Source organism: Canis lupus, chromosome 16 (genome assembly GCF_048164855.1).
Source record: "Canis lupus baileyi chromosome 16, mCanLup2.hap1, whole genome shotgun sequence".
NCBI classification, from domain to species: Eukaryota; Metazoa; Chordata; class Mammalia; order Carnivora; family Canidae; genus Canis; species Canis lupus.
This window is the reverse complement of record NC_132853.1, coordinates 20,202,804-20,448,410: the sequence shown is the minus strand read 5'-3', so window position 1 is coordinate 20,448,410 and position 245,607 is coordinate 20,202,804. Positions and strand designations below refer to the sequence as shown.

At 41.1% G+C, this 245,607-nt stretch overlaps 5 protein-coding genes and 2 pseudogenes across 30 annotated transcripts; 1 reads left to right on the top strand and 6 right to left on the bottom strand.

Annotated features, from left to right (window-relative positions):
- Positions 1–32,493: 32,493 nt before the first annotated feature.
- On the bottom strand, positions 32,494–96,190 carry RHOT1 (ras homolog family member T1). 15 transcript variants are annotated; one of them, XR_012008621.1, is made up of 22 exons: positions 95,942–96,159; positions 77,882–77,940; positions 76,052–76,133; positions 73,341–73,384; positions 72,784–72,837; positions 72,574–72,626; positions 67,496–67,604; positions 67,099–67,200; positions 60,235–60,333; positions 59,609–59,717; positions 58,733–58,853; positions 56,241–56,325; positions 55,690–55,835; positions 54,640–54,740; positions 52,414–52,544; positions 51,434–51,517; positions 49,531–49,650; positions 47,335–47,537; positions 46,190–46,285; positions 44,414–44,536; positions 35,071–35,144; positions 32,494–33,601 (listed from the first exon to the last, which is right to left on the bottom strand). XR_012008621.1 is itself a non-coding variant. In XM_072779443.1 (22 exons), exons 1-22 carry the CDS (start codon positions 96,015–96,017, stop codon positions 33,484–33,486), a joined length of 2,259 nt encoding a protein of 752 aa, XP_072635544.1. In that variant the 5' UTR covers positions 96,018–96,174; the 3' UTR covers positions 32,494–33,483. The 15 variants fall into 15 exon arrangements, 11 of the variants coding, with proteins under 11 accessions (XP_072635544.1, XP_072635535.1, XP_072635534.1 ...); XM_072779443.1 differs by having other exon boundaries at positions 35,071–35,214; positions 95,942–96,174; XM_072779434.1 differs by lacking the exon at positions 95,942–96,159 and adding an exon at positions 95,475–95,705 and having other exon boundaries at positions 35,071–35,214.
- Positions 96,191–102,084: 5,894 nt separating this feature from the next.
- LOC140606276 (mitochondrial glutathione transporter SLC25A39-like) lies at positions 102,085–107,159 on the bottom strand (annotated as a pseudogene).
- A 5,037-nt stretch (positions 107,160–112,196) lies between these two features.
- Positions 112,197–127,068, bottom strand: RNF135 (ring finger protein 135). 2 transcript variants are annotated; one of them, XM_072779423.1, is made up of 5 exons: positions 126,245–127,068; positions 118,503–118,652; positions 115,630–115,792; positions 113,795–113,884; positions 112,197–113,247 (listed from the first exon to the last, which is right to left on the bottom strand). In XM_072779423.1, the coding sequence occupies exons 1-5, from the start codon at positions 126,518–126,520 to the stop codon at positions 112,718–112,720; spliced, it is 1,209 nt and encodes a 402-aa protein (XP_072635524.1). In that variant the 5' UTR covers positions 126,521–127,068; the 3' UTR covers positions 112,197–112,717. The 2 variants fall into 2 exon arrangements, with proteins under 2 accessions (XP_072635524.1, XP_072635525.1); XM_072779424.1 differs by lacking the exon at positions 126,245–127,068 and adding an exon at positions 123,383–123,454.
- Positions 118,521–162,966, bottom strand: ADAP2 (ArfGAP with dual PH domains 2). 7 transcript variants are annotated; one of them, XM_072779427.1, is made up of 12 exons: positions 162,761–162,963; positions 161,753–161,883; positions 160,037–160,128; positions 156,658–156,737; positions 155,600–155,712; positions 148,580–148,726; positions 143,638–143,721; positions 140,630–140,692; positions 139,058–139,135; positions 138,147–138,375; positions 127,691–127,927; positions 118,521–118,652 (listed from the first exon to the last, which is right to left on the bottom strand). In XM_072779427.1, exons 1-11 carry the CDS (start codon positions 162,852–162,854, stop codon positions 127,863–127,865), a joined length of 1,176 nt encoding a protein of 391 aa, XP_072635528.1. In that variant the 5' UTR covers positions 162,855–162,963; the 3' UTR covers positions 118,521–118,652; positions 127,691–127,862. The 7 variants fall into 7 exon arrangements, with proteins under 7 accessions (XP_072635528.1, XP_072635529.1, XP_072635526.1 ...); XM_072779428.1 differs by lacking the exons at positions 118,521–118,652; positions 127,691–127,927 and adding an exon at positions 131,085–137,232 and having other exon boundaries at positions 162,761–162,965; XM_072779425.1 differs by lacking the exons at positions 118,521–118,652; positions 127,691–127,927 and adding an exon at positions 131,085–137,283.
- Positions 120,237–120,366, bottom strand: LOC140607588 (U4 spliceosomal RNA; annotated as a pseudogene).
- Positions 162,967–178,278: 15,312 nt separating the features above from the next.
- TEFM (transcription elongation factor, mitochondrial) lies at positions 178,279–185,484 on the top strand. Of its 2 annotated transcripts, XM_072779421.1 has the most exons (4): positions 178,279–178,437; positions 179,541–180,004; positions 183,340–183,489; positions 184,846–185,484. In XM_072779421.1, the coding sequence occupies exons 1-4, from the start codon at positions 178,407–178,409 to the stop codon at positions 185,281–185,283; spliced, it is 1,083 nt and encodes a 360-aa protein (XP_072635522.1). In that variant the 5' UTR covers positions 178,279–178,406; the 3' UTR covers positions 185,284–185,484. The 2 variants fall into 2 exon arrangements, with proteins under 2 accessions (XP_072635522.1, XP_072635523.1); XM_072779422.1 differs by lacking the exon at positions 183,340–183,489.
- Positions 185,041–235,551, bottom strand: ATAD5 (ATPase family AAA domain containing 5). 4 transcript variants are annotated; one of them, XM_072779420.1, is made up of 24 exons: positions 235,098–235,549; positions 232,591–232,699; positions 230,110–232,001; positions 229,329–229,437; positions 225,661–225,825; positions 223,271–223,397; positions 222,544–222,625; positions 216,122–216,351; positions 214,119–214,276; positions 213,349–213,508; positions 212,601–212,915; positions 209,830–209,926; positions 208,035–208,114; positions 207,738–207,880; positions 207,487–207,637; positions 202,391–202,564; positions 201,976–202,109; positions 200,601–200,694; positions 198,993–199,057; positions 193,529–193,709; positions 191,064–191,242; positions 189,342–190,198; positions 188,572–188,730; positions 185,041–188,468 (listed from the first exon to the last, which is right to left on the bottom strand). In XM_072779420.1, the coding sequence occupies exons 2-24, from the start codon at positions 232,594–232,596 to the stop codon at positions 188,390–188,392; spliced, it is 5,637 nt and encodes a 1,878-aa protein (XP_072635521.1). In that variant the 5' UTR covers positions 232,597–232,699; positions 235,098–235,549; the 3' UTR covers positions 185,041–188,389. The 4 variants fall into 4 exon arrangements, with proteins under 4 accessions (XP_072635521.1, XP_072635519.1, XP_072635518.1 ...); XM_072779418.1 differs by lacking the exon at positions 232,591–232,699 and having other exon boundaries at positions 188,572–188,727; positions 235,098–235,551; XM_072779417.1 differs by lacking the exon at positions 232,591–232,699.
- Between the last annotated feature and the right edge of the window lie 10,056 nt (positions 235,552–245,607).

Genomic DNA, 245,607 nt, shown 5'->3' with positions numbered 1-245,607 from the left:
ACCCAGCATCTGGCCTCAGAGGACTTTCTGGGCCTACCCTGGGAAAGAACATCATTGATCCTGCACCTCCTCCAGTGAGGGGCCGCAGTGAAGAATGCCTTGGGGCCCATGAGGCAGGCTTTCTGAGGATGGGGACACAGCAGCAGCAGCCACCTGGGAACACTAAGCAGGGGAGTGAGACGGTGGGCACTCAGATCTGCTTCCTCCCTCTCTCAGCCACAGGGCCCAAGTGAGGCTGTGTGAGAACTTCTCCGCGCACATTGTAAATACCATCTGTCATACCGCCTGCCCAGACACGGCCTTCCTCCCTGGAAGGAAAGTGTTCTTTATTATTTATGCAGAACGCACCCTACTTAAGTGCTGTGCCACCAGGAGAGGGAAAGAAAAGCCCAGAAGAATGGAGGACTCCAGGGACCTGCCCCTCGGATAGCAGCTGGTCAGGAGGGCTTGGCCATCCTCTCTCTCATCTCTCTTGGGTGGGAGGATAACTCTCAGCTCTCCTGGGGATCAGGAGGCCTGCATTCTCCTTGCTTTGCCATCAGCTTGCTGTATGACCTTGACCAAAGCACCTCAACTCTGTAGGCCTCCATTTTCTCATCTGTAAATGCAGAGGTCAAACTAGATGAGCTGTGACCTCTCCCCAGCCCTGAAATATGACTGGGTCACTTGGATCCTTCTGCCTCCTGCCACTTGCCCAGTAGCTTGTTCACTTCCCATTACCCCTTCCACCCCAGCTGGATGGGGGAAATACAGATCAGGATGTAATTCCTTAGTACTTGCAAGCAGGATCAGGAGTCAGCAGACCTGGGTTCTTGTCCAAGCTCTGTCACTCTTTAGCCATAGAGCCACTCTTTGGACTCTTATGATTGCGAGAAGAATCCATCTCAAAATCCCATGATCTCCGACTTGCCATTCCAAAACAGTGCCTGTAAACATCTTTGCAGACTGAGGCTCCGGACACAGAGATAAATGAGACATAGTCTCTGCCCACAGTGAGCTCTAGTACAGATAGAAAAGACACGCTACAAAATCCTTCAGGTACGATGCTACTGATGCTGAGTAGAGATGTATGCAAAGTATGTGGTGGCAGAAAGGGGGTCCAAAGAGGTGATGCTGGAGCTGGATCTTAAAAGACTAAGTAGGAGTTTGCCAGGTGGATGAAGGCTTGATGCATTCAAGACAGAGGGAGCTGCATGTACTGAGGCAAGAAGGTGTAAATTTGCATAGAAACTGCCTACTTGTTGTTAGGTGATGGGGACATTCTGGGAGTCTTTGCATTGACTACTTTCTCTTCTACCCCTCTGGAACAATCCAGTACTCCCCGGATGGGGGTAAGGGGGCTTATGATTGATGGCTCAGCTTGCCCTCCTGGTCCATGAAACACATCACCAGGGATATGAGAGACTAACAAGACTCTCCCCTTCCATCTCCTGCCTTTATCTGTTCTCTGAACTAGAATCAGTGAAGCAGGCTGGAAATGGGATGGCTGAAGTGGCCTCAAGGTGACCCACAATTTTCCAGCCTCGCAAGCCATCAGGCCAGGTCAGAAGAGGAACATGGCTCTCTGCAAAATGGGGCCCAGCGGCTGGCAGTCAGGGTTGCTGGGCATCCTCCTGTGTGTGGCCAGAGCACGTGATTTGTCCTACAGCTGTGGCAGCCTGTTGTGGCTCCTTGGGGAGCTGTCTGAGTCCTCTGCAGAGAGATGGAGTTAACCTGTCCCTTCTCCGTGAAGGACGTCCTGCAACAGAAATGCGCTCAATCTGATTGCTGCAGCTATGGTCTGCAGCTCTCATGCCTGCTCTGCATACTCCAAAATACATAAGAACAGCACAGAGAATGCCTGCATCCAAGATATCCATTAGCTGTGAGCAGCCTCATAGGCTGCGAATCATGGGGTTAACCAGGCTCGGGGAAAGCCTATGAAGCACTGTAAGCATTCTGCTGGTTTGGCTTGCTGCAACAATTTATATCCAAGAAAAAGGGGCTGCAAGTCAGGGAAATACCAGAACCGCTGAAGGAACGGGCACATTTGCCAGATGGTTCCCAAGGCACAATTGTGTTTGCAGAGGGATCGTCTGCAGAGGGAGGTCCTTTCCTCGGAGAGCAAAGGCGCTGGCTGATGGCTCATTCATTATCCTAGGGCTGGTTTGGAAGAGGGTGCTGGCTTAAAGCACACCCACGCTTGTCCTCATCTCAGAACCTTGCAGCTGTGATTGCCTGAGGTTGTAGTGGCATTCGGGATTGAGCCTCTCCAAGCGCTCCTAACTGTGTTTCTTTAGACACCTGCCACCTGTATCTTCTTTCCTAGCTTAAGCCAGTTAGTTCATTTTCCCAGCTGCCAGCTGTCACTCTCTCTCCTTAATGTATCTGACTGCATTTAGTCAATTACACAGCTTGGACTCTTATGATGTGAGTTCAGCGGTGCTGCCAGGGCTGAACTACGAGGCAACAGGGACAAGGCTGGGGGAATGGTTAAGTGGGCTTGAAAATATGAATAACTGGAAGGGCATCTTAAATTATTTGCACAGAATTTTTTAAAAGATTTTATTTACCTACTTGAGACAGAGAGAGTTTAAGAGCAGGTGGAAGGGGCAGAGAAGCAGACTCCCCACAAAGCAGGGAGCCAGACATGGAGTTCGATCCCAGGACCCAGGGATCATGACGTGAGCTGAAGGCAGATGCCTAACCGACTGAGCCACCCAGGTGCCCCTTGCACAGAATCTTCAAGAACTCATTGCTTTTGCTTGATCATGCATGTGTCTGCCTGTCTTCCTCCATGAAACTACAGATTGTGAGCCGACGAAGCCATCTCTATCTTGGTTTTGCTACATATTCCAGGTGGGTTGGTGGTCATGGTCTGAGTCATGCAGATGCCCCCAAAAGCCTGGGTCACAGGGCAGATGGGGTGAGGGTGAGTTGGCAGTTAGTCCTGCAGAGCCCCGGTGATGCCTGGGCTGGCGGTCAGTGGGCTCTCCCCTGTAGAAGGATAGTACCATAGCAGGGGGTGGTGAGGGTGCCCGCGTATTAGGGGACCTGTGATCATGTGTCTGTTGTAACATCTGTGTTACATCATGACCTCCATAAGGACAGGATGCCTTTGTCATTGCCACACTTTTTCTGTTCTCCAGTATCATGCTGTCAGTGTGGCGTCTAGGGGGTTAATGGAAACAAACATCTTTATTTACAGACCTCCATTTGCATCTGGCAGGATAACCTTCACCCAGTTAGTTCACTTAGGCTCAATGGAACTCAGTTTCCTTTAACTTAAATGAAGCTGCTATGACACATCTTTCGAGGATGTAGATAAAAAGGATGGGGCAGTGCCTGGCACAGAGTAGCTCTCTGTAAGTAACATCATTTCTCCCTCCCTTTTCCCCCTGGATACTCAATACATGGTGTTGAATAGATGAATAAATTATTTCAGAGATGAATACACTTTGGCATCTTTCTTGGATACATTCATATTCCAAAAAGCCCATATATCACAGTTTTGTTTTGTTTTTTAAATCCAACACCACATAACCAAATTTGTGGTTTACAGCTGGAAGCAGCCATCCCTGTGGGGGGCTAAAGTGGTTTCTAACAGATGTAGAAATACCTCTCTTTATCCTTAAAGAAAAATACAATGGAACTACCTTGGGAAACGATTCCACAGGACTTTGTGTTTGACCTCTTTTCATCGCTCTTTTTGATACAAGAGGCACACAGTTGGTGCCTAATAAATGCACACCAAAGGTTTGGCCTTCTGAGAGGCCTCTCAGTTGCAGGACTGACTGGGAGCCACGTGAAGACCTGGAGCCACAGTGTCCTCTAGTGGGGAAGACCGTCATAACACCCCACACAGCTGACCAGACATACCAAGCCCAAGGTTCCCTAAAGTGCCCAGGATCAGCCCCGCAGTGCAGCCACCAGGGCAGGCTTTCAGGGCTGTTTTCATGACTCAGAAATAACAAACAACACATTCTCCAGGAAATGCTCTTCCGAATGCATTGCCCAGAGACAGCCATCACAGCCACATTTATTCCTTAAAACTCATTAGGCGTCAATTAATGGAGTCCAGGCAATGATTCTAGACTGCTAACACCACAAATGAAACCAAACATTTTCTGCCTCTGGTGGAAGTACATAGCATTACCTATGACGTATTTTTTAAAGTAATCTCTACACCCAAAGTATTGCTCAAACTCACAATCCTAAGATCAAGAGTTGCATGCTCTACCAACTGAGCCAGCCAGTTGGTAGATAATATTTTTTGCCACAGAGTTGAACCTGTGCCAGGGTGCCTGGGTGGCTCAGTCGGTTAAGCATCCAACTCTTGATTTCAGGTCACGTCATGATCTCAGGGTCGTGCGATCAAGCCTGGTGTTAGACTCTGTGCTCAGCAAGGAATCTGCTTGAGATTCTGTCTCTGCCTGTCCCCCCCCCACTGCTCACGTGCGTGGGCTCTCTCTCTAAAAAAAAAGGAAAAGAAAAAATAATTGAACCTCAGCCTGATCAAATATCTAGATCTAACCTCCAATTTATAGGAAACAAATTGGCAGCTAACAAATTAATACATTTACAGAGGAATATGTTGAACAGCACCATGGGGAATGTGATTGGAAAAATCCAGACTGTGGAAAACTCTACAGGAAAAATGACCTGCTTTCTTCAGCAATAAATTGCAAAGAGGAAAAGAGGTGAATCTTTTTTGAGATCTTGATTTAAACACAGTGAAGGGGGGATCCCTGGATGGCTCAGCGGTTTCGCGCCTGCCTTTGGCCCCGGGCCCGATCCTGGAGACCCGGGATCGAGTACCGCGTCGGGCTCCCAGCATGGAGCCTGCTTCTCCCTCTCCTCTGCCTGTGTCTCTGCCTCTCTCTCTCTCTCTCTCTCTCTATGTCTATCATAAATAAATAAAAATAAATTAAAAAAATAAACACAGTGAAGGTTAAAAAAAAAAAAAAAAAAGCTTGTTTAGACAAACCGGGATATCTGAACACTGTATAGTTGATCTTAAGAAAATGTTCGCTGTAGGGATCCCCGGGTGGCTCAGCAGTTTAGTGCCTGCCTTTGGCCCAGGGTGTGATCCTGGAGACCCGGGATTGAGTCCCACATCGGGCTCCCTGCATGGATCCTGCTTCTCTCTCTGCCTGTGTCTCTGCCTCTCTCTCTGTGTGTGTGTCTCTCATGAATAAATAAATAAAATCTTTTAAAAAAAAACAAAATTGTTCATTGTTTTTAAAATGTGAAGATAGTATCATGGTTGTTTATTTTTTATAGATTCTCTATATTTTATTTTATTTTTCAAAGATTCTATTCATTTATTTATGAGAGACAGAGAGAGAGAGAGAGAGGCAGAGACACAGGCAGAGGGAGAAGCAGGCTCCACACAGGGAGCCCCATGTGGGACTCGATCCGGGGACTCCAGGATCACGCCCTGGGCCAAAGGCAGGTGCCAAACCACTGAGCCACCCAGGGATCCCAATTCTCTATATTTTAGAGGTACATACTGAAATATTCTCAGATAAAATGATGTGCTGTCTGGGATTTGTTGAAAATAATTTCAGGGTGGGTGGGGGAACAGATGAAACAAGGCTGCTATGCTACCTGTTAAAGCTGAGTGAAAAAAAAAAAAAAAAAAAAAAAAAAAAAAGCTGAGTGAAGGATACCTAAGGGTTCAGTATTACTATTTGCTTTACTTTTGCTTATATTTGAAAAATTTTATAACTAAATGTAAAAAAAAAAATCTCTACTAGAAAAAGTTTCAGCCTTGATTTTCTTCAGGAGAGTCCACAGATGACTTTTTTATTCTGCTGCCTCTATGAGAGAACAGGAGCCCATTATTTGACAACTTTCTATATAATGAGGTTTTAGAGATTGCTTTCACCTGGCATGTCTGAGAAATATGTTCCAAATCCAATGTACTGGTAAACTTTCTAGATGCATCATGTGAATGCATCTCTGTTCTTTTATTTACTCCTGAATAAAAGTAGGAAGAGGCCATGAACCAGCGGACAGATCCAAGGGACCACTTCAACCAGTTCTCTGACTCGGGGCAGCCAGGTGCTCCCATACTCTCTGCAAGCTCCAAATGATCCGCATGTCCCTCTCTCCTTAACAATAGCTTTTTATCCATAACTTTCCAACAAAAGGCATTGGCTGTCAGAGCATCAGAAAGGGTACAGGTGGACCCAGCACCTCCTGCCTCCTTGCTAATCCTCATACTCTCCTCTGCCATCAGCTTACATAAACACAGCTGTATCAGCAGCCCGCCAGCTGCCAACTCTCCTAAAAGATTTTCGGCACTTTTCCTATTCAGGCTAAAAATAAGTCCCAGGCTCTCAAGGGTATCCGCAGGTGGTGTGCTCACTCTGCCATGCTGGAGTTTTCCTAGGTTGCTGTAACTCAGAAACAGGGAATTGCTTATATCAAGTCTGTGGTAGAAGTTCTGCTTCTTCTTTGGGGAAATGGTCACAAACACTATCAAAGTTGAAAGGAGCCTAAGACCTGTCCCTTAAGGCTGTTGCTAACTGGATATTAACCGCAATCATGGCATCTGACAGAGGGTGCTAGTCCAAGTCCCAGTGCTGCTACTTAGCTGGTCCAAGACTGGTGCTTCAAATTCCTTTAGTGGTGGGACACCTGGGTGGCTCAGTGGTTGAGGGTCTGCCTTCTGCTCAGGTCATGATCCTGGGGTCCTGGAATTGAGTCCCACATCAGGCTCCCTGCAGGGAGCCGGCTTCTCCCTCTGCCTGTGTCTCTGCCTTTCTCTGTGTGTCTCTCATGATTAAATGAATAAAATCTTAAAAAGAAAAAAAAAAACTCCTTTAGTGGAGTTTTGTTATATTTATAATGGAGACTAAGTCTCTTGGTGATGAGAATTAAGTCATATGGAAAAAAATATATATATATTTTAAGATTTTATTTTATTTATTCATAGAGACAGAGAGAGAAAGAGAGAGGCAGAGACACAGGCAGAGGGAGAAGCAGGCACCATACAGAGAGTCTGACGTGGGACTCGATCCCGGGTCTCCAGGATCACGCCCTGGGCTGCAGGCGGCGCTAAACCGCTGTGCCACCGGGGCTGCCCTGGAAAAATATTTTGATAAAAAAAGAAAAATTATTTTGGAAACAGCTCCATAATATGTGCTAATCCCCCCCCCTTTTTTTATTAAACTCTCCCTCTACCCCATGTGCCAACAGGCTCTCATTTATTCACTTAAAAAATCTCATCCATCTCATTCCCTTAACAAATATTTGAGTGTTTGCTATGTGCCTGGTACTACTGTGCTAGGAGCTGAGAGCAAAGCAGTGAACAAAATAGAGGAAAATTCTGCCCTCTCAGAGCTAACAGTGTTGGGCAGACTAACAACCAGCAAAATTAATTATATAAAAGGGTACAGGATGTAAGATGATGATAAGAGCTATAGAGAAGAATAAAGCAAGGATTTGGGAAATGCCTATACAAGCAGACACTGAAGTTTTAAAAATGGGGTGGAAGGGAAGATCTTACTGAGGTGACATTTTAATAAGACCCCGAAAGAGGTGAGGGATAAAGCATGTGGACGGATGGGACATAAGCATTTCTGGCAGAGTTAGAAGCAAGTGCAAAACCCCTGGGATAGAAGTATGGCCCATATATTCCAGGAATAGAATGATGTCAGAGTAGATGGAGAGGAGTAGGAGAAGGACTTAAAGTCAGAGAGGTAATGGATGAAGTCAAGGTAATAGAGTCTTGTTGATCATTTTTAAAACTATGACTTTTTATCTGAATAAGACGAGAAGGCACTGGAAAGTTCTGAGCCAAGGTGTAGCATGTTACATTTTAACATGCTGACAAAAGCCTGAAGATAGGCAAAGGAAGAAGCTGGGAAGCTGTGAAAATACAAAAAAGAAAAAAAAAAAGAAAATACAAAAAAGACCAAAATCAAATGTGTAGAGATTAAAAAAAAAATCCCATGCATGTCTTGATGAGCAATACCCTAGAAAGATTAACAGAAGGAAAAGAAAAGATTAGTGAACTTGAAGACACAGTAACAGGAGCTACTAAAATGAAATAAAGAGAGAGAAAAAGAGTAAAAAATTAATGGAGTATCAGTGAGCCATGGGACAACATCAACCAGCCTAATATATTTATGTATGTTTGAAGTCCCAGAAAAAGTAAGGAGCAAAATATATATATATATATAATATATATATATATATATTATATATATATAATATATATATTTGAAGGAATCATGGTCAAAAACTTTCTAGATTTGGTGAAATCTATAAATGCACAGATAACAAGAAACTCCATGAACCCCAAGTACAAGAAATATGAAGAAAAATATGCAAAAGCACTTCCTAATCTAATTGATTAAAGCCAGTGATAAAGCGAAAAATCATAAAAGCAGCCTGAGGGGAAAGATACATAATACATATGGAAACAAAGATAAGATGACAGCATATTTATCGCCACCCATAACACAAGTAGAGTGAGATCTTTAAAATGCTGAAAGAAAAATACTGTGACCCTGGAATTCTTTATCTGGGGAAAATGTCTTTTAAAAATGAAAGTGAAATAAAGACTTTTCAGACATATAAAAGCTGAAAGAATTCACCACCAGCAGACTTGCACTATAGGATATGTTAAAAGAAGACCTTCAGGCAGAAGGAAAAGATATCAAATAGAAATCTGGCTCTATACAGAGGAACAAAGAACACCAGAAAAAATAGATGGGTACTTAAGTATGCGTCTTTTTTTTTTATTTAAATGTCTTTAAGAGGGGCACTTGGTTGGCTCAGTTGGTGGAGCATGTGACTCTTGGTCTCTGGGTTGTGAGTTCAGGCTTCACATTGGGTGTAGAGCTTATTTTACAATAAAAAAATTAAAAATAAATTTGTTGGCACATGGAATTTAAATAAAATATTTTTTTAAATAAAATATTAAAAAAAATAAGTGCCTTTAAGAGATAACCCATTTCTTAAAAAAAAAAAAGATTTATTCATTGATTTGAAAGCGAGAGAAGTGGGGAGGGGTGGGGGAGGGTGAGAGAGAAGCCTCAGGAGACTCCATGTTGAACGTGGAGCCCAACATGGGGCTCCATCTCACGAACCCGGATCACAACCTGAGCCAAAACCAAGAGTCCAAAGCCCAATCAACTGCACCACCCAGGTGCCCCAGAGATAATCAACTTCCTCTTTTTTAAAAATATTTTATTTATTTACTTGAGGGAGGGAGAGAGAACATGAGAGCATGAGCAGGGAGAGGGGCAAAGGGAGAGGGAGAAGACTTGCCATTGAGTGGGGAGCCCAAGATGGGGCTTGATCCCAGGACCTCAGGATCATGACCTGAGCCAAAGGCAGCCATTTGACTGAGCCATTCAGGTGCCCCGGTAATCAATTTCTTAAAGCAAAAATATCGTACTGAATCATGGGGCTTCTAACATACGTGAAAATAAAATATATGACAACAATATATAGCTCTAAGGCCAGGATGGGAAATGAAAGTATACACTTACAAGGTTTTAATTGTTGTTGTTGTTGTTTTAGTATTGAAGTATAATTAACATAAAATGTTCTATTAGTCTCCAGTGTACAACATAACAATTCAACAGTTCTATGCAGGGATCCCTGGGTGGCGCAGCGGTTTAGCGCCTGCCTTTGGCCCAGGGAACGATCCTGGAGACCCGGGATCGAATCCCACGTCGGGCTCCCGGTGCATGGAGCCCGCTTCTCCCTCTGCCTGTGTCTCTGCCTCTCTCTCTCTGTGTGACTATCATAAATAAATAAAAATTAAAAAAAAAAACAGTTCTATGCATTACTCAGTGCTCGCCATGGTAAGTGCAATCATCATCTGTCGCCATACAACGTTTTTATGATCTTTTTTTTTATTATTATTCATAGAGACACAGAGAGAGAGAGAGGCAGAGATACAGGCAGAGGGAGAAGCAGGCTCCATGCAGAGAGCCCTACGTGGGACTTGATCCAGGATCACGCCCTGGGCTGCAGGCGGCGCTAAACCGCTGCGCCACCGGGGCTACCCCGTTTTTATGATCTTTTTGACTATATTCCCTATGCTGTATTTGTCCTCACCATGACTCCTTTACTTTATACCTGGAAGTTTGTACCTCCTAATATCCTTTATCTATTTCATCCACAAGATTTTTTAAAAGATTTTATTTATTTATTCATGACAGAGAGAGAGAGAGAGAGAAGCAGAGACTTAGGCAGAGGGAGAGGAGGAGAAGCAGGCTCCATATAGGCGGAGCCAAACCGCTGGGCCATGGGGGTTGCCCTCATCCACAAGATTTTAATGTAGTATGTAAAGTGGTATAGTATCACTTGAAGGTAGATGGATATAAGCTAAAGATATATATTATAAATCCTAAAGCAAGCACTAAAATAAAGAGTAATTGCTAAATTGGATTTAAAAAAATCACAATCTAACTATATAATATCTATAAAGGAACTTATTTTAAATAAAAAATAGGTTGGGGATCCCTAGGTGGCTCAGCGGTTTAGTGCCTGCCTTCAGTCCAGGGTGTGGTGCTGGAATCCTGGGATCAAGTCTCACATCAGGCTCCCTACATGGAACCTGCTTCTCCCTCTGCCTGTGTCTCTGCCTCTTTCTCCCCATGTCTCTCATGAATAAATAAATAAATCTTAAAAAAAATATAGGCCATGACTAAATGGGATTAATTCTAGGAATGCAGAGTTGATTTAACATTTGAAAATCAATGTAATTTATCACGTAACAGACCCCCAAACAAAACAAAAACAAAACAAAAACCCCAAAACAAAACAAAACAAAAAACCCAAATAACCATAACATGATAATTTCAATAGATGCAGAAAATCATCTGACATCTGAATTCAACATCTATTCATGATAAAAACTCTTATGTGGTGTCTATGTTGAGAACAGACTGAAGGTGAGCAAAGGAAGAAACAGGGAGACCATTTAGAAGGGTATTACAACAATCCCAACTGGAGAAATACCAGGGTGATAATCTAATCACAAAGATGGTCACTCTGGTTAATATGAAGGTAGTCCAAACAGGATTTACTAATGCAATGGGTAGGGAGTGAGAGAAAGAAAGGAGCCAAGAAGGATGACTCTGAGATTTTTGGTCTGAGCATTTGGGAGGATGAAGTTGCAGTTAATAGTGATGGAGAAGATGGTGGGACCTGGTGGATTTGATGGCACAAATCAAAAGTTTTATTTTGGACGTGGTAAGTTTGAGATGTACCTTCAAAATCCACATTAAGATGTCGACTAGGCAGTAGACATATAAATCCAGAGACAGAGAGATATCACATATGGGCTCTAAATTTGGGAGTCTTCAGCATGTAATTGGTGTTTAAATTCAGAAGAGCAGATGAAATCACCAAAAGTCTGAGAAAATATAGAAAAAATTGTCAAGGCCTGTGGTCCTTTTATGAAAATATATGATAAAGGGAGAGAATCCAGCAAAGGAGATTCACAAAGAGTGTTCATTGAAGCGAAAGAAAACCAGGGAAGTGTGGAAGCCAAGAAAAGTGAGTATTTCAAGAAGGAAGAAAATGTATCAAACGCTGCTGATGAGTGTAAGATGATGGCTGAGAATGGACCACTGAATTGCAGCATGGAGGTCATTGGAAGTCTTGACAAGAGCAGTTTCAGCACAATAGCGCAGGCAAAAAGCCTGATGAGAGTGGGTTCAAGACAAAATAGGAAACCAATCCTTCACAAACTGTTCCAAAAAACAATAGAGGAGGGAACACTTCTCAAATTATTATATGACATCAGAATTACTCTGATACTAAAACCAGACAAAGATATCACAAGAAAACTACTGATCAATATGCTTTATGCTATAGATACAAACACCCTCAAGAAAATACTAGCAAGCTAAATCCATCCTAAAGCTCTTTTTATATACAAATCCCACCAGAAGTGGGATTTATCCCAGAATTGCAAGACTTGTTCTACCTACAAAAGCAATGTGATACATCATATTAATAGAATAAAAGATAAAACCCCAAAAGATCATTTAACAGATAAGAAGAAGCACTTGACAAAACTCAACACCCTTTCATAATGAAAACACTCAACAAACTTAGAAGGGAATTCACTTATTTTGATAAAGTACATCTATAAAGAAGCCACAGCTAACAACTTACTTAATGATGAAAGGATGGAATATTTTCCCAAGACCAGGAATAAGAGAGAGATGTCCACTCTCATCACTTTTATTTAATATTGTACTGGGGTCTAGCCAGGGCAATTAAGAAAGAAAAATAAATGGAAGGAATCTAGGTTGAGAAGGAAGAAGTAAAACTCTATAAACAGATGACATGATCTTATATGTAGAGGATCTTAAGGAATATGCACACACACAAACTATTAGAGCTAATAGTTGGAGGATATAAGATTAATATACAAAAATCAATTTCATGTCTATAAACTAGCAGTGAATGGTCAGAAATGAAATTAAAGGGCAGCCCAGGTGGCTCAGTGGTTTAGTGCCGCCTTTAGCCCAGGGCGTGATCCTGGAGACCCGGGATCGAGTCCCACATCGGGCTCCCTGCATGGAGCCTGCTTCTCCCTCTGCCTATGTCTCTGCCCCCCTCTCTCTCTCTCTCTCTCCCTCTCTGTGTCTCTCATGAATAAATAAATAAAATCTTAAAAAAAATGAAATTAAGAAAACAATTCCAAGGGTACCTGGCTGCAACTCTTGATCTCAGGTTATGAGTTCAAGCCCCACGTTGAGTGTAGAATTTACTTAAAATAAAATAAGAAAATAATTCCATTTACAATAGCATCAAAAAGAATAAAATACTTAAGAATACATTTAACCAAGGAGGTAAAAGACTTATACACTAAAAACTACAAAACATTGTTAAAGAAACTAAAGACCTAAATAAATGGAAAGACATTCCATATTCACTGATTACAAGACTTGGTATTATTGAGATGGCAATACTCCCGAGTTGATAAACATATTCAATGCAACCTCCACAAAATCTCAGCTGGCGTTTCCCCCCAGAAACTGACAAGCTGGGATCCCTGGGTGGCGCAGCGGTTTAGCGCCTGCCTTTGGCCCAGGGCACGATCCTGGAGACCCAGGATTGAATCCCACGTCGGGCTCCCGGTGCATGGAGCCTGCTTCTCCCTCTGCCTGTGTCTTTGCCTCTCTCTCTCTCTCTGTGTGTGTGACTATCATAAATAAATAAAAAATTAAAAAAAAAAAGAAACTGACAAGCTGATCATAGAGAAAACGCAAATTCATATGGAAATGCACATGACCCAGGATAGCCAAAACAATCTTGAGAAAAAAAAAAAAAAGAACAGTTGGAGGACTCACAACTTCCAGATTTCAAAACATACTGTAATGCTACAGTAATAAAGACTGTGTAGTACTAGCATAAGGAAAACATATAGATTAATTAAATATAATTGAGAAATAAACTCTTAGATTTATGGCCAACTGATTTTTGACAAGGGTACCAAAACTATTCAGTAGGAGAATAGTCTTTTCAACAAATGGTGCTGGGACAACTGAATATCTACATGCAAAAGAATATAGTTGGCCCCTTGGCTCATATAACTAATAAAATTAACTCAAAATGGACCAAAGACTAAATGAAAGAGCTAAAACTCATAGAAAAAGAAACTCAGGTGTAAATCTCGGTGACTTTGAGTTATGCAATAGTTACTTCAATGATACCGAAAGCACAAGCAACAACAGAAAAACATTGATAAAAAACTTATATGCTGGGGCACCTGGGTGGCTCAGTCAGTAGAGCATGTGACTCTTGGTCTCAAGGTCTTGAGTTTGAGCCCCACATTGAACGTAGAGATTACTTGTTTTAAAAATATTTTATTTATTTGAGAGAGAGACAATGAGTAGGGATGGGCAGAGGGAGAGGAACAAACAGACTCCTGCTGAGCAGAGAGCCTGATATGGGGCTCCATCTCGGGACTCTGAGATCATGACCTAAGCAGAAGCCAGAGGCTTAACCAACTGAGCCACCCAGGTGCCCCAGACATAGAGATTACTTAAAAAAGAAACTTATATGCTTCAAAGGTTACTATCAAGAAAATGAAAAGACAATTCACAGAATGGGAGAGAATACTTGAAAATCATATATGTGATAAAGGACTAGTGTTCAGAATATGTAACAAACACAACTTAATAAAAAGATAATTTTTAAATAGACAAAGGATTCAAATGGACAAGTCTCTAATGAGGACATACAAAAGACCAATAAGCACCTGAAAAGAAACTTAACATCACTAGTCACTAGGGAAATGAAAATAAAAACCACAATGACATACCACTTTATACTTTTTTTTTTTCCACTTTATACTTTACAGGGATGGCTATGATAAAAAAGATGGACAATCACAAGTATTAACAGTGGGAAAGAATGGTGGGAATGTAAAATGTTGCAGCCACTTTGGAAAACAGTCTGGCAGTTACTCGGAATATTAAACGAGTTAAAGCATGACCCAGCGATTCCAATCTTAGATTTATACTCAAGAACATTGAAAACATATGTCTCCCCAAAAACTTGTATACAAATGTTTATAGTAGCATTATTCGTAATAACCAAAAGGTGGGGAAAAAACCCAAATCCATCAATTGATGAATGGACAAAATGTGGTATAACCATGCAATGGAATATTATTTGGCCATAAAAAGGAATGAAATACTGATACATACTGTAATGTGGATATATCTTGAAAACACTCTAAGTGAAAGAAGCTAGATATAGAAGGTCACATATTGTATGATTCCATCTATATGAAAGATCCAGAATAGGCAAATTCATGGAAACAGAAAGTAGGTAGCATTTATCAGGGGCTGGGGGGCAGTGACTGCTAATGCATATGGGAATTCTTTTTGGGGTGATGAAATGCTCTCATATTAGATCACAATGATAGTTTTACAATTTTGTCACTATAATAGACACTACTGATATATATTAGGATTGTATACTTTAAACAGGTGAATTTGGGATGCCTGGGTGGCTCAGTGGTTGAGTGTCTGCCTTTGGCCCAGGGCATGATCCGGGGTTTAGGGATGGAGTCCCACATTGGGCTCCCTGCATGGAGCCTGCTTCTCTCTCTGCCTGTGTCTCGCCTCTCTCTGTGTGTCTCTCATGAATAAATAAAATCTAAAAAAAATAAGCAGGTGAATTTTACAGTGTGTGAATTATATCTCAAGGTTTTTTTTAAGATTGTATTTGTTTATTTGAGAGAGAGGGAGAGAGTGCATGAGCAGGGTAGGAGCAAGTAAGAGGGACAAGCAGGCAAGCAGTGCTCCGCATTGAGCACGGAGCCCGACATGGGGCTCGATCCCCCAACCCTGAGACCATGATCTGAGCTGAAATCAAGAGACAGATGCGGGCAGCCCGGGTGGCTCAGCGGTTTAGCGCCGCCTTCGGCCCAGGGTATGATCCTGGAGACCCTGGATCGAGTCCCACATCAGGCTCCCTGCATGGAGCCTGCTTCTCCCTCTACCTGTGTCTCTGCCTCTCTCTCTGTCTCTCATGAGTAAATAAATAAAATATTGAAAAAAAAAAAAAAGAGTCAGATGCTCAACCCACTGAGCCACCCAAGCGCTGGTCTCAAGTTCTAAAAAGAGAATGGAGGAGACATGGGAGAAACTTTCAAGCAATAAAGAGGAACAGAAGAATAGGGACAAGAAGACAATGTTTTCAGGTCACAGAAAAACAATATGATTGTATAGAAAGATCCAGGAGGAAAAAAAGTTGATAATGAAGGAGGGAGGAGGTGAGAGGGGAGAGAGGTGAGGGGAGATAATTGTTGGAGCAGATAAGAGGGAGGGGCTGGAATCCAGCGCTGAAGTAACCGACTGCCTTGTGGACAGTTTATCTGTAGTCACGGGGAAAGAGGACCACAGATACATACAAATGCAGGTAGGTGGATATAGATGGTGTGGGAGCTCCAGGAAGTTCTCTTACAAGTGCCCTCCTTCAGAAAGCTCAGTCTATTTTCCTTGAATTTCTTGCTTATAGCCTCCTGTTTCAACACATACCTTCAAAGAAAGCAAACTGTCTTCAAAGAAAATAAACAATCAAGCAAGCACATTACTAACCGCCCCCCCCACCTAGTAACTTCTAGAAACTAGTTCTACCCCAAGCTGATCATTCTTTTGCTCTGAGTTCTTTCAACAATGTTATTTATTTATTTTAATCAATTTTTATTTTATTTTTTAAAACGATTTTATTTATTTGAGAGAGAGCAAGCATGAGCAGGGGGAGGGGCAGAAGAGGAGGGAGTAGCAGACTCTCCCTGCTGAGCAAGGAGCCTGATGTGGGACTTAATCCCAGAACCCTGGGATCATAACCTGAGCTAAAGGCAGACACTTAACCCACTGAGCCACCCAGGTGCCCCTTTAATAAATGTTTAAAATTAAATTTTATTTTATTATTAAAGAGTAATTCTTGCACATATAAAATTCAAAAGGTACAGAAAGCAAATCACTCTCCTACCTCTGTCCCCAGTCCTCCTCCTTAAGGCCAGTTTACTGTATACCCTCCAAGAGATAATCTATGTATATGAAAGCAAATGCATGTATATTTGCATATATTTCCCTCATCGCTTTTAAAAACGGCAAATGGTATCCAAACTTACTGTTCTGCATCTTGCTGTTTTCACTGAATATGTATCTTGAGGTTTGTTTCATATCAGTACATATAGCACTGACTCATTCTTTTTCATAACTACTATGATATGACAATTTTAAAATATGTTCACAAAGTCTTTGATATTCCTTCCTTTAAGAGGTGGAACTTGATTCCTAAGTGTGGGCTGGACTTTGTGACTCACTTCTAATGAACTAAATATGGCAGAACCAATGTGTGTCCTCTGAGACTAGGTCATAAAAGACAATGCAGCTTCCTCCTGGGTCTCCACCTCTTGGATCACTTGCCCTGGGATAAAGGGAGCTGCCATGACACTCAAGCAGCCACATGGAGCGATGGCACGATGCTGTGAGGAACTAAGGCTTCCTGCCCACAGCCATATGAGTGAGCCACTTTAGAAAGGGATCCTGAGGTCTTACCCAAGCCCTCAGATGATTGCAGCCCTAGCTGGCAGTTTATAACCTCATCAGAGACCCTGAACCAGAACCACCGAACTAACCTGCTCCCAAATGTCTGACCCACCAAAACTGTGAGATAACAATTATACATGGTTTTTTTTAAAAAAAGATTTTATTTATTTATTTATTTGAGAAAGAGAGAGTAAGGGAGGGCCAGAGGGAGAGGGGGAGGGAATCTCAAGGAGACTCTTCGCTGAGCACGGAGCCTGATTCCACAACCCGTGATCAGGTCAGATCATGACCTGAGCCAAAATCAAGAGTTGGATGTTTGACAAACTGAGCCACCCAGGCGCCCCACCATTATACATGTTTAAAACAAATGTGTTCTATCTCCTTTATCATCCCATTTGAATGTGAAAAGTCCCAGGGCCCCACATGGGGTGCTGCACTGGGTGTGGAGCCTGCTTGGAATCTCTCTCCCTCTCCCTCTGCCGGGGCTCCACTTCCTGCTAGCATTCTCTCTCTCAAAAGAAAAGAAAAGAAAAGAAATATATATGAAAAGTCCCTTGCCAGCCATAAAGTATGTCACGAATATAAAGTACAGTGCTTTCTTGTCCTATGCCTCTCCAATGTTCATCAGCACATACATCTGAATTCGCTCAAACCACGTTGCTCTGCAGTAAGTGTGGCATGTGGGGCTTTGAACCATGTTTGAGCTGGCCTATCTCGTGTGTTCTCAGGGGATGACTTCCCCAGGAGAAGTTGACATTTTTTCATCTGTGTTTCCACCAGCAATTCTCTGGATCAATGTGAAAGCCATATAAATTTTAAGTTTAGTTTAGTTTTTTGTTTTTTTTTTTTTTATGTTTTTACTTTGTTCAGAAAGTGAAGTCAGCTAAGAAACAAATCTGGTTCTCTGGACTTTTTTCTCTCTGCTCCTGACCTGGGCAGGCCTCCCAGCAGTGTAGACAGGACCTGTCATCTGTACTCTGAGGATGAAGATGAAAAAAGAAAAAAAAAGAATCTAGTCTTTTCCCTGGAGGGGAAAGCAGCTAATAGCATTCAGATATTTTGAGATGAAACTGTTACCATGGGAATGTTTCCCTATCTCTCTCTTAATAATGATGGGTAGAAACAATGATCAGTATAGCTCCCAGAATTCTAGAAATAAAGGCAGCAGGGGAAGGAAAACGAAGCTGGAAGAATACGTCCCAGAGAAAAGATCCATTAGTTCAGTCAAAACTCTGCCCTGGATGCATTCTAGGAGAATGGGGCACGGCCAGGTGGGGTGATTTCACAGGTCAGGAGTTCTTCTCCAAAGACCAGAGTTCCCCTATGGGCTGGAGGTGGGTGATCTGCGATGAGGTGTGGGGACAATTCTGAGTATTGCTGGTAAGGGAGCTAAATTGCTCTTTCCATCTGTCTGTGGGGCAGGGAGGTGGGATTGAAAAACTCAGATGCTTCTAAACACTTCCCCATTTCTCTCCTGGCAGGAGGTCAAAGTGCTTGGGGAATCCCTCCATCCTCAGGACCCCAGACTAGCCTGAGGGCAGACGCACGCTGGCATAGGCATGTTCTATCTTGCAGCCCAGAATTTCCTATGCTGTACTGCCTCCTACAAGGGCTCAGAAATCCATTTCCTAAGCAAGAGGGGACAGTGTGCTACCTTGTCGCTCACCCTAAACTACCTACTGCTTAAAGCACTAAGGGTCCCTCTACTCTGCCCCAGTTTACTGCCAGCTGGACTCCTGTTTCTCCAGGACCAGAGAAGTCAAAGGACAGATGGCTCATTGATGAGCAAAATAGGTTATATTTTGTGGTAGGCATTTTACCCTGGTCTGCTATAATCCCACACATTTTTTACCTTTTTTGTTTCACTTTTTGAGAAGGGGCACCCCTCAATAGAGCTATCCTGCCTTCAGAGTAAATGGGAATCCAAGCTGCTGGCTGGGAACTTAACTCATTTCGATTAGTGGGTAAAGATATGCAGATTGGGTACTCTCTTAATGTAAGCGCCTCTTAAAATATCACACGAAGAGGAAATAAGTGGATTCCTGCACCCCTGCACGGTGACAAGCACCCCTGCACGGGTGAGCTGACCTAAGGTGAAGCAGGATGATAATGGACTGCCTATTCACCTAAATCCTTGTCTGTCAATTCTCCCAGACCTAGGTTTGTGGCAGAATCCTGACTGCAATGTGAGATGCACTGGATTATAATCTGGTACAACTTTCAGCTGCCACTTACTCCTAACAAATTAACACAGCTTTCATGCTGCTTAGATAAACACCTATTCCGTGGCAAGTGCGCTATCAAAGTGCATATTTTTCAATTGCAGTTGGTCCCTTGACATTTTTAATAGAAGTGTGTGTCTACGTTTTTATATACCATGCTAGAGAAAATCCGTTTGAAGAGATGATGGCTGATCTCCAGCCCCGGAAGTATGAGGCACACAGGCACTGGAATTCTTTCAGCCCAAGTGAAATTAAGTACTTTAAATGAAAAGTTTTGGGATCCCTGGGTGGCGCGGCGGTTTGGCGCCTGCCTTTGGCCCAGGGCGCGATCCTGGAGACCCGGGATCGAATCCCACGTCGGGCTCCCGGTGCATGGAGCCTGCTTCTCCCTCTGCCTGTGTCTCTGCCTCTCTCTCTCTCTGTGACTATCATAAATAAATAAAAATTGAAAAAAAATATTAAAAAAAAATAAATGAAAAGTTTTTTTATAAATAAATAAATAAATACTTTTTATGTATACATTGTTCAAGGTCAAGTTGAATGTGATTTCCTTCATAAAACTTTTGGGAAGATCCTCAACTTGAGAAAATCCCCCTGCTGTTTGAATTCCCATTGCACTGGATTTTACTTCCTATAGTTACTACTCTTCTACCTACAGGAGACACTTATTTACACATGACCTCTTTAAAGATAAAAATCTTCCAATAGAGCACCTCCCCCCACTGTAACTCTTTCATCTTTATCTCTCACACACTCGCCCCCCCGCACTTTATTTGTATTTATTTGTTTTTGTTTCAAGCTTTTATTTAAATTCTAGTTAGTTAACATATAGTGAAACGGAGGTTTCAGGAGTGGAATTTAATGTCACTCACAGATAATACCGGGTGCTCATCACCACAAGTGCCCTCCTTAATCCCCAGCCCCCATTTAGCCCATTCCCCACTCACACATCCCTTCATCATCACCGCTTAGTTTGTTCTCTACAGTTAAGAGTCTCTTATAGGGAAAGCCTGAGTGGCTCAGTCAGTTGAGTGTGTGCCTTTGGCTTGGGTCACGATCTTAGGGGGTCCTGGGATTGAGCCCCACATGGGCTCCCTGCTCAGTAGGGAGCCTGCTTCTGCCTCTCCCTACTGCTCATGCTTGCTCTCTCTCTTAAATAAAATCTTTTCTTTTTTTTTTAAATTTTTTTATTTATGATAGTCACAGAGAGAGAGAGAGAGAGAGAGGCAGAGACACAGGCAGAGGGAGAAGCAGGCTCCATGCACCGGGAGCCCGACGTGGGATTCGATCCCCGGTCTCCAGGATCGCGCCCTGGGCCAAAGGCAGGCGCTAAACCGCTGCGCCACCCAGGGATCCTCTCTCTTAAATAAAATCTTAAAAAAAAAAAATCTCTTATGGTTTGCCTCCCTCTTTTTCACCCCCTGTATGTGTGTGTGTGTGTGTGTGTGTGTGTGTGTGTGTGTATCACGTCTTCTTTTTTTTTGTTTAAAGATTTTTTTTTTTTAATTTTATTTATTTATTCATGAGAGACACAGGCAGAGGGAGACACAAGCTCCATGCAGGGAGCCCAACGTGGGACTCGATTCTGGGTCTCCAGGATCAGGCTCTGGGCTGTAGGTGGCGCTAAACCACTTGGGCTGCACTTGGTTTAAAGATTTTATTTTTAAGTAATCTCTACAACATGGGGCTCAAACTTAGAACCCTGAGATCAAGAGTCGTTTGCTTTACCAACTGACCCAATCAGGTACTCCCACATCTTTATCCATTCCTCAGTTGATGGACATTTGAGTTCTTTCCATAATTTGGCTATTGTTGATAATGCTGCTATAAACATCTCAGTGCATGTTCCCCTTCGAATCACTATTTTTGTATCCTTTGGGTAAGAACCTAGTGGTACAATTGCTGGGTCGTAGGGTAGTTCTATTTTTAACTTCTTGAGGAAACCATACTGTTTTCCACAGTGGCTGCACCAGTTTGGATTCCCACCAGCAGTGTAAGAGGGTTCCCCTTTCCTCTGCATCTTCACCAACATCTGTTGTTTCCTGTGTCATTGATTTTGGCCATTCTGACTAGAATGAGGTGGTATCTCATTGTGGTTTTGATTTGTATTGTGAGCATCTTTTCATATGTCTGTTGGCCATCTGGATGTCTTCTTTGGAGAAATGTCTATTCATGTCTTTTGCCCATGTCTTAAATGCCAGCCCAGCATTTTATACACAGGAGCTTCCAAATAGGTTTCTGAGTGAATGAATGAATGACCAAGCAGGATGAAATCCCTCCTGATAACACTAAGTGTAGCAGTAGGAGAGAGATGCCTGAGCTTAGGCTAAGGAGCCTCGTTGATCAGATGACTTGAAGAAAAGCCCAAACCCCAATTCTGAGGCCCATGGCCTACTGGATCCAAAGTATATGAGTCCCTGTCATTCTGTAGTTGATTTTGCTGGGGCCCCTCCCCACAACTCAGTTGTCAGAGCCCATTTCAGCAGGAAGTATTTAGGTTTCCCTTTAGTTTTTATTTCCTCACCCAGCCAATATGTTGCACTGACTTCCACAGTTTTAAGGGAAATAGCCTAGTTTGTTTATTTGCCTGTTCACTTGTACATTCAAACCGTATTTATTGAGCACTGATTATGTGCCAACTATTGTTCTAGTCCCTGAATAACACAGTGATGATTTAAGACACCCTGACATTGGTCTTGGCAATGATTTTTAGAATCTGACTCCAAAAGTAATGGCAGCAAAAGCAAAAATGAACAACGGGACTACATCAAACTAAAAAGCTTCTGGATTTGCAAAAGCAACCATCAATGAAATGAAAAGGCAACCTACAGAATGGGAGAAAATATTTGCAAGTTATGTATCTGATTACGGGTTCACTTCCAAAATATACAAAGAGCTCATATAACTCAATGGCAAAAAACCCCACAAACCATCCAGTTAAAAAATGGGCAGAAGATCTGAATAGACATTTTTCCAGCAAAGACAAAAATTCAGTTGGCCAGCAGGCACATGAAAAGATGCTCAACATCCCTCATCATCAGGGAAATGTAAGTCAAAACCAAAATGAGGTATCACTTCATACCTGTTAGAGGCGCTATTATCAACAAGACAAGAAATAAGCATTGGTGAGGATGAGGAAAAAAGAGAATCCTTATGCATTGTTGGTAGGAATTTAAGTTGGTACAGCAACAGGGGTGCCTGGCTGGCTCAGTCAATAGAGTGTGTGAACTCAGGGTTGTGAGTTCAAGCCCCACACTGGGTGTAGAGATTACTGAAAAATAAAATGTTTAAAAATATATTTGTTTTTTATTTGAGAGAGAGAGAAAGAACATGAGCAGGGGGAAAGGGCAGAGAGAGAGAGAGGGAGAAGCAGACTCCCCATTGAGCAGGGAGCCCCACGTGGGATCATGACCTGGGCTGAAGGCACTCAACTGACTGAGCCACCCAGGTGCCCATTAAAAATTTTGGTGCAGCCACTATGGAAAACAGTACAGAGTTTCCTCAGAAAATTTAAAATGGAACTACTATATGATCCAGCAATTCTCCTTCTGCATATTTATCTGAAGAAAATTAAAACACTAAGTTAAAAAGATACACTCTCCCTCATGTTCATTGCAGCATTATTTGCAATAGCCAAGATAAGGAAACAACCTAGGTGTCAAAAGGATGAACTGATAAAGAAGATGTACACACACACACACACACACACACACACACACACACACAATACTATTCAGCCATAAAAAAAAAAATAATGAAACTGGGAGCACCTGGGTGGCTAGTTGGTTAAACATCTAACTCTTGATCTCAGCTCAGGTTGTGACCTCAGGGGTGTGAGTTCTAGCCTCTACTTAAAAATAAATAAATAAAAATAAAAATAATTATTACAGTATAATTCTAATTAATAAACATAGAAGAAATGAAAGAAGTAGAAAATGTGGCAAGTATCACAGTAATACCAGTGGACCAGTATCAGTCACTATCATAGTGAGATACCACTTCACACTCACTAGAATGTTTACAATAAAAAAACAGATAACAAGTGTTGGCAAGGCTGTGCTGAAACTAGAACACTCCTATATTGCTATTGAGGATGTAAAATGGTGCAGCCACTTTGGAAGACCATTTGTCAAATATTAACACAGAGTTACAGATGGCCCAGCAATTCCACTCCCAGGTATATACCCAAGGGAATGTGAAAACATATCTGCTCACAAAAACTGTACACAAATGTTCATAGGAGCATTACTCATACTAGTCAAAAAGTAAAGGGGAACCTGGCTGGCTCAGTCAGAACATGCAATTGTTGATTTGGGAATCATGAGTTCAAGCTCCATGCTGGATATAGAGTCTACTTAAAAAATAATAATAACAATTGCTTTTAAAAAAAAAGTAAAAATAATCTAAGTATTTCAACTGATAACATAACAAAATGTGGTATATCTATGAAATGAAATATTATTCAGCCACAAAAGGGAATGAAGTACTGATATGTGTCACAGTGTAGATGGATCTTCAAAACATCATGCTATATGAAAGAGACAGTCACAAAAGACCACGTATTATATGACTGCACTTATTTGAAATGCCCAGAACAAACTCTATTATTATTTTTGTAACTTATAAAATGTTTCACATTATTTTGAAATAAAAAGTTAAAAAAATATAGTCAAAGAGCTCAAGGAGATCACCTAGAGACAGAGTATATATAGGATAAGAAAACTCAGGACAGGGGCACCTGGGTGGCTCAGTGGGTTAAGCATCTGCCTTTGGCTTGGGTGGTAATCTTGGGGTCCTTGGATGGAGCAATGTGTCAGGCTCCCTGCTGCTTCTCCCTCTCCCTCTGCCTCTCTGCCCTGTTTGTGCTATTTCAAATAAATAAATAAATAAATAAATAAATAAATAAACAAACAAACAAACAAGTAAGTAAGTAAATTTAAAAAAGAAAACTCAGGATGGAACGTTGGGTTATACTAATACGTTAGAGGTTCAGCAGAGGTCCGACAGCCAGCAAGAGACAGAAAAAAGCGGAAATAGCCAGCAAGATAGGAAATTCAGCTATTTGTGCCACTTGCCAAGGCAATAGGGGGCTAAGGGACATTTTATACTCAAGACAACTTAGTCAAAATATTTCTCATATATACACAGGAAAAAAATGTGGCTGTCACCCAGGCCTCTCCAGCTCTCCCAGATGCAATAGTTGAGCTCTGCTCACATGTAGGAGGAGCAGAGCCTTGCCACCCAGTGGTGCTTGCTGTGGGGGACACAGAGCTCCTATTCTCTTGGGGAAGGAGGAAGGTGGAAAAAAAACAGGGACAGGGTGCCTGGGTGGCTCAGTCAGTTAGGCATCTGCCTTTGGCTCAGGTCATGATCCTGGAGTCCTGAGATGGAGCCCTGCATCAAGCTCCCTGCTCAGTGAAGTCTGTTTCTCCCTCCCCCACTTCCTCTGTTCTCTCTCAAATAAATAAATAAATAAATAAATAAATAAATAAATAAATAAATAAATAAATAAATAAATAAAATCTTTAAAAAAGAAAAAATCAGGGACGGATCTCAGTGAATGTGCACAATAATCCCAATAGGAAGGGGGACAGAACCAGAAAAGTCAAGCAATTTGCACAATGAACATGGCAAAGTTGAGGTTCAAACTCAGGCCCTACCTCTTAAGTCCATGCTTTTTACTCTTGCACTTGCAACCTAGTGAATGCCCAATACCACAAAGAGACTGTTTAGATTCTAGAGCTGCTAGTCAGTACCTCCACAAGGGCAGTGGTGACTGAATACAGCTGCTTCTCCAGAAAGGATTGTGTAATTCAAGAAAATTCAGTGAGACACAAGAGATGGGGTGAGGTGGGTGGCTCAGTGGTTGAGCATCTGCCTTTGGCTCAGGTGGTGATCCCAGGGTCCTGGGATCAAGTCCCAAATCCCCCTCAGGGAGCCTGCTTCTCCCTCTGCCTATGTCTCTGCTTCTCTGTGTCTCTCATGAATATATAAATAAAATCTTAAAAAAAAAAAAAAGCACAGGAAATGGACACATATCCTCCTGGGTAATCTAAGTTAAAAGTAGGCAGGTGTGAGGCACGTGGGGCAAAGATCTGAGCTTGGTGCACGGTCAGCAGGGCAGAGCCAGGCAGGAAGGACACGGGTCAGCTGTTCCAGGTTCAGTTCCTTGGCGGTCGAGGAAAGCGCAATTTGCAGACACCTGCCAAATACTTCCCTTCCCTGCTTACACCCTTTAATGGAGCCTCTAGAGAGGGTAAAGAGACAGTCTCTGGAAAAAACATAGGTGAGGGCTGGGAAGCCATACTGCGAGCAGGGGGATGGAGTGAACAGATCCGGGACATTGGCAGCCTGGCCTCGATCCTCCTGAGACCTGCAGGACAAGAGCTGGAAGACAGGGTTTTAGAGGGAGCATCTGCAGAGTGTCCAATGGAGAGTGAGTGAGGTGCATTGGTAGAACAGAGGAATCTCTGGAGTGTAGTCAGATGTGAGAGTGCAAATTTGCCCTGTAGGGCCTTGGGTCAGGTCTGTAGGGCCTTGTCAACCACTTTCAGATTTGAATGTTATCATGAATGGGAAAGAATGGCATAGGTTTGCTAACCTTTTTAATGTACACATGATTTAATTACTCTGTTGGAAAATAATTATTTTTTTAAGATGTTATTTATTTGAGAGAGAGAAAGAGAGTATGAGCACGGGGAGAAGGAGAAGCAGGTTCCCCACTGAGCAGTTAGCCCAATGCAGGGCTTGATGTCAGGACCCTGGGATCATGACCTGAGCTGAAGGCAGGTGCTCAACTGACTGAGACACCCAGGTGTCCCCCACTTTTAACGATTTTACTGGAAAATAATTTTAACCACCATTAACTTAGTTATCCAAGTGTGCTGTAACCTCTGTGAAGGGAAAGACTGTGTGCTGAACTACCTGGACTGCCTCCAGACCCAGTGAGCAGTTCTCAGACTTCAGCATGCATCAGAATCTGGGCAGGGTGTGTATGTGGGGGCGTGTTTGTGAGCACTCATTTTGCTGGACCCCACCTTCCAAGTTTCTGAGTCAGTAGGTCTGGGATGGGGCCTGAAAATTATTCCTTACAAGTTCCCAAGCCCTGTGACCACACTTCAAGAATCTGGGAGGGAAAGTAAGAGATCAGAGAGGGAAGCGGTAAAAAGAGTAACTGGAGGGCAGCCCAGTGCCCACTGAGGTGGCTCAGTGGTTTAGTGCCGCCTTCAGCCCAGGGCCTGATCCTGGAGACCTGGGATCAAGTCCCATGTCAGGCTCCCTGCATGGAGCCTGCTTCTCCCTCTGCCTGTGTCTCTGTCTCTCTTTCTATGTCTCTCATGAATAAATAAATAAAATCTTAAAAAAAAAAAAAAAAAAAAAGAGAAACTGGATGTGTGTACTCAGCCACTTCGGGTCTAGATGGTACTCAAAAGTGGCTGGGATGCAGGAGGCTGGAATCACAGAGGTCCCAGAGGCAGATCAGAGTAGTAGAGGCCAAAAGAGTTAAGTGAGTGACAAAATGTTATCCTAGTAAAGCCTCTGTTCCAAGGTACTTCTCTACTTATAAATAAAAAGAGAAAGCATTTTTTTTTCAAAATCAACAAGAACAATTAAACAAAAATCATACACAGTTATTTTAAAAGAGTGGTTACAGCCCTACTTCCCTCAGTAATCTATCCCTGAAATAAACCTAACCGCCAAACCGGCACTCCTCTAAATAGACACCATCAATTACCTACTGACAGCTACCAGAAGCGAAGGCAATATGCCTGAGGAACTGAAAGTCTTCCAGAAAATTTGCTTTGCCAACTTTAACCCTTCTTACTAACAGAAATGTCAAAACGCTATTGGTTTTTTCTTTCTTCTTAGGCCTGACTTTTAAAACTGAACATACTGCAAATTTACTAACGGTACAAAATCAAGTCGAGTTGTCAAGGGCTGGCTCTTACCGTGGAAGGAGAGCTGACTGGGAGTCAGTCAGGACCTGGGTTCCAGACCTAGCTCAGGCATAGACTAATAGAGGGGCTCTGAATAAGTTGCTCCTACTCTTTGTGCTCAGTTGATTCTATAAAAGTATAGTGTTGGACGGATGATATCTTGGTCTATTTTAGCTCTGAAATTTTGCCTCTAACATCTAAAGAAATGAGAAGTATTATCACACTGTCATGCACACAAGGGGATCGATCACCCAGGAAACTAGAGGTCAAAGTAAACACTCTTGTGGGATTTTTTTTTCTCCTAAAGATTTTATTTATTGAGAGAATGGGTGCACAAGTGAGGGAGGGAGTGGTGGACAGAGGGAGTGGGAGAAGCAGACTGCCTGCTGAGCAGGGGGCCTGGCACAGGTGATCTCAGGACCCTGAGATCATGACCTGAACTGAAGGCAGATGCTTAAGTGACTGAGCTACCCAGGCACCCCTCTCTTGTGGGATTCTTTTACCTTTCAGGTGTGCAATTATACAATTGCACAAGTGGAAAACAAACATGGATAACGTACCAAAAAAATAGCTCCAGGTGAGTGCTCAGAGGAAGGGAAACAGATGTCCTCTTTACGTGCTTAGGCCACACTGCCTTGAAGGTAAGCCCCTGCCCAGCTGGAGCACTATGTTCTGATGAACAATACAATACCATCGGCGAAAGTGAAACAAATCAAACACCTCCTACAGATCCAATCTCAGTTTCCCTACAAATAAAACATGACTACAATACTTTCAAGTTCTTCCTAGTCTATCTTTTCAAATTTCAAAACAATCAGGTAAATTTTTTTAACTACCAGTAAAAGCTGCTATGCACTATTTCTATACTTTCATCAGTTACACGAAGTGTTGTTCAAATCTGGCCCAAGGTCTGTTTTTGTACAGCCCTTGAACTAAGATAGGTTCTACATTTTTAAGTGGTTAAAAGTTAAGAACAAAAATTATTTTGTGACAAATGAAAATGATATGAAATTCAAATTTCAGTACCTATAAAGTTTCATTAGAATGCAGTCATGGTGGGGTGCCTGACTCTCAGCTCAGGTCATGATCTCAGGGTTGTGAGATCAAGCCCCATATCTGGCTCCTTGCTTGGCACAGTCTACTTGAGATTCTCTTCTCCTCTTCCTCTTCCCCGCCCCCTGCTCACATGCATATACTCTCTAAAATAAAATTTTTAAAGAAAAAGATGCAGTCATGCCCATTTGTTTTCTGTGGCTGCTTTCCTGTTATGATAGAGGAGCAGCAAAATCTCAAACGTTTACTATCTGCCACTTTACAGAAAAAGTTTGTGACCCATGTTACTCTACCCCATATATACCCACATCATTCTAATAAAAACTTCCAGGGGCACCTGGGTGGCTCAGTGGTTAAGCGTCTGCCTTTGCCTTTTTTTTTTTTTTTTAAGATTTTATTTATTTATTCTTGAGAGACAGAGGGAGAGAGGCAGAGACATAGGCAGGATCACAGCCAGAGCCAAAGGCAGACGCTCAACTGCCGAGCCACCCAGGCCTCCCTAAATAAATTAAATCTTTTAATTAATTAAAAATAAAAACTTCCAAGGAGTACCTGATTATAAAAGACTTAAATATAAACCATGAATAGGAAAATCCTGAAAGAGGAAAAAGTGATCTTATGGAATCTGGATTTTTACCATGCATATGTACAAAGGTAATACTGGCAATGCCTCCTTATGAGTATACATCTGACATTCAGCTTTCAGTCCTAGAACAAATGGCAACCTCTCAATTTCACTGACTTTTCCAACTGTCTGTGCTAAAGGAAAAGATAAAATCTACAGAGCAAAAACACTATCACTGGAAAATACATCCAGGAACTGGAAAGGCGTAATGGAGTTAGTAAGTGTTTCCTAATGATGTCAAAATCTTGCTTTCTGGTAAAGGTGTCCATAACTTCTGAACCAAAAATAACTAGGAAAAGTGTTCTGAATCGTTTGAGTATGCCACAGGAGTTTTTGAATTTGGGATTCACTAAAGGGATGTCAGAATTGTAACTGTGATCCTCACAGGTCAGAGACTTCCACACAGCTGAGATTCAAACAAGTTAACACACATTCATTCTCACAGATGGACTTTTGATAAACAGAGTTTAAAAAGACAAGAATCTCTTGCAAGCTTAGAGTTTTTAACAAGTGGGTTACTGGGGCTGTGAAATCTGGAGATCAGGGTTTTTAGAACAGTCAGGCTATCTGTGTGGAGCAGTCTCATGCCATAAACATTAAATAAATTTAGCATCTTGACGTCCTATTTTCCAAAAAGTACCTAGTCCCAAGTCAGCTTCCGAAAAGCACATGGACTATTAAAATTTAAAGGATGATGCCAAATAAAAATGACAACTTGGTCACATACTCATTTTTAAGATAGATGTATATATATTAAAGATTTTATTTATTTATTCATGAGAGACAGAGAGGCAGAGACATAGGCTGAGGGAGAAGCAGGCTCACTGCAGGGAGCCCGATGCAGGACTCTATTCCAAGACCCCGGGATCACGCCCTGAGCCGAAGGCAGATGCTCAACCACTGAGCCCAGGTGCCCCTTGTACATGTACTTTAAAGATACTTTCATGTTAACTTTTACTAGTACAACTCAGACAAAAGGGGCACCAAGGCTAATACCAGTTGAATTCTCAGGGCCTTTAGGAAAGATTTTTTTTTTTTTAAGATTTTATTTATTTATTCATGAGAGACACAGATAGAGAGGCAGAGACACAGGCTGAGGGAGAAGCAGGCTCCATGCAGGGAGCCCGATGTGGGACTTGATCCTGGGACTCCAGGGTCATGTCCTGGGCCGAAGGCAGGTGCCAAACCGGTGAGCCACCCAGGGATCCCCCAGGGAAGATTTATACTCTCCACAGAGTTTGAGCACTTACCTCTGTTTTTCCCTTTCCTTTTTTTTTTTTTTTTTTAAAGATAGATATCTTTTATATCTTTTTTTTTTTAATTTTTTTTATTTATTTATGATAGTCACACAGAGAGAGAGAGAGAGAGAGAGAGGCAGAGACACAGGCAGAGGGAGAAGCAGGCCCCATGCACCGGGAGCCCGACGTGGGACTCGATCCTGGGTCTCCAGGATCGCGCCCTGGGCCAAAGGCAGGCGCCAAACCGCTGCGCCACCCAGGGATCCCGTTTTTCCCTTTCCTATTCATTATTCAGTTGCCTTCCCTCAGGTCAGAAAAACTCTCATTTCATCCAGGACTGGCTCATCAGTGTCTCCTCTTTGGTGCTTTCCCCTGATGGGTGATGTACAGATATACATAGATACCCACAGCCCTCCCACTGCTTCTTTCACAGGTCCTTTCAGAATGGTTATGTGCCTCCCACCAGAGCCCACTCCTACTATAGCATTTATAAGTTCTAGCAGTGTGAGACATTACTCATTTTTTAGTCAAATGTGAAAGAGAAAGACATATGAATGGCAAGATGCAACAGATCCTTAATGTGCTAGATAAAGCTAAATTACTACATTATGCCATAGGACTACAAACCTTCCAAGTGATGTTCCTGCACATGACTGCCTCACTATTCATTAAAATACTGTAGCAAGCAGGGGCACCCGGGTGGCTCAGTTGGTTAAGCGTCCAGCTTTTGATTTCAGCTCAGGTCATGAGTTTGAGCCCTGTGCTGTTGGGCTCATGCTCAGAGGGGAGTCTGCTTGAGATTCTCTCTCCTTCTCTCTCTCTGCCTCTCCCTCCCAGTAAATAAGTAAATAAATCTTCAAAAAACATATTATAGCAAGCAGCTATAATAACTAAGAGATAGTGCAACCTCTCAATTTCTAAGAGATAATGCAATTGACGCAAAGTCAAAGATTGTCTTTTAATCTTCAAGTTCCTACTTCCCTCATTTTTCTTAGTGCTCACTGCTTGTATCTTCTGAGAGTAAACTGTAAAAGCCAGCAGAAAATTATATTTATTCACATATTTCCCCACATTAACTGATCCCTAAAGTGAATGTGAAATGAAGAAAATATATGTGTAAACCTGTAGGTTACAGAGGAGAAAGCAGGGAGGAGTATTCCCTCCGCAAACCTACCCCACCTGCACTTGCTGCCAGTACAGGAAGGCTGCTAAGCGTAGCAGGGGATGCAGGTCAAGAACAGGTGAGAAGGGGCGACTGCCGGCTTTCTTGTCAATCACACATGCTTCAAATGAAAAGATTAAGAGAGAAAAGTCTAATAAATATACAAATGTCACTTTTCACATCTTAGCAAACTACTTTCTTTCCTCTGTTTCTCATAGACATATCAATCTATGAGGCGTACCCATTTAAAATAATATTTGAGGGACGCCTGGATGGCTCAGCAGTTGAGCATCTGCCTTCAGCTCAGGGCATGATCCCAGAGTCCTGGGATCAAGTCCCATATTGGGCTCCCAGTGAGCAGCCTGCCTCTCCTTCTGCCTGTGTGTCTCTGCCTCTCTCTGTGTCTCTCGTGAATAAATAAAATCTTAAAAAAAATAATATTTGAGTCTGAACAGGGAAGAACCTGGAAAGAAAGAAGTAATTGTCCTTTGAAGCTGTGTAACTGACAAATATATTTGGTAAACAGGAGACTCGAAGAAAATGAAAATAAGGAGTCATGAGATTTTTGCTTAGTTTTCCCTTTCCTCAAATTTAGAATGGAAATGGGGTGGGGGGACAAGGAAGTATGCAGTTAAATACGGCATAGATTATTTCACAAGTGTATAGCTTGTAAATTATGCTGTTACCAGCTGCTCAGGGACTGTGATCTTTAGACATCCATCAGAACAGTGAAAAGGAAAAAAAAATCCATGTTAGAGGAGCAGATAAGCATGTAAGTCCCAGCAGAAACCACACGTGTTAGGTACATGCAGGAGAAAACAACTGGCCTTCTTGAAGAACAGGTTTGCCCACAACTTTAAAAAACAGACTTCCAGGGATCCCTGGGTGGCTCAGCAGTTTAGTGCCTGCCTTCAGCTCAGGGCGTGATCCTGAAGTCCTGGGATCGAGTACCATATCGGGCTCTCTGCATGGAGCCTACTTCTTCCTCTGCCTGTGTCTCTGCCTCTCTCTCTACCTCTCATGAATAAATAAATAAAATCTTTAAAAAACAAAAAACAAAAAAAAGACTTCCCTCTTATATATACAAATCATACTATCTTCTTTCCTAATGAGTATTATCTTGAACAAAAAATAATTTTTGAGGTAAGAAAGATAGAAACCAGAGGATTTCATTCACATTCGTACAGAAATATTTACTTCATAAGACAAAAAACTCAAGATCACGGTACACAGCAGTTATTTATTTAAATACTCGAAAAGGTTGATGATGGAAAAAAATAGGTTTATCATGAGAGTTTATAGTCATTTGATTTATTTTACTATTTAAAAAAGTGCTGCCTCCGGGTTATCCTAGCCAGATATAGAACACTTTATGACACATGCAGCTACGGTAACACACTATAATAGACACGGCCGTTATAGAATGATGTACACTGGGGGAGGAAATTCAATAGTAGTAATGGTGACTGTTTATTTAAACTAAAAACATTGATAATATACAAATCTTTTTTCTCATTTGATTGAAAGGGCTATAAAATCCACATACAGACAAAGGAAGCAACATAATCATTTAGGTAACGCCCCAGCTACCTGCCTTTAACTCACTCCTTCCTTAAAGAAGCACTTCACTCAGCTATGCAACTTCCTAGATTGCACAACAGCTTCAAGGCTGGCCTACCACGAGTGACTGAAAGAGAGGTGTGAGCTGACCATGACTCATCGGTTTCTAAAAAATGGAGAGAAAATGGCAAATTGGGTCTCATGTTCTTTAAAGAACCCAAAGGATCATTCTGAGTAAAATGTGAAATAAATAACTGATTCATGAGTAAATACAATCTCTGAGCTGACTTAGACCCAGGAGAGTGAGCCAACCGAACACTAACAATACCATGTAGAAACATCTAGAAACATCATTTCTAGAATTCAGTTTGGGAGACCATATCTTGCCTGAATATGTACATTATTTACAAAATATTCCCTTTTGGCCTCTGAGATTTAGCCATTTTAGTTTGGCTGATAAGCTCTTTCTTTCCATATGCTAGCCAATACTGCAGTTATAACTATCATTAAAATACTCTTATGCATGAATTACAAATATTAATAAAGTAACTCTGCATGTATAAATATCTCAATATTTCTAGCAGAATTTAAAGCATACATAAATACATAAAAGTATTTGTTTTTGGTAGGGCCAGTATTTTTTTTTTTAATCATCGCTGTTTCAACAATGCTTTGTACATAGCAAAACCCAAAACTGCAAAAACAGTAGCACCAAAACTTGCTCGAAGCCAAAACGTGGAGCTCTTGAGGTCAGCTTGTGTCACGTGCCTGTAGTCAGAAAATATAATTAATGTTTGAAACATGATTAGTATGAAAAATGCCAATTACATTAATAGTCTACTTTTAGGGAAGTATTAGCACACTTGTCAAGCTAATTGCATACAATAACGCTTACCAAAAACATTTATCAATATAGCCACATGTACATTGCTTAGATAATCATTATCTTAAGACATAATGTAGGCATTAATAAAGATGAATGTCTTTACAATTAGCTACTACTTGGGAGATAACAGCTCTAAAATTTTAGACATTTTCTTCACATGGAATGTAGAGAATGTAGACAAATCAACCTACTACTTTTTAATCCCACCACAGTCTTCAACATGAGAGGTGAAACTGAGATCTCACAATTCTGAGAGTTAATTTCATGGAACTTAATATGCAATTTCTTGTCCCCAGGGATTGAAAGCTATCTTGTAAGCAGTTAAGTGACAAGTGACCATACTTTTCTAAGAGCAATGCTTAAAGTCAACTTTGGAAACACTGACCCCCTTAAAAATTTACCAAAAATTTTTTTTAAATCCCAAAGAGGATGGGGAAAATTTACCAGTTTGCATTAATTGGGTTACTGATGATTAAAGAAATAATATTAAAAACAAACAAAACAAAAACCAACCCTGGTATTAGTCAGACAGGCAGTGACAATGGTACCAACTAAAGGACATAATGTAACATGATGGACCGAAAGGTAAATGACAGAAAAGAAGCCATACAATGTATGACAAGAACAGGGACAGCCTGTACCACAAACTGAGTTTGTGAGCATGCTCAGTTAATGACACTGCTAAGCACCCTCAAGAGTCTCAAGTATGACAGCTTACCATAGAGAGGATAACACTTTAAAGCAAAAGTTGGAATATTTTATTCAAGTGTCCCTGAAGTTTTAGTTAAAGGAACATAATTGAGGAAATGTAGAAAACTTATAGAATTAAGAGCTTAAGGAGACTTTCTAGTTCAGGTTATTTTGCAGCTAAAAAACACACAGATCTGAAGCAAAAGTCAGACATCATTAAAAGACCAAGATGCTGACATATGCAAGAGTTAAGAGCCAAGAACATCAATTGTAAGCAATGACTTTGCCTCAGTAATAGTCTAAGAGTGATGATCAGATTAGTTATCACAAAATGCAATCTGCACCCTAGAAACAAGTCTATAATACAAGCCAGAGTGCTCCATGCTTATCACCATGGCAAAACAACACACAGCGCTCCAATATCTTATTCTCCCCAGTTCCTAAAAAAAATAAAAAATAAAAAAATCACTCCTGACGTAAGTATTATTTTATAAAGCGAAGTGATAAAAACACAGGTCCATTCCACCTTGTGAGTTAGTTCCTCCAACAGGCAATGTTTTATTTATTTATTTATTTAAAGTTAGGGAAGAAAATTCTTAGGTTTCGGTTTTTCCAGTTGGAAAAACTCAAAGGCCAACCCACTGGTTGTGGGAAATGTTACCTGGCTTCAAGAAAAAGTGGACCGTGAGATGACTCCATGAAGATGGAATCTTCTACACAGCTGACGGCGTGCACCTGGTGGGTAATACTGCTTTCGTCGTCTGCTAACAGCATGGCACCCCACTCAGCTACCCGGGCTCTTAACCTTTTATACACATGCACACAGTTTGCAGTTCACAGCAGAGCTCACAAAAGAAGGGGACTGAAAATAACATCTCTCAATTAAACATCCCACACATAAATTGAGTTGCCACCCTAATATGATGCATCTCATGCTTTCTATATTTAAAATAAATGTATTCTGTAACAAACTGCCAAACTTCAAAAAAAAAAAAAAATCTATGTGTACTTTTTAAAAACACTCCCATACCAGACAAGAAAACCTATGGCTGTTATATACATTCTCTATATATCCCTTAGAGGCTAGTCCTGGTGGATCTGAAACACTAAATGAAGCCCTTGAAACCAGTACCTAAGCAGTACCTCACAGTATGTGGTGACCACAAATATTCATTAAAAATGAAGCTAACAACTATTAGTTATGACATTTATTGATGCTTCTAATTGCAGACTACCAATAACTGCAAACATATATCTATAAAAAAATTGAGCCCAATGCCCCAAACTCAGGGACTATCATAGATCTATGATGAGAGTTTCAAAGTTTATAACTCCACATCAATAAAGATGCATAGAATTTAAAGTGAGAACATAGGCTAAAAGGGCATTAGAGCTTTTGCTTCAGCTTTGGTCTCTCTGATTTTTATGCATCTTTACTGGTGAAGGACTTTTAAAAGATTTTTTTACATTTATGCTTTAATTTAGGGAAGGGGTTATGATTAAAACTAGCTGTCATCACATTAAAATCAGTCAAAATGATTTCTCATAAATATTTTTCAAGTATGGGAATCAGTTTCACACAGCTCCCTTTGTTGTATTTTAAGAAAGTATTACCATTCATGAATATATTCTGACTTTATTGCTTAGTTTACCTTTACATTTCAAGATAGTGATTACGGTTTTCCCCAAGCTACAGTACAGCCTTCAATAGGCAGAACAGCAGTTCATATTCATATATGAGAAACAATATAGATACATAGTCAAGATACAGCTAGTTTAAATCTTAAGGCAACTTTAACTCCTAAGATATACTTCAATGACTCCATCAATGATATAATGGTTATTTAAGACACTGGTAGACACGGAAAGCGACTTAGAGACCTATTTCATACCGTTAGCGCGTGCATTTACAAGCTGCACTAATCAGGCTCTCTCTATATGAGAAAGCAAATGGATGGCACATTTGTCACTGCTTAGCTGACTGACAACACCTGAATAGAGAACAACGTGATGATCTTAATTGTATTCCATAACTATAAGAACTGAGTCATGTTTGTCATTTCAAGTCTCAAGCTCAAACAGAGCTTTTCATAAAGCTGCTTTCTAGTTCATTTCTAAACTCAAGCAAAAAGAAATTCTGCAATTCAAAAGTATAATTCTTTAAAAATGACTAACATATCTTCTTAGAATAAATTATCTTATGGCATATTTTTTTAGTTTATTATTATTATTATTTTTTACTGTCAGAAAGGTAATATAGGCTCATTATAAGATACAAGGAAAATAAAAGTGGGAAGAAGAAAAATCACCTAGAGTCCTATCACCTAAGGCAACTAATTAAAACTTTGGGTATTTCTTTTTAGACTTTTTCTATGTGTTTCTTACATAGCTGCAAACACAATATGTATAATTTATATAATTTTATATCCTTTAAAAAATTTACTATTATGTAAGGATTTTTTCATAAATTACAGAAACATCATTTTATTTTATTAAAAGATTTATTTGAGAGAGAGAGCAAGCACGAGCAGGTAGAGGGGCAGTGGGAGAAGCAGACTCCCCACTGAGCAGGGAGCCCAATGTGGGGCTTGATCTCAGGACCCTGGATTATGACCTGGACCAAAGGCAGATGCTTAAGTGGCTGAGCCACCCAGGCACCCCCAGAAACATCATTTTAAACAGCTTTATTATATCTCATTCCTCTGTAGGTGACTGTCTCCATTTACTGGTGACTGTAAGTGGTGAATATCCTTCTACAGAAGATTTCTCTCTGTATTTAGTATAGTTTCCTTAAAAGACTTCCGAAAACTGAGTATTAAAGGTCAAAAATGTGTGTGCATGTGTGTATAGAAATTCTTTTAAAAAAAATCTATTGATATACCAGAATCACATTTTCCTTCTCTATGTACAATAATTTAGTTCAGCAGTATCTCTTTTTAGAACATAAGAAATAATGCCTACATACTGGAATATATTCCTTAATTAATGATGTAAAGCTTTGCAGAGCTTCTGAGCTCTTAGGTGGAAAATTCTTCCATATCGGAAATATCCATTTCATAGCTAAGCTTTTCTGCTTAGAAGTGCTAAGGACCCATACATCTATCAGATAACAAGCACCTTTTTTTTTTTTTTTTAAAGTAGGCTCCATGCCCAATGTGGGGCTTGAACTCACAACCTGGAGATCAACAGGCACATGCTCTACCAATTCAGCCAGCCAGTCGGCTGCTATGCTGCTACTGAATACGGCAGAGGGAAGGAAAGGTTTCAAACTTCAGGCAATAAAGACCTAAATTAAGAAGTGTTTGTGTAAACAACCACACAAGGCATATAACAGAGTGACCATAATTCCTATGTATGTACCTTTACACAGAATGCCTTAAAGAAGGCATACAAGATACTTTTGATTCACTCTGTTATTTATGATATATATAAAAATAGGAGTTAAAATTTTTGTTGGTTCAATGTATTTGAGCAATAATAGGAGGAATGGTATCAGTTGCAATATTTAGAAACAAAATAATCAAATTCTAAAGGGCTCAGTGGAATTAAGCTATTCCCAAATAGAGCATTTTTAATATTGTTTTTTATAACGTGTCCCAGGACTTTAGGTCTGGGGTATAAAAACTATATTGCAGAGACCTAAATATCTGCAAAAATTACAATTTAAGGAGGGGGGAACATTCAGAAAGGTCCAGATATCAGTTGCAGACTATGATGAGGAAGAAAGAAAAGTTCAGTGGAGCAGACTCAAGAGCAGAAAGAGCAGTTCCACCCAGGCACTTTTACCAGCCGTCCTATACAACTTTTCAGAAATAAATGTGAATTTCTTAGATTGCATTCTTCTCATCTTACCAAACCCAAATCAGAGGTACACAAAAGTAGGAACATGAATGTTCTTTCTATCCACATATGTATTTCAAGTATGAATTTTTAAGTTAATACTTTGCAACTGCCTATGTAACTATAATGCGTGTAACCTAGTTACTAGGGCTCATAGATAGCACACACAGCTTTTTCCTCGTTGAAATTTCATAGCTCAAGTGGAAAATTATACCGAGGTCACCAAAACTATAGTTAAGTGTTCTGTTTTTAAGTATTTCACTTGCTTTTTAAAAGTCTTCTGGGCCTCCCTGCTGTTATTCCTCTCAATGTTTTCTTGGTGGTTTGTTTTTGCCTGGTGAAGTATCTTATACATTCATTTCTAATAATGATGCCACTATTCTTAATAATAATTTTAATAATGACAGTTCTAATTGAACTAGCAGGCATGAAATCTCTTAATAAGATAGTTCTCAAAATAGATTAAGAAGTCAAAATATAGTATTCAACAAAGATAAGTTACAACACAAATCATATGAAATCATGTTAACTGAGCATGCCTAAATAGTAACATACTTTGGAAAAGGGTGTAAGTGTACATCAATGTCAAGAAATGTTTCACCAAGCATTAGAAGAACCAAAATTATAAATGATCCTAGATATATGGGAAACACATAATATTTATATGTAACCTACTGATACTTAAAGATCAGAGCAGGTAAACTCCACCTTGTGGCAACCTTTAATACTCTAACAAATGGCAAAAATTTAAAATGTATAAGCAAGCAGCAGCTTACTTAAGGAGAATCTATAATATAAACTCTTGTATAATTTTAAGCATAAGACTATGTATCCTAATTAAAAGAAAAACCTTGTAAGGACTTTGATAAAAGGGAACAGAGAAGTTTCATATGAAACTAAAACACAGGACAGACTTTTTTGGATACAACAGTTTACCATAATATTCTAAGAACTCTTAACATTGCCAGAAGACTGTGTTACATTAAGATTTCTAGGTACTTATCCTCTTCTTAAGGCAAACCTATGAAAAGGCAGTTCATTTCAGTGTGACAATAAAATCTTTCTTCAAAAAACGGGTTCTTATTAAGTAACACAGTTTTAAAGTCCATGAAGGAGCAACTTAGGTAATTATTAAAGCAATATGGGCAAATGTCACTAATAAATGGCTTAAAATAAATGCTACATACATGCAATTTAAAAAATGCATTAAAAAATTAAAGAATTCACTGAGAATAATGACTGTCCATCATACCTCTGGGTCACTGTAAATACTCACTGTGAACTATGCAGTTGGTCGCTAAAGTAAAATGCTGCTACTAAACTTAAGAACAAATAATTTATATGGCCGATACAAATAATAAAATGGGATGAGAGAAATCCTAAAACCAAAATACGTACCAAAGAAAATCACACCAAAATAAGAAATTATAAAGTAATTCTGATTAAATTATAGGTTAGGAAAAGTGGGAGGATTACACACAGAAATTAGCTGGGATAGGGACTGAGAGAAGTTAAAAAAAAATGACTAAGTGACACAGACATACAAATTAAAATGAACACCTAAAGGAAAGGACAAATTAAAGTCCACAGCACATTGCAGTACAGTAACATCCTCATGCAAAGTAGGAGTCTTCTGAAGTTGGAATAATAAATACTTGATAACTAAAATCCTGGGTAGTTCAAACCAACAATCCAGCTCACTCTTACATAATCATTTTAACTTTCAGATTCAAAAGGTAATTAAAATTAAAATAAAATCAGAAGGCATATTTTCCCAGTACCATAATTTACACTATTTGAAATGAAAGCATTGCCACAGATTAAAATCATTCTGACCACATTAATCATCTTCCAAATGTATTTAAATTCCAATAATTCGTTATTCATAAATTATTCTAAAGAAAAACATAAATCTGTCCAGATCACAAGGGTGAGATCATAATTACTAAAGTTCCATATCAGATACATAATTTAACACTGATTTCACATCTTGAAATATATATTCAATTACATTAAAAAGAAAAAAACTTTATTACTACTCTCTACTTAAAATATGTAGTGTCAGTAAATAAGCTCAAAAAGGGGGGGGCAATGTTTACTGGTCAAAGACAGACAGCTAGGGAAAAAACGGTTAATTTCAGAAATGAATCTGTGGGAACTGCCTAAATATAATTAGGCTTAAATCCTCTCATGATCAGGTTATTACACTTCCTTTTGTAGCCTGAGGGACTAAGGTTACTGAAAACATAGTATTTAAAGGCAGGTTCAAATCTTCTTCATCTTCAGATTCTGCCCCAGGTCACAGCAGATCCTATCTAAAGCAGGAATTAAGGATTCAAATGAATAAATCACAGGGGCAGGGGGAGGTATAGGGAGACCATTGTCTCAAACATGTACTATCTCTGGAAGTGATTTGCTTCAACAACCAACATGTTTATTACAAGCACACTAAAGAAGGCACTAAATTTGAGACCAAGATGTATGCACCAATATCTGCCTATTAATTTCTTTGCAGGTGTTTAATGAACATTTTGCTTAAATAAAAATTTTAAAACTACTCTTTTACAGTTCTAAGTCAAACACGAGACGTGGCAAGCTTCTAAAACCAAAGACTTAAGGCTTACTGTTGAGTGGGAGACTCCTCCCTAGTGAATTACAGTGAAAAATTCCTAAATGACTTTCACCCAATTAATCAGTCCTTTTTCTGCTTTATAACATTAAGATATCTCTGGCGTGGCGAACCAAGAGTGACCCACCACCAAAGGCTGCCACAACCTGAGAGATAGTAGAGAAAGGAGGTGACCCCATCACCCCACAACCTTTTCAGATTCTTCATGAAAAAGGGAGTAGAATTTGGTTGGTAGGAGGGGGAAAAAAGACATTTTCATTCCTTAGGTGTATGTTTTTCTTTTTTTTGCCTGCAATTTCACAACTCTAGGCCATATCTTAAGACCGAGGTTGCAACCTGGTGGTCTGTAAACATGTTTTGTTCTGAAGAGTACTTTTAAAGATTTAAATTTACTTGCCATTATTTGAATAGCAGGAAATTTCACATAAAAATCCAGATTTAAAAAAAAAAAAAATCTTGATTTCTAGTGTCTCATAGAATCAGAAGACCTGGCAACACTCAGCCTGGACAACAACAAAAGGCCAGGGCTGAGCTGTGGCTGCATCTTTTGGATATGGCCTATCATAGTCCCGACAGTCTCTTACTTCTCATACTTGGGCCACCTTCTTCATTTACATTAACTACTCGGACCCTTAGGTACTTAAGATTTGGGGCTCTACCCCCACCTACCTTACCAACAACCTTTTATAAACAAGGAGAAACTTCAATACAGAACTCCTAAATTTCCACTGTGCTTCTATAAAATTTTGAAACACTACAAGAAATCAAGAAGGAATTCTTTGAAAGGTATGTTGGTTTCCCTCCTTCTCTTTTTTATTCATCCCATTCTTGATTACTAGATGTCAGGGATGTATGCTAACATTACCATCAAATTAGTTCTAGTTTATAAATAGATATGACAAAATATACTGATTTCCCTTCAAAGATCATTGTAGAGTACTTTATTATGAGCAAGCTCATCCATTAATACACACCCAACCCTTTTCATTTGGAAGCAGATTAAATCAACCTAAGAATAAAATTGTCACTAAGATCCAGACAATGAATTCAGTCTGCAATTACGGACACTGAAGATCTTCGAGAACAAATAAAATAGATGTTTTTTGATTAGCAATTATTAGGAACCAAGGTGGGTTCACCAAGAATAAGACACCAAATAGATGTCACTTCCTATTTAGATAAAATTACTGCATTGGTAGATCAGAGGACTGTGTTAGAAAATACATATTGATTTCAAAAAAGCCCTCTATGAAATATCTTGTAAGATAATAAGATATAAAATATGGACTGGATAATAATATTCTTAATTTACAGAATAATCTTTCCCCAAGAATTTTAAACATGTGTCATTGGGAAAAGAGTTCTCCAATGGAATACTTTAGGGCTTGCTGGCTTTGGCTCCCCCTCTCTCTCCAATCTTTGGGTATTCAACATTATTTTTTATCAATATCTTGAAAGATAAAGAAGACATATCTACCAAGTTTGCAAGTAACACAATGCCAAGAGAGATATATAATGGGACAAATGACAGAAATAATGTTTGAAATGACTGAGCTAGAACAAATGGATCAAAAAGAAGAATATGACATTTAATAGAGATACATATGTATCTGTGTTTATATTCAAAGAGTCAACTAAAAATGTCAAGTACACAATTAGAGAGGAGGGGACACTGCCTTAATAGTACTTCATATGAAAAAAGATCTGATTTCAATGAGCCCCAAGATTCATATGCATCAACAGTGGGATGGGCTGCTAAAAAAGTTAATTCATGCAGCAGACAGGTGCTGTCCTAACTGTGGAACATGACTACCCACTGTTCTGGACTAGCCCCATCACACCTAGAGCACTGCTCTCCATTCTCAGTGGCACCTCTTTTAAGAGGAACTCTGAAAACCAAAAGGGCTTTCACAGGTGCGGACAATCAGGACTGGTGAGGTCACTAAACCATCTAATTTAAGAAAAGGCTGAAAGAAATGGGGATGTTCTACCTGGAGAAGAGAAAATTAGGGGAGACATGATGGCCGTCTTCAAATGTCTGATGGATTGCTATGTTGAAGAGGGAGTAGAATAGTCGTATGTTGTTCTAAAGGGCAGAACTAAAACTAAAGGAGAGAAAGTTATAGGGAAATCATTTTAGTTAAAAAATAAAAATAAAGAGCAAAGGTAAAAGCAAAAACCCTCTCCAATGAGGAAAGCCATCAGCAGGTAAACAGTACTCTCCACAGGAAGGCTTTTAGGAAGGCATTCTAATGGGAGGTTAGGCCAGATGCATTCTGGAATCTCTTCCAACTCTACCATTTCTAACACTGGAGCTCTTGAATGTTGTTTGGTTTGAACTAGCCTTGCATTTTCCCAGATAGTCATCATGAGCAAATCTGTGTTACTACTTTGTAAGGTGCCGTTCAAAGGACAGAGGCAGAACTTTACCACCAAATTAGTGTGGCAGTCCCTTCAAAGCAGTCACCTGAGATGGCTGCATTCTTATTCCAGAGCTGCTAGTGCTCAAAACGTCATCAAATCTCTTTTTAGAATGCCTTCAAAATCAGTTTTTGACCCACATTAAATAAAGTCTCACTGTTTCATAGCCACAACTACTACTCTTCCTGGTGGACACAAACTATCCTTTTATTTGGTACCGTTGGAGCCTTGCCTTCAGTGAGAGTCCAATGGTAAGCAAAAATGGACCCATTTCTAACCAAAATTGATTAAGCTTGAAGATCTGTCTTAATCAAGCCCAGCTCCCAATGACATCTGAATGTTAATTTCAAAACACTCATTCATCTTTAGACACAATTTACAGTAGATACAAATTAATAGTACATAGGCTCTTAAATGCTCACAAAATGTAAATCTGAATAATGTAAGCATGACCAGAATAAGAATATAACCTTCCAAGTTCTTTGCTTTGAGGGAATGTAAATATCCTACTTTTTGTTTGTTTATTTTTCTTCCCTTTCTAAAAACCGTATTACTTTCTAAGCATATTTCATGTTTTGGGCTTGATTATAAAGACCTCAAAAATTAGTACTACAGATCTTTTCTTTCCCACATTCCTTTGAATCCTCAAAGTTGGCTGTGATTCTCATTTCCAGAAGTCATGCTCTTCAAATTTCTGTACTGACAATACAGAAATTTTTCAAACCTAAGATACTGCTGGCATTAGTATGGTTTTAGTTAAGTATATTAGTTGAATGTAAGCTGAGTACAGTTTAACATTTGGGATCAATGTGCCTTTTCCTTACTACAAAAGTCCTAGTCTATTTCTATAACTCTCAACCAAAAGATGTTAATCTCCCTACACAAACTATCCTGTAATATGAACAATACTTTAGCTTCCTTCATGAAAAAGAAATCCAAAATCTTATTTTATAGTCCCCTAAAAACATCGTCACCATGGTGAGAATTTTAGTAGAAGTTAGTTGGGCATCAGTTGGTTTGTGGTCTTTGTAGTATCTGTATAATAAATAGTTATCCACTTTTTTCTTTGGTATTTTAACAGAATGCCTGGTACCCAGTAAATAAAGTTAAGAACCTGTTAAGAACTGCAGTGAAGATTTTGTTCTTTACAGATTGCAGCAAGTCTGAGTTGAGGAAGTTCTGACAGATGCAAAATGTACACCTGTTGCAGGTGCACATACAGCGTAACCGGGCATGGCTGCGAAAACACACAGAAGGACAGGAGTTGAGTTCTTACTTGCAAATATGGCACAAGTTAGGGTGTGCCAACTTAAAAAAAAAGATTTAGGCATAAGCAACACTAAGGAAAAAAGGACAGTGTGGGGCATGCTAAAGTTGTGCAGAATTCCACATTTACCAAAAATATAATAAACAGTAATAGCTCCCTCCTCCCTCCCTATAGAAAACCTAAGGAAAATTAACTAATACTCTTGCTTTTTTTGGAGGGGGGATGGAATTATTATTACAAGAGCTTTAGTGGAATAAGTATGCACAGCAATAGATGGCACCCTCATGTAAATTAATAAAAAGAAAAACTGAGTAAGCCAGAGCACCCACCAAAGGACAAAGTTTGCTAGCATTTAAATAACCATTCCCTCCTCCCTCAGCATACACACATGCCTGAAAACCAGGAAGGAGAAGAGTGACAAATACACAAAAGAGCCAAAAGACGAGTATATTCAACCCTGAGGAGATATGAACAACATCGTCTTTAATTCATCAAGCACCCAGGCTCCCAAAGGAAATCAAAGTGCTTCATAAATTTCCACTTGAACGAAATATAGGGTTGATTTCATCTGCTACTAAAACACAGCAGCTAAGTACGACAGTATGAAACTCTGGGTAAGGATATAAAAATCAACAATGGGTCCAATTAATATTAGATATGAAATTTAGGAGGCTTTCTGACTCCTTTCTGGTTGAGTGGAGTTGTACTAGTTGGTACAGGCACATGGGGCAATCTATTTCACCTCCATCCTAACAACCAAAATAGGGAGGTCTCCAGTGACTGGTCAGTGGTCAGAGCCACTCAGACATACAAAGCCATCACACCACCCTGAAGAAGTACTGGCGCAGAACCCATTCAGAAGAGCGCCACCTGATGAATCAATGCCATCACTTCTTGTAACACCTGAACATTTTTTAAAGGCTTCTCAGTCAAAGGACTGGCCCAATCTGACTTAGCTTAGCTTGTGAGATCTGATGAGACCACATCACACGGTGGCATGGTTGTGGAGATTAGCAGCATCCCAATAATGCCTAATTCTCAACATGAAGAAAAATGAGAATTAATTTTTTAAACTCTCATAGACTCAAGACATTCCTTTTTAAAACTTGATTTGTGATGATGAACATACCAATGCTACTAAGTTGCTGCCAGCTGTCATACTGGAATCCATCTGTTATTTTATCAATTCAACCTGACTCTTCAACATACACAGGCTCCACCCACCAAAAAGGAGAGATGCAAAGTATGCTTAGCAACAGGGAGATGCTTCATGAGAAGTAGTTTGGGATTAACCATATAAGCAAGTGTCCCTGTATGTACATTTATCATATACACACACATACACACACAAATTGCAGTAAAATGTCTTAAAGATGCAGATCTGAAAACACAGTTACGATTATCTATAAGATTAAAATAGTGCATTTACACAGTAAAAAATAAAAAAACCTAAAAACACAAAAACAAAAAACCACTGTAATATACAGTTAGGCAGTAAGCCTGACCAAGCAGTGCGTTTCTGGATAATTACTAAATGTTAATTATGGCAAGAAAGGAGATCTGGTCATCTATAAGAAAATGCCAACAAAATCCCACAGAAGCCATAAAGAAAAAGTAACTTACAAAGCAGTTTTTAGAAAGACCCAGATTTTTCTCAAATTCTCTATTCTATCAGTGTTGCCCATGTCTCGGGAGAGTCTGTCTCTGTAATGATCCTCTCTGTAGATAACATACATGAGACTTTTAAAGCAAAGGTAAAACACAAATAAGGTTTTGTTTATCTTATAGTAATAGGAATGACTTGTCTTCCAATACAAATAGAATTTCAAGGGTTTGCTGCCTTTTTAAAAAAAGTATTAGTTAACAGAATAGCAGTAAAGTTAACTCTGATTTAAAGAATCTGCGCAAATTAACACCTTTCTGAAAGACTTCAGTTTGTAGCCATGTTTGGTTATTACTCTATTTTATACCAGTTTTCATAAGAAGAAAAATAATTTAGAGACTTAATTAATAATAAAGAGATTAAGCTAAAGTCCTGAGAAACGCACTGCCTGAAAAACTATCTTGTTACAAAACAGAGTTATATACACACAGTACTTGAGGAGAATGCCATTAAGAACCATGCAATTCTAAAGCAGTTAGTAAGCTATGAAAATGTCCACAGTTATGTGCTTATGTATATGCATGTATAGATATACAATAAATGTACATAAAATTCATGGCTCACAACACTTAATGTAAAACATTTATATAGTAGGAATTCCAATTACAACTACTGTTTACAGCACTTAAAAAAGACATTATATTCTCAACTCAAACATACCTATAATTTAAACATAAATTCATAAAGTATTTTAGAATCTTCTACATACTCAAGGTCAATAAACAGAAAAATACTAAGATGAATTTTTTGTTCATATGGAAATGTCTTAAAAGTATAGAGTAACATGATGCCAACCCCGTTTTATTGAAATAAGACAATTTTTTTTAAATGCTGTGTCGGGGGTTGAGTTTTATTGTACTATCCTATGAAGATAGTTACAGCCTGCTTACAAATATACAAATACTGTCAGAAGCACTGTTTATGTAATTTTATTATGGCACCCAAACCAAACTCGCATTTAGTCAAATTTGTTCCTTCTCGTTACAAAGTCTCTTTCTGTTGCTGAACAACTTCTACGTGACAAAGGTTCCACCCTTGTGACTGATGGCATGCAACGATATTATGAACCATGCAACATGAAAATGATGGCAGAGCAAGTACTTACGGGTACATGGCCATTGTTGTCAATTTAACAAAGATATCTTTACTGGGTGCATCAGCAGTATTGCAAGTGAAGGCTTGTGGTGGAGGCATTTTGTGTTTCCTGCAGAAATCAGCAGGTGAAATACTATAGTCTTGTTTAACTTCATGTAGGTCTGATTTTGCAGCTATGATTAAGCAAGGTATTCTGCTGTCCATGAAGTGTTGCTATGGAATAAAAACTAAAATCAAAATCTGAAGACAAGTTAAAAAAATTATTAAATTTAATTACATGTGTACTAAAAATTATCTCTTGCAGGGCAAAACATAGCTTCAAGGCAAAAGTAAACTAAGAAACAATGATTGACAGTGGACCAGGGAAGTCTCATAAGACCGGGGCCAATTTTCTAACGCTCTCAACCATACAAACCTACAACTCTTCAGATTCACTACAATTTGAAAAAAATACATCTTTTTTTATTAAAAAAATACCATATTTTGTAGTAAAAAGAAATCCATCTAAATTCCTCTATCCTAAAGCACATTATTTTCATTTTTAAAACCTGTTTCACAATTATATTATTTTTTCACTATTTTCATTTTTCTTATCGTTAGTCTTTATATAATGATAAAAATCATTATATATTTATGTATATATATGTATATATAAAAATCATATATATATGCAATTATATATGTTTCTATAGTTGCAGTCATGCTGGACATAGCCATTTATTTTATTATTTAATTAATTAATTAATTAATTTATTTATTTATTTATTTATTTTATGATAGGCACACAGTGAGAGAGAGAGAGAGGCAGAGACACAGGCAGAGGGAGAAGCAGGCTCCATGCACCGGGAGCCCGACATGGGATTCGATCCCGGGTCTCCAGGATCGTGCCCTGGGCCAAAGGCAGGCGCTAAACCGCTGCGCCACCCAGGGATCCCTGGACATAGCCATTTAAAAATAGAGTACTCAATTTACCATGTTTTCAGAATTTAAAATCATTATTTTTACTTTTTAACTTTTTTTTTTTAAATTCATGAGAGAGACACACACACACACACACACAGATGCAGAGACACAGGCAGAGGGAGAAGCAGTCCCCATGCAGGGAGCCTGATGTGGGACTCGATCCCAGGTCTCCAGGATCACACCTTGGGCTGCAGGCAGTGCTAAACCGCTGCACCACCGGGACTGCCCTAAAATCATTATTTTTAAAAAGATTTTTAAATTCATTTGATAGAGAGCAAGAGCAGGGTGAGGGCAGTGGGAGAGGGAGAAGCAGACTCCCTCTCGAGGGTTCGATCAAGGGCTCGATCTCAGGATCTGAGGATTCAGGGATCAAGACCTGAGCCGAAGGCAGATGCTTAACCAACTGAGCCATCCAGGTGCCCCCAAAATCATTACTTTTAATGGCTGCTTAATATTCCACTGTTATTGTTTTTAACTTAATTTAGTAAATCATCTTCCTATTGTTAGATATCCAAATTATTTCTAGTTCTTTAATTAAAAATAATGCTAGAATAAATTCCTTTGCAACAAATTTTGTAAAGTTTTGTAAAGTTTTTGTAAAGTTTTTTACTCCTATTGGGTCTTGGTGATAATCTCAAAGCAAATGAGGGCTTTTCAAGCCTCTGGTTTTTCCCCTTGCTCTATTATTATTATTATTATTTGTGTAAATGGCAATATATAATCCATGTGCACATCTTTCTTTTTTTTTTTTTTTTTTTAAGATTTTAAGTAATTTCTCACCCAATGTGGGGCCTGAATTCACAACTCCAAGATTAAGAGTCGTGCGCTCCACTAACTGAGCCCATCAGGCACCTCTCCACAAACATTACTAATGGCCAAGAAGACCTTCCATTAATGTAGAGGTTCTTATCTCTAAATGCATACATCAGAGTCACATGTGTAAAAAAAATGTGGGGTTTTTTTGTATGTATGTATGTATTTATTTATTTTTGGAAAAAGTGTTTTTAAAATGTTTAAATCGAACTTCACTTTAATTTTAATTGGACTTTACCACCTCAGAATGAAACTGTAACCTTTAGGGATGGGAACAAACATATGTATTTTTTAAAAGCTCTGCAAGTGATTTTCTTTCTTTTTTTTTTTTTTTGCAAGTGATTTTCTTGAATCCCTTTGGTTAGAAAACATCACATTATACAATTCCATTTAATTCCATATAAAGTTACAGACCAAAAGAACAACAAACCTTAAAAATCCTAGCACAGTATTCAAAGGATTTGGAATTACTGACGTCATATACCAGGCACACAACATCACAAATGATCTCAGCCTCAGTTAGAAATTCCGACTCTGAGATATCATGCAACTTGTAAAAAGAAAAAGATAATAAGAAACATTAATATCATAATATTGATGTTTAATTAAAGTCATGATGTGTTATTACTGCTTGACTTCCAAATAAAGTACTAGTTAAGCATAACTTTTCAGGCTATTTTTAGAGGTGGGAAGTGTAGCTAAACCAGTAGCTTCTGATTCTGTGGACTGAAAATTTGGTAATTAAGGTTTTACAGGAGCAAACATTTAGTCAGTGACTAACGTGTGCCCGGGCAGGCCCTCTACATGCATTCTCTACATAGATAAGATGACAGGCTAAAGAGATTAAGTCAACTGCCTAAGATAACACATATCTAGCAAGTCAACAGACCAAAATTTGAACTCAAATATGATTTCAAGTCTGTTTTCTTTCTATCAGACCACCTTGTCTTCTCACCAATTAAAAAAACAAAACAGAGAAAAAGACTATTTACACTAAGGTCATTTTGTTCTGCTTCACTGCCTACTTTTTTCCAATGTTGACTATAAGACCTCCAAAGAAATAGCCCACCTATAATATGACAATGACCCAACAACAGTAAAACTCAGTACTACAAAGTTATGTAAGATAGTGTACCTATGCTGAGAAGAAAGGGGAAGTACAGAGTCAGAAGTGATTCAGTATATTCCAAATAAAACACTATTCCAGCATGGATATTTGGAGACATGAAAGACATCAATTTGCAAAGAATAGTATAAAAATAAAAACAGGAAAATTAACAGTCAGCTATATTTACTGAGTACCCAGTAAATAGAACTATACTTACAAGAGAAGATTGGGAGTTAAACAAGGTTTAATAAGAAGTTGACAAAAAAACTTTTATCACAAGGAGGAAAAACTGTATAAAATTCAATGTGATCATCTGTGTAGCAGAATAAACTATTCCCAAAAAGAAAAGGAAAGGAAATGAGCATTTCTGGTACCTATTATTTGTTAGGAGCTCCTCATGTTAGCTAATTTAAGGAAGTCAGGCTTAGAGGGAATAAGACACTTGCCTGAGGTCACACAGTTAATCAATGGGGGATTAGGGTTCAAACCAAACTGTGAATGGATCCAAGAAGAACATGTAATAATCTCTTTCTACTGGACTTCATATTATCTTTTTAGCCATACAATTCTTTTTATTTTTTTTTATTTTTATTTTTTATTTATGATAGTCACACAGAGAGAGAGGCAGAGACATAGGCAGAGGGAGAAGCAGGCTCCATGTACCAGGAGCCCGACGTGGGATTCGATCCTGGGTCTCCAGGATCGTGCCCTGGGCCAAAGGCAGGCGCCAAACCGCTGCGCCACCCAGGGATCCCAGCCATACAATTCTTTAATTCATTCTTTTAGACTAACACATTTGGTAACCATACACCTCTCTGCTAAATAGATAAAACTCGATGCAGAGTATAGACAAACTACCAATCACCTGCGTTAAGGTTTTCCTATTAATTTCTGGTCAACAGAAGGGGAAAACAAAATTTTTTAAAGAAAAGTGGGAGAAAGAAGAAAGAGAAGTTATTTTTTATTGTTGTTTTTACTTTCTATTGTGTATAACATACAATTAAGCACATGAATAGATTAATTTTCACTTATATCTACACTCATGTAATCACCACATACATCAAGGGAATTAAAATTAATTCCAATGACTAAACCAGGTGAAAGGAAAAAAAAATTACAAAAGTTCTACACATAGCCATTAAATTAAATCCGATTATGTTTTCAAAGAATCATATAAAAATATGCCCAATAATCAGTAATCTTTATATGCCAGAGAATTTCTTACCAACAAGTATTTCTCTTGTCCATATACATAAACAGTGTTAATCGCATAGTAGGATTTATGATCATCACGAATTTTCTTCTGTCTCTGAAAACAACCAAAAGTCTCAATATTTACAGTTAAGAAATTACAGTACCTAGTTTTCATCAACACACACTCTGCATGTATGTATGGGTACGTCATAAATAAAAGGGCATTCTTCCCTTCACTATGTGTTATTTATCAGTACAAAGGGGACATTGATTTTATGTTTCTTTGTTCTCAAGTTAAGGTCTAAGACAAAAGATGCATGTGTTCTGCATAAAGAAAAGCAGCAGCTGAAAAGTAAATAAACTAATTACTGAAAGTACTGCAGAGCTACTTGCCAGCAATTTTCCTTGTATTATAATTTGGTCTGACACGAGACTCATCTGGAAACACATCCATCTCCTTTCACAAGACTGTAGCCAGAATTAGATAAAGTATTCAATTTTAAATATTTACTATACATTTCTTTCTTTCTTTCTTTCTTTTTTAAGATTTATTTATTTATGATAGACACAGATAGAGAGAGAGAGGCAGAGACACAGGCAGAGGGAGAAGCAGGCTCCATGCTGGGAGCCCGATGCGGGACTCAATTTTGGGACTCCAGGATCGCGCCCTGGGCCAAAGGCAGGCGCCGAACCGCTGAGCCACCCAGGGATCCCCACTATACATTTATTTCATGCCAAGCACCTATGTCAGGTGCTTTCACATATGTATTCATTTAATTCCGACCTAAATACTATTGAGGAAAAAGAAGACAAATGATAGCTAACACCAATGAAACAAAGATAAAGACAGTTCAACAGGATTGTTGTTACTCTTAGATTGTCCTTTACTAATATACACAGGCCACTGAGCTCTAGTTATCACCTAAAAAAGTTAATGGCTGTGAAAAAATCATATAAACTCATAACTACAAAAATTTGTTAGATAAAACTCTATTATTTGAGAACTCTCACCATTAAGTTTCTTCCAAGAAGAGCCTGAAGGACTCCACTTTTCCCAGAGTTTTTCATTCCAATCACATTACATCTGAATACATTTCTTTGAGTCTGTTTTTTCTGAAGGTCTATCTTTTTATCTCTTGTTACTAAAAAGAAAAAAAAATGTACCATTTAGACTCATTGAGCCTCCATTTCATCTTCTGCAAAACAGGGTATCGTGATTTTTCATTTTTATGAAGTATGTGATTAATAAACAGACATACTGTAATACAGCCAAGCTGTATGTATAACCAAGCACTAAATATACCACAGGGCTTCATTAGTGGAAAAAGATGCATTTGTTTTCTTTCTTTCTTTTTTTTTTAAGTTTTTTTTTTGACAGAAAAAGAGAGTGAGCACAAGCAATAGGAGCAGCAGAGGGAGAGGGAGAAGCAGGCTCCCCATCGAGCAGGGAGCCCAATGCAGGGCTCAGTCCCAGGACCTGGGGATCATGACCTGAGCCGAAGAAGACGCTTAACTGACTGAGTCACCCAGGTGCCCCGGAAAAGTCACATTTCTGAAAGCTGGCTGTAAGTTAACTTCTGGTAACCAAATGACATTTATTTCATCAAAAAAATAAGTAGCACATTTTCATAAGGAAAATTACATCCTAAAAATGACAATTATAATGAATATAGCCACCATTATATCCCATCTATTTTCTTCTGTATTAAATAATTGCCATAACAAATTACAAATTAAAGGATGCTATCTCCAATCTGCACACTCTTGAATTTATAAATGGGAAAGGGATATGCAAGCTGGGGTTAACTGGCTTTCAAATGTAAATCTGTAAAAGAAGCAGGCCAGAAAAAAAAAAAAAAAGAAGCAGGCCAGAAAAGCAGAGCAATGGTACATCTCTCCCAGAGGTAAAGAGAACTCTTTAAGCTGTAATCCCCAAATTCAACTACAAAAAGTTCACCAGAGGCACTATTTATAGTAGCCAAAAGCTGAAAATGATAAAACACACACACACACACACACACACACACACACAGCAATCATAGGATAGTTAAATAAGTTATACAACATCTATATGATGACACACTAACTTTATTTTGTTTTTAAGATTTTATTTATATATTCATGAGAGATACGGGGGGGAGGGGGCAGAGACACAAACACAGGCAGAGGGAGAAGCAGGCTCCATGCAGGGAGCCCGACGTGGGACTAGACTCCGGGTCTCAAGGATCACACCCTGGGCTGAAGGCAGCGCTAAACTGCTGAGCCACCCAGGCTGCCCGACACACTAACTTATTGATATAGCAAGACGTCCACAGTATTTTGCTGAGTGAAAGAACCTCATGTTAGCTAACAATTCATTCCTTGCTCTTTGGTGCTGAATTCAATACTGTCTACTTGGTTAACTACTTTAAAGGGTACTTGCCCTGTCAATTTAAGATTGGTTGTCTTCTTGTGTCAGGACGTCCTGTAAGATACGGCATTACCCTCTACTGATGAGGATATAAGAAAATCTTGAAACAATCAGTTCCCTAATTTGTTATTTCCATACCTATGGTATTTTTTTTTAAAGACTTTATTTTATTTAGTGGAGGGACAGAGAGAGGGAGAGAAAGAAAGAATACAAGCAGAGGAAGGGGCAGAGGAACAATCCCGGCTCAGCTGGGAGCCCAACGTGCGGCTCGATCCTAGCGCCCTGAGATCATGACCTGAGCCGAAGTTGGATGCTTAATCCACTGACCCACTGAGGCATGCCTTTACCTATGGTATTCTTTAAATGGAGCACACTGCTTAGTAAGAATTACAAAGTCTGGGAAAGATTTTCTAATGTAGAAAATGGTAACAAAACCAAGAGATACACAATTAGTTCAGTATTGACATCATATGCTGATAGGTATTGTTTCCAATGTCTAAAGAAAATGAAAAGAAGATAATCTGGCACATTACAATACATTTAATGCCCACAGCTCTCCCTGATTTCATCAGTGGAGCGTCCACAGGGGTAGGCTAGAAGTAAAACTTCTACTACTCTTTATTTTTTGATAAACAATAAAATCAAGCCTCTGATACTCAAAAGAAATTACCAAGTGGCCAGGAGAAGAAATAGAGTGTAGATGTGGAAGACTAATGAAGAGGAATTTATTTTCGCTCTTTTTACACCTGAAACTGGAATATTAAAAAATGTTTTTGAAAAAATAAAAATGTTTCTGAGCATGAACTGAGTACTATTTAGATACTCACCTGTAATGGCTGAAGCTTGAGACTCTTGCTCAGTCAATATAGAATAGCCTAGATAGCCCAAATACTCTAGGCATCGCTGGACGTCTAAGTAGGTCGTGAGCCTAGGAGAAGAGGTGGAAAAGTCCCTAAATGAACATTTATAGAAAAAAAATCCCAACAGCTCAAATAACCTTACCACCAGACCCAGATAATTTCTGTCAGACTGCTTTAAGTTCCCATGTGCCCAACCAGAGGTTTCCCTACATCGCCATTCTTAAGGAAGAGAAGACAGGGAGGGGATGCAAGACTGGCAGGGGTAGAGTAGGATTCCTAAACCTACACGCAGATGAGCAGCGAGATGCTGATAAAATCCAGGGTAAGGATATCTTACAGTATCTGCTTCCCAAGTTACACACAGTTGACTGCATATATCGGCTGGTTGAGGACTTGATAATTAAATTTGAAAAGGTTTCCAAGAGGTGCAAAAATAACTGAAAAGTACTTGGAATTAGCCCTCTTGTCTAAAAACAGAACAGGTCTTGGTGTTGAGAAAGTTAGTCTCACCAAGGCTAAAGTAATAATGTCATCATGTGTAGACCACAGGATGTCCTAAGCGCCCTAGATACAATGTCAACTGCACTGCAAGTAGACTGTAGTAAAACCATCACTAAAACCTGCACTAAAAACAAACAACAACAAAAAACCAAAATAAGTCTTCAGTGTCAAGTAAAACACACTCTCCCCATATTCTGGAAGTATAAGAACTGTAACAGCAATGAGGTTTTCAATTCCCATAATAAAAAAAGTACTAAAATCTAGTTCAGTTTTGATGTAAGACTTATCACTGTTACTTTATACATCATCCAAAAGCAAACACAACCTTCCTGATAAATTAATAGAATATCTAAAGTTCATCTTAGATATAGCAGCAGCACTATAAATCCTGCTCATAGGCAGTTATGATTTAAGTATTTTTATAAGACCTGACAAACTTATAAAATGATGAATGTGATGTATCATAATTTTAAACTAGCTGTGACTCTAAAGGAAACAGGTGAGCTCTGTACTCACGTCCACTGGGAAAGAAATCCCTGGTAAGTTATCCAGCCTCTTTCATTTGTACAAACTGTGTTATTCACATCTGGTCCCCAAGGTATGTAAGGAAAAACTTTAAACAAATCTTTAAGCTCATCAGGTGACAAAGCACAGTCTCTATCCTGAGGACACACAAAGTATACAAAATGTTTAGATATCTAAGATAATAATTCCCAAACATAAGAGCCCCCAGTCTAGTAAAGCTATGCTTCTAAAAACAAAGTTTAAAATAAATAAATAAATAAATAAATAAATAAATAAATAAATAAAGTTTTACATTTTATCAAGAAAATTCTCTCATGTATATAAGAAAACCTATGTAAGAATCTATCAGAAAGTAGACTTTTTCAACTTGAGAAAATAATAGAAGTAAATAAATTAAAGAAAGTATTTTTGCTAGTGTAACTTAAGTTTAAGCAATTTTTGGCTATGTGACATGAACCTCCCATAGGTAAGGAAGCAAGGTTGAATCATTTACAGAAAAATATTTTATTACATATCACCAAAAAGTGCAGCTAGAAGCTTACCAAATCATGTTTGTCAAAGGTGCTCTGGAGAAACAAATACGCATGATGATTTAATTCAGTAGTGCAATCAGGAGGTATTTTTAACCTATTGACAAAAAAAATTTAAGAGTAAAATAAATCATTAACCAAATATTAAAATTTAAGAACGAATATAAAACCGCAACAAGTCTTTTTTTGGGGATGATGCCATTTATAAAGTATCTTTGAAGCCATTTAGACTTTCCCAGGGAAAGTCAATAGAGTGGAATGGCAATCCTCAGAAGAGCTATAGCTAACATTCATTGTGAGCTGACATATGAAGTTTTCTTAAATTTCTGAAGGGCAGGTTGAAATAAAAATTTTACAAGTAACACCAATTATACTGTAATGGGTTTGTTATTCTTCTAAACAAATTATAAGTTGCAATTATTGCTTATGTCAACATTATAATGAGTTGAAAATGATGTGAAGAGGTTATTTCTGCCTGATTTGACCTTTTTTTTTAAAAAAGATTTTATTTATTAATGAGAGACACAGAGAAGAGAGAGAGAGAGAAAGAGAGAGAGAGAGAGAAAGGCAGAAACACAGGCAGAGGGAGAAGCAGGCTCCATGCAGGGAGCCCGACCTGGGACTCGATCCTGGGTCTCCAGGCTCAAGCCCTGGGCTGAAGGTGGCGCTAAACCGCTGAGCCACCCGAGCTGCCCCTGATTTGACTTTTTGATGCACCCTAAGCTCAGTTCAATCAAAGGCACCGAGCTAGGTACTAGGCACACAAACCCAAGACAGGCTCCCTACCTCTAGGGAATGTGCTATTCAAATGGGAGACAGACTACAAACAATCTCATTATTGCAGCAGAATGAGGTGAATGGTGGATATGAGTGAACCAATGATGCCACGGGAGCCCACGCAAAAGGGGACATCTCTGGCCTGAGAGTGGGAAGGTATTAGCCCTGTTAAGAGACACTAACACTGACTTGGAGACTTGAAGGATAAGAGGCAGTAATTAGGGTGGGGGAGAGAGAGGGAGAAAGTGAGAATCCCTACGCAAAAGCCTGGAGCGCAAAACAACAGATGATTGGTAGACTATAAATAGTTTAGTATTAGTACTTACTTCTAGAATGAAGGCAGGGAGTGAAGCATGAGCAGAGCAGATCATGAACGACCTTGTATAACATGTTAAGAAGCCTGAGCTTTATCCTGGCTCGAAGGGAAGTGACATGGGCAAATCTATATTTATACATCTACTAATCTAGTAGTAGTATGAAGGACAGAAGGAGACAGTTAATAAGAAGGCTAGCAAGATTCAAATGGTAGCTCTATGAAGCTATTCTATAGAAAACGAAAGGTAGACAGCATAAGGATATTGAGAGATATCAGTGTGACCCACAAATCCACAAGCAACGGAGTTTTCTTACTGTCCTGCTTAAGAAAGTAATAAGCCATTTCCTGTAGAATTTACCTACCCATGTTAATGGCACAGAAAAGAAAACTTGACAAAGGTCTTGGGACAAATTCATTCATCCACTATAGTTTTACTGAAAAATCTGGGAAATTACTTGAGCCAAGACTTAGTAACTTTGACAAGAACAATTCCAACTTAGACCTGATTAATAGGCCAGGAATCCAGCCTGAAAAAACTGCTTTCTTGATGATGATAAATGAAAAAACCAGGAGTCTTTCTGAACCCCTACACAGATAGCCAGGGGTGCTATGCTAAAATAAAAAGGGACAATATGAAGACAATGCACCAAGGAAAAAGTAAAGAAGAAAGGCTGAAGACCCAAAAGGCCAGATCTTGGGATGTCACTTGCCTGAAAATCCTACCTCCCTGGGTTACAGGAGGGGCAACACATAGCAAGGCAGTCTCCTGTTTCAGGTGACATTGGGTCCGTTTTAAACAAACACAACTTACATATAGTAGTATCAGAGGAAAATAACTACAAACAGACTGGCTTTTTAGGAAAAATACTTATTTTATCCTGAGCTAAGAAAAGGCCATAAAACTTACAGAGAAATAGTTTTTCTATTTCTATTTGAAAAGAAGTGAACCAATATACTCTGACTTCTTGGTTCCAAATGCAAGTTTGTCCAGCATCTAGATCTCCTTCCTCAGTAAGATGAATAAAAAAAGATACTCTTACTCTCCATGAGGAGGAAAAATTTATGCCATGTATAAATCAGGGGCTCTCAAATGGGGATGATTTCACTCCTGAAGGAATATTTGACACTTTCTAGAGACATTGGACATTTTCAGTTGTCACAGCTGGGGGGAGGAGGTATTACTGGCAACTAAGGAAGTGCTAAACATCCTATAATACATAGGTCAGACTCTACAACAAAGAATTGTCTGGTCTAAAATGTCAATGGTGCCAGGGTTGATAAACTCTGCTATAAACTTCTCTAGAAATCTAAATTAGTTCTGAATAGCTCAAAGCCTACCTAAACTATGCATTTAAAGAACACTTTAAAATACTTGGCAAGCAAAATCAATTAGAAAGCCAAAGGTACATACAAAGGGAATAAATACTCGGGTGTCAAATCCAGATCATCATCATAACCAAATCGTCGAAGCACAGTCCAAGTAGTTTCGTGTCTCCCTCTCTGGATAAAAAGTGTGTGTAAAAATAGAAAACCTGAAATAAAATAAATCAGTAAGTACAGTTGATGTGAGTAGGGTACTACGTAACAAGGGAGAAAAACATAACATGTAATGGTAAGAGCTAGAATCATGAACATATGCATATGATTTCGCATGTCCAAGGTCAAATCAAAACAAGGTTCACAAGTTTCTCAATGAAAAAGAGCTGACTTCAGAATCATTTCACATATACACCCAGGTCAGGAGAGATGGCAATGGATAAAAGGGCCAAAAATGCATCCCAAGGAAAACACCAACATTCACAAAGTTATATGATAAAAATAAATGAAATCATTTTATAGATCTTTGAACTTATTTCTATAATGGAAAACTGTGGTTTTCAATTTCATTTCTCATTTCACTGTGGCTCAATAATATATTCTACAAGAAACATTTTGTACTTGGTAAATGTGACTGGTAGGCAAAATGTCTGTCCTAAAAATAATTTCTCTTTAAAGGATGCTTTTAAGTAGTAAGAATTTTAAGATAAATTTGTCCCAGAAATCTCTGCCCCTCAGATGGACCTCTGCATTCCTAACATCTGAGCAATTTCCCCACCTCTAATTTATGCTGACAGTAAGGTAAATTATCTCCATCAATGGCCTGTCTCTTAATAACGAAGTTAGATCTTAGGCCTATCAGTAAATATTAACATTTCCTTAAAGTATACATAATGCTATAAAGACCTTCACCTTCTGCCAATGTTTGAAAATATGAAGTTTAAAACGGGGTAAGACACCATTCACTCACCTTTCAATGTCAATCCACTGTCAGCCACACCATCACTTATATGTTTCCGGACTACATTCTTGACATCTTCCAGAGCTTGGGGAGCTAATGGAGTATTGAAACAAATTCTCTAGCAAAAACATAAAAATAAATTTAAAAACAAAATAGCATTAAAACCACAAATAATATAAAACATTAATCTATAAAACAACATTAAATCAGTTGTAACTAAAAAAAAAACCCAAATTCTAAATTAGGATAATTTCTGCTTTGCATTATTTATTTAAAACACGTCATAGGTCAAAAGAAAGAGTCTTTCTCTACTCTCTCCATTGCATTTGTAAAACCATAGCTCTCTTTGTGTACCCATGTTATACAAAACCAAGAAAAAAAATAATTCAGAATTCACCTTCAAGTCATATTTAATACACACATTGTTTACCATGAAATGACACCGTCTCCTCAATTCCTATCCATAGGAGAGTTTTTTATACCCCAGGTGAAGACTTAAATAGCTAGATGGGAAACATTTTTCTATGAAAGAGACATGCTTATCAACATAACACTGTTTAAGCTAATAATATTTTTATAGCTTTTCTCGGCAAGAAACTCCCCAAGACACAGAAATGCCTAAAGAAGAGGGCTACCTGAAAGAAGTTGAGTTCAGCATCATTGAGAGTGCCATCATTATCTTGATCAGATATTTTAAATATACGAGTGAGGGCTTTTATACAGGCTGGTTTCATCTATACATCATCAAGAAAAGAAACAATTATGTTAATTAAGACAATTGGAATTTCAAAATATAACTTTTTATGATTTTATTTATTTATTCATGAGAGACAGAGAGAGAGGCAAAGATATAGGCAGAGGGAGAAGCAAGCTCACTTTAGGGAGCCTGATGCAGACCCCAGGATCACGACCTGAGCCAAAGGCAGACGCTCAACTGCTTGAGCCACCCAGGTGCTCCAAAATGTGACTTTCATAAGTAATTTTTTAAAATTTTTATTTATTTATGATAGTCACAGAGAAAGAGAGAGAGAGAGAGAGGCAGAGACATAGGCAGATGGAGAAGCAGGCTCCATGCACCGGGAGCCCGACGTGGGATTCGATCCCAGGTCTCCAGGATCGCGCCCTGGGCCAAAGGCAGGCGCTAAACTGCTGCGCCACCCAGGGGTCCCTTTCATAAGTAATGTTAAGAATAATTCTGATCAGGGGTGTCTGCGTGTCTCAATTGGTCATGAACCTGCCTTCGGCGCAGGTCATGGTCCTCGGGTCCTAAAATGGAGCCCCAAGTCAGGCTTCCTGAGACCCTGCTTCTCCCCCTCCCTCTGCCCCTCCCCCCAGAGCTTATACTTTCTCTCACTCTCAAAATCTTAAAAAGAATAATGCTGATTGTTTTCCACTATTAAGTACATAACATCAAATACAGCATGAAAAATGAACTAAAGTAAAGCCATTTACTTTTATACTCAAAGTCTTTTTAAGTAAAGAGGTACTATTTACTTGGACCAATATATAAAACGGTCAAATTCTGCCCCTGGTGATCATAAATTCCCTGAGAACAAGCAAAAAAGAAGTTCATCATTAGAGAGAAGATCTGTTCTTCCAGTCATATAGAAAATAAGTATTTTTTTAAAGATTTTATTTATTCATGAGAGACACAGAGAGAAAGAGGCAGAGACACAGGCAGGAGGGAGAAGCAGGCTCCATGTAGGGAGCCTGATGCGGGATTCAATCCAGGGATTCTGGGATCACACCCTTAACCAAAGGCAGATGCCCAACCGCTGAGCCACCCAGGCATTCCAGAAAGTATTTATGTTCTCCTTCATCCTATAAAGAATTTGAACTGTCTATAAAACTACTAAGGGCTTTTTCCTTCCCAATTTCTGAACCCCCCTGCCCCCAACTTTACTGATGTATAACCAACTTCTGATTTTTGACCAACCTTCTGGTAGAAGAATGAGACTAAATGTTTTGGTCTCGTGTGTGTGTGTGTCAAAGTCAGGAATTAAATGTGTTTATTCACAAACATGTGGCAAAAGTATAAAAAGCCTTTTATTAACTTACTTTAAGAATTACTTGCATTTAAAAAAGAATCTTGCTTTTTGTGACTCTAAAACTTTTCTAAGTAATGCTGCTGGAAATATATTTTGTCAACTTCCTTAATTTTGTCTTAGGATATGTAACAGAATGCATATTTTACTATTTAAAAATAAGGCCTACATGCTTCTGATTTATATAATTACTACAGGATAACCACTGTCAACTATTTTGAGAAAATAAAACTTTCAGGAAGGTCTCTAAACAGTATAAATCTAGGAGGAGATCTCTTATGGACATTCTGAATCAGAGAAATAAAGATGGCAAAGTAAGGAAATGTGTACCTGTGAAACTGTACCACTATCTAGAGTAAATAGCAATGATGAGTTTTTATCATGCTATCAAACTAAATTCAGAAATTCTTTTTTTTTTTAGATTTTATTTATTTACTTGAGAAAGAGCAAGCTAGAGAGAGCACAAGTGGGAGGTGGAGAGGGGAAGAGGAGAGGGAGAAGCAAACTCTCCACTGAGCAGGGAACCCAAGGCAGGGCCTGAACCCAGGACCCTGGGATTATGACCTGAGCCGAAGGCAGACATCTAACTGACTGAGCCACCCAGAAATTCCCTAAAAATTGGGAACACTTATCTTCTCAAACACATACACACAATCTCTTATTTTGTTTTAAATAAGGTCTCTAAGAGAGCAATTTGATCTAATGAGACAAAGATAAAACCTATGATATAAAGAGATTGTAAAGAATTGAAAAAAGTTAAGTAAAAAAGAAACCATTTGATATGGCTTTCTCTGTAAAAAGAGTTATTAAATAGGTTAGAAGCTAGAAAGTCTACAATCATGGGTGATTTCTTAAAGAATGGTAAGATATAACTTCTATAAATGTGATCCTAACATTAGATATTCAAAATTAATAAAGATGAGATTGTTTTGATTCTCCTTTTAAAAACCTGTTATATAACCTAAATGTTTCAAAAAGTAGCAAGAGCTGAATGATGTAAAAAACAGAATCTAAAAATAACTTTATTTTGTATAAGTGGTTTTCCTCATATCATAAAAAGCTACATTAAACAACAGGTAATTTGGAGAAAAATAAAATGATGCATTTTTCATTAAAGCTTGAAATGCATCAGAAGCTAAAGTGGTCTAAGGTACTGCCTCAATACAGTATCTAAATAGTAACTACCTTAAAATATAACACCAAAATATGACTATGTTTAAAAGGTATTAAAAATATATTTCAATAAAGCTGTAAAAAATTTTTACAGTAATAAAAAATTCATTTTGCATATGAGTAATTGAAATCCTCACAGAATAAACATTATACAAGTCACATCTTTTTCATTATTGGGTAAGCAGAGGACTCCATGGGACATACAGAGTCCATCATCACAAATTAATTTTGAATTAGTCATCAGCCTTCAATCTCAAATATTACTTTTTTTTATGATTACACCTCAAATCTATGGTAAAAGTTTATTTTTTGTAAGCTTATTTATTTTTGAGGGAGGGAAGAGAGAGAGAGAGAGAGCGCGTAGAGCGCGTGCGTGCATGTGCCCATTAACTGGGGTGGAGGGGCAGAAGGAGAGAATCTTAAGGCTCTGCACTGAGCCTGGAGCCGGACCAGGGCTGGATCTCACAACCCTGAGATCATGACCTGATCTGAAATCAAGAGTTCAATGTACTGAGTCACCCAGGCACCCCCTCTCTGTTAAAAGTTCATTATTGTTGGGGCACCTGGCTGGCTCAGTTGGTAGAGGGTACAGTTCTTGATCTCGGGGTCCTGATTTCCAGCCCCATGCTGGGTGTAGAGCTTACTTAGAAAAAAAGTTTATTATTGTCTAAATAAACGGTTCTGGTATAAGCTTAGACTCAAAGCTTATACTTGTCTAAAGCAAGGTTTAATCTTTAAAAAGTTACACACTTTATCTCAGACAAGTCCCCCTAAGAAATAAGTAACAGATGGTGGTAGATGTTTTACTCTCTGGGACTGGGGGAGGGGCAGAGGTGATAAGCAGATTAGGACTAATAATAAGCCTAGGAAAAAAGTAGCAATTAAAGCACTGCATAGTCTATTATAATAGAGGGGATTTAATGCACCACTAGGCCAAGGCCTCAGGTAAATCTCTACAGTACAACTTTCCCAAATTTCCTTGATCATAAAATATGGTACCTGAGTGAATCAGAATGGAACTGGTGTTTTTAATAAGTGTGCCTAGTAACTATTATGAGGCAAATTAGGGAAATAGTGGACTAAGAATAAATTAAAAAGAAGCTGTTCCAATTATGGAACAGTAAACCAAGATTAAGGAAGAGTATATCAGGGTCAGATTAAGGGATAATTTAGATTAATTACATATACCAGTGGTCAGCACTTTTTCTGTGAAGAGCCACCCAGCAAATATTTTAGACTTTGGGGGCCAACAAGCAAAATCAAGAGTATTATGAAGGTACTTATATAGCAAGAGAGAGTCAAAATTCCATAAAGTTTTTATTGACAGAATTCAAAATGTGATATTATTATAGTAATAATATAAATTTGCTATACAGGTTTACTAATAAGAAAAATGGGATTCTTTTGGGAGGAATACCATTTGGTTTAGTTAGGGTTCAACATTAGTGTTCTCTATCATGAAGACTGAAAATGTTCACCTGTTAATGCTGGTCTGCAATGAGATGTTACATATTTCATTTCTGAAAATCATTCTGTAGATACATATGGCCAATACTGACACATATCCATAAATATGTAATTTTAATTGAGCATATTAACTGCTTGGAAGACATTTATAAAATCAGATTCTTGATATTTTCCCATCAGCATGTCATTATACTACAGATTGATCAACTCCCAATTGAAGGTTAGGTGGAAGCTCCTCAAGTGCACAGTTAAGTGGATTATGAAATATGGAAATTTACTTTGCATTTGCACCAAAGTCCTCCCAAAAACAATGCTGGAACTGGAGTTTGAGCTCAGAAGATATATCTGCTTTGTCACAGATTTCTTTTCTTGTTTTGACATGCTATGTAATAGCATGATAATAAAATGATAAAATTCTATGGCGCTGTGGCACCAGTACTCACACTATTAAGTTATAACTGTGTCAGTGCAATCAGCAGTGCCTCGAGCAGCAGTGAGAAGTGAGAGTAGCACACACAGGCTATTGCAGCTACTCAACTCTGCCTTTGCAGCATGAAAGCAGTCACAGATAAACATAAATGAACAAGTGTAGCTGTGTTGCAATAAAATTTTATTTATAAATGATGATATTTGAAAGTCATATAATTTTCCTGTATAACAAAATGTTATTTCTTTGGATTTTTTTTCAATCATTGAAAAATGTATAATATATTAATTCTTAGCTCACAGGCTATACAAGAACAGGTGACAGGCCAATTTGGCCCACAGGTCAAAGTCTGCCAACCACTGATACTATAAACTTTTCCTGGAAAAATCTGCAACTTTTTATTTCTTAAAAACTCAACAATATGGGATCCCTGGGTGGCGCAGCGGTTTAGCGCCTGCCTTTGGCCCAGGGCGTGATCCTGGAGACCCGGGATCGAATCCCACATCGGGCTCCCGGTGCATGGAGCCTGCTTCTCCCTCTGCCTGTGTCTCTGCCTCTCTCTCTCTCTCTGTGTGACTATCATAAATAAATAAAAATTAAAAAAAATAAAGTTAAAAAAATTCCATTAAAAAAAAAAACTCAACAATAAAAAGGTAACTCAAGACGTGAACAATGACTTAAATAAACATTTCTCTATATACAAATAGCCAATAAGCACGTGAAAAAGATGTTCAACATCATTAGGCATCAGGGAAATCCAAATCAAAACCACTGTCACCACCAGGATGGCTATAATAAACCACACACACACACACATACAGGAAAATAACAAGTATTGGCACAGCAAATATATGCAGAAATCAGAACCTGCCGTTTAGTTTGGTGGTTCCTCAATAAATTAAACAGAACTATCATGTGACTTAGCAATTCCACTCCTCAATATACACTCAAAAGAAATGAAAACAGGTATTCAAACTTTCATATGAATGTTAAAAGCAGCTCTATTCACAATTAAAAAAATGGAAACAATCCACATGTCAATCAACAGATGAATGAATAAAAATATGACATGTGGTATATCCATACAAGGAAGTATTATTTATCCATAAAAAGACATGAAATGCTGATCCATGCTACAACACAGATGTATGATGAAAACATTATGTGAAGTGAAAGAAGCCAGACAGAAAAAGAAAAGACTGCCTATTGAATGATTGCATTTATATGAAATGTTCAGAATTGGCAAATTCATAGACAGAAAGTAGATTAGTGGTTGCCAAGGGCTGGGGAAAGGAGAATGAAGTGACTGCTAATGGGTTCAAGGTTTCTTTCCTGGGGTGGTAAAATGTCCTGCAATTAGACATTTGGGGTGGTGGCAGATGTGTAAGTTTGTGAATATACTAGCTAGCAATCACTAAACTGTATACTTTAAAAGGATGAATTTTGCGATATGTGTTATATCTCAGTAAAAGTTAACTTTTAAACTCTATGGTAGGGGAGCCTGGGTGGCCCAGTCAGTTGAGCGGCCGACTCTTGGTTTCAGCTCAGGTCATGATCTCAGGGTTCTGGGATCGAGTCCTGCATCAGGCTCTGAGCTCAGCATGGAGTCTGGTTGAGGATTCTCCTTCTCTCTCCCTCTGCCCCTTCTCCAGTGCATGCACACTGTCTCTCTCTCTCTCTCAATCACTCGCTCTTTCAGTCTCTCCCTCTCTCTCCTTCCTTCTCAAATAAAATAATAAATCTTAAAAAAAGGTCTATGAAAAAAAAAAAAAAAAAAAAAAGGTCTATGGCAAACAGGTGAAGGGGATTAAGGGTACATTTATCACAATGAGCACTGAGTAATATAGAGAACTGCTGAATCACTATATTGTATATCTGAAATTAACACATCACTGTATGTTAATTATACTGGAATTAAAAAACAAATACATATTCTTTTTTAAAAAAAGAAAAAAGTCTATGGCAAATATTGTTAAATTTAGATATTATTGTGTTTAACTATGAAACAAAAAAGAGTATTCGAATTGTGTTACATGTTGTTCCTGTGTCCAATCATTACACAAGGTTTTCATTTGTAATGTGTTTTTAAGTTTGTGAACTCTATACTAAGAGAGTAAGTAGACCACTAGGTAAGTCTTCAAACTTATTTTTGCCAATTCTTCTGTTTGTTTAATGACATTTCCTGAAAAATTATTTGATCTGGAATACTATTCATAGTATTAACATGAATGTCTTTGAAGTGCCTAGAAAATGTAATTATTTAATAAACAATAAATTTAAATTTCAGCAGTTTAGAAGAGTACTCAAGAGTTACTAAAAATCAATACTAAGGTTACTCCCTACATATTCCAGCCCCTACTAACACACCCTGGGGGGCCAGGGATTACCTCCTTCTCCTCTGGGCAGTACAGGGGCCCAGTAGGATGAAGAACAGCTTTCTGTGCATAATAAAAGAGCTCTGATATGTTCTTCAGGTTTTTTGCTGAACACTGGAAAAAAAAAGTTCAAAATTTTATATTCTGAAAGCAATTATGGGCACTAAAAACAAATTTTAAACTATCAATATAAGGTAATAAGGTTGCTTAAAGAAACTGAAAAATACATTTTTCTTTGTTGCTATCACAATGTCTACAAAGAACTCAGAGGTAATTCCAAGTCCTTTGCTGTATTTGGTTTACATGACTTCACAAACAGCAGGAAATTTACTCCATCCCACTCCTTCCCACATCCTATTTCAAACCTTGGTTTAGTGAGAATTCACCAGCAGCAATCACATGGTCATACCTCCACACAGGTTTCTATTTCTGTGTACTGGTTCATAATGGGAAGGATGGTCTCCATACTACTATATTCCACTAGATCAGATTTGTTCCCAACCAGTATCAAAGGCAACCTGAAATAAAAAGGATACATTGCAATAATAAGGAAGTTTGCAGAAGATCTTAAATATTTTAAAGTACACAATAACCCATTCTAATTAGCTTTACTTAATCCCCCCAACATGAACCCTCTACTGTAGTCAGTTCTAGTCTCCTAGATGGTATGTTCATATTCAACAAATATTTACTGAGTACTTCTTAAATTTTTAAAATTTTTTAAATTATTTTTTATTTTTGAAAGATTTTATTATTTATTCATGAGAGACAGAGACAGAGAGTGAGGCAGAGACATAGGCAGAGGGAGGAGAAGCAGGCTTCATGCAAGAAGCCCAATGCAGGACTCAATCCCAGACCCCAGGATCACGTTGTGAGTGAAGGCAGACGCTCAACCACTGAGCCACCCAGGTGTCCCTTAAAAATTTTTTTAAAGTTAATTTATGTTCTTCAGTAATCTCTATGCCCAACATGGGACTTGAACTCAAGATCCTGAGGTTAAGAGTTGCATGCTCTTCTGATTGAGCCAGTCAGACATCCCTACTGAGTACTTCTTATAAGCCAGGTACTGTTCTAAGCATTAAGGATACAAGACAGACAAGGTCCCTACTCATGCTAAACTGAAAATCAGAAAATGAACAAAAGTAAATAAACAATACACTTTCCAATTCTGTAAGTGCAATAAAGAAAGTAAATAAGGGGATATGCAGCAGAGTAATGGGAGGGCTAATTATACAGGAATCAGAGGGAAATCTCCCTGACAAGGTGGCATTTGGGTCAAAGAGTGAAGGCTGAAACGGAATATGCACTGTGAAGAGCCAGAAAAGAGCTGTGGAGGAAGAAGGGACAGTGTGTACAAAGGGCTCAAACTGAAAAAACATTCTGGTGAGTCCAAAGAACAGAAAAATGTCAGAGTGGCTGGAGTACTAAACAAAGGGGAAGAGGTGTGTAAAGGGGTTGGAAGGAGGAGCAAAGGTCAGACACACAAGCTGTGGTAAGGAGTAGGCATTTTATTATAAGTATAAAACAGGAAGCCACTGAAGAATTAAGAGAGGGGTACAACATGACTGGGTCAATATTTTTTAAGATTTTATTTATTTACTCATGAGAGACACACACAGAGAGAAAGGCAGAGGCATAGGCAGAGGGAGAAGCAGGCTCCATGCAGGGAGCCAGATGTGGGACTCAATCTCAGGACCCCAGGATCATGCCCTGAGCCAAAGGCAGACACTCAACCACTGAGCTAGGATCAACATTTTAAAATGAGTCATATGGTGTCTTTCAGAGATACATATTGAAATATTTACAGTATGATTTGTTCAGAATGATCCAATGGGAGGGGTAATAAATGAAATAAGACTGGCCATGATAGTGACAGACATTTTTGATTAATGTGTGGATATCCACCTAGAGAAATATCTCTAAATTTGTGTTTCAGTATATTATTTCCCATTTTCTCAATTCTTGTATTAAAAATGTATAAAACATACTAAATAGATACTAAAAAGAAAAAAATACAAGTAATAAAAGTAAAATTATCAAGTAGAAAAATGGGCAATGATCAAGAAATATTTTAACACATACTCAAAACAAAACAAAACAAAACAAATACTGGCCATGAATTGAGGCTGGTGAAAGATATACAGATGATAGAGAAAGATGATCCTCTTTACTTCTGAATGTGTCTGATTTTTTTTCAATAATAAAAAGCTTTTTAAAATGTGCTGGCCTGGGGGATCCCTGGGTGGCTCAGCGGTTTAGTGCCTGCCTTTGGCCCAAGGCGTGATCCTGGAGACCTGGGATCGAGTCCCACATTGGGCTCCCTGCATGGAGCCTGCTTCTCCCTCTGCCTGGGTCTCTGCCTTTCTCTCTCTCTCTCATGAATAAATAAACAAAATCTTAAAAAAAAATGTGCTGGCCTGGATTATAGCAGTAAAGATGGAGAGAAAGTATTCAAATTTGAGATATATTTTAGAAGTAGAACTAATAGGGCAGCCTGGGTGGCTCAACAGTTTAGCGCCGCCTTCAATCCAGGGCATGATCCTCGAGACCCAGAATCGAGTCCCACGTCGGGCTCCCTGCGTGGAGCCTGTTTCTCCCTCTGCTTGTGTCTCTGCCTCTCTCTCTCTGTGTGTCTCTATGAATAAATAAATAAAATCTTAAAAAAAAAAAAAAAGAAGTAGAACTAATAGGAACAACTGGTAGATTACATATGGAGGTTGAGGGCAAGGCAGAAATCAAGAAAAACACATAGGTTTCTGGCTGGACAAAATGAGTAGGCCTCCTGAGATAGAAAAGATTCATTGGGGGGGGGGAGGAGTAGTGGGGAGCAGGCAGGGAATTAAAGATTTTGTTTTAAACAGATTAAATCTGACAGTCCTATGAGAAATCTAAATGGGGATTATCAAAGAGAGCTAGTCTAGTAGGGAACTGTTATTTGTATGACCTACAGAGAGCTTGGAGAGAAAGCAAATCATCTTGCTGAAACTCCAGATAGCAAAAGAAATTCTTGCATTTATTTACCCCTTACAATGATTATGCATAAAGGGACTATATATATAGTCTGTATCTATATAATCCACATCTATATAACCCAAATATAGATTCCTAAAAAAGCCAGGAGGGTCTCTCCAAAAATGTAGTGGTTTGCAACTAAAGGTGTGCACAAAATAATTAACAGAGCTTAAAAAAATACACATGTCCAAGCCCTACTCCAAACGTACAGATTCTAAAACTCCAGGGGTGGGGTGGGGCAAAGGCATCTACATTCTTTGAAAATACCTGAGGTGACACTAATGGGCACACCTGAATAAGAACCACTATGCTACCAGTCCAAGGAAGTCCTAAGGAAAAATATTTGTGCAACAAATATAAACTTATGAGGCTCAGGAAAGAAGTTATTGGGAAAGTGTAAGGTCCATATAGTAAAGAAACAGGGTGCCTGGGTGGCTCAGTCAGTTAAGCATCTGCCTTCAGCTCAGGTCATGATCCCAGGGTCCTGGGACCAAGCCCCACATCAGGCTCCCTGCTCAACAGTTAAGTATGCTTCTCCCTCCTCCCACTCGTGCTCTCTCTCTCTCACTCACTCTCTCTCAAATAAATTCAAATCCTTAAAAAAAGATTTAAAAAAAAGAAAGAAACAGCCCCTCTTGGGACAAGTCAACCACAAGAAAAATAATTATGTTTATATGATTCAAAGAGGGAAAAAAAACAGCTACACCTAAGAAAGCTCAACTTGATCTTTGAATGTCAAAAGCTACCTTCAGATGATACCAAAAAGGCCACAGAATTCACCACAGAATTTTAGGAAGCTATCATAGTGAAACTTATTTAATTCAGGAGTCCAATCTGATGCTTGATAGATCCCAGAAAAACTGCCTTCTCTGAAAAGTCCCTTCTGAAAACAGCTCCAGTGTTCAGCAAGAAGAGCAAGTGTCAGGAGCATATAGCTGTGAACTCCTCCAAGGCAGCCTATCTGATACTCCCTTGTGTGATGGAAATGATCTCTATCTGTACTGCCCATTACTGTAACCATTAGCCACAAGTAGCTAGTGAGCGCCTGAAACGTGGCTATTCCTAGGAATTGAAATTTTAGTTGGATTTAATTTTACTTAATTTGAAGTTAAATCGCCACAACTAATTAGAGTCTACTACAGTGGATAGCACAACTTCTCAGGTCACTGTCTCCTTTTTACCTTGTCAGGAAGTCACATCAAAGTTTAAAACTATGACAAAGAAGAGCCTTAAGAGCTTGAGACATAGCATATAAAATGCCATCTCAGTCACAAAGTCTCCCTCCATAAATACATGAGGCAGGGCCAATGACCATGTTCAACTGTTAAGCACCAGATCTTTACAGTTTCAAGGCACAAAAATGTCCAATCAAAAGAGAAATCTAGGGCAGCCTGGGTGGTTCAGCAGTTTAGCGCCACCTTCAGCCCAGGGTGTGATCCTGGAGTCCCGGATCGAGTGCTGCCATCAGGCTCCCTGCATGGAGTCTGCTTCTCCCTCTGCCTGTGTCTCTGCCTCTGTGTGTGTGTGTGTGTCTCATGAATAAATAAATAAAATCTTTAAAAAAAAAAAGAGAGAGAGAAATCTAAAAAATTAAATAAAGGACCAAATGTGTACAATACACAGTTATTAATCTGACTTCCCTAATGTTTAAAAATGCCTAATAACACGTTCCATTAAATAATATTGCAAGAAAAATTTTTAGTTTACATTTTGACTTAAAACTTGAAACGTTTATATCCAGAACTATCACCCTGCTCAGAAAAACATAGAAGATGTGTTCTCTTACTTCTTCCCATCACATATATACCTTCCAAAGAATTTCAAAGAAATTTCCCTCTCTGCATTCCTAAAGATCTCTAGTGATCTCTAGAGAACTTATAAAGCACGTACACGTGTGTTATTTCACTGCCTTCTCAAAATTACCACATGCAGCCAAGACAGGCATTAGTGTCTTCTCCACTACAGACGAGGAAGTAAGGCTCAGTCAAGTCAAATGGATATGTCAGATCTCAAAGAGCACTTGTTTTCCTCCCAGTCCCATGACATCATACACACCACCTTGTGAGCAATCAGTGACAAGGTGAAGCCATTCCTCACCCAAGTGGCATTTCCACAGAGAAGGTACAACCTATACAAGTGAAGAGGAATTCTAAAGTGGAAACTTCTTAAGCAGTGGGTTTGAGAAAGAGAAATAATATAATTACCAGAATAGTTAATGTCTGAAGTTGTAAATCATTATAGTACCAGAACTCTATTTTATGCTTTGCTTCCAAATATATGTGCTGCCTCAAATAATTCCTCCTGAAATCAGTGTGTGTGTATAAATAAAGATCTATAGGTAAAGTAAATGTGGTAAAATGTTAACTAGTGTATTTAAGTGAAGGGTTTACAGGTATTCATTGTACTATTTCTTGCAACTTTTCTCTAAGTTTGAAATTTTTCATTATACAAAGTTCAGAAGGAAAAAAAAAATACCTGCTGTCTTTGTCCGTTCTTTCATTTATGAGAGGAATCCATCGACTTGTTACCTAAAAAGAAAATTAGTAAGAGCTAAGCCACAATGAGGATCTTCTCTGAAAAATACTCTGCCCTGGGACCGCTAAAATTCTAAACTGAGGATCAATTTTAAAAGTGCCCCCATTGAAATTTAACTAAATATAGTAAAAAAAAGTCACACGTCCATACCTTATCAATAGAATGTTTGTTGTTAACTGCATAAACTATGCAGATGACATTAGCCTACAAGAAAAAAATAAGAAATTAATGTTTTTGGGGTTTTTTTTAAGATTTTATTTTTTTACTCATGAGAAACAGAGACAATGAGGTAGAGACACAGACAGAGGGAGAACCAAGCTCCATGCAGGAAGCCCAACATGGGACTCGATCCCGGGTCTCCAGGATCATGCCCTGGGTTGAAGATGGCGCTAAACCGCTGAGCCACCCGGGCTGCCCTAATGGTATTTTTAAACAAAATAAATGTAAACATTAGCATTTAATTGCCAACTAGTTAATATATTTGGGCCAAAGAAAGAATAAAATTTGAAACCTAAAAAAACCCCCAAACTTTGCATGCCTCAAAGAGGAAAAAGTTCCTAAGGACTTATTGCAGAAATACATACTCAAAGTCAGCAGTAACAACAAAGAATTGAAAAGACCTAAGTCAGAGAATGAAAAAGGTAGTCTCACAAAATCATCACAATTTTCCCACAAAAAAAACCCAACAGCTATTTTCTTTAACTCACCTGTGAAATCTCTTGATGAAGCTGTTCATCACTCTGTTCTGCTTCTACAAATGACAAAGTCAAAAAAAGTCCATTATTTTAAAAATTTTCATAAAAACTAATGGCCAAGCTAACTTCTACATGGCATACATCCAACATCCCTCATCTCTTATGTCATTTATATAGTGTAGTGCCAGATGAGGTGGCAAAGACAAGGGCAAGCCAGCAAAAAGAAAGAGCTGGACTATGATAAGGAAGCTGACTGGCCCTGGAAGACAAGGATAACTCAGGCACAGAAGAGCAGAAGGCATTGTGTGATAAATCTAGGCCAGCATCTGATCCAAAATTGAGAAGGGTCAGGCCAAAGGGATCAGAAACCCAAGCTAGAGGACTAGGTGCTGCAGTCAGAAGCCCAGACAAAGAGTCCATACACACAGGGTCAGAAGGCCAGGTGAGAATCTGGACAATACAAGCTAAGAGCTTGTATCTTGAGAGAGCAAGCCCCAGAAGCAAAACCAAAGCATGATAGTGAAGAGTCAAGAATTCCCTTGCTAGCGCTTATCTCTGGCTGGAATGGGTCTCAAATGGTAGATGTGCATATAACCCTACAGTGCAGGAGATATGCATGATCACAGCTATGATGAAAAAGCATACAAATGAATAGTCTTGATTTTGGCTCAGGTCATGATCTCAGGGTCAGGAGATCAAGCCCTGCATCGGGCTCTGCACTCAGTGGAGAGTCTGCTTGAGATTCTCTCCCTTTCCCTCTGCCTCTCCAGCTTGTGCTTGCACTCTCTCTAATAAATCAATCAATCAATCAATCAATCAATCAATCTTTAAAAAAAAGAAAAAAGCATACAAATGAAGAGGAAAGCAATAACTGACATTAATTTGGATTACCTTATGTTAAATATTTTCCCCAAAAAATGCCTGTTATTTCTGACATACAAACTAATACCATAAATGAATGCAACAGAATTTTAATTTATGCTAAATAACTGGCCATATCTTAAATATCTTTTCATATGTTGAGTAATCAATGGGTTATGGCTCCAATTCCAATGCTGAAAAAGAATAATTCTGTAAATAAAGCAGGTTATAAGGCTAACTGCAGCAGAGAGCATCCAACCCCCTCAGCTTTGGGTATAGTGCAATCTAGTAGCCAGACATGCAAGCCACGTATGTCATTTTTAATGTTCTATTAGTCACATTAAAAAAAAAAAAACTAACAGGATGGGGTGCCTGGGTGGCTCAAGCATCTGACTCTTGATTTCGGCTCAGGTCATGATCTCAGGGTTGTGAGACTGAGCCCCATGTTGGGTTCCACCTGGGCATAGAGCCTGCTTAAGACCATCTCTCCACCTCTCCCTCTGCCCCTCCTCCTTTAAAAAATTAAAAAGGAACAGGTAAAAGTACATTTTTATTTTACCTAAGATATCAAAAATATTAAAATTTCAACATATACTCAATGAAAGAATTATTGAGATTTACATTCTTTTTCTCATACCAAGTCTTCTAATTCCACCTGCATTTTATACTTACAGCACATTTCAATTTAGACTAGCCTAGTTTTAAGCATTTTAAGCATGCAATAGTCATAATGTATTGGACTGGGCAGTCCTACAGTCCTAGGTAGGAATTTCACTTTTAGAACATGTGGAATACCAACTTAGGAAAACAAAGTATTACCAATATAGTTATACCTTTCTTACAGATTTTATTTTCTAAAGCAGTTGTAAATGCACAGCAAAACTGAGTAGAAAGTACAGAGATTTCCCATATAATTCCTGCCCCACATAGCCTCCTGCATTATGAACATCCCTCATCAGAGTGGAATATCTGTTACAACTGACTCCAAACATGAGGCTCGAACTCACAACCCCAAGATCAAGAGTTGCATGATCCAGCCAGACATTCCTTTAAAAAAAAAAAAAAAGAAGTCCCAGAACAAAGCAAAATACTTTAATGATTAAAAAGTCAGTACTAGTGGGTAGAAAAATTTTAAATTATTAAAAGCAATACAAATGTGCTTCTGTTACCATATAATGTAAGCAAGCTTACAACTGTTTTAACTATTATTTGGGTAGGAGACAAAGGCTGATAAATTAAAAAACAAATTTAGAACTCAACAAATTCTGAAATTCAGAACTCTTTCTGCATCATCAGAGCATTCCTGAATGCCTGGTAACAAAATTAATCCAAAACTTATCTCTGCAAATATGCCAAGTCAAGGAGGGTAATGATTTATCTACTACTTGTCTTTTTTTTTTTTTTTAAGATTTTATTTATTTATTCATGAGAGACATACAGAGAGAGAGAGAGAGAGAGAGAGGCAGAGACACAGGCAGAGGGAGAAGCAGGCTCCATGCAGGGAGCCTGACGTGGGACTCAATCCCGGGACTCCAAGATCACACCCTGGGCTGCAGGCAGCACTAAACCGCTATGCCACCAGGGCTGCCCTACTAGTTTTTTATCATCTCTCTTTCCTTTTCATTATTATGGAACCCAACTTAGCAAATATGGGACTGAGAACTGCAAGATGGAGGCTTTATAGGGGGTATCGGGTAGGGGTTGGCAGGGAGATATAAATGAAACAAGAATAGTAAATGATTATTTACTGCCAAAGAAAAAAACACCTATCCTAGAATATTTTTTAAAGCTCAGTATATATACCTTTCTTGAGGACTATTAAATTAATCCTACAGCTTCACCCACAAGAGAATATTCATTACCTGAGTAATCTACGATGTGTGTTGGAACTCTCTCAGGGGTGACATCAGCTGGAATGGTAATTTCTTCTGCCCGGGGAGGAACCTTCATTTGCAAACAAATATAGAAAAAAAAAAAAAAAACCTTTGGATATTATGAATCAAACTTGTTAACAGATCATGTAAATTTGTCTATATATTAGCCCCTTCCACCCATACCTGTCCTTACAAGATTTATTACACTTTTGCCAATGCTTATTTTTGTGCTTGAACCCATGAGCCTGAGATCAAGACCTGAGCTGAGCTCAAGAGTTGAAAGCTCAACCGACTGAACCACGCAGGTGTCCCAATAAACACTTCTTTTAAAAAAGCATGTACAAAAAAATAAATAAATAAAATAAAAAATAAAAAATAAAAAAAATTAAAAAATTAAAAAGCATGCATATTTCTACCTGCGTGGGCATAGGATATATTAAGAATACTTCAGATCTAACACAGCCTACCATAATATTTAAATTAATTGGTATTTCAAATATTTGATTTTTGAACTGCTGTTTTCATTCTATTTTGTTGAATGCTAAAGATATTCTACAAATGACAAATGAAGTTAATCCAAAGCAATCTTCAAATAAAACAATAAATTATCAAAATTATTATCTTCTAGAAGATAACTGATTGGCTACATAAGCCTTGCTTAATGACTGCATTTTCTAGAAAGACTATATGATTTTTTTTAACCAATTAAAAACCTCTTATCCACACCCAAGAAGTCTATGCTAAAATGACAAATCTAAACTCAAACTATCACAGAAAATTTTTAAGTATTATACTCCAAGTGATCACATGATGATACACTTCATTTCCCAAATTAAGTAATTACTTATTTAAGAGGAAAAAAAAAGCAAAAGAAACAATGAATGGTTCATGTGGCACTTGTAATTGTTGAAAACACTACCATATAATATATCAAATTCCTGTCTGCACAATGAAATTATACAGATACTCTAACTAAACAAGAGTAAAGACAGGGGAAATGCAAACTGTGAGGCTATAATACCAGTTTTATGAATAGGATAAAGAGAAACAACGTTCATCCCATTTGCACCCATCCTATTCCCCAAACAAAATTCTAACTTTACATAGGGCCTTAGCCAATGCTCCCTCATTTTGAACACAAATCGATTGCCAGTAATCATAAAACCACCTTGCTTTTGGTGTTACTCTACTATTATGAAGCTTATCTCATTTGAGACACATTATAATCATTTGAGGTAGACAGAGGTGGGGTGAATTAGTTTCTTCATTTATAAAATGTAAAATGACTGTAAAATGATGCAAAAATTAAAGGTTCTCAAATATGTGAGTTAAAATCCTAGAGGTTCTGATGTCTCAAAGACTGGGGAGTGTCAGATGGAAGGCAGGTGGGCAGCCAGCCAAATATTTCATCTTTATTTCAACTAAAGGAATATTCACCTGTTTTATATTTTGGGCTTATGAATAACATATTATTTTTAAGAAAGGATTAATAGCTTACATGATCTCTAATATCCCTTCCAGCTCCCATTTTACAAATGAGATAACTAAGGCACAGAGATGACAAATGTCCTAGCTAAGATCAAAAGGAGGAAGAGCAAACAATTAGGTAAACTCAGATCTAGTTTGATTCTAGCTCCTGCAGTACATTGCAGGGATGTTTTGTATAAACTAGTATGAGCCCTTTTAAAGTCACAACTGTCAGAAAGGAAACACATGCCAATTAAAAAAAAAAAAAAAAAGCAGAATTTATTTCACTTTAGGCTCATTTTTGATAAATTTAAAAGACTTTAGATACAGAAAAGAAATAAAAATATTTACCTCTTCTGGGAATTCTTCACTGACCAGAGACATAATCAGTGATGTCTTCCCAACTCTAGCTGTGAAAACAAACATCATTATTTTAATAATAAAATGTTTGGGTACTACATAAGCTCAAATTCAGCAACAACACAGCAGAGTCTGTCACCCATTAGCCAAAATCAGAGGCATCCAAATCACCAAGTTTTAGCACAATGCTTAAAGTATATCCTTTTCTGCTTAAAGCTCCTTGTTGAAAACAAAAAAAAATTACCAAAATAAATAAAAGTAAAAATCTTCCCCCAAATTCCTCTTTACCAGTTTAATACATGTAGTCTCCCAGATTTTTTTTTACTTATATTAACATATTATAATAATTCACCACATAGTTCAATAATAGAATCCTGGTATTCATATTACTTTACAATCTTCCATTATCATTTAATTATGTCCTTGGGCAGTATTCCACGTCTGTATGTAAAAATCTCCTGGGAAGGGTAAAGGGACAGTTATTATGTAATGGACACAAACCTTTTATTGGGGATGATGAAAGAGTTTTAGATAGAAAAAGTGCTGTTGATTACACAACACTGTGAATGTATTTAATGTCCCTTAACCATACTCTTAAAAATGATTAAAATGTCAAATCGTATGTCTTATATATTTTATCACAATTTAAAAAATAGCAAAGAGAAATCCATTTCTTTTTTAAATGACTGAAAGAAAGCAGTGACTAAAAACACAAGTCAGTCTCTGGAAAAACAACAAATGGCTGGAAAAAAGAGTACTGGTCAAAACAACTTAGAGGGTATGCTGCAAACAAGTAGAATGCCACTAGTAAAAGGACAGAGTGGATGGTTTGACAGGTATCTCCTGGTTCCAGTTTTTTTTAAAGATTTTATTTAATTATTCATGAAAGACACAGAGAGAGGCAGAGACATAGACTGAGGGAGAAGCAGGCTTCCTGCAGGACTCGATCTTGGGACCCTGAGATCATGACCTGATTCTGGCTCCAGTTTCTGGGGATCTTTTCAGCTTACTTTTCAAGTAGCTGACTATAAGATAACATTTCCCTGAATTCTGACCATGTCAGTGAATCAGAGCCCATCATCACAGAACTGCTGGACTCTGGTTATCAATGTCAGCTTATCCAGCAAAAATTTTCAGATGGAGAACCTGGGATCCAGAAACAGTGATTTTCTCAAGATCTCACTAAAGATTAGCTGCAGATTTAAGATGAAAACCCATCTTCTAAGCCAGTGTTCTCTTTCTTATGACACACTTTAAGAAAATATTGTTAAAACAATAATACAGAGAGGGAATGATGGCCCCTATGGTCAGCAAACACTACATACACAAATTCTATATAAATTAATTGAAATATTCAATGATTCACTAGTGACTAATCCAGGAGCTCTGGGTCCAGTTTTTTGTTTTTGTTTTTTAACTCACTGTGAGAAAGTATCAGACTTACAGAAAAATTGCAAAACTAGTACAAAGGAGTCATGTCTATTCTTTAACCAAAATCCTCAAATGTTAACATTATACCATATTTGCATTATCATTCCTTTCCTCTCCCTCCCCCGACTCCATGTATTTTTAAACCACTTAAGAGTAACTTATAGACCTGATGCCCCTTTACCCTTAAGCGCCTTGTATGTATTTCCTAAAAACAAGATCATTCTCTTCTATAACCATGGTGTAGTGTCAAGATCAGGAAATCAACACAATGCTATTATCTACTGTTGACCTGACTTCACATCTCATCATTTGTCCCATTACCATCTTTCATAGAAGAGAAAAATCTTTCTCGCCAGGATCAAATATTGCATTTGGTCATCACATCTCTTTAGTCTCTAGTCTGGAAGAATTCCTTAGTGGTTTTTATCTTTCATAGCTTCAACATTTTTGAAAAAAATACAAGTCATTTAATTTGTAGACTCTCTCTCAATTGGGTTTGTATGATATCACCTCATGATTAATTTCAGGTTTTGCACTCTGAGAGGAATGCCCCAGAAATGATACTGTATCCCTCAGTGTATCACAACTGAAGGGAGATGATGTCAATTTGTCCCATTATTGGTGAAGTTAACTATCATCAGCTGGAAGGTGGTGTCTGCAAGTTATTCTCTTTCCCTTTGTAATTGGTAAGTATCTTGTGAGAAAGTAAGTTCAGACCATGCAAACACTCTGTTTCTCACCAAACCTTTGCCTCCCGGTTTTCGCAGTCATTCATGATTTGTCTTGTGTTGCTATAGTTGGCTGCTAGATGGTGATGATGATATTTCTATTTCTATCACTCCTTCTACATTACTTTGCATTCTACTTTAAGGAAAAACTCATTTCTGATTCATATCAACATGATCTCACGGATTCCTACATTATTCTACATGTTAAACCCATTATTATCATTACTTGGAAGCTCAAATTGTTCCATTTTACTTGAAAAATGACATTTATGTAGGTAAAAATCAGCATTACTTATATGATCCCATTTTATAAATACATATGTATTCAACTGCGAAAAAAAAAAACCCCCAGAAGGATCTATACACCAACAGCAGTCATCTCTGAAGCAAATGTAACTGTAACTTTATTTATGCTTTTGTACTTTTGCACATTTCCCCAATTTTCTACAACAAATATATACAATTTTTGCTACTGGAAAATGTTAACAAGCATTTTTTTAAAGATTTTATTTATTCATCATAGACCTAGAGAGAGAGAGAGGCAGAGACACAGGCAGAGGGAGAAGCACGCTCCATGCTGGGAGCCCAACGTGGCACTCGATCCTGGGTCTCCAGGATTGTGCCCTGGGCCAAAGGCAGGTGCTAAACCGCTGAGCCACCCAGGGATCCCAACAAGTATTATTTTAAAAGTCACGTTTTGGTAGTAAAAATTGGTATATTCTAAATTTACAGATGGCAAGGGTATCTGGGTAGCTCAGCTGGATAAGTGTCCAACTCTTGATCTCAGTTCAGGTCTTAATTTCACAGTGGTAAGTTCAAGGCCCACACTGGGTTCCACAATGGGCATGGAGCTTACTTAAAAAAAAAAATTTTTTTACAGGTGACAACTAAAATTTACCTAAAGGTTGACATGTTAAATGCATTCTTTCATCCTTTCAACAAATATTTCTTGAGCACTTCTATATACCAGGCACTATTCCATGTGCTGATCAAGGCACTTGGTCTTCCCTATTTTTACATTCAGAGAGATTATATTCCAACAGATTTATGAGGTTTTCACCAATAAAGAACACTCTACACATCAGGACAAAAAGGAAAAATTCAAAAACTGGCCATCCTTGATTTACCCTTTCTCTGTAAATGACCATTCAAGCTCTGCCAAATTTTCCTTTGAAAAAAATTTTTTTAAAGATTTTATTTACTTATTCATGAGAGACACAAAAAGAGAGAGAGGCAGAGACATAGTCAGAGGGAGAAGCAGGCCCCATGCAGGGAGCCCAATGTGGGATTCGATCCCCAGACCGTGGGATCATGTCCTGATCCGGGGGCAGACACTCAATCACCGAGCCACCCAGGTGTCCCTTCCTTTGAAATTTTTAATATTCATTCCTTCCTTTATGTTCCCACCTTTCTGTAATTATGGTACTTTTTAAAAAAGATTTTATTTATTGATTTGAAATACAGAGAGAGACTCCCCCAGAGTACAAGCAAGGGTAGCAGCAGAGAGAGAAAGAGAGAGAGAGAGAGAGAGAGAGAGAGGCAGACTCCCTGCTGAGCAGGGAGTCAGATGCAGGGCTGGATCCCAGGACCTGAGCCAAAGACAGACGCTAAACTGACTGAGCCACCCAGGCACTCCTGTAATTACTTTTACTGAAACACTTCCCACTCCCAACTTTCTACCCCCTCCTCTAATCTCTCCTCTTATTAAAATCCATCAGCAATACAAATGTCAACCCATCTCTCTAAGACATCTTTTCATTTTCTAACTCATCTGATCAAAAGCCTTGACTCTCAATTACCTACCACATCAAGGTGAAACATTCTGCTGGCCTTTGAAAACCATGCATAATTTGACCCCACCTCATCTACCTAATCTCATTTCCCACTACACCCACATACACAATTTGCTCAAATAAGGCAGTTCTGCTCTGTGTAAGCACAAACAAGTTATGATGAATTTTGCCTCCTCACATAGTTTTCTTCACCTGAAACATCATTCATTCTCTCTCCTCTGCTTTTTCAAATGTTAACCATCTCTCAAGGACAGCTCAAAATCTACCTCATCCCTATAGATAGCCCAGGGCTACTGCAGCTCCCCCCCTTCCTTCTTTGAACTACTCTGTGCCACATAACTTACATCAAACTATTATGAATATAAGGTGCATACTTAACATGTATGCGTCTACATTAACATAATAATCAAATATTTAATAAACTGAATCTTCTAATTTTATGAGTGGGGAAAAAGACCTCTAGTACATCAGACAGACTGAATTGCTTTCACCTTTCCCATGCACACACACTGCCACTTAGGAAATTAAGTTCCACCTCATAGAGTTTCTGGAACTATCCCATTCAAAGCTTTTCTTAACGGCATCTGAAAAGCTGTGAACAGTAGGTAACTTCTAAGGGGGAAAATAAATCCTAAAATTACTCGTTCAATTTTAATAGAAAATAATTAATGCTGGAATTTCCAATAATATTAAAGGAGGGTGTGATATAATAAAGAATCCATCTGGTCTTCATCCCCACGCAGTTCCTAGCACAGAGTTTAAAAATCCCTTGGAATTAGAGTGCATGAGTGGCTCAGTTGGGCAAGTTTCTGCCTTCAGCTTAGATCATGTCCTAGGATGGAGCCCTGCATCAGGCCCCCTGCTCAGTAGGGAGCCTGCTTCTCCCTCTCCTTCAGCCTTTGCTTGTGAGCACTCTCTCTCAAATGAATAAAATCTTTAAAAAAAAAAAAAAAATCCCTCAGAAGTTCTGTATGATTAGGAGTGTCTTTTGTTATAGTCTCTTTCAATCATACTTGAGTTTATCCTAATGAGATGACCTATTAGGGAGAAGGGAGGGCCTAGATAGCTTCAGGATGGGGACTGGTTGCTAGAAAAACTAACCATGTATTGGCAGATTGGAATTTTCAGCCCCCACCTCAAAACCTAGTGGCTGGCAGGCAGAAGGCCACAGCAAGCACACAGATTGAGTTCAATCATATGGTTAATGATTTAATCAATCGGGCCTACATAATGAAGCTCCACAGCAAAACTCTGGACATCAAAACTCAGGGGAGCTTCCTGGCTGATGAACATAATGATGAACCAGGAATGTGGCACTCCTGACTCCAAGGCTCAGGACCCTTCAAGACTTTGCCCTAAGTACCTCTTAATCTGGTTGTTCATTTGTGTATCCGTAAGTATAGCATTTTCCTGAGTTCTGTGAATTGTTCTAGCAAATTATCAAACCTAAGGGGGTGGTGGGAAGCCCCAAACTTGTAGTTAGCCAGGAGGAAGTATGGATAGTCTGGGACCCCATTTGCAGTTGGTGTGTAAAGTGAGGGCAATCTTGTTGGGGACCTTGCACTTTAACTTGAAGGATCTGATGCTAACTCAGGGTTGTTAGTGTCAAAACTGGACTGAACTGTAGAACACCCAGTGTCAGAAAACTGTCAGAATGAAGAGGGCACAACAGTTTTGTATTTATAAAAAGTAGTGATGGGGTGCCTGGGTGGCTTGGTCGGTTAAGGTGTCTGTCTATGGCTCAGGTCATCTGGAATGGAGCCCTGCGTTGGGCTCCCTGCTCAGCAGGGAGCCTGCTTTTCCCTCTCCACAGCTTGTGCTCTCTCTCACTATCTCTCTCTCAAATAAATAAACAAAATCTTAAAAAAAAAAAAAAAGTAATGATGGCTCAAAAAACTGAGAAACATTGTAACTGACCTTCTATCCAAGAGTATAAGTTCCATTGTGGCATATTTGCCCATGCCTAGACCAACATAGAGAAAACACTAGAAGAGCACACAGAGAGTATTAACGTATGCTTTTACATGACTCATCTTTCTTGTGTAGACTCCTACTATTAATTCATTTGCTAAGTATTTACCTGATTGTCTTCCAAGCACAAAGTTTTATCTTACATACTCTGTGGGGATACTATGGAAAATGTATTAAACAAAATAGATAAAATTGCTACAAAAGAAGTATGGCTTAAGTGCTATGCTCAATCACTCTTGCAAAAAAGGGAAAGGGGGCAAGGAAGGATGGGAAAAGAAGGGGACATTTACTTTTCCCAGAAGTCTCTAAACATAGCAGAAAATTGAAAAGTTCATAAAAGCAGCTTATAGTTTGGTTTCAAGGAAGAAAAACTGAATAATCAGTTAAGACAAGAAAACTCTTAAGAGTACTGTGCAGGGATCCCTGGGTGGCGCAGTGGTGTAGCACCTGCCTTTGGCCGAGGGCGCGATCCTGGAGACCCCTGATCGAATCCCATGTCGGGCTCCTGGTGCATGGAGCCTGCTTCTCCCTCTGCCTATGTCTCTGCCTCTCTCTCTCTCTCTCTCTGTGACTATCATAAATAAATTAAAAAAAAAAGAGTACTGTGCATATGTAACACCTAGGGAAACATGTAGCATACTACCAATGGTCTCCTAAAGGACTTCCTACCCCTCCTTGATGAAAACTTTACTTTTCCTGCCAGCTACTGATTGTCTCTGGAAACACTAAGGAATAAGAATTTCATTATCACCCACAGGAAATTCCATAAGGGCAGAGAATGTGTCTTTCTTGCTCACTATTGAATTCCTAGCAAATACTAGTTTTAGAAATATTGAGTTCCTAGCAAATACTCTTGGTAAATGCAGCTTATGGTTTAGTGGTTAAGAGTATACATTTGAAATTTAGGAAAGTGGTTGGTTACTTTTGAGGGAAAAAAAAGGAAGTGATTACCATTCAACTGATAGTAATGTTTTATTAACCTAGGTGATGGGTATTTGTTATATTATTCTTTATAGCTTTGATATAAATATTTCCCAAAAAGCGAGGGGCATAATACAGGCTTTGGAATAAGCCAAGACTAAGATTGGACTGAAATCTTTTTTTTTTTTTTTTTTTTTTTTTTTAGATTTTATTTGTTTATTCATGAGAGACAGAGAAAGAAAGAGAGAGAAGCAGAGACATAGGCAGAGGGAGAAGCAGGCTCCATGCAGGGAGCCCGATGTGGGACTCCATCCCAGGGCTCCAGGATCATGCCCTGGGCTGAAGGCAGACACTCAACCACTGAGCCACCCAGGGATCCCTGAACTGAAATCTTAATCCCAGTGCTTACTAGCTGTGTTTCCTCAGGCAAGTCATGAAGCCTCAGTTTATTCATCTACAGAATGCTGAACAGCTGCAGCTAAATTAAATCAGTAAGAGGATTAATTAAGATGGCAGATACATAATGCCTAGCACAATACCTGGCAAACATTAAGTACACGTATGGTAGTTGTCGTAATGATGATGCTCACAGTTTAAATTAAAGGAGTTGAGGGATCCCTGGGTGGCGCAGCGGTTTGGCGCCTGCCTTTGGCCCAGGGCGCGATCCTGGAGACCTGGGATCGAATCCCACGTCGGGCTCCCGGTGCATGGAGCCTGCTTCTCCCTCCACCTGTGTCTCTGCCTCTCTCTCTCTCTTTTTCTGTGTGTGACTATCCTAAATAAATAAAAATTTAAAAAATAAAGGAGTTGATTGAGGGCAGCCCTGATGGCACAGCGGTTTAGCGCTGCCTGCAGCCCACGGAGACCCTGGATGGAGTCCCACATCAGACTCTCTGCGTGGAGCCTGCTTCTCTCTCTGCCTCTCTGTGTGTGTGTGTCTATGAATAAATAAATAAAATCTTAAAAAAAAAATAAAGGAGTTGATTGAGCACTAAAATGGGCCAGAAAATTTGGATTTGGGAATCAGCTTTCTAATTAGCAGTATAATCTTGAGTTGTCACTGACTCCCTGGGCCTCAATTTTCTCATCAGTTAAAAAAAAAAAAAAAAAAAGGGCTAGATGTTATCAATGCTTATACTCTCTGATTAAAGCACACTATCATGTAGTACACCTAAAAGATTGGCCTGTAACAGATGAAAAGGTGCATATTACATGTAATGTACAGTAACGTCCCTTACAGCACCCTAGCAATGGTAGACAGATCCCCAAACTGGATGTGTTAACTATTTTAACACATGTTAAAATGTGTATGGGAAAGTGACTTGTCAGGAACATTCATCTATCTATAAGAACAAAATGGGTCTCACCATGGCAATATGGGGTCCAGAAATTTCTAGAACTTGTGGGCTTATAGTGAGCATTTCATAACTTTTTTCCTTAAATAATTCCTTCCATCATGGCCTTATTTAAGGTCCCAGAAATCCCAAAGGTAGCTAGCTCAAGGTAGTATTCATATCGAAATTCACAGCAGTCCACTCTAATTCCACCTGATTACGCAAAATGGAGGCAAAATAGTTATTTTAAAATAAATTAAGCCACTGCTCTCTTAGTTCAGCATCAGAAAACCTAGAACTTGGACCTCCTGCCCATTTTTTACTCTTGGCAACTGAGGCTGCAGCAGATCAAGAAAAATGCATTTGGGAAAGAGCCCAAATAAAGTTCCTTGCAAAGAGTGGTATCTGATTAAAGACAACACAAAGCAGAGCTACCTGTGGGTCACCTGACAGGAGGATGCCTCTGCTGTGAAGTCCAACCAAGTCCACTAGGACTTGTATAGGCTTTTCCTACACATTATTGTATTTTAAGATTTTTATTATTTATTTGTTCATGAGAGACACACACACACAGAGAGGCAGAGACACAGGCAGAAGGAGAAGCAGGCTCCATGCAGGGAGCCTGACATGGGACTCGATCCCAGGTCTCCAGGATCACACCCTGGGCCAAAGGCAGGCACTAAACCGCTGAGCCATCTGGGCTGCCCTATACATTATTTTAGTAAGCAGTAAAACCCCCAGGTGCTTGGGCGGCTCAGTGGTTAAGCGTTTGCCTTCAGCTCAGGGTGTGATTCTGGAATCCTGAAATCCTGGGATCGAGTCCCACACTGGGCTCCCTGCATGGAGCCTGCTTCTCCCTCTTCCTGTGTCTCTGCCTCTCTCTCTCTCTCTCTCTCTCTGCGTCTCTCATGAATAAATAAATAAAATCTTTTTAAAAAAAAAAAAGAAGTACAAAAGTCAACTCTAAAAAAAAAAAAATTAAATAAGACTCCCAGGTGCTTAAAACAACAAACCTTTGAGAAGATCCAAAGCTTGTACAAGTCCTGTGACCTTTGAACTTCTGGGTCTTTCTCACCCAACTAGACATGTCTTTTTTCCCCTAGTGTCTCCAAAATTCCACAACTACCACCAGCAGATATGTTCCCAGAAACTGTTTCACTTCTGCAGAATTCTCCTGGATGTCTTACACATCTCTACATTCTTATCCTTGACCAACTATGTTAAGAATGGGAAAAATGAATCAGATGCTCAATAACTCAAATGCTCCTGGTACCCAAAAGGAAAACAAGTCTCACTCTTGCTTGGTCCTGGAGAAATTTGCCTGCCTTAATACCCTTAAGACCTTGATTTCTCTCATAACCCCTTTTTAGGATTACCTTTTTAAAATTTTTCTTGAATCCCACCACTCCAAAGCCCTCACCAGTTTCAGAAGAAACCTACCTTTTAGTTCACACCTTGAAACATACAAAAATGATCAAAATTAAGTCAAACACCAACATTAAAAGACTTATTAGTTTCGAGCAGCCTGGGTGGCTCAGCAGGTTAGCGCCGCCTTCAGCCCAGGGCATGATCCTGGAGACCTGGGATTGAGTCCCGCATTGGGCTCCCTGCATGGAGCCTGCTTCTCCCTCTGCCTGTGTCTCTCATGAATAAATAAATAAAATCTTGAAAGAAAAGAAAAGAAGAAAAGAAAAGAAAAGAAAAGAAAAGAGAGAAAGAAAGAAGAAAAAAAGAAAGAAAGAAAGAAAGAAAGAAAGTAAGTTAGTTAAGACTTACTGCTCCTTAATCACAACCACTCAGGCCTTCAACAGGTAGGTGTTCCATGTTACCACTAAAGTCCCCTCCCTCACCATAACCCTTAAACGTCATCCATTCTTCCTTATCTCTCTGCTTAAAACTCATGGGGAAAAAAAAAAAAAAACCTCATGAGAACACCCCTTTACTGGCCATTGTCCCTTTCTGCTTTTTCCATGGACCCATGGACCCTCTACTACGTTCCCAGTGATATTTTCCGAAGGGAAAGACCAACATTCTGAGGAAATCCAGATTTCTTCACAACTCAGCTCAACATGGCAGTTCTGGCCACCGCTGCAGCAGCAGGCTCCTGTCAAAGCACAAACTTGCCACCAAGTCTATTCCAACAGGGCAGGCCTCGGTGACCCAGAAGGAAACTCCTTAGCAGGAGAAAGGGCACTGAAAGCACCACAACAATTTAAGAGTTTTACTTATGCTTGATCATACAAGACAGAAAGACAGTGATACCAAAAAGTGGGAAGCATTCAATTTAAATTATATATATATGGATACAATCACTTACAGTGTGGCACTTCTATTTATTTATTCACTCATATTCTGCCTCAGCTGTTATAGAAGCTGAGGTGGCTTAGTACTCACTGCAATAAAAACAATTCCATCTAGTTTTTGAAGTAATCAGTATAGTAGGCTTTTTAAAAATCAAAGAAAATGAACCTCTTCCGTGCAAAATTTCAAGAGTGATTTTGTCTTTTTTTTTTTAAAGATTTTATTTATTTACTCATGAGAGAGAGAGAGAAGCAGGCTCCATGCAGGGAGCCCCACGTGGGACTCGATCCCGGGACTCCAGGATCACACCCTAGGCTGAAGGTGGACACTTAACCGCTGAGCCACCCAGGCGTTCCTGATTTTGTCTTTTAAAAAGTTCAGGGTGCCTTGGTGGCTCAGTCAGTTAAGCATTTGCCTTTGGCTCAGGTCATGATCCGGGGAGAGCCCCACATCACCCCAAGAAAAGCTCCCACTCGATGGGGAGTCTGCTTCTGCCTCTCCTTCTGTTCCTCCCCCTACCCAGTCTACTCGTGCTCTCTCTCAAATAAGTGGATAAAGTCTTAAAAAAAAAAGGTTCAAAATCAGACCAAGAGAGACAGATTATACAGATTATTATTGGGAAAGAATGAGTACATTTTCATTGGTATCATTTTGGGTTTCCTTTTGGAAGAATAGTAAGATGATAGTTACTTTAATAAAAGATTAGACAAAGGGGATTTAGTTAAGAAATGCTTCAGTGAATCTAAACTAGAGCTTTTGCTTCCCTTAAGGCCTACTCACCTAACCCTGAGTGAGACTATCAAAATAGGGAAGCAGCAGGTTTAAAATTACAATAGGTCACTAATTTTAGCCTTTTAATTGAGAAATGAGTATCTTAAAAACAAAACATTTTAAAATATTAAATTTAAAAACTATTTAAATAAGCCTACAATCCAAAAGGCCCCTCGACAATGGCAGGCAGGAATATATTTTTAACTGCTCCAAAAAATAATTTCCATAAAGGAACAAACTTCTCTAATTATTGTACCAATTAAATTTTATATTTAATACAAAATACAATATATAATATTACATAATTCTATAACAAATAAGTATAAATGAATTTAATAAAATAGAATATGTAAAAATACAATTAAGTACTTAAAAATAAAATACATAAAAAATACTTAAAATATTAATATGGAGGACAAAACATTATTGTTAGACAGTCATCTAATGGTCTCTGCTTCCTCTATTTTGCCTGAGAAACCCTGAAGTGATGTATAAAAACAAAAGGCACGGTCACAATTATTCCCAAAGACAGAAAGCTTTCTGATCAGTTCAACACAACATGCCACAATGCTGTCTGAGACTCCATGCTTCTAAGTAGGTCATTCATGGGAAACATAATTCATCACTATAGAACAAATTATCTAGATTTATCCAGGCTAAAAATTTCTTTGTCTTTTCATCACATCTTTTGAACATCTAGTTCTAAATGACAGCAAATTCCTAATATTCATGAAGTGGCAATAACATTTTCTGGTTCCAATTACCATCCTACCAGCCATATTGGCTATTTTTCTTGACAACAAACACCCTGTGCTTCAAGTAGTAAAGGGATCTACTCATTTTTATCTGCTTCTTCTTACGAAGACTTGTTGGCTCTTACTAAATTATGTAATTATACAGGGATGAGGAGGATGACTGTGTTCATTTTTAACTGGGAAGCTTTAGCACCTGGGGCAACAGCTGAGTACTGTTCTAAAGGGAAATTTCAGTGACCATATGCAGACTATTTGGACTGCAGAAGAACAAATGTTATGGTCTATCCCTCTCCTTTGAACTAGATCAACAGTAGTGCCCAACTGGTGCCAGAGGAACAAAAAGACAGATCTTAATATATACATGAGAATGACAGAGAAAAGACCTTATATGAACAGAAGAGACTAGACTATGCTTGAACACAGACTATCACACCTGACTACAGCCTATCACCCAAAGTACTAAACACAGTATAATTGAAACTGGAGCAGTTTAATCTTCAAATATCATTTAACAAAGACCAGAATGGAAAGCAATATGGCTTAAAGGGATTGTAGAAAGCTTTTTTCTTAACATAAATGCTAGCTTATTACTAAAGTTTCTTTGATTCTTATACCTATCTTATGCCTGAAGAGTCTTTTCCCCAATCCTACTAAAATGACCTCTGGTGTTTCAAGGAGAAGCTGACCTCTTTTGGCAAGGAATGTAGTAACTGTTGGCAGCCAAGACATGACACTGTCATTAAAAGTCACTGGTCTGTTTTACTGTCAGAACACAGGAATCTCCAAGGCAAAATAAAGCTAAGGACCTGGAGCAGGAGACTGGAGGAATGTTGCCTTCAAATGCTAATAACCACACAGCAGACTGGATTTAAGAAAGGACAATGGTCAAATGTTTATGACTAAGACATAAATGTTTATGTTTAGTTTGGAAAACAAAGAAAGGCTAAATAAATGGAACTTGAACTCATTCATTCTTTCAAAAACTACGGATGACCTGCCCCCTCCACCCCCAGTGGCTCAGTGGGTTAAGCATCTCACTCTGGATTTCGTCTCAGGTCAAGATCTCAGGGTTTTGAGATCAAGCCCCAAGTCCAGCTCTGTGCTGAGCATGGAGACTGCTTGTGATTCTCTCTCTCCTTCTCCCTCTGCACCCCTCCCCCCAGCTAGCTTGCATACTCTCTAAAAAAACCAAAAACTACAGATGATCTTTGAACAATGCAGAGGATAGAGGCATCAACCTACTCCCCATACCCCCAGCAGTCCAAAATCCCCTGGTAACTTCTGACTCCCCAAAAACATTACTGCTAATAATTATTGTTGACCGGAAGCCTTACTAATAACATAAGCAGTCTATTAACACATATTTTTGTATGTTATATATATATTCTACAATAAAGTAAGCTAAAGAAAAGACGTTATTAAGAAAAATCATAAGGAAAATACATTTACAGTACTGTACTGTAAAATATCCCCATATAAATGGACCCACATAGTTCAGACCCATGTTGCTCAAAGCTCAACTGTATTTGAGCACCTACTTTGTGCCAGGCCTACTCCAGGCACTGGGGATATAACAATGAACAAGATAAATCCTCTGCCCTCATGAAGCTTACTTTCTAGCCCAAAAAACAAGTGAACAAATACACATGGAAGAATTGCCTGAGTCAGGGCCCTCTTGTTGAGAAAGCAGTAGAGAACAGGATAAGAGCGAAGCAGGGACCAGTCTTCTAATAGACTTCACACGTCTGCATTAAAAAGTTTGGACTTTATCCTAAATGAAAAGAGAAATCATGAAAGAATTTCAAAAATGGGTAACAGGATCTGAGATATTTTTTAAAGATGACTCTACCTGCTACGTAGAGAATAGACAAAATTAGAAGCCGGAAGACCAGTTAAGGAGAGATATTACAAAAGCCTAGGCCAGAGCCAATCGAAGCCTGAACTAGTTTGGCTTGAATGAGTTTCAGTGATAAACTAATCAGGGACGCCTGGGTGGCTGGGCGGTTGGGTGTCTGCCTTTGGCTCAGGGCGTGATCCTGGGGTCCCGGGATGGAGTCCTGCATTGGGCTCCCAGCATGGAGCCTGCTTCTCCCTCTGCCTGTGTCTCTGCCTCTCTCTTTCTGTGTCTCTCATGAATAAATAAATAAAATATTTTTTTTTAATGAAAAACTAATCAGACATATTGAGTAAGAACGACCAGATTCATTTAAAAAGAAGCTGGGTGGCCGGGGTGGCTCAGCGGTTTAGCACTGCCTTCAGCCCAGGGTGTGATCCTGGAGACCAGGCTCCCTGCATGGAGCCTGCTTCTCCCTCTGCCTGTGCCTGTGCCTTTCTCTCTCTGTCTCTCATGAATAAATAAATAAAATCTTAAAAAAATAAAAATAAAAAGAGGTTAGCAGTTCCACTTTCTTAATGATTTTGACCAGTAAGGACAAACATATCTCAACTTAAAAACAAGACTTCACTAAATCTTGTGTACTATTAACGATGGCTACATGATTTAGATAAAAGGCCAGTAAGGTTCATGCTAATTTTATTGCAACAAGGACATTTGTTAAGCATAGTAATGCAAATCTACTTAAATATAAATTCTGGCCAAAGAATCTGACCATGAAAAACAATAACCTGAAGAACTAAGTTTTATGTGGCTGCATTCTTAATAATCTAAAAAAATACGTTCCGTTTAAAGAATGGCAACTGACTTTTACCGTGGTCTGAATGGTCCTCATTATGTTCAATATTATTAAGGAGCAGATGATACTTAAAACACTTTGGCTTTCTCTGCAAATAAATATTTTAAAATTTATAGACAATCTAACTTCTTCGATCTCAGAACTTAATAGACAATAAGCAACTGGTTAGCATTTAAGCCTGGATGGATCAGAATCCAGATTCTGGATGGGCCAAGAAAAGATCCATTCCACCTCCAGAGTACAGCATAGGTTTAGCCAACAGAATGTTGAAACCATTCACAACTATTTGGGAGCTTCAGTGAATGAAGCTGCTGCTCTGTGGTTCAGGGCCAGACACTAACAGCAGTAAACTGTACTGAAGTGATAGAGAAGGAACAGACTTTACAACAATACCAGAGATGAGTGCAGCCTGGGTGGCTTAGCGGTTTAGTACCGCCTTCAGCCCAGGGCCTGATCCTGGGGACCTGGGATCGAGTCCCACATCGGGCTCCCTGCATGGGGCCTGCTTCTCCCTCTGCCTGTGTCTCTGCCCCTCTCTCTCTCTCTCTTTCTGTGTATCTCATGAATAAATAAATAAAATCTTTTATAAAATATAGTATACTAAATATAGGCTAAATGAAGTCTCATGAATAAATTAAAATATTTTTTAAAAATACCAAAGATGATGCTTTTTTTTCCCCCATTCCTCTTAACTGTCTTAAAATGACAACTAAATTACCACCACTTTTACCTAAAAAAGTGGTTTACCTAATAAATCCATGTGTTAGGCCAGTTTTTTATTTTTTTATTTATTAAAATAGGTTTGGTCACATTTATGTTTACCCAGCATTTAAAGCGGTAAAGCTAGGGATGCCTGGGTGGGTCAGTAGATTAAGCTTCTGCCTTCCATTTAGGTCGTGATCCCAGAGTCCTGGGACCAAGACCCACAAGGCTCTCTGCTCAGCAGGGAGCCTGCTTCTCTTCTTCCTCTGCCTGCTGTTCCCCCTACTTGTACGCACTCCCTCTGTCAAATAAATAAATAAAATCTTAAAAAAAAAAAAGTAAAATGGTACACTTAGGTTAACAGCTGTCAAATATTTACACTAAATCTCAAAAGATAATGCTTCAAACATTTCCCCTCCAAAATACCTGCTTTTAATTTAACAAATTAAAATTACATATTTTGGGACGCCTGGGTGGCTCAGTGGTTGAGCACCTGCCTTCAGCTCAGGGCATGATCCCAGGGTCCTAGGATCCAGTACCACATCCGGCTACCCATAGGAAGCCTGCTTCTCCTTCTGCCTGTGTCACTGCCTCTCTCCTTCTGTCTCTCATAAATAAAAAAAAATCTTTAAAAAATAATAAAATAAAATTACATATTTCACATTAAGTATAATTCTAATATTTCTAAATGTGAAAAAAAATGATATATATGGTAACTGGCCTAAAACTTTTGGTACAAACCTTTTCAAGAAAACTGTTTTCCTTAAAAATTAAGGCTTTTTTTATGTCAGGTTCTCCCTGTGATCAAAAAACTCATACGTGCACACTTTTCTCATCTCTATTTGTTTTCATATCTGCAGAAAATGACTTTCAATTTTTCTAACAAATTTTGGGTTCTTTTATGTACTTCTAAGTAACACTGTTAACATTTTAATTTAAATGCCCTAAGGCTGACAACGTATCTTACATATGTATAGCATTTCTATTTAGATGTTTTACAGACTAATTATATGTAATTGCTTCCTATATTCAAAACCAAAACATAGGAATTTTGCTTCTAGAAAATTAGTATTACAATTACTGTACTATAAAACTATTTTATGACAGTTAAGGATCAGCTTTTTATTTTTTTTATTTTTTTTAAAGACTTTATTTATTTATTTATGAGAGACACAGAGAGGCAGAGACACAGGCAGGAGGGAGAAGCAGGCTCCATGCAGGGAGCCTGACATGGGACTCCATCCCAGGACCCCAGGATCATGCCCTGGGCTGAAGGCGGCACTAAACCGCTGAGCCACCACCCGGGCTGCCCCAGGATCAGCTTTTTAAATGGCTATCTACTCACTTTCTCTACATGATTCCAGATGCATAAGCTATGAAATATATGTTAAATAACACCTTCTTGAATTTTGTCAAGGGAATCCACGCAAAATACAGATTAAGATATTGTTGTAAATAAAGCCTAAAATTCACAACTGCAAACAAAAGGTAAACTGTGTCAGGGCAGGCTTACTTCCAAATTCTGATGCTAAAGACTTCTCCAAAGAGCAGATGAACAGAGATTTCAATGAATATCAAAGAACACTACAGAAGAGGGTAAAAATGTGTTAGCTTTCCTCGTTGAGAGTGCATCACAGTGACCTGAAGGGGCTACTCTAGTAGGATGAAATGGAGTTTGAAACAGAATGCTTCGAAACATCAATGGCAGAGCATTAACTAATGTACAAACAAACAATTCAGTCCTCCCAGCCCACTTTCTTATTTTAGTCCTACCAAATGAGTCATGTAACTAGTCAAATGATATCAAGAAGTCCCTGTGATAACAAGTCGGTGATCAGAAGGCATTTCTCCTTCATTATATCTTCAAAGGGTGAAATCTAAGAATTTCTAGGGGGTCTTAGGTGCATGTGTCTGTTTGGATCTCCTGTGTGCCCGTTATTTATAAATTAATTACCAAGTAGCTATGGAATACATAATGTGGGGGGAGGGGTGGGGGGGGGGTTAGGCCTTTTGGTTGACAATAATTCTTTCAACTAAAGGACCCTCCCCAGATGGTTATTCATTCATCGAGCACCTGTATTAACTTGTCTAACTTGAAGTGGAAAATGAATTTTTGAGGAAATACCGAGTCTACCAGCAGTTATTCCAATGCAAAGCGAAGTATCGCCAAAAAACGCTCCATACCTTGGAATCAGTGTCTAGAGAGCACTGCGAGCACCAAAGGGAAAAAAAAAAAAAAAAAAAAGGCAGCAGAACCCTGACCTTGCCGCAAGTCGAACAATTCTGCACCCCTCCCCCTAGCTTCCCCAGGAGCCGGTCCACGCCATCCCAATTGGTCAATCGGCCTGTTCCAAGCACCTGCCAGGCGGTGACAAGGGAATCTCCACGCAAGACAAGAGGGTCTGAAAAGGAAGCGGCCTCGGAAACGCTTTGAGGCCCAGAAAGGAAGGATTCCGGGCGGAAAAGGAAGAGAGGACCTTGGGAGGGCTGAGGCCGGCGGCCAGAGGCTCACGGGGACGCCCGGGGCAGGGCCGGGAGGGGCGGGGGGCCCAGGTGAGAGAGGCCGAGGCCCGCCTGCGGCTGGCGGGGGCGGAGAGGCGCGAGCAGGCCCGGGAAGCACGGGCTGCGGCGGCCGCGGCGCGCGGACTCACGTTCTCCCACCAGCAGGATCCGCACGTCTTTCTTCATGTCTGCGGCTCGCAGGGGCCGGGCTGGGCCAGCACGCATGGAGCGGACACCTCTCGCCGGGAGCGCCCACCCCACGGCGCCGCTCTCCCGGCGCTGCAGGCACCGCCTGCTAGCCTCCCCCGCCGCCGCGCCGCCCCTTCGGCTGCTTCCCCGCTCGGGAGCCGGGACAGCTCCAGCTCCGCCTCCTCCGGCTCCGCGGGCGCGGCGGCGGCGGCGGCGGCGGCGGCGGCGGCGGCGGCGGCGGCGGGGCCGACGGGGCGCCGCGAGGGACAAGCGCGTTCGGAACGCGAACGCTGCCCGGGCTCGAGCGGCGCCCCCCGCGTCTGGCTAGCCGCAGCGCAGGGCCTGGACGCCTCGCCCGCCCTTCTCCGGGATGCGCCTGGGCGGGCTGCGACTTGGAGGGGCAGATCCGCTAGTCTGACCCCGTTCATTTTGCAGAATTGGGGCAGGCGAGGGTACTTATCCAAGGTCACAGAGCTAGAGGTTGGCGGTGACTCAGGACGGGAATATTCGTAGCGGACTGTAGTTTCCAGGAGCCAGTCTACCTGGTTTTCAGTAGCATCCATACCTTACTGGACATAGCCCTCGGAAAATGCTTGATTGTTGAAAGGGTCCCTGGCGGCCAGGATACAGCCTTTTCCACTACCCAGAGCCACCATCAGCTGCTTTTGGCCGGTGAGGCTTACAAAAAGCAGTTCAAAATAATGACATTCAAAAACAAAAACAACAAAAAAATCAAAATAATGACATTCAAAAAAATAATAATAATGACATTCTTTTTAACATTGTCCTTGTAAACAGATTCATTTCTTTGTAGCCAAAGAAATGACTTTGCTCTAAGCCAAACTTAGTTTCTAAGCCAAATTAAGTCACTTTCTGCGGTTTTCTTTGAGCTAGGTCTTCTGATACTTATCTTTAGTTAAGCTTGCTGAGCCTAGTGCTGGACACATGGGTGACACTCGATAGTGAACTATTAGTGATTTTCCTAATATTGCCTTATTTCCTCCTGGCCCTCTCTATCTGGAGAAATTTGTTGCTACATCCCGAATGCTAGAACAGTGCTTGGCACACAGTGGGAGAGAGAGTAGGTAAATAGACGGATATTTAGAATTAATGAGGAAATACAATCTACATAATGTGCGGTTTTTTTCATCTTAAATATTACTTAATAGAGGGCACCTGGGTGGCAGAGTGGTTGAGCGTCTGCCTTAGCCTCAGGGCATGATCCTGGACTCTAGTCCCGCATCATGCTGCCCGCAGGGAGCCTGTTTCTCCCTCTGCCTATGTCTCTGCCTGTCTCTGTGTCTCTCATGAATAAATAAATAAATAAAATCTTTTTTAAAAATTACATAATACATTTTTAGAGAAATGAAGTGGGCATAATACAACCCTCCTTTTTCCTAGGAGAAGCCCTGGGTGTTGGTGTACTAGTTAAGAGCTGCTGACAAATTGCATGGGATTGAATCTAGAGTCCATTACCTAATTAAGTATGTAACCCTGAGTAAGTTATTTTATATATTTTTTTAAGATTTTATTTATTTATTCATGAGGGATACAGAGAGAGAGGCAGAGACACAGGTAGAGGGAGAAGCAGGCTCCCTGTTGGGAGCCTGATGCAAGATTTGATTCCAGGATCCAAGGATCACCCCCTGAGCCAAAAGGCAGGCCCTCGGCCACTGAGCCACCCAGGTGTCCCAAGTAAGTTCTTTTTTTTTTTTTTTTTTTTTTATTTATTTATTTACTTATGATAGTCACAGAGAGAGAGAGAGAGGCAGAGACACAGGCAGAGGGAGAAGCAGGCTCCATGCATCGGGAGCCTGATATGGGATTCGATCCCGGGTCTCCAGGATCACGCCCTGGGCCAAAGGCAGGCGCCAAACCGCTGCGCTACCCAGGGATCCCCCAAGTAAGTTCTTTTACGTCTCCAACCTGTCCATTCAGTAACAGAGCGATAGTGATAATAACACCTCTTCAGGTAGTTTTGAAGAATAAGTAAGATAATACAGGTTAAACATTTGGTATAGTGCCAGACTCGTGGTACTTGCTCTATTGATTTCATTTTTTTTTTTTTTTTAATTTATGATTGTCACAGAGAGAGAGAGAGAGAGGAGGCCGAGAGAGAAGCAGGCTCCATGCACTGGGAGCCCGACGTGGGATTCAATCCCAGGTCTCCAGGATCGCGCCCTGGGCCAAAGGCAGGCGGTAAACCGCTGCGCCACCCAGGGATCCCACTCTATTGATTTCAGCTATCATCTTTGCCTCTTAGTATAAAGATGTCCCTAGGAGCAGCCCGAGTGGCTCTGGTTTAGCGCCGCCTTCAGCCCAGGGCCTGATCCTGGAGACCTGGAATTGAGTCCCACATCGGGCTCCCGGCATGGAGCCTGCTTCTTCCTCTGCCTGTTTGTCTGTCTCTGTCTGTCTCCTCTCTCTCTCTCTGTGTCTCTCATGAATAAAAAAATAAAATACTTTTTAAAAATAAAAAAATAAAATAAAGATGTCCCTAAAGAGCATAGGAGAGGAAGCGCTTCCAAAAAACACTATTATATAAGCAGGGAGAGAGGTGAGAGACACTCCCTGCTTGCTGAAACGTAATGAAGTCATATTCCAGGATGGATGCAAATAAGATGGATGGAAATGTGAAATTCAGGAGTCTTGCTAGCCAGATCTTTCAGGGAAAAGAATTCTTCTGAATTTTAGGATTACACAATGGTTGAGTTGAAAAGACCCTACAGAGCACCTATTTCAATCTCATTACTCTATAGGTAAAAAAAAGCAAGACCCAGAGAGGTACCATGACTTGCCGAAGGCAATATAGCTGAGACCGAGCCTGGCTCTGCCATCCTTAGTATGTGACTCTGGACAAGTCACATCACCTGTTGCCTCGGTTTCCTCTCTACCAGATGAAGACTATCATCTCTTCCCACTCCTCTACCTCATGGAATTGTTTGGAGGATCCCATGAAATAATATATGTGAAAAAACTCTTTTCTTAAAAAGAAACATAAATTACACAAATATTAAACAAAGAACAAAGGCCCTTTATGAGGGAGGGGGCAAATTCTTTAGGGCACTGCCTGTTCTAAGCAACCCTTTGTGAAGAATCTTGACTCCAGGAGCCCTGCAACAGCACTGTCAGCCGATGACAGTGTTAATTCTGAGGGACTTCTCCAGGAGCATGAGAAGAGATAAGATCTTCATAGTGTTGTACATGTGTGCTCGGCAACAGCTTTGGCATTTCTATTAATTTAAACATCTGGAAGGCAGGGGACTCAGAAGAGTTTATTTGGTAGGGGAATATCACAGAGTTAATACTGGGAACTCCTTTGTAAATAAAACCTACTTAAATATACTTAAAAATCCAAACTCAAGGCTGCAGTAAAGGGACAGCCAGCAACCACTTTCGACAGGCAACAACTAATGGAGACCAGCAGTTGTTAAAGTGTGGGAGAGAGTGTCTGGGCCTCCTGGACAATGTAAGTTTCTTCTTACAGCCCCTCTCCATCTCCTGGTCAGCTATACTTTTAGAGCTTCGGACCCCCGCACTCCCATGATATGCCCTTCTCATGATCTTAACAGGCACCCATCAAGGGTCACTCTGAAGTTCTAGAGACAGCAGAGTTCAGGGGTTAAGAGTAGGGACTCTGGAGTCTGCCTACCTAGGTCTGAACCTCAGCTTTGCCAGTTACTAGCTGTGCACCATCAAGGAAATTGTTTAACTTCTCTGTGTCCCTTCTGCTAAATGGTAAGTACACCTCATGGAATTGTAATGAAGATTAAGTGAGTTGATAGACCAGGAAAACAGAATAGTGCATGGTACGTGGTCAGTGATTACTAATGTTAAATAAATTGTGAAGAAAGTGACTTCTGTACACCTCTCTGTGCCTAAGCATAGAGCCACATGATGACACACTGCAGCAAAAATAAGCCAGGGAATGGAGTTGTTGGCAGTAGAGTTTACTATTGAGGTATTACAGATTGATTACTGTATATTAAGTATATTGGATAAAGCCAAGAGGACAGATTGGAATCTAGAAGGCACTGATGGAATATTCCTCCAAAATATTGCTAAGAAGAAGCTCTACTATCACAAGACAAACTTCTTCCCTCTTCAACTCTGCAGGAGACATGGGGAGGTCTAAACAAAGTACTTCTGCCAGGAGATAACAGGATCCATCTTTTATGTCTGTCAAAGGAGGAGCTTGCCACACAGCCTCTCTTTGCATCCCAGGATAGTGGAACACCCAGGGCCAGTGGGTAGAAGATGACTGACATTGAATGGAACAAGAGGTGGCCTCTGATTGGTGAGTTAGACACAGTCCTGGGCAAGAGGCCAAGTAAGACTTGGGCTGGCATTGGTCCTGCTCCTCAGATCCTTCTATCTTTGGTCTTTCTTTCTTTCTTTCTTTCTTTCTTTCTTTCTTTCTTTCTTTCTTTCTTTCTTTCCTTCCTTCTTTCTTTCTTTCTTTCCTTCTTTCTTTCTTTCTTCTTTCTTTTTCTTTCTTTCTTTCTTTTGTAAGATTGTATTTATTTATTCATGAGAGACACACACACACAGAGAGAGAGAGAGGCAGAGACACCGGCAGAGGGAGAAGCAGGCTCCCCATGGGGAGCCTGATGCGGGGACTGGACCCCGGGATCATTACTGGAGCAGAAGGCAGACACTCAACCACTGAGCCACCCAGGCGCCCTCATCTTTGGTCTTCAAGTTAAACCCGAAGTATCATTCATCATCCACTCATTCTTCACTTTTGTCTCCCATTCCTTCCTGGAAGACGTCTTCCTTTTCCTGTCAAGCCTGCTCTGGTGGAGCAGAAAAGTCCAATGCTTTGATACAGAGTGAATATTTTATCTTGCCTTTTAATGCACTTATTCTTGGTTTACTGTTCAAATATCCATGTCTTCTACATAGTCACATGGATGGGTCCCTAGAGGACACGGATTCTGTTTGCGTGATTAGGCTGGAAGGTATGTTACTCAGCACTACTTATTAAAAGGCATTTGATAACTAACCATGTTGAAAGGAAATTTTTCCACATCGGATCCTCATCTGTTAACACAGCATAATTTACAGAGTTGTGGAATCACTATTCCTGAAACTTTTGTAACATTGTGTCTCAACTATACTCAAAAAAGAAAGAAAGAAAGAAAGAAAGAAAGAAAGAAAGAAAGAAAGAAAGAAAGAAAGAAAGAAAGAAAGAAGGAAAGAAAGAGAGAGAGAGAAAGAAAGAAAGGAAGGAAGGAAGGAAGGAAGGAAGGAAGGAAGGAAGGAAGGAAGGAAGGAAGAAAGAAAGAAAGAAAATGCACTCAGCAGGGTACAAATGCTTTATTTTATGAATTCTCTTTAGTTTTTGAAAAAAGCATGGGCATTTTAGGTCTTGAAGTACTAGATACTTTTCATAACACTCAACACGACAGTAAAGGATGATTTTTGTCCAAAAAAGAAAAAAACAAAACAACAAAAAAAAAAAACCCACAAAAAAAACAAAAAAGAAAAACCCTCACATTGATGAGGTTGCATCCAGTTTTCTTTTTAATTTTCTTAAGCTCCTTTCAAATATAGGTTGTAAAACAAGAACCCTCAATTAAGAGATGCTTGACATTGAGAAGCCTCTCAGATCCATCCTCCCCACAAGTGGTCTGAATTCCCGTAGGGAATGGGTAAGACCATGGGCGCTGGAGCCTACAGTTTATCTCCAACACTCTGCTACCTGTACAACATTGGGCAAGTTACAGAACCTCTCTGAAAACATAAACCTCATCTGCAAAATGGAGCTCTCATAGGACCCTTTTGAAAATTAAATAAAATCAAGATAAAACATTTATCACATTGCTTAATGTATAATCAGTATACATTTTATCACCATTTGCTGCATTTTTTTTATTTGGAATTCTTTTGCTGACATACATTATCTTTCCAAGGGCAAATTGATTAGCCTCCCCATTCAAATTGTAAACTCTGAAAGGCAAAAATGCATTTAATATAACTTTTAATCACTGTAAAGACATTAAACTTTTGCTGACTTATTATAGATATCAACCACTTATTCTCAGAAATTTTTAGGCCACAGGCTATTTCTGCAAAACAAAAAATTCCACAGAACAGTAAATTTAGAATTTCTGTTTATTTCTGCAAAGAGGTCATTACAATTAAATATAGTCCAAGAAAATAATTCAAAGAGAAAAATATATATACATATACATATTCTATTTAGAGGAACATTACACAACAGTTAAAAATGGAAAAGCATACAATTATAAGGGAATAAATTAGTATGACATAAAATTATTAGAACTTTTGCAGTCTTTTTTTTTTTTTTACTGGAAAGAAGTTCATCATATTTAGATTCCAGGAATTAACTGGGATCGGTGCAGACTACACCAGGCCCAGGGCTTTGTGGCTCCTGGGAGCAGACCCAGCTACAGCAAACACACAGGAAAACAGTGGGAAGGGAGGGAGGGGTCAGTTAGATTTGGTCTTCAACTTGGGGTGGGGGAGGTGGTGGAATAGTGATTATCCTTGGGGCTTGGGAATGAAAAATGGCAGGAAGAAAGCTGTTTTGGGGGGGCCTGAGCAGGCCTAGAGGGGGAGCCCCCTACCCCTGGGGCTCAGAGTTGAGGGGGAAGGGAAATGAGGCCCCTTTCCTCAGTGCTGAAGACAAGGCACTTGGCTCAGTCTCCTTCCGCCCACCACCGGTCCCAATCCATGGAAAAGATGGAGTCCTTGTCCCATCTCCTTCTAAGGGCCCAGAGGCTGTTCTCTGTTGAGCCGCTGGAAGAAGCTTTTGCCGAACTCATACGTGCTGATCATGATGGCACAGGAAGGGGCGGCCTTGATGATCCTTGGGAGAAAGCCTGCAAGGAGCCCCTGGTGCCTGACTCAGCCCTGATCCTCCGCAGCAGCAGCCAGGTGGACTCGGCTCGTGGGGGCGTCCCTCTCACAGCCTCCACCGCCCCCAGCGCGACCTGGCATTGAGTCTTCACCACGCCGAAGGGTAGAGTCAGGATGGTCGCCACCGTCCCTGAGATGCCGCCAGCCACAAAGCTCATGCCCACGGATGTCTGGTCTTTTGCCTTTTGGCCTGAGCCCACTCAACCAGCTCTTCACCAGCTCATAGTTGAACCAGTACAGGGCTGAAAAGGGCACACCCCGAAGGGCAGTGGGGCCCCAGCCCAGCCATAGCGAGCGCCGGCCACCCTGAGCCACCGCTGCTCGGACACAGGCGCGCAGCCCAGCTCCCGGTAGGACACATGCTGGGCCTGCAGCTTTGTCCGCACCAGCTCCGAGGGGCCGATCACAGTCACGGTGCCCAAGCGGGCTAGGGCAGCAGCCACCACGGGTGCGTAGAGGTCAGAAGTCAGGGCTTGGGGGATCCCTGGGTGGCGCAGCGGTTTGGCGCCTGCCTTTGGCCCAGGGCGCGATCCTGGAGACCCGGGATCAAATCCCATGTCGGGCTCCCAGTGCATGGAGCCTGCTTCTCCCTCTGCCTGTGTCTCTGCCTCTCTCTCTCTCTCTGTGTGTGACTATCATAAATAAATAAATAAATAAATAAATAAATAAATAAATAAATAAATAAACTTAGAAGTCAGGGCTCGACCACAAAGGAAGGTCCTGAGTTGGTCATCAGTGGCTGGCACAGTCATCACCAAGGTGGCTGGGAGGCCACTCCACAGGGTCCTGGTCCCTCGTGCCTCACGATCTTCACAAAAGCGTCCATGGTGCCCGTGAAGCGGGTAGGGTCCTGAAACCAGGTGGCACAGCGGGCACCATTTGGACACAAGTACAGGGGTTCCAGAACACCACTGCAGTATAGGAGGCACTTCCCTGTGGATCGGAGAGGAGGGCGATTTGGCGTAGGGGAGGCTCCAGAGTCTGGAGGGAGGCATCGGCTCACTGGCCGTCGAGGGGCGCTGAGACTGCAGGCGTACTTTCACCACGTCCAGGGGTGTCATGAAGAGGGAGGTGACCACAGCCCCAGTTCCTGAGGCCACCGTTTGTTGGAGGGGGCTAATAGCCCCAGGGTCCTGGTCAGGCATCTTGCAGCTTCAATTCTGGCTCTAGGCGGGCGCCCCGGGCCCAGCGGGCCCATGGCCCTTCGGCGGCAGCTGTATAGTCCGGGCCGCTCACCCAGCACCAAGGCCGCCTCTGCCAACTTTTGCAGTCATTATGGGGCACCTGACAGGCTCAGTCAGTAGAACACATGACTCTTGATCTCAGGGTCATGAGTTCAAGCCCCACATTGGGTGCAGAGATTACTTTAAAAATAAATAAATAAATTGGAGAATCTTTGCAGTCATTAAAACTAACGACTATTAAAGATATGGAGGGGGCACCTGGGTGGCTTAGTCAGTTAAGCATCTGCCTTCAACTTGGAGCATGATCTCAGGATCCAATGATAGAGCCCCATGTGTGGGGCTCAGCTCAGTGGAGAGTCTGTTTGTCCCTCTCCCTCAGCCCTTCCCACCACTCTCTCTCTCTCTCTCAAATAAATAAAATCTTAATAGATATGGAAAAGTATTTACAAAATAAGTGAAAAAATAGAAATATAAAACCACATAATTACAGTTATATAAAAATCAAGTATGATATACATTTATGCAACATTTACCCTCTATACTTTTGTAGCTTTGAAGCTTTACAAGTATGCACATGTGTTCATCGGGTAATTAAAAACTAACGGATGTACATAAATATTAGATGAGAGTATAAAGAAAGGAAAAATGTATTAAAGATTGTGAATTTTTAGTACAACTGTCTTTTGTAACATGTCAAGTTAATTTAATTTTTTAAATAAAATTAATAGAACTATTTAGAAGAGGGGTGCCTGGGTGGCTCATTTGGTTAAGCGTCTGTCTGCCTTCAGCTCAGGTCGTGATCTCAAGGTCTTGGGATCAAGCCCCCCCGCATCAGGTTCCCTGCTCAGCAGGGAGTTTGTTTCTCCCTCTGCCCCTCCCCCTGCATATGCTTGTTCACTCTCTTGCTCTCTCAAATAAATAAAATCTTTAAAAAAATATATTTAAAAGAATAGTATCTCAATGCTTTGAGATACTAATGTAGAATATCATGTTTATTAAGTCATTTAACAAGTATTTATTGTCTCCACCATGTGTGAGGCTCTGTGCTAGGTGCTAGGGACACAGAAATGAACAACACAGATTTGTTATGGGAAGCAAGCTGTGGACAAAACAATTCATCTTTCTTCTCACCAGAATCCTCCCAATCATTCTCCATGTACTCAAACCTTTCAAAAACCTTCCATAAAAAGTGGCACCTCATAATCTAAATCTTTACCTTCCCTAGCCCAAACCAGCAAGACCTATGTGGCTGTGTCCCATTCCTCTGGTAGTCCCCTCTTCCTACTGGGCTGTGTTAACAGATGACCCCCAGGCAACGCCATGCCTTAACCCAGCAAAAATGCCAATATCTCCAGAGAACTCTTAGGAAAAATGCCATGGTTTTAGCCTGAGTGGCCTTCCTGAATGTTCCTAGTATTAGTACATCTGCTTTGATCCCATTTAAACACATTGTGCACCATTTTCAACGGAGATTTCCCTCTAGACAAGGGGGAGGATATTACAGGCAAAGTAGACTGGATACACAAAAGTACATGACGTGACACAAAGCAAGGTGGCTGGGGTGGAACCTATGTGTGGGAGGATGACAGGAAATGGGGCTAGAGATAGGGAAGATAGAGGTAGCAAGTGGAACCTTCTGCTGGAGGCACTGAGGAACATTGAGGAGTTCTAAGTGGAAGAGTGATACCTGATTTGTGTTCAGGGAAGCTCACATTAACAGAATGAGAACAGATGGGAAGGGGGAAAACTGAATGGCTCAGTCGGTTAAGAATCTGCCTTCCACTCAGGTCATGATCCTGGGGCCCTGGAATGGAGTCTCCCATCCAGCTCCCTGCCCAGTGGGGAGTCTGCTTCTCCCTTGACCCCTCCCTTTATGACCCCTCCCCTCTGCTCGTGTGCTCTGTCTCACACTCAGTCACTCTTTCTCTCTCTCTCTCAAATAAATAACATTTTTTTAATCCAAAAAAAAAATAGAAGACGTACTAATACTAGGAGCAATCGGGAACAGATGGAAGGGGGTTCTGACTAGAGACAGAGGGGCTTAAGTCAAAATAATCCAGTAGAGAAGTGATTAGAGTCTAAACCAGAACAGGTGCAGAGGGAAGCCGTAGTTGGGATGATTTGAGAAGGCAGAAATCCAGTGTCACAACTTGGTAACTAATTGTGCAGAAAGTGGTGAAGAAAAGATTGTCTGTGACTCCAAGACACTGTGTCCTGAGCAAAGGTGTAAGGCTTTCTTCCCAGGGCATATTAATTTTGAAAAATAAAGGTGAAAAGACTTCACTGAGCCAAGAAGGAAGACACAGTCTTCCATACTGCAGCAGGCCAATCTCTTGGCCAAATTATATCTTGGCCAAATCTTAGGCCAAATTATCCTAAGTGGAAGTGATGGAACAAGATAATTGTAGATGGTGTGGGGACATTGGACATAGTGACCCCTGTGGCCAGAAGGTTCTTTCCTTTTCTATTATGTTTCCATCCTAATTAAGTCAAGGTGAAAGCCTCAGTAAATCTATAACACCTGATAATCTCCTTTTGAGAGAGAGAAAACTCAAGCAAGCGAGCTCCAGAGCAAGCCTTGGGTTCAGAGCCTTATAGGATAGAGCCAAGCTAGTCACATTGTGTTTTCCGTGAAACATATTTAGGGTTTTCCTCGTTATTTAAGACACGTGATTCTGATTTCCATTTACATAGTTTTACTTTTTTAAGTGTTATTTTTTTAAGATTTTATTTATTATTCATGAGAGACACAAAGAGAAGCAGAGACACAGGCAGAGGGAGAAGCAGGCTCCATGCAGGGAGCCCGATGTGGGAGTCTATCTGGGGACTCCAGGATCACACCCTGGGCCGAAGGGAGGCGTTCAACCACTGAGCCACTCAGGCGTCCCTAAATTAGTTTTTAAGGACTTTATCTATTTATTTGACAGAGAGTATGAGCAGGGGGAGGGGTAAAGGGAGAAGGAAAAGCAGACTCCCCACTGAGCAGGAAGCCTGATGTGGGGCTCAATCCCAGGACCCTGGGACCACAACCTTAGCCAAGGCAGATGCTCAACTGACTGAGCCACCCTTAAGTTTCCCTTAAGTCCCCTAAGTTTCCTTTTGAAATGAATATACCGGGATCCCTGGGTGGCGCAGCGGTTTGGCGCCTGCCTTTGGCCCAGGGCGCGATCCTGGAGACCCGGGATCGAATCCCACATCGGGCTCCCGGTGCATGGAGCCTGCTTCTCCCTCTGCCTGTGTCTCTGCCTCTCTCTCTCTCTCTCTCTGTGACTATCATAAATAAATAAAAATTAAAAAAAAATGAAATGAATATACCTGCGGGGAGTTATTGAGTTGGTTTAGGAAAAAACTTTTTATTTTTTTAGGGAAAAATATTAGGTAAGTAAAAAATGGTGCAAATGTGACAAGAATCGTGGCACACAAAGGGTTGAAGCTTGGGAAACCATGTCCTGAGAAAGCCTGTGGCTAGTTAGGAAGGTAAACCCCAAATCCAAGATTCTTTTTTTTTTTTTAATTTTTATTTATTTATGATAGTCACAGAGAGAGAGAGAGAGAGAGAGGCAGAGACATAGGCAGAGGGAGAAGCAGGCTCCATGCACCGGGAGCCTGATGTGGGATTCGATCCCAGGTCTCCAGGATCGCGCCCTGGGCCAAAGGCAGGCGCCAAACTGCTGCGCCACCCAGGGATCCCGTAAACCCCAAATCAAAACAAATCTTTGACATAAGCCTAACTGTAATTAAAAAAGAAGACTGCACTCCTCTGGAAGGACAAAAAGTCATGCAGGGACTAGGGTTTGGGGTTGTTTTTTTTTTTTAATATTTTATTTTTAAGCAATGTCTACACCCCACGTGGGGCTCGAACCCACAAACCCGAGATCGAGTCACATGCTCCACTGACTGAGCCAGCCAGGTGCCCCTTGCAGTGATTAGGGTTCTCAACAATTACAATGAGGATGAATTTGGGTTTGGGGCTGAGGGCTCAGGCAGGAATGGGGGATGATGGAACAGAGCATATACCAAAGAAAATTCTCCCTTCCTGTCAAAAGCCCCAAATGCTGCTAGGGAAGGGATTTTTCCTTCAACCACAGCACAGGGGCCTGAGGTATCTCCAAAGAGCAGCATTGTTGCATTTTGTGGCTTGTTTCTGCAATCAGCTGGGAAATAAAGTCTTCAAATTAACTTTTCCAGAAAAAAAAAATGTATTTGAGGGAGGACAGATAAAATTGTATCAGATATAACTGTCGTGAGCCTAAGAAGATGGTGGCTTCCGCTTGGTAGAGGGTTCTTCCAGGAACACAAAGCCCTGGGCCCCAATAATGGCACAACCATGCCTTCCAGTGGGAGCACCCTCCCCATCGGGTGAAGAGTGTGTCTGAGGCGGAGGGGAAGAGAGAGGGAGAGAGAGGAGTGGCCATTGTCACTGACATTACTCCCTTTTTCCTGACCCCCAGAAAAAAAGCATTTCACAGAGACAAGCCTACAAGAAAATATAAATTTTTGAGAGAAACATCTGCGGGGGGTGGGGGGTGAGAAGCAGCCCAGGAGTCCCTGGCACTCTCCCCATGAGCCTTTGCACCCCCATGAGATGTCTTTCCAGCTTGATGCGTGGGTGGATGATTCCTTCCCCCACACTGTAGATCCCAGTGAGAGGCCCTTCAGCCACTGGCATTTCAGCTTCATTATTTCTGTTCTGGAGGATTTTTGTTTTGTTTTGTTTTGTTTTGTTTTCAGAAAAGGGTACCACTTTTCACAGTGTCCTGGAAAGCAGATGCTGACAGAAAACTTGAGACAAAAGCAAAGAAGCAGAGTGCTAAACTTCATTGTCTCAGGTTTTTGTTTTTGTTTTTGTTTTTAAGATTTTCTTTATTTATTTGACAGAGAAGGAGAAAGAGAGCACAAGCAGGGGGAGCAGCAGGCAAAGGGAGAGAGAAGAGCAGGCTCCCCACGTAGCAGGGAACCTGATGAATGATTTGATCCCCTGGGCCCTGAGATCATGACCTGAGCTGAAGGTAGACGCTTAACTGACTGAGCCACCCAGGTGCCCCATTCTCTACCTTTTTGGTTCTTATGCTTCAGCTTCAGTTTGGGGAAATCATGTGGCCAGGCAATAAAATATCCATGCTCACAGAGGCCCCATTATCCAAACCACCAGGCAGGATGGTATTTAACCAAAGGACCTCAAGATGTTAAAAACCCTGGCCTCTGAATTCTCCATCTTGGTACTTTTAAAGGGCAAATATCAAGGTGACTCTGGGTGAGAAGATAAAAGCTCCATAATGCAGGAAGTGAAAACAGAGAGCCCTTTAGCGGTCAACCAGCACAAAGAGAGGGCCTGCCCTTGCTCAACCAAGGCCACTATACTAACTGAGCACCACCAACAACAACCAGAAAAAAAGAGTACCTTGTGGCTCTAGGGCTAGTTGTGTCCCATCAGAGTGGAAGGCCAGGTCCTGGTTCAGCACAGGACCTTAACAGAGGGTATTAAAGTTAGAGACTTGAGAGAGAGGAACTGGGCCTGGTCACTGCTCTATCAGCTAACCAGTCTCAGACAAACCACCAACGCTGTCTGGGCCTCCACTTTCTGGTGTGTTAACATCATATATAGTGGTTGTGAGGCCAGAAAGCAAGTTAGTAGAACATGTGGAAGAATTGGCTTGGCCCTGTTTTCAAGGATATATATGTAAATGAGACACAAGTCTCAAGATCTCAAGGATCTCAAGATCTCAAGATCCAGGATCTCAAGATGTTAGAGGCCAAGGTGCATTGGAGGCCGACATAACTCTGTTATTGTTGCTGTGGTTATAATCACCATGGCATTTTCCCAGTTTCCTGACCTATTACTTTAATTCTTTCAGCAACCCCTTGAGGAAGGTAAGGAAGGGCAAATAATAATTATTTCCATCTTACAGGGCAAAGAGGTGAAATGTGCTGCCAAGGGTTGCCTGGCTGGGTTGTGTTGCAAGGCTTTCTGCTCAAACCAATGCAACAGCCCAAATGTGAATTTCCACATCTTCAAACTGGGTGCTACAGCCTGGGGTCCTACAGTTGAATTGCAAGGAAAGGAGAGGGAGAAGAAGATGTGTAGACTGGGTGACCTACAAGACACATTGGGAGCTAATAGGTATGAAGGGTCTTTCTGGGGTGATGAAAATATTCTAAAATTAGAATACTGTGACGGTTTCATAACTCCATACTAAACATTGATTTGTATACTTTAGTTTTTATGTTTTTAAAGATTTATTCCTTGGGACACCTGGATGGCTCAGCGTTTGCTCTCTGCTTTCCGCTCAGGGCATGCTCCTGGAGTTCAGGGATTGAGTCCCACATCGGGCTCCCTGAGGGGAGCCTGCTTCTCCCTCTGCCTGTGTCTCTGCCTCTCTCTGTGTGTGTCTCTCATGAATAAATAAATAAAATCTTTTTAAAAATTTATTTATTTAAGTAATCTCTATACCCACTGTGGAGCTCAAACCACGACCCCCCAAGATCGAGTTGCATGTTCTACAGATTGAGACAGCCAGGTGCCCAATCTGTATACTTTATTTTTTAAAAAGATATATTTATTCATGGCAGACACAGAGAGGCAGAGACACAGGCGGAGAGAGAAGCAGGCTCCACACAAGGAGCCCAATCTGGGACTTGGTCCTGGGACTCGATCCTGGACCTGGATTATGCCCTGAGCCGAAGGCAGATGCTCAACGGCTGGGCCACCCAAGCTTCCCTTTTTTTTTTTTTTTTTTGTAAGATTATTTATTTATTTATTCATGAGAGACACAGAGAGAGGCAGAGACATAGGCAGAGGGAGAAGCAGGCTCACTCCGGGAACGCAATGTAACACTCGATCCCAGGACCCCGGGATCACAACCTGAACCAAAGGCAGACATTCAACCACTGAGCCACCCAGGTGCCTCTCGGAGAGAGGGTCTTTAAGCAGACTCTCTGCAGAGCAAGGAGCCCCATGTGGGGCTGGCTCTCAGGACCCTGGTGCCAAAACCAAGAGTCAGTCCCTCATATGACTAAGCAACCCAGGCACCCCACTCCCTGCCCCCCTACCCCGCCATCTGTATACTTTAAATAGGTGAATTTTATAAAATGTAATTATATCTCAACAAAGCAGTTAAGAAAAAGACATATCCTTTTTTTTTTTTTTTTACATGGGTAAGCCTCTTGTGACTAGGTGTGCATATTTGGTGCTAAAACTCTAAAGAGATTCAACGAAATGATTACTGTAAAAGTCAGATTCCTTTCAGGTAGAAGCAGGGTCCTGTGATTGAGATAAGGCACATGAAGGAGTTTCTGGCAGGGGGTGGGGGTGGGGGGGGCAGTTAGGAAACTTCTCTTTCTTGACTGGAAGGGTAGTTACTAAGGGTGTTTACTCTGTAATAATTCATTATATTCCAATATGTTGTATAGAGTTTTCTGTCTTATTATGTAATAAAATGGTTTTTAAAAACAGGGGAAATCAAATATGAAATGACATCCAATGCTGGCCAGACTGTCAGGTGGCCCCCATGACCTTCCACCTCCTGGTATTCCTGCTCTTGCATAATCCCTTCCCATCGAGCCTGGGCAAGATCTGTGGCTTGTTTCTAAACAATAGAATAAGGCAAAGGCAACAGGATGTATGTGATTATGTTAGTGTGATTACATTATATAAGATCTAATGTCCATTTGGCTAGAAGAACTCCTCTTCCTCATTGGCTTTGAGGATGTAAGTAGCTACAGTGCAGAGGCCTGTGGGGTAAGGAACTGAGGGTGGCCCATAGCCAATAGCCAGCAAGAAACTAAAGCCCTTAGTCTGACAACCCACAGGGAACTGAATGCGCTGAAGATCACATGAGTTTGGAAGGAGATCCTTCTCCAGTTGAGCTTCAGATGCCATCATGGCTCCATATCACCCCTTGACTGCACCTGGTGATGCTACGAAGCAGAGGCGTTGTCAAACTGTGCCCTGAAGCCTGGTGTACAGAAACTGAGATAATAACTGTGCATTGTTCGAAACCATTGCATTCATGGTAGTTATTATTATACAGCAATTATTACAATTATTACACAGCAATTGATAACCTGCCCCTGTGCTTGGGAGTCCCTAAAACCACTCTCAGATTCAGTGATTCGCTAGAAGAACTCAGAGAACTCAAAGAAGTGATTATAGTCTTGGTTACAATTTATTAACAGTGGAAGGATACAGATTAAAATCAGCAGTAGAAAAAGGCACATAGGAAACAGGCTAAGAGACCCCAAGTCTCCTTCCCCACAGAGTCACAAGGACAATGTTAATTCCCCATGCAACAGCATGTGACAATATACAAGGAGGACTATCAACCAGGGTGGCTACCCAAGCCTTGGTGCCCTGGTGTCGGTCACATAGGCAGGCCTTTGTCTCCAGCCCCTCCAGAGGTCAAGCTGATACCTTCTGGCCCAAGGCCCTCAGGTAAACCAAAATACTCTTATCAGGCAGGATATGCCAAGCACTTAGAGGCTGCCTCCCAGGAGCCAGTCAGGGACCCATGCTCTCGGAATGTGCCGTTGAACATCCCAAGCCTGCAGTTAGCCCTTTACTGCACACCCGTTAACTCAAGAAGTAGGATTCTTGTCAAGTTGCCACTGGCTTGGAACCAGAGGGGGAGACCAGGACACCACCACCATGTTTTAACACCCAGGGAACCTTTACACATTTACTGGCCGTATAGTCAGAGAGTTTCCAGGATTTAAGCCATAGAGCCAGAAGGCGGGGTGCAGAGGAGAGGAGGCAGAGACTGGGCACTCATACAGCAGCGTCTCCTGGTCAGCCACTGAATAGAAGGCGAGTTTTCCCTCCTCCAGGTCCAGCCAGATGCCCACCACTTTAGGTCTGTCTGAGCCAAGGACCGTTTCCTGGACCATGTGCCATGCAGAGAGTTGGCTATTCCCCTTCCACTCTACACAGTAAGAGTCCTTGGTCCTTCCCAGGATCTGGGTACGCCTCATCCCCCAGGAAGCTACCCCAACTGCCCAGTGGCTGCAATGCTGAGTGTCCACTTCCCAGTACTGCTGCCCAGAAGAGAAGGCCTGGGAACATAAGACCTGGCAGGTCACAAACCTCTCATGATTCCAGAGATGGGTCTGTGGCCAGTGAGATACAGTCACCACCCGGCAATCCTCGGACACCTCCAAGCTACAGGAGTGGCTGCGAAGGTCAAAGGTTGGGCTGATGGCCCCTGAGGAAAAAAGTAAGAGCAGAAAGCATCTCTGTGTCTTTGGGTGTGATAAAGTTTTACTCACACTGGCATTAAAATTAGTTTATCAAATTGCAGTTTTCTGTACATATCCCCAGTGTTGTTCTAATAACAATACCCCTTTTTCTATCTTAATTTTTACTTCCCCATTAAGCCTCTTTCAGAAGCTGTATCTGAATCCCACCTAGCATAGCTTGGAATTTGAGAGTCTTCAATCTCTTTTGCTTTTGTGGGTTTTTTTTTTTTTTAAGATTTTATGTATTTATTCATGAGAGACACACAGAGAGAGGCAGAGACAGGCAGAGGGAGAAGCAGGCTCCCTGCGGGGAGCCTGATGTGAAACTGGATCCCAGGACCCCAGGATTACAACCTGAGCTAAAAGCAGACAGATGCTCAACCGCTGAGCCACCCAGGTGCCTCTCCCTTTTGCCTTTGTAATCAGATGGCCTTGTGAGCCCAGGAACAGACTCAGCAGCAGAAGGTGGACGTGGCAGGCCAAACCCAGGTGTTAAGGAGACCACATACTTACACTGAGCAAACTGGAAGGCCCTCCTGGGGGCTGGGCAGCTGTGGTCAGGCAATGGGTGTGAAGAAGAAGATGGAGCTTCCTGGAGTTCCACTAAGGATTTCAAAAAATTGGGAGGAAGAAAAGAAAGTCTCATTAAAAAAAAAAAAAAAGGCAAATAGAAGGTATCCAAACATCATGATCAGGGCATATGGCTTGTCTGCTTCATCACATTTCTTTTTTTTTTTTTTTTAAAGATTTATTTATTTATTCATTCAGAGAGAGTGAAGAGAGAGGCAGAGACACAGACAGAGGGAGAAGCGGGCTCCATGCAGGAAGCTCAATATGGGACTCGATCCTGGATCTCCAGGATCACACCCCAGGCTGCAGACGGCACTAAACCGCTGCGCCACCGGGGCTGCCCTGCTTCATCACGTTTCTTTAGTGGATTTTTTTAGTGTCAGACTTGGATCAAGGCAGAACATCCAGCTCAGGTATGTTCAGCCCCATGTTCTCACCATGGACCTTTTTTTTTTACTGCCCGTTTCCCTGGTAACAGCTTCCCTCGAAGCTTCTTGCTGGTAGAGACCTTGTTCACCTTTATGTTCTAAGCACCAAGCGTAGTGCCAGCTACATAGGAAGTAAGTGTCAGATGCATATCTATCAAATAAATTACAGTTCCAGCAGGTCACAGCATTCTAACACCCAGAATACCCATGACACCCTGTCTGTGATTTAAACTGTCACTCGCACAAGTAAATTCTGAATGGGAACTCAAGAAACTAATACAAGTGGTTAACTGAGACAGGGGCAATAGGAAAATTGGACAAGGGTGGGAAAGAGATTTTCATTGTATGCTGTTATATTGTTTTGATTTCTGAATTTAAAATTTTAAATTTAACCTCAAAATCTAAACATTTCTTTCTCCCTTTTTCTAGATTTTATTTTTTAGTAATCCCTAGGCCCAACATGGAGCTTGAACTCACAGCTCTAAGATCAAGAGTCATATGCTCCACCAACTGAGCCAGCCAGGAGCCCCTAAATATTGATTTCAAATATGTGTCAGTAAATAAGATCACTAAGGAACCCAATCTAAATTTAGGGGCACACAGGAGCCAAGAGGGCACTTATTTCTCAGATAATTTTTGCAGCAGCTAATAAAGTATGTTCTAACTTGTTTCCTTGAGAAACTTTTCCCAAGGGATCATGTTTCTCCACCTAAATAAAAAATAACTTTTTAAGCAGAGTAAGATCATTTAAACATAGAAAGAGTTATAAGAGACATGTCTCTAAAGTATAGAAAGCTGGCAGTGGAGCAGGAGGCAGAGCAGGAGTCCAGGCTAATGTCTAAGGGGCAGGTGTGAATTGTTCTTCAGTCATGACAAGGGTTATAATAGAGAACCTACAAAGTCAGGACAGAGAGGTTCTTTCCTGCATTGTTACTGTTTACTATTAGTATACTCACCAGGGATGACAGTTTAATAGAACTTATCAAGGATGATTTACAAAGTTGCATGCTTTGTTAACAAAGACATTTAATAATTAAACATAAAAAGCAGCCTATTTTTGAATCTCCAGGTAGATAACACAGGCAAGCAGCAAAATTAGGTCTAGATTCTGGATGTATAGGTCTCAGAAAATGAGTTTCTATCTTTTAAAGGCTTATGTTACATCACACCTCCAGCTACATCCAAAACACATAGCTAGCCACAAAAACACCTCAGCCCACTCCTTCCTCATTTACAACACCACAGCTGGGCTCTGGGATCCTCATCCCCCCAAAACAAAGCCATGGAACACTTTGTCATTTCCCCCAACTTCCATAGTTAATCCTCTTTCCCAAAATAAAATCAATTCACCCTGCAGATGTTCTTCAAGGGCCCCTTTCCATGTGAAGTTTTCTTGTAATTTTTTCTGGATTTCTTCTAGGTCATGCAGAATGTCTTTCATTTTTCTCTCGGGTGTGTCAGAAGTCACTGGCTTTGAAGAAGCCAAGGCAAGGTCCGCCCCATCAGAAGAAGACTATTGATGAATCATTAAAAAGAAATTAATTAATTGAAGTCTCCTAAGGTATGCATCAAGTTAGTATATTCTAATTCTGCCATCTATACTTTTCTACTTGCCTCCTCACAAATTTTTAAAAACATAATTAGGCCCTCAAACTACATGAAAGCAATATGGAAGAACACATAGTGCAGCCAAAAGTATTAAAGAGGGATCCCTGGGTGGCGCAGCGGTTTAGCGCCTGCCTTTGGCCCGGGGCGTGATCCTGGAGACCCCGGATTGAATCCCACGTTGGGCTCCCGGTGCATGGAGCCTGCTTCTCCCTCTGCCTATGTCTCTGCTTCTCTCTCTCTGTGACTATCATAAATAAATAAAAATTTTCAAAAAAAAAAAAAGTATTAAAGAATGGTTATTTATGGGTGGTGGAGTTGTGGATGATGTTTGATTTCTTTAAACTGCTATGTATTTTCTAGTATTTTGTACAATAAATATGGATTTCTTTTATATATATATAAGCTATTTTTTTAAGATTTTATTTATTTATTCACAAGAGACAAAGAGAAAGAGGCAGAGACACAGGCAAAGGGAGTACTTTCTTTGGCTTACTTCTAATTTGTAGAACAACCTTCCACCATAGGTTGGTTATTCCCTTTTACCAAAGAAGTTGCAACTCATGGTGAACTCAGTCACCACAGTAAATTTTTTTGTCCTGCAATTGCCTACCACTTGAGCACTTTTCTTTTTCTGAGCACTTTTTTAGACCAGAGCTTTTTTTCATCCTCACATCAAACCAATGCAATGATCAAGTGTGAAAGTCAGATTCTCAGGCTTTCCTCCCCCTCAACACCTTGCAGCCCTGAAGACCCTGTCTCCACTCATTCAGTGAGTGTTTGCTGAGCACCTGCTGTGCAGCAAGCATCTTGCTAGGCCTGGGGCTACAAGAATGAACAAAAGAACAAAGGCCATCAAAGTCTCTACCATAATGAAGCTTCAAGTCCAGGGCAAGGGAAGAAGGAGAATGGATATGAATAAATTATGGCACCCATCATTGTCAAGTTGCAACTTATGGTAACTGCTACATGAAATTGTAAGGGCCTCTAATCTAACAGGGGCACTTGTTTGAGGAAATCAGTGAAGGTTTCTCCAGGAAAGTGAAGATCTAGCTGTGGTCTGAAGGATGAGCAGACGTTACCTAGGTGACAGGGTGAAAGAACATTCCATGGAGTGTATCCTGTGGTGGGAAGAAGTGTGACACCCTGCAGGAACCAAAAGTGGCCAGAGTGGCTGCAGCATAAAGACCTGGGGAGAGGCGGAGGAGGGGGGCCGGGTGGCAGGCCACAAGAGGGGCAGACAGGAAATGCGTTCTGGAGGGCCCTGTTCATTCTGTGAGGACTGCCAAGATTGAGGTATTAATTCCACAAAAGTAGATGTCACTGGAGATGTTTTAAATCAGATTTGTGTCTGACAGGGTCACTCTGAGGAGAGCAGACCAGTGGGAATAGAGTGGAGTAATTCATTCTTGCAGTAATCTAGGCAAGAAATGATCAGAGGCTTGGATCAGAGTTGTCTCCAAGGAGCTCAAGAGTACTAAATAGCGGGAGTCCCTGGCTCAGCGGTTTAGCACCTGGCTTCAGCCCAGGGTGTGATCCTAGAGTCCCAGGATCAAGTCCCACATCAGGCTCCCTGCATAGAGCCTGCTTCTCCCTCTGCCTGTGTCTCTGCCTCTGTGTGTGTGTCTCATGAATAAATAAAAAAAATATTTTTTTAAAAAAGAGTAGTAAATAGGTTCCAGGGATGTTTAGGCCAGCAAGGGAGGGAGTGACATGATTCCCAGGTTTATGCACTTAGGAAAACAGAGCCAGTCATTGAGATGGGGACTCCCAAAGGAGAAACAGTTTGGGACATTTTAAGTGGGATGTCCAAGAAGACATCCAAGAGGAAAAGGTGAGAAGGAAGACATCAGACCATAGCTAAGAGAAGGGTCCAGGATGGAGTTATGTTTGTGCACAGAGTGGTCATTAAAGCCATGGTGTGGGGAAGACCACGCAGTGGGGAAGATAGGGATGTACCCTCAGCCTTGAGGAATTTGGGCACTTTGCTGCTGAGGAGGGAAAAAGAGAGTGAGCCCACAAGACAGACAAAGAAGGAGCAGCTACAGAGAAATGGGAAGTTCAGAAGACCCCTATCCCAGAAGGTAAGGGAAAAGAAAGCTTCAAGAATGAAGTGTGGTCAAAGGGTGCTGAGAGGTCAATGAAGATGAGGACTAGACTGTCTGCACGATTTGCATAGAGGTTCCTGGGTATCTCAGAGCTGGTTAGGTGTAGAGATAAGGATGGAACCTAGCCCACCTGAAGCTCCCCTACCTCACCTCAAGTATTCTGCACTTCCAGTCATCCATGTGTGACAGTAAGAAAGTGGTAAAAGGGGATCCCTGGGTGGCGCAGCGGTTTAGCGCCTGCCTTTGGCCCAGGGCACAATCCTGGAGACCCGGGATTGAATCCCACGTCGGGCTCCCAGTGCATGGAGCCTGCTTCTCCCTCTGCCTATGTCTCTGCCTCTCTCTCTCTCTGTGTGTGACTATCATAAATTTTTTAAAAATTAAAAAAAAAAAAAAAGAAAGTGGTAAAAGATGAAGACCTTGCATCTTTCACGTACTTCTGTGGCTCTAGCTGGAAACTGTCCCTAGTCCTACTCCCAGCACATGCTTTCCCCTCCCCGCTGAGCCTACCATGCCCATGCTCAGGGTGCTCCTTTCATTTTCTGGTCCAGATTCGGGGAGGTGTTTCTGACTCTGAAGATTCCTGACAATTCCTACAAGCTGTTCCACCAACTCTGTCAGCTCACGTCCAACTTCTTTGATGCTCTTCTGGGCTGCTGCCTTTAAAAGAACAAAAGAACAAAGTGGTGGTGGTGGGGAGCACCTGGGTGGCTCAGTCAGTTAAGCATCTGCCTTTGGCTCAGGTCATGATCCCAGGGTCCTGGGATGAAGCCCCACATGGCTTCTTGCTTGGTGGGGAGTCTGCTTCTCCCTCTGCCTCTGCTGCTCCCCCTGCTTGTGCTCATTTTCTCTTTCTGTCAAATAAATAAATGGAATCTTTAAAAAAATAAAATAAAATAACAAAGTGGAACACAAAGCTGGACCCAGGACCCAGCAGCTCTAGACAGAGGGAGCTGTAAATACTGCATAAAGGAAGCAGGCAACAGAGTGACAAAAATGTCCAGAGGACAAGGAGGCAGACAGCCCATATACCTTGGCCTACTGATCATCCTATAGCCATAACAGGGAAACAGAGCCCATCCACAGGCAGGGGGCAGAGATGAGAGGGGAGGCTAAAGGAAAGTGAACAGAGGAGGTCAGAGAGATGCTGAGAGCCTGGCAGGGTGCATGCAGCCGGCATGGTGAGTGGGACTATGGAGGCCATTCAATTGGAGGGGTTGAAGGTCCACTCTCACCAGGGTCATCTTGTGTCTTCACCATTCCTTTCAAAGTGAAAATGACCCTCCCTCTTTCTCCTCTTCAACAATGCAGAGACTCTACCTGTTTACTGTGCAGGGATCTTAGCGACTTTTTTTTTTTTTTTAAGATTTTATTTATTTAGTTGAGAGAGAGAGAAAATGAGAGAGAGAGAGTGCAAGCAGGGGGAGAGGCAAATGGAGAGAGAGAGAATCTCAAGCAGACTCCGCATTGAATGCAGAGCTCAACATGGGGCTTGATCTCAAGACCCTGAGATCATGACCTAAGCTGAAATCAAGAGTTCAATGTTTACTCAACTGAGACATCCACGTGCCCCAATCTTGGAAACTTTAAAGTGATGCACAGATGCCAGCTCCTTTCATTTGATTATTGACATCCTACTTACTTACTTATTTATTTATTTATTTATTTATTTATTTATTTATTTATTTATTTATTTATTTTTATTTATCCATGAGAGACACAGAGAGAAAGAGGTAGAGACACAGGCAAAGGAAGAAGCAGGCTCCATGCATGGAGCTTGATGTAGGACTCAATCCCGGGTCTCCAGGATCATGCCCGGGGCCAAAGGCAGTGTTAAACCGCTGAGCCACCCAGGCTGCCCAAATAAGTAAAATCTTAAAAAAAAAAAAAAATAGCATAATCACACACACACACACAAAAGAAAAAAGAAAAAAAAGGAAGCAACCATTCCCATCAGAAGGTGAATGGATAGATTGTGGTACATCTATGTAATAGAATATTATTCAGGAATAAAAAGAAATGAGCTATCAAGCCACATACCATCATTTTGCTTAGTGAAAGAAGCCAATCTGGAAAGGATATAAATTGTATGGTTCTAATTATATGACATCCTGGGAAAAAGAAACAGTAAAAAGATTAGGAAGTGCCAGGGTTTGGGATCAAGGTACAAAGAGGTGGAGCATAGGGGATTTTCAGAGCAGTAAAACTGTATGACACCATAACTGCAGTTACATATTATCATGCATTTGTCAAAACCAATAGAACTGTACAACACAGAGTGAACCCTAATATCAACTGTGGATTTTAGTTTCAATTGGCAAAATCATGCCTTGGATAAACCTCATTGGCTACAATACTGCCACTGCATCAAGCTCAACTGTGGATTTTAGTAAATAATGTATTAATATTGATTCATCAATTGCAACAAATGTACCACACTAATGCAAGATGTTAATAATAGGGCAAACTATTATTAGGGACATATGGGGACTTGCCACAATATCTGCTCAGTTTTCTGTAAACATAGAACTGCTTCAAAAAATAAACGCTATTAATTAATTCAAAAAAGAGGACATAACCTAGTTATACAATGTGACCTCAATTCTGTTAAAAAATATTGCAGAGGCACCTGGTTGGCTCAGTTGGTTAAGCATCCAACTCATTATTTCAGCTCAGGTCATGATTTTATGGACCCTGAGATTGAGCCCCACCTCATTCTCTGTGCTCAGTGGGGAATCAGCTTGAGATTCTCCCTCTCCCTCACCTTCAGCCCCTCCCCTCCTCAAATAAATAAATAAATCTTTAAAAATATATATTACAGAGAACAGGGGTACCTGGCTGGCTCAGTCAGTAGAGTGTATGACTCTTGATCTTGGAGTGAGTCTGAGTCCCACATCCACATTGGGTATAAAGATTAATTAAGAATAAAATCTTGGGGCAGCCCTGGTGGCTCAGAGGTTTAGCACCACCTTCAGTCCAGAGCATTATCCTGGAGTCCCAGGATCAAGTCCCACGTCGGGTTCCCTGCATGGAGCCTGCTTCTCCCTCTGCCTATGTCTCTGCTTCTCTCTCTCTCTCTCTCATAAATAAATAAAATCTTAAAAAAAAATTTAAAAAAAAAAAAAAAAAAAAAAAAGAATAAAATCTTAAATACATATGTATAAATATATATATGTATATCTGAGAACAGCAAAAGGGTGGAGTAGGCAACTCCAAGATCTCATGTTCCCTCCACATAGAAACATCACAGAACCAGCAGAAACTGACAGAAACAATTGTGTCAGAACTCTGTAAAAGACTCAGAGGGAAATTTATAACTGGAAAGACCTGTATTAAAAAGAAAAAAGATCTCAAATCAATCACTAAATTTTTTTTAAGATTTTATTTAATTGGGATCCCTGGGTGGCACAGCGGTTTGGCGCCTGCCTTTGGCCCAGGGTGCGATCCTGGAGACCCGGGATCAAATCCCACATCGGGCTCCCAGTGCATGGAGCCTGCTTCTCCCTCTGCCTGTGTCTCTGCCTCTCTCTCTCTCTCTCTGCGTGTGACTGTCATAAATAAATAAAAAATTTTAAAAAAAAGATTTTATTTAATTATTCATGAGAGACACACACAGAGAGAGAGGCAGAGACACAGGCAGAGGGAGAAGCAGCTCCCTGCAGGGAGCCCGATGCAGGACTCGATCCCAGGATCCCGGGAACACGACCTGAGCTGAAGGCAGACACTCAATTCCTGAGCCACCCAGGCGTCCCTCTACCAAATACTTAAAGAGTTAACATCAATAGTTCCCAAACTCTTCCAAAATGTTGAAGATGGTGAAACACTTCCTAACTCCTCAGTAAGGCCAGCATTATCCTAATGCCAAAGCTAGATAAACACATCACAAGAAAATTACAGACCATTATCCATTATGAACATTGATGTAGAAATTCTTAACAAAAACTAGCAAACTAAATCCAACAGCATATTAAAAGGATAATACACCACGACCAAGCAGAATTTATCCTAGAAATGTGAGGTGGTTCAACTTAAGAAAAACAACCAATATAATACATCACATTAATAGAATGAAGGAAACACATGCACACACGATATACAATCATCTCAATCGATGCAGAAAAAGCATTTGACAAAATCTAACACCCTTTCATGATCAAAAAAATATATATACTGAGAAAACCAAGAATAGAAAAGAATTTCCTCAACATGATAAAGGGAATTTACGAAAAACCCACAACTAACATCATACTCCATGGTAGAAGACTAAAAGCTTCTAGTCAGGAACAAAACAAGCATGCCTGGTTTCAACTCTGCTACCAAACATTGTACAGGAAATTTAGGCAGAGCAATTAGACAAGAAATAAAAAGCATCCCAATTGGAAAAGAAGTACGATGATCTGTACTCACATAGGATATGACCATATAAATATTATCCTAAAGAATCCACAAGAGAGGATGGCCTGGGTGGCTCAGGTCATGATATCAGGGTCCTGGGATGGAGCCCCATGTTGGGCCCTCTGCTCAGCAAGGAGCCTACTTCTCCCTCTCCCTCTGCCTGCCACTCTGCCTACTTTTGCTCTCTTTCTGTCAAATACATTTTTAAAAATCTCTTAAAAAAAAAAAGAATCCACAAGAAAGCTAGTAAATGAATTCAGCAAAATTACAGAGCACAAGATCAGCTCCCAAAAAGAAGTGTGTTTTTATACACCTGCAGGGAATGATCCAAAAATGAAATTAAGGAAGCAATTCCATTTATAGTAGCATCTAAAGGAATAAAATACCTAGGAATAAATTTAACTAAGGAAATGAAAGGACTTATATTTTTGGAACCTACAGAACATCACTAAAAGATAGTTAAAAAGACCTAAATAAATGGAATAAATAAATGGAAATAATAAATAATAAATAAATGGAAAGACATTTCACATTTCTGGGAAGAAGACATAATATATTTTTTAAAGATTTTATTTATTTATTCATGACAGAGAGACAGAGAGAGAGAGAGAGAGACTGGCAGAAGGAGAAGCAGTCTCCATGCAGGGAGCCCGATGTGGGACTTGATCTGGGTTCTCCAGTATCAGGCCCTGGGCTGAAGGCAGCGCTAAACTGCTAGGTAACCAGGGCTGCCCCAAGAAGACATAATATTGTTTTGTTTTGTTTTGTTTTGTTTTGTTTTTTTAAGATTTTATTTATTCATGATAGACAGACAGACAGAGAGAGAAAGAGGCAGAGGGAGAAGCAGGCTCCATGCAGGGAGCCCGACGTGGGACTTGATCCCGGGTGTCCAGGATCACGCCCTGGGCCAAAGGCAGGTGCTAAACCGCTGTGCCACCCAGGGATCCCCAAGAAGACATAATATTGTTAAAGATGTCACACCCAAGGTAACCTACAGATTCAATCCACTCCCTCTCAAAATTCCAACAGCCTTCTTTGCAGAATGGTAACATCAATCTTCAAATTCATATGGAATTGCAGAGGCCCTGAAGAGCGAAAACAATCTTGAAAAAGAAGAACAGAGTAGGATGGACTTATGCTTTCTGATTTCAAACTTTACTACAAAGCTACAGTAATCAAAACAATGTGGTACTGACATAAGGATAGACCAAAAAAAAATCAGTGGAATAGAATTAGGAGTCCAGAGATAAATCCATTCATCTAAGGCCAACTGATTTTTTTAAAAGATTTTATTTATTAATGAGAGACACAGAAAGATAGGCAGGCTCCCCATGGGGAGCACAGTATGGGACTAGATCCCAGGACCCTGGGATCACGACCCGAGCTGAAGGCAGATGCTCAACCACTGAGCCACACAGGCGCCCCAAGAGTAATACTTGTACAGATGGTTTCAGGTGAAGGTACCCCCTAACTGATTTTTTTATAAGGTGCTAACTCCACTCAATGGAGAAAAATAGTCTCTTCGACAGATAGTGCTGGGACAGCTAGATTTCCACATGTAAAAGAATAAAGTTGGACCCCTATCTCATGCACATAGAAACATTAACTCAAAATAGATCAGCAACCTAAATATATGACCTATTACCATAAAAATCTTAGGAGAAAATATGAGGGTAAATCTTCATGAACTCAGAATTCAGCAATGCATTTAGATATGACATGAGAAGAAGAAATAGATAAAACTTTTGTGTATCAAAGGACACCATCAAGAAAGTAAAATGACAACCCATAAGATGGGGGGGATATATTTGAAAGTGGTATTATCTGATAAGGGCTTAATATCCACAATTTATAAAGATTTCCTAAAACTCAACAAAAACAAAGAACCTAACTTTTAGGGACGCCTGGGTGGCTCAGCGATTGAGCGTCTGCCTTCAGCTCTGGGCATGATCCTGGGATCTGGGATCTGGGATTGAGTCCCACATCGGGCTCCTTGCAGGGAGCCCGCTTCTCTCTCTTCCTATGTCTCTGCCTCCGTGTCTCTCATAAATAAACAAATTAAATCTCTAAAAAAAAAAAGAACCTAACTTTTAAAACAATCAAAGGACCTGAATAAGCATTTCTCCAATGAAGATATATACATGAGCAATAAGCACAAGAAAAGAGGGGTGCCTGGGTGGCTCAGTCCCTTAAGAGTCTGCCTTTGGCTCAGGTCATGATCCCAGAGTCCTGGGATAGAGCCCCATATTGAGGCTCACTGATCAGCGGGGAGCCTGCTTCTCCCTCTGCCCCCTGCTAGTGCTCTCTCTTACTATCTCTCTCTCTTTCAAATAAATAAATAAATAAATAAATAAATAAATAAATAAATAAATAAATAAACAAAATCTTTAAAAAACACATACACATGAGAAGATGTTCAGTCACCATCATCAATCGTCAGGGAAATGCAGATCAAACCCACAGTGAGAAAACGCTTCAATCCTAAATGGGAAAGCTATACTAAAAACAAAGTGGTGAGAAGGTGGAATGAAAATAAAACGAGAGAATAACAAGTACTGACAAGTATGTGGAAAATTCGGAAAAAAAAAAAAGAAAAAAGAAAATTCGGCAACTCCTCCTTTGCTGGTGGAATGTAAAATGTTGTAGCTGCTGCAGAATTTACTGAAAAGAACTGAAAATAAGGACTTGGTTATTTGCACACCAATATTCACTGCATCATTACTCACAGTAACCAGCAGGTGGAAACAATCTAAACTTCCATTAGTGTATGAACAGATAATATTTGGTACATACATACAATGGAACATTACTCAGCCACAAAAAGGAATAAAATTCAGGTGCATGCTACAACATGAATGAACTCTGAAAACATGGTAGGTGGAAGAAGCCAGACACAAAGAGACAAATATTACACGACTCCACTGAGATGAAATACCTAGAGTAGGCAAGTCATGAAGACAGAACACAGATTAGAGGTTAAAAGAGGCTGCAGATAGGATCCCTGGGTGGCTCAGCGGTTTAGCGCCTGCCTTTGGCCCAGGGCGTGATCCTGGACCCCGGGATTGGGTCCCACGTCGGGCTCCCTGCATGGAGCCTCCTTCTCCTTCTGTCTCTCATAAATAAATAAAAATCTTTAAAAAAAAAAAAGGGGGGGGGGTGCTGCAGAGCGTTGGAATGAGAAGTTATTGCTTAAAGGGTGCAGAGTTTTTGTGGTGATGACCTTTTGGAAACAAACTAGTGATAGCTGCACATCACTGTGAATATAACTCATGCCACTAAATTATACACTTAAAAAAGTATGGAGGGACACCTAGGCGGCTTAATGGTTGAGCCTCTGCCTTCAGCTCAGGTCCTGATCCCGGGGTCCAGGGATCGAGTCCCACGTCAGGCTCCCTGCACGGAGCCTGCTTCTCCCTCTGCCTGTGTCTCTGCCTCTCTGTGTGTGTGTCTCATGGATAAATAAATAGAATCTTTAAAAAAAAAAAAAAAAAAAAAAGGTTGGTATGACTCTATGCTATATGTTACCCCAATAGAAGAATGTTAAAAGAGCCCACAGTCTGCAGACAGACTGGCCAAGAGTGGAAATGTGCCAAGGAGTAGATAGAGCACCCAGTCTGATTGGAAGTCGGGGACTGGGTTTTCCCCCGCGTGCTCACACTCATCCCCACTTCCCCAGGAGCGGGAGTGCTCGGAGCGAGAGCAGATCGCCAGGCAGGCAGGCGGCGGGGCGAAGGGCGCAAGCGCGGAGGCAGGGCACCCGGGAAGCGCGGTCGGCGGCGGGGGGCGCGGGGCGCGGGGCGGGGCGCGGGGCGGCGGGGGGCGCAGGTGCCCGCGGCGCCGGCCGGGCCCTCGCCTACCTCGCGCAGCGCGCGGCTGTACTTGTCCACCAGCTCCTGCAGCATCGTGTTCTTGCGCAGCTGCCGCGGCTCCGCGGCGCTCGCGCGGCAGGTGGGGCAGGAGCGCGGGGGCCCAGCGCAGCCGGCGGCCCACAGGCCCTTGAGGCAGTCGCGGCAGAAGCTGTGGCCGCAGGGCAGCGTGGCGGGCCAGGCGAGCAGCCCGTGACAGATGATGCAGCCCAGGTCGTCCTCGGCCAGCCACACGGGGACGGCCGGGCCGGGGTCCGGGCCCGCCATGGTGACGGGGCGCCCCACGGGACGCCTGGGCGCGGACGGCGCCTCCAGCTCCTCCCTCGGCCTTCCTCTCCCCGCCTCGGCCCAGCCTTTCTTCCTGTCTCCGGCGTCGGGGAGAGCGGCCTTTGCGCTTCCCCTCCCCGCACGCCGCGCCCCAGGGCGGAGCGGGCCGCAGTCACAGCTGCGCGGGATCTCAGCTCGCCCCAGCGCCGGGAGTACCCCGATGTCCCAAGGACCCGCGAGCCTGATGCCCTCCCTCTGCACACAGACCCCGGCCCATTAAAACGCGGTCCCGACAGCCCTCGAGAAGAAAGAGACGGTCCGGTTCCAGAACTTTTCTACGAGACTGCGCCCACTAGCTGTCATCCATCCCCTCCAACAAGTAGTAAAAGATTAAAGAAAACCCGGCGCAGGGCACTTGGGGGGCTCAGTGGTTGAGCCTCAGCCAGAGGGTGAGGTCCTCATCCCAGGGTCCAGCGATCCAGTCCTCATCAGGCTCCCCGGGGGTAGCCTGCTTCCCCCTGTGCCTATGTCTCGGCCTCTCTCTGTGTCTCTCATGAATCAATAAATAAAATCTTAAAAAAAAAAAAATTCCCAGTGCACATAGCTCTTTTAAAAGAATGATGCTGGGGCTTCACTCCCAAAGAGTCTGATTTCATCCTCCGGGGTGGATCCCCGCACGGATATTCTTAAAAGCCTCCTCGAGGTGATTCTAATATGCGGCCAAAGTTGAAGGACCCCTAGACGTTTCAAACCGACACTACGAAGCAGAACTATGCCACTGTCTCCGTGCTGCTCTCTGCTGGCTGAAAGCACATTACCCAACAGGCAACCGGACAAAAACACTAGGTCTGTTTTCTCGAGGTAGCAAGCCTGGCCTTGGTTGGGCTCGCTCGCTTCCTCCTCTCTCCTTATTCCAGTCCCAGACTCATCACAGCAGGAAAATGTTGGGGCTGGAAGGCCCCAAAGACGCAAAGGAACTTTCAGGTTTACACAGCATCCATTGAGTGGCAGAGACCAGAACCTCCATCTCTCTGATCTGTTGAAATGAACTAACAATATCTCATATTTTATTTCATCCCATCTTGCCTTGCCCCAAAGTAAGTACCAGATAATACAAATTTATGGCTATTTCCAATACTGGAAATGACAAGTAGTAGTCAATAGAACTACCTATTAGGCTACTCAGTGAAGTTTCCAGCTCTTTTCAGCACCTGGTAGGATTGGCACTTCTCTGACCCACTTGAAACATGCAGAATACTTGTCACCTTTCCACCAGCTTAAAAAAGCTAGTAAGTCATTGTATCCCTTTCTGCCAAATGCCCTGACTGTGGAGATGAAGCCATCATCTGGTGGTCTGGTGTCTGAGTGGTGAAGATGAGCAGACCCCCTGGGGACCCACACTGGAACCTGTAGTAAAAGAGAAAAATAAACTTAAGACATGTTAAGCTTATGGAGACTTAATGGGTGCTTGTGGCTACAGCATAATTTAGCCTATCCTGATTGATATGTTACCTGGATTTTGTTCTGAAGTCTCTTCATTGGTGGTAAACCCTATTTCTTCACACCTCTCTTTTCTGGAAATATAGACACAATACTAAAGACACATGCTCAAACTTTCCATCTTGAAAAATAAAATTTCCTTTGATAGAAGCATCCCTCTAGCCACCTCTCCTTCCCTTCTCTATTAGACACCCAAGTTTCTTGAAGGAGTGGATTAACCAGTGGTCTGCAAACTTTTTCTTGGACAATTCCTGAAAGTTTCATGCAAAAACATGCAGTGGTTACCAGAAAGAGGGTAGGGGTGGAAGTAGCCCTAGCTGTAAAAATACATTAACAAGTTCTTCATTTACATTGGAAAATTTCTCTTTGTTTCATCTTTTTGAATTTGTATTGCCATTCCATTTTCTCCAGAGAACTATATTCTTCCATTTCTATTTTTTGGAATAGTTTGAGAAGAAGAGATGTTCACTCTTCTTTAACTATTTGGTAAAATTCACCTGTGAAGTCATTTGATCCTAGTGATATAGGATAGATATTGGGGTTCAGAGCCAACAGCCAAGAAAGAATTCTTAAAACGCCTTCAGTGCAAAAAAGTGTTTTTATTTTTTAAAGATTTTTATTTATTTATTCATGAGATACATAGAGAGAGGATCACAACTTGAGCCAAAGGCAGATGTCCAACCACTGAGCCAGGATCACAACCTGAGCCAAAGGCAGATGTCCAACCACTGAGCCAGCCAGGGGCCCAAAAAAGTGTTTTTATTAAAGCACAGGGACAGGACCTGTGGGCAGAAAGAGCTGCACTGGGGTCATGAGGAGTGGCCCATTATATATCTCCAAGTTGGGAGGGGGTTAGGGAGAGCATAAGTCTCCAAAGAATTTTGGAAGCAAGGTTTCCAGGACTTTGAGGGGGCTAGCTATTGTTAGGAAAAGATCATTTATTACTGTCTGATGGGACGCCTGGGTGGCTCAGCAGTTAAACATCTGCCTTCGGCTCAGGGCGTGATCCCAGAATCCGGATCGAGCCCGAATTGGGCTCCTTGCAGGAAGCCTGCTTCTCCCTCTGCCTGTGACTCTACCTCTCTCTCTCTGTCTCTCATGAATGAATGAATGAATGAATGAATGAATAAATAAATAAATAAATAAACAAATAAATAAATAAATAAAATCTTTATTGCTGTCTAATAAAACCTTAGTCATGAGACCCTCCAGATGTATATTGGCGGATCATATGCTTGGAGGATGATTGCCAACACATATCTTGGGAGGATAAAGATAAAGGAAGTTTCCAAAGTAATTATTTATTTTTTTAAAAGATTTATTTATTTTAGACAGAGGGTGAGCATGAGCAGGAGGGGCAGAGGGAGAGGGAGAGAGAATCTCAGCAGACTCCATGCTGAGCACGGAGTGTGACTTGGCGCTCAATCCCAAAACTGTGAGATCACAACCTGAGCTGAACCCAAGAATTGGACGCTTAATTGACTACATCACTCAGATGCCCCTCAAAGGAATTTTTACATGTTAAAGTAGACTTACAGGATTCTGGAGTTGGGCTAAGATTGCCTTTTGCCCTTAGCAAAGCTCTAACATCGAGGCAGCTGAGTTCCTATAGGACTGTCATTCTGCCTGTTTCAAGGACTTGTCAATGGCCTATAAGTAGTAAAGACGTTTGATTTTTCTTTTGTCTTTGCTTCCCACATCACTGGAGTTTCATTTGTTGGGAGGGTTTTTTTTTTGTACTGATTCAGTTTCTTTGCTGGTTATGTCTGCTCAAATTTTCTATTTCTTCCTGTTTCAGTTTTGGTAGTTTATATGTTTCTAGGAATTTATCCATTTCTTCTTAGTTGTCCAATTCCACAGAACGATATTCTAAAGCAATCTATTTTATGCATGAAAGTCTTTTATCACTTTGTAATCACTTTTATCAACTTGTAATAATTCTCTGCAATAGAAATATGCATATTTATTGAAATTTTAAGTCTGTTTTACTTCCTATAACAAAAAGGCTCATTAAATTTTTCTTCTGGGGGATCCCCAGGTGGTTCAGCGGTTTAGTGCCTGCCTTTGGCCTGGGGCGTGATCCTGGAGTCCTGAGATGGAGTCCCACATCAGGCTCCCTGCATGGAGCCTCCTTCTCCCTCTGCCTGTGTCTCTGCCTCTCGCTCTCTCCGTGTCTCTCATGAATAAATAAATTAAATCTTTAAAAAAATAAATAAATTTTTATGCTAGATTGACTTATCATTAAAATTATAGGGATGCCTGGGTGGCTCAGCAGTTAAGCCTCTGCCTTCGGCTCAGGGCATGATCCTGGAGTCCTGGGATCAAGTCCCACATCAGGCTCCCTGCATAGAGCCTGCTTCTCCCTCTGCTTATGTCTCTGCCTCTCTATGTCTCTGTGTCTCTCATGAATAAATAAATAAAATCAGAAAAAAAATTAATAAAAAAAGTTATTATTAGCAGTCAGGACACCTGGATGGCTCAGTCAGTTAAACATCTGACTCTTGATTTCTGCTCTGGTCATGATCTCGAGGTCCTGAGATTGAGCTCAGAGTCAGGCTCCACACTCAGTGTGGAGTCTGCTGGGGATTCTCTCTCCCTCTCCCTTACCCCTCCCTGCTCATACTCTTCTGTCTCTAACAAATATTTTTAAAAAATTATTATTAGCAGTCAATCAAAACAAATATAAATTTATATAAATAGGTATTAAATAAAAAATCAAAATTTTATTGGAATTACAGCTCTTAGTGAGATGGATGGGCTGGTTTCTTTTTAAAAATGCATTTATTGGGACGCCTGGGTGGCTCAGCGGTTTAGCGACTGCCTTTGGCCCAGGGTGTGGTCCTGGAGTCCCAGGATAGAATCCCACATGGGGCTCCCTGTATGGAGCCTGCTTCTCCCTCTGCCTGTCTCTGCCTCTCTCTCTGTGTCTCTCATGAATAAATAAATAAAATCTTTTTTAAAAATTTTTTTAAATTTAAAAAACGCATTTATCTGTGGATGAATATTACTTTTTTTCTCCAGCTTTACTGAGTTATCTCAAATGACACATAGCATTGTCTCTAAGTTTAAGATGAACAATAAGATGATTTATTTAATGCACATATATATTGCAAAATGATTACCATAATAAGGTTAGTGAATGCCTCCATCATCTCACCTTTTTTTGAGGCTGATGAGAACATTTAAGATCTACTCTCTTAGCAACTTTAAAATATACAAAATAGTAAACAATAGTCACCATGCTGTATGATAGATTCCCAGAATTTCTTCATCCCAAAAATGGCAATTTGTATTTTTTGCCCTACATCTTCCCATTTCCTCCCACTTCCCAGTCCCTGGCAACCACTATTCTACTCTGTTTCTGAGTTCAGCTTTTATAGATTCTACATGTGAGATCATACAATGTCTTTCTCTGATTTATTTCATTTAGTATAATATCCTCAAGGGGTGTGTGTGTATTTTCTTTATCCATTCATCTATTAATGTAGACACAGGCTATTTCTATGACTTGACAATTGTGTATAACGCTGCATTGGGTGCAGATAACTCTTTGAGACAGTGATTTTGTTTCCTTCAGATATATACCCAGAAATGAGATTACTGGGTTATATGGTAGGTCTATTATTATTTTTTAAGGAACCTCCATAACTTTTCCACAGTGGCTGCGCCAATTTACATTCCCACCAGCAGTGCACAGGGGTTCCCTTTTCTCCACATCCTGGCCGATACTTGTTATTTCCTGTCTTTTTGATAGCTACTCTTACAGCAAGGTGATATCTTATTGGTGTTTTGATTTGCTTTTCCCTGATGATTATGCTGTTGAGCACCTTTTCATGTACCTGCTGGTCATTTGTACATCTTCTTTGGAAAATATGTATCCAGGTCTTCTGCCTGTTTTTAATTTTTTTTTTTTTTTTGCTATTGAGTTATATGAGAGATGAACATTACTTAGCAATAGAATTAAACAAGATTCGGGAATAAATTATATTCCTATTTTTTGTTTTTATGTTAGTTCTGAAAAACCTCGTTCACATATATGACAACCATGTCACATACTTTACTGAATACTTTGAGATAAAAAAAATCAGTGATCCATCAACAGAAATTACTTAGTAATCTCTCAGCTGACAATTTGATCAGATTTTCCTTTAATCTTTATTAGAACAAAGAATTTGAGGCTACCTGTGTTGCAAAAGTCAAAAGTATTTACTTTCTTGGGGTGCCTGGCTGGCTCAGTTGAAAGAGCAAGCAACTCTCAATCTCAGGGCCATGAGTCTGAGCCCCATGTTGATTGTAGAGATTAAATAAATAAAAACTTAGAGAAAAAAGAAGTATTCACTTTCTCATTTTCTGGGAGGTATGGTAACAAGACTTTGCCCGGGCTTATCAAATTACTATCAATTAAACCAATCACTCTATTACTTAAGAGTCACTTTGTTTTTTTTTGTTTGTTTTTTATCTATTTATGATAGTCACAGAGAGAGAGAGAGAGGCAGAGACACAGGCAGAGGGAGAAGCAGGCTCCATGTACCTGGGAGCCCGACGTGGGACTCGATCCCGGGTCTCCAGGATCGGGCCCTGGGCCAAAGGCAGGCGCCAAACCGCTGCGCCACCCAGGGATCCCAAGAGTCACTTTGTTTAACTTGATATACTCAGGCCTAGAAAAATTGGAATATTAATCATTTCAATACACCTTTGTCAATCTCATATTTTTTGGAAAGATACTTTTATATGCTTGAAATATATTTTCTTTAAAATTTGGGGGCTGCAGATTTAGCTTACCCAATTTATGCAAAATACTTGCCACATAACCTAATTGGCAAGGCCAGTTCTCACATCAAACCAGTCAGGCAAATCAGACTCATTTTCCGTCAGTCTGACATCATTGTTAAATTCAAATAGATGTGTTAAAGCGCACCTGGGTGGCTCAGCAGGTTAAGTGTCCAGCTCAGTTTCTGCTCAGGTCATGATGTTGCTGTCCTGGGAGCAAGCCCTCCCTTGGGCTCCTTGCTCAGCGGGGATTCCGCTTTGGTTTCTCTCTCTCCCTCTGCCTCTACCTCCCTCCCTGCCCCTTGCATGCTCTTTCTCTAAAATAAGTAAATAAAATCTTTTTTAAAAATGTGTCAATACACATCCCTGTGACACTGGGTTCTAATGTTAGATGGGAAAGGACAAATTCCTGAATTTGTGTGGGGGATGAAATAAGGTATGACTGCCATTAATATCTACCAGTGCATTCCTTCAGGGACAAAGCATATTTTTTTCAGGGGAAGAACATCATTAAATGAATATTAAATGATTAATGAACATTAAATGAACATCATCCTCATTCCTACTCCACTTTATATGAATTCAAAATATCCAAACATAAGCCAAAACACCCTATTTTTCATGCCAAACTTCATCACCAACAAAAATCTGCAAAAAACAAAGGAAGCCATAAACCCTGACCTCAATGCCGTAAGAAAACTTCCCTGGCACTGTTAAGAGAATAAAAAGCTACAGATTGGGGTAAAATATTTGCACATTCCATGTCTGTCAAAGGACTAATATCAAGAATATATAAAGAATTGTCAAAACTCAACAATAAAGAAAAGAAACCACGCAATTAAAAAAATGACCGGCACCTGAGTGGCTTAGTCAGTTGAGCATCTGCCTTCAGCTCACATCAAGATATCATAGTCCTGGGATCGAGCCCCATGTCGGGCTCCCCGTATTGTGGCAAGTCTGCTTGTCCCTTTTCCTCTGCTCTTCTTCCTGCTTGTGTTCTCTCTCTCACATGAATAAATAAAATCTTTTTTAAAAATTAATTTAAAAAATGAGACATGGAACTAAAGTCACTTCTCCAAAGATAAGCACATGAAAAAATGTTCAGCATCACCAGCCACTAGAGAAATACAAATGAAAACCATGGAAAACCACTACACATTTATTAGGACTGTTAAAATTAAGAGTACTGACAATACCAAGTGCTGGTGATGATGCAGAGTAAATGGAACTCTCTTCCTGGCTCTGTGGCACAATGGATGGTACACTGGACTTCTGGGCAGAGTAACTAGGATTCTCATATATCATTAGTGGAAATGCAAAATAGTCCAGCCTCTCTGGAAAACAGTTTGATGGTTTGTTATAAAGTTAAACATACACCTACCATATAACTCAACAGTGCCACTCCTGGATATTGTTGCATGTATTAATAATTCATTCCTTTTTATTGCTGAGTACTATTCCATGGGATAAACAAACTGTGGTACATCCATATAACGCAATACTACTCAGCAATAAGAATTATTGATACATGCAGTGGCTTGGATGAATCTCGAAGGCATTATACTGAAAGAAGCCAGTTTCAAAAATTACATATTGAATGATTCCATTTATAAGACATCTTCAAAAATACAAATCTGGACTGATGAAGAACAGATTTGTGATTGGCAGGTAGCAGGGGAAGGGTGTGGCTATAAAGAGGTAGCACTAGGGAATGTTTGACGCGATGTAACCATTCTTTATTCTGATTGTGGTGATAATTACATGAATCCTATTGTATTAAGACTTACAGAACAGTAAAAAAAAGTCAATTATAGAGTGATATAAAAAATAAAATTTAAAAAGAAGGCTTGTCACTCTTATTTCAAAAGATCTCTTTATTTGGCATCCCAAATAAAGATTTTTATGCCTTGGAGCAATATACTCTAGTAAGGTTGAAGGTGGGTAAGAGGTATGGCTTTTCTGTCTGAACAAGAGGAGGATGTTTAAGAAAGAAGAGACGGGAAATAGAGCTGGTGTGCGCCCTCAGACACAAGCCCACAACTAGGCATTACGATGGTGCTTGTGATTTATGCAATGGCCTCCCAACTGATCTCTCTGCTTCCTTCTCATACTCTACATTGCTGCCTTCTTTTCCTAAGTTTGGAATCTGATCATGTGACTTTCCTTCTTAATACCAAGTAGCTTTCTTACTGCCTGTTTACTTCTTTCTTCCTCTCTAGGCATCGCTCATGGGTAGTAAAAAAGGCAGGTGAGTCAACTGACCCTTAGGTATTGAACCCAGCAGGTATTGAAACAGACATTTTCAAGGTGCTTCAGGAGCCAAAAGAGGAAGCACCCACATCTTCCTCTGGGCTGTCAAGAAGCCTCCGAAAAGACACTCCAATAACATTGCTTGTCCTCTGGGGGGATCCATAGGAAAACACTGTAAAAAGCAGCAACTCTAGTAAACACCCTCCCAACCCTTTCCGTCTCCACCAAAATGAAGAGAGAACACCAAATGTTCCTCTGCACATCACATGAAAGACAAAGAATCACAGAGCAGAGACCTCGGTGATCTGTTTCTCTAACACGTCAGCCCTTCCCGATTTCTATCAGTTCCTCTTTCCCATCCAAAGGCCTTTGAACATTTACTTCCCTGAGACGAGTGTCTTCCTCACCCTCTTCCCTTTGAGTAACCTCTAAATATCTTTAAGGTTTCTATTTCAACGTCACTTTCTGGAGAGGACAGAGGCCTTCCTATCCCCCGACCCTCAGTTAGGGGAAACCCTATGTTGCATGCTCCCCAAGGAGCTTGTACTTCCTGTTCTGAACACTCGTGGCATCGTCCCACCCTGTGTAAGAGTTGACTTGTAGCAGCCTGGGATCTGTGACAGCAGGGATCATGTGATTCCTGTCCTATTCCCAAGGCTTAGCCCAGAGCCTGGCACCTAGGAGATGCTCAAAAATACTTATTGCTTCCATTGAATTTCAATAGTTAGCACAACTTCCTTAAGTAAAAGAGAAAAGCCAAGGCATGTCAGTGGGAAAGTGAGGTTTTCAACAATTTCAAGTCAGTGGCAGGGCCACAGCTGACACGCAGATTGGACAGCTGTGTCCTAGGGTCCAGCACAGCCACCTCCTCGGCTTGCTTCTTTCTTTCCGGAGTATGACGATCATCAGTTCAGACATTGTTTTTTTTTTTGTATTCTCTAGGTTTTCATTTCTTCTAACATGAACTGTCAGGAACTATCTTGATTCATATTGAAAACACACTGCTTTTGAAGGCTGAGAGTGGATGTTTCTTTAAAAATTTCCCCAGCTTCCAACTTTTTAGTTTGAACACTTTTGAGTCACTAGAAAATTTGCACCAACAGGACAATAAAGACCCATCTATACTTCCTGTAGATTCTTCAGTTGCTAACATTTTGCACTGTGGCTTGCTTTCTCTCTCTCCCTGTGTGTATATATATATATATATATATATATATATATATATATATATACTTCCTGTCTTCCATATATACACATACACACACTATATATATGTATATATTTTCTATATATACATGTACAAACACACTTATTCTTTGCTGACCCATGTAAGAGTCAGTTGTAGACTAAAGATTATTACATTTTACCCCTGAACTTTTTAGCACGTGTTCATTAAGAACAAGAGCAATCTCCTACACAAATATAACATAATTATCAGTCTCACATCATGATTAGCTAATATACATCCATATTCAAACTGCCCCAGGTATCTCAATTAGGTCTTTTATAGCTGTTTTTTAAAAACCTAGAATCCAGGGTTGCCTGGCTGGCTCAGTTGCTGGAGCATGTGACCCTTGATCTTGGGGTCATGAGTTTAAGCCTTGCATTGGGTGTAGAGATTACTTAAAAATAAAAATCTTAAAAAATAAAATAAAGTGTAAAAATCCAGGATCCACCAAGAATCATGAATTGCACCTTGTTGCCTCCCTTCGTCTTCTTTTATCTAGGTAAGTTTCCTCGTGACTTTATCTTTCATGATCCTGACACTTGAGGAGTGCAGGCCAGCTGTTTTACAGAATGTCCCTAATGTGGATTTGTCTGATTATTCCCTCATGGTTAGATTCAGAATCAACCTTTTTTTCTCTTTGAGCAAACATGCCACTTGCATGACATGGTGGGTGGCTTTCCATTGCAGCGCCTTCATCTCAGATCTCCAGAGCCTTGATGACAGGTACCAGATCCCCAAGACCCTCAGGGCAGTGGGAAGGCCCAGGGAGCCAGTAAGTAAAGGCCAAAGCTTCAGTCTTGGCAGAGTTCATGGCCAGCCATGTCTGCTGACCTCGGGGCACTTCTGCTGGGCACCGAAGGCCTAGGTGACAGCTTGTCCTTCTTCCCATGAGCTCCAGGTGACCAGTGGCCAGCTCCTCAGCCAACGAGTCACCTGCTGCTGTGGCCACTCTCTGATGATGCAGCTGCCAGGGGAGCAAGAAGAGAGCTGAGGTGATAACCATGCCAATGCAATCCTACTGGAGAGAAGGGAAAGTAAGGGGACAAGGGCATGATAACAAACAACCAGAATCAAAAAACCAACCAAAGCGGGGTGAGAGACAGAGAGGACACACACCAGAGTACATGGCGAGAAACAGAGACTCAGACATACAGGCCCACAGGGAAAGAAAGTAGCAGCTGATATGCTTCGCTAACAATTTCTGCTTCTCAGGCTCTTTGGCTGTAAGATTTTGGAAAGTGAAAAGGGTGTGTGTTTATCATCAGCTGACTCTTAAGGGCACAGGCATCTCTCCTAAGGGGCCGGGGGCAGTGACCTACTCTGTTCTTTTCCAAACACAGAACATCTTCCTGGTACCCTCAAACCAGGCCCCGGGCCAGAAGTTTCCTGCTCCAGTTCAGAATGTCTTCCTATTTTTCACAGGACTGTCAGTAGACAGAAACCTACTTGTAACATCGGGGGCAAAAGGGAGGAGCAGGGGAGAAGCAGACAGAAGGGAGGACCGGAGAAGAGCATTAAAAATAGCCTTCCCTCGTGGGAACCTGAGTGGGTCTCAGAGGAACCTGAGACCCTGGGAGTTGCCCAGTGGGTGAGACTGGAGCTAATAATAACAGGCCAGGGTTTCTCATGAGACGGACTGGTGGAGGGTGGGGAGCTAACAGCGTAGAGCTCTCAACGACAGAAGGACTGTGCGTGAACAGCGAGGGCTTTCTGGCAGTAATGTGTACCACCTGTACTTTCCTTTGGCAGGAAGAGAAAAAAATGGAAAGAGGACAGTTGGGGGCCATGACCTCCATTTCAGGGCTCACAGAGACCCCTTGTGAGGCCCCCTTCTGCCCTTGGCCAAAAGAATAAGCCCCCCCAGGCCGTGCATCTTACGGAGGAGGTTGAGGGGCGTCAAGGGGCGAGAGAGGACATCCCGAAAACTCTCCAGCCACTCCCGCTGCTCTTTCTCGCTGGGGCAGGTGAAGACGAATCTCCGCTCCGGGGTGATGATGGTGAGGCCGGCTTTCCAGCGGTTCCCCCGGATGCCCTTGGGCAGGTCTTCATAGACTCCATACCCCTGCTCGTTGCTCCCCAAGAAGACCTGGCCCTGTTCAAAGGCATCCTGGAAACAGAGGACACGAGGTCACCAGAGGCCACGGCTGGGGCAGAGGGACGCTGGCAGCCCTGACATCCCCTAGGCTCTCTTTTAGAAAGAGGTGTCATATGTGTGCAGTGAGAGTCTCTGCGGGGAATTTCTGCTTGGTGAGACCCAGAATTTGAAAGGCTACAAAAGCCATAAAAGAAATCACACACGTGATCTGTTAAAATGATGCTTAACATTTATGGACAGCTTACTGTTTGGGAGCTTTACCTTAAGTAGCTCATATAATCCTCACGGCAGCCTCTGAGGAAGGTGCTGTTATTAAAACTATCTTCTGGAGAAGGAAACTAAGGCACAGAGGGTTAAGTGCTCTGGCCAAGGCATACCTCTAAATGGCAGGACTGAAAGCTCTAGAGCCTACAGTGCTAACCGCTAGTCTCCCAAGTGAGAAGCAAGCCCTGGAGACAGGAGGATGAAAAATCACCCGTTTAACTACATTGGCAGCATTTTGGATACACAGAGGACGTCCTGACGGTGGAAGAGAATAACTCTGTGCATGGAGATGACTTAGAGAGATGAGCAAAGATGGAGGCATTTCCCTCACCAAGTTGTTCCAATACTGTTGATTCCCCTGCAGTCCCCAGCTGGCACAGACCCCACCTGTCTGGGGGTGCACTGGACAGGGGCCGGCAGTGGCTCTTACCAGTGGGTTCTTGTAATACAGCAGCCTCCGCTCCTGGGGATCCAGAGCAAACCATCTTTTCTTGAAAGGTTCTCTTTGCTGCAAAAGAGGGAACCTCATACTAGGGTCACTCGAGTGCGGGGGTGCAGGTTGGGGCACAGAGGTCAGAGAGCCAGCCTGGGCTGGGCTGGGTCGAGGGAGCTGGCCAGTATCTTGGCCGTCACACACCCCAGTGCTCCTCCCTGGGGCTCTGCCCACCTGCTCACACCTTGCCAGCTGCACCTTGTGCCTCTGGGTGCTGCTGTGGGTAGGGTAGGAAGAGGGGCTCTCCTCTTTCTCAGGCTAGGGATAAGGAGTCTCAGAAAAAGGAAGTGGGGGAAATCAGAAAGAGTTCCTGCTCAGCAATGCTGAAAGCGCTGGCCTGGCTGGAACCCTAACCAAGGTCAGGGGAAAGAAAGCCCCTGGCAAAAACCACTGGGGAGTGGCTGTGCCATCTGCAGAAAAAATGTGCAAGGCTTTGACTAGTTTTTAAGCTGCCCAGAAGCTTTCTTTCACACTGATTGCCTAACACCTTTCCCTGCAGAATTAACAACCATCCTGTTAAAAAAAAAAAAAAACCAGCATTGGATTGCTGCTGCTTTGGTTTTTTCAGGAGGCTCCCTCTGCTTTCTCTTCTCACCCTCCCTTCCCCACCTCCTCCCCTCACAATCATCAGGATCCTCTCCAGCCAGACTTCTGACTTGGAGCTGTGCCCCTCTTCGCATTCAGGCTGGGGTCCCCCCAAGATGCCCTCACAGCAGGAGCCGCCACCCCTCTGGACCTCCAAGGGAGGCCCAAGAGCAGCCAGTCTTCCCTTCTGTCACTGATAAGTAGAAATGGGCAGCACTGGCAGTTGGGGCGGGTTTAGCAAAGGAGAGCAGAGGCTCAGCTGGAGGGAGGATGTGTGTGCTGGGAAGGGGTGTGCCCACGGGCGGGCGGGCAGGCGTGTATAGCTGTGTGTTCACAGACCAGTCACCAGCCCATCTCACTTGGACAGTGCTGGTAGGCCCCCAGCACAGAGCACACAAGGGTTCTGGAAAGTGTAAAAGCTGTTACGCAGAGTCCCTTTTCAGCTCTGCTTTCACAGGAGTGGGGTCAATGAGATTGGAGTTAAGAGGAAGGAAGCTGGGGCAACTGGACGACTCAGTCAGGGAAGCGTCTGCCTTGGCTCAAGTCATGATCCTAGGGTCCTGGGATCAGCTGTGTATGTTCCCTGCTCTCTCTCTGCCCCTCGCCCTCTCCAGCACTGGCATGCACATGCATTCTCTCTCTCTCTCTAATAAACAAATATAATCTTAAAAAAAAAAAAAGAGGAAAGAAGCTGCTGGTGATGTTGATAAAGGAGGAGGAGAATCAGGAGAAGCACCCACAGCTGGACCACACACCAGCTCACCAGTCTCCTCTTGGTCTTTGGCCCCAGGAATGCACAAACATTGGGTTACTTCCCTTCCCCCCACTCTTCTCACCCCTGGTTCCTCACTTTCCAAATTCTGCCCTACTGCCCACTAGAACCAGGGGCACGTGTAAGTCCCCCCAGAGAGCGGCCAAATGTACCTTTGGACCAGTCTTTTCCATGAAGCCTTGTTTGAGGTAGTTCCTGGTGATGAGGGGCACGAGCTGGGGAAAGAGAGACATACACTGACATACACCAACTCACACGCCAAGGGTTCAAGTTTCCTTCCTGAACTTGGCTCCCCAGCAAAGGGGAAGTCTGGAATGGGGAAGGATGTGTGTTCACAGTTCACAGGGTTATATTTGGAATGTGGCAGGGATGCAATATTACCATTTCAACAGTCAGACGACAGCATCTCAGATCCTTGCAGAGCTCACCAGCAGAGCCGAATCGTGATTTAAGGACTTAGTCTACGAATTCCTTCAGTAGCCCTAGGAGGCAGACAGGCAGGGCTCTGAGGAAACCCTCCTGGTGCCAGGAGGGCATGTTTTGAGGATCTACATGTGTCAGGCTCTGGATGCAATTCTCAATCACCCTGTGAGGTGGACATTATCATCTTCATTGGACTTCTGAAGAAACCAGGCCTCAGAGAAGTGGCTGGCAATTTTCTCTATGCCGTGTTGCTGGGAGGCTATAAAGCTGGGTGGGATTCACACCTATGGCTGACAGACACTAGTGGTATTCCTATCACCATGACACTACAGTGTAAACATTCCAGAGCCCTCTGATCAGGCACCTGGCCAAGACCTGGTCTTTGCTGGGGTTTCTGACATAGGCCCACAGGAGATGGTGGCAGGGTGGGCAAATAGAGAAAGCTCTGGACTAGGAGTCAGGAGACCTGGATTCCAGGTGCTGTTCTGACCTCCACCTAGCTGTTTTACCTTGCTAAGACCCTGTCCCTCTCTGGGCCCACTTCCCTCCGAGTAATATGGAGACTGGATTATGTGATCTCTCGGATCCCTTCCAGCTTGCCATCCCTTACTCAGAGAAGCTTCCAGGAATTAATGGTGGCCTCCTATGCTCTAGGGAGTCAAACTGACAAGTCTAGAGCTTCCAATGACAGCTCAGGCCTCTGAGAGCAGAGGGCGTCCTCTGGAGCTCCAGAGCCCCGGACCTGGGGCAAAGGGGAAGTGAAGTCTGGGAAGTCGAAAGGAAGAAAATTGTGAGCCAAAAATGAAAGTATAGCACTCCCCTTTCCCTAAAATACCTTCTGGAGGCCTTAATTTCTTCATTTGGAAAGAAGAGTCCTAAACTGCTCAAGAGTCTGAACCTGAGCCTGGGCAATGCTAGTCTAGCCCTGAGGAGATACCAGAAGAAGGAAGAGCACATGGATGGAGTGCTGCTTTTAGGACCCTAGAAGCTGTGGCCCGTTCGATTCTCACAATAGCCCTGGAGACTGGGCATTGTCCCCATGGTGACAGATGAGCAAACTGAAGCTCAGAATGGTGAGGTGACATGCCTCAGGTAACACATCAGCTTCTCTGACCTCAGAGGCCACACATTTCTTAGTATGGGACCACCCCCCACACTGGAACTCCCAGGTGTCTGGCCCCCGGATCCCTCAGCCTGAACTGAGGTCCAGGCGGTAGTCCAGAATCTCAGGCCATACCTAGTGACAGGGGGAGGAAAGGCAGCAGAGAGATGGGGGATGGGGGGAGAAGACTCATGGTGATGAGGGGAGGCAAGAGGACATTGAGGGGTTGGCCAAAAACCAATATCCTCTGCAGGGGTCAACAAAGTTGAAGAGCCAGCCTAGATGACTAAAGCTGAGAGTCTGCACTTTGTCCTCCGAAGTCTCCAGTCAGCACTCAGCATGCACAAGCCCTGCCCACGGATTGTGCACTCGCTCATACTGGGTGCTGACTCCACAGAACCAGAGGGTCCTGACGCAGGCCTGGCTGGAGTCACTTGCAGAGAACTGCCATCTCAGTGCATTGCTAGGCCTGGAGGGGTAGCCTGTTTCCAAAACTTAGCTCCCTGCAAACTCTGGAATTAAGGAGCATTTAGGCTTTCAAGGAAGGTGTAACAGTTTGGAACAAGAAAGTCCTGGGATTAATACAGTGTCTCCACCCCCATCATTTACAAAATCCTCCTAGAGTAGAGCCTAAAGCAGACCCCAGACCATAGCACCTCTGAGGTGGAAGGGACCCTGAGGATGATCCAGACCAACAGCCATCTTTCAGACATCGAAGCAGATGTTCCGAGAAGTGATGTTAGTGACAAACAGTGAGTTAGCAACAGAGCATCCATGAGAGCCCAAGCCTCCTGGTTCAAGGCAGCATCCTCTGCCCCACACACTTGAGAGATGTAGATGGATGCCCCACATGTCTGAGGACAACCAAAATGAAGTTCTCAGGAGCACCGTGATCTTGGCTACAGAAGGCAGACTGCCCCTATTAGAACTGTAATGGAGAAGATCCCATTGCCTTCCCGAGGCCAGAACACAAAAGGGCAAAGGGAGGACATTAGAGTGGGAAGAGCACTCTCTGGTATTCACTTGACCTTCCTGGGACTCAGTTTTCATCAGTAAAATAGGAACAATCACCCCACCTAGCTGTCTGCTATAAGGGATTACTAGATAAAAGACAATACAAGATAAAATGGGCTCAAAAGCGCATGAAGGCCCATGAGGGATCATTTGCACATTTCAATGGGAGAAGGCATCAGAAAGAGATGCCCAAATCCCAAGCCCCTTGACACTGGGGATGGTGGCTCTGCATCTAAAAGGCAACCTACATTTTGGAGGCTGCCATGCCATGTGTGAGGCCATAATCCCCTAAAGAAAGCCTTTCATTTCTCTCAAAGTCTTGTTCACAAACAAAGCTAGTTGGGCCTCTGAGTATTTTTGAGGTCAGCAGGCAAGGAGTGGAGGTGGCAGAGAGGAGACTCAGAAGCTGGGGTTCATGGGGCACCTAGGTGGCTCAGTCAGTTAAGCATCTGATTCTTGGTTTCAGCCTAGGTCATGAGATCAAGCCCCGCATCAGGCTCTACACTCAGCAGGGAGTCTGCTTTCTCTCTCTCTCTCTCTCTCTCTCTCTCTCTCTCTCTCCCTCCCTCAAAATAAATCTTTTTTTAAAAAAAAGGAAGTTGGGGTCCACATTTAGCTCACCTCAGACTCTGGGAGCTCAGGAAAGGCCGTTTTTAGGTATTGCAGACGGGCTGCACGGAGGGCATTGAACCAGTCCACTATCTCCTGTGGAGAAAAAATGAGGATAGATATCCTGTGAGATGGAGTAGTGGGGAGCTGAGTCTGGTGGCAGGAAGTTAGCTGGGTCTTCAGTGTCAACACCCCCAATTCTGCTTAGAGACCTGATCACAGGCATGTGGGAGAATGATGCCAGAGCCTGGGGAGCTCACCTGAGCAGATGGGAAGCCACTGACAGAGAGGTCCAGAGCCATGAAGAAAGACCAAGGAGAACTATGCTAGAGTTAGGTAATGGTCTTGAGCCATGCTTGGCCCTTTCCAAAGTGTGTAAGAATCACCTGAGGATCTCTTTAAAATGCAGATTTGGGTCTAGTGGGTTTGAGGTAGGTGAGGCCTCAGATCCTGAATCCCTAACCGGCTCTCTGGTGATGCAATGCTGGTCAGTGGGATATAATTGGAGGAGGAAGGGCCCTCAGATGTCAAAGACTGGATCTCATGTGGGGGCAAGTACACCTGGGGATTCCCTTCAATGGGGATGCTCATCACCTGGGGTGCAACTTGGGCCAAAGCTGGCTTGGACTTGCTAGTGTCACTCTGGGGGAGTGTGCCCTTAGCAGTGTGAGTTACCTTATAAGGACCTGGTGAACCACTTGTCTAGCTGGCTCTGCCTTGGCTCTGCTGCTCTGCAATAGATCCTCCCCACAGCAGCCAGAGTGATTTTTTTTTTTTAAGATTGCATTTATTTATTCATGAGAGACAGAGAGAGAGGCAGAGACACAGGCAGAGGGAGAAGCAGACTCCTTGCAAGGAGCCTGATGAGGGACTCAATCCCAGGATCCTGGGATCATGACCTGAGCCAAAGGCAGATGCTCAACCACTGAGCCACCCAGGGCCCCCCCAGAGTCCTCTTTGCTACCCTCAGGTGAAAAGTCTAAGTCTCTAGTATGACCACTTCGCCCTCTGAGCTCCCTCCACACAAAAGCATTTGCAATCCTTTCATGTTGTACACTCTACTTAATCCACCTCTCTTCCCTCACCCCACACATAGCTTTTACCTAGAATATTCTACGTATCCTTTAAAAAAAAAAAAAAAAAAGGGGGAGAGGATCCCTGGGTGGCTCAGCGGTTTCGCGCCTGCCTTTGGCCCAGGACGCGATCCTGGAGTCCCGGGATTGAGTCCTGCGTCGGGCTCCCTACATGGAGCCTGCTTCTCCCTCTGCCTGTATCTCTGCCTCTCTCTCTCTCTCTCTCTATGTCTATCATAAATAAATAAAAATAAATCTTTAAAAAAATTTTTTTAAATAAAAAGAAAGATTTTATTGATTTATTAGTGAGAAAATGGGAGAACGCAATCAGGGGGAGCAGCAGGCAGAAGAAGCAGGCTCCCCGTTGAGCAGAGAGCTGATGCAGGGCTCGATCCCACCACCCTGGGACCATGACCTGAGCCAAATGCAGACAGACATTTAACGGACTGAGCCACCCAGGCACTCCACATTCTTCTTATCCTGAAGTTTAGTTTAGTTGTTTGAGTGGATTTTTGCTCATCCCAAGCCCTGCTTCTATAAGAAACGCCCCACCCATTCTCACACACCACTCACCCACAACTGCAGCCACATTTGCTGCTAGGATCTTCCCCTTCTTGGCCACAGGAACTAGGTCAGGCCTGGACCAATAAAGAGGCTAGCCTGGGCTTATCAGGGCCTTTCTCCCAAATAATTTGGAATTGGGATGCTGAAAGATTTGTTCAAATAGCTGGTCTGCTCCACCTCGATGTAATACAGTGATTGAGAAATTCATTCAAATACAGTTTCCCAGGAATGCAACATAATGACCCTTTCTCAGCAGCCAAGCAGGCTGGCCCAGTATTCCAGAATTGTGAGCTCTCTTGTCCTGGGCATTAATGACCTATGCAGGTCCCAGAAAATACCCACCCAGACTTCGGTCACTAACTGGTAACCCTAGGGCCAAATCCAACCTGCATACACATTTGTTTGGTTCCAAAGTTTTGTTTGTTTCAGTCCTCCATACAGGTCTTCCTGCTTTATAGCCTTATAGTTGCCCATTCCATGTTCAAATGACCTACCTGGCCCCTGCAGTCATGAGTCTGCAGCCCCTGTTTATGCCTATCTAACAGAGAAGCTGGGGCATTGAGGGAAAGAGAATGGCCATACCCAGGTGGTCAGATGCTCCACAGATTGGGGGGGGGGGTACCTGGAAGTGGGGGCAGTTACCCTAAGTATCAGAGACCTTGGGCACTTCAGTAAAAGCCTTCATATAGCGACTGGCATGGAGGGGGGGGGGCCACTGGCATCCAACGTGGACATAGGGCAACAGCAGAGAACCCATGGACCATGGTTCGAAGACCAAGGACCATGGACAAAGAACCGGGAATCTCCTCTGTGTCTCCCAGTCCCAAGATTATGGTGGAACTAAGTGAGGAAGTCAAGAAAGATGATGGATATTAGATTTCTTGCCACTTTGGGGAATGGGGGTCCTTGAATTTAGAGAAATAAATATGACATTTACTTGTACTTCTGGTGCTATAGGATAATGTATTCCTGTGAGAGTCCTTTCCTGCTCTCTCTCTCTCTCTCTCTCTCTCTCTCTCACATACACACACACACAGACACACAGAGTTCCTGACTAATCTCTCAGGAGACCCAGTCATATCTGTTGCTCTTAAAAAAAAAAAAAAAAAAAAACACTTGTATATTTTCCATTCATACCCCCTTTAAGCTGGTTTGAGTGTCCACTTTTTCAACATATTCACATAATTTTTAAATAGAAAGTCTTTCCTCTGATTGCTCTCTACCCACGCCAGCCCAGACTAGGCCACTGACATGTCTCCTATGTGTCCCCAGCATGACTGACACCCCATCACACAGTATCAACAATGCCCATTTCCCAATTTCTGACTCCTTCCCCAGACTCTGGGATGCTTGAGGCCCATCCATGGCTCTAACTATTCATTATCACACTCTCTAGAACTCAGGGCAGTACTTCGAACATTGCAGAAGCACAATAAGGATTAATCAAAAGAGTCACTGAATGGGGTGCCTGCGTGGCTCAGTTGATTAAGTGTCTGATTTCAGCTCAGGTCACGAACTCAGGGTCCTGTGATCCAGCCCCTGGCGGGCTCTGCATTCCACAGGTGGGTCTGTTTGTCCCTCTGCCCCTCACCCACCCCCCAGTAAATAAAATCTTAAAAAAAAAAAAATAGAGTGAATGAGTAAGTGATACAGATGTGAAATTGCCCATAAGATTTTACCCTTTACAACTGCTACAATCATGAGCAAATAATTAGCAGAGGTTAATGTTTGAAATGCACTTCACTGTAGGGGCATGTGGGTGGCTCATTCGGTTAAGCATCTGCCTTCAGTTCAGGTGATGATCCCATGGTGCTGGGATCAAGCCAAGCCTCGAGCTCCCTGCTCAGTGGCGATACTGCTTCTCCCTTCTCTGCCCCCCTAGTGGTGCTCTTTCTCACCATCTTTCTCTCAAATAAATAAAATCTTAAAGAAAAAAAAAAAAAAGAAATGTACTTCACAGTAATGAAATTCTTTGACATTCATGGTTCATGGTCATTCAACCCTCAAAACCCCTCTGGGGGGTAGGTGTTCAAATCCATAACCAAGCAGATGGAGGAGGGGAAGGGACTTGGCCAAGTAACTCAGCCCAGAGTGGAAGAACCAGGGCTCCAGTTTCTGACTCCAAACCCCTATTCTTCAGACTCCACCACCAGGAACTCTGCCCAGACTATGAGGAAAGCATCCCAGGGCTAGCACCCCTTGGGAAGATCTAGTCCCTGCCTCAGGTTCCTGGCTCCTGCTGCCAAGGATTGTCCCTCCAGCAGAGGCACATGGGGTGGTAAATAGGTGTAGGACTCAGGAACTGTAGTCTGGGTGACCCTGAACAAGTTATGTAATGTGCCCAAGGCTCAGTAACATAGGGTTAAAACATCTCCTGGACTGTTTTGAGGAATAAGAAATTATATAGAATGGGGCTCCTGGGTGGCTCAATCCATGAAGCATCTAACTACTGATTTCAGCTCAGGTCATAATCCCAGGGTTGTGGGTTTGAGCTCCACATCGGGCTCTGCATTCAGCATGGAGTCTGCTTGTCCCTCTCCCTCTGCCTCTTCCCAACTTGTTCTCTCTCTCTCCCCCAAATAAATAAAATCTTAAAAAAAAAAAAAAAAAAAAAAAGATGTGTGGTGATTGCCAAGAACAATGCCTGGCACAGAATCAATAGGCACTCACTAAATGTCTGCCCTCACCTCTACCTCTCTGCACCTCCACATGGCATCCATGCCCCTTGTCCAGTCATGAGATTCCACACATTCTGACCAAGCTTATTCTCCTGGACATATACTATTGGCTTGCTCTTCTCTGGCAGAGCCAATTTCTTAAACTTTAATGTGCTTAATGGTCACCTGGAGATCCTGTGAAAATGGAGTCTCTAATTCAGTAGGTTCAGGTGGGTCTGACTGAGACTGTTCCTAGCAAGCTCCCAGGTGATCCTAATACTGTGGGTACAAGACCACATGTGAGAAGCAAGGCCCTGGAGTTCAGGGCTGCAGGATCTTCCCTTCTCCCCTGCTCCCATGTTCAGAATCTCTGCCCTACCTGGGTTTGTCACCCCTGGGCACGGCCCTTCCTGCTAACTGGAGTCCCCTTAGTGGCTGCTCACTATCCAGACACATCCATGGTGCCTGCCAGGTTTCTCTCCCTGCTCTCACTCCCTGCTGCTATGTTGTATGGCTCTCTCAGATTGGAAAATGATGAGAGATGAGGCAAACAGCAGCAGCAAATCCCAAGCAGCAGCTGAACCAGGGAGCTAGCAAGCCAGGCCTGCAGAATCTCGGAGTGCGGGCTGGGGGCCAGGGTGGCCATGCTGGTCATCTCACCTTCCCACTCTCATGGTACACGAAGAGGTTTCTGATGTGGCCCTCTCTCCTGTAGGTGATCTGCAGACCATGGGGGTTCCCTATCTTCTCTGTTTCGAAGGTAGCATTCAAGTCCTTGATGCTGATGACAGCTTTGGGGCCTTTACCCTGAAAGAGAGGAGGCAGGTGACTTCTCGCCACCTTCACCAAGGCCTTAATACAAACCAATAACCAACTGCTAACTCTTCAGGGCTTTTATACGTCCCTGTTGTAATATCGAGATGCACAGATATTCTGCTCTCCTGCGGATTGGCTTCTTGGAGCTGGGATGGGGCCTAGAAAGGCCTTAACTGAGAACTTTTCAAAACTTTAAGCCACAGGGGCACCTGGGTAGCTCAGTGGTTGAGCATCTGCCTTCGGCTCAGGGTGAGATCCTGAGGTCCTGGGATGAAGTCCTGCATCAGGCTCCCCACAGAGAGCCTGCTTCTCCCTCTGCCTATGTCTCTGCCTCTCTCTTTGTGCCTCTCATGAGTGAATGAAAATAGAAAAATCTTCAAAAAAAAAAAAAACCAACTTTAAGCCACAGGACTTTTTCTGAAGTATATTATCTATGGAAGCCAAACAAATAAAATAAAACAGATAAAAGCAGGTATGGGGCCCTTGGGGAGCTCCCTCCCGCACTCTTTTCTGTTGGCAGGGGTCTGGAACACAGGTTAAGCACTAACCAATACTCAGCAAGGAAGGGAAAAGAGTGTTTTCTTTGTAATTGATAACAGAGAAAAATGGCACAAACCTTCTAGACCTGTGGCAGCCATTAACCACATGTGGCTCTTTAAATTAAAACTAAAATTAAATAAAAATAAAACTTCAGTTCCTTGGGGCACGCCTGGCTGGCTCAGTTGGTAGAACATGCGATTCTTAATCTTAGGGTCATGAGTTCAAGCCCCACAGTGGGCATGGGGCCTAGGTTAAAAAAGAACTATAGAGGGCCAGCAAATTATTCTGCTCTATGGCTCTCCACATCGGTTGTACCAATATTTACTTCAATTCTAACTACTAAACAACATAAGTGAATAACACAATCATAGAGGAGTTCCGCTTCCCCTATGTCCTCACCAACATCTGACTGGCAGATTTAAATTTTTTGCCAATATGATGGGTATGAAATTGGATATCATTATTAATTTTCATTCAATCAACTTTGTTGAGGTATAATTTTTTTTAAAGATTTTATTTATTCATGAGAGAGAGAGAGAGAGAGAGGCAGAGATACAGGCAGAGGGAGAAGCAGGCTCCATGCCGGGAGCCCAACGTGGGACTGGATCCCGGGATTCCAGGATTGCGCCCTGGGCCAAAGGCAGGCACCAAACCGCTGAGCCACCCAGGCATCCCTGTTGAGGTATAATTTATAAATAATAAATGAAACTCATTTTAAAAGTACAGCTTGGGGGATCCCTGGGTGGCTCAGCGGTTTGGCGCCTGCCTTTGGCCCAGGGCCTGATCCTGGAGACCCGGGATCGAATCCCACATCGGGCTCCCGGTGCATGGAGCCTGCTTCTCCCTCTGCCTGTGTCTCTGCCTCTCTCTCTCTGTGTGTGACTATCATAAATAAATAAATAATTTTAAAAAAGCATATATGAACACTTGCATACAAATATTTTTGTGGACATTTGTCTTTGTTCCTCTTCAGTAAATACCTAGGCGTGGAATGGCTGGGTTATATGGTTAAGTGTATATCTACCATTATTAAAAACTGCAAAATGGTTTTCCCAAGTAGTTGTGTCATTTTACAATTCCACCAGCAACGTATGAGAGTTTCAGTTTCTCCACACCCTTTACATGGAATTGTCAGTCTTTTTAATTTCAGTTATTCTGGTGAGTATGTAGTATATCTCACATGGCTTTAATTTGCATTTTCCTGACTGTCAGGGAGATTGCCCAACAGGGGAAATTAAAAAAAAAAAAAAAAAAAAAAAAGGTCTACATATAGGAAATGGAGTCAGGTGATAGCTGATGTGCTCAAAGCTTGTCCTTTTCTGATTTTTTGGCTACTCCTTCACATTCTCTGCTGGAGACTTCTCATTTTTCTGCCTTCTAAATACTGCAATGTCTTGGAGCTCAGTGTGGTAAATAATCTCCAAAGATGGCCCTCACTGATTCTGGCCCTCCCGGTATACACACACCATTGTACCCCACAAAGGGAGGAGAGGGTCATCTATATGCCCTCCTCTTGAATCAGCGCTGGCTGCTTGAGTTGCTTTGATCAACAGAAGTTAGTTCCTGGCCTCGGGTTTAAGAGGCTGAGTAGCCTACCCCTTTACTTAGGGGAGGCCAACTGCCACAATGCAAAGAAGCTCAACGCAGACTCCTGAATAAGGAACAACCACGTGGACAAACAGCGACTACCTGGAGTAACCAAGGCACCAGACATATACATGAAAGCTTCCTGGGCCTTCTCGCCCAGCCCAACCACCAGCTCAATGCAGCAGGGTGAATGACCTGACTGATGCCCCATGGAGTACATTGCAACAGCCAAGGCCTGCCCAAATTCCTGACCCTCAAGATTGAGAGAAATAATAAACTGATGTTTTAAGCCACTAAGCTTTATGATGGTTTCTCATTCAGCAAGAAGCAACTAAAGTACACAGTCCTAGGATTTCTGCTTTCGCTCCTTTTTGGGTGACCACCTCCCCACAAGAACATGCTCCTTGTGAAGGACCTCATCCAACCATCCTCAGAAGAGGAAGCACAAGAAGCAGCACCTGGTGCAGAGTCCCAACCCCTACTTCGTGGCCGAGAAGTGCCCAGGATGCTACAAAAAAATCACCACCATCCTTAACCATGCACGAAAGGTAGTTTTGTGTGTTGGCTGCACCACAGTCCTTTGCCAGTCTACAGGAGGAAGGGCAAGGCTTATAGAAGGATGCTCCCTCTGACAGAAGCATCACTAAAAGCACCCTGAAAAAAGAGGAGTGGGAAACTATACCAATAAACACATGTGGGATACAAACAAAACAAAACAAAAAAATCTTTTCTCATTTACCCACATTCCCTGCCCAGGCAATTCCAGCCAGTCCCATCGTTAAACCCATTGCAATGCTGAGGACTCCACCTCCAAACTCTCCCCAGACCTCCAAGCTCATATATCCAACTTCCTTCTCAGTGTCTCCACCTAGATGACTAATAAGCATCTCAAACCAAAAAGGGCTCTTGATCATCCCTTCAGAGGGCTAAGTTTTTGCCTTTTCAGTAAATGGCAAATCTGTCCTTCTAGTTACATAGGGCAAAAAGCTGGGAACTAGCCTTGATGCTTCTTACTCTCATATCCCATGGCCAATCTGTCAGTAAATCTTGTGGGTTCCACTTCCAAAATCTGATCACCTCTAACTATCTCTTTCACCACCATTTCATCTAATCCACCATTATTCCTCAATTGATTATTTTTTTAATTAACTATTTTTATTTCTTTGAAGTAACTCTATGCCCAATGTGGGGTTCAAACTCACAACACTGAGATCAAGAGTCATATGATCTACTGACTGAGCCACTCAGGCACCCTGATTCCTCACATTATTGCAATGGCTTCCTAACTGCTTTCTCTCCTTCCACTCTTGTTCCCTCTCTGCCCCACCCTGACCCCAGAAGCAGCCAGAGTGCGTCTTTAAAAAAAATTTAGGGATCCCTGGGTGGCGCAGCGGTTTGGCGCCTGCCTTTGGCCCAGGGCGCGATCCTGGAGACCCAGGATCGAATCCCACATCGGGTTCCTGGTGCATGGAGCCTGCTTCTCCCTCTGCCTATGTCTCTGCCTCTCTCTCTCTCTCTCTCTCTGTGACTATCATAAATAATAAAATAAAAAAATTAAAAAAAATTTAAATTGGACACTTGGCCAGTTCAGTCAGTAAAGAATGACTCTTTTTTAAAATATTTTATTTATTTATTCATGTGAGAGAGAGAGAATGAGAGACACACACAGGCAGAGGGAGAAGCAGGCTCCATGCAGGGAGCCCGACGCAGGACCCGATCCTGGGTCTCCAGGATCACACCCTGGGCCAAAGGCGGCACTAAACCGCTGAGCCACCGGGGCTTTGCTAAAGCATGACTCATGATCTTGGATTTGTGGGTTTGAGCCCCATGTTGGGTGTACAGATTACTTAAAAGTAAAATCTTTTTAAAATAAATAAAAGAGCCATATCATAATGGTCCCTGATGCAAGTAGGAATAAGAGTACAGAAGAAACTGTCCCCATGAAATGTTCATCCATCACAAGACTTATATTCCCAAAATGTAAAGAGCTTAAATCAAATTGTATTATTTTTCTGCTCAATACTGTCCTGTGGCTTCTCACCTCAGAGTAAAATCCAAAAAGCCTACATTTTTTTGTAAATCATGTATCCAATATGGCCTTATACCTACAATACATAAAGAACTATAAAAACTCAGTAATAAAAAGCCAACTAAACTAATTAAAATATTAGAAATGGATCTGAACAGACATTTTTCTAAAGAAGATAAATAAATGGCCAATAAGCACATGAAAAAATGCTCAATATCAATACCCATCAAGGAAATGCAAACCAGAATCACAACCAGATATTAACTCATATCCCCCAAAATGGTTATAATCAAAAAGATAGATGACGAGGTGCCTGAGTGGCTCAGCGGTTGAGCATCTGCCTTCAGCTCAGGTCATGATCCCGGGATCCTAGGATTGACCCCTGTGTTGGCGGGGCGGGGGGGGGGGGTCAGTGGGAAGTCTGCTTCTCCCTCTGCCCCTCTCCTCATTCATGCTCGCTCTCTCTCTCAAATAAAGTAAATAAAAATCTTAAAAAAAAAAGACAGATGACAGCAAGTGTTGGTGAAGATGTGAAGCAATTGGAACCTTCACTCATTGCTGATGGAGACATAAAATGGTGCAGGGACTTTGGAAAAGTGTGACAGAGTAAAGACAGTTACCACCCGACCCAGCAATTCCACTCCTAGCTATATCCCCAAGAAGAATGGAAACATGTCCACATGAAAACTTGTGCACCAATGTTCATAGGAGCATTATTCATACTTACCAGAAAGTGGAAATAACTCAAATGTCTATCAGCTAGTGAAAAGATGAAATATCCACACAATGGACCAATACTTGGCAATAAAAATAAGTACAATACATGCTACATAAATGAACCTTGAACACACATGCGAAATGAAAGAGTTCTGTTACTAAACACCACATAGTCCATATATATACTTGAGGTGTCTATAAATACAGAGACAGAAAGTAGATCATTGGTCTCCTGGGGCTGGGGGTTATGGTGTACCCACCATAGGGTACACCAAGATAGGGCTAATGGGTGTGAGATTTCTTTTGGGGGTTATGAAAATGTTCTAAAATTGTGTTGACAGTTGCACAATTCTGTGAATATATTAAAAGCCATTAGTTGTATGCTTTAAATGGGTGAATTGTATGGTATGTGAATTTATATCTTTTTTAAAATTTTTATTTATTTATTTTAGAGAAAGAGAGAAAGTGCAAACGTGGGAGAGGAACAGAGGGAGAGAGGGGGAGAGAATCTGGAGCAGGCTTTCCATTGTGTGAGGAGCCTGATGTGATGCAATATGGGCTGGACACAGGGCTTGGTCCCATGACCCTGAGATCAAGACCTGAGCTGAGGTCACAAGTCCCACACTTAAGCCACCCAGGCACCTCTGTGAATTTATATCTTGATAAAACTGTTAAAAAAAAAAAAACAACAATCTTGAGTCTTCTTAGGCCCTACAAAGTCCTTACCCATGTGAGTTCATCTCCTTCCATCCTTTTCTTTGCTCCCTCTGTACAGGTCACTTTGGCTTCCTTGACCCACCAACCAGTTCAGGCCAGGGCTGTGGCTTATGGGCAAATAGTTTGTGCACTAACAAAAAGTCCCTGGCTGAGACAAGAACTGCAATCTAGGCTTCCGCTTATCTGACCTGGGCCCCAGGGCTACACCATCTCAGAGGGGTCATTTTCTAACTGGCACACAGGTGTGCCAAGACCATGTTCAGGGTTTATGCACATCATGTTCCCTCTACTGCTTCTACTCTGCCCTCACATACGCACATAACTTGCTCACTTTTTTTTTTTTTAAGATTTTATTTATTTATTTGAGAAACAGAGAGAGGGCACCTGGGTGGCTCAATGGTTGAGTGGCTGCCTTTGGCTCAGGTCGTGATCCTGAGGTCCTGAGATTGAGTCCCACATCGGACTCCCCACAGGGAGATGCTTCTCTATATATATCTTCCTCTCTCTGTGTCTCTCATGAATAAATAAATAAAATATTTTAAAAATAATAAAAAAAGAGAGAAAGTGGAGAGGGGCAGAGGGAGAGAGAGAGAAAAACCCAAGCAGACTCCCACCCTGAGCACGGACCCTGACACGGGGCTCAATCTCATGACCCCGAGATCATGACCTGAGCAGAAACCTAGAGCCAGATGCACTTAACCGACTGAGCTGCACAGGTGACCCTGACTTGCTCACTTTTATTCATTTCTCTGCTCCAATGTCATCAGAGGGGCCTTCCCTAAGCCCTGAATGATATCAGCCCCATCATCCTCTCACTCTTCACCCACTTTTATTTCTCTTCACAGAACTTACTACTACCTCATATATCATATTTTGATGTACATTTTGGTTACCATCTGTCTCCTTCCTCTAGAATGAAAGCCCCATGAGAATGGGAGCTTCGTTTTATTTATTGCTGTAGCTCCAGTGCCTATGGGAATATCTAGTATACAGCAGGTGCTGAATAAATTTCTTGAGTGCATTCATAAATGCGGTAAACCCAAGGAGTCATCCAAGACTTTATTGTGGACACATCCAAGCTGATTCTAGGTGAAGAGAAGGTGTGTTTTCTGTGGACTGGACTGATCACATAGCCATGGAAAAGTAACAATGCAGTGCTGAACGCTCAGTGGCCAAGATTATCCAGAAGACACAGCACCACTGATTCAAATGTGACCTGAGTTGGGTGAGAGCCAGTGCTCAGGGAGGGACCCCTTGCTGGTTGGGGCTCTTACCTCTTCTTTCGTATAGTACTTCAGGAGGCCTTCTCTTGCCAGCAGGACAAACTTCCTCCTCAGGAACTGAGCATTGTCCCTCCCTCGCTTCCACAGGAACCCTTCTCGGTTACCTTAGCCACCAAGAACGAGACAGAGGGAACACTCACATCCTTAATATGAACAAGCAGTTCTCAAACCTCATAGGGTCTTGAGGGTAGAATGCACGCTCCGCCCAGGGCTAAAATATCTAAAATATAACTTTGCCATGTCAGCTGCAGCACGTTCGGACTTTGTCTGGGGCCAAATTTGCAATGTCTCATGATTTCAGTTGGGCCCTCCCTAACTTCCTTCTTTGGCTGTTTCATAAGATAGAGTAAACTCTTAAGGAGGCTAAGTCCTGAGAAACTGGATGATTCTGAAAGATGCCCATATGGTCTGCCCAACATCATGTCAACATTGGCCTAATGAAACTCTCCAGAGGGTGGACCTAATGAGTGACCTCTAGGTACCTGCTAGCTGAAGAATACTGTGAGCTACGGGTAGCTCAGAACGCTGAGCTCTGGCTGCCGCTGGTCCTCATGGTGGTTTTGTATGCTTTGTTCTCTGGGTCAATGTCAGCTTGGACTCAGAGCAGCTGGGCAGAAACGACCCCAGGTCAAGGGCCAGCAATGAGCTTGTGCCCCACACAAAGGTGTGAAGGGAGGCTGAAATCCTCCCCATGCACCTTGCCAAGTCTTATGCACACCAGGAGCCATACTCACAAGAGCAGGGGTGCCTCTTTTCTAAAGGTTCTGCCTGGCGGGTGAGTCTTTCTGCAATTCTATACTAAGACTCTACATGCATGTGTGGCCCTGCAGGGACCTGAGATAAAAATGCTTCTTGACCACTCAGACCATAAAACTCTACCAGCTGACGTGTTGCTGTTTCAGACACAGAGGAACCCACATCTTGGCCTCTGTGGCCAGAGCGAGGTCGGCAGATACTGTCTGAACTGGGCCCTGTTCCAGTAGCCAGGCACTTCATTGTCTAGAATTCATTAGAACACAGACTTCACAAGATGATGGAAATAACTTTACCTGGGGATGACATGGTTTTCCCATCGGCCATAAATTCCTGTCTTTCATACTTAGCTCGAATCCACTGTTCCTTTAACACTCTAAAAAAAAGAAAGAACCTTTGGTCAACTGCTGTCTGATGCATCCTCTTCACACAGAGTGGCACATCACAGCAGCTGCCTGCTCAGACCACCCAGGGCTGCTCAGCCTCAGTACCTTACATCTGGGGCTAATTCTTTGTTGTGGTGAGGGGAAGAATCCTGTGTTCTGAAGAATGTTTAGCAGCATCTCTGGCCTCTATCCTCTAGATGCCAGTAGTACCCCCTCCCTAGTTATGACACCCCAAAATGTCTTCAGATATTGCCAGGGTGTCCTTGGGGAAAATATTCCCCCCAAGGGGCTATATAAAAAACACTGGGCTACTCCAACCCCAGCCCAGCCCTCTAAGTCAACCAGCTCCTCTGGACTATCTACAGTCCCCCTCCCACTGCATGATCATAAGTTGAAGCTAAGGGAGTCCATGAGCCTCTTCCTGTGGCTTGCCCATAAATTCTGGGCATGCTACACTGGACAGAGCCATGATCTTGGGGTCCAACCACCTGAGACCTGGTCCTCTTCTACTATTTATCCACTGTGTGACCAACACAAGTTCCTTAACTCCTCTGACCTTGGGGGAATAGTTCAATAATACTATATCTACCTTCCCCTCAGGGTTGTTGTGGAGTTTAAATATATACAAAAGGGCCTAGTACCACGATCAGCATATAGTAGGAGTTTAATGTTAGACGAAGCAAATATTGTCATCCGTGACCCCGTGTAGAAAACTTTTCTTTTTTTTAAAACATTTTATTTATTTACTCATAGACACACACACACACACACAGAGAGAGAGAGAGAGAGAGAGAGAGAGACACAGGCAGAGGGAGAAGCAGGCTCCATGTAGGAAGTCTGATGTGGGACTAGATCCCGGGTCTCCAGGATCACAACCGGGCTGCAAGTGGCGCTAAACCGCTGGGCCACTGGGGCTGCCCAGAAAACTTATTTCAATTGTTTGGTTCCCTCTTGCCTTTTCCAGGTAAATGCTCCAAAATTTCCGTGACCTTACTTCAGACCCACAGGGAAAGACCCAGAAGTGGGCACTGGGCCTGAACTCGCTAATCAGAGCTCTGCCCCAGGCTGTGTGGAGTAAAAGGAGTAAAGCTGAGAGGGCAAAGGATTGGAAGCCCTCTCACCATCAAGCTGGGAGCTGGAGCTGGTGATCTGGAGCCAGGGACCTGGAAGTAGCCTTGCTCCCAGCTGTATGAAAGAAGCCTGGCCGACAGAAAGGGGCAGGAATGAGAACCAGACAGAGAGTGAGAGAGGCCAAATAGCATTTGAGTCCCTGGCTTGTCCTTCCTGAGGGTGGCTCTATCTCTGTCCCTCCTACGGTTTGATCCCCAGAATCAATAAAATCCCACTCCTGCCTAAGCTGGTTTAAACTGGTTTTCTGTTACTTACAATCAGGAGTCCTACCTAAGGCAATTCTCACTCTCACAGCCCTCACTCCCAGCTCACTGCGGAGAGTCACCAAGCCTTCTGTGAAACCCTGAGCCACAGGATCAGAGCTGGGAGAGGGAGTGGAGACTGAGGCCCCAGTCCTGGTCCTGGAGGTGGGGAATTTAGAGGACTTCCAGAATTATAGGGAGAAGACCATTGGTGTTCCACTAAAAGGGGATAAGGTGCAGGGCTGTGGTTGGAATCATGACAAGTAGTGGCTGTAGTGCTGGCAGAAAGCCTAACACATAGTAGATATTCACCAAATTCCTATTCCTTTCTCCTTGCAGCCAACCACTGAGTAGCAGCAGTGAGGCAAGGTGAGCCAGACCCTCTCGAGTTAAGCCTGGCACATCCCTCCGCCTGGGCCACGAACCAGGCAGCATTCTGAAGGTGACACTGAGAAATGGATTTAAAACTAGCCTGTTGGGTGGCCTGTAAGACATTTTACATAAAGTATCTCATTTAATCTCTACCACCATGCCATGATATAGGCATCATTACCTACATTTCCAGAGATGAGGATGCCACGATTCAGAGAAGTTTGGTAACTTGTCCACCTTCTCACAGGTAAATAGTGGTAGAGTCAGGAAACAATACTGGAGTCTTCTGAGTAGAAAGCTGCAGCTCCCCTGCTACTCCATGCTGTATCAGTAGCCTCTCAGTTGTTTAACTACTGGGAAATGGCAGGGTACTAGGTAGAGTTGTATAGTTTGTGCACTGTCCAAAAGCTTCCTGCTGAGGCTAGCAGACAATGGTGGCTGAAATGCAGCCTGCTTCCTGCAAGCCATACCCGCTATGAGGCTGTGTCTGCCCAGAGGGTACCTTCTTCCCATTTGTATGGGTGGAGGCAGAATGCTATCTAACAGCCCTGGCCGTGAGGCTGAGTCCCCAGGAGGAAGGTTAAGGCTCAGACAGTCCTAAGAAAGTTGGGGTCACTAGGTACCAGGGTCACACTGACCCCTCATATCCAGGGGACATGAAACCTCCTGCTGCTTCCCAGCTTCCCTCCTTATATTAGATTTCCCCAGTGCCCTGGTACCCAACACCAGGCCCTGGTGTCAGATGGGCTAGTCAGTCCCAGTTCTGTCTCTATGAACCTCAGGTATGTCACTATACTATAGAGACCATGGCAGTGCTATCTCAGAATCGTTGAGAGAATTAAACAAATTACCGCACACAAGCATTTAGCACAGAGCCTGGTGTATAGGTAAAGTTCAATAAATATTAGTGGTTACTATTATTTTTTTTAATTTTTATTTATTTGTGATAGTCACACACAGAGAGAGAGAGAGAGGCAGAGACACAGGCAGAGGGAGAAGCAGGCTCCATGGACCGGGAGCCCGATGTGGGATTCGATCCTGGGTCTCCAGGATCGCGCCCTGGGCCAAAGGCAGGCGCCAAACCGCTGCACCACCCAGGGATCCCTGGTTACTATTATTTTTATGGTGATTATGTAGGCATCTGAGGCCAGATAGCTGCTTTGGAGCTATGCTGAGTTCAAGACATTCTGTAGGAAGTAGCCGAAACACACCCATTCTACCAAACCCCCTCCCCCCCAAAAAACAGTGTTCCTCTTCTCTATCAAATTAGCCACTATGAGTAGGCTATGAGAACATCAGAGACAAAGGGCCCATCATAGAGAAAATGCCCCATTTCACAGCTGTGGAAACTGAGTCACAGAGAGGGGAAGTGATAAACCAACCAATAAAGGTAGAGAGGGAATGAGGCCAGGTCTCTGTGTTCTCCACAATAGTACCAAATGTTTTCCTGGAGCCACCAGGTCCATGGAAAAGACCACCACACACAAAGGTACTAGAGATGGAGCAGGGATCAGGGAAGTGAGACCAAGAAATCACCCACTCACAGGCAGTCATTGGCTTGGGGGACATAGTAGAAAGCAGGGACTCTGGCTTCATACTTGGCCTTCACACGGAGGTTCCCATTGTGGCTCATAAACTGTAAGACAAGAGCAACTTGGGGTAATATTAGAACTTGAAAAAATGTGAAATGAAACCACTGTCTACCCAGAAGGCCACTCTTCCCATTGGCTCCTAGGCTGAGTCAGGAAATGCTCCTGGAGTTTGATGCATCCTATTGGGCTTGGTCATACATGCTGCTGGGAAGCCACAGCCTGGAACAATGAGGCACTACAACCGTGGCTCACATGGGCAGAGCACTCTATGGTTTTTACCCTAGTGGATTCATTCGATTCCCTAGACCATTTTAATACTATCATCCCCATATTAGAGGTAAGGAAATGGGCTCAGAGAGGTTAGGTGACTTACCCAAGGTGACACAGCTAGCAAGTGAGGAGCTGGGACTTGAACTCAGACCTAACTCCAAAGCTCATGTTCTTTCTCCCACCCTCTCTCTCCACAGATGGCCAGGAGATAGACATAGCTGGAGGACAGAAGAAGTTGGAGCTGGCCCCATGGAGTAGGTAGGTCAGGATGATCACTGGGGCCCTGGGACACCTGACACACCCAGAGGCAGATATGCCAAAGTTGGCCTTGGCCAACAGCTGGCACTCAGTAACGGGTGGCATATCTGGGGTGAGGGCACATGTGGGAAGAAACATCAGGTTTTTAATATACATCCTTTGAGCAGAGTGAACCCCATTCTCCCCCAATCCCCAGGGACTCCAGACTGTGACACAGGATTTGAATGGGCTCTGGATCCCAACAGAGCAGGTTTGACATTCCAGCTGTGCCACTTACTCAGTGACCCTTGGGCACTACTTAACCCCCTCAGGTTCAGGGATTAGAACTGCAAAAATGAAAAAAGTATAATAACAGGAGGGTTACAAGGAAGGTTACAATCTTCAGGTCTATGTGCTGGTTTACTGGTTTCTTGTCTTTCTCCTGCACTAGAATGTAAGCTCCACATGGGCAGAGACTGTATCTTATTCATTGTGCTTTCCTAATACCCAGCACACAGTAGGCTTACAGTAATGCGTCCAACAAATAAGCATCTAGCACAGTGCCAGGCACAGAGTGGGCACTCAGTAAACACGGGTCTACTTCTCCAATAGTCCTCGAAATCCTCAGCCAACCAGCACAATTTAGAACAGCTTGCTCTCTGAAGGTTTTGTGGCCAAAATGGTATTACCATCCAAGCTGAAAGTGTCCTCCATCTCTATAGGTCAGGAAAGAAAAACTGTGCCCTTCCTGGCTAGGGGGTGGGCTGGAACCGGGACTATAGACCCGGAAGCAGGAGCTTACATTTAATCCTTAGAGCAGCCCTGTCAAGGGGTAGTGGTATCCTTAGAACACAGACATTTAAACAGGGAAATAACCGGCTCAGGGCCTTGCACTCACCGTCTCTGGCTAAGCAGGGGGTCTAAAAGGCAGTGCTTTCTCTTGCTAGTTACTGCTTCTCTCTGGAACCGTTTCACTGTTTCTTCCCCTGGAGAATGCTCCATCCCCCCCACGCCGGTACCCTAGGGCCTGCCCACCGCCTCCACCCCCCACCTCCATCCCACCCCCCAACTCCACCCCCACCCCACCCCACCCCCCACCCCCGCTCTGCTGTTCCAAGGCTACCAGTGCCTCCCTCCGCCACCCCCCCCCTCCCTTCCTACCTCCACAGTACTGTCGTCCCAGAAGTCAAGTCTCACGGATTTAACTTTGCTGATGTCTGGGAAGTTGCGGTGGACGCCGGAGCAGTTGAGACAGATGAAAATACCCAGCTTGTAGGAGGCCCAGTCGGGATCTGCGGGGCGAGAGGGCGCAAGGGTAGTTGGATGGAGAGCTAGGCACCGGGACCAGGGCTGGGCTGGCTGCGGGGCGGGGGTGGTGGTGGTGGTGCTGGGAGAAGCAGGGCTTGGCCTTAGGATTCCTGGGCCATGCCCAGCGCTGCCCACGCTAGGAACCCTTTCCTCTCGGCGCCCCCACCTTGGGTGAACTAAGATACCAGCATGGTCAGCCCACCGGGATGATCCTGGAAGGAGTCTAGGGATGGGGCCGAGAGGCTGCGGCGAGGGCGAAGCGAAGTGACAGGACTCCGGGGAACCGAGAGGAGAGTGCGGAGGAAGGGGCCGACACTGGGGCGGCCGGCCGGGGAGCGGCAGGTGGAGAAGTCGGCCGTAGGGCCCCTGGGCGGCGGCGGCGGCGGCGGCGGCGGCGGCAGGGTCCGCGCGCTGCGGAGCGGGAACCTGGGAGGACCCCGGGGCGCCGGGGGCAGGAAAGGGGCCACTGGACCTTCAGACGCCCGGGGTCCGGGACCCCTGGGTGTGCGGGATGTTTGGGTACATGGGCGTGAGAGGTGGCTGGGTCCGGAGCAAAGATGTCAGAGACCGAGGACCGAGTGCGTGGGGTGTCCGGCGGGGAAGGTGAACGCGATGGCCAGGGCACCCGGGTCCGGGGCCCCTGTCGGGGTCCAGAGTGCGGAGGTCAGCGGGCCTGGGTGCGGGGGGCGCGGCAGCCGAGCGCGCGGGGCGGAGATTCGTGGTATGGGTGGGCTGGGGCCCGGGTGCGAAGGTGTCAGAGGGGTCATGCCCGGAGCCAGCGGCGACCCGGGACGGGACCGAGTCTAGAAGGAGAGGGGGTTGGCCGGCAGAGGGTCCTGCTCCCGGACGCCGCACCCTTACCCGCCGCTCCGCAGTCGGCGCAGTGCGCGTTGCCGGTGCCCGCCGCCTGCAGCAGTTCCAGCAGCCGCTTCTTGTTGCGCTCGCGGTCGCCCATGGCCGGCCCGGCGGGCTCAGCGGGGCTCGGCTCCGCCGCCCCCCAGCCTGCAGCGGCCCATGGCGCGGAGCTCGCTCGGCAGGTGGAGAGGGAAGCAGCTCCGCGGCCTCCCGCGCGCCCGCGCCGCTGCCAGCCCCGCCCCTCGGGCCTCGGGCCTCCCGCCCCGCCCCCTTGGCCTCCCGCCCCGCCCCCTCGGGCCTCCCGCCCCGCCCCCTCGGCCTCCCGCCCCGCCCCTCGGCCTCCCGCCCCGCCCCCTCGGCCTCCCGCCCCGCCCCTCGGCCTCCCGCCCCGCCCCCTCGGCCTCCCGCCCCGCCCCCTCGGCCCCTGTGCCGCGGCTCCAGCCTCTCCGCCCGGGCTCAGGCGGGCCAGGCCGGCCACACCGGGAGGGAGCCGAGCGCCGGGCCCGGAGCAGACCCCTGCCAGGCACCTGCCAGCTGCGGGACTGTGGGCCACCCAGTCAGCTTCTCTAGCCTCGGTTTCCACCTCTGTAACAGGCGAAGAAGGACATGTCTGTGTCTCTGGGCTCCTTGGAAGATTAGACACGCTCTAACCCGTGAAAGCGTTCTACTGATGTATCGCTTGCATCTACTTAGAGAGATTCCAGTGCTAACTCCGAGGAAACGCTCCTTGATACCCAGCCTCGAGCAATCTCTCCGGCTTCTGGTCCTGCTGGAACCCTGTTATGGGATCCGTCCCTCCCTTCGGCCCCGAGCACTTTCTATCTACATTGCATCACAGTTATTTATATATTTATGTTAACTCCTCTCCCACCTCCAGCACACACAGGGCCACGCTGAATAGTTCACATCAGTAGCTTTATTTCTGTATCCCACACAACCCTAGAAACCCAGCACCTGCCCATTTTTAGAAGTCCAATAAACAGTTGCATGACTGTTCACGGGGAAGTGTCGTTTCACCAATGTGGACTTCACCAGGCACTTTTATCTGTTAAGTTCCATCACTGTCAGGTGTGGCCAGGGCTTTGATAGTCTTGAATCTAGGGTCTCCCCCCACCATCCTTGTCCCTCCTTGACCCCTTTCTCTGGGATCTCCGGGTGTCTGGTAAGGCACAGATGGCACACACTTGCCTTCCCCTCTGTAGGTAAACACCCATCTGTCATATGCATATAGCTTTATGCACAAGGATGTTAGATTTCCATCCCGATGATTACAGTTGAAGTTCAAGCTGACCTACCAGTATCCCAACTCAACATGCATGCATAGGTACATGTGAATACATAGGGCAGCATGATATAATGGAATGAGTCCAAGAATACAGATTTTGAATCTTGACTCCACCACTTACTAGCTACGTGGCCTTGGGCAAATTCTTTCACTTCTCTGAGCCTTATATTCCTCGCCTGTAAAATGAGAATTAGGGACGATCCATTTAATGGGGTTGTTGAGATGTGCCAGGACGTGCATGGCACACAAAGTCCTCAGAACACAGGGCTGCCTTCCTTTCCCTGCCCGTCTGGTCAGCTCGTGGGATCATCATTTGGAATGCTGTGTGTCATTTCCCATCTTCCACAGGGTGGAGGAGGTCAAGCCTCTGGGCCTGGGAGGAGGGGGACATTCCCAAAAATAATCAGTCAGGAGAGTCTCAACTGTGGGGGGTGAGACCTAGCCCAGAGGCAGCTCTAGAGGAACCAGAGAGAGCCCCAGAGGGGTCAGAGGGCATGGGGCTTGTTTACCAAATAGGCTGAAAGATGATTCATTTCCGCTGTTTTAGATGAAAAAGGAGACAGAAATAAATCTCCCAGGAGACAGATGGGAAAGGCAACTTAAGATAGGAAGGCAAGAAGGGAGGACGTAGGGGGCAATGAGGGGACAGGGCAAGGACATCATTTCGCTGCTGCCCAATGCCTGGGCGAAACCCTCAGCCTTCCTAGTTCATGTACCTTTGTCCCGCTCTCCTCTGACACAAGGAGTCTCACCATTTTGTGAGATCCCACAAAAGCCAACCCCAGCAAAACTAGATCTCCTTCATGGTGAGGAGCCAGAGATGGAGAGATTCCTTTAGTTTGTCCTCCTCCTGTTTTATTTCTGGAGGTTTCCATTTACTGAATTCCAAGCCTCAAGGTGGAATTTCAGGCATTCTCAGAGACTAAATAAATAAATATTTAAGAAATAAAAGATACTATTGTATTTTGTTTGTAATGAGTTTCTTTCTTTCTCTGGGGAATGAGAGGGTGACAATGCTAATTAACAATTATTGATTATTTTACAGAGAGTTTCACAACATTTGATCACATTTGAGTGTCATGACTGCTCTGTGAGGGCAGCATGTTATCCTCAGAGGAGTTAAGTTACACTAAGTTCAAAGAGCCAAATGGGCAGAACAAGGGTCTAAATCCAGGTCTCCTGGTGGCCACTAAATCCCATAGGACAAGCCTGCCCTCTCTTTCACCCTCTCCCATTCCTGGGTTTTTTTTTTTCCCACTTCTTAAAAAAACTATGGTAAAATCTCTGTAATGTGAAATTGGCACTTTTAACCATTTTTAAGTGTACAATTCAGCGGCATTAATTACATGCATGATGTTGTGCCACTATCACCACTACCTGTTTCCACAACTTTTTCTTTTCTTTTTAAAAGATTTTATTTATTTATGAGAGAGAGACAGAGAGACAGAGAGCAAGAGCAGGGGGAGGGACAGAGGGAGAAGCAGACACCCCCAAGCCCGGAGGCCAATGTGGGGCTCAATCCTGGGACTCTGGAATCCTGACCTGATCTGAAGGTAGAGGCCTAACCCCCTGAGCTGCCCAGCTGCCCCATTTGCACAACTTTTCATTGCCGCTAACAGAAACTCTATAGCCCACTTATAGGTAATGGACACAATCAGCATTCAGTTCAGATCTGTGTTCAGGAACCAGAGGCTGTTCCTATGCAGAAGCACTGGGTCAAAGGCTATGGTGACCAGGATCAGGGTCCAGGCTATGAGGGGCAGGGTGGGCCGAGACAGGCTTCTCATGGGCTCCATCAGTGCAACAGCTGCAGGGGTGAGGGGGCAATTCAGGCCCTAGACAGAGAGTCCTCTGTAAATAAAGCTCCCAGGATCCCTCAGAGCACAAACATCCAGCCCTGCTCTCAGGGTCACTGTCTGTTGAACCGAGCCCAGCCACCATGGGGCTGGAAGAAAGCTTTCAACCACATTCCCAGCCCTGGACTTGGCTCAAGATCCTTGGGGAATAGATCACGAGTCCTTTGAAATTTTAAATAATTATGTTTACTAGATTTTTAAAAAGATTTTATTTATTTATTCATGAGAGACACACAGAGAGAGGTAGAGACATAGGCAGAGGGAGAAGCAGGGTCCTCATAGGGAGCCTGATGTGGGACTCGATCCTGGAACTCCAGGATCACACCCTGAGCTCAACTGCTGAGCCATCCAGGCATCCCTAGATTTTTTTTTTAAACTATAATTACAAGAAATTTGGAAAATGCAATAAAGAAGGAAGAAATACCACAATTATGACCACCATATATTCAGGGATTGTTGTATGTCAAGCATTATTCCATTTAATCTTAAATACAATCCTTACATAGAACTAGTTTTATGCCCATTTTACAGATGAAGCAACTGAGGCCCTGGAAGAGAATTTAAGTACATTTGTCCCAGGTTACACAACTGATATGATGTATACTGGATGATACATAATCTGGAGCTTTGGGCCCCTTTTATCAATATATTAGGTTGATAGTATGAAGCTGACTTACAAAAATAGTAATGTCATGCAGGTCAACCTAATATTATCTTTTAATTGTTCTACCACCAGTCTTTTTAAAAAAGATTTATTTTATTTATTTCTGAGAGAGAGAGTGCACATGTGCAAGGAGAGGCAGGGGCAGAGGAGAAAGAGAGAGAAAGAATCCTCCACCAAAAGTGCGCAGCCTGACATGGGGCTCGATCCTAGAATCCTGAGATCATGACCTAAGCCAAAATCAAGACATCAAGAACCAACCACCTAACCAACTAAGCCACCCAGGCGCGGCTCTACCAGCAGTCCCTTTTTTTTTTTTTTTTACCAGCAGACCTTAAGACCTTATTAAACTTTTCCTAAATTTTCATCTGGCTGTTTAGCTGTAATGAGTATCTTTGTGCCCAAAACCTCTCCCCTCTTTAACGCTAGTATTTTCAAGCACCCGAATCTCCTGTAATTGCTCATTGATTTCCTGGTCTCCCTTACTCACCTAAGCTTCATAAGGGCAGGGTCAGGTCAGTTGTATCCTCTGCTGTATCCCAGTACCTGCCTGCTGTGTAGTGGAGATTCGAAAAATATTTGCAAAATAAAGAAATGAATGTGGGTAAAAAATAATAAACAGTAAAGTGAGAGGTCTTGGGATCATGAACATGTTTTCCCTTTGAAAGAAATTACAGGCAGGCATATGAAACAGCAGAAAATCAAGCAACCAAGCCAAAGAATCTGACCAAGTTAACCTATTTCTTTGTATATTCAATATTACTTTATCTTCTATAGGAAGCAGCTAAGAGCCCAGAAGGACTCCCCACTGCAATGCTACTAAAGTGTTTGCTCCTTCACTCATTAAATATTTGTGGGGCATACACTATGTGCCAGGCACTGTTATGGGCACTGGGAATATATAGCTATAAACAAGCAAAAGTTCCTGCCTTTGTTCAGCTTACCTTCAAGTGGGAGAGACAGAACATGAACAGAGAAACAAATATACCTATATACAATATGTTATCAGGGTGATAAATGCTGTAAAATAACAATAAGTAAGAGGATAGGGAAGGATGGAAGATCCTATTTTGATAGGAAGGTCAAGGAAACCCTCTCTGAGTAAGTGATACTGGAGCAAAGATCTGAAGGAAGGGTTTGAGCTAAGTTAGCACCTAAGAAAAGCGTGTCCCAGGAAAAGGGGCCAGCAAGTACAAAGGCCCTGGGGTGACAACATGCTTGCGATGTGCTTTGTCTACCTCCTCTGAGCACACAGCTGCCCAACTCTATGATCTTGTGCCTTGCTCAAGCTGCTTCCCTCTATTACTGCAGCCCCCTCCTCCTCTACCCCATCCTCTTTTTTTTTTAATTTTTTTTAATTTTTATTTATTTATGATAGCCACAGAGAGAGAGAGAGAGAGAGAAAGAGAGGCAGAGGGAGAAGCAGGCTCCATGCACCAGGAGCCCGATGTGGGATTCGATCCTGGGTCTCCAGGATCGCGCCCTGGGCCAAAGGCAGGCGCCAAACTGCTGCGCCACCCAGGGATCCCTACCCCATCCTCTTTTACCCAGCCCCCACTGTTCTAGCAAACTCCTGCCCTTCTGCCCAAATTCAAATCTTACCTCTTACAGTTTGCCCTGTCTCCATCTATTTTCTCACAATGTTCATATTTCTGTTATAATAATCATCACACTGTACTATGATTTTTTAAAATCTATCTTGTCCCAGTTGTCAGTGATCTTGTTAACAGCAGATTGTCCTATTCATCTTATATTCTTGGTGCCTAGCAAGTACCAGGCCCAAAAAATGTTGGTTGATCTATGTATGTGAAATGTCCAGGACAGGAGAATCCATAGAGACAGGAAGCAGATTCCTGGTTGCCAGGGACTGGGGGAGGGAGGCAGGAGAGTGACTGCTAAATGTACAAGGTTTCCTTTTAGGGTGTTGGAAATGTTCTGGAGCTAGATAGTGGTGATGGCTGCACAGCACTGTGAATGTATTAAATACCACTGAATTGTACACTTTAAATGGTTAAAATGAGGGGTGCCTGGGTGGCTCAGTGGGTTAAGCGTCTGACTCAATCTCAGCTCAGGTCTTGATTACGAGGGAAAAAAATGGTTAAAATGGTGAATTTTATGTTATGTGAATTTTGCCAGACACACCCTAAAAAATGTTGGTTGAATTGGGTGAAGTTGAGAGCCCTATTATTATAGGCAATCAAGCATGTGGGTTTGCATTCTGAATAAAATACAACAATAAGTTGAAACATCCAGTTGTGAAATCCGTTTTTTTTTTTTTAAGATTTTATTTATTTATTTGAGACAGAGAGCATGAGAAGGACAGGGGCTGGGGAGAAGCAGAGGGAGAGGGAGAAGCAGGCTCCCGATTGGTTAGGGATGGGGCCTCATCCCCAGGACTCCAGAAACGTGACATGAGCCCAAGGCATACACTTAACCAACTGAGCTACCCAGGCATCCTCAGTTGTGAACTCTAAAGAGCCAGAAAATAAGTCCTGAATTAACACACAATAATTGTTTACATTTTATAATGTGACCTGGAGCACTGAGTGAGAAGTTAGTCACAGAGCTTTACTCACAACTATAATTGAAGGGATTAGGGTGACATCTGTTGGAAATGTGATTTGAACGTTGAGGTGCTACTCTGTTGAACTAGAGTTTTAAAATTAGGCTCGAAAATCTAAAACTTCAATTACCTTTAGTTATACCTAAATTAATCACATAGGCAATTTTTTAAGGTTATTTTTTAGGGTACCTGGGTGACTCAGTGGTTGAGCATCTGCCTTTGGTTCAGGTAGTGATCCCAGGGTCCTGGGATCGAGTCCTGCATCGGTCTCCCCGCAAGGAACCTGCTTCTCCCTCTCCTATGTCTCCGCCTCTCTCTGTGTGTCTCTCATGAACAAATAAATACAATTTTTTAAAAAAGAGTTTATTTTTTTAAGAGATCTCTACACCAAACATGGGGCTTGAACTCACAATCCCAAGATCAGGAGTCACATGCTCTTCTGACTGAGCCAGCCAGGGTCCCCAAGGATTACTTTGGAAAGCATCTAGGTACTTCTTGAGATGGTTTCTTAGACAATCACATCTTTCATCTCAATCTATATAATCAATGGTCCAATTAATAATATCTTTTATTGTGAAAAAAATAGCTTCCAATGTATAACATTTTATATTTTCCCAATGATTTATATAATTTCATTTTCATAACAACCTTGTGAGAGTGGTACATAAACCTTATTTTGCAAAAGAGAAACTGTTCTTACAGGAGTAAACTGAAATACACATATATATATGAGGCAGTGTTGGAACATGAGCCCAAGTATTCCGATTCTGGATTTCAAATTGTGAATGCTGGTTTTTTTTTATTTTGATCATTTGCCTTATTATTTTAATTGTGTGTGATACTTTTAATTTTTTTTAATTTTTAAAGATTTTATTTACTTTTTTGAAAGAGAGGGAGGGAGAACACAGAGGGAGAATGAGAGGGAGAAGCAGGCTCCCTGCTAGATTCTAAGACCCTGGGATCATGACCTGACCAGACAGTTAATTGACTAAGTGACCCAGGCACCCATGTGTGTAATACTTTTTTAAAAGACAGTAAGGGGGGATCCCTGGGTGGCGCAGCGGTTTAGCGCCTGCCTTTGGCCCCGGGGCGTGATCCTGGAGACCCAGGATCGAATCCCACGTCGGGCTCCCGGTGCATGGAGCCTGCTTCTCCCTCTGCCTCTCTCTCTCTCTCTCTCTCTGTGACTATCATAAATAAATAAAAATTAAAAAAAATAAAAGACAGTAAGACGGTGTAACATAAAAGCAGAAAAGAAATCTAAAACTTTTGCCAAAGTAAGATTAGGAAGGTCAATTATCTTTCCTCTATAAGATATCACTGGGGAAGGGGAGCAAAGAGATATATTGTGTACTCTTTGCCTAGAGTTATCTAAGAATCAACAGCCTTTTCATGGGAATCCTGGCTATGTCTGAGGAGGGGAACAACTTTGAAGACTAAATAAAGTAGATCATATCACTAAATAAATAAACTTTATATGATGCATGCTTATTTCAAATGACTTGGAGAATTAGACTTTGTGGTTTTTTTTTTGTTGTTGTTGCTATTTTTGTTTTTGTTTTTTAAGTAGGCTCCACACCCAGAGTAGAACCCAATGCAGGGCTTGGACTCACCACCCTGAGATCAAGACCTGAGCTGAGATCAAGGCTTGGACACTTAATTGACTGAGCCACCCAGGCACTCCGAGAATTAAATTTTTTTTAAAAGATTTTATTTATTTATTCATGAGAGATACAAAGAGAGGCAGAGATACAGGCAGAGGGAGAAGCAGGCTCCACACAGGGAGCCCGACGTGGAACTCGATCCCAGGTCTCCAGGGTCAGGCCCTGGGCTGAAGGCGGCACTAAACCGCTGAGCCACCAGGGCTGCTAGAGAATTACACTTTTTTTTTTTTAATATTTTATTTATTTATTCATGAGAGACACAGAGAGAGAGAGAGAGAGAGAGGCAGAGACGCAGGCAGAGGGAGAAGCAGGCTCCATGCAGGGAGCCCGATGTGGGGCTCGATCCCGGGACTCCAGGATCACACCCTGGACCGAAGGCAGACGCTAAACTGCTGAGCCACCCAGGGATCCCCGAGAATTACACTTTTTAAGTAAACTTTCATTGAAGTGTAACAAATATACAGAAAAGCACAAATAATAAATGCATTATTTGATGAGTTTTTAGTAAGTGCATGCATATGTTTAACCAGTACTCAGGGCTAAAACAAACAAACAAAAACAAGAACAAAAACAAAAAACATCGAAATCAGGATTTCAAAATGCTCCCATTCCCCTTCAGTGACTAGCCCCTAAAGGTAGTCTGATTTTTATCACCATATATTCTTTTGCCTGTTTTTGCACTTTATATAAACCGTGTGGCTTCTTTCACTCAACATTATGTTTGTGTCTCTCATGAATAAATAAATAAAATCCTAAAAAAAAATTATGTTTGTGAGATTCCTCCATGTTGCTGGGTATAGTTGAAGTGTATTCAATAGACACATAATCTTTTGACCCTTGAGGTATCCCAGGTTTGGGCTTCTACAAAAAGCACATTCCAGTATTAGGTTCAACCATAGAAAACTGCAATTTTTGTAAATCAACAACTGTCAGATACTGGCAATATATTATAGCTCAACCTATGCGATGTCTTTTAGTGCACATATGTCTGTATTCTGTTGAATACACACCTAGGGGTGGGATGACTGGCTCATCAGAGATACATATGTTCATCTTCTGTAGATACTGCCAAGTGATTTTCCAAAGTAATTCCACCAATCCACAGCTCCATCAGCAAGTTTGAGAGGTCCACACCCTTGCCAACACTCAGGTCTTACTGGTCTATCAGTATTTTTTTTAAGATTTTATTTATTTATTCATGAGAGACACAGAGAGAGAGGCAGAGACACAGGTAGAGGGAGAGGCAGGCTCCACACAGGGAGCCTGACGCGGGACTTGATCCCAGGTCTCCAGGATCATGCCCTGGGCTGAAGGCGGCGCTAAACTGCTGAGCCACCCGGGCTGCCCTGATCTATCAGTATTATCTGTCTTCTTCACTTTAGCCATTCTCATGGATGTGTAGTGGTATCATAACATGGGTTTTAATTTTCATTTCCCTGATGAGTAATAAAAGAACACCTTTTTTCTGCTAATTGGTCATTTAAACATCCTCTTTAGGTAAGTACTTATTCAAGTCTTCTGCCCATTTTTTCAGTGGTTTGCCTGCCTTTTTCTCATTTTGCAGGAATTTAAAAATTTACTTATTTGAGAGAGAGAGAAAGTGAGCAAGCAAGGGGAGAGACAAAGGGAGAAGCAGACTTCCCACTGGGCACAGAGCACAATGTGGGGCTCAATCTCAGGGCTCTGGGATCATGACCTGAGATGAAATCGAGTGGGCCACTTAACAAACTGAGCCACCCAGCCACCCCGTAGGAATTTTAAAATATATTCCGGATACCAGTTCTTTGTTAGTCATATGTATTGTAAATATCTGCTTTCACTCTGTGACTTGCCTTTTCCCTGGTGTCTTTTTTTTTTTTTTTTTAAGATTTTATTTATTTATTTGACAGAGAGAGAGAAAGAGAGCACAAGCAGAGGAACGGCAGATGGAGCTGCAGAAGCAGGCTCCCCGTGGAGCAGGGAGCTGGACTTGGGGCTTCAACCCGAGGACCCTGGGATCACGACTTGAGCCAAAGGCAGATGCTTAACCTACTGAGCTACCCAGGAGCCTCTCCCTGGCATCTTTTAATGAACAGATATTTTTAACTTTAACAAAGTCCAATTTATTTTTTTCCTTTATGGTTAATGTTTTGTGTTTTTAAATTTATTTTTTACTTTTGTTTTGTTTTGTTTTTTAAGATTTTATTTATTTATTTGAGAGAGAGAGACAGAGATAGCAAGAGAGCACAAGCAGGGAGGAGAGGGAGAAGCAGGCTCCTCACTGAGCAGGAAACTTGGCATAAGCTTCATCCCAGGACCCTGAGATCATGACCAGAGCTGAAAGCAGACACTTAACTGACTGAGCCACCCAGGTGCCCCTGGTTAATGCTTTTTATGTCCTATTCCAGAAATGTTTGCCTATACTGAGCTCATGAAATTATTAAGCGCTAATTTAAAAAAATTCTTTAATTTAATTCAATTAACATATACTGTATTATTAGTTTCAGAAGTAGAATTCAGTGATTTACCACTTGCATATAATACCCAGTGCTCATCACCTAATGTGCCCTTCTTATTGCCCATTTCCCAGTTACCCCATCCCCACAACCTCCCTCCCCTCCAACAAGCCTCAGTTTGTTTCCTACAATTAAGAATCTCTTATGGTTTGCCTCCCTTTCTGTTTTCCTCTTATTTTATTTTTCCTCCACTTCCCCTGTTTTCATCTGTTTTGTTTCTTAGATTACACATATGAGTGAAATCATATGATAACTATCTTTCTCTGACTGACTTATTTTGCTTAACATAATATCCTCTAGCTCCATCCATGTTGTTGCAAATGGCAAGATTTCATTCTTTTTCCTGGCTGAGTAATATTTGTGTGTGTGTGTGTGTGTGTGTGTGTGTGTATCACATCTTTATCCATTTATCTGTTGATGGACATTTGGGCTCTTTCCATAGTTTGGCAATTGTGGCCATTGCTATATGGAGCATTAATTTTTTATGTTTTTTTTCCCCAAAACAAAATGAACTTTTTACATATTATGTATGTGACATTCATTAATTTTTTTTTTAACCAACACTGAATTAATGAACCCTCATACGTGCCAGCCAATGTACTGGGTTTTACAGGAGATATAATTATGGCCTTCATTCCTCATGAACTCTTGAAGGATCTTGGAGAGGTGACATCTCTTGTCCTAGTTCATGCTAGATCTGCTAGGATTGGAACACAGAATTAAAACATGGGGTTGACTGAGTCCAGAATCTGAGCACAACCAGTGAGCTCCTCTGTCTCCAGGAGGGATGCTGAGACATGAGGAATGGATTTTTGAAATATTCTGGTTGGTAGTGTCCAGATCCCCTTGGGAAACCGACTAGAGTCAAAGAAGGGGACAAAGATGTGTGGTCAGAAATGAAACAAAACAAAAAGCCCACAGGTTGTATTCTGATAGAGAAAAGTCCAGTGGTTGGCAAAAGGGACAATGCTCTGGCTTGGCACACAGGGAAGCTTCGCAGGGCAGGGGGCACCCTTCTTGGCACTTGTGAGGTGAGAATTCAGACCATTTTTTGTAGAGGGGGTGGGAATCTCAGCAAAAGGGACTGGCAGGCACAAAGGTGAGACAACATGAGATGTGTGTCTTTGAGTTATCCCTTTTGTCTCCTGACTGGGTGTGTGAAGCAGAAAGTTATCAGCTTCAAGTAACAAAGCACTGATCTCCAAGTGGCTGGAAACAATTAGGGCAGTTTTTCCCTTACTGAACCAAAAGTCTGCAGATGGATGGTTTTAGGGATGATCCAGCAGCTGATCAATGTCATCAAGGTTTTTGTCAGCACTGCCTGTCCTGCTCTTCTCAGCTCAGCCTCCCATTGGATCTTCAGGAAGAAAGGGAAGGGGGCCACTGCTCCTCCCACTCTTTATCAGGATATAAAATCTTTCCCTGATAGGCTCCCAAACTGAACCACACCCACTCTTAATCTTAATCTTTAGCAAAGGGAAACGGGATTACCATAACCAGTTCGCCTTCCCTGAAGACACTGCCTCCCACCTAAAATCAGGGATTCCAAAAGGAGCGGCCATGCTGCGGGTGTTGGGTGCCACAGCATGTGCCTGGTGGCGAGCAGAGAAAGAGCTGGAAGATTTAGGTGAGGCCCCGCCTCAGGGCAGGAATTGGGAGATTTGGTCAGCCCTGGGGCTGTTGGCCAGGACAGGTAGGGTGTGTCTGAAGGACAGGGAAGGGATTAGGTTGATAGGCAGCCAGAAAATTGATGGGGTGGGGGGAGGATATTGCAAGAGCCCAGATGAGAGACAGTGAGACCCTCATTAGGGTAGCCATAGCAAGGGAGAGGTAAAAGAGGACATTTTGCAGGTCACATTGATAGAATTTGTGTTTTTATAAATTTACACATTACCATGCAGTACTGAGTCATGCAATTAATATTGACTTAGTGGTTCCAACTAACCCAGCTTTCAAAAAAAATATTACCTCCTCAAAATCCTATATGTTTTTAGCCTCTTTAACTTGACTTTGTCCCTATTTCCTTTTAAATCTTTTTAAACATTGCCTCTTAGTCCTTGTGGGAATCTGAATACTCACCCCCAGTACCGGTGCTTCCAGCATTTTCCCTTGACTCAGTTTCTCACACTACCCTCTCCCTGGCTCATCCCATGCACTCTCGTGGATACAGTGCCATCTCTCTACGCTGACAGCCTCTAAATCTATATCCCAACACAGTCCTCTTCCTTAGCTGCAGACTTACATATCTAACAGTCTACTACACATCTCCACCTGATGTCCTGCAGGCTTAAAAATGGATCAGTGTTTTTTTTTCATTGAAATAAAATAGAAAATATCAAGGTGCATTATACGGAATAATGCAAGTGTTTTTTTAATAAAGCTTTTGCTTCATACCATACATCTATGTGTCCTGTGTCATGGCCAAAAAAGTTTTAAAAACAGAAACCAGGGGGTACATGGGGGCACAACTGGTTAAGCATCTGCCTTCAGCCCGGGTCATGATTTCAGGATCCTGGGATCAGCCCTATGTCAGGCTCCCTGCTCACTGGGGAGTCTACTTCTTCCTCCCCCTCTGCCCATTCTCCCTCTTTCTTAAATGAATAGATTAAATCGGAAAAAAAAAAAAACGCACGTAGAAACCGGATAACAAGCTAGACATAATGATGAAGGGAGGGGGAGGAGCCAGGGATTTCTGCAATGCAGACAGGGAAGTGAGAAGGAGCTGGTTTCTGCGGAAAGTTAGAACTTTCATTTTGAACAAGAGTCTGGTTTACAGTAAATCGTGCACCTACCAGAGCTGCTTCTTTCCCTACCACTTCCAGCTTCAGGTCAACGTATATTGAATGAATGCTCTGAGGAATGAGGGAGTTTCCTCTGAAGGGCATTAATAATTAGCTCCCAGGAAGTGGCAATGCTTTCAAGGGGGAACTAACATTTACTGAACCCTTATTGTGTGCTGGGCTCTCTGCATCCAGTTTCTAACCAGAAATCCTCTCAGCAGCTTGTGTGAGGCAAGTGCCATTTTCTTTATTTCACAAATGAGGAAGCCAAGGTTCAGAGAGGATGAGAAACTGTCTCAGGTGGTGCAGTTAGGGAGTGATTTGTTTGATCTCGCCAGTGAATGTCATCGTCTCTGAAAGCATCAACCACCATGGCTCCTTATGGCCCCCTGTGTTAGTATCCTAGAGCTCCTGTAACACATTACTCTGAACTGGGCAATTAAAGCAACACAAATTTATCCTTTCACAGTTCTGGAGAACAGAAGCATGGCATCACAGTGTAAACAGGGCTGGTTCCTTCTAAAGGTGAATCGGTTGCACACTTTCCTCCTAGTTTGTGATGACCTGCTGGTGATCCTTGCCTTCTTTGGCTCATAGATACATCACTCCCACTTCTGCCTCCGTTCTCATATGGCTCTCGTATGGCCCTCTTCTTTTAAGGGCACCAGTCATATTGAATTAGTCACTTGACCCTACTCCAGGATGACCTCATTTTACCTAATTACATCTGTAATGACCCTGTATCCAGATAAGGTCCCATTCTTAGGTACTGAGGGCTAGGACTTCAACATATCTTTTTTTTTCTTTTAAGATTTTATTTATTTTATTTTTATGAAAGAGAGAAAGAGAGAGAGGAGCAGAGGGAGAGAATCTCAAGCAGATCCCCACTGAGCACAGGTTCTGACTTGGGGCTCGATCTCACTACCCTGAGATCATGACCTGAGTTGGAATCAAGAGTCAGAAGAAGGGCAGCCTGGGTGGCTCAGAGGTTTAGCGCTGCCTTCAAGCCCAGGGCCTGATCCTAGAGACCTGGGATGGAGTCCCACGTCGGGCTCCCTGCATGGAGCCTGCTTCTCTCTCTTTCTCTCGAATAAATAATAGTCAAAGCATTTTTTAAGGCAAGATATTTTATTTTATTATTATTATTTTTAAAGATTTTATTTATTTGAGAGAGAGAGCACAAGCAGGGGGAATGGAAGAGGGAGAAGCAGGCTTCCCACTGAGCAGGGAGCCCAACACTGGGCTCTATTCCAGGACCCCAGGATCATGACCTGAACTGAAGGGGGATTCTTAACCTACTGAGCCACTGAGGCACCCCAGTTTATTTCTTCTTATAGCCCTAAGTTCTCCAGGACTTGGTAAGATTCCTAGAATTCCTAGGAGTAATTCTTATGAATACTTAGGAGTCCCTACAGCTCCACTGCCTCCTGGACAATATCCACAAAGACACTGGCGCCTCAGAAAGGCACAAACCCACCACCTTTCCCTTCAAAGGCCACCTGCCTCCTGACGTCCTTGCTTTTCACGTAACTAGCTAAAGTCTGTCTCCCCACCTTCCAGAAAGAATCTTTTCCTTTTCGCTCTCCGTACACCTTCCAGGTTCAATTCCTCATGGTTGCCTGTCCCTCGGGGAGATACACCAGTGCCCTGCCTCCTCCTGGCTTCCCTGCTCACCTCCAATCCGGCTTCACACTTGTACAGGTGGCCCATTTTCCAGAAACACACCTCTGGTCTGACCCTATTCAACATTCATTTGACAACAACTCATTCCCCCCACCCCCCACCCCCGACCCCGACCCCGACCCCATCCATTCTGAGCGGACGGCGGCTCCGACTTGCAAGGCTCGGGGGCAGAGGCGCGGGCTCCTCGGCCGCCCTTCCTGACCCCCTGCCTCTCCGCGTAGTGAGGGGGTCACTGGTGCAGCGGCCCGCGCTCCCACCACACTCCGCCCCCTGCTCCCCAGGCAGGGCTGCCACGGCAGGGCCGCGCGCGTGGAATAAACCCAGGGAGGCTCCCTGGAGGAGGGACCTTGCCAACTACGGACTAAAACGGGCCTAGGCGTTTGCCTCCCAGAGATTCGGCCAGCCGGGCCGAGAACGTTTCTGGAACGCTGTGGAAGGACGGTGCGGACCCCCCAGGGGTTGGGCTCCCCCACCCCCACCCCAGCCCCCGGAGCCCCGCAGCGGGAAAGCGGCTTCCGCACCGCCCGCCCCGCCCGCCTCGGAACGCCGCTCGGGCCGGAACCTTTCTGCCGCGAGCCCGGGCACTTCCGGGCGAAGCACAGACATGCGCCGGAAGTCGGTGGAGGAAGACTGGAGCGTGGGAACGCAGTGCTTGATGCGGGAGGATGAGCGTCTGTAGTCTCCTCGTGGCGGGAGGTAGGGTTCCCGCCTGTCCTTGGCCGCTCGTCCTGGAGTGGATCCTCCCGCAGGCCCCGGGGTGTCCTCGCTGAGCTGACGGCGCCTCGGACCGACCCTGCTTCCCGGCGAGGGGTTCTGGAGCGGCCCCTTCCCCAGCGGGGGGCGGACGGGGGGCGGGGGCTCAGGGGCGACCTCCGGGGGCGGGACCGTGTCCACCCCCACTTTACAGGATTCTTTCTTTTTTTCTTTCTTTCTTAAATATTTTATTTATTTATTCATGAGAGACAGAGAGAGGCAGAGACACAGGCAGAGGGAAAAACAGGCTCCATGCAGGGAGCCCCACGTGGGACTCGATCCCGGGTCTCCAGGGTCACGCCCTGGGCTGCAGGCGGCGCTAAACCGCTGGGCCACCCGGGCTGCCCCAGGATGGTTTCTTTTATGGTGTGTTTTTCTGCTGGCGGTAGCAGTCCGAGTAGAAATCTTGAAAAGTGTGCGGGTGAAAATAAGAACCGCCCCTTGCATCTGCCACTCAGCTGAGACATTTCTCATAAACGTATACAATTTAATTTTATTTGGTCCCAACGCATGAGAAAGGAACTAGTGAAAATGGATGTGGAAATAAATACTAAGAGATATTAATTACAAAAAGATCCTTCTAAAGTTAATGTCAAACAGGTTAAGTAGTTGAGGTCATTGTTTTTGTTTTTTAATATTTTTATTTATTCACAAGAGACATAGAGAGGCAGAGACACAGGCAGAGGGAGAAGCAGGCTCCATGCGGGGCGGCCGGTGTGGGACTCGATCCCTGGACCCCAGGATCACACCCTGAGCAGATGCTCATCCACTGAGCCACCCAGGTGTTCCAAGTCATTGTTTTAAAAAAATATATGCTTCTTGATGGGTATAAAATAAGATTTCTAGGTAGTAAAACTTAAGAGCTTATCCAGGGAAATCAAGAACTCTCTTCTGAGTGTAGTATATAGTTCTAAAATTACAGGAGAAAAAAAAATAAAATTACAGGAGAGTCTCTGTCCCTTTGAAAAGGCTCTGGTCAGGCCACAAGTAATACCAAAAAGAAGTAGGTTATTCCAACCTAACATTTGGCTAAATTTCCCTTTTAGGAAGGTGGCGATGTTTTCCAGTTCCGTTAGGGTCATCCTTGTTCCAAGTGATACCTAATTCCTACTGTCGGAAGAAATGCACTGCACCTAAGAAGATCATTCCCAATGCTGCTTTTTGTGATGAAGATACAAAAGATTCTGGAAATGAACTTGACAAGCTCTTCTCTTCAGAGCAGCAGGCTTCCATCTTGCATGTGTTGAATACAGCATCTAATAAAGAACTCGAAGCTTTCAGATTGCTTCGTGGAAGGAAATCCGTCAATATTATCGAGCACAGAGAGAAGTTTGGGCCGTTTCAGCATTTGGAGAGTTTAAGGAATGTGCCCCTATTCCAGTATAAAACTGCTATTCAAGTTTGTAACTCCATTCTTTGTCCAGAGACTGAAGGGAAAAAAAGAAAGTTCCAGGACAACCGGCTCTTGAGAAAGCTCATCAAACCAGAAATAGAAAGAGAGAGGCTTAAGGTATATCATTTTTCTTTTCTTTTTTTTTTTTTTAAGGGATTTGTTTATTCATTCATTCATTAATGAGAGACAGGGAGAGAGAAGCAGAGACATAAGCAGAGGGAGAAACAGGCTTCTGACGGGGAGCCCAATATAGGACTGGATCCTGGAACCCCAGGATTATGCCCTGAGCTGAAGGCAGATGCTCAACCACTGAGCCACCCAGGCGTTCTGGTATATCGTTTTCTTAAGGTCTGTTACACTACGGCATATGGGTTGAGAACCTACTTTGTAAAGCACTATTCTGGGCAGTGGGACAGCTTATAGTTTAGTTTGGTATGTGATCAGTACAGAAGAATGAGATGTAGAGAGAGTAAGTGGGCAGTGAGGAGAACCGAAAACCACGGGCTGTGCCTGGTGGGCAAAGTTGACTGATAGAACAAAACCTGAATCTCAGAGAGAATGAGGCTTGTTGGAGGAGGCCGGCATTCTAGGAAGAAAGAATATGTGTAGAGAAATAGGTTTGTGCGAGGTTTATTTAAGAGGAATTGAGGAACTGATTGCATCTGAGGGTTATATCGAGAGTAATGAGAAATTAAGATGCAAAGAGGGTTATGGCCAGGGAATGACTTCAGAACATTATACTGGTCTTTTCAGCTTGACTTATTTTCTGTCCCTCCCTCCTCCTTTTAAAAAGCATTCTGTAAGCAGATCCTTTTCAGTGTTTCTTAAAAAACAAATCTTAGAATCATGTGGCATGTCAAACATTAAATCTTGGAGGAGAAGCGTAGGTCCTGTGTAGCAATACGTGATAAAACATTCTCTCATCCCATACTGAGAGTAAGCACATTTTTTCTGGACCAGTCTTAGTTTATGGATACTTTCTGAAAACCTGATAAAAGCTAGGGACCCTCTTTTCAGAAAACAAAAAACACATTTACGTAGAATATTGCATATACTTTCAGAGGACTTGTAGGTTTCATGAAGTCCACTCATGGGCCACTGATAGAACTCCTCCAGTTGATCTAGAACATATTTGAACCAAATTTTTCAGGATTTGGATTTCCCTTCAGAGTTTTGACTACAAATACTATTTATACTCGTTATAATGGAATTGCGGTCTTACTTGGATAGGTTCTAAAGTCATTTTGTATATAATACAAAAAATTGTATTGACTTCCAAATAAAGTTTTTTTTTCTCAAAAAAGTCATTTTGTATGGAGAAAGTCATGCAGTAGTCTTTTTTTTTTTAAAGATGTTAATTTATTCATGAGAGAGACAGAGAGAGAGAGGCAGAGAGAGAGGCAGAGACATAGGCAGAGGGAGAAGTAGGCTCTATGCAGGGAGCCCGATGAGGGATCCGATCCCGGGACTCCAGGATCACGCCCTGACCCTAAAGCAGGCACTTAACTGCTGAGCCACCCAGGCGTCCCTCATGCAGTAGTCCTTGAAAAAAAAATCTGTTGCCCGTGACGCGCTGTGTGCAACCTGGTTCAGTAATACTTTTTTTTTTTTTTTTAGGTTTTATTTATTTATTCATGAGAGACACAGAGGCAGAGACACAGGCAGGGGGAGAAGCAGGCTCCATGCAGGGAGCCCGATGTGGGACCCTTTTTTTTTTTTTTTAAGACTTTTTATTTATTTATTCACGAGAGACACAGAAAGAGAGGCAGAGAGAAGAGGAGAAGCAGGCTCCATGCAAGGAGTCTGATGTGGGACTCGAACCATGTGGGAATCTGGGATCATGCCCTGAGCCGAAGGCAGACGCTCAACCGCTGAGCCACCAGGTGCCCTGGTTCAGTAATTCTTATGTACACTAAAGCTTGAGGATTATTGAGCTAAAGAACCAAAAGAAGGTCTATATTTTGTAGATGTCTGGGCATCCAGACTATTCTGCCTTTAGTGGATATTCATTCCTTAGCAGTGAAAGGGAGATAGGTATAGAATTACACAGTGGTCCCGCTTCTCTGCCTTTGTTTCTGTGGAACACACTTATTTATCCCTATAACTAAATGAACTATGTGTGGGTGAAGTGATGCCGTTGTACTCCAGCCCAGACTTGGCGGAGTTAAATCCATGCTTCCAATGATCTATTACACATTTCCCCTTAGAAGCCCTACAGGCAACCTGAATACAGTACGTTAAAAACCAACTCCTCTTAAAAAAAAAAAAAACAACTCCTCTTCCCCTACCTTCCCAGGTTGATCTGCTTCCTATCATCTTAACGGTGCCATTTATTCGCTGCAATAAAAGTAGGTTTAAGCTCCCCCATCCCAAATATCAATTTACCCCCATCATCTCTGGTCTTTCTTGTCATGGCCACTGTCTTCTGTTCTTAATGCTTTGTCATATAACAGGCACCTTACAGATCCCTACCTCTAGTCTAGCCTTCTATGGCCCATCTTCCACACAGCAGTCTGTGATGGTTCTGATGTAAATGCTGTGCCTGAATGTTGCATGCTTTGGTGGCTTCCTGGAGCTCTCAGGATAAAGCAAGGTACTTTTGCAAAAATCTGCCTTCCCGTCTGCACATTTCCAGGGTCTGGGTCTGAGTGTGTGAGGTGTCACATAGCCTATCTGTGTGGACATGTGGTGAAATAACTTCTGTTTACTATTTACTCATCCTCCTAGTCTTCAGGAAGTCTTCCCGGACCATGTCTCCTCTCTACAGCCTAACTGTTGTGTGGTGGCATTTCTTATAATGTATGCGTATGTTCCTGGTTTCCTGGCATCTAGCACGGTCCCCAGGAACATTTGAATATTTGAATGCCTGCTTTGGGTTAGGTAAAGGTTGTCTATAAACCGACAGCTACTGGCTATCTTTTAATAATAGTTATTCTTGCATTTCTTTAACAATTCAGTTCATAAACTGGAAGTATTTTTCTTTGTTTTAAAGATTTATTTATTTTAGGAAGAGAGTGGGGGGGGGCAGAGGGAGAAAAAGTCTTCAGCATATTCCTTGCTGAATGTGGAGCCTGATGAGGGGCTCGATCTCATGACCTGAGTATGAAATTAGGAGTCAGATGCTGAACCAACTGATCCATCCAGGTGCCCCAGTATATTTCTATCACATAAACTAATTGAGCATTGGGCAGCCCCGGTGGCTTAGCGGTGTAGTGCCACCTTCAGCCCAGGGTGTGATCCTGGAGACCGAGGATCGAGTCCCATGTCGGGCTCCCTGCATGGAGCCTGTTACTCCCTCTGCCTCTCTCTCTCTGTCTCTCATGAATAAATAAGTAAAATCTTAAAACAAAATAAAACAAAAAAAACCTAATTGAGCATTATTAGTTTATAGTTTAAATTTTGTATCTCTTAAAATGTTTATACTTTTAATTAAACCAGCCTTTTTGTTTTAGGCAGTTACTAGTATAGTATCCATTGTTTTTGGAACTCGAAGAATTGCTTGGGCTCACTTGGATCGTAAATTGGCAGTGCTGGACTGGCAGCAGAATGACTGTTGCCAATTGATGAAAGGAACATACTTATCATCTGTCTATTTACAAAAGGTAAAGCAGCTGCCCCTCTAGATTTCTGCCTGCTAGATATCTCCTTGTGTGGTTTAACCTTCTAGTCCTAAAGGGAATCTAATGTAATACTACAGATAGATTTCCTTTGGGTTATTATTACCCATTCTTTTTTTCTTTTTTTAAATTACCCATTCCTGTCATGTTTTCTGTCACCTATGATTTTTAAAATTTGAATCTTCTTCATTTAGTTCATGAAATACCTTAATATATCAAAGGCAGATACTGAGAAAATTGGTGGTAAAGTACATTATCCTAAATATTACAGGACTTCATCACTCTATTTATAAAGCTTATTTTAAATTTTTTAAAAGATTTTGTTTATTCATTTGAGAGAGAGAATGTGTGTGCAGGAGGAAGGGCAGAGGGAGAGGGAGAAGCAGACTCCCCTGCTGAGTAGGGAGCCCAGCCCGATGTGGAGCTTGATCCCAGGACCCTGAGATCATGACCTGAGCCGAAGGCAAATGCTCAACCAACTGAGCCACCCAGGCACCCCTTATTTTTCATTTATTTTTTTTTTTTTCTTATTTTTCATTTAAAAATATATATATATTTACTTTAGAGAGACAGAGCAAGGTTGGGGGTAGGGAGATAGGGAGAGAATCCTAGAGCAAATGTGGGGCTCAATTCCAGGACCCTGAGATCGTGACCTGAGCTGAAATCAAGAGTTAGACGCTTAGCTGAGTGAGCCACGTAGCTGCCCCAAAGCTTATTTTTCAGAATGCTCACTAATTGTCTTATTGGAGTCTTCAAAACCTTGTGAGATGGGCAGTAATTACCATCCTGATTACATATATGAAAACTGGTATAATCAATCAGGGCATCTGACAGGATTGTAGGCTAGGTATTTTTTTTCTTATGTAGGGTCCACACCCAGCGTGGAACCCAACATAGGGCTTGAACTCACAACCCTGAGGTTAAGACCCAAGCTGAGATCGAGTCAAACATTCAACCCACTGAGCTACCCAGGCACCTCTGATGGAGGCTAGTTATTCTAACCCTATGCTCTACTCTACATATTTTTAAAAGGTTAATAAACATTTTAAATTGTCTAATCTTAAAGTCAGTAGATTTTAGAAATTTTGAAGTCCATTTTACAGATGAAGAAACTAGTACTTGGGAGGACTAAGTGATTTGCCTTAGCTCAGTTTATTCCAGATAGAACCATGAGCAGAACATGGCTGTCCTGACTTCTCCATAAAATTATTTTTCAGTTTTCAAAAACAGTAATAGTATAATGTACATTATGTATTTTAAAAATAGAAATGGGAGAAGGAACCCAAACAACAAAACTTAATTATTTCTATTCACTTATTTTTTTCTTTTTTTTTTTTAAAGATTTCTTCAGTCATTTCAAAGATACCTACAGCTGACTTCTACGTTCTGGAAAAAATAGGGCTTTCAATTCAGAACACATCTCGGTTTCCCCTACTGTTACATTTTCATATCATGGAAGCCATGCTGTATGCCTTATTAAACAAAACGTTTGCCCAGGATGGCCAGCATCGGGTGCTGAGCATGAATCGAAATGGAGTGGGGAAGCACTTTGAACTGATGATTGGGGACACACGGACTAGTGGAAAAGAGCTGGTGAAGCAGCTCCTCACAGAGTCTGTTCTGAAGGAAGACCCTCGGGTCGTCTTCCCTAAGGAGAAGATTGTACGCTACAGACAGATGTTTTCATCTACTGAGCAAAAGAGAGCAGAAGAGTTATATGATTCCCTATTACAAGCCGTTGCCTTCTATGAATTAGCAGTTTTTGACACCGAACCTTAAAATGCTGAGGTTAATATAAAGAACTCTGATGTTATATTAATTTATATTTATTAGCTCTAAAGCCATAAAGCCAACTGTTTTTAACATCCATGTTTATGGAGAAGAAAACATGTTTGTATTTGGATGTTTAAAGTCAGACTTCCAGCTGTTGAATTGTTCACAGAATAAGCCAAGTCAATAAATACCTTAAGAGATTCTGAACCTTTTGGGTTTATGTGTTAAAAGTAAGAGGTCTCCTAAACAGACCAAACAAGAAAGTTATTCCCCCTGAAAAGCTAATTCCATCCTATACTAAAGGATTCGCATCATTAAAGGAGGGAAAATGACTTTTCTGGGTGGAATTCATCATGGGAATAACACTAAATATAATCAGGAACACAATTTATGAAATTCTGTTAATTCTGTAAGTAGTATGTGGTTTGATGTACTACTTCCAAAAGGTGATTTTCATTAATTCTATCAGGCCCAGAACAAACAAGCTTTGTCTAATAGGTTCATTTTTTTCACTTCAAAATATTTTACTTGGACAGACCAACTTTTTTTTTTTTTTTTTTTTTTTAAAGATTAGGGGAGAGAATCCCAACCAGACTCCATGTTAGGCATGGATCCTGACTTGGGGCTTGACCCTAGGACTCTGAAATCACAATCTGAGTCAAAACCAAGAGTCAGGGGCTTAACTGACTACACCATTCAGGCACTCCTAGATAAACCATCTTTTGAGAAGAGTAGCATTTTTTTTCCTAACTCACATTTCCCACTACATTTGAATTAGTTCAGGCCCTCATATCTTACCAGTCTTAAACCCAAGTCTCTAATGTCAAAGCATCACATTTTTCCTTTAATCTATAAAGTGAAATATGCTTGTTAGAAGAACATTCAAATAATCATGTAAAATAAGTAGAAGTCCTCTCTTCTAGCATCTCCCAACTCGCTAGGGAATCTGGGATACAGTCTGGACTTGTCATTCACTTGTAAATCTCTACATTTACATATGGTTGTATACAAATATCACCTTGGATCTGCTGTAGGTATCCCAAGTTATATGTCTCAAATAATCCTTTTTTCCTTCAAATCCTCTCCTTTGTCATTATTCTGTACTTTGGTAAATAGCTTCACCAACCATCCAGTTGTTCATGCCAGATATGTGGCATTCTACCTCCCACATATTTCTGGAAATAGCTTTGTGAAAATGTGTTCATTTTAGACATTTACAGGATAAGATGCTAAGTACTGAAAAAGCTATCAATTTAGTTACTTTAACTCAAAAGTGGATCTAAGTCTTAAAGGAATTTACCACCTTTAAGTATTCATAATTTTCAAGGTGCCTGGGTAGTATAGTTGGTTAACTGTTGGATTCTTGGTTTTAGCTCAGGTTGTGATCTCAGGATGCTGAGATCAAGCCCCATGTTGGGCTCTACACTCTGCTCAGGGTAGAGCCTTTTTTTTTTTTTTTTTTTTTTAAGTTTTTATACATTTATTTGACAGAGCACATGAGCACAAGCAGGGGGAGCAGCAGAAGGAGAAGGAGGAGCAGGCTCCCTACTGACCAGGGAGCCTGATGTGGGGCTCGATTCCAGAACCCTGGGATCGTGACCTGAGCCAAAGATAAGACACCCAACCAACTGAGCCACCCATGCATCCCACAAGGGTGGAGTCTGTTTGAAATTCTTTCTCCCTCTCCCTGTTCCTCCTACTTGTGCTCTCTCTCCCTCTAAAATAAATATATACATCTTAAAAAAAAAATTCATAATCCCCCCCCAACCTAAAAGAAAATCTTATGTGTCCCTATTAAAAATATTCCCATTATTTCTTGATTTTTACTTTGTTTCTCAGTTACTGAGAATTACCAGAATTTTCTAGTAAGACCAAATTAACAGGTAAGTCCTCTACAAATAGTGAATGCTAGTATGCAACAGAAAAAAAATTCATATACTTAAAAACCCACAAAACTTCAGATCTCTTCTTTTGTACAAGAGCAAAACCTGTAACCTTTAATTAAATCAACATACTATCAATGAAAAAGTAGACTGAACAAATAAGAGGTAAAACATATCTTTCATACACATTTGTAAACAGGTATACACATCAGTATTTTCCATCTGTACAAAATTAGGATCCTTACCTTTGAGGTAAATATATAATTCACCAGATAATGTAACTGAATTCTAGGCTAATAAATATAAACACTTAAAATAGGAAACTATTTTCAGATATACCTGATTATGCAATAGCAAAAATGATTTGAAGTAAAATGTGGGATTTAAAGATCTTGTAATTAAAAAAACACACTTTCTCCAAAACCAACCTGAAGTGGAAATGGCTATGATGTAGAAAGTTCATATAGTAAAATCCTTTGTTACAATTTTAATGAATAAGCAGTTTGTCCAAAATAGATATATTAACACCATTAATATCTTTATGAAATAAAATACTGATATAAAAATACAAAAAATGTACAAGCAAATGATGTTGAGTTGGCAAAATATACAAGATATCACATGTATGGTTGCTAAAAAGGATTTATGAAAATGACAATTCATAATCTTGTTTTCACTTTGTCAATATTCAATGATTCAATGGTAAAATATGCTGGAGGAATACACTAAAAATAAACTTATTGGGAAGATGGTACTTTTTGAAAAATGATGCATAATTTCTTCCCTAGGAAGTTTTTATGTATTACATAATTTTGTATTGTGTAAACTAGATTATCTCCTAGATGATTCATATATACAACTTGACAGAGTACTGACAGGCTGGAGAGAGGTGGGTTAAAATAAACAGGAAAGAAAAATTACAGATTAACAGTGCAACACCTTTAGAAATATTTAGTGAATTCTACCTTCCAGAACAGCTCACTCACACAAAAATACAACAACACTAAACCAATACAAAAAGTTTCAGAAAAAAAAAAAAAAATCACCACAATCATAAATACAATTTGTGACTCAAATTTTTTCACTTTAAATATTTGCACACTAATAATATACAAATAGTCCTTTTTTAAATGTACATTAAGAGAAATAAATTCTTCCATGAAGATCAATATAAAAATGTATCTTGAGGAACACATAATAATCTGTACAAGGCATTGGTAATGTAGATGTTAAGGGAAGCCAGCTGCCAGAGTGTTCACAGTCTCTTTCGAAATGTTAAGATGAATCCCTTCAAGATAGTGCAGGAACCTGTCAAAAATTACAAGGAAAAATGCAATTTTTAAGAATCAGATGAGAATATTTATTAATCTTCAAATAGCTATATATAATGTTATTTATATAGCGCCTTTACCTTCTTTTATTTTTTCCTTGTTCTTTTAGCTTCTCAGTCCTACAAATGTTCCGAAGAGTTGGCAAGTACTCAGTTATACTAGCTTGTCTGTTACCCAGGTTTAGAAGAGATCTGCTAGAAAATACACTTTTAATGACTGCTATCCTCTTCCAGGCACTGCTGTAAATTAAAAGTAATGCATTACTTTTTATTTTTAATGCCCAAGAAAAATGCAGCAATCCCAAATATAACCAGTTTCTAGTCTTTCTTAAGACTAGATTAACCAGATTCCAGGTTAACTTCCCGTATTTTTTTTTTCCTATATCATTTTCAACACAGTCACTCCCATACCAAAAGAATCTTTAATGGCTACCCCACCATCTGCCCCAAGCATATCCAAACCCCATTCCCTGTTATTCAAGAGTCTTCTAATATCTCGTTTTTCTTCCTAACCATCAGGCTGGTCTCCCTGTCTTATTAGAAGCTACATTATTAAGTGTTTGTTTCTTTTAGATTTTATTTATTTATTCACAAGACACAGAGAGAGGCAGAGACACAGGCAGAGGATGAAGCAGGCTCCATAGGAGCCTAATGTGGGACTTGATCCCGGAATCCTGGGATCACGCCCTGAGCCAAAGGCATACACTCAACCGCTGAGCCACCCAGGCGCCCCAATATTAAGTGTTTAACCTGGGATCAATAAAGCCCAGCATTTCAAAATTAGTAAAAAGAAATGAATAATTTCCTCTTTATCATCTGTTATTGAAAAAACAAGTTAAAGGATGACTTACTCTAAATTAGCTGCTGACTGACTAAAGTATACATTGTTGCGCTTTTGTGAAATGGAGAGAGTAAGCTCTTTAGTTGGATCTCTTCCTGATTTCTTGCAAGAATTCAAGGAGGTTTCCAGTGCTTTCGAAATAGTAGATGAACATTTAGTAAAGCTGAGTGCTTCTATAGCTGCCTTTAATTCTCCAGAGCTCTGAGAAGTCCATCCATCACTAGTCTCGAGACTAAATTCATCACAAAGTCCGCTTTTAACATTTGTCCAACTAAAGTCATTTTTACCAAATTCCTTTTGTTCTCTTACATCAACTAAAAGAGCATCTAAGAAGGACATGTTATCCATGAACTCAGTGAGAGAATTTAAACAGTGAGAAACAAGGGCAGAACATTTTTTTTCTGCTGGTGTTTTAGGACAAGGAATAGATTCCGTGTTAGACTCTAAACATTTGTTCAGTTTCTTTACATCTGGATTGCTTTCTTTGTCTCTGGCTTTGCTGTCTTCTGAATTTGAGGAAGATGCAGGAGAACGGCTAAGAAATTCATTAGAGAAATCCAATTCGGTGTCAAACAAGTCGCTATCATCTAGAATTTCCATCTTTTTCTTTTGTTTCTTTTTTTGTGGCTTTTTCAATGGCTTCTCTCCTTCAGAATGTTTCCTAGCAAGACATTTCATATGTTTTGTTGCTGTACTGCTGTCCACACTTACTGATGAACCATAGAAGTTTTCTGTTTCTGGAATGATATTAACAGGTAGTGGTAGAATGAACTCAAGATTACTATGTAAGAAATCTACATTCTGCATTCGGAATTCTGTAAGAAGCTGGATGAACTGATGACATTCTTCCTTTGTTCTGATTTTGTGCTGAAAAACAATTTTGAGTGAAGAAGTGTTAGAACATAGTCTGAATGTTTTCCTACCTATATGAATATAGTGGCATCCTTATTCTATCTTAAAAGTAATGAGTTGCTACCCTCTCATAATTTTATTGACGTATGCTCCCTTAATTCATCAAAATAGTTCTGAGTCTAAAAACTAAATTTAGACTATTAAAATTTGAAGAATTAAATTTTCTTTTTTTTTTTTAATATTTATTTATTCATTCATGAGAAACACAGAGACAGAGAGCGAGGGAGAGACATAGGCAGAGTGAGAAGCAGGCTCCCTGCAAGGAGCCCGATGTGGGACTCGATCCTGGGACTCCAGAATCACACCCTGGGCTGAAGTTGGTGCTAAACCGCTGAGCCACCTGGGCTGCCCCAGAATTAAATTTTCTAATAGTTTATACCCCAATTCAACAGAAGCTCATTTATTTAAGAACTACCTTTCTGAAACTGTCTTTTTAATCTGAAATCTTTCTAAATTCTAGTATAAATCCTATAATATTGGGATGCCTGTGTGGCTCAGCAGTTGAGCGTCTGCCTTTGCCTCTGGAATTCTTGGATTGAGTCCCACACTGGGCTCCTGCATGGAAGCCTGCTTCTCCTCCCTCTGCCTGTGTCTCTCATGAATAAATAAAATCTTAGAAAAAAAATCCTATAATATGTATTTAGAGATCTGTCTATGCAACACTTACCAAAGTGGTATAGTATGTTAAAATCAGAAATCTAAAGCCTATAAAAATTATATGTAAATTTAAATTAACCTTAAGATTCAAAAGATGGGAATGAGTGTTATGAAGATGAAAAGGAATATAAATTTGATATCCCACATTAGATATTGAAAATACCTTTAGAAATGAAAATAAATCTTCAGATGAGGAAAAAATGTTCTTAAGGCCAAACAAGGTCTCAACACAGCCGGTGTCACATTTGGGAAGGTCTGTAGGACTCCTCTTAGTACTTTTAGGTTTATTTTTGGAATCAGGGCCATCCTCAGAGCAAACAAGTTGAGCGTTTCTGCTATTTCCTACAAAATTAATAAAAGAAAATCTTAAGCTATCTATATTTTTAATAAATTGTAGCAAACAATTATTTAAAATCTAAGATCTTTTGGCACCTTTTGGACTTACAGTCCCATTTTGTTCTTCACATATGTATTTAATTCATAAAGAATATAATACAAACATTTCTAGCATACGGAGGTTAATAGGGGTGGTGGTGGTGGCCTTAAAAACAATCCAAAAGAAAAAAGTGCAAGGACTATGAACAGACAAGTCACAGAAAAAATACAAATAATTAATGAACTCATAAAAAGATGTGCAATTTCACTACTGATCATGGAAATGCAAATTAAAATAAGATATTTGCTTCTCACCTTTTAAACTGGCAAAAGTAAAGCAACTGGTAACCTAGTTCTCTCAGAAGTATACATTAAAAAGCCATCATAAACTATTCATGGGAACATAAATCAGGACAATTATATTTGGGAGGGCAACCTGACAATACCTATTGGAATGTAAAATGTATTCTAGCCTTTGGGCCAGCAACTATACTTCTAGAGTTCTCTCCAACGGAAGTACTGACAGATAAGCTCAAGGAGGTGTATAGATATTCACTGCATATTTTAATAACAAACTGAAGATAACTTCGATTTCCTTTAATAAATAATGGTTAATTAAATTATGTTATATCCATTCCCTACTATGGAATAGGATGCAACTGTGAAAGAGAGGGCTAGAATTGTACGTACTAACTAATTATCAAGTAAAAAACAGCAAATTGTTTAACCGTATATATAGTATTGGTTAACTTTGCTAAATAAGTAGGCAGCAATATTTGTACATGCATAGATAAAGCTTTAATGGTGACTAAGAAGTAGGGAAGATCTTTTACTTTTTTTTTTTTAATTTTTATTTATTTATGATAGTCACACAGAGAGAGAGAGGCAGAGACACAGGCAGAGGGAGAAGCAGGCTCCGTGCACCGGGAGCCCGACATGGGATTCGATCACGGGTCTCCAGGATCGCGCCCTGGGCCAAAGGCAGGCGCCAAACCGCTGCGCCACCCAGGGATCCCTACTTTTTACTTTATATATTTCTGCACTGTTTGAATTTCCAATGAGTATGTATCTGTGTTTAAGAAAGACAAATAAAATGCATATAAAATCTTCAAGAAAAAAAATAATGCTATACTAAGATTTCATCTTTTAAAATTCCTGACATAACACTTTATATCCAATAGCATGGCAATAGTTACTAGTTTGTTTTTTTATAAGAGCATATTTTCCTTGTCTTATTTATCATATTTACTTCTAAGAAATAGTTAAAGATACAGGCTCACACTGAATTAAATATATACAATTGCTATTATGAAAAAGAATAATACATTAAAAAAATTTTTTAATACATTAAAATTTTGAACTGATCAAAGAAAAAAAAAACTTGACAGGGGATTAATATTACAGAACTTCACCTTGGTTTTATTTAAATATTTGTGTACTTCACAGAGCAGGATCTGTAACTACAGAACAGACTATGGAGCATGAAAACCACAAACTATGAACTTCTTCAGGGAAGGAACCATGTCTTATTCATGTAAACACAGGACCTGGCATGGAGAAAGTCCTCAATAAATGTCTGTGACTTCAATTAGGTAACAATGACTGAAGATTGATAAGAAATAAAACATTTCTGAAATTATAAAGTTCTTATGAAAAATAGAATTATAGACTAGGGAAGAAACCGAGAACTCACAGTCATATAAAAATAACTTATATATATGGAAAATTCACCAATATGTTTTCTAAGGAGTAAAAAAAGGAAGCTAGTTGCTAAATAATATCATCCTACTTGCTTATAAAAAACTATGATTATGGGGCGCCTGAGTGGCTCAGTTGGTTAAGTGTCTGACTATTGACTTAGTTCAGTTCATGATCTCAGGGTCTTGAGATTGAGCCCTGGGTTGGATTCCACACTCAGCACAGAGTTGGCTTGAGACTCTCCCTTTACCTACCCCGTGTTCTCTCTCTCTTTCTAAAATCAATCATTCAATCAAATCTATCAATCAATCTTTGGAAAAAAGGGAAAGAAACTATGCTTATAAATGTATAAAAATTTGTTCCATGTAGTTTAACTCTATTTAACCCATTTTTAATGTTTATAAAATTTTTATAAACAAAGTTGACATACATGTTTATTTTCAAGATTAACGTGATACATGAATGCTCAAAATTTTTAAAAATCTCAGATAATTTGGTATAGCATGTACTTTAACATAGGGCCTCACTGTAGAAATTTTTCTTAGATCAACTTACGACAAAAGGATAATGGCCTTTCTTCTAAAAATCCACCTCCACTTCTAATCCAGAATTGTAAGTAAAGGATACTTTTTCTGATATCACAAGTATTTGCAGTTAACAATGTTACAAAGTCTTTCACATCAGTTCTAAAGTTCTCAGCCAAGCAGATCATTTGTAGGTAGCTGGCCACATTACGCTGAGAAAAAGAGAAACAGAAAGAAAAAGAAAATTGGTGAATTGCAGAGTTAAACAGAAATACATCAGTAATAGACATCTAAAAGTAGACAAATTTAACTAAAATTCACATTATTTTAGCTCTTGAGAATGAAACTAATCTAGAAAAATATAAAGGAATATATGTCCAAATTAAAAATGTTTTATGTATACTTATTTTAGGAACTGTATTTGGTCTAAAACAGGAAGGAAATTTTATAGATTTTCCATAATTGCTGGAGGCAATTTTATTAAAGTTTGAGAAATGATACAACTTGATGGAATATTTTACAGCAATTAAAACTATAAATATGAATACTATAATAATACTGAAAAATACTTATATAAATTTTAAAAACCAGAATTAGAAAATTGTATCATGCATGCACAAATGCATAAATATATGTAAATAAGAAACATTAGGAAAAAATGAAAAAACAAAAAACCAACCCCCCCAAACCAAAACCCAAACCTCATGTGATTTTTTTCTTTTTTAAGATTTTATGTATTTATTCTTGAGAGACACAGAGACAGAGAGGGAGAGACACAGGCAGAGAGAGAAGCAGGCTCCATACAGGGAGCCCGATGTGGGACTTGATCCCAGGACTCTGAGATCACGCCTTGAGCTGAAGGCAGATGCTCAACCACTGAGCCCAGGTGTTCCCCCATGTGATTTCCTAAGAATAAATGGACCAAGAGATGCCTGGGTGGCTTAGTTGGTTAAATGTCTGCCTTCGGCTTAGGTCATGATCTCAGAGTCCTGGGATTGAGTCCTGCATTGGAGGCTCTCAGTGGAGAGTCTGCTTCTCCTTCTCCCTCTGCCCTTCCCTACCACTTATGCTCTCTCTCTCAAATAAATAAATAAACAAACAAACAAATAAATAAAATCTAAAAAACAATATGGACCACATAAAAATTTTCATTTTATTTAGTGATCCATCAATATTGCTATAATATTATTTGTAAAACAACAAAATAGGGCAGCCCAGGTGCCTCAGCGGTTTAGCGCCGCCTTCGGCCCAGGGCCTGATCCTGGAGACCCGGGATCGAGTCCCACGTCAGGCTCCCTGCATGGAGCTTGCTTCTCCCTCTGCCTGTGTCTCTGCCTCTCTCTCTCTATGTCTCTCATGAATAAATAAATAAAATCTTTAAAAATAATAATAATAAAACAAAATACATACTATTCTCTTCCCCCTGTTTATGGAAAGCTTTTTACCTTGAGAAGCTAAAAACAAAATTATATTTACATTCTGCAGACTTTACAAGACCACTAGCATTTTACCTTAAAATAAATAAGAGAATTAACAAAAAGATTTCCCCTATTAAATCTGAGACTTTATTCTATACACATACACTACTCTTGCACACTTCTGGAACATCTGCTTCCCACAAACTAGGAATTCTGCTTTCAATAATGAAGTACCTACTCTCAGACAAACCTTGCCATCAGTAATAACAATAAACTCTATAATCAACTACAAATAAATATTAAGGGCAGCCCCGGTGGCGCAGCGGTTTAGCGCCACCTGCAGCCCAGGGCATGATCCTGGAGACCCCGGATCGAGTCCCACGTGAGGCTCTCTGTATGATGCCTGCTTCTCCCTCTGCCTCTCTCTCTCTCTCTCTGTCTCTATGAATAAATAAATAATTCTTAAAAAAAACACAAATAGGGATCCCTGGGTGGCGCAGCGGTTTGGCGCCTGCCTTCGGCCCAGGGCACAATCCTGGAGACCCGGGATCGAATCCCATGTCGGGCTCCCGGTGCATGGAGCCTGCTTCTCCTTCTGCCTATGTCTCTGCCTCTCTCTCTCTGTGTGACTATCATAAATAAAAATAAATAAATAAATAATAAATTTTAAAAAACACAAATAAATATTAAAAACACATTATTTGAAGGCACAAGAGAGTAACTAAATGCAGAAGATTACTGAAGGGAAATCAATACTTGGACCAAAAAAAAAAAAAAAGGCCCTGGGTGAAATCCCTCCTTTAAATTGATTTCTGACTGAGGAAAGAATGCAGCAGTGGTGGCTAAAACTCAGACAGAAACTCACAGTGTTACTGGCTTGAATCAGAGGACAGAGTTTGGGATGATGGCAGTAGCTGGAAAGTGAGAGGGGAGGTCTGTGAAAGTAGTGAAACAGAAATTCTAAAGAAGAATGCAAATCCCTGGTTGATGCCTGAACTTCACATGTGTGGGCCTGTCTCAAAGCAGCCCAGCTAAAACTAAAAGACCTGAACAAAAAAAATAAAATAAATAAAAATAAAATAAAAATAAAAGACCTGAACAGAAACTTTAGCTGCTACCTACTACAGGAGAATATTTGTTTAGAGGAACGTAACAGAATCCAGAGTATCTACAACATATCACTTGCAAAGTACAAGATAAAAATCTAAAACTACTACACAAAGAAACAGAGTAACTAATTCCTCAGAGGCAAGACAATCAGTAGACTTAATCACAAGATGATAAAGATGCTGGAATTAGAATTTTAAAACAGCTAGCAAAATTCTATGCTTAAAGAAAACCTGCTCATAATCAACAAACATAAGAAATCCCAGAAGAAAAATAGAAGCCATAAAAAGAAGCAAACAAATTATAAAACTAAAAACCATAATATCAGAATAAAAATTTCACTGGATGGGCCTCACAGAAGAATGGAGATGACAGAAAAAAAAAAAAAGTGTCAGTAAATTTAAAGACAAATCAATATAAAGGATCAAATCAAAAGTACAAACAAAAAAAAGTTGGAGGGGGAAGAGAACAGCATACTGTAGTGGCATGTGGACAATGTAAAATGTTTAACATACCTGTAATTAAATTCCCAAGAAGGAAAAGGAAAATGGGCATGAAATAAATTTGAAAAATAAGTTCAAGTATGTCCCTTAGGGGGCGCCTGGGTGATTCAGTTGGTTAAGCATCTGCTTTCCTCTCAGGTCATGATCCCAGGACCCTGAGATCAAGCTCCGCATGAGGCACCCTGCTCGGCTGGGAGCCTGTTTCTCCCTCTCGCTCTGCCCTCCCCCTGCTGTGCTCTGTTTTTCTGTCAAATAAATAAATAAAATATTAAAAGAAAAAAGTCCTTCATTGGAGGAATGACATATATTTATGGATTGTAGATATCCAAGAACCATAAGCATGATAGATATGAAGAAAAATAACTCCTAGGGACATCATAGGCAAATTGTTGAAAATAACAAAAAGAGTATCTCAAAGACTCCAAACTCTGGGAAACAAACAAGGGGTAATTGAAGGAGAGGTAGGCGGGGGGATGGGGTGACTGGGTGACAGGTACTGAGGGGAGCACTTGATGGGATGAGCACTGGGTGTTACACTATATATTGGCAAATCAAACTCCAATAAAAAAATACATTAAAAAAAACTTAAAAAAAAAAAAGGAATATCTTGAAGGCATCCAGAAAAAAATGACATATTACATAGGAGGCAAAAAGGAAAAAGTGACTTATAATCAGAAATAGCAGTGACCAATAAAATTAATTAATTAATTAATTAAAAAAAGAAAGAAATAGCAGTGACCAAAAGACAATGCTATGATATCTTTAAGGTACTGATGCAGGGGGACCTGGCTGGCTCAGTTGGTAGAGTATGTGACTCTTAATTTCTGGGTGGTGAGTTCAAGGCCCATATTGGGTGTGGAGCCTACTTAAAAAAAAAAAAAAGTACTGATGGGAAAAACTGAGAACCCAGATTTCTATACCAAGGGAAAATAATCTTTGAGAATGAAGTAAAAATAAAGACATTTTCAAGTAAATGAAACCTGATATAATCCACTGCCGGCAGACTAGCTCTATAAAAATTGTTAATGAAATTCTATAGGCTGAAGAGAAAAATCAAAGAAAAAGATCTTCAGGAAGGAATGAAGTATATTAGAAATTACAAGTATATAGGAGAACATAAAAGTCAACGCTTTAGGGATCCCTGGGTGGCGCAGCGGTTTAGCGCCTGCCTTTGGCCCAGGGCGCGATCCTGGAGACCCGGGATCGAATCCCACGTCAGGCTCCCGGTACATGGAGCCTGCTTCTCCCTCTGCCTATGTCTCTGCCTCTCTCTCTCTCTCTCTCTGTGACTATCATAAATAAATAAAAATTAAAAAAAAAAAAGTCAATGCTTTATTCTCCTCCTAATTTCTTTCAAATATACACAGCTGGCTAAAGCAAAAAAGCTGAGCATTATATTGGAAGTTTATAATAAGTAAACGTAAAACATTTGAAAATATATAAGATAGAGGGATGATAAATGGACTTCTATCTTTGCAAGGTTGTTAGATTCTCCATAAATTAGTATAATACTAACACTAAATACACTGAAAAACTAGGGTGCCTGGGTGGCTTAGCCAGTTGGGTATCTGCCTTTGGCTCGGGTCACGATCTCAGGATCCTGGGATTGAGCCCTGTGTTGGGCTCCCTGCTCAGTGAGGGGTCTGCTGCTCCTTCTCCCTCTGCCTCTCTGTCCTCACCACCGCTCGTGCTCAAATGAATAAATAAAATCTTAAAAAAAAATATATATATCACATACTATGAAAACTAAGAATGCATACTATTTCTAAAGAAACTACTAGAGCAGCCCGGGTGGCTCAGTGATTTAGCGCTGCCTTTAGCCCAGGGCTTGATCCTGGAGACCCGGGATCGAGTCCCACATCGGGCTCCCTGCATGGAGACTGCTTGTTCCTCTGCCTGTGTCTCTGCCCCCCGCCCCCGCCCCCGCCTGTGTGTCTCACATGAATAAGTTAATAAAATCTTAAAAAAAAAAAAAAGTAGCTACTAAAATATATGTCCTAATCTATTTCAAATGGCCTAGAAACCATCCACCATCATCCTTCATAAATGTAGACATGAAAGCCCATAATAATATATGAACAAATCCAAAACTTTAGAAAAGATGTAACACACATCATGATCATATACAAGACTGATCTGACATTCAAAAATCAACCAACATCGTTCACCATATTAATAGAATTAAAAAAGATAAACATATGATTGCCTCAAAAAATAGAAAGTATGTGACAAAATTTAACTACCATTCACAATAAAAACACAGGTAACTGATGAAGTGCATTTATGAAAATATATAGCTGATATCACACTTAATGGTAAAAGAATGTCTACTTTAGCCCCAAATTCAGAAACAGGCAGAGATGTTCACTCTTAATTCCTACTCAACAGTATACTGAAGATACACTGCCATTATCATAATAAATCACCTTTTATAGAATTGTGACATATGATCAAAATTAAAACTTACAAGCGAAGGAGTACTGAAATTAATTTCTTCAAAGCAGCCATCAAACATTAAACTAAATGTTGGATCTATAGGAAAAAAAACATTTTTAAAAACTATTAAGACTACTAAATTAATTTTTCCAGTTACTTTTTCTATGAAAATATTCTCTATTTTATCGGTAATGAAAATATCATGTAAATTAAAAATCATTAAGGAACTGAGTTTTTCTTGACCTAAAGTAATTTTTTGATCTTTTAATTAAATTCTCATGTAACCGGGACACCTGGGTGGCTCAGTGGTGTAGCACCTGCCTTTAGCCCAGGGCGTGATCCTGGAGTCCTAGGATCGAGTCCCACATCGGGCTCCCTGCATGAAGCCTGCTTCTGCCTGTGTCTCTGCCCCTCTCTCTTTGTCTCTCATGAATAAATAAATAAATAATCTTAAAAAAAAATCTCATGTAACCTTTGAGTAATATGATTTTTATCACTATTTTTAGAGTACAATCACTAACGGTCAAATGAACCATTAATTTGTAAGTGGAATCTAAACACATTTTCCTATAGAAATCCATAGCAGAGATATGCTGCTGAATATGTGCAATGAAAAATAATTAGAAAACAATGTTATAATTCAGTGTTTATAATGAAAAAAAACAAAACAACTGTGTTTTAAAATTGAACACTGAATGCAAATTATTAGGAAGTTGGACCAATTCCAGGGGCACCTAGCTGGCTCAATCAGTGGAGCATGTGACTCTCGATCTCAGGGCTGTGGGTTTAAGTCCTATATTGGGTAGTATAGACATTATTTAAAAATAAAATCTTTTTTTAAAAAAGGGAAGTGTGGGACACCTGGATGGGTCAGTGGTAGAGCATCTGCCTTTGACTCAGGACATGATCCCGGTCCAGGGATTGAGTTTCACATCGGGCTCCCTGCATAGGGTCTGCTTCTCCCTCTGTCTGTGTCTCTGCCTCTCTCTCTCATGAATAAATAAATAAATAAATAAATAAATAAATAAATAAATAAATAAAATCTTTAAAAACAAACAAACAAATAAAAAGGAAGGTGGAAAAAAAAAAGGAAGGTGGACTAATTCCATTAGGCTGGTGGCTTACTTTAACTAAAATATGCAATAATCCACATGGAAGTGTTCTCAGGGGATAAGGAATGATTAAATTCGATATTAAGATACTACAGAAAAGTTGGACTTCATAAACAATTCTGACCAGCAAGTGACATTTAGTGATCTAATTATAAGTATCAGGAAGAGGCAAAAAGAAGGATCTATTATCGCCCCTATCAAAATCCATTTACTGGCTAGTCCATAAATCTCTTTACCTGCATTCTAGGCTGTTGCAATATCTAATACTCAACAAAATGATTCAAAGTAGTATCCAGTTTCCAAACCACCGCAATTTGCAGGGTAATATATGAATTTTATAATTACTCAAGGCTGTGAATTGATAGCAAATTTGAATAATTCTTCATTTAAAAAATGATCCAGGAGCCTCCAGATTTTAGAAAAAAAAAGACTTAATTTACTATAAAGGAACATTTCTAACTAAAATGAGATGCTTTCTCAAAATATTTTAACCAAATGTAATTAGTTGTAAAATCATTGTTACCTACCACTAGTAGTAAGGATTACAGGTCTTTTAGTTGTTGCCATGAATGTTTTGATTGCATTCAGAAACCCAGCATCTTCTTCAAAAATGACATCAACCTAAGAGCCATTTGTGAGAATAATATTGTATTGAGTAACAAAACATTTACTGGATAGGTTACGTATACATACTAGATATACTATATGTCTTGTCTGTTAGAAATAAAATTTATGAATTTATGAACAGTATGAATTCAGTCCACACTGAAAGCATAAAATGTTTTACACTATTAAAAGTAAAAAGCTGGGATGCCTGGGTGGCGCAGCGGTTTAGCGCCTGCCTTTGGCCCAGGGCGCGAGCCTGGAGACCTGGGATTGAATCCCACGTCGGGCTCCCGGTGCATGGAGCCTGCTTCTCCCTCTGCCTAGGTCTCTGCCTCTCTCTCTCTCTCTCTGTGTGACTATAATAAATAAATAAATAATTAAAAAAATAAAATAAAAGTAAAAAGTTATCAAATATTAAACCAAAAAAATCTAGTTACCTGTAACTGGACAAGTATGAGTCAGAATAATTTCTATAATCACTGAACAATAATGAATAATCCTGAACTGCATTAATCATCTTTCTGAAAAATTCTTCTACAGTTGACAGTTTCATTCACTTTAAATTCAAAGAGATACAATGGGGTGCCCAGGTGGCTCAGTTAGTTAAGCATCCAACTCTTGATTTAGCTCATCATGATCTCAAGGTCCTGAGATCGAGCCCACGTCAGGCACCACACTCAGCATGAAGTCTGCTTAAGATTTTCTCTCTCCCTCTGCCCCTCTCCCGACTCATGCACACATGCGTACTCTCTTTAAATATACAAATCTTAAAAAAAAAAAAATTCAAAACAATACAAGGATACAAGGATACAAGTATTCCTGACTTTCTTGGTGGTTTTATAATACTTTATAGAAACACATACAGTAACCTTTTAGAATAACTTAAAAAAATTTTTTTTACATTTTTTTAATTTAAATTCAATTTCCCAACCTATAACACCAGTGCTCATCCCATCAATTGCCCTCCTCATTGCCCATCACCCAATTACCCTAACCCCCCACACACCTCCCCTTTCACAACCCTTTGTTTCTCAAAGTTAGGACTATCTCATGGTTTGTCTCCCTCTCTAATTTTTCCCACTCAGTTCCCTTCCTTTCCCTTATAATCCCTTTCACTATTTCTTATATTCCACGTATAAGTGAAACCATATGATGATTGTCCTTCTCCGAATGACTTCTTTCACTCCGCATAATACCCTCTGGTTTCATCGATATTGAAGCAAATGGTGGGTATTCATCTCTTCTACAGTTAAGTTCTTACTATGAGATATCATGAACATATGCCCATAAGCCTACCTCCTCAAAAAGAATGAGAGATGTTGCATTTTTCCTGCTGGGTTCCTCAGCTCCAAATTCTTTGACATTTGACTTAATTGTGTTTGTAGATTTAGTCTGAATAACTGGTTTTTGTTCACAAGAAGTTTTTATTCCTGCATAAATAAAATATTAGTATTTTAGATAGAATCAAGTTTTAATAGAACACTGGATGTTTCTGCAGAATAAACTCAAATAGAAACCCCCCTATCAAAAGTGAAACAAGGGGTGAAGAAAAAATAATTGAGCAAAAAATCAAAACTCCTATATGTAGGACCGTCAATCTAGCTGAGGTTTAATAAATAGCAATAGGAACTCAGGAAATACGATATTTTTATATATCAGGGTCATTAGTATTAAAAAATGTCATATATATTATGTCCATTTAATGGCTTACCTTTATTATTTTCCAGAAGTACTATTTCTTCATTATTTTTTGGCTTGGAAGACACTTTAAAATAATTTGCCAAAGTTTTAGGTGGAAGTGTTCGCTTAGGTACACTAGTTTGTGGTGACGGTGGAGGAAGTTTCCTTGGTGATGTAACAACTTTCTTAGGGGAGTTTAATTTTTCTGCCAAAAACAAATTTAACTAATGATAAGTATTCTAAAAGTTAACCGGATGGTAAGATTGAATTATCCACAGTCTATATTTCTCCTCTTACCACTTAAAAATTGATATATTTTCTTTCATTCTTACATTCAAATACTATGTACCAATAGTACTATATTATTACAGTTATTCTATCATCAGAGAAGGTAAAACCAGTCATTTGGAAGACACTCTTTTCTAAAGAAATGTATATCCTTGAGGCAAAGAATGTTCATAATCCCTCCATTCACTTTCTCTACATCTGCTGGAGTTCAGAAGAGGCTAGAGGAAAAGTGATAATGGTACATTCTAAGCACATTACAGAACATTGTTATCCAACTTCACTTTAGCCCTGTAGTAAATGGATACTGCAAAGAAAACAATATGTTTTTCTAGTGATACTGTGGAGGATAGATACAAAGTTTAAAAATAAATGACTGATCTCGACCCTCCAGAAGTCCTATGGTGCCAAGCATTTATTCTGGAGCATGTCCTTTTCTCCCCCTCTAAGTGCTCTGATTGAGTCCTCACACATTCAAATTATTTTTTAATATACCCCACTTCCACAGATCTTCTCATATCCTTTGCATATTATAGGTGCTTGAAAACTTACTGAAAATTTTGAGTTTACTATGTGCAATGACATGGATAGAGCTAGAGTATATTATGCTTAAGTGAAAAAAACAAAGATAAATTCCATATGATCTCACTCATATGTGGAATTTAAGAAAACAGATGAACTATATGGGAAGGGGAAAAAGAAAAAAAGGAGAGGGAAACAAGCCGTATGAGACTCTTAAGGATAAAGAACAAACTGAGAGTTGATGGAGTGATGTGCGTAGGGAATGACTAGATGCCTGATGGGGATTAAGGAAGGTATTTTTGTGGTAAGTGTTGGGTGCTACATGTTATAAATCACTGAATTTTATTCCAAAAACCAATATTGACTGTATATTAACTACCTACAATTTAAATTTAAAAAAGAAAAAAAAGAAAATGTTGAGTTTGAAAAATTATCCTAGATGTCACTATCATGTTATATATTATAAAAATAACATATATGTTATAAAAATAGGGCATTTCAACACAAGGTAACAGGCACATAATCTTAAAATAAAAAATATTCCTTTATATGGAATAGATTTCAATTTACTAAAAAATTACCATTTTTTCCTTATTTTTCTAATTTTGACATAGTACAAGGATTGCTTGATCATGGACTGGCATCACTCCAAACTGTTATTAGAAAATACATGCCAGGGATCCCTGGGTGGCGCAGTGGTTTAGCGCCTGCCTTTGGCCCAGGGCGCGATCCTGGAGACCCGGGATCGAATCCCACGTCAGGCTCTCGGTGCATGGAGCCTGCTTCTCCCTCTGCCTGTGTCTCTGCCTCTCTCTCTCTCTCTGTGACTATCATAAATAAATAAAAATTAAAAAAAAAAAAAAAAAAAGAAAATACATGCCAATTTTTACTTACAGATACTTAGTAAGTGCTTGGCTAAATTTTATTGATATATTCTTTTTCAAGGATTTTCCACAAAAGCAATCAGCTCCACGGAGAGAGTACTACTTCTAGGTCTAAGACATCTTAATAAGCCAGAAAAAAATAAATATCAAGATTACTGGGGCTACATCAAAAGGATACAAGCCAATTAAGTTGCATTACCACTAGTCAAAGAGCAGATTATATGAGCACAAAAAGAAAAAAGGTTTCTGCTGCCTTATTTATTTATTTATTATTTATTTATTTATGATAGTTACACACACAGAGAGAGAGGCAGAGACACAGGCAGAGGTAGAAGCAGGCTCCATGCACCGGGAGCCCGATGTGGGATTCAATCCCAGGTCTCCAGGATCGCGCCCTGGGCCAAGGGCAAGCGCCAAACCGCTGCGCCACCCAGGGATCCCTTTTTTTTTTTTTTTTTAAAGATTTTATCTATTTATTCATGAGAGACACAGAGAGGCAGAGACATAGGCAGAGGGAGAAGCAGGCTCCCTGAGGGTTCTGGAACCCGATGCGGGACTTGATCCCAGGACCCCGGGATCACAACCTGAGCCAAAGGCACACTCAACCACTGAGCCACTCAGGTGCCCCTAAAAGGTTGTTTCTGACAAAGACATACATTGGATTTACCCATATATCTGAATTAACACAAAAAACCCCCAAACGTAATAGATGAAACAATGCTTTTCAAGACTTTGGACATCATGCAAAAAAGGACAGTGATATACCTGAGAGACAGGAAACAAGGTGAACCCCAGGAATTGCCTAGATTCCTGCCTTGTGAGACAGTATCTAGGCCACATTGTAAAGAAGGGGAAGCCAGTCCAGAGGTTTCCTGAACTGAGGAGACTCAACAGGAGTCTGGAGATGTCAGGTAGAAAGTCATGGGGCAGAAGAGTGAAGAGAAGAGAGTTACACAGAGTGTTTCAGAAATTTGCAGAGGGTCCCCCTCAAGTCTTCCAAATTTGATGAAAATATAAACTCATTCATACAAGAAGCTCAGTAAAACCCAACTACATGAAGAAAATACCCATGCACATCAAAATCATAGTCTCTTATAACTAGTGACAAAGAGAAAATCTTAAAAGCAACCAGAATAATGAATACAAAGGACTAAAACACATTAAATATATACAAATCCATGAGTTCATCATAATACTAAAATAAACAAACTACCCCAAACGTCATTGGACAACTTCAGAGATTATTAGGACACCAATACGCTAAGAATTGATAAATAAAAGGGAAGAATGAAGCATTTCCTGTGCCTTTCCTGTACAAACTGTGTATCAGTGTCTAAACGGATGAGAGAAGTGCTTCTTAGATGTATAACTAATAAATTCAGAAAGGCTAAGTGAATTATAAAATCACTCATCTTAAAAATCCTTAATTTAAAAATTAAGGATTAATTATTTTAATAATCAAGTTAGATAATCAATAATCAAGTTTAATTAAATAATCAAGTTAATCAATTAATTAAATAATCAAGCGAGATAAAGATTATTGATGACTACAAAATACTTTTAGTTAACAGAGTGATGGCAGAACTTTATAGTGGGTGGATCAGCCTGAAAACTGAACTCACCAATCCATGTTAATACCACAATTGTATCTTTGGCTCTGATGTCATAGGAAGTATACAGCATTGCCTAAGCATGTATGCCGGCCCTGAAACAGAACCTGAATCTAACCAAACCCACAGATCTAACTTCCAGCTTACAAGAAAAAAGGGAAGAGGAATATATTAACTGATACCATGAAGATACAATAAGCCAAATCAAAAACATGAGTAATTTTATGAAAAATGACTTATGTTCTTCAACAAATAAATGATATGAAAAGGATGAGGTAACTATTATTATTATTTTTAAAGATTTTATTTATTTATTTAAAAAATTTTTTTAAAATTTTTATTTATTTATGATAGTCACAGAGAGAGAGAGAGAGAGGCAGAGACATAGGCAAAGGGAGAAGCAGGCTCCATGTACCGTGAGCCCGACGTGGGATTCGATCCCGGGTCTCCAGGATCGCACCCTGGGCCAAAGGCAGGCGCCAAACCGCTGCGCCACCCAGGGATCCCAGATTTTATTTATTTACTTGAGAGGGAGAGAGCACAAGGAGGGGGAGCAGCAGAGGGAGAAGAAGAATCAGGCTCCCTGCTGACCAGGGAGCCTGATGTGTGCTCGATCCCAGGACCCCGGAATCATGACCTGAACCAAAGGCAGAACTCAACCAAACCACTCAGACGCACCAGGATGAGGTAATTATTAGGGAGACTGAAAGAAATTTAAAAGACATCAATCAAATGTAAGATGTAGGGGACGCCTGTGTGGCTCAGCAGTTGAGCGTCTGCCTTTCACTCAGGGCGTGATCCCAGGTCTAGAGATCAAGCCCTCCATTAGGCTCCCTGTGATGAGCCTGCTTCTCCCTTTTGCCTGTGTCTCTCCTCTCTTTCTGGTCTTTCATGAATAAATAAAATCTTAAAAAAAAAAAAAAAAGATGTAAACCATGTTTGCACAAATCATTTGAAACAGAAAGCTAAAATAAGAGTATGTATTAGACCAAATTAAGGTATAAAGTTAATTTCAAGGTCTAATTATGATACTGTGGTTATACTACTTTTTAGAAAGTCCTTATTGGGCAGCCCTTGGTTGCCCGGCAATTTAGCGCTGCCGTCAGCCGGGGGTGTGATCCTGGAGATCCGGAATCGAGTCCCACGTGGGGCTCCCTGCATGGAGCCTGCTTTTCCCTCCACCTGTGTCTCTGCCTCTGTCTCTCTCTGTGTCTCTCATGAATAAATAAATAAAATCTTAAAATAATAATAATAATAAATAAATAAAGTCCTTATTAAGGGCCGCCTGGGTAGCTCAGTGGTTGAGCATCTGTCTTTGGCTCAGGACGTGACCCTGGAGTTTTGGGATCGAGTTCTGCACTAGGCTCCTGCATGGAGCCTGCTTCTCCCCCTTTGCCTATGTGTCTGCCTCTCTCTGTGTCTCTCATGAATAAATAAATAAAATATTTAAAAAATTTTTTTTCTTTTAAAGTCCTTATCAAAGGATCCTTGGGTGGCTCAGTGGTTTAGTGCCTGCCTTAGGCCCAGGGTGTGATCCTGGAGTCTCGGGATTGAGTCCCACGTCAGGCTCCCTGCATGGAGCCTGCTTCTCCTTCTCCCTGTGTCTCTGCCTCTCTCTGTGTGTGTTTCTCATGAATAAATAAATAAAATCTTAAAAAAAAATTGTCCAGGAAAAAATAATAATTTTAAAGGTATGTGCGTGTGTGTGTGTGTGTGTGTGTGTAGGAAAATATAAAAAAACGAATGGCAAAATGCTGATTACTAAAATTCTTTTTGCAGATTTTATTTTTTCAAAGGTTATGACCTAAGGAAAATAATTTACTTACTTGGTGACTTGCCTAGGTTGTAACTATTAAAAAAACAAGGTTTTTGAGAGTTTACACCTTGCTTGTCCACTTGATGGGACTGAGTAGCTTCCTTCAGTTGAGATAGAATTTGTCTACCACTGCGCTGAGAAGATGCATTGACTTCAAATATCTAAAAGAAGAATATACGAAAGCAAGGCAGAATGGTTGGTTTTCCTTTAATCCAAGTGTAACTACTACATTAACATTCTCCCAGTGTAGCTCTTACTAACCTTGAATCCAAGCTCCTGAGCACAAGCATACACTGCAGCAGTTTTCCCCACTCCTGTTGGCCCTGTTATAAGAACAGTATTGCAAAGGCGAGTCTCTTCTTCGTCATCTGAACTGCCTTTAAAATCTATGCTATCCAACAGATCTGAAAAATTATTCAAATGCAAATTATGAATTGATAATTGCTTGGGCAGCAATTCTATCTCACAAAATGCAATGATCACACCTTACAAACTTCTTGCCAATAAATGCTGGAAAATTAATTTATAAAAACTAGATAATCAAATGACTCAAAATACCTTCCTGTTTCTCATCTTTTTTTCCCTTCAAATTTTGTCTTTCTTCCAATTCAGCTCTTTTCTTCCAGTCTTTCAACCAGCTGCCATGAGAAAATGTATGTTAATAAAAATAATTCACAGAATAGAGATCTCTTTGAACCAACTATATATAGTAAAATATCTTTACATGGGCATGAATATTTTTAAATGAAGTAATTTTACCAAAATACACAAGACTCTGTGCAAAGTTATTCACTGCAACATTGTTTATACTAGCTTCCAAAGGGAAAAACCTAAGTATCTCAGTAGGAAAAAAAGATACATACAGTAGAGTTACCTAAGAAACCAGTACAGAACAACCGTAAAGAACTGAGGAGACCATGTGATGACATGAAAGATGCCTAATACATGATATTAAGCATAAGTAGAAAGATTAAGTTCTAGACTGCCCAAGTCTGAGTTTCAGCTCCAGCACTTTCGAGCTGTGTGACTCTGGACAAATAATTCAACCCCGTAGGCCCATTCCTCATCTATGAGATAAGGACAATAGTATCTACCCTCATGGTACAGTTTTAAGGACTAAATGAGCTAAGAACAATGAAAATATTTAGAACAGTACTGAGCTAAAGTGTTAACTATTATTATGGGCCCCTATTTCTTATATGAAATCATTTGGACAAGTGAGTTTTAGAATTCAAAAATTTTCAGGTATTAGAAAAGTAATTTGGCACATATACCATATATACCACAATACCTCTAATGGGGTCTGTAGCGTTACATCTACAATTACTTAAAATTTCTATTTTAAAAAATATATGAACTCCTGGGCAGCCTGGGTGGCTCAGTGGTTTAAGCACCTGCCTTCCGCCCAGGGTGTAATCCTGGAGTCCCAGGATCGAGTCCCACGTCAGACTCCCTGCATGGAGCCTGCTCCTCCCTCTGCCTGTGTCTCTGCCTCTCTCTCTCTCTGTGTGTCTATCATGAATAAATAAATAAAATCTTAAAAAAAAAATCCCTGGGGGATCCCTGGGTGGCACAGCAGTTTGGCGCCTGCCTTTGGCCCAAGGCACGATCCTGGAGACCCAGGATCGAGTTCCACGTCGGGCTCCCGGTGTATAGAGCCTGCTTCTCCCTCTGCCTGTGTCTCTGCCTCTCTCTCTGTGTGTGTGACTATCATAAATTAAAAAAAAAAAAAAATCCCTGGAAAGATTTAAAAAATAATAATAAATAAAAAATATATGAACTCCTATTAAGTGAGATTCCTAAAACTCATAATATATGATAAAATTAGTAACTTTCAGTTTTCAAAACTTCTTGGATATGGGAATCATAAACAAAAGATTATGGACCTGAGGGATCCCTAGGTGGCTCAGCGGTTTAGCGCCTGCCTTTGGCCCAAGGCGTGATCCTGGAGTCCCAGGATCGGGTCCCTCATCGGGCTTCCTGCATGGAGCCTGCTTCTCCCTCTGCCTGTGTCTCTGCCTCTCTCTCTGAATAAATAAATAAAATCTTAAAAAAAAAGATTATGGACCCGAATTAATAGTAATATGATCCTATTTGTTAGGAAGAAAGGAGCCAATATATGCATAAATTTTTTTCCTGGAAGGTTTTACAAAAAATCTTTAATGGTTGACCTCTGGAGAGTAGAAATGGAAGAAAAAAGGAATATTTACTTTTCACATTTTTCCTAATTTTCTTTTTTTAAAAGATTTTATCATATAATGTATTACTTTATAATTTCTAGATTTTTGTATAAATAAAGTAGTAAAACTAGATTCATAAACAATTTCTCAATTCTTTTACAAGTTTTACCAACCTATGTAACTTTTTTATAGCCAGTTCATTGCCTATGAGTTCATTGGAGTTCTGAGGTTGATACTTTTCTGTCCAAAGCATGTCTTCAGTTCCAGAATCTAAAGCAAAAAATATGCATTAAAATATTGCTCCTTGACATAAGTATATATTCTTGGACATTTACAGTATCGTTTCATGTAAATAATACGTATTTATACAAGTATTTATATCTACAAAATGCCAAAAGGGGCAAAGTTCTTTTTTTAAAATTAAAAAAAAGTTTTTTTTTTAATTTTTAATATTTTTATTTGAGGGAGAGAGAGAGGGAGAGGGAGAGGGAGAGGGAAAGAGAACATGAGTAGGTGGAGGGACAGAGAGATAAGCAGACTTGCCATTGACTATAGAGCCCAACGCAGGGCTTGATCCCAGAACCCTGAGAGCATGACCTGAGGGGAAGTCAGACACTTAAGCGCCTGAGCCACCCAGGTACCCCATATTTGAAATTCTTCGTTATCAAAACCCTTCCCCCGGGCAGCCCCGGTGGCCCAGCGGTTTAGCGCCGCCTGCGGCCCAAGGCGTGATCCTGGAGACCCTGGATCGGGTTCCACGTCAGGCTCTCTGCATGGAGCCTGCTTCTCCCTCTGCCTCTCTCTCTCTCTCTCTCTCTCTGCATCTCTATGAATAAATAAATAAAATCTTTAAAAAAGAAAAAAACCTTCCCCCGTAGAAGCTAACCACCACTGGGCCAAGTGGGTGACTCAGTGTCAGGTAAGTGTCCAAGTCTTGATCTCAGGTCAGGTCTTGATTTCAGGGTTGTGAGTTCAAGCCCCACATTGGGCCCCACAATGGGTTACATGATGGACACGGAGCCTACTTAAAAAGGGGGGGGAGGGGCACCTAGGTGGCTCCAGTTAGTTAAGCAGCCAACTCTTTGATTTTGGCTCAGGTCTTGATCTTAGGATTGTAAGATGTCTGGCTCTGCAGCCGGCAGAGTCAGCTCCTCTCCCTTTGCCCTCTGCCGAACCTCCATCCTCCCCTTCCGTGCACACTTTCAAATAAATATATCATTAAAAAAAATAATAATAGAAAGCTAACCACCATAAAGTCTCATGACAGTAAAGTACATATTTAGGGCAGCCCAGGTGGCTCAGTGGTTTAGCACTGCCTTCAGCCCAGGGCGTGATCCTGGATACCTGGGATCAAGTCCCACGTCAGGCTCCCTGCATGGAGCCTGCTTCTCCCTTTGCCTGTATCTCTACCCCTCTCTCTCTCTCTCTCTGTGTCACTCATGAATAAATAAATAAAATCTTAAAAAAAAAAAAAAAAAAGTAGGGCAGCCCGGTGGCTCAGCGGTTTAGCACCGCCTTCAGCCCAGGGTATGATCCTGGAGACCCTGGATCAAGTCCCATGTCGGGCTCCCTGCATGGAGTCTGCTTCTTCCTCTGCCTGTATCTCTGCCATGCTCTCTCTCTCTCTCTGTCTCTCATTAATAAAGAAGTAAATCTTAAAAAAGAAAAAAAAAGTACACATTTAGAAGCGCTTGGCTGGCTCTGTGGGTAGAGCATGTGACTCTTGATCTTGGGATCATGAGTTCAAGCCCCATGTTGAGGGTAGAGATTCCTTAAAAAAATTTTTTTAGGGGATCCCTGGGTGGCTCAGCGGTTTAGCGCCTGCCTTCAGCCCAGGGTGTGATCCTGGAGACCTGGGATCGAATCCCACGTCGGGCTCCCTGCATGGAGCCTCCTTCTCCCTCTGCCTGTGTTTCTGCCTCTCTCTCTGAGTCTCTCATGAATAAATAAAATCTTTAAAAATTTTTAATATTAAAAAGATAAATATTAGCACATATTTAAAACTTTAATAATCACTAAAAAAATGAAACATGAAAAATAATGTATACTGTAAGAAATAATCTAAAGAGCAAAGAAAGGCAGGGCAGCTCTGGTGGCGCAGCGGTTTAGCACCACCTGCAGCCCAGGGCATGATCCTGGAGACCCTGGATCAAGTCCCATGTCAGGCTCTCTGTAGGGAGCCTGCTTCTCCCTCTGCCTGTGTCTCTGCCTCTCTCTCTCTCTGCATCTCTATGAATAAATAAATAAAATCTTAAAAAAAAAAAAAAGAGCAAAGGCAGTATAATTTTAGTGTAATTTCCTTTGACTCCTGGAAAAAGAAATTAAAACGACCTACTAAGTCAACTTGGGTAAATGGAGATGTGCTACTCCCATTTGAGAAGACGGAATGTTGTAAAGATGCCAATTCATTCCAAATTAATCTATACACTAATGCAAAATCAAAACCTAAGGGGATTTGTGGGGGTAGGAGAATCTGTAGGTCTTTCAGCAGTACAGCTACATAAACATAGTTTTAAAAAATGATAGGAAATTTGCTGTATAAATATCAAAACACACTTTAAAGCTATATAACTGGATGACTTAATTAATTTAAAAAAATATTTTGAAAAAGCTAGATAACCCAAACGGGAACATGTCAGAGACACGTGAAATAGGTATAAATTGTATAGCATTAAAAAATAATAATGATAAATACATAAAAATTGTATAGTACAATTCCAGGTTTTTAAAAAAACACATATTTACAAAAGCACAGAAAAATCAAAGACCAAACACCAATCTATTAAATGTGTCACTGTGTCAGTGTGTAATTAATAAGGCTTCCACTTTTTGTTTTATATACATATATAGCTTGAATGTTGCAATGAACATGTATTAAAAAGAGAAAATGAAGGGTTAAATAAACAAAAGTGTTGTAGGAGCAGAGAAAGAAGGTCTGATTTACCAGGAATAGGAGATCTTTCTGAGGGAGACTCTTTGCCATCATCTATTATCAGAACATCAGGATCTTCAACTGCTTCTGTTTCTACTTTACACGCTATACTCAAAGTAGTTTGTTTCTTCCTGGATGTTTTAGAAAGGCCTTGCTTTATCCTATTGGAGTTGTTTCTCTTGTCAAGTTCTTCTGGTTTCTCATTTATCTTTTTTGGACTTGGTGAAGACTCATTTGGTTTCTTTCTTTTTGACTTATGAATGTCTGTTTCCACTCGTTTCCTTTTGGTTTCCTTTTGATTGACATCAGGCTCTAGTTGTGGACTTTCTATTTCAGAAATTACAGAAGTGCATGTGCTTACTATTCAACCAAAAACCAATTTTAATATCCAGTCATCTATATATATCACTTCAAAATATCCAATAATTTTTTTACTCCAAGATAAAGAGGTAAGGATCAAATGTGGCACACAATGAATGCAATCAGGACATCTTGTTCTATAGACTGCCTTTTACACAAAGTATGTAAATTCAAATGATCTCACCTAAGGCTTTCCTTAAATGAACTATTAATGTTTTAACCTAATAAAATCTGTCTTTGGGTTTGCATGGTAGGGGCCAACACTGCACTGACCAAGATGCTTTATTCCAGTTGAACAGCTGATCATCAGCAATATTCTCTCTGGACTTCCAAGAGTCAATGACGAAGTCTTAATGTTTTCAAAAGCAAAATGTTAACGTAAATGATAACTGTCACTAACCTTGTTTACGATGACATTCAGAAAGTACTTGGTGCTCACTTCGTTTTTTTAGAAGCAAAGAAAAATATGTCCTCAAAGAAAACTCAGGATTTGACCACCTAATTTCCTCTAGCAAAAGATTTCTTATTTCTTCAGTCATATCTTTCCTTCTGTCCACAAACTGCAATAAAGAATAAAATGCTCAACAACAGACCTACATTATCTATTTTAAGATTTTTTTTTTTTTTTAAGTAATCTCTATGCTCAATATGGGGCTCAAACTCACAACCCTGAGACCAAGAGTTGTCTGCTCCACTGACTGAGCCAGCCAGGTGACCCCTACATGATCTATTAATATTAGTCACCAACCACTTTCTAATAAGTCAGTATTAATGTAGGAGTAGTTTTAGTGACTAAATACAACATTGACAGCAAAGCTGCATTTGCATAGCTTTTGAAGGATTTCATTCATATTTTTATTGTTTCCTCTTTCAACTAACTGTAAGTTATACATTTATCAGATTAGAATGCTGACATATACAATACCTAAATGTGCTATATATAACCTAATATTCTTTTGAAATTGGCTACCATTAATTCTTAAAATGTTTCCAAAGCTGTAGGAATATTTAAAAGAGATGTCTACCTCAACTGGGATTTATTTTTTTAAATTGGACTCTAGGGGAAAAAAAATGAACTTTAGATGACAATAGTCGATATCCATTTTTTTTTTTTCCCCTCTGAGAGATGTGAAGGAAACACCCTACAAAGGATGAGCTCTCTATACTTACCACAACCGTAGAATTAGTAATTTTGGAATTTGAATTCAATGTTGAAAATTCACCAAGAGCAAGAACACATTTTGAGAGATCTATTACTCTAGTATTCAGTTCTTTAAGTTTGGTTAAGAGAGGGCAAGTAGGTGGTTTCAAATGCCACAAGTGGCATCCTAAAGAAAAACAGAAAATAAGTATCTTAATTACTTTCCTTCATATACATTCAATGCCAAATATGCAAACATGCAAAGACCTGACAACTACACAGTTAACACAAAGATACCAAAACTCAAATGACTATACAGGGAACCCATCCTCACTTCCAATAAATACAATTAATAAAAAATTAGTGAATCTTCTGTTCCAATTGTTTAAAATAACCAAGTAATAGCAAACTTTCTTTTCTTTTTTAATCAACCTTGCTATTCAGGGTAAAGATTTCAGGGGCAGTTAGCATCCTGCTCTAAAGTTTAAATTCTGAAGTCAGACCTGGGTTCAAATCCAAACTGTGCCACTTGCTAGCTAGGTGAGCATGAGCAAGATCCTAAACCTTAGCTTTTTCATCTGTAAAGCAGAGGTGACAACTATAATAATCAAAACCTCCTAGAGTGGATATGGAGATTAAACTACTTATGCACACATATGATACTAGTAAATCAGTATGTAATAACTCTTAAGGTTCTAAGAGAGAGATTCTCTCTGGGCTTCCCTCATCTCATCTACAAATATATATGCTAAGTTTGACAGCAGCGCTCTGGTGAAAATGTGTTTATCAATACCAGGGAAGAAGAGTGTAATTAATTTCTATAGTTGAATATAGTAATACAAATGCTGTATAAAATTAACTGGTGAAAGTAACAAGACAAGTTTCATCAACTGAATGGCGAATGGCAGAGCCAGGGAAGAAAGGGAAAGAAGTCTGGTTGGGAATTTCCCTGTATAAATGGGAGGCTGAGGGGCACCTGGGTGGCTGTCAGTTGAGCATCTGACTTAGGCTCAGGTCATGATCTCAGGGTCCTGGGATACAGCCTTGTGTTGGGCTCCCTGGTCAGCAGGGGAGTGTGCTGTCCCTCTCTGTCTCTCCCTGCTCGTGCTCTTCTTTCCCTCTCAAAAAATTCAATAAAATAAAATAATAAAATCAAATCTAAATGGGAGGCTGAACAAAACTCAAAAACTATTAAGGTCAGAAACACAAAAGGAAAAGAGAAAGAAAAAGAATGTAGATATTTCATTGAGTAGAGGGAGTGCATTAAACCAAACCACAAAGCCAGCTGAGAAGAATACAATTGCTTTTGTACTGACAAAAAAACCTACAGGCAGGAACAATGACGAGGATGATATAAAGCTTTGTACACTTTTGGTAATTAAAAACTATATAAGTAAAATAAGACTGTGGTTACTATAACATTTGAATCCAAATAGAATCCAGTTCTGATCAAGCTAAGACAATTGTGCAAGTGGCTTGTGCAAACAACTCACCCATGTGCATGGTGTGTGTGAGGAAAGGGTGAGATGGAGCACATAACGCTGCTACTTGTTTGTTACCTATTCTAGCAGATATTTATATGGGATGAGAGAGAAAAAGCTGTTCTGGAAAGGAGGCAACCAGATTTCCCTTGAACATTCAGTAGCCCACTGGAAAGGACAGAGCTGGAGCTCCTCTGAGAAAGTCTTAAAGATGACCTGTTATACATAGGCTACATGTGAAGAGCACTGCCTTTTTTAGAACACAGTGCCTCTCAGAACAAAAGCACTGAAGGACCCACCCACGTGCCTACTCTCTATTAGCACTCGGGGTGAGGGTTGAGGGCTGAGGATGCTGCTGGTTCTCCTGCCCCAAGCTCCCCATCCTCAGTAAAGTGAGTCCAAGATTGAGGAAGAGAGAATGAAACACATTCTTCAAGTTCCCACTAAAAATCCCTTTAAGAATTATCTTTAAACCTTTGCCTCATTTTAAGTCAACTTACAGTTTCACATTCCTTCTATCATTTAAAAATATTTCATTATAACAAACTCACCATCATCTTTTTGTTGTACGTGGACAACTCTCTGGAAACTGGTACTCACTGCATTGTACACATCTAATGCAGCAGCTTTCTTTGCAATCTGTCGTTTCAGCAATTCTGGCAAACCACTCATTAGAAAGTCACGCTTTGCTTTAAACTGCACATCGCAATCCTGAGACTTTTCACATGTATCTTGACTTTTAAGAAAACGATGTGAAAAAGGAAACCTAAGGTTATAAACACTTAAAAAAAATAAACCATAGAATACTTTTTAATTGATAAAAATCAACTACTTGAGATGTTAGCTGGTCAAATTCATTTTTGCTTATCATAAAAAGTCTATCAGTTTTAAGAAATTACGTAAAAATACATAGAGAAAAATGACTTGAAGGACATCCACCAAAATGTTAACAGAAGCTATCTTTGAATGGTGAGTTTTTTCCCTGTGTCTTCTGTCTTCTTTTTTAAGAAGCAAGCCTTTATATTATAATCTGAAAACAATGTTATATTTCAAAAAGTTAATATAGGAATTTCTAAGGTAATGTTTCCCAAATAATAAGCGAGAACATTAGGGCCTTTATTACTGATACCTGGGTTTTACCTGGGTTATCTCCATCTTGCTAAATGTAAGAGTCTTGACTTCCCTGGGAGGGAAATGAGGAGGTAGAGGAGGATGGGATGCTGGAATAGTGGAGTGGGGAGACTGGTATCACAGCTTATCTGCCCTTCCTAGCTTGTTACATACAGAATGAGAACTGTCATATTCTCTACAAACAGAAATTTGGATCAGTAATTAAAAAGAGGCAACAAGAACTTCCATTTCTTTACTTTTTGAGAGAAATGAGGGAAAGATGAGATCCAAAGCCAGTGTGCAGGAATTAATCTTAGAAAAGTGGAGGTATACCTTTTTTTAGTGTTAGTTGGAGGGATGGAGGAAAAGATGGGTGAAGTGGTAGCTAAATGAGTATGTGCCCAGGGTACCTGGCTGGCTCAGCATGCAACTCTTGATCTCAGGGTTGTAAGCTTGAGCCCCATGTTGGGTGTAAAGTACTTAAAATATTAAAAAAAAAAAAAAAAAGAGTACCTGCCTATAGCAGAAGGTAAACTTTCAGGAGAAGGGTACAAGGTAGTGCTGTAAAATATACACGTTATATATATGTGATACAATATGTATTATATGCAATTATAAATAGTTTGGATGTGTGTGTATATGTGTATGCATATATTTGTGTGTGTGCATATTTCCTAGCTTTATCTGCTAAGAAGCCCAGAAGCTCTGATACCTCAGGAGCAATGAGTAAAATAAGCACTTAGATCTTGACTTCTAAATACCATCCTACAATAAAAAGAAACAAGGCTCTGTGGAAAAAAGGCTATATACAGAGCTGGGGCAGGGCATATCAAAGATGAACCTGGAACATCTTCCTGTTCCACAAAGTAAGGAATGCCAAATAAATGACAGGGATGTGTCAAAGGGACACAGAAACCATGCTGAAAACTTCCTACTAGCTAATTAGAAATAACCTAAATATCAAAATAAAAATTGATGGATTAAAACTCCATGAAAAAAATAGGAAACCATGAATAAATATGTAAATGAGAGATGTAAAAGCACTTTCTCATAGCAGCCAACAAATAGAAAAAGAACAACCAAGGACAATGAGCAACAGCTCATCACCATCTGACAATGATCACAGTGTGGTTAATCCAAGTGGAAACTGTTTTCTGTGGTAATTCTGACAGAAATGTAGAACTTGAGTCTCATAATGAGGGACTATCAGTTTTAAGAAATTCCATAAAAATAAATACATAAAGAAAAATGATTTGAAGGACATCCACCAAAATGTTAACAGAGGCTATCTATCTTTGAGTGGTGAGTTGAGAGTCATCCTATCCTGGTAAAGGGATATGGAGTTCTTTATAGTATTCTAGTAACTTTTCTTAAAGTTATTTCAACATCAATTATTTTTAAAATTCTTTCATAGTGCACCAATTAAGGAACATATTAATTTTAAGAAATTTAAGTAGTCCAAAACCAGCAAATTTCTTCCTTCAAACAATTCTACTGGCTAAAGCAAATGCATCTAAGATAATAGCATTAGGTGAAATGGTAACTGTGGGATCTACAGATTAAAAAAAAAAATCAATTTTATTTCTATATACTAGAAATCAGCAATTGGAAAACAGTACCATTTACAATAATAATAAATACATGAAATAACTAGAGATAAATTTAACACAACATGTATAAAACCTCTACACTGAACCACAGAACACTGATGAAAGAAATTAAAAACTCAAATAGAAATATATGCCATGTTCTTAGATCAGAAGACTTAATACTGTTAAATCAATTCTCTCACAATTTAATACAATCATCAGCAAAATCCCAGCAGACTTCTACACAAATGTTTTTGACATCTTTATTCACAATAGCTTAAAACTGGAAACCCAAATGTCCACCAACAGGTGAGGAGACAGACAAAAAGTGGTGTATCCAAACAATGGAATACTATTCAGCAAAAATATTATAATAATGAACTACTGATTGGCTCTTGAACAATATGGGAGTTATGAATGCTGACCCCATGTGTAGTGAAAAATGCATGTGTAATGTTTGACTCCCCAAAATCTTACCTACTAATAAAAGCTTATTGTGGACTGGAAGCCTTAGTGACTAACACTAACAGGTGATTAACATATAGTCTATGTTGTTTGTATTATATGCTATATTCTTTACAATAAAGCTAGAGAGAAAAATATTAAGAAAATCATAAGGAAAATAGATTTTTACAGCACCGTAATGTAAAACATCCATGTAAGCGGGCCTACATAATTCAAGCCATGTTGTTTAGGAGTCAACTGTGTTTGATAACATGAATAAATCTCAAAATCAGGACACTTAAAGAGGCCAGGTAAAAAAAAGTATATATGATTTCATTAATAAAGATTTCTAGAAAATGCAAATTAACATATAGAAAAAGATTGGCACTTGTCTGAGCTGGGACTAGAAGAACTGCAGAAGGGCATAAGGAGTCTTCTAGAGGACAATGGATATAAACCAGTATCTGTATGGCAGTGATGGTGCTTTCACACAACTGACAAAGGTCACCAAGTAAGTTATACACTTTAAATACAGGTGACTATTTGTAAATTATACCTCAACAAGGTTTAAAATGTAACTAATTGGGATGCCTGGGTGGCTCAGTGGTTGAGCATCTGCCTTTGGCTCAGGGCGTGATTGTGGGGTCCTGGGATCAAGTCCCACATCACACTCCCTGGGGGAAGCCTGCTTCTCCTCTGCCTATGTCTCTGCCTTTCTCTCTGTGTCTCTCATGAATAAATAATTTTTAAAAATTAAAAAAAAATTGATTAAAAATAATACATAAAAGAATAAAAAATAGTAATATATCACTGGAAACCTATTAAAATGGCTAAAATTTAAAAAGTCTGATAATGCCAAGTGTTAGCAACTGGAACTCTCCTATATTGCCAGTGGGAGTGGAAAATAGAACCACCACTTGGGAAAAGTTTGGCAGATTTGTATACTGTTAAACGTATACCTACCCAGTGACAGAACAATTCCATTTCTAGGTATTTACTCAAGAGAAATGAGAACACTGTCTACACATGTGTATGGAATGTTCACAGCAGCCTAATTAATAATCGCCAAATATTGGAAACAACCCAAATGGCCATCAATAAAAGAATGGATAAACAAACTGTGTATCCTTATTCATATAAGGAATACTATTCAGCAATAAAAAAGAATAGGCTACTGATACATTACATTGACTGAAAGAAGCCAGAGACAAAAGTGTACCCTGTATGATTTTATTTCTATGAAATTATAGAAAAGGCAAAACAATCTATATCAACAGAAAACAGACCAGAAATTGCATGGGATTGGGACCTGGGGGCAGGGATTAACTGCAAAGGGGCACAAAGGAACTTTTTTGAGTGTGAAGAAAATTTTCTCTATTGTTATGATGATTACACAGATGTGTACATTTGTTAAAACTCAAACTATGGGCAGCTCGGGTGGCTCAGCTGTTTAGTGCTGCCTTCAGCCCAGGGTGTGATCTTGGAGACCTTGGATCGAGTCCTACATCAGGCTACCTGCATGGAGCCTGCTTCTCCCTCTGCCTGTGTCTCTGCCTCTCTCTCTCTCTCTCTCTCTCTCTCTCTCTGTGTCTCTCATGAATAAATAAATAAAAATTCCAAAAAAAAAAAAAAAACCTCGAACTATTTACTTGACATTGTGTACATATGATTGTACATTATACCTGAATAAAGCTGATTTTTAAAAAGCGTGTGTACTGAGCAAAAGCAATTAGATACTGGCAAAACAAATCCATGGTAACAGAAATCAAACTAATCAACTGTGATGAAATCAGAATAGTGGTAACTTTTTGTTGTGGTAGGGACAATAATAGAAAAAGAATAACCGGGATCCCTGGGTGGCGCAGCGGTTTGGCGCCTGCCTTTGGCCCAGGGCGCGATCCTGGAGACCCGGGATCGAATCCCACATCAGGCTCCCGGTGCATGGAGCCTGCTTCTCTCTCTGCCTGTGTCTCTGCCTCTCTCTCTCTCTCTGTGACTATCATAAATAAATAAAAATTAAAAAAAAAAAAAAAAAAGAATAACCTTTCAGGAGTAAAAGAAATATGTTAAATCTTGATTTAAAGTACTTATCAAAACTGTTATGTTTAAGGATTATGCATTTAACAAAACAAACAAATAAAACAGAAATGGACTCATGACACAGGAAACAAAGTGTTGGCTACCAGAATAGGGAAGGGGTGGAGGCAGATAAAATAGAGGAAGAGAATTAACAGGTACAAACTTCTAGTCATAAAATAGTTGAGTTGTGGGATGAAATGTACAGCATAGGGAGCATAATCAATCAACGGTAGTAACTTTCTATACAATGACAAATGGTAACTAGACTTATGGGGATCTTTTTGTAATGTATAAAAATATTGAATCACTATCATGTACATCTCAAACTAACAGGATATTGTATGTCAATTGTACTTAAATACAAAAAAGATTTGTGCATTTAATAATATGTAATTATACCTCAATAAAAGTGAAAGAGGAAAAAATAACCTGAACCATGATGTCCCAAACCTGGTCTTCTTTCATCATGCCATCCACTTGCATCAGGATACTAGAACTTAAGTATCATCTTTACACCTTCCTTTCTCCTACCCCTAACCTCCAGATATAATTAATCATTATGGATTTTAATCCAGCAAACTGATCCAGTAGTCAGAATAAACTTTCCAAAATTCAAAATGGTTATGTTCATACTTGTGTTTGAGTATGGACACTTCCTATTACCTAATTCTTATTGCCCTTGGTATAACGACACAATTCTTTCACATGGTCTAAAGGTGCTACATGGACTGGCACCCACCTCTCCAGCTTAATCCCACATTCCTCTCACTTCTGCTCTCTGTGCTCAATCCACACTGGCATTCTTTCAACCTTTACTATTTTCCATGCTTTCTCCAGCTACAGGGACTCTGCAGACTGTTCCCTCTGGCTAAAACACAGTTCCTCCTGATGAACTCCTGCTAATACTTCAGTTCAGGTGACATTTCTTTAGCAAAGCCTTCCTTGCTTGACCAGACCAAATCCACTTAATAGAAACGTAAAAGAACTTGATACCTCTCCTTCTTAGCACAACTGCAATTTTTCATTTGTTGGTCCAACTGATGTTTAATCATAGATTATCTTTCTTCCAGAGTATAAACCTCATGAGGACAGAGAATGTGTCTTGTTTTGTTCTCCATAATATTCCTGTACCAAATACAGTGCTTCATACATAGCATGTATTTAAAGATTTTATTTTATTTATTTTTAAATATAATCTCTATTCCTAGTGTGGGGCTCAAACTCATGACCTCGACATCAAGAGTTTCACACTCTTTCCACTGAGCCAGCCAGGCACCCCTGTACCAGGTATTTAAATATTTATTGAATAAGTTCATAATCAGCTCTCTGATGCTTTTGGTTTATTTTCCCAGTGTTTCATCTAGAGATGGCCAAAAAATGTTTGATCTTCAAGTTGTAGCTGCAGCACTGTCAACATTGTCACCTTTAAAAATGAACTTGTTAGAGATGCTTGGGTGGCTCAGCGGTTGACTGTGTATACCTTTGGCTCAGGGCCTGATCCCAAGGTCCAGGATCGAGTCCCACATTGGGCTCCCTGTGGTTAACCTGCTTCTCCCTCTGCCTATGTCTCTGCCACTCTCTCTGTGTCTCTCGTGAATAAATAAAAATCTTTTGAAAAAATAAATAAAAATAAAAATGAACTTGTTAAAGCCTCAAATGATAATGTACACGCTTTCTCATCAAAGTAAAGCAAAAATACAGAAAACATTCCGTAAGATATTTCAGCATTTAAAAATTTGTATTGGACTGACCTGCTTTCATCAAAACCAGTAACAGGATCAGCTGTTTTCTGAGTCTTTCTGGTAAGAAATAACGGAGCAACTTTCATTTTCCCTTAGAAAAATAAATACTTAGGTTAGTGCCAATGTTTATCATCTCTACTTACCTCCAGCTACTTTCAAATTATAGCTCTACTTTCTTAAACTTAAAAAATAAATAAATAAATAAATAAATAAATAAATAAATAACTCTTTACTTTTAACTTAAAAAACTTTTTAATTTTAAAAATTTCTATATAAAAAAAATAGCTCTACTTTTTTTAACTAAAAAAATACCTTTTAAATTTTAAAAATTTCTATATAATGATCTGGTCTCCCAATATCATTATCAGAATTTCCTGGAAATCTTTTTTTAACTACAGATTCCCACACCCACCTAAAGAGATTCTCAGTCAATATGCCTAGGGAAGGACCTAAAGATTTAAGGACTTTTTAATTTATTCTGATGATTTTGATAGTCTGTCAGATATAGGAACCTCTAACTTAATGAGGCTAAATAGAAATTCAAGAACCTAAATGTACAAAATCACCTTTATAAAACTCTACACTACACTATAATTTTACTTATTAAATAAAAATACTTAATATAAAGTTTATACCATATAAGACAAGGAATTAAATTAAAATGACAGCATTCAGAGCAATATAATCCCTCTGAAACATTCTAATGTTCATCATAAGCATTATCAAGTTTGATTACCAGGTACATTTTTAGGAATCTTGTTTAGTTTTTTTCCTAGCACATCATTCAGACACTGAAGCTTCTTCTGATTTTTCTCAGGTTGCTTTAAAGAAGTATGATCTGAATCGATTATTATTAAAGAATCCTAGGACAGAATAAGAAAACCATTTTAAAAATACGTCATATACTTGATGTTTTAAAATTTCAAAAGGAGGGGATCCCTGGGTGGCGCAGCGGTTTAGCGCCTGCCTTTGGCCCAGGGCACAATCCTGGGGACCCGGGACCGAATCCCACGTCAGGCTCCCAGTGCGTGGAGCCTGCTTCTCCCTCTGCCTATGTCTCTGCCTCTCTCTCTCTCTGTGTGACTATCATAAATTAAAAAAAAAAAAAAAAAAAATTTTTCAAAAGGATTATGGTGCTAGTAGCCATAGGTAAGACAATGACATTAGCAGCAGCTGCAAATACCTCTCCATCAGACATTACCTGACTGATATGGGGAACATATAAGTGACATCAACCCAAGTGACATCACATAGGTTCACATACTGAAGAGTAGATTTATTATGATCATGGGTCTTCTTTTTAAAAAAAGCAACCAGGGAATCCCTGGGTGGCTCAGTGGTTTAGCGCCTGCCTTTGGCCCAGGGGGCAATCCTGGAGTCCCGGGATTGAGTCCCACATCAGGCTCCCCGCATGGAGCCTGCTTCTCCCTCCTCCTGTGTCTCTGCCTCTCTCTCTATGTCTATCCTAAATAAATGAATCTTTGAAAAAAATAATAATAAAAAATAAAAATAAAAGAAGCAACCAAAATACTTTATTCCAGATAAAAGAATCAAAATGACCAAGCTATAAAAATTCTAGCTATATTCTTTGAGAGCCATACACCCTATAAATGTATTAGATGAAGTCTAGATGAAGTCTGATGTTTTCATGTTGTCAGCCTATATTTACTGAGCATCTACTATATGTCAGGCACTGGGAGTACAAAGATGAAACAAGACTTGGCTTCAAGGTTATACCAGGGTTTATGGGACAAAGGGAGAGCTAATCTGTAAGTAGGTAGTTCCATATAAAACAGTATGGTGAGAGCAATACTAACCAAAATACAAAAAAAACATAGAAGTATATATAGGGGAGGAAACTACCTGTCTTGTAGGCATCAGCAAAGCTTTCAAGAGGAGTCATTATTAATAGCCAAAAAGTGGAAGCAACCCAAATCTCCATGAACTGATGAATCAGTAAATAAAATGTAATATATCCATACAATGGGGTATTATTTGGCAATATAAATAAATAAATAAATAAATAAATAAATAAATATGAAATATTGATGCTACAACATGGATGAACCTTGAGAACATTATGAGTGAAAGAAACCAAACACAAAGGACCATATATGGTATGTATGTTACCATTTATATGAAATGTTCAGAGTAGGCAAATCTCTAGAGATAGGAAGTGGAGGGATCCCTGGGTGGCGCAGCAGTTTAGCGCCTGCCTTTGGCCCAGGGCGCGATCCTGGAGACCCGGGATTGAATCCCACGTCGGGCTCCCGGTGCATGGAGCCTGCTTCTCCCTCTGCCTGTGTCTCTGCCTCTCTCTCTCTCTCTCTCTCTCTGCGTGTGTGTGTGTGTGTGTGTGTGTGTGTGTGTGACTATCATAAATAAATACAAGTTAAAAAAATAATAAAAATAAATAAAAAATAAAGGGAGCCACCTAGGCGTCCCAAGCATCTAACAAAAAAAAAAAAAAAAAAAGAGATAGGAAGTAGATTGATTGGCTACAGCTGGGGGAAGAGAGATTGGGAAGTGACGGCTAAGAGGAATGAGGGCTCTTTTTGAGGTAATAAAATGTTCTAAAATTGTGGTAATGGATGTACTACTCTAAATATATTAAAAGCCAATGAATTATACACTTTAAATAGTGGATCGTATGGTATGTGATTTATATCTCTATAATAAAGCTGGTTTTTAAAAAAACAGGAGGTGTTAGCATTTAGTAGGACTTAATGTTTGAGTAGCAATGCTTTATGTAGAAAAGAATATTTGGAATGTGCATTTCAAGCTGAGACTACAAAATGAAAAAAAGTAAAAAATTACACCATTTGGGGAGGAATGAATAATTTAGTGTGACTAGAGCAAATACTGTTTATATGAGGAAGGGGGTTGTTTTGAGGAAAGGGAAGAGCTAATTCAGCCTATAAAGGATCTTGAATGACTTGATAAGCATTCAGACTGTATTCTGCAGGCAAAGAGCCAAAAGCTTCTAAAACAGAACTGAAAATGATATTCTTTCTACCACCTCAAGGGTTTCTTACAAATCTACCCTATAACTTTATAATGACTTCCTTCTCCCACTCCAAGCAGAATAGAACAGAATTCATACCAATTAATATTTTTAATACTTACTTCTGTTTCTGACAATTCTGTCCTTTCAGGAAGTGTCTGATGTCTAGATGAACGTCTCAAGGGTGTCACTATTTCTTCAGTAGCTTTTGACCTACTAATGTGTAAAGCTTTTGCTTTTTCAACCAATTGTTTTGCTTTTGATAGATTTTTTGAAGCACTGCTTACCTAAACAAAAATTTGAAATATTAGTTTAGGTCAGTGGCAAATATTTTAGATTTAACAATAAAAAATTTTTTTAAAAGGCAAAACTTTGGAGAGTAAAAAAGGTCGGTGGTTGCCAGGAGTAAAGTGAGGAGAAAGGGATGAACAGACAAAGCATAGAGGATTTTTAAGGGAGTGATATCATACTACATATATGATACTATAATGGTGGATACACGTCATGATACATCTAATCCCAGAGAATATATAACACTAAGAGTGAACCCTAATGTAAACTACAGACTCTGGGTAACAATCTGCTAATGCAGGTTTATCAATTGTAACAAATGTATTATTCTGGTATTAATAATACCAGAATAATTATTATTCTGGGATAATATGCAGTGTGGATACAGGAGATATATGGGAAATCTTGGTATCTTCCATTCAGTTTTGCTGTGAACCTAAAATTGTTCTAAAAAATAAAATCCATTTAAAAAATATATATATATAAAACTACAATCACAAATCATATTAAATAAAAGACAAAGTTACTCAAATCTTAGCAAGGAAGTTAAATTAAATGTGTCCAGTTATACTTAGTTTGACTTAATTTCTAACTAGAAATTTATTCAGATAAATATAATTACATTTGTGGAAAACACCCAGAGAGATGTCTGTTATTAGATGTCTGTATGGATTAGAATTGTTGGTTATTTTCCCATCATCTTCATGACATCTTTCTTTTAGTCGCCTTTAAGGTGAATCCATTGGAGAAAGGCTGAAAAGGTACTGAGCACGGAAAACAACACTAGACAAGAATAAAGTCTAGCCTTTACGACTGACTTTGTCACTGATGTACTGACTTTGTGCATTTAAATATTATCTTCCGGACAATGTGCTTTCCATATTCTGAGTTCTACAGGCTTTTTTGTTTAGGTTAAAAACATTCAGGGGCACCTGGGTGGCTCAGCAGGTTAAGCATTGGACTCTTGATTTCAGCTCAGATCATGATCTCAGGGTCCTGAGATCGAGTCCTGAGTCAGGCTCTGCAATCAGCTTGGAGTTTGTGCTTGTCCCTCTTCCCCCCCCCCCCCCCCGCTCACTCTCTCTCTCTCTCAAATACATAAATAAAATCTTAAAAAAAAAAAAAAAAAGAAGTGGGTTACTCCCAGAGTAGGAAATGAAACATTTTCACCTTTAATTTTATACAAGTGCTTGCTGTTTTTTAAAACCTTAAGAAGTTTTTAAAAAACCATAGAAAAGGGATCCCTGGGTGGCGCAGCGGTTTGGCGCCTGCCTTTGGCCCAGGGCGCGATCCTGGAGACGCGGGATCGAATCCCACATCAGGCTCCCGGTGCATGGAGCCTGCTTCTCCCTCTGCCTATGTCTCTGCCTCTCTCTCTCTCTCTGTGACTATCATAAATAAATAAAAATTAAAAAAAAAAAAAAAACCATAGAAAAGCGCAGGGATGGATATTCAAAATACATGTAAGGTTAGGAAAACAAAGATTTACTTCTGTACAGTAGAGCAATAGATTTCTGTTGTTCTGCTACCAAAATTTTTGGCAGCCTGATGAAACCTTATAAATTCATATTCAAAATAATTTTCCTAAATTTAAATTAACAACTCAACTACTGAAACAAACTGTTACACAAAAAGATGTTTTAATGAATGTGTGGAAGGAAAAAAACACACATAAGCATTTTGGCAAGTAATCCTGCTATTGCTTAAAGTCTTTTTTAAGTTATTTTTTTCTTTTTTAAAAAAGGCTTTATTTATTTATTTATTTGAGGTGGGGGGAAGGAGAGGGAGAGAGAATTTCCAGCTGACTTCTCACTTAGCACAGAGCCCCACCTGGGGCTTAATCTCTCAACCCTGAGATCATGACCTGAGCAGAAACCAAGAGTTGGATGCTTAACTGACTGAGCCACCCAGGTGTCCCAGTTATTTTTTTCTGATAAAAGTTTTTAAAAGTTCATGTTTATTTAAAAAAACAGAAAACAGGGGCACCTGGGTGTCTCAGTGGTTGAGTGTCTGCCTTCGGCTCAGGTGGTGATCCCAGGGTCCTGGGATCGAGTCCCACATCAGGCTCCCTGTGGGAAGCCTGCTTCTCCCCTCTGCCTGTATCTCTGCCTCTGTGTCTCTCATGAATAAATACATAAAAATCTTTAAAAAAATAAACAGAAAACAGAAAAATAAAGAAAATTAAAACCAACCATAATCCTATCACCTCAAAAATAGTCATTTCCAACATCCTAATTTCTGACCTAGCCATTCATTCTCCCAGCCTTACTTGGTTACTCCTGACTACATCAGAAACTTGTCTCTTGATAGCACTTACTATCTTCTCCCTGTTTGTCAGTCTCTACTCCATCCACCCAGCTTGGATTGCACTGTATACCACTTCAACTACTCTTAAAAATGTTCTCACTTCTTTTGGCTCCACTGTACTTCAAAAAAGGGTTAAATATTTACTTTATGAGATTAATGATGAGTACTAAGCCTAGTGCCTGGAATTTGATAAGCAGTCAAAAAACATGATAGCTGTTAAATAACAACAAAAGAGACACCAATCTTCTGTAGCAGTGGTATTCACCTAAGGATTATGTCACAATCACCTTGGGAGCTTTTCAACACACACATACCTGTACCTACTTACCCTAAAGAGAATCCAATTCTCTCATGGTAGAAATAAGCAGATTAGTCTGTAAAAGCAGCTAAATTATTCTTAAATATCCTACCTTTTCCTTTAGGGAAATGGTTTTCAATGGGGCAGGGGGTGGATTTGTTTCCTTCTCGGGGATATTTGTAATGTGTGGTGACATTGTGTGGTTGTCATAACCAGGGTAGCTGGAGAACTACTGGCATCTCATGGGTAGAGGCCTGGATTATTGCTAAACATCCTACAATACACAAGCAGTCCCCTGTAACAAAGAATTATCCAGCCAAAATGTCAACAGTACCAGGGTTTTTAGACCTGTACCAGAGTTACAGACTCTACTTTTTGGCCTTTGATCTATAGAAATAAACAAAAACTCAATCACAACCTATAAGCAGTCTTAAGGAAAATTATTAGATGTAATTTCTACCAAGAAAACTTTTTAAAGATTTTACTTATTTATTTTAGAGAAACAGAATGAGAGGGAGTGAAAGAGTGCACAAGTGCAGGGAGGGGCAGGAAGAGAGAGACAAGCAGGCTCAGGACTCAGAGCCTGACTCAAGGTTCAGTATCATAATACTGAGATCATGACCTGAGCTAAGCTAAGGGTTAGACATTTGGCATTCCAAGAAAACTTTTTCTAATTATACTGTCCTTATCAACCGTTTTCATCTCACAATAAGATATGCTGACTGCTTAAAAAACTAGCCAAAGGAATAGAAAAATAGTGAATAATAATATGCAGCTGTAGTCAACATAACCAATCTATAAAATATGTGACTCTTCTTTGAGCATATTACTTCTACTAGTAATCGTTTTAGGAAACAGAATACCACTTACAGGACCCTCTAATATTTCAATTACCTTTCTAGTCTGAGAAGTAAAATCTCCATCAGTTGCTTCAGATTTCTCGCATCTTTTCTTAGATTTTCTCTTAGATTTTTTGGGAGTACTAATTCTGGTGAATTTCATTCTGGGGGAAAAAAAGATTTTCGGAAACATTCTCATGATTATGTGTCAGAATTTCAATTAAATACAGAAAAGAACCAACTAGGGCTCAAATTTCTGGACATTTCTTTTTTTTTTTTTTTTTTTTTGGACATTTCTTAAAAACATTTCTTAAAAACAAAAATACTCCTTATTAGTTTCTAATAAGGAGTACTAATGAAAAGTAAGCCAAACTCAAAGCTAAACTCAAAGCTAAAATATAAAATGTTTCCTTTTAGAAATCATAAACTTTACAGAAAATTACCTCCTAAGATCATTCTTCCACTGGCCAAAACCAGCATGAAAGTATATACCTCATAGTACACGGCTCAGTTTACCCAAGAAATAAAACTCTGACTTATTTTTAATCTTAAGTTTGTTAGATGCACAAAATTCCTATTTGAAAAATATTTCCCTAGGGAATTAGTAACTGTTGTAATGGTTTGAAATCATGTAAAATACATCTAGATTTCTTCTGAAATCATGCTTGACTTTAAATTAAATGTGGAAAATAAACAGCATTTTTTAAACTTTTTTGTTTCTCATAAATCTGCTGTGTTCTAGAAAAAATAATACTCTCCAATGCTTTACGTATTTTCCTTCCCAGCTAATAATGTATGCAGATACTGAGAACTTCAGAACAAAAACAAAACTTTACCTAATAGGGCTCTCTGAGTCAGATGGTACTGTTATTAATTCTGCTGTATATAAGCTATGCTTTTCTGGCAAGTTGGCTGCTTTTGGAGTGGAGGTCTTTGCTGGACTACCATCTTCAGAATCAGTACCACTAATGACTATTGCTGTAGGTGTACTGCTGGTTCTTACAGATCTTCTGGTTGACTTGGGTGTGGAAACATTTACCAAACTGTCTTCAGCTTCAACTTTAGAATGTATAACCATATCCTTAACTGGTATGCTGATTTTTCTTGAAGACTTCTTGTTACACAGAGAGGAAATCTTTAGATGGTCATCATTTGCTAAATCTTTGTAAGTAAGACTTTCACAGTTCAATAATATACTGTTTTTGAAAATTTCTGTTTTCTTTTGTCTTAAACTCATTCTAAGCCTATTTTGATTCTGTTTATCTTTTAAGGAAAAAGTTGTTGCTTTCTTCTGAGTATTTCCCTGTCTATTTTCACCTGGAATAGTACCAGTATCCAACATTTTCTTACCCCTTTTCTTCAGCTTTTTACTTTTCTCCTTAGGAAAACTTCCTTTATCAGTATGTGACTGTGAATTTGAAACCACTTGAATATTAGGATTTTCCATGATTTTTTTAGAATTATTGTCTCTTCCTTCCTCATTTACAGATTTTTCATTGAGCTCTTTCTGCTTATCAGAAGACTTTCTGACTCCATTTTTAAGCACATCTGATGCTGGCTGTCTAAATGCTTTCATAAACTGCTGTCTTTCCTCTAGAGTGCATTTTGGTTTCACAGCTTCAGAATTTCCAGTTTCCAACACCGCCAATTCTAATTCTTCTTCCTGTATAACAACATTAGATTTTCTTTTCTGAACAGTCTGCTCACTCTCAGGATCGGACAGACTATTTTCCATTTCCAACTGCTTTTGTTTCAGGAAAATTGAGGGTATTTTCCTTGTCTTTCTGGGGGGAACAGGATGAACCTGTGCAAGAACAGTAACTGTCTTATAGCGTACATGTTGGGAAATTTCACAGGTTTCTGGGTCACTTATACAACCACTTTTGACCATCTCTTCAACCGTTTCAGAAGGAATACAAATTGACACTGTAGAGTCTGGTATGTGTTCTACTGTGTTTTCCTTGTGACTTTTTAGAAATTCCTCATATGAGACAGTAATTGTATTATCATTTAAGTGGGCTGTTTTAGTTATATCACCTCTAGAGTCTGCATCATTTGCAGTACTCTTGATCTCATTAGTTAGGGAAGGCATGATCTGTTTCCCATCTTTACCATCTTTTTGAAGATTTAGTTCCTCTGCCAATGGTAAGCTGTCAGATAGATCTATTATATCTCTGTGCTTCCTTTTTCTCATTTTTTTGCAATCATTTTTTGTGATCCCTTGTTTAGGATTCACTTTCTTAGAGCTTTTTATGGAGGTCATAGTACTTGACTGCTTTTTGATATCTTGAATACTTTGTGCAAGTTTCTTGTAGAGTAAAGCAGAAGTACTACTTTCTACAAAATCATTATTTAGACTAGAGTCTTCTTTGCTATCATCACTACTAATTTTAACCGGAGATTCATTTTCAGTTTTAACATTATTTAGTTGATGAGATAAATTAACTCTCTTTCCTCTCTTCTTAAATTCTATGTTTGAAAACATTTCCAAAGGTGTTTTACAGTCTTTGCCACTGTCAGCAGACAATGGTGCTGAGGACTTTTTCTTGCACTCTTTTGCTGATTGTGTCTTTTCATTTGTGGGAGAAGTCTTTCTAAAATAATCCAGAATATTGCTGGATTTTGGTGGAGAGAAAACACTCTCTCCAGTCTTCCCAACTGGTGATAAATATTTTGTAATTGTTTTGCAGGAAGATCTCTCATCATCTTTCCTTCGTTTTTTGCATGCCTATCAGTTTAAGAGGAAAAAAAAAGCGCTTATTTCAAGCAAAGTAACACAAAACATAAATTGTAAACATGGATCTAATATTTTACCTAAATTGATTTAAAAAAGGAAGGCTCCCTTAGGTAATGAACCTGATATATTAGGAAAAAAGAGCTTTAAAATTAAACCTACATTCAAATCTCAATATCACATCAAGTCATACACTTATAACTCATGTATTTTACTTTATATATGCTTCAATAAAAAGTTTCAAGGCTACTACACATATGCACAAAGGTGTTCATTTCTGTTGGTCTCTGTTTACAACCTTTGAGTAGTAATACCCACGTAACACCCACCCCACAACATTTGTAACAAATACACTGCATAAAAATATGTGAAATCGGGCAGCCCGGGTGGCTCAGCGGTGGCTCAGCGGTTTAGCGCCACCTTCGGCCCAGGGTGTGATCCTGGAGTCCCGGGATCGAGTCCCACATTGGGCTGCCTGCATGGAGCCTGCTTCTCCCTCTGCCTGTGTCTCTGACTCTCTCTCTCTCTCTCTCGAATAAATAAGAAAATAAAATCTTTTAAAAATTAAAAAAAAAAAACCTACCATCATTTAAAACAAAATACTGGAGGCACCTGGCCAGCTCAGTCAGAAGAGCGTGCGACTCTTGATCTTAGGGTTATGAATTTGAGGCCCACACTGAGTGTAGAAATTACTTTAAAAAAAAAAAAAGAAAAAGCATAAGGTAGCCAACATAATGGAATGAGTTAGAAAACCAGAAAAAGAAATAAGTATATATTTAAGAACTTGGTATATGAGAGCAGTAGCAAATAAGTTAGTGAGCAAGTAAGTAGTTAATAAATGGTATTGGGACAAATTTCTTTTTTTTTTGTGGTGGTGGGGGGACAAATTTCTAACCAGCTGGATAAATAGGAGGCAAAATAAATTAGAGATTAAAATGTTATATGTTGAAATGAAATAGTAAATGCATTAGAATAAAATGCTAATGAGCTATTAGTATTATTATTACCCTGAGATGGTATCAAAGGCATGATACCATAGGCTCTGGAGTCAGGCAGATACAATTTAAGTGCTGGCTCTGAAGTCTACTAGCATGGTACCTTAAGCATTTACTTTTGACTTTTTTAAGTTTTTTTTTTTTTTTTTTTTTTTTAAGATTTTTAAAAATTTGAGATCCCTGGGTGGCGCAGCGGTTTGGCGCCTGCCTTTGACCCAGGTCGCAATCCTGGAGACCCGGGATCGAATCCCACGTCGGGCTCCCGGTGCATGGAACCTGCTTCTCCCTCTGCCTATGTCTCTGCCTCTCTCTCTCTCTGTGACTATCATAAATAAATAAAAAATCTTTAAAAAAAGATTTTTTAAAATTTATTCACGAGAGACACGCAGAGAGAGAGGCAGAGACATAGGCAGAGAGAGAAGCAGCTCTATGCAGGGAGCCCAATGTGGGACTCGATCCCGGGACTCCAGGATCACTCCCTGGGCTGAAGGCAGACACTCAATCGCTGAGCCACCCAGGCGTCTCAACTTTTTTAAGTTTTTAAAGTAGACTCCATAGTGTGGAGCCCAACACAGGGCTTATACTTACAACCCTGAGATCAAGACCTCAGCTGAGTTCAAGAATCAGACACTTAAGGGATCCCTGGGTGACTCAGTGGCTTAGTGCCTGCCTTTGGCTTAAGGCTTGATCCTGGAGTCCCGGGATCGAGTCCCACATCAGGATTCCTGCATGGAACCTGCTTCTCCCTCTGCCCCCCCCTCTCTCTCTCTCTCTCTCTCTCTCTCTCTGTCTCTGTGTGTGTGTGTGTGTGGTGTGTGTGTGTGTGTGTTCCTGATGAATAAATAAAATCTTTAAAATAAAGAGTCAGACACTTGGACAACTGAGTCACCCAGGCAACCTCTTTAACTTTCTAATTTTTCTAACTTAACTTACTTTTAATTACTTTAAAAAAATTTTATATGAGAGAGAGAGAGCATGGGGGTACAGAGGGAGAAGAAGAAGCAGACTCTCCACTGAGCAGAGAGCCCAACTTGGGGCTCAATCCCAGGGCCCCGGGATCATGACCTGGGCCAAAGGCAGATGCTTCACTGACTGAGCCACCCAGGTGCCCCACTTTTAATATTTTTTAACCTTCTTCCCTCATCCATTCATATGGATCATACAGATAATGAGAACTCATGACAGGGTTGATATTAAGCAAAATAATGTGTACAAGACTCCGACCCTTGCAATACTAAAAGGTAAGCATCATTATTATGAAATAAGACAAGCAGGGCACCAAAAGGAGAAACTGTAAGGAAAGCTTGATAAAAACTGACCATACAAAAATCAAGAACTGTCTAATTCAAGTACCATCAAGTCCTTCTTCACACCCAGGAAAGCTGAGCAACTGCCTTGATTTCGCAAACAAGTATCAGCCTAACAATTGGCAAGTTGACAAAAGTTATTCAATGATTAAAAAAAAAAAAAAAAAAAGAGTCCCAGTTAAATAAATGAGCGTACATCTTGGCTCCTTTCAAGGGCACCTGTATGCGTCTTTCAGTTAGAATGCTAGCTTGAGACGAAAAGGTGTAAAACTACAGCAGCCATCACCTTGAGCTGCTGCTACTCCAGCACTTCACGGCTTTGGAGTATCCTCACACCGACTGCTCAGTGCATTTCACTGAAACTCGGGGAATACGTAAGAACAGCAGCGTTCCCTGCTGGGTCTCCTAACCGCAGCAGCTTAGGCTCGAGGGCCATGAGAACAGACAGACGAGTTGAACTTCAAGCTAAAGTTCTGATTCCTTACGATGAGCCCAGACTTGATCCCGGGGGCCTCTGAGACATCTCACAAGGCCAAAACGCCAGGTTCCGCCAACACTTTTTAGGACCTGGGAACGGGGTCGCGCGGTGTCCTTCGAAGCCCTGACTCCGCGGGCCCGCACTCGTCTCACGGTCTCCACGGCTGTCGGCCCCTTCGCGACTCGGGAAGCGACAGGCTCGAGCAGTCGCGGCACGCAAGGTCACAGCCAGGTCCCTCGTCTCCCCTCCGGGACCCGGGGTCGGGATCACCGTCCACCCGCCTCCTCCGGCCAGAGACGCGCTAGCTCACCTCAATCTCGTAGTCCTTCACCGGAGGGGGAGCAGCTGCCGCCGCCATGGCCAGGACCCCCACCATGCTCCCAGCTTCCCGGAACGCCGGCTCCTAGGGCGCTGCGCGGCCGGGCCCCCTCAGCCCGGGGGCCATGGAGGCGGCCGGCTCCCGCACAGGGAGCAGCCGGGCCGCGGGGGCCGTCTGCCTCTGCCCCGCGCCCACCCGGCCGGAGCGGTCGCGGAGGCCGGGCCCAGCTCACCAGCTCCGCCGAGTCGGACGCGGGAAACGGCGGCAAGAAAGCGCGGGCTGCGAGGAGCCCGGGGCGCGGCCGGCCGGCGCGGGGGCGCCTCGACGCGGGGGGGCCCCAGGCTGAGCGCCCGGGACTTCGACCCCGGCCGGCAGAGCAGGCCGAACGCGGAGCGGACCCGCGGGCTCCGGACGGAGTTCTTGTCAATTGGGTTTTCGCGCCGTCCGGAGCGCAGGGGGCGGAGCTTAGGCTTGCTTCTGGAGGCTGCGCGGACGGCGCCCGGAGAGGGCCAAAACGCTTCTGGGGCGAAGCTGCGGCGGGCGCGATCCGTCTCCCAGCGGGACTTCGAGCGCTAGCAGGTCCGTCGGAGCTTCGAACTGCTCGCGCCCGGCGTCGGGGGTGAAGACGTGATTGCACTCAAGTCCGTTGGTGGCAGAGTTAAAACGCTAGACTTTTGACGCCCCGGGCTAGCCTCTTTTTCTCTTTTTAAAAACGGAAATTCGAAAAATACAGAAAAAGGAAATAATGCATTACATTCCTCCCAGACGGGATGTTATTTAGGCAAGCGTCCCCCACCTCGAGATGCTCCCATTTGGGATCCGAGATTGTGATTTTGAACCCTTAGTTGAGCTAAAGAGGCATTTCTTCTCTTGGACTTCGTCCCCCGCAGGCAGTTAGGAGCCCAACAGGGGTCTCAGCTAGTTGGGAGTGTTCTCCATCTGTCGCAGTTACCAGTGCTTTGCTGGTTTGTAGTGATGCTAATCTTGTACGTTATTTGCATTGTTTGCATTGTTTTCGTGGATTGGTTTAGCTATGACCTTTTTTTTTTTTTTTTTAAACATTCGTTGCAGTGACATATAGAGTCTGTTTATTTTGAGTGCATAGTTTTATCTATGTGGTATTAACCGCAAAGTAAGGCAGGTAAAAGGATGTATCAAGCAGTAAGGGGAAGCCACCCTGTTAGGGCAGGTTATGCATACTGCTTGTAACTACTGAGGCAATTGTGTTGCTGTTGTTTTGACGACATAAAGGATACAAATTTCTCCAATGAAACTGAAGATAATCATTGTTTTCTTTTAAAATTATCAGCCCAGGGGATGCCTGGGTGGCTCAGTCGGTTAAGCATCTGTCTTCCACTGAGGTCATGATCTTGGGGCCCTCAGATCCAGCTCCCTGCTCAACAGAGCCTGCTTCTCTGTCTGCCCCTGCTTGTGCTCTCTAAAAAATAAATAAATATTTTTTAAATAAAATTATTAGCCCAGGATAAGGTTGTTCAGGGCTACCTTCAGTCTTCTAAAATATATATTGTTTTGTTGTTCTGTTTTTGTTTTTTTTTTAAGATTTTATTTATTTATTCATGAGAGACACAGAGAGAAAGAGGCAGAGACACAGGCAGAGGGACAAGCAGGCTCCCGGCAGGGAACCTGATTCGGGGCTTAATCCCAGGACCCCAGGATCACAACCTGAGCCAACCGCAGAGATGCTCAATCACTGAGCCACCCAGGTGTCCCCTGGTTTGTTTGTTTTTTTTTTAATTACTAACCATAGAGTAAGAACATTGCCCAAGGAGATGGATGAGGAAGAGGACAAGGAGGAGAAATAAATGAGAAGATTACAGAGAAAATAGAAAGTCCTCTTAACTTCCACCCCGAAACTCACTTGTCTTCTTGCTGGCCATTACTATCTATTTTGTGGGTAGCACTGCAAACATTTATACTTTTACCTACATATATGTATCCATAGAAATATCTTTATGTTGTCTTTATTTACAGAAAAGGTAACACTGTAAATATCACTCAGCAATCTGCTTTTTTCATTCATCATTGTTTTCAAAAGCTATCCATGATACATGTAGATCCGATTCACTCTTTCATTCCTGAGCATTCCATCCAATTAGCCACATTTTATTTATCCATTTCCTTAGTGATGAACATTTAAGCTGTCTCCAATTTTCTGTTTCTGCAAGTCAGTGAAAACTCTTGTCTATGTCTCCTTAAACCTATGTAATGTTTCACCAGAAGACACACCTAGAAGTGGAATTGCTGGATGATCAGGGTATATTTCTAGTGCTTTTTATTCTTCTCAGTTACTAAGCATTTAAACTGTACTGGGTTTGTTTGGTTTTTTTGTTTGTTTGTTTTGTTTTGTTTTTGTACTGGTTTGTTAAGCATTTGCATTGAGTTAGTATTTTACACAACTCTTCTGTAGGAGCTCATGGCACTTAGAAGTTTTAAATTAAATAAATATTCATATTTGTATAGCAATTTAGCATTTACAATGTGTCCATGGGGTTTTTTTTTTATTATCTTCCCCTACTTTTAAAGATTTATTTATTTATTTAAGAGAGAGAAGGTAGGGGGAGTAGAGGCAGAAAGACAAGCAAACTCCTCGCTGAGGGCAGAGCCCATCACAAGGCATATCATGAACTGAGCTGAAATCAAGAGTCCCAGGCTTATCCAATTGAGCACCCAAGCACCCCACCCCTACTTTTAAAAATTATTAACTTTTATATTTATCGGGGCACCTGGATGGCTCAGTCTGTTGAATATCTGCCTTCCGCTTGGGTCATGGTTCCAGGGTCCTGGGATCGAGCCCCATGTTGGGCTCCCTGCACAGTGGGGAGTCTGCTTTTCCCTCTCCCTCTGCCCCCGTTTGTGCTCTCTCTCTCTCTCTCAAATAAATAAATAAAATCTTAAAAAAAAAAAACCTTTTATATTTATCAAAGTCATGCCTGCATTTAGTTAACAAATGTCAAAGAGCATTACAAAACTTACTATCAAAAAAGAGCTGGGGCATCTAGGTGGCCCAGTCAGTGAAGTGTCCAACGTGATCTCAGCTCAGGTCATGATCTCAGGGTCAAGCTCCATGATCAGTGGGGAGTCTGCCTGAGATCCTCGCCCTCTCCTTCTCCTCCTGTCCTTCTCCTGCTCATACTCACTCTCTCTCTAAAATAAATCAATAGGGCAACCCCAGTAGCTCAGCAGTTTAACGCGGCCTTCAGCCCAGGGCGGGATCCTGGAGACCCGGAATCAAGTCCTGCATGAGGCTCCTGCATGGAGCCTGCTTCTCCCTCTGCCTGCGTCTCTGCCTCTCTCTCTCTATGTCTCTCATAAATAAATAAATAAATAAAATATTTAAAAATAAATCAATAAATCTTAAAAATAAAAAGAGCTCATTTCTTGCTCTTTTTTTTTATTTTTTAAAGATTTTATTTATTCATGAGAGACACAGAGAGAGAGAGAGAGGCAGAGCAAGAAGCAGGCTCCATGCAGGGAACCTGATGTGGGACTCGATCTGGGATTACACCCTTGGCCAAAGGCAGGTGCTAAACTGCTGAGCCACCCAGGATCCCTGCTTTTTTCTTTCTAAAGTATGGTCTATGGGATCCCTGGGTGGCTCAGCGGTTTAGCGCCTGCCTTTGGCCCGGGGCGCGATCCTGGAGTCCCGGTATCGAGTCCCGCGTCGGGCTCCCGGCATGGAGCCTGCTTCTCCGTCCTCCTGTGTCTCTGCTCCCCTCTCTCTCTCTATGTCTATCATAAATGAACAAATAAATAATTTTTTAAAAAAATAATAAAAAATAAAGTAGGCTCTATGCTCAGTGTAGGGCTTGAACTCGCCACCCTGAGATCAAGAGTCACATGATCTACTGACTGAGCCAGTCCCATGCCTCAAAAAGAGCTGATTTCTATCTCATATAGTATAATTTTCCAGAGGCAGTCACTTTCAAAACTCTTCTATCACTATAAATATCTCCTTGTGTGTGTGTGTGTGTGTGTGTTTAATTTTATTTTTTTTATTCATGAGAGACACAGAGATAGGCAGAAACACAGGCAGAGGGAGAAGCAGGCTCCCTGGGGGGAGCTGGATGCGGTACTCAATCCCAGGACCTCAGGATCATGCCCTGAGCCAAAGGCAGACACTCAACCACTGAGCCATCCCTATCTCCTTGTTTTTTTAAAAAGATTTTTATTTATTTTAGAGAGAGTGTGTGAGCACAAGCAGGGAGAGGGGCAAAGGGAGAGAGTGAGAAAAACCCAAGCCGACTCCACACTGAGAGTGGAACCTGACTCAGGCCTGGATCCCAGGACCCTGAGATTATGACCGGAGCAGAAACCAAGAGCTGGCTGCTTAACCAACTGAGCCACCCAGGCGCCCATCTCCTTATGTTTATTTTATTTTTAATCTTTTTAAGATTTTATTTATTTATTAATGAGAGACGCGCAGAGAGAGAGGCAGAGACATAGGGAGAGGGAGAAGCAGGCTCCATGCAGGGAGCCCAATGTGGGACTCAATCCCAGAATTCCAGGATCACGCCCTGAGCCAAAGGCAGACGCTCAACCACTGAGCCAACCAGGAGTCCCTCCTTATGTTTAAATAGAGCAATATGCTTATACAGCTATTTCTTGATTTAACAATTTTAAAAAGTACTCGTTAATGTCCTTTTATGTTGGTTAAGGATTTAGTTCTCTTATAACACCACCCTCTACTCTTTCTCTCCTCCCACCTTCCCAATATAATTATAAAGAATTGTATACCTGTAAACAAATGTTCATAGCAGCTTTATTTGTAATAGTAAAATACTGCATCAAAAGGTATATGAATAGACATAGTGTGATACCTCCATATCATGGAATACTATCAGCAATAAAAAAGAAATGAACTATTAATACATGAAACGCAGATGAATCTCAATATCCTTATACCGAGTAAAAGAAGCCAGATGAAAAAAGAATACATACTGTATGACTCCATTTATTTAAAATTTGAGAAAACGCAAATTGACCCCTAATGACAGAAAGCAGATCCGTCCTTACCTGAGTTTAGAAGTTGAAGGAGGAATGGATTATATGGAAACTCTGGGGAGTGGCGAAAATGTTTATCTTGGTGATGGTTTAACAGGTATCATGAAAATGTTCATTTGCAGTTTATTGCAAATCATTTATACTCAATAAAGCCGGTTTTTTTTTTTTTAATGGTTAAAGCTAATTGAAGGTTTTCACCGTGGGTAAGACTCATTAGTGGGGTGCAGTTCCCTACAATAGGATTGATCAGATGAGCTGGCATTTACATTGGAGAACTTCCCAAGGTTAATAGGTGAAGGGCTTTCCTCTGGGAGCATTCATTTTGTCCTCCAATCTCTTGGGAGGCAGGAGTGGTGTATCGCCTGCAATTGTGGAAGCAGTGGGGAGGCATCACCTAAATGCATGGAATAGGGCAATGAACCTGCAATAACTAACTCTAATTTTGACTGATGTCCCTTTTTCTTAGGTCTCATACCTCACTGTCATGTGCTGTGCTATCCATCCACCCATCCATCCATTCATCCATCCATCCATCCATCCATCCATCCAATAAATGCTATTTAGTGCCTGATTTACGCCAGCTATAAAGGAAGCAGATATAAACAAAACAAACTCCCTTTAGAGTTTATATTCAAATTGGAAAAGACACGCAATAAAAATGATAAATAAGTAACATATATGGTAAGACAGGGATCAATACTAAGGAGAAAAAAATGCAGGAAGTAGGATAAGAAAAGGAATATCAGAATAGGGGTTGCAGTTTTTTTTAAGTGACTAAAACAATTTTTAAGATTATTTATTAGAGAGCATCTGCCTTTGGCTCAGGACGTGATCCTGGGGTCCGGGATCGAGTCCCACATTGGGCTCCTTACAGAGAGCCTGTTTCTCCCTCTGCCAGTGTCTCTGCGTCCGTGTGTGTGTGTGTGATGAATAAATAAATAAAACCTTTTTTAAAAATAAGATTATTTATTAGATAGAGAGGGGCGGAGGGAGGGAGAGGGAGAGAGATAATCTGAAGCCGACTCCCCACTGATCATGGAGCCCTGACATGGGGCTTGATCTCACAACCCTGAGATTATGACCTGAGCTGAAATCAAGAATCAGAGGCTTAACTGACTGAGGCACCTCTCAAAAAAAAATTTTAAGTAGGGTCCATGCCCAACCTGAGACTCAAACTCAAAACCCCAAGATCAAGAGTCACATACTCCACTGACTGAGCCAGCCAGGTGCCCCTAAAGTGACTAAAACTTTAAAAGTATGTATCTGTGGTCTCCTAGGCTGACTTTCCTATTCCTGACTTTCTCAGGAATCTTCAGGGAGTTAGCCCAATTCTAAATGGTTCCCCATCTGAAGATTAAGATGTAACTTCCTCTAGTTGGCCTGGGTAATTCCTACTACCCCTCCATCCATTTTCCATCTTCTAAAAATTTCTGGAACTCTCTAGTGCTTTTTGTGCCCTCTACTGTTCTGCTGGTCCCTGTTCCGGTTTTAAGTTCCTCAATTGCTGTTTTGATGGAGTTTTGAAGGAAAAAGTAAAAAACAACAACAACAACAACAAAAAAAAAAACCAAAAAAAAAAACCACATGTGGCTAAAGCAAGAAAAGCTCTAAGAGTCAGTACAGGGTTTACTTACTCCAAGAAACTTTCCTTGATACCTTCTTCCTTTCAGTTTGCCTTAAGCTGGATCAGGTGGCAGGTCTCTGTACTTCTACTTATTGCATTCGATGCATTATATTATAAATCCCTACCAATGTCTCTCGCCCTACCCTCCAGACTACGAAGGCAAGTCCTAGGTCTTATTTTTTTTTTTAATTTTTTAAATTTATTTATGATAGTCACACACACAGAGAGAGAGAGAGAGGCAGAGATACAGGCAGAGGGAGAAGCAGGCTCCATGCACCGGGAGCCCGACGTGGGATTCGATCCCGGGTCTCCAGGATCGCGCCCTGGGCCAAAGGCAGGCGCCAAACCGCTGCGCCACCCAGGGATACCTTTTTTTTTTTTTTTTTTAAAGATTTTATTTATTTATTCATAATGACGCAGAGAGAGAGAGAGGCAGAGACAGAAGCAGGTACCATGCAGAGAGCCTGACGTGGGACTCGATCCAGGGTCTCCAGGATCACGCCCTGGGCTGCAAGCAGCGCTAAACCGCCGCGCCACCGGGGCTGCCCTTATTCTTTTTTTTTTAAACTTATTTCTATCTATCTATCTATCTATCTATCTATCTATCTATCTATCTATCTATATTTTTAAGATTTTATTTATTTATTCATGAGAGACACACAAAGAGAGGCAGAGACGTAGGCAGAGGGAGAAGCAGGCTCCATGCAGGGAGCCGGATGTGGGACTCGATCCCAGGACTCCGAGATCACGCCCTGAGTGAAGGCAGACGCTCAACCGCTGAGCCACCCAGGTGTCCTCCAAGGTATTACCCTTGTTTTGATTCTCAGTACCTAGCATGGGGCCAAACATATACCTTGTACTCTTTAAAGGTTTTGTAAATGAATGTGTGCTTTTACATTGATGGCCACATTATTCAGACTTTACACCAACTCTGTGAGGAAGACATTTATGTTATTGCCAATTTATAGTAGAAACTGTAGTTCACAGGGGAGCCCGGCTGGCTCAGTCAGGAGCATAGCATTCTTGATCTCAGAGTTGTGAGTTTGAGCACCATATTGGAGGTAGAGGTTACTTTAAAAAAAAAAAAGGAGAAACTAGCTCAGAGATGTTTTCAAAGTTAGCATTTAGCTAAGCCTCTTAACTTCAATTTCAGCACTTTTTTGAGGTGACATGTTGTAGTCATGGAAAGGCAGTGGAAGATGTCATTTTCTCCCCAATATTATATCCCCTCTCTTGATAACCATTACTATTGTTATTCTGATGTACACACTTCCTCCACTTGGTCAATTCCATCCCCCGTTCTGGATCCTTGGAAACTAATCTGTATAATTCCACTTTCTGGCCACAGTTATGGGTTCAAAGGTGGGCATGTGACCTAGTATAGGCCATCCCAGAAATGTAACATTCCAAGAGATCTCGGGGTGCCCCTGTGAGATAAGCATGTTTGCATTACTAATTTAGCTCCAGAAAGAGGTCCTTGCACTCTTTCCAGAAGGTGGATAAGATTAAACATCCTTAAAATAAAGTAATGGTACTTAATGGCAGAGAAAAGAGTTGGGAAGAAGTCTGACCTCTGAATTAAAAAGACTCTAAATTAAAAAAAAAAAAAAAAAAAAAGGGATCCCTGGGTGGCGCAGCGGTTTGGCGCCTGCCTTTGGCCCAGGGCGCGATCCTGGAGACCCGGGATGGAATCCCACGTCGGGCTCCTGGTGCATGGAGCCTGCTTCTCCCTCTGCCTGTGTCTCTGCCTCTCTCTCTCTCTCTCTGTGACTATCATAGGGATCCCTGGGTGGCGCAGCAGTTTAGCGCCTGCCTTTGGCCCAGGGCACGATCCTGGAGACCCGGGATCGAATCCCACGTCGTGCTCCTGGTGCATGGAGCCTGCTTCTCCCTCTGCCTGTGTCTCTGCCCCTCTCTCTCTCTCACTGTGTGCCTATCATAAATAAAATAAAAAAAAATAAAATAAAAATTAAGAAATAAAAATAAAAAAAATAAAAAGACTCTAAAACCTTTTCAGTTATACCATATTTTAGTGAATAAATGAATCCCCTTTATTGTTGAAAGTAGTTTGAGTTTCCTATAACTTGTAAGTGAAAGTATTATAAAGAATGCAAAGTGGGGCACCTGGGGGGCTCACCTGGTTAAAGGTCTGCATTTGGCTCAGATTGTGAGTCTGAGGATTGAGTCCCCCACATGGGGCTCTTGCTCACTGGGAAGCCTGCTTTTCCCTCTCCCTCTGCCCTCACCCCTGCTCCTTCACGCTCTTGCTCTGTCCAATAAATAAATAAGATCTTAAAAAAAAAAAAAAGTGCAAGATGAGGAGCATGTAGGTGGCTCAGTCAGTTGATCATCTACTCTTGGTTTCCTCTTAGGTCATGATCTCAGGGTTGTGGGATCGAGCCTTATGTGGGGCTCTTCATTCACTGCAGAGTCTGCTTGAGATTCTTTCCCTTTCCCTCTGCTCCTTCCCCCATTTGGGCATGCATGCTCTCTCTTTCAAATGAATAAATAAATAAATTCTTAAAAAAGAAAGAATGCAAGATGAAAGAAGTCACAGGAATATTAGGGAGACTCAAGGTATAACTGACCGGTGTAAAAGATATATATATAGATAGATATTTTAGAAACTGAATAAATCAAGAAGCCATTGAGGTAAACTCAGGAAATACTGACAAAACCAAAATGTATTAGCATGTGTATATTCTCAGCCTTGGCTCTGACATCCCAGCCTATCCACAGAGGGAATTTTGCCTTCATCTCTCTACCTGCAGCTTGTTTTCCACCTGCTCCCAAGCTCCTGTGCCACAGAATTGAGAGAAATGACTGATGAGGCAGGTGGGAAGGAGGGAGCTGGGTATCAGATTTCCATTAAGAAGGGAGTAAGAGATTGAGGAAGAAACTCCAGGGCACTAATAGGGAATTAAAAAATGGGAGTGGAGAAGAGGATATTAGGAATTCCTATAACAATATGAATTAGACACTCACTGTCAGGAGCTATGACAAATCAGTGCAACCCATGATTCTGGACTGGATCCATTTGCTATAAAGGGCATCATTGTGACAGTTGATTAAACTTGAATGGGAGTCTGAGAAATATGGTTTCAATGTTAAATTCCTGTGTGTGTGTGTGTGTGTGTTTTGTTTTGTTTTAAGATTTTACTTATTTATTCATGAGAGACTCAGAGAGGCAGAGACACAGGCAAAGGAAGAAGCAGGATCCCTGTAGGGAGCCTGATGCAGGACTTGATCCCAGGATCCAGGGATCACGCCTTGAGCAGAAGCCAGACATTCAAACCAAACCACCCAGGCACCCCTCCAGTGTTTTTTGTTTTTGTTCTTTTTTTTTTTTTTTTTTTTAGTTTTTAAAAATTTGGGATACCTGGGTGGCCCAGTGGTTTGGTGCCTCCCTTCAGCTCAGGTCGTAATCCTGGAGTCCCTGAATCGAGTCCCACATCGGGCTGCCTGCATGGAGCCTGCTTCTCCGTCTATCTGTCTCTCATGAATAAATAAATAAAATCTTAAAAAAAAAAAAGTTTTTAAAAACTTGTTTGAGAGAGAGAGTTCATTTGCAAATGCATGAGCAAGGGGAGGGGCAAAGGAAAAGGGAGAGGGAGAAGCAGACTCCCTGCTGTGCAGGGAGCTGAGTATGGAGCTCAATCCCAAGACCCTGAGATCATGACCTGAGCTGAGGGAGACACTTAACCAACTGAGCCATCAGGTACCCCTAAATTCCTGCTTTTGATGTTGCACTGTGGGTTCATAGAAGAATATACTGAAGGAATCTGGTAACTTACTCTCAAATGGTTTATTGAGGAGGAAAAATTTTGCATTCTATTTACAATTTTTCTGTTGACT

Coding starts and splice junctions, on each gene's coding strand:
- RHOT1 (XM_072779443.1), bottom strand. CDS start 96,017: ATGCGTGCTGGCCCAGCCCGGCCCCTGCGAGCCGCAGACATGAAGAAA. Junction 73,385..76,051: donor ACACATCGTAGATTACTCAG/GTAATGAATATT, acceptor TGTCATTTGTAG/AAGCAGAACAGAGTGATGAA. Junction 35,215..44,413: donor TTCACTGCAGTTCTTAACAG/GTTCTTAACTTT, acceptor TGTGTATAAAAG/GTTAAGAGCCCGGGTAGCTG.
- RNF135 (XM_072779423.1), bottom strand. CDS start 126,520: ATGGCGGGCCCGGACCCCGGCCCGGCCGTCCCCGTGTGGCTGGCCGAG. Junction 113,885..115,629: donor CCTTGAAGAACATCTGCAGG/GTGAATTGATTT, acceptor TGAAATCCTTAG/TGGAACTCCAGGAAGCTCCA. Junction 113,248..113,794: donor GGCCTTCCAGTTTGCTCAGT/GTAAGTATGTGG, acceptor TTTTTTCCTCAG/GGGCCATCAGCCCAACCTTT.
- ADAP2 (XM_072779425.1), bottom strand. CDS start 162,854: ATGGGCGACCGCGAGCGCAACAAGAAGCGGCTGCTGGAACTGCTGCAG. Junction 148,727..155,599: donor AGTACTATACGAAAGAAGAG/GTAAGAGCCCCA, acceptor CCTCTCTTTCAG/GGTAAAGGCCCCAAAGCTGT. Junction 137,284..138,146: donor GACGCCCCTCAACCTCCTCC/GTAAGATGCACG, acceptor TCTCTCCAGTAG/GATTGCATTGGCATGGTTAT.
- TEFM (XM_072779421.1), top strand. CDS start 178,407: ATGAGCGTCTGTAGTCTCCTCGTGGCGGGAG. Junction 180,005..183,339: donor TAGAAAGAGAGAGGCTTAAG/GTATATCATTTT, acceptor TTTTTGTTTTAG/GCAGTTACTAGTATAGTATC. Junction 183,490..184,845: donor CATCTGTCTATTTACAAAAG/GTAAAGCAGCTG, acceptor TTTTTTTTAAAG/ATTTCTTCAGTCATTTCAAA.
- ATAD5 (XM_072779417.1), bottom strand. CDS start 235,163: ATGGTGGGGGTCCTGGCCATGGCGGCGGCAGCTGCTCCCCCTCCGGTG. Junction 216,352..222,543: donor ACTGGTTTTGATGAAAGCAG/GTCAGTCCAATA, acceptor ATTTTTTTTAAG/TGTTTATAACCTTAGGTTTC. Junction 202,565..207,486: donor CAACCTAGGCAAGTCACCAA/GTAAGTAAATTA, acceptor TGTTTTTGGCAG/AAAAATTAAACTCCCCTAAG.